Source organism: Electrona antarctica (assembly GCF_951216825.1).
Source record: "Electrona antarctica genome assembly, chromosome: 9".
Lineage (NCBI taxonomy): Eukaryota > Metazoa > Chordata > Actinopteri > Myctophiformes > Myctophidae > Electrona > Electrona antarctica.
The window spans coordinates 13,670,332-13,939,988 of record NC_136790.1 but is presented as its reverse complement, the minus strand read 5'-3'; the positions used below and the strand labels follow the sequence as shown (position 1 = coordinate 13,939,988).

At 43.7% G+C, this 269,657-nt stretch overlaps 3 protein-coding genes across 4 annotated transcripts in view; all 3 read right to left on the bottom strand.

Moving 5' to 3' along the window:
- skib (v-ski avian sarcoma viral oncogene homolog b) overlaps positions 1-19,969 on the bottom strand; it is a 55,365-nt gene extending 35,396 nt beyond the window's left edge. For both annotated transcript variants that reach the window (XM_079511290.1, XM_079511291.1), the window contains exon 1: positions 18,666-19,969. In XM_079511290.1, the coding sequence (XP_079367416.1) occupies positions 18,666-19,580 (915 nt within the window). In that variant the 5' untranslated portion in view covers positions 19,581-19,969. The remainder of the gene's footprint in view (positions 1-18,665) is intronic.
- A 2,007-nt stretch (positions 19,970-21,976) lies between these two features.
- tmem51b (transmembrane protein 51b) lies at positions 21,977-31,090 on the bottom strand. The gene is made up of 3 exons (XM_079509381.1): positions 30,754-31,090; positions 23,414-23,851; positions 21,977-22,908 (listed from the first exon to the last, which is right to left on the bottom strand). The coding sequence occupies exons 2-3, from the start codon at positions 23,833-23,835 to the stop codon at positions 22,446-22,448; spliced, it is 885 nt and encodes a 294-aa protein (XP_079365507.1). The 5' UTR covers positions 23,836-23,851; positions 30,754-31,090; the 3' UTR covers positions 21,977-22,445.
- Positions 31,091-49,751: 18,661 nt separating this feature from the next.
- kaznb (kazrin, periplakin interacting protein b) lies at positions 49,752-264,271 on the bottom strand (the record flags this gene model as incomplete). Its single annotated transcript, XM_079509380.1, has 10 exons — positions 49,752-50,530; positions 51,753-51,886; positions 52,152-52,335; positions 53,905-54,075; positions 55,257-55,393; positions 59,451-59,651; positions 90,806-90,916; positions 163,005-163,212; positions 214,834-214,988; positions 264,196-264,271. The coding sequence occupies 10 exons, from the start codon at positions 264,269-264,271 to the stop codon at positions 50,360-50,362; spliced, it is 1,548 nt and encodes a 515-aa protein (XP_079365506.1). The 3' UTR covers positions 49,752-50,359.
- Positions 264,272-269,657: the final 5,386 nt, after the last annotated feature.

Below are 269,657 nucleotides of genomic sequence, written 5' to 3'. Positions count from 1 at the left end.
GTGCTGCAGAGGGAATGAGGACAGAAGGCATGCAGTACATAGAGGAGTGTGCCCTCAATAACGAGCCTTGCTGCAGTCCATGAGTCCTCTCTCGGACAAGCTGCAGTCCATGAGTCCTCTCTCGGACACGCTGCAGTCCATGAGTCCTCTCTCGGACAAGCTGCAGTCCATGAGTCCTCTCTCGGACAAGCTGCAGTCCATGAGTCCTCTCTCGGACAAGCTGCAGTCCATGAGTCCTCTCTCGGACAAGCTGCAGTCCATGAGTCCTCTCGGACAAGCTGCAGTCCATGAGTCCTCTCTCGGACAAGCTGCAGTCCATGAGTCCTCTCGGACAAGCTGCAGTCCATGAGTCCTCTCTCGGACAAGCTGCAGTCCATGAGTCCTCTCTCGGACAAGCTGCAGTCCATGAGTCCTCTCTCGGACAAGCTGCAGTCCATGAGTCCTCTCTCGGACAAGCTGCAGTCCATGAGTCCTCTCGGACAAGCTGCAGTCCATGAGTCCTCTCTCGGACAAGCTGCAGTCCATGAGTCCTCTCTCGGACAAGCTGCAGTCCATGAGTCCTCTCTCGGACAAGCGGAAATACAAAAATCCATGCAGCCATTCCCAGCAGCCACTTCTTTGCTAGTCTACCCACAGACGGCAGTGGGAACCGGCTCACTGGCTGCAGCCAACCCCATTTTTTTTTATTTTTTTTACACTGCAGCTCTCTGTCTGTCACAAAATGGAAACCACAGCGTGGCTGGAATTTGCTTGGAAACAGGTTTAGGGACCGTAAAATAGGAAGCCATGTTAGTCAGAAGAGACAGAGAAAGCATGTGTCTGTACCCTTGACAAAATATAAACCATGCATACTCCACTGTAATAATCTGGTTAACATACTTAGTGTAGGAAAATAATCCTACTTACATTAACAGTTCTCACTCAGAAATAAACTTACTGCAAAGGTTAGCTCTATTAGCTACATTTATAACCTTTTAAATGGTCATTGGTCATTTATTCATAATGAAACACATTGTCGTAGGCTTTTCGTAAAAGCCGTAACGCGCTGTCAAACAGTCAAAGTTGCCACTAATCTTGCACACATTACATTACTTAGGTCTAGATTCACATGAATTATAAACATGCAGAAGGAGGCTAGTGGAGGTCACAGAACTCTTACTGAGGAAATCCACAATATTGCTGCTGGTGTGTGCCTGGCCTGCCAAGGCGTATATACCCAAATGTCCAACACAGCAGTTGGAATCAATAAAGTTACTAGGCCTCAAGGAGGAGAATGTCAAAGAGTATTGGAGGAAAGACAACAACTTTTATCCAAGAAATGCGAAGAAAGAGATGAGAAGTATCCCCATAAGTCAATCTCTAAGTCGGTATTTTTGTCACACATGGTAATAATATGCTTTTTGTTGCCTAAATAAAGCCAACCACATCCTTATTCTTCTGGGGCATACATTAGGCGAAAAGAAAAAGCGGATATCGGCCATCTGTAGCAAAGACATTTGGTGTAGAGGGGAAAAAACGGTCCTGTGGGACGGTAAATATGGTTTAAGTGGTTAATATGCTTTATTGCATCTAAGCCTATACATATGTTCATAATTATTAGATTTTTGTTAATTGTAAACATAACAGTCCAAATGCTAAAAACTAATCTGAACATTCTAAGGCAATATTTTTGCAACGTATCACGTTACAAAACGCATCATGTCTTTAATTTGACCATTTTGGAGGGGTTCCACAGAAAAGGCTGTTTTGGCAGCTCTTTGGCCTGCTGTAAAGCTGCGTTGGATACTGGTCCATGCCAGCCCCACCCCATTAAGGCCGAACCCTGCACACAATCATGTGTTTCCACTTTACCGATAGGGTGGAAATGACCTCAACGCTGTAAAAGATGACAGGGGTGCGAGCGCTGTTCACCAGATGTGAGAGAGAAAACCATTCGCCTGAAGAATTCACTGCAAACCCCCGAGGAGCCCTGTGATTGAGGGTTCAATTCCAGTTCCAGAGGATCCTGGAGTGTCTCAGCGGCACTCGTGGCTGTAAGGGGGGAAGATATACCCTACTGGCCTGGACAGATATAACACACACACACCTACATAAACACATTACACACACACACACACACACACACACACACACACACACACACACACACACACACACACACACACACACACACACACACACACACACACACACACACACAGTGTGTGTGTGTGTGTGTGTGTGTGTGTGTGTGTGTGTGTGTGTGTGTGTGTTGGGAGAGACGAGAGAGATTGATAAAGAGCAGGGGAGACGCGCTGCGCTCTGATCGAGACGGATATCTCAAAGGTTATTTTTTAAATTAATTGGAAACAAATGGTCCGGATGTTCGCTCGGGAATTCCTGCCGAAGTTCGAGTCCAAAAAAAAGGGCTAAGGTACAGCCTTAACACACACACACACACACACACACACACACACACACACACACACACACACACACACACACACACACACACACACACACACAACTGTAGTGTACATACATACATGCAGGCAGGCAATAGGCATGCATGCACACTTTTGACCTACACCCCAACCCCAAAAAACTGTCACTCCGCACTCCGCTGCTGCACCTGCCGGCCACACAAAAGCGACTTCCTCCCACTGTGTCCAGCCAAGGCCCTTTATCCCCTTTAGTGCAGCCTCCACCACAACAAAAGGCAGATAAATTAGGGAGCCGTGATGATGATAGGGCGACTAATCCCTTTGGAAGCTCATTCTATCAGCGGCCCTGTGTACAGTTGAGCGGCTGAAAGGAGGGTTGAATTAAATATGGACGTGGAGAGACGGGGCGTCTTTGTGAGAGACCGAGTTCACCAACAATGCCACCCCGTTATTATCACTGGAATAATTCATACATACCATATGGGATGGAAGGCCTTGACCTGCCGATGCACCGCTCCCCACTCTGCATCTGATTTAAAGTCTGATCGACTGGCGCGGGGGGCAAGTTCATATAGGTGAATTGATGACGGGGCCAAAAATATCAGCTCATGTTACGGTATGTTAAACTTCACATTTTCAAGCAGAAAACGGTACCTGTACATTTTTATTCTTAACCACCCTATTATATGCTTCCTTTGACATACGATGGTATCGTGCACGTGAACAATAACAGATCTACAGGCTCACAGCAGATCTTCTATTTTCACTATAATTTTGTGAATATGTCTTCCTGCACCGGGGAGGGGTCCTCGATCAGATGGTCACACGCCATATGATTAGACCTTCACTTCACATTGCCATACAGGTTAAGCCGTTGTCGTGGTCGCTAAAAGGAGAGGTGATTACCAAGTTATTGATGATAATCTGAAAAGCAGCTTTTTAAGATGATGATGTATGCCTGGGCTAAACTCTTCTCTTTGACACTGGCCATTCCCTGCCTTAAGACACACAAAAGCTTATAATAGTCTCTTCCTCGTTAAAGGATCAAGGGTGCAGCAGGGGGCCCGGCCCCACCGCGTTGCAGCCTCTATTTCAGGCCCCGTGGCCGCCTGTCTGGTGTGTCTGCGCTCGTCGTCGTCTGGCTTGCAAATAAAGCCAGGCGGCTGTCAACGCCACGAGCACAGGGAGGCTGCACTACCCCGCAGGGCGACCCAGCACACAGCACAGCACAGCACAGCACAGCACAGCACAGCACTGCACAGCACAGCACAGCACAGCACAGCACAGCACAGCACAGCACAGCACAGCACAGCACAGCACAGCACAGCACAGCACAGCTGCAGTGCAGTGCAGTGCAGTGCAGTGCAGTGCGGGGCTACTGCCCTGCTACTCTCACGACACCTGCACAAGAGCTACCATGCCTCGTCTGTACACCTGTCTCTCTCTGGATGTGGACTCTGGGGGGGGGGGGGGGTGCACTTATAAATATAGAGAGCGGTTGAGATGGAGCGTGTGTGTGCGTGCGTGCGTGCGTGCGTGCGTGCGTGCGTGCGTGCGTGCGTGCGTGCGTGCGTGCGTGCGTGCGTGCGTGTGAGTGTGCGCGTGCGCGTGTGTGTGTGTGAGAGAGGGAGAGAGGGAGAGATGGGGAAGGCGGGGTCACACGGAGACCTTTGCCAGTGACAAATAAGGGGTGACACGTTTGCAGCGACACGTGATGTTTCTGAAAGAGGGAACTTCCTGTGAATAGCAAGTAGAAAAAAAAGTAAAAGTGAGAAAGGGCCCAACTGGTCAGACACTGATGTGGAGAAGGGGGGGGGGGGGCTGACCATGACAGAGCCACTAGGGGAGGGAAGGGGGGGGGGGGGGGGTACTGTAACACTTCATAGATGAGCCATTCCCCCCCCCCCCCCCCCCCCCCCCCACCCCAATGCAGGACAGCTGTGTTGAATTCATTGGACACGGCGCAGTCGCTGACAATGCAGTGTGCGTGGCCCCGTCCTCTGTGGTTGTCGAGCTGGTCCGAGAGGCGCGCGCGGGGTGGGGGGTGGGGGGGTTCACCGCTTCTCACCCACACACAAATAGTTGCTGCTGCTGCTGCTGCTGACCCAAAGCTCTGACCCTGGCAAATAACAGCCTATAGGAGCAGACGACCGTGTCGGGCCAGGAGACGACGGCGGATTCAGCGCTGGCAGACGGTGAGACGGATGTCAAGAGGGAAGGAGACGACGCTATTAGATTATGTATCAGACACACTGTCCCAGAGGCAGAGCAGACACCAAATATGACAGCCGTCCCCTAATAAGGCACAGCAAAACAGGACGAGGAAAATGAGGAGGATGCCATTCATTTGTCCATCCCCCCATCCCCCCCCCCCCCCCCAGCAGCAGGCTCTTGAGTCTAGCCCGGAGACGGAGATGGAGGCTGATTATTAGGTCATCCCGACATCACTAGCAAGCTAGCAGTGCACATGCTTCTCCTCTTCCAGGGGTCGACAATATAAAACGGACTTACGAACGTACTTTTTAAACCATCACCGCCAACCAGAGCACACCAAGCACTTGCCCGTTGGGGCCCGTGAAAAGAATGCCTTGAAAATAAAAACATTAACATCACATCTAATAATTAATATAATATAATATAATATAATATAATATAATATAATATAATATAATATAATATAATATAATATAATATAATATAATATAATATAATATAATCACACCCGTGTGAACTGAGTGGTGCAACTACTTTGATTATATAGAGATTGATTCACTCTGACGTGATATCTGTGATGTCAGTGACGTCACATACCAACCATAGCAACCATGCTGTTTTTTTTGGTTGCTAACCATAGCAACCATGCTCGTTTTTTTGGTACGAACATACACGGCTACACAGGTACAAAGCCAGTTGTTGGAGTGGTTTGCACCACTCAATAATATAATATAATATAATATACATTATTTCACTGCAGTACTGAGTTTGGTGATGATTTCAGTTGAATTGACTCTGTCATATAACAGTGTTACGTGAGCCCGATATAATCATATTGGATAAAACTAGACAGAGTTAGAATCTCAAGAAGGGGAAGTGCGCCGAAATTGTCTGGTTGAGTCATGGTTCATAATTATTAGGAAATGATTAGTAGTCAATAGGCCATTGGTTGAGAAACAGTGGGATGTATACACACTTGGGATGCATAGCAAGTGTTACAAAAGCACAAATCCTAGCCCATATCCCCACATATTTTGCTTGTTTATTTTATGGTAAAAGTATAGGGATTTATATTTTAGGCTTTAGGGAAAGATTTGTTCATTTTCATTATTATGGGGATCCTAATAACGTGACGAATGTCCAGAGGGCCAGTGGGAAACTTCCCTCAATGTCTACCCCTGCCTTCCCTCCTATACAGGCACGCTTTGAGCAGAGCAATAGCCTGTACATGGATATGGATGGATGTTGTAGTTTTTTTTTTATATATAATTTTTATCCCGCGATTTTGTAACCCATTTTTCACCCCTGTGTCAATTATCTAATGTGATCCTGGGCTCTACACACCCTCCGCCAACCTAGTCCCCATATATGGGGGACATGGGGAGAGCAACGGACTTGAACTCATGCTTCCTTCATGCCTGAGTGTCCAAGTTGCTCCTTTACACCTGACAGGGGGGAGTTTCCCTGGTTGGACGTAGCGCGTGGAAGGAACACGTTATTCCAACCAGTTCCTTTCCCCTCCATCAGGCGCCCCGGCTGGCCAGGGGGAGGCAGTTTAGAGACCAGGATTACTGCATGTTTTTTGTGAGGGTACCTACCCTAGGGGACACGGGGAGAACATGCAAACTCCACACAGAAAGGCCCTTTCGCCAACCCCGCCTTCGGGTATGGGCACTGATGACGCGGAGGAGGAAACACGCCGCCAGCACCCACAGCGTCCCGAGCGGGAATCGAACCCCGGACCTTCTAGCTGTGAGGCGACAGCACTACCAACTGTGCCACCGTGCCCCGATGTTGTAGTTTTGAGAACATTTACTCAAGTATACTACCTACTTGACCCCTATGAGCCAGCCCGCAAGTTGAGATCCTCAGGAAAAGCCCTTCTCACCATAAAAACTGGCCGCAAAAAGACTATTGGCGATCGGGCCTTTGCAATCCGCACACCCTCATTATGGAACGCCCTGCCACTGGAGATCAGGCTTGCTGACTCGGTTCCTCGTTTTAAATCACTCCTGAAGACCCATTTCTACAAAGCTGCTTTTAATCCTTCGTTGTGATTTCTTTGTACTTTCTGATGTATTTTTCCACCTTTTTATGTTTTTCGATATGCCATTATTCTGTGTTTTTGCTGTTGCCTTTAGATGTATGATATGTTCTATATGCTCTTGTTGTTCAGCACTTTGTGACCTTGTTCTTGAAAGGTGCTATATAAATAAAGCTTTATTATTATTATTATTATTATTATTATTATTATTATTATTATTATATTAATTAAGGGTGCCAGGGGGTGGACACCAGTTTTGGTCCCGGGTGCCACTTTTCCCATTATAAATAAAAGAAAGAAAATGTAATTCTATTGTGCATGTAATGTGCATGTCATAACCTGCACACTATATTAAAAAAAAAAAAAAAAAGATTGCTCGTCTTAACGTCCCTGGCAATCAGTACATAGTGAAAACGGGCTCGTCTTAACGTCCCTGGCACTTAAACTGTTTAAGTACTGCACTTTTGTGTGCTACACTTCCTCTGCCAACCTGGGGGGTACTGTACAATTGTGAGGTACTTTACTTTGAGTATTTCCATTTGTCAAGGGACTAAAATACTCAAATTAAAATGTATCTACTTTTCTTTCTTGAACGTACATCTTGTGCTGGGGGAGTATTTAAAGGTGAACTGAACGTACATCTTGTGCTGGGGGAGTATTTAAAGGTGAACTGAACGTACATCTTGTGCTGGGGGAGTATTTAAAGGTGAACTGAACGTACATCTTGTGCTGGGGGAGTATTTAAAGGTGAACTGAACGTACATCTTGTGCTGGGGGAGTATTTAAAGGTGAACTGAACGTACATCTTGTGCTGGGGGGGTATTTAAAGGTGAACGTACATCTTGTGCTGGGGGAGTATTTAAAGGTGAACTGAACGTACATCTTGTGCTGGGGGAGTATTTAAAGGTGAACGTACATCTTGTGCTGGGGGGGTATTTAAAGGTGAACTGTGTCGTATTTTTCTCATTGTTACCATTAAAAAAAACATCTCGCAAGGATCTGTGTTTACGAGCAACATCATCCCCACTACCCGAAGGGACGGCTGCATGTTTCTAAGCAACATTGTTCCCATCCACCGGAGGAATGCATCAGTTGTTTAGATCCCATAACCCAGATGTGCAGACACATTGTAATTGGCTACTTGGCTATGAACAACAGCTAGGCCAGAAGTAATGACTGAGTAGTATAATTTTAGGAGTTGCAGATACTATACTTCAAGGGGGTTAAATCCTGCTCAGCATACAATTAAAATGCAATTTTATTTCATTTTTCAATTGTTGCATTTTAACCACTTCAAGTCTCAAGACTTCCAGAAGTTCCAGCCGATCTACAAGCTCACAGCAACGTGTTGCGCCGTAGAGCTGCTATTTTTGCTGCTAATGTTCCCCCCAGAATATGGATGAATGCTGGGGTTCAAGTGGTAAACAATTGCACACAAACAATTTTTGCAACATTGTACATTGCAACATTGCTCTTAAGTATTCAATATCAGTCAGCATTAAAAATATAATACTATAGTTAATAGATAATAATAGTTTGTCAAGAAAAAAAAAGGGCCATCGATGCACACCACATTTTTGTGTCAGTTTAACTAATATTATTAGCGTTCCCAGGAGCCCAGGAGGTGTCAGGGGGGGCTCAGGCTTTCTCTCTGCGCCCTGCATAACGATGTACACTACAGTGCACACAGTATGTAGGCCAGTCTGAATACAGACGCTTACAGTATGTGCTGGAGAGTACAGTGGAGGTGGAGATCCAAGCGAGCTGCAGGGTACGGGAGGAGCTCAACGGGAGAGCTGACAGCGGAGGAGGGAGGAGGAGGAGAGAGGTCTCTGCACGTGTGTGTGCGTGCGGTTGTGTGTGTGTGTGTGTGTGTGTGTGTGCACGTGCGCACGCGTGTCTGTGTGTTTGCGTGTCTCACAGCATTGAGGAGGCGTTAAGTGGAGAAGGTGAACGTCGGCAGGGGAAGGTATCGGTGGAGGGGGGTCTCGGTGATGAAGTGAGGACTATGCGAGGTGCAAGACGTGCGTGCTGCGGAGCGGAGCGGGAGGTCTGAGTTCTAGAGCGTCGCAGCGGGACGACGAAGAGGAGTAGGAGGAGGACGAAGAGGAGGGGGAGGAGGACGAAGAGGAGGGGGAGGAGGACGAAGAGGAGGGGGAGGAGGGACTGTCAGAGTTGTCTTATGGAGGTCAGAAAGAGGATGGACACTTAATGGAGGAGGGTGAGGCTTGAACTCTGTAAGGCAGTCTGCGTTGCGTTGCGGTGCGTGCGTGCGTGCGTGCGCGCGCACTCAGCTCTGGCACGCTTCTCTCAGCCCACCAGCCAGAGAGCACACCAAGTTCTTATTTAGCACAGGAAGAGCAGCTCTGCTTAGCAACCGCAGCCGCCCTCCAATCACAAGCGCATGGAGGAGAATCCAGCCTGCATGCGTGCCGAGAACAAGTCCTTCCCGAGCGCGAGTGCATGTGTGCGCGCGGTCTGGATGAGGCCTCTGAATATTGAGAGGCGCTCCACAAAACGTGTGCACACGAATATCCACCTTGCAGACATGTGGCAGACCCCAAATTGCGCTTTCGAGCGATTATGTTTGCGGCAGGTGAACGCGCATCGCATACACGGCGATGCATGTCTGTCTGTCTCTCTCTTTCCTATCTCTCTCTCTCTCTCTCTTCTGAACTAGGAGGAGAGTTCAAAGTTAAATCTAAACCGACCTAATCCTAAAATAAATTATGCATATCCCGGCGCGCCAGTAAGTGGCATAGATCTCTGAAACATTCATTTCTCCTTCTTCGTAGCCTGCAATGCATGCAGCAATTTGGCACCGCAACCACTGCAAACATGGAGCTGGAGAGCAGCCTGATTGTGAGCCATTAGCCATCGAAACTGGAGGCATGGGATGAGATTTTTTGGAAACAAATGCTGTCTGAAGTAACACACTGAGCAGGCTGTTTGGTTTAGCCGTGTGAGCTAATCCTCCTGATAGCTGTGGAGGTGGCTGGCTGGTGGGCGGGCCGTAGGCACCAAGCAGCATGCCGGGTTTGGAATATGGCGCCAGCGGGCCCCCGTTTCTTCTCTGGCTTGGAGATCCATTTAGCACCGTGGTTCTCAAACCTTTTCATGTCGGGGACCCCCAAATGTATATGCATTTGGCCACGGACCCTCATCTGAAAATGTTTTGTGCGCTGCGAGCTTGTATATCTGCTATTTTTTTGTAATAGCCAGTATAAAATATGGAAAAAGTGGTTAAATGATTGTGACGCTGTATTTTGCTGGGGGACCCCGGGACTCCCCCAATGACCCCTGGGGGGGGTCCCCGGACACGACTTTGAGAACCACTGCATTTACATCTCCAATGTGTTGTGACAGTAGGGTTGAGCGATGACTTTAAATCACATTTTTTTGTGATTTAACTTTAACTTTAACTTTTTGATTAATGAACGATTCTTTTCTTTTCTACATCTACAAGCATCTCCACGCAACGCATTGTGAGCTCGTAGATCGGCTATTTTTGTACACCACCATTGTAAAATGAAGTATAACACAGGGTACAGTAAGTGTTTAACACGGAGCCCGCCAGAAACGGCGAACACGGAGGGTTAAATTAGTACCCTAGCCCAGGGGTTCTCAACCCGTGGGTCGCGACCCCTCGGGGGGGGTCGCCAAATTATTTTAGGGGGTCCCCAAATTATTTTCAAAAAAAAAAAAAAAAAAAAAGATTTTTTTTTAATTTTATTTTCACGGTTTTTCAAAAATAGCAGACCTACAAGCTCGTAGCGCGCCACTCGGTGGCGCGCTATGAGCTTGTCAAAGCCATTGCCAAAGCATTTCCGGGGGTCCCCGGCCAAAAACGTTGAGAACCCCTGCCCTAGCCCAAACGCAAACACAACGACATCAAGTAGGACAGTGGCCGTGGCCATTTTGAAAATGCGCGCGCATCCACTTCCATTTAAAGCCCTGCATTCAAAGCCCTGTATCTCAGAAACGACATTGAGGGGCAGTTTCTGGCCCAGACAAGCGTTTAACGGCCTGTAGCAGGTGCTGTGATACTCGCGGTCGGGTTTTTCCACCACCGGCCGAGAGAACAACAACCGGTCAAGACACCACACACATCAGTTTGTCACTGTAACATGCGATTACGGATATTTGGCTCTTCAAAGTAAGTGTTACGCGTGATAAAACCTTGGCAATACGCTATTAATTAATGGTGGCGGGTAGACGGTTAATAACTAATCAATTTAGTCGATTATATGAAACCTATTTTTGGTGTGACACCATCGTACGACTTAGTATAAAATACTTTCATCTGTTGACTTTCTTTGCATAGACACCCTAACCCTTCGCAGTAGAAAACTGACTTTTAAATCCTTATTCTTAACCACTTATGCAGAATTTTATACTTTATCGTAGAATAGTATTGTGAGGCAAAAATAGCCGAATTTGAATCGTGCTCGTACAATCTGCGGCCGTCTGCTTGTGTTCAATCTGCGGCCGTCTGCTTGTGTTAGCGCCTCCATAAATACATACTCTCTCACGTCCAATTCATGTTCTAATTGCTGAATACCAGAGGGACAGGGCGATAAATCGCGAGGATGCTGCGAGTGGGCCGGGAGGTGGGAGGAAGGTTTGGAAGGGAGTGCACATTTCGCCTGGCTGACGATGTAAACGAACCGACTTGTTCGTTTAAGGCCTATCTGCCTTGCGCCTCCCTCCCTCCCTCCGCAGCTCCCAGAGATGTTGTCCAGGGGTCGACGATGGTTTGGAGATATATATACGGACTCGGGTTCTCTTGCATTCCAGGGAGTGATGCAGGATTATTTAAACCCTCCCTGGCTGCAGCAGCTTAGTAGCTCAGCAGATGCAGATTCCAGGATTTCCTGTCTCTTACAGCAGATGGGCTTAACTCTTAATCACAAGAGAGAGCTGGAAATCAGGAGGTGATCGAGGAGGAATTGATGATGATTGTAGAATAACACCGACGCCAACCTGACGCGGGGCATCTGTTCCTCCACTGGCTGACTGGCTGGATGTCTGTCTTCACTGCAGTCACAGCCAGAGCTGTTCTCCTCCAAGCGTCTCCTCATCACCCTCAATGATCTGCATTAATCATCATCATCCTCCGTCACTCTCTGCTGCTTATACAAGAGCTGTGTCACACAACTGGCACAGCAGCACCCATGTTTTCACCCCTTAAACCCTGTAGCAGTCGTTCTCATACTTTTTAATTTCAAAGACTAACTGTAAACTAACTGGCAGAAGCACTGGGCACCACCCCTCAACTCTCAGAGTTGAATTAACACTGCAGATTTTGGTGTGCTATGACAAACTTAAGTCAACTTCAAAACAGAATTCAAATCAAAACATTTAACTTAGTGGTTCTCAAAGTCGGGGACCCTTACAGGTCTGTAACTCTGAGTTATAGGGTACAGAAGTCCTGATGTCACGTTGAGTTTTTCTCTATGGAGAATAACGTGGGGTCATCTTAAAATCGTCTCATATAAGCATTGTGATCCAAAAATAAGCAAACTGTCTTTATTGTAGTTATGTATTGTTTTCATATTTGACACAATCTGTTTCTGGAAAGAAATTAACTAATTCGGCAGTGGCAACGTCAGTTGATTTTCATATCCATATAAGTCAAACCGCTGGGATCATTTGTTTATTTTAGGAACACAGTCCTTAGTCTATGGAAATTCTGAATGGAGAAAAAATAAAAATAAAAAATAGCGACCCAGGTTAAATGTGTAAATTACATCAGACATCGTTGCTCTATGGGGGTCCTTGAAATTAAAAAGTTTCAGAACCACTGATTTAAGTAAAACGCTGTATGTGCCAGACAGACAGACAGACAGACAGACAGACATTCAGACAGACATTCAGCACTACTGGCTCCAGTCTGACTCTGTGAGGATGACCAGTGACACAGCAAAAGCATAGATTTCCCACATGTGTGTGTGTGTGTGTGTGTGTGTGTGTGTGTGTGTGTGTGTGTGTGTGTGTGTGTGTGTGTGTGTGTGTGTGTGTGTGTGTGTGTGTGTGTGTGTGCGCGCGTGCGGGAGGGGGGGTTAGAGACCTGCCCACACATCACCGAGAGAAACAGGACATTGACAAAGAAAAATGGCCGCACTTCACAGCCTCTGAAAGGCGCGGCTCGCGGACAAAGGAGGCGGCAGGTCTTTAGCACACATCACCCATGACAGAGCCCCAGCTGACACCCTTTTAACATGGGGTCACCCCTGGGAGAATTGAGGGCACAACCCCTGGGAGCTCTCGACGCCCCTTCCCCCCCTGACACGCTGCCCCGGCCCAAGCTCTACCCTCCAACAGACATTTCACAGATGAGGTGACGCTCCTCTCCGCAAGCTGGTCAGTGGAGGTGTAATTTTTACTATTTTACCAAATACCTCCATATCAATATTGTGATAATATCTCACTGTGACGATAACCTTTTTCAAAAACCAGAAATGGCTCAAATAGCAGATCTACAATCCCACAACGCAATGCTATGCATTGGGAACTAGATCGGCAAATATATATCTTTTAAAGTATAACATGAGGCTTAAGCGAATAAGCGATTAAAACCAGGAAAAGATGAAACGCTTTAAGCCATATCACAATATTAGGATATACAAAAATCCCAGACGACGTCTATAGTCTCATATCGACATAAAATCAATCAGCCCTCATTTTTTTCCCCCTTTGCATCTGAAGAGTACAAATCACACCTCGACTGGATTCACAGTGATGATAATAATTATACTATCTGTGCCGCAGGGGGTGAAGGGGAGCGAGGCGCTCACTCAGTCTGAATCAGAGTGGTGACTCACGAGTGTGGAAGGTGTGGAGTCAGAAAGACTCCGAACGGAGGAGTGTTTCTCTGGGCCCCGGCGGGGTCAGCGATGGGCAGACAGGGCCGTCAAGGGCCACAGGGATGCACCACGGGAGCTCTCAGGGCTTCCCAGAGGTCAGCAGACAGATGGGAATGGAAATGAGCCGGCAGTGCGCTCATCTTAATCCCCCCGGCAGTAGCACAGCTGATCCAGGCATTATACATGCCTCCTCGACACGCAACATGCACTGCAAAACACCCATATATATATATATATACTCACCATACATATAGAACACACAAGCAAGACATGAGACACAACAAGCAAGACATGATGATATACACATGCATGCGATCTTGGGATAAATTCAGAAATGCGTTCATTTTGGCCTGGGCCGTGGCTCAATGGTCCAGGCACCTTGGCTGGTAATCCAGTCTGGCAGTGTGCCGCGGGTTCGACTCCCGATCCCGACGGCCTTTACTGCATGTCTTCCCCCCCCATCTCTCTCCCCATTTCCTATCAGCCTACTGTCTGTCCCTCCATAAAATAAAGGTGAAAGCCACACAAAAAAACATTAAGAAAAAAAAAGAAATGCGTTCATTTTGCTCGAACATGGAGCGCAAAAGAAAACATCCGAAAAGGTTTGCACCTTTTGTTTGACACTTGGTTGATTGGTTTGGCCCCAGGTTTGGCCCCAGGTTTGGGGCTAATTTGATAGAGTGAACAGAACAATGGGATGAGAAATGGCATAAATTGGCCGCACTTGAATGGCTTTAATATCCATTCCATTAAGGAGGGTCTACACGACTCTCCAGAGTACCCTCTCTCTATTCACTCGCTCAAATGATTGATTGCTCTCCCATCCTTAAGATTTATTTTATTCGCTAATGCTCACATGTATTTGACATTGGAAGGAAGGAATACGTCTTGACACATTTGGGAGATTTTCTTGCTTGGCAGAAAAGTTAACGTTTGCGTTATTATTAGGTTATAGTACTGTGACTATACTGTCGATATACAATTTGGCAAGTCGACCGAATCATACAAGTGACTAGCCAAATAAATGTATTGGACGTTGAATTCAAAATTCAAAGTGCATTTTTAAAAAAAAAAGGTTTTTGGGGGAGGGAGGCACTGCAGATAATCCTCCAATATCCCACAAGTCTAAACGCTCTGTTTAAATGCGGTTGTGGTCATTTTAATGCATCATGCTGCCAATTCTTTCTTTTTTTTAATCTAACCAATATCCCTCTGTTCTTTATCAGATAGCCATCTGGCCAGTGGACTGGACACAAGGACATCTGAACGGACATCTGATTGGATGGTGTGAAAAGAATGGGGGGTAGGGCCGGGTCAGTGTCTTTGGAGCGAGGTCAGGGGTCACGGCCCTTTGACAACACATGTCAAGGCCTGGCTCACACACCCTACATCTTCTGAATGAGAGCCGCCAGCCAGCCTCCCCTCATCCAATCTGCCCTCATCTGCACAAACTGACCCAATGCAGGACTTGATGCAAGACAACACAATGGTACCTTCTGATCCAGCTTCTGCTTTTGCAAGCAGGCTTTGGTATTAACCACATGAACCCTAGCATCCATATTCTGGAGGAACATTAGCCAAAGACCTACAAAGGCAATGCATTGTGAGCTTGTAGATCGGCTAGTTTTGGCAAAGATGTCTGGTGTAGATGGAAAAAGTACAGAGCTAACTCAGGTCCAGTTGAGGGTTTAAGTGGTTAAACACATGAACCCTAGCATAGCATCCCTATCCTGAGGGTGAAGAAAAAAGGGAGGGGATCTAGTAGACCCCTGGGAGACACTACTAGACAGTCCCCAACTAAGTATAGTATAGGCTTTAAGTGGTTTAAAAAATAAAATATAGCCGATTCTATTCCGTTTTCTGCATTTTGAGATGTGACGACTTAAAAATCACACCAAATCACCCATGCTTCTTTTCAGAAAAAAAAACTCACTCACAGTGTAAACACTCTTTTTTTCCCAAAGAAAAGTAGCATTAGTTCTCTCCGCCTCTGTCGCACCTGAACAGTGTGCTTCTGTGTGTGTGTGTGTGTGTGTGTGTGTGTGTGTGTGTGTGTGTGTGTGCAATTCAAACAGGAGTCTAGACAGATTATACAGGGGCCGGCCCAGGAGGAGGAACTGCAGTGGGTTTCTCTCTGATTAATAAAACACTGACATCAGAAGGAGAGGGCTGAGGCGGGCTGATAACATTGAGTTGTTGTTTCACGGCTAGCAGGCCGAGCCAAAGCGTGGTCTGCAAAGCAGCCCCTGTCCGGCCTTTCAGCGGCTTCCCCTGTCAGGGGCTGATGTATGAGGGGAGCGCTAGCTGTGCGGCTCCCTCAGGGACCCGCCGCGCCTGTCTACTAACTGGGACACGACTGACAGTGAACCACAGCAGACAGACACACAACCTCCCCCCACTCTCTCACACACACACACACACACACGCCCCATGATGCTCAGGCAGGTCTGTATGTGCACTGTAAAACGCTGAGCGCTCATTTAACTCAGAGAGCAGCATACAGATGTAACCGAATGGACCCCAAACTCTCAAAGTTACAAATGGATACTATTAACACTGAGGATTTCACTGCGCACACCCACACACACACACACACACACACCCCCACACACACACACACACACACACACACACACACACACACACACACACACACACACACACACACACACACACACACACACACACACACACACACACCGAGAGACTGTTTGGTACAACACATCACCATTTTGGAAAATATGAAACACGGCAATAATAATACATCATGTCCTGCTGACTGTAGTTAGACACACACACACACACACGCTGTAAGCCACAGGTGCAAGAGATTTTCCCAAAGACAGATATTTCTTTTTGTCTGGTTTCCATGTCAGTTTCTCAGCATAACACCCCATAAATCACATCCAGTGAGAACTGATGGGAAAAAGATGCTGCGTTACTGTAAAGAACTCTCACCCAGAAATGCCCAATAATTAATGTTTATCTGCCATCATCATCAAGATCCGAATGGTCTTATATGCACATTTCTCAACAAGGACAAAAGGGGGGGGAAAAAAGACAAAAATAAATTGTATTATCTGCTAGTAAATGTCTGCTGAAATACCCCTGTATACATCAGTGTTGTCCACCAATATTCAATATAGTATCTCATATGAAGTAGAACGTATACGATTCACTGAACCATAACAAATATCATTAACGACTGGCTTCACTGTGAGACACAGCCTGTTAACCACCCTATATAGTTCAGTTGACCGGGGTCCCCCAGGTGTCTATACTTGGTCCCCCTCCTTTTTCCCCCTCTACGGCAAATCTCCCAATAGCGTCCCAATTATGGGCATCTCATAATTAGGGATGCACCGAATATTCGGCCACCGAAACTATTCGGCCGAATAGCATAGTCGACATTCGGTTAGGTTGATTTTTTTGAGCCGAAACCGAATAGTCAAAGAACCAGGATTACATTTCGTAGTCGTAATCTACTGTTTTGTTGTGATGACATGAGCAAAATGTATTCATGTATTTGTTATTATCATGTAGCTAGACAGTAATGGTACAAAAACTGGAGAAAAATAAATAAAAAAACAATATAATATTATATAATATTTAGTATAATATTTTGGTGTTGATTTCCCTACACTGAACAACAACCAGTGGTCCGGGGACCACCAATGGTCGTTGAGGGGGTTCCACTTCCAGGTGGTCCCCAGCTAAATGATGGGGAGTTGTTAACCAAATTAACCCGTATAGATCTTCAACTCTTGAGAGTGTAAAGTGAAACCAAATGGACCCATTAAACTCTCAAGAGTTAAATTATTGTTAAACATCTGCATCTACCACGTCAATACAGCATGGAATCATATCCAACGATAACAAAATATTCCAAGTCTTGGGACTGAGATGCTAAATCAAATGGTGGGTCCGTCCGTGGCTCAAATGCTGGATAAATAATGGACCTCGATAATATGAAAAGGGTTGAAAACCACTGAGCTAAATGAACAGGATTTGACGGAGCGGCACCCTGGTGATCCATAGATGTCCCTCATTAGCAGAGTCCCACACAGCAGCTGCTGAGTGACGAGAGAACAGCCACTTGGTCTCCACGTCCTTTGTCCACCGGGGACGTCACTGTCCCACACATGGAGCCAGCATGGAGAGACGCATTCACGCACGCACGCACGCACACACACACACACACACACACACACACGCACACACCTTATCCCTCCCCGACCAGTAACGCCCCCTCCTCCTCCTCACCCACATCTTGATATTCCCCAATCCTCATTAAACTCTTATCCTTTAACCCACCTTGTGGCACCATAATAGATTCCCCCCCGGGCCCATCTGCTCTCCTCTCGCACACTAATAAAAATATATCATCAGGGCTCCATCATAATGCAGATGCCCTTGGGTAACCCTGGGAGGGGGGGGGGTCACTCTGGACCACTGGGCTTCATGACTAAGGAGGATGGGAGGGGACTGGGGGTGGGGGGGTGGGGGGTGCAGGTTAGTAGCTTTGTTGTTCCTTTCTGAAATTGAATGAGGTGAATGAGACTTTATGAGATGTTTCACATCGCTGAGAACCAGGGTCAGGATATATATATATATTCTGTAGCCAGGTTGCCTTTTGGGGGGGGGGGGGGGGGGGTGATGCATGCACTAGACTGTTACTGACTGTGTGTGTGTGTGTGTGTGTGTGTGTGTGTGTGTGTGTGTGTGTGTGTGTGTGTGTGTGTGTGTGTGTGTGTGTGTGTGTGTGTGTGACTGTGACTGTGTAATAAACCATTACAAATCTAAAATATTAATGATGATTATATTCTTGAAGGGCTGGTGCAGCAACCAGGTGCAGGGCTTTCTATAAAGTAGCCTACTATGAATAGTAGCCAATGAATGCTGGGAAAAATTATCCTGGATTCACTGGGCCTGCTGTGGGGCTCTTGGAATTTCCACTCGGTCAAACAGAAATGCAGTCTCTCAGTAGTACAGTACACATTTCATGTCTGTCAAAGCAAGCAAAGAAAAACAAAATGCTGCAAGCTGCAGGCCCCTGGTATCCACCCACGAAAATGACGAATAGTTACATAAATAAAAGCCCATGGCGAGCAGACTTACCCTGCAGGGTTTACTGGAGTGCTTGTGGGTCAGATCGAATTTCCCTTTTATTTCTTTCAGGGCCTGCTCCAAGTGACTCTTCTCTTCCTTCCCAGTGTAGTCCGGATCCAGAAGCACATAGGCCCGCCAGTTGGCAGAGTCGAACCCCCAGTGGACCGTTCGGTTCTCCAGTCTCTTGTGACTGTGGACCACAAACTTGTGAGGCGGGTACATCAGCCTACAGTCCATGCACTGGATGCACGGCGCACTGGGGCCGGCGTACAGTTCCGGCACAAACAAACCTTTGCACTTGCCGAAACACTCGTGGTACACTTTGAAGCTCTTCTCCGACCTCTCCAGCTCCAGGGAGCCGGACAGCTCCTTGTTGCAGTGGGGGGGATAGGTACCTCCGTAGATGAGAGCGTTGCACAGGCGCTCAGCATCCGTCTGCGTGATCAGCCCGCAGGACGGGGCCGAGAAGGGCAGGATGCCCACGACTTTGAGGATCTCCAGCTGGTCCGCGGTGCACCGGGAGCAGTAGATGTGGAGGTCGTCGCACACCGAGTTGATCTGCTGGAGGGAGAAGTCCCGCAGCACGCTGTTGAGGATCTGCGGCAGACAGAGGCGCTTCTCCCCGCCGACCACGAAGCAGGAGATGGGCTCCCGCTCCAGGACCGTCTCGCATCGCTCGGTGGAGCGGTCGGACGGAATGAAGAGCGGGCCGGACATGACCTGCGGCGGCGTGGTCTGCGGGGGCGCTCCTCCGGGCAGGTTGAGCATCAGCTCGCCCGTCTTGCCATCCTTGCTGAAGAGGATGTCCTGGTGCCACCGGGCGGAGAACGCCGCCGGTCCGCCGAGGGAGCGCATGGAACTCAGATGAAACTGCTTCAGAGTTTGCTGAAGTCCGGGATGGGGCTGGAAGCTCGTAGCCTCCATGTTTTTACCGATGTAGAAGTCGACTTCAAACTTATTCGAGATGAATTTAGCCTGAATCTCCCCCCCGCGGAAAAAACCCAAAACAAAGTTGCCTTCAGTATCCGGATCCGCTACAGAACTCGATGCGTCCAGCGAAGCGCATTTCCATGTCACTCGAGTAGATTCCCAAGGTGTCCATTCAGAAAAATGAACACCGCCGTAACGCTCGCGCGGACTCCTCTGGTAGACAGACGCGATTAAAGTCCACAGGACAGGTCCACAACTCACACACAAGTAATAATAAGCAACAACATCCGATCCACTGTGGCTCTAATGTCCTCCACTGCAGTCTAAATGTGAGCCCGAAATATTCTTCTCAGTCTGGCGTACTCTCCCTGTCTGTCTCCCTCCCTCGCTCAAAGCCCAATGTGTGAATCTCTCTCTCTCTCTCCCCGTCTCTCTCTCTCTCTCCCCGTCTCTCTCTCTCTCTCTCTCTCTCTCCCCGTCTCTCTCTCTCTCTCTCTCTCCCTCTCTGTTTGTTTGTGTCTGGCTCAGTCATTGAATCCCGGCCAGGAATGTGACTGACTCCCCGGGCTGGCTGTTCCCTCAACTAACCACCCCCCTCTGCTACATGGCAGCTGCAAAAGCAGCACAAAAAAAGAAAAGAGGGAAAAAAATTGAGATATATTTTTTTTATCCCTTCAAAAAGATGAACTAAGTATTGACTTGTTTTTTTTTCTTTAAGTGAAATTATACAGACTATAATAATAATAACCATAATAAATTGATAAACCTGTAAAAAATAATCAAACGTTTTCCCCATTTCGTATTTTATACTAGAACTCATTTTATCTTTAAAGACGGCAGAAGTCTCCCTCAGTCATTAGGGTGTGCGTCTATATGCTCTTTTTAACCTTCAGTCAAAGTTCTGTGCATGACCAATATAAAATAAATCTTTACTAGTCTTTACTATCATGTCGCATCATGGACATTTCACATTGGTCTGGCCATTATGCACCACTCGGGGGCGCCAAATGTCCACAATAAGTATACTAATACAGAGGCGGCTGAAGGGAAGTACTTACAGTGATGAATATGGTAATAAAGTTGATAAGGTACAAAATAATGAATTAGATAAATCATACCTTTAAACGCATACAGCGTTCCTCTGAGACCTTGAAAAGTAAACCTACAATTACATTATTTACTAGTCTTGGCTGTAGCTGCCATACACCTGCATTTCAATCAAGGGATCAATGATGGTTTATGTTGATCTTAAAAATAAATGAAAACAAATATATATAAATATGCTGGCATACACCTGCATTTCAATCAGGGGATCAATGGTTTATGTTGGCCTTAAAAAGAAATTAAAACAAACGTTTATAAATATGCTGGCATAATTTAAAAGTAATTATAAACAAAGTGAAAACGGAACAATAACTTTTATTTCATTAAAATCAAACATGTTAGCAAGCTAGGTGTGATAAAAACAGTAGCAGTATTTGTCCTTAGAACCTATGCCCATTATAAGTTAGTTAAAATAGCCACAGGAATAAATTATTTAACAGATTTTCCCCTGATTTTGCAACTAAAATCTAGCCTTAACATGATCCTAACAAATGCTGTAGAAAAACACATCTATTCAATAGATTATACAAATATGAATTATGGCATACACAAAAGGCTTTGGCAAAGTCTTTGCTAGGCACTTGTAAGGGAGAACTCTTGTTTAGAAACATGAATGTGATTTGAATGAATAAGTAATGATTTGCCATGGGCTAAAGGGCTATTAGACATGTAGAACAAAAGCACAGACAGTTGGAAACCCTGACATGGAACATATAGATGTGCTGATCAAGGTTGTGGGGCTTGCCCTTGATGGCTACAGTGTTGTATGCGGAGCAACATACAAAGATCCCACTGTACAGCATGTGGAAAAGATCATGACATCTTCAAGAGGCTCAGTGGTCTGGGATTTCACCGTTTATAAACAAACCGAATGCATAAGTATGCCCTCAGTATCTTTCTGTTCACTAAACAGATCTCCCTATACATTTATTACAATGCCTGTACCATTTAATAATTTCCCCAGGTAATAGGCATCCATTTCCCCCAGAAGTAAAACATATGTGACTAAATTTGACTGAGGGACTGCCATTGGATTTTTTTGAATTTTCATGTCATGTGAAAGCAGGGAATCATAGCTTCAAATTGACATATTGGTTGTTCAGTTTGACCCACCAGTTTTGGAGAAATGTCTTGCAGAAAACAGCAAGTTGAGAAAACAGGCATGAAAGGTTCACTTCTGTGGTCTCTAACATTACACCTAGCTACATGTTTAAGCATTTATTTCATATTTACATGTCGATTTCAGCTCTGACACTTATTTCAGACATGTTCTAGTATGTGAAGAGTCTGCCTGTGCTATAAACTCATTTTGGAAAAAAAAAAAAAAAAAAAGTTTTACTCCACTGGTGAAAAGCTGGAATTTGCGCGATGGCAGTCTCAGTCAAATCTGGTCACATATCATGACAGGTGTGACAAACTAATCACATTCACACCGACACAATGTATAATGCAGCAACTAAACTCAATAAATATGGATAGCAGCATGGCACTGTCTATGTTTCCACAAATAGCAAGAAAGACTGTAGCTTAGAAATGGGGGTCCTTGAAATTAAAAAGTTAAGAACCACTGTAATATACTATATTTGTGGTGTCAGTTGGTAATGAAGCCATTCCCAGCCTGACCTCACACACATTGCAGCAATTCTAGTCATTATTTTCGAAAACAGCTCTTCAGATATGTTGTCATTTGTCCCTCTGAACCAGATATAGTGCCGTTGATCAAAAGCAGTTCTCCACTCTAGGCTTCAAGAGGCGCTATGCTAACTCTGGCATCTTATCGTCGTACTGCGGTGGCGGAGTGATGGGTTCGATCGTCACTGGATTCTGGGTTGGACTGCGGATGTGGAGCCGGAAGTCTCTCAGATGCAGTTTGTCTGACTTGATCCTCCGTATCCGGAGGGGACGAAGTATCCTGCTGGCTCGGCTGCTACTGCGAGTGGGCTGGTTCGGGTTGGGGCTGGCGTTGGCGGCAGCAGCAGGAGAGGCACCGTTTAGGGCTTCATCAGCAGCCGGACTGGTTGGGCTGGTTGCCGATTCGCCAGCAGGGTCGTTCCTGGGTTCTTCTGCCCCTTCGTTTTCCACGGCGGCGATGATGTCCTCATAGGATGGCAGCTGGGAGATGCTGTTCCGAAGGTTGCTTTCGCGGACCGGGTACTGACCGCTGCCAACGGCCTCCTCGTAGCTGGGTACGCCGTATGCAGCAGTAGGATTCTCCTGACTGAAATGGGACACATGAGACAAGACCGAGAAAGTAAGGAGTCTGAAAAAACAGCCAGCTTCACAATCATCAGCATCAACTGTAAGTCATGTGTGTCAGAACGTGACAGCACAACAGTAGAGGCTCAGGAGCTTGTATAAATCATAGCTATATACACGTACAGTAGAAAACCGTATTGGCTGCTCACTGGAGCAAATGCGTCAACTTGGCTGCCCTATCGGTTGGGGCACGCCGAGTCTCCTACTGTATGTCTATTGAAGCAGGACATTTTTCCATAATTAAAATCCTCATTTTAGGGTTGGTTTATTACAAATGCCAGACAAGTAGCTGTGTGTTATTATGATACAATTAAATAGGCAATGTTTAGTTTCCAGGTACTTCCAGGACTCGAGCATATTTTTTTCAGTGTAGTTATGGAAAGTTGCCCCTACCAATATGGCATTGATGTACAATCCAGTGCCAATGTGAGGTCTACCTATATTATGTCTATGGTATCAGCACTCACATTTCTTCCTCCCCAGTCACATCCGTAAGGGGGGCTCTCGATGCAGCTGCTGCTGCCGTTTGCTGGCTCCTGTCCTGTTGTCTTCGCTTATTTCTCACTCCGAGGCAAATGGCCAGGAGCAGCATGGCGACCCCTGCTCCAATAAGCACAAGGGCCACAGATGAGGTGCTTTTGCCATCTAGTATGTTATCGTCATCCTCCCCATCATCATCCCCTGGCACTGTCGTAAAGTTGCCCGGCGAAGGTGTAGCCTCTGAAGCTGCAATAGCCAAGGGTACCACGGTCCACACGATCATGACAATGCCCAGGGCAATGAGACCAATCCCTAAGGCACACAGGGCATAATGGGACCCTGAACTGCCAGAGTCGGAGGATCTGGAGGCACGCTCACTGTCCCCACATAGACCCCGGCTGGAACACATCCTTGCAGGACAAAACCTTAGGAAAACAATGGAAAATTGAGACCAATTAGAAGTCAACTTGACATTAAGCACTTATGCCCTAAATACTTATACAACCTACCTGTCGTACTTGAACACGTCGCATCACGACACGTTGTTAATTTAGATTTAAATTTTACCATTTTTGTTTTTTAATTGGGAAATGTAGGGCATATTGTACTGTATATAGATATGCCCAAAATAGGGATGCCACTTGTACACAGCATCCATTTTTAATGACGAACGAACACACACTTTTCTAAGATGTCTAGCTCACCTACTCTGAAATTTCCGTCTGACGAGGGGCTGTGATGCTGTTATGCGTAATTTTTTGATTCATAATTTTTTTTCCAGACGAGTAAAAAAAACGGATGCACTCTGGGTGCATGGGCCTTCAAAGTGGTCAAAGTGTAGACGGATCAAAAATAGGAAAGGAAATGTCCAAAACTTCAATGTAGTACTTTAATTTGTGCACAAGGTGGCGAAGTGCTATAATAGTCTGAGTGCAACTAAAAATGCACTCGGAGAGATGTCACACCCATCTTCATTATAGTATTTATTATATTGTTAATAGTATTAAACAATCCACAGTCACATTTGATCGAATAATTTGATCCAAACCAAATTAAAACAGTCAAGAGTTATCCCTGTGAGAGACAGACGGATGGGCAGGTACAATACACTGTAATGAAAATCAGCTTGGAGCATCAGTTATGGTGCCATAAAGAATTCTAAAATCAAGGGAACTACTTTAAATCACGAATTTGATTCACAATAGTCTGAAAGTGTGCAAAGACACTCCTGTGCATCTCATTAAACTGAAAGACTGAAGATTTCAAAGCGATTCTGAACATTTTGTTCGGCATGGCTGAATAAATGTTATGAAACTTATAATTACTTCATGGCATTCCCAGAGAGCCGTTGCGACAAAGTATGGCCAACAAGTATGGTGGAAGACAAGTCCTAACATGAAAGATGAGAACTGGAGAGACAGAGAAAGAATGAAGTGACACAGAACTTAACTATGACAGTATTACTATTCGTCCACAAGAATTTAGACCACAATCCGCACACGATTCTCATTCTTTAAAGCCGTGAAATTAGCCTCAGGTCAAGGTACCAAATCTTGGAAAAGAGGATCGTTCCTTATCTTCAGTCCATAAGCTGAATCACATCTGTCTTACTCTTTACATCCTAAACTCCTACTGGGTAACATACTTGTACTCCCCTATATCTATGACAACTTTGATCATGTGTGGTCTCTTGCCATTGAAAACTTTGGTTTATGTGTTCGACAGTACAGATTCCTATGACAACAGCGAGAATACATTTTTGAAGGCAGACATCCGACGTTACACAAGCGATGAATGACTACCAGTACCAACTGACAAACAGAAACACAAGAAACGTGCTGTTCAAACAAAATAAGAACCTGTTCGTCGAGCAGGCTTTTGACCTTGTTCTCCAAAGTGAACCTACAACAGATTTGATTGGCTGAGCAATGTGTCTACCGTAACCCCATAGCAATGATTTAATTGGCTGAGCAATGTGTGTACTGTGTACTCCATAGCGATGATTTGATTGGCTGAGCAATGCGTATACCCCATAGCGATATTTTGATTGGCTGAGCACGGACTGTGATGTATGATGATGTATGATCGTATGATGTAGAGCGCCCCTCACTTCACACAAGTGTGATTATTAAAACAGGGCTGGGCTTAAAGGGGCATTCCACTCATTTTCAACATTTTACTATGTCATTAATATACCTTAGAGCTGTTGTGTGGAAATAATAAAAAGGTTCCCCCATTGGGCGGCGGTGGCTCAGGGGTGCCTGGATGGGAACCGCAAGGTTGCCAGTTCGAACCCAGGCTCCCCCAGAGTCACTGTCGAAGTGTCCTTGAGCAAGACACTGAACCCCTAATTGCTCCCGATGTGCTAGATGGTGCCTTGCATGGTTTCCGCTGCCATCGGTGTATGAATGTGTGTGTGAATGGAATGCACAATCTATGTAAAGCGCCTTGGATAAAGGCGCTATATAAATGCACCATTTACCATTCTGTGTTTCCTAGAACTAGAGGTCTGGAAAAAAAAATCTTCATAATTACAGTTCTAGGAAACACAAAATAGGGGGACTTTTTATTATTTCCACACAACAGCTCTAAGGTATATTAATGACAAAATGGGTGGTTTTCCCCTTTAAGTGGTAAATGAATTGGGAAGACACTGGCCGAAGTTCTCTTTTGGGCTTTAACCCATTTATCAGATTCTAAAAATGTCTTCTACATCCTGACAGTTTTCTGAAAAAGCTATGTTTCTATGTCAGTCGTTCTTCGATTTTTCAAAAATAGCAGACCTACAAGCTCGTAGTGCGCCACTCGGTGGCGCGCTATGAGCTTGTAGATCTGCTATTTTTCAATAGCTAAGGCAAATGGGTTAAAGAGATAGTTCAGAATTTTTAAGGGGCGCTAGCCCCTTCTATAAACAGCTTAGAAATTAAACATCAAAACATTAAACGCCATTGACATTGAAGGGAAAACTTACATCATATGTAAATGAGCAAATCGGCTAACCAATCACATGTTGGTGGGAGCACTTGGCCAATAAGGGACCACCTTATGTACCTTATGTCAAATGGCCGCTAACATAAATTGATGTACAATGGCAAGAGAGCACCTCATTTCACACGAGTGTGATGTTTTAACTTACTGTAAGCTGTATGAAATACTTGCAAGTTTGCAACTGTATTAATTGATTGCCTGAGTCCCGTGGTGGGAGTTCTGCTCTGATTTTGGTGAAATATTAAGTCGTTCCGGTCATTTTGTGGGGGGCACAGGGGGCCACGCATTAAAAGTAAATGAATCCACAAAACTAGCGTAATTTGACCTGTTTCTACCATATAGTGCAATTTCCGTTCATTTTTGACCCCTCTATCACACAGAACTATGTTTTTTGTGTCCATATTACTACACCCAAAATATAGTTCCATGTGATAGAGGAGTCAAAGTTGAACGAAAGTTTTTTTGTATTTTACAAATAGGTCAACAATACAAATGTTAGTTTTGTGAATTAATTTACTTTTAATGCGTGGCCCCAGTGCCCCCACAAAATGACCGGAACTACTTAATATTCACCAAAACCAGAGCAGAACTCCCACCACGGGACTCGGGCAATCAAGTAATACAGTTGCAACTAACCACTATATTAATGGCAACTATTTCATACAAAGTAAGTTCAAAAATTGTGAACTATCCCTTTAAGCTGAAAATGTTGAAGTGTCAGTACAGGAATTTCTGGAAGTTGCTGGTTGAGCTCAATAGATGGAGGCTGGCACGCTGCCACGTTGTGTTCTGCTGCACTTTTCTTGATTCTGCACGTCTCTGGGCTATCGGGTAGGGTGGCATGACAGATACCCTCATCCTAGCCATCTGAATTATGCCAAAAGATGCATTCAGTCACCCCATAACTATGTAGGGAAATGTGTTATGGTCTTTTGAGACAACGATAGAATATTTGTGGATTTTAGACCTTCAGTTTAAAAATGTGTTTGATGCAAAGCCAATACAGCCCATCATCCAAGCTACACCATTTAGTATGGTGTTAATGGTGGCGGTGGCATCATTCTGCTCTTCAGCTGGGCAAGATCCGTGTGAGGGTAGATCACAGAATCGGATGGGTCACCAAATATGGCGTAGACATGATCTAAAAACTACTGGCTAATGTAGTAGATTTCCTTGCATCAATTGGGATGCCATGAAAGAAAGGAGAAGAAAAAGAGGAAGTTGGTGTCGGGCTTTTGGCCCAAAGACCAACTTTTTTTGTTAAGCTCAGAATGCTGCTCCAGGCCAGGGGGCTAATGTTACAGCATTTAAAAATACAAATATGTGTTTTAGATTTAGGGACGACCCAGTCACTGGAACCTTTCAGGGGCCCAGCCATTTGTTGGCTGATATACTGTGATATGCTGTCTAATAGCACATTGGTTCCAAAACAGTGGGACCCATTTATGGGTCACAGACACATTTTATGGGTTGCGAGTGAAATTTCCTATTTTGTGGTTAATTATTACTTCAAAAGAATCCCCCAAAACAAAATCAAAAAGTTTTAATAAGAAATAAAATCCCAAATAATTCCATAGATAAAGCAAAATGAATCTAAGGTCCATAAATAAGAAATAACTTTTAATTAATAAAAAAGTAGTGAAAATAGCAGATCAACAACACGTTGTGAGCTTGCATGGAGATCCGTTATTTTCACTAGTCTCAGTTTTGGGTCTCGAGCTAAAGTTTGAGAACCACTGTAAAGTAACTCGGAATCATCGCTGAACACTAGATTTGGGTTTAGGCTACTTTGTGTCAACTTGATTTGCTTGGCATTAATGTGTGTAATGTGAGGGCTGTGTGCGCAATAAGCCTATCTCACAGAATTTCCCCGCCCCCCTAAATACGCCCCCTTTCGGGGTTAGTGGTGATAGCGTGACGTCACTCCATAGACACTACATGTTAACCGAAGAAGTCTACAACTTTTGTTTTCTCAAGGTAAGGTTTGTTCTATCTGTTCGACCTGATTTACCATCTTGTTTGCTTCATAATAATATTGGTCTGTCACATTTTTACATTAGAAAATGTACTTAAATTCTCCAGAGAAAAAAACGTGTAAATGCTCATGTTAAAGACACCACTATTTACCGGAAGTGGGCGTGGAAAGCGGGCTGTGAGATAGGCCTATTATGCATTGGAGATGCATTGTGATGAGCACAAGGGACGAAAACAACGTTTAGCTGAGGCCCGGCCTTCTTTTCCATATCAGAAGTGGGCTGGTCAAGACAATAAAAGCCAGGGCTTGTCCCAGTCCAGTCTGTATGTCACACAAAACATTGCTTTGTTATAATTATTGTAACATCATCCAAAGTACACATCCATGTTAATCAAGACCTGCCTCCAGAAAAGGAGAATCAATGTATTTAGAGTAGACCACCATACTGCTAAAGACATCATAAGTATCACAGTATCAGCAGATATTGACTTAACCCATTTTTACGATTTTTCAAAAACAGCAGACCTACAAGTTCATAGCGCACCACTCGGTGGCGCGCTATGAGCTTGTGAGGCAGCTCTTACATCAAGCTGCTCGTGAGGCAGCTTGATGTACAAGTACACCCCCTGGACATGACGCTAGTATGTCGCAGGGACTTACCCCCAATCCAACCCTTGATGCCGAGTGTCAAGCAGGGAGGCACTGGGTCCCATTTTTAGAGTCTTTGGTATGACCCGGCCGGGGATCGAACCCCGACCTCCCAGTCTCAGGGCGGACACTCTAACCACAAGGCCACTGAGCTGGTTGGTGTACCAAGCTAATAATTGTCTCCCATCCTGATGGAAATGCCTATGGTGTGTGACGTGCACATAGTATGCACGTTTGTGTGCACGAACGTGTAGTTCATACAAGGGTACCGGTTTGGGGGGTTTCAAACCATGGCCTCCAATACCAACAGTTTCCCTCTTTCCAATGTTATCTCTGTTCAACTGTTTTTGAACTTCAGAGCATTATAACCCTGTAAATAGAGCCCTATTAAATAATGACCTACCTGTTCAAACTGTATGCATGTAGCAGCTTCAATAGCCTACTCTTCATAGGGTTACTTTGTTGCAAGCTTGTAACTATATCTGACTACACATGTTCATTTCAGTTTATTGTTATTGCCTTCCTGCTTGGTCCCGCCTTATCGCTGCTTGCAGCGATTTGTTTTCTAGTTTTTTCTTTGGAGTTTTGTTTGTTGGAAGATGACATTAAAGATGGAACATGCATGACATTTACAGTACATAGGTATGTCTTTCTTTACATTTTAAAAACCTGCGATATCACAAGGATGTGTATTTCTTTATAACTTCTGTGCATACCAGTATACATACGTACACACAATACATTGTGTATAATTATTGAGAATAGATCTTTATGGAATTGAAAAAGACCATATTTGACAAATAGTAGATTTGCCTAGATACTAATCATGAGTGTTCCATTCGGGTCAAGCAATCAGTGTGCATGTTAAGTTGGCTCACTGGAAAAAGTCCTACATGACATTTGTTTGGGGTATTGTGTGGGGTATTGTGAATTTGTGATTGTATTCGTTTTGCCAAAAATAAATCATAGTTTCAGCCAGGCTACGTATGGATGCCTTTTGGTCAGTCCAGTCACATTCACAGGATATTGCTGTTTTTTAAGTTGTTCTGAAATCTCAATTTGCTTTTGCTTTAAAGTTTTTTTAAGTGCACATGTCATGGTCCATTCAGACAGTTGGAAAGCCCCCCATACTGTGTAGAGAGTCACCGTCTGGCTAAAAAGAGACGTGGCTGGCAAACTCCTTCAAGGTGTTTTAATCCTTCATGGCTTCATTCAACTTTTCTTCTAAAAGGTCGTATACTTGTAGGTCATGGAATAACGCCACTGATGTTTAACAAAGGCTAGCGCAAAATCACTCAACTTGTAGAAGCTTATTATTTGTCCTTAAATGTAAGACTAGCCTGTGTTTATAAGGGCCCCGTTTCCTCCCAGTACGATTCACACGCGCACACAAACGTAACATTCTACATGGATACACGTTCTTATGATAATATGCAGGCTGCGGCGAAAGTCTACCTACTACCATTAAAATAGTTTGAAAACTTTCGCGTTAAAATAATGTTTAAGAAGCAAAACCGTTCTTCTGGAAGTTAAGGAAGAAGGAACAGCCCTCATACCAACCATGGCACCACTTACAGCAAAACACACACAACACAAACGGTCTCTACTAAAAACCGTGTGCGCTTTGATGTGCGTTTTGTGCGCAATTACTGCAGGTGAATTTGCGATATCTACAGTACCAAAATGACAATTGGTAAATATCAAAAGCGACCTTACCTTTTTCCCCACAACGATCACCGCCCAAGGAAGGACTTCCCTGTATTCGATGGGTGGTTACCTGAAGCATGCAGGTGTTTTCAGGAAGATGACAGAGATCATGGAACTATACTGACTGACTGATAGCGCGTACAATCAATGACAACCAACAGTGTAAACAACAATGCGTCCACTATAAATGCCTTCACGTGCAGGGGTTAGGTAGAGAGAGTCTGTTCGTACAGTGCCAAGTTGTCCCCCACTAGTAGAATGTAAAGAAAATATTACACAGGAACTTTGTGCGCCTGGAGTGAAGACACCGCCCCCCGGTTGTAAAGTGTGTATGTGTGGGCAGGGATTCCCCGTGGTCCTAGTGCTGGTTCTTCAAGGGCAATTTAAAACAAAAGTACATAATTTTAGGTGATAGTCTAGGACCTGGCTAAGATATGTATGCACTTCATTTAGGAGAGAATATCTCAATTGTTCTTGGCTAATATGACCCCCATGTCGCGCGACAACTTGGGAACTGTGAAAAATACCCGAAAATGGCCACGGTCCACGCCCTTTTTAAAATGACCCCTAGTTCAAACATGGCTCTATTTTCTAAACTGTTGGAGCTACAGATTTTCTGAGGTGCTCAAAATGTTCAGAAAACTCATGTTTGTTGAATCCGTGCCCGAGCCAGCAACCTTCCAGGTCATCATAGTGGCCAAATCCAATATCGCCGCCAGTCTACTTCTCTTTCCTTTCAGAATAATGCAGCTTTCAAGTACCGGTACTTCAGCTGTTTTTGTAGCTATTTCTGAGTTTTGAGTGGCTGCTGTCCATTACTCCAAAGAAAGAATTGTCCTTCTAGCTAGTTTTGTCTTCCAATTTCTCCATCTCCATCCACTATGGTTTCATCTGTCCTTCAGTGTCCTGGGCTGAATGAAGGTCTAACTCTCCATTATTGATTATAATGAAGCACATCATAAGACCTTGTGCTCTTATAAGCCGGATGCTTAGGGGGAAGAAAGGAAAAAAAATACCATTCCTTAATACGAACATGTAAGCACTTCACCATGCTAGTCGGCCTCCAATATTTCAATTCATTTCAATTCAAAGGGCTTTATTGAAAGAGCTCTTTCACTACATCCATAAATCTTCTCTTTGGTCTTCCTGCCTGGCAGTTCCAACCTCAGTGTCCTTCTACCGATATACTTACTATCCCTCCTCTGTATGTGTCCAAACCATCTCAGTCTGGCCTCTCTGGCTTTATCTCCAAAACATCTGACATGTGCTGTCCCTCTGATGTACTCATTCATGATCCTATCCATCCTTGTTACTCCCAGAGAGAACCTCAACATTTTAGTCTCTGCTAACATTTTGAGCTCCAATGGTTTAGAAGATAGAGGGCAGTATTATGCGTGTCTTAAGTACCAGTAACAGTTGAGATATTCTCTCCTAAATGAAATGCATACATATCTTAGCCAGGTCCTCTACTATGATGAACTGTGATTGCGAAAACAATCTATTGATTCTATTCTGTTCTTTAATTATTGTGTCATGACTCATAATTGTGTGCAGAACAGCAGTAGCATATTCAATGAATGGATAGGCCTACACTACAGGACATTAATTACAGCATGAATGTGTTGACCGTAGTTTTTTCTCAACAATAGTAGGTTACATTACACTATTCATTAATAAACAAAACCTTTCTGAATCCTTTTTCCTACCTGATAGTATAAAGAAGGCAAATAGGCCAAACTCGTCAGTTGCGGTCAGATAAGGATAACCAACTTATATTTGTGTGTATGTCATGTATGTATGTATGTATGTATGTATGTATGTATGTATGTATGTATGTATGTATGTATGTATGTATGTGGTTAAAATGGGTAAGGTTTAAAAAAAGGCAAAAGCATGCTCTGTTGCACTGGCCTAAAAGTGGGTCCTCTAAAACTGCTTCAACTTCTGAGAATGTGTTTGGTTCATTAGCCACCAGATGGCATACCTTATAAGTATGTATGTATGTATGTATGTATGTATGTATGTATGTATGTAGGTCTGTATGTCTGTATGTATGTATGTATTTAAAAGGGGGGCTTTTTTGTAAAATCCCAGCCTACAATACCTTCATATATTTAAAATCCAAAGTAAGGTTACCAGTGAAGGGCAACCTGCCTATTCACTGGGGACTATGCAAGGCAGAGGCGTCCACCCCCCTGAGTCCAAGTTAGACTAGACCGCATATGTATGTATGTATGTATGTATGTATGTATGTATGTATGTATGTATGTATGTATGTATGTATGTATGTATGTATGTATGTATGTATGTATGTATGTATGTATGTATGTATGTACAGTATCTCACAAAAGTGAGTACACCCCTCGCATTTCTGCAAAAAAAAAAGTATCTCAATGAAGAAACGACACTTTGATACAATGTAAAGTAGTCAGTGTACAGCTTGGATATCAGTGTAGATTTTAATTTCCCCTCAAAATAACTAAAAACACACATTAATTCCAAACTGCTGGCAACAAAAGTGAGTACACCCTTAAGTGAACATGTCCAAATTGGGCCCAAGTGTCAATATTTTGTGTGGCCAGTGGCCACCATTACTTTCCAGCACTGCCTTCACCCTCCTGGGCATGAAGTTCACCAGAGCTTCACAGGTTCACACTGGAATCATCTCCCACTCCTCCATGATGACATCACGGAGCTGGTGGATGTTATAGAGACCTTATGCTCCTCCACCTTCCGTTTGAGGATGCCCCAGAGATGCTCAATAGGGTTTAGGTCTGGAGACATGCTTAGCCAGTCCATCGCCTTTATTCTCAGCTTCTTTAGCAAGGCAGTGGTCATCTTGGAGGTGTGTTTTGGGGTCATTATCATGTTGGAATACTGCCCTGCGGCCCTGCAGTTTCTGAAGAGAGGGGATCATGCTCTGCTTCAGTATGTCACAGTACATGTTGGCATTCATTGGTCTGGCGAGTGGGAGGCCTGGGTTCAATCCCTGCTTCCACGTAATGCTATATATACAGGTTTAATGTTTGTCTTTAGTTCAATGTTTGTTTTGTAAACGCCATTGACAATATGACAAATGTACCTCATTATGTCATATTGTCTCTTTATTGTTAATGGCGTTTAATGTTTGTGTTGGCACCATTACATCACCTAATCAACATGAGTTAGACTTTAATATATTAGCGCGATTTTTAGTTATTTTGAGGGGAAAATGAAATCTACACTGATATCCAAGCTGTACACTGACTACTTTACATTGTATCAAAGTGACGTTTCTTCATTGTTGTCACATGAAGAGATATCATTTTTTTTGCAGTAATGCGAGGGGTGTACTCACTTTTGTGAGATTATGTATGTATGTATGTATGTATGTATGTATGTATGTATGTATGTATGTATGTATGTATAGTAGTATGTATGTGCGTGTTAATTCCAGCAGAGCAGTGGTTGAATATATTAGAAGTCAAACGAGTTTAAACCCATCTAATCTTCCCGCTTGAACCTATACCTTCACCTTGCATGTAGACAAACCTGTTAGTTCTGTGTGGATTTACCTTCAAGTGTAACTGCAAACCGTTTGTCACTGCAGTTAAAATGTTGGGTTCCTAATTCCTATATGCATTAGGCTCACATTTTCTTGGATCGAACATAATCTACTTATGTTTTGACAATTGACTTCTTAAACATAAATAGTCGTGTTACCATTTTGGCCAATACAATGTTTATAATAAACTGATCAATGCAATGTAAAACGGCAGTGTATTTGCCTCAGTTTTACACATTGCTCAAGTGCTGTATGTCATCTTATTGATGATAATCTAGACTGGTTAGGTAGTAAAGATGTTAACATTTGCTCTTGAATAAACAGAACATGTGGAATGTTTAATTGCTGGAGTGTACAGTACATATCATACGCTATCTTAAGGTACAGTCCTGCGTGGTAGCATTTGCAGTCGTGATTTGCTGAGAAAATCCTGACAGGAATGATAATAAACCATCCTTGTACATGCTTTATATACTATTTTACCAAAGGCGAAGCTCTGCTATGGTATTTGCCATAGCAATGTAATGACAAGCCTTGCACCGCGCCTTATATCACATCTAATTCTAGATTAGAAACCTCCAGCCTACTGTACATCCCTCCGGTCACATGTATAGAGAGCTGGTGGTGACTTGAGGTGCAAAAAAACAGAGCTCTGTCTGGACTTGACTGGACAGAGTAGCAGACAATAACTATGGAGTCAGCAGCACACCATCAGGTGTCTTGCGAGGTGTCACCCTCGGCAGAGGTGTCACCCTCGGCAGAGGTTTCACCCTCGGCAGAGGGTGACACCTCGCAAGACACCTGCTGGTGTGCTGCTGACTGAATGTTGATTAGGTGATTCACACCCGTGTGAAGTGAGGGGCGCTAATATATTAAAGTCTAACTCGTGTTGATTAGGTGATGTAATGGTGCCAACACAAACATTAAACGCCATTAACAATAAAGAGACAATATGACATAATGAGGTACATTTGTCATATTGTCAATGGCGTTTACAAAACAAATGTAATGAATGTAATTTACCTTGTAAAGTGCTTTGGATAAAAAGTGCTATGATGACCATGGCATGTACAAAAGAAAAGTTAAATGTTTAAAGAACATTTTAATACTTAAATACTATACTGTGTATGTACATGCTGCACTGAAAAGAACTATACATTTAATAGCCCATACGACTGATTTCACATACAAAGGAGAAAAGTACAGAATTTCAGCAGTTATATATATTATTATTTAATTTAACCTATTAACTACATCAGTGTGGTTTCCAGGTTATAGAAAACTGGACAGTATAAAAGGCATTTGGATATACATGTTTAAACATTGTGTGGTCAGTACAGAAGCTGTTATTATTTTTAATAGCAAAAATAGCATGCTCACAAGTCACAACGCCTTGTGATGTGATGAAGTACAGGGAATGTGGTTAAGAACCCACCCCCTGTTTATTTTACAAATTGAACTGGGCATGTAGCACAGTTTGAATTCCCCTTGAATCAGTCATCAGTCTGGTGATTAGGTTCCATGCTTTATAGGCCTATAGGGGCAATCTGTCAGTAGTAAACAACAATGTCATTCAAACAGTGCTGGCGGTTCAGACGTTGGCGATTTCAACACTGCTGTAGGTGTACATGATGATGGGGCTTCTCTTGGTCCTTGGCACAACTTGCACTCTGGCCTCTCTAGGCAGAGATCCACAGCTACCATGGAAACCAAGGCCTCGCTCCGCTGATTGGCCTTGGTCCTTTGAGGACTGCAACCTCAAAGGACTCTGGAAGAAAGGCAAGTGTGAACAATCAGAGAAAAACACACATATATACACATATACACATTATACACAGTATACAAATGGACCCAATGAGATACATACACATACTGTACTGTAGGCATCATTTGAAACACCCACTGCAGTCTCCTTGCTATTAAATCAATAAATGCCAGGTTGGTTGTGAAAATAATAACACACCCTGCCAGATCTTCTCCTCAAACACTCCTCCCGCTCCATGATGTAATGGTTTGCAATGGCAGGGGAATGGCAGGAGGAACATGAGGTCTCACTGTTCTGCTCATCACAGCTGTGGAAGTAAACCATCGAAAGAAGTTCATCACTTACTGTAGTAGTTTACTGTTTTACTGTTTTACTGTTTTACTGTTACTTACTGTGGTAGTTTACTGTTTTTGAGTTATTCTGTCTTTTCTTGCCTTTATTGATGGTTACAAATGGTTCATTTGTTTTATGAAATGACACAAATTCATGGTGAAGTGTCCTTGTGTGTTTAAAAACATCACACCCGTGTGAACTGAGTGGTGTAAGGTATTATATAGCCTGATCAGCTCTGACGTAATTAAATCAGCTCTGACGTAATGAAATCACACCCGGGTGAACTGGGTGACCGTAGCAACCATGCTAATTTTTTGCGCACAGACTAACAAAGCCAGTTGTAGGAGTGGTTTACACCACTCAAAAAAGTACTCATTGTGCAGAATGTGCCATTTCACAAGTTCAAAATGTGTACAAAATCTATTGAAAATAGCAGATCTACAAGCTCACAATGAGTCGCGTTGCGACGCATTGTGAGCTTGTAGATCGGCTATTTTCAAATGGCTGAAATGTATAGGAAGGTCTGATTCTGATAATGTACCTTGAAGGTATGGAGAGGGATTTCATCTCTTCATAAAGGTGTCGATGCAGCATGTGTTTGTTACTAGCGATTCCCAGGGCCCTGGCCATAACGTCTGTGTCAAAGGAGGCATCCAGAGCCAGCATAGCTCCATGGACTCCTTTGCCTTGAAGACCATCTGCATACTCCTGAAGGTCAAGCACAGTGGACATGATGTTTTTCTTTCTCTAAAAGAGCAGGAGCTGATTATCGCGTGTCCATGTCGCTACCCAGCAATGACTCATATTTGGTGAGCGACATGGTCGTATGACAAAAATAGGCTTAACCCATTTTGGGCGGGAACCCCTTTTGGTGTTAGCATTATGTTATGCTTTAGCTATTGAAAAATAGCAGATCTACAACCTCATAGCGCGCCACCGAGTGGCGCGCTATGAACTTGTAGGTCTGCTATTTTTGAAAAATCGAAGAACGACTGACATAGAAACATAGCTTTTTCAGAAAACTGTCAGGATGTAGAAGACATTTTTAGAATCTGATCTCAGGTCAAAATAGGCTTAAGCCACGGTTGGAGATGATAGATTATAGTCTCTGAATCTATACTAGTGAGTCTAAAAGTAGAGTGGGTGCAGATACGGATAGCTATCGCCTGTGCTCAGCTATACAAATCCTCATTAATTCAATCGGTTTAAACCAAGGAGATGGTTGTGGGTTTGTGAAAGCTATGGCAGAGAATAACAGTACATTTTCCACAATGATCAACGGGACACTAGTGGAGAGGGTCAGCTGTTTTAAGTACATCGGTGTGCACATAACTCGGAAACAGCACCTGTACCACCTGCAGTCAGCTGAGAAAATTCAAAGAATATCCCCTACCCTGCTACAAAGCATTCCGACAGGGGGCTATCACCGCTAGGAATGGAAATAGCTCCTCTTGGGACCAGTGAGCCATGGAGAGGGTGGTGTGCTTGACCGACCACACCACTCCCCTCCCTACAGGACAGCTTGTGCATCACAAAGATCAGTTGGATGAAACTAGACTGTTGTTTTTCTTCTATATTATACACAAATAGTTTATTCATAACCAAGGTTTGCTCTGTGGAATTTATATGTGGTCATAAAAACGGAACATTTCCGTATATCTATTTTTGTGGTGATTTTTATTTCAGTAGCCAAGTACAATATATACAAAATTGTATACTAGAATTCATACTATACTTTTATATCATGTGTGTGTGTGTGTGTGTGTGTGTGTGTGTGTGTGTGTGTGTGTGTGTGTGTGTGTGTGTGTGTGTGTGTGTGTGTGCGTGCGTGCGTGCGTGCGTGCGTGCGTGCGTGCGTGCGTGCGTGCGTGCAGCCTTTCAATTGTGCACACATTATTTTGTTTTGATTGTATTGTTCCACTTTCGCTTTGGCAATGTTAACGTATATGTTTTCTCATGCCAATAAAGCCCTTTGAATTAAATTGAATTGAATTGCATGTTCCAGTCTGACCTGTAAAAGCCACTATAGTGAAGTGAGTGTGGTCATTGACCCCCTCCTCCCTCCCTCCCACCCACCCACCCACCCACCTTGAGGTCTATGTCTGTGACCCACTTCATCACCCGGTGACATGTCCAAACAATGAGGTCCTGGTCCTGCTGCTCACATTGAGCCTGGCGGGTCTGCAGGGCCTGTGGAAACACAACGCACAGATAACCACACCAGCATCAATATGGCAGAGGCCAAGGAAAACACTGAGCCATGGATGGGCGGAGGATGTGTGTGGTCACTCAGACTGGACGCTGCAGGCTTCTCTGTGTGCGCACAATGCACATCGTGTGTGTGCGTGCGTGTGTGTGTGTGTTGTAACGTTCAGTTGGCCTATGCAATACCGGTTGGTACCACAAGGTGGTGCTTCGTTTTTTGTTTGCTGTTCTTCTGTGTGTGTAGTACAATACACGTGATGTCACTTCCACTATATTCTCAGTCTCTGCTGGCACTCTACTATGTTCATGTTCATAACTAAATAATATATATAAGTGCCATGAGCCTGGCTTCATAAGTTCATATGGTCGATGTTTACATTATTGGCTGCTAAATAAACCAGCTGTGTTGTATGCTGCTAGTCTTCTATTACTGTATTACTGTTCCCAACAGTGTGTGTTGTATAGTGTGTGTGTTAGACTTATATAGCATTTGAAACAGACTTATAGCATGTCATGTAGACAGCACAATAAGTGCATTGTATGTAGTCATAGCACTTCATAGTATATATGTACAGCATAGTATAGTTTATATGTATAGTGTCATTATATAGATATGTTCTAGTTATAGTTTATATGTATAGTGTCATTATATAGATATGTTCTAGTCACGTTCTTAGCTTACGCATGTTTCGCGATAAATGCATTTTACATATGTGATGTATTCCCATGCTTTTTGTTCTTGCTTAATGTAAATCGCTCTGGATTAAGAGCGTCTGCTAAATGCCTAAATTGTAAATTGTAAATTGTATAATTGTCTCCACCAGGCCGAAGGCATGGGGAGAGAGTATGTTTTGCACTCCGTCCGTGTGTGTGTGTGTGTGTCCGTCCGTCCGTCCTTCCTTCCTTCCGTCCGTCCGTTACCAGCTAATCTCCGCCACCGTTGGCACGATCCATGCCAAACTTTGCACACACACTCCCTGGATGCCAACGACGAACCTCTGCCCCAAATATTCTTCAACGGCCTGTTATAGCGCCACCATGAGGCCGATTTAGGCAAAACACATTTCTGTATATTACTCGTACACATTTTATCCATACATCACACAATTCGGTATACACTATCTCCATAGTCATGTGATCAACACGGATCTGCACCATTTCCCATCTTCCATCCTGATTGGCTAATATTGGCTTCCAAAGCTCACATGATTGGTTCGTTTCGAACAAAATGCCACAAATCACAAACACAGTGTGCAATTTCCGTGAAATTATACACGCACATTTCCACTAGGCAGAGGACGACATGCCACTCATTTTTTTCCAAATCAGCCTCATGGTGGCGCTACAACAGGCCAATTCCTGTTTTTAGCTATAACTGCATCAATCTGTATACAACTTATATATGCGCACTCCCTAGAGGCCATGGAAAAACATTGTCCCTGCATCCCTCCACATCTGTCAGTTATAGCGCCACCATGAGGCCGATTTCTGCTAAACACATTGCTTATGTTAGTCGCACAGATTTCATCCAAATCTCACGCAAATCGGTACACATGATCTCTGTAGTCATGTGATCAAGACGAGTCTGTTGGATTTCTCAGATTCTACACTAACATTGCCTTCCAAAGTTTCCAGGAGTGGCCCGTTTCGTTCAAAATGCTGCACATGTCCTGCTCATCCAGAATTCTATCCTCAGAGATGCTCTGAGTGATCTGGCTCTGCATTTCCTCAACAAAATGAAGAAAATTGTTGCAAAAAACAAACAAACAAAAAAAACATTACTCCTAAACATTTTGCCAAACATCTCACACAGTCCTATCCTCCTGGTGGAGACCTGTGCCCAGAAGGGCACTTTTTCTAGTTGTGACTGTGAGGGCCACATACCCCCACAAGTATACAACTTCAGAAATAAACAATGTCCTGGTCCTCACTAGATAAATGGTTCATTTAAAGTTAAAAAACAAGTTTTGAGTTATACACGCTTGCGTAATAAGGAAAAGATAAAGGCGCTATATAAATGCACCATTTACCATTTACCATTTACCATTTGACATGTGTGCGTGCGTGCGTGTGCGTGTGTGTCATGCCAGCTATTCGGACCTCTTTGTCAAAGTTGAGCGTCTGCAGCAGCTGGATGGCGAGCAGGAGGCTGGTCTGGTGGGACTGGTCACTGATGTCCAACAGTCTCTCCAGGTCTCCGCGGCTCAGGGAGTTCAGCACCAGGCCGTCCACCAGGTGAGTGTGGAAGGTCTGGGAGTACTGTGGCAGGCCCACGTCACTCAGCCATGTGTTGGCCACCCAGTGGTGGTCCATCTCTGACGCTTTTGACAGCCTAATAGCCATAGTAGGGATTAATATTGATTGGAAATATGGACGTCTGTTCGACAGCAATGAATTTAGTCTGAGGAAATCAAGTAGCACTTTAAGTAACCCATTGTCAACCTTATCTTCATTATAACAGTTGTGAAACCGGCCTATACCAAATTACATCAACGGTAGGCAAGTTTGGTCATTTCAAACAAGATTTCAAAATGTATTTATGTTTTTTTTTATTGATGCTTGAACAATGGCTTCTACTTCAGCATGCTAGCTTTCCAGGGCGACAAAAGCTGTAGTTTCCATTCACTTGGTTTCCCCATCCATTATGTCATTGGTGGGCAGGTTTCTGAACTGTCCATTTCCCAACAACTTGCCTGCGTGCCTGTATTTGTAGTTTTGTTATGTTTGTATTTGAGACGAGGGGAACGGTCAGTCACAGACTCATCCATCCTCACTCCTCAGCACACCACAATTAGGCCTATAGGGTTAACAATTATTTCAGACCTCACCCATGTCCTCCACCCTGAGTTAAGGGTTCTTCCCTAAGGCAGACACTTCAGAGTTCCCCAGTACAGATCAACCTCTTTAAGAACCCATTTGTCCATCAAAGTCTGTCCTAAATGACAGACTATAGACAGACCCTAACCCCGTAAACTATGTTTTTGATCTGAACTGTACACATGTACATTTTAGGATTATTCTGTGTTGAGAATAATCTGTGTCATAACCTCAATTGAGGTTAAGAACAAGTACTGTTCTTAAAGGTAGGATAACCAAAAAAGTGATATTTTTTGGTTAAAACAAAACGTTTTGGTTAATAGGTTAAAGCATTATTTTCTGATAGTAATCATTGCTATTGAGTGTGGTCTCCCCATCTCTCCAAATCTTATGTTGGTTGCCAATTTCAGCCAATCAATTCAGGAGAGAGTACACATTTATCAGCTTCAATTTTAGTGTTCCAGTTTAAATTCCATCTACTCGCATGTTTTCTTTGAGTCATTACGTCCAATTTCACTTATTTATTCTGTATCCTGCAATTCTCTCTCCTGATTAGATAAAATTGGTATCCGGACCGGAAATGCATTTTCTGTTTATTAAAGAGCCGGAGAGACATGGAAACCTGTGTTACTGGACAAACACTAACAATGATTACTATCAGAATATATCTATTTAACACTTTTAACATTTTAATGATAAAATATCACTTATTCTACACTTAAGTACAATTCTGAGGTACTTTTACATTACCTGAGCATTTCCATTTTTTGATAATGTATACTTCTACTCACAAATAATGTTTTTATTGTTGTGAAATGAGCCTTTCTAATGAGTACTTGTATTTTACTGTAAGTATATTTTGATGCCAATACTTTTATACCTTTACTCTAGTACTTTTTTCACTGCTGTCCCCTTGGCCTAATTTAGTCCCCTCTGACCTCCCAGTTGACATGGTCTTCAAGGAGGAAGGTGCACACACGTGAGTAAAGGGTGATTTATACTTAGGTGCATGCTGGTGACAGATCTATAAGCTCAGAACTTGCAGATCTGCTAGTAGAACTACCGGTAGAGCACTCACTTTTGGGCCATCACGGGTTTGATCACCGGCAACTCATGAGCGTATGAGTAGTACAGCTTGGGTGTGGCAAGTTGTATGGCAGGTACTGGGAGCTGATAGTAGGTGTTGCACACTATCGCCCTACTCTAGTGCATTGCAATCTGGGAACCCATTCGGGGAAAAAATAAAAAAAATATAATATAATAATAATTTATATTTGTTTTTCCTTTGTTTTTGCCTTTGAGGGCAGGAACTCAGTTTTGCTCCTCCCCTTTCTTAGTCCACTTCCTCCTGGGTGCTTCTGTGTTTATTCCTACTAACAACACCACTACATGTTTCAGGCAGTGGTGCTGACAGAGCAGAAGTCTTGAGAGATTAAGCGCATTGTAACGGGGATAGACTCCCGCAATCTCCGACCAATTTATTTCCGGCACACAAGTGGAGTAAGCTGGCACTCACACTCGGTCCCCTCCAGCGCTCCTGTAATCCTCGATGGCCAGCCGGAGTTTCCTGTGGTGCAGGGGGTTGCTGATGCCCAGGCCCAGCTCCAGGTCCTCATCTTTAAGCCCCAGCAGCACCTGCACAGTATTATTCATCACATTCATCACATGTGACATGCTGTGACACATCATGTCACATCACTTGTTCTGCCTCACAGACCAGCACACCTCCAAACACATGCACTGGGGCCGCAACTAGAGAGAGGACGTAGAATACCACAGCTGGGTGCTGCTACAGTCTACAGCTGGTAGACTAAAAGACTTTTAGTTCACATGGATTACTTGATGAAGATCCACAGGATCGAAACATTGTCAGACAAATAAATACAAACGTATTTTTTGTACCTATGCCAGGTGTGTGCAACATTGCAACATTCTGTCTTGCAAAAATAGTGAAACCATCAGATGTGACCCTCTGTGAACTTGTAGATCTGCTATTTGAATCAATGCATAATCCTAACCCTGACCCCGACCTCTTTATCATGAGGCCTGGAGACACCTCACTAGACGTCAGTCTCTCCATTTTGTGATGTAAAAACTATGGTAATAAGTAACTGCACACATACACACGCTTTGTTCCCTGTCACGGTAATATTGCCATTGGCATGCATGCATTAGATGTGTACCTTGCCACTTTTGACGTTTTCTGAGCACGCGCGCAGGTACATGGGCATGGCCATGACCAGCTCCAGCCAGGCTTGCACCGCTCCCGCCCGCCACAGCACCATGGGCGTGTTTCTAGTAAGCTCCGCCTGCTGGAGGCGGTCCAGCTGGTCCTCGCCATCAGACGGGCTCTGCTGTGTGAAGCTTGAGAATCTGTCACGGTCTGGGTCGGTTCAGGGAGAGGTCACGGCACGTGGCATAAAGGAAGGGTTTAGGGTCAAAGGTCAAGGGTTTAGGGTCAAAGGGACATAGAGATCAAAATGACTCATCTGGAGCAGTGTTGTTTTTGGCAGCAAATTTTGATTTTAGTTTTAGTCATAGTCTCTTGAATAGTTTTCAGTTAGTTTTAGTCACATTTTAGTTACCTGGGATGTTTTAGTGTTAGTCTAGTTTTAGTAGACTAAATATCATACGATTTTAGTCGACTAAATCTACAGTTGATTTAGTCGACTAAAATGCATTTTGGCGGGCCTTGATGCCGTCGTAATGACTGTTTTTACACATGCTGAAAATAGCAGATCTACAAGCTCACTTGTAGATCTGCTATTTTCAGCATGCAACCAAGTGTAAAATGACTTATACTGGATCTCTTGTCCATTAGTCGCTTCCTAGCATTTTAGTCTAGTTTTTATCTGGTGACGAAATTGTCAGTATATTTAGTCTTAGTTTTAGTCATCATAGCTTAGTTTTCATTTAGTTTCCATTTAGTTTTCATCAGTGGAAAAAGGTAGTCGACGATCATTTTTCGTCTTAGTTTTAGTCGACGAAAACAACACTGATCTGGAGTCAGGTTATCATCCAACCGGTGCTCTGTCTCTAATATTGTCATTGTCGCGCAGAAACCTCATATCGCCATAATTAAACTTTCAATGTTTTTTCAAAGAATAATGCCCTTCATTCATCATACAAGAATGCCACACAAAAGTAGTGAAAATAGCAGATCTACAAGCTCACAAAGCATTGTGAGCTATTTTCACTAAAAACGTTTTTTAAAATAATCATAAAAAAAGAACGGATATACAAGGTTTCCACCCAATTGGAAAAACAATGTATTTAGCTTCAATAAAAACAAAAACTGAACTGAAACCGTTTTGTGTACTATTTACAAAACTACTAACTAGAATCATAGAGAAAATGTCCATAGTTAGTCCTTTTCAAAAATCTTTTCAAAAGCAGATTTGCAAGCTTGTGTGACATTTTGTAGATCTGCTATTTTTCCGATCTTGTTGAATATTGCTGAAAAATCCATATTACAATTAAAAAAAAAAAAAAAACCTAATAAAAACAAAACTAAACTAAACCTTAAAAAATTACTTACTTAAAAATACCAAAAAATAAACTAGGTAACCCTTAAAAATTAATCAAAACCAAACTGAAATAAAAAAGTAAAAAAAACCCAACCTATAACCTTGTTATCTCTGTAGATAACCTATTTTTGTTGTGTCACTCAAGATAGTGTGTGCAACTATACTCAGGCACAATGAATGGTACACTGTCACATACATGTGGTATGCCTACATCAGAAATTAAGTGAAGGAAGTCAGTTGATGGCTTAACCTGACTCCGCCAGATGGCTAGCCTGTAGTACCCAGGCTTATGATATAGCCAGTAGATGGAGCCAGAGTGTTTCTCTGGAGCCATTATGTGTTTAAAATCACCTTATACTGTACAATGAATAGCAAAGAGATTATGTGGCTGAATAAAGTGAATATTTGATGAGCATGTACAGCATTGTGTTAATAAGTGAAGTTATGAATGAACCCCCAGTTCAGAAACAGAGACTCTGTTACTCACTGGTAGGTGCAGGGATACCGTTACAAATGGCGGAAGGGGAAGGAGACACACGCTAGGCTAGGAACACAAGAACACATTACTCATGGAACACAATGCAGCGTCTATATTTAGTTGCTGGTTTTATTTTTAAAATATTTCATTTCAATCGTTATTCATTTTTGAAAATGATTAAACGTCCTGGCCCAACTGCTTGCAGCAGCTGCAGCAAGACCATCTCATAATGTGAAGTTTACCTCTTGTTCTATTTAAATAAAATACTTTAATAGATTTACTCTTTTTATGCAACATCTCCTAAATTACAAAACATTTAACAGAGAATTGTTTTAACCCCGAACGGGAGAAACAAGAGAGGGTTTTTTCTTTTACACAAAGCAAAACAACATCAACAACAAAAGGAAAAAAAGGCCTGTGCATTCATAATGCAAACAAAGTAAAATTGATAACGGTGGAGTTGGAAAGGGATGATTAACCACTTGAACCCCAGCATCCATATTCTGGGATGTCAAAAATAGTCGAACTACAAGCAATCGGCTATTTTAGGCGAAGAGATTTGGTGTAGATGGCAGAAAAGTGGTCAAAGTACAGTCATGACTCAAGTCCCGTTCTCTAAAGGCCAGTCCACACCGGTGCAAATAGTCGCAATGTGCAACCAGTTGCAAGAAATTGCAACGCTCTAGACTCACCATGTTGCAGACCGGTGCAATTTGGGGATAATGGTTGTTGCAGTTGCAACTAGGTGTGGACTGGGCCTATAAGACTAGAGGGTTTAAGTGGTTAACAGTGGATGGTTGAGATTGTTAATTTGACTGGTGAATGAATGGGCTTTTTCTAACCAAAGCAACACTGGTGACCATGCAGGGTTTTTTAAAGCTACAATCCATGATGTTTTGTACTGAATAAAACATTATTCTGACCAATCTTTGATGGAGTATGTTAATAGAATATATAGTGCATCTGGCAGGGGTTGGAGGTGGTCTCCCTAGAATGTAAATGGAGACAGCTATACCCTGGTGATGGGTAGTTGGTTGACAATGTCAATAAAGTTATTTGAAGCACTTGATTGGAAACTAGAGATATCGTCACTGTCAGGCAGAAACCTTGAATCTTCATATTTCTTTCTTTTTTTGTAAATGAATCCACATTTTTTATTTTAGCTACTTGAATAATTTCGGAAGTGAAAGTGTGTGTTTATAAATACTGAAGCAATGAAAAGTATTAACAAGGGCTTTTGTGACTAAATAATAACTACTCTGGATCCATTGGAATACAGGTTCTCTTGTCCATTTCCGTAAAAGTATCCATTTAGTATTAAATGCATTTTTTTATCCCACGATTTTGTAACCCATTTTTCACCCCTGTGTCAATTATCTAATGTGATCCTGGGCTCTACACACCCTCCGCCAGCCTAGTCCCCATATATGGGGGACATGGGGAGAGCAACGGACTTGAACTCATGCTTCCTTCATGCCTGAGTGTCCAAGTTGCTCCTTTACACCTGACAAGTTGCTCCTTGACACCTGACAGACCCATTTTGGACATACAAGGTTTCCACCCGACAGTGAGTCATTGTAGTTCAGACATCACTGCAGTTGCCTCTCTTCTTTAGGAAAGGACATAAAATACGGATTGTAGCTTTAGTGCAAATTCCTATGTCTCTTATTGGCACGTTAGATACAATTCAAAGACATAAGCAGTCTCACAAGGCTAGTGCTAATAGTGACTTAATGATAGACAGACAATTCTTTTTCAAAGATATACATCTCTTTTCTTTCTTTTTTTTTTTACTTTGGCACTTGCACATTGTTTTGACAGCATTGGGAAGCAAGCCATTTGAGGTGTGCTTGATTGATTATGTATGATTAATTTTGGTTTGTAAATGCTCTTGAACGTTCGGAAGACAGAAGGTAAAGCTTCCATCATGTCATATTCTGGCGTCAGACGTTCTGCGAAAATAGGCAATCTGTCGAGCTTGTAAATTGCCTATTTTCAGCGAAGACATTTGGTGTAGTGGGGAAACAAGGTGGGGGTCGAGTACAGACCCCTGGGGGAAGCCCAGTCAACAAAGTATGTAGGCTTTAAGTGGATAATTAAGAGTAACAGAAAGTATCACTGGCTTAAATGGAAAATCCAGCATGGTAGAATTGAACAGGAGGTCTCCATAGAAAAACACATGGAGCCCCCCCTCGCCTCTTGTCCCTTTTATCGCTTGTTTTAACGTGCAAATATTCTGATACATATCCTGAGCCTGATAATGATATGACTACAATGCATGTCTTCCACATAACATACAGTAAAGTACTGTACCGTTTTCCACCATGATTGGAGACGATGGGTGTGACGAGTAGAGTATTTTAGGGTAATAGTATTGATGCTAGAATATCAATTTCACCTCATTACAGAAAACACCATCACTATTCCAAAGTAGGGCTGGGCAATTAACCAAAAATGTATCAATATTTAAAATCAATGACGACTTAATCTTGCTCATGTAGGTTAATTGAAAAATCAAACGAATTGCCAAAACATTTCTAATAGTTTTTTGTTTTTTTTGAATGGACTAAATCGATTAGTCATATTACGACTTAACCCTGTATTATACTTAGTTGTACAATGATGGCATACAAAAATAGCGAAAATAGCTGACCTAAAGGGTCACAAGGCACTGCGATGTGATGCGATGTGAGCTTGTAAATCTGGTATTTTCACTATTTAGAAATATATTCATTTATTAATGGCAATCGAGGGAAACGTTTGCAATACTTAACGATTTAAAACCCATTTTGGGTGGGAACCCCTTTTGGTGTTTAAAACATTGTTATAATTTAGCTATTGAAAAATAGCAGACCTACAATCTCATAGTGCGCCACCGAGTGGCACGCTACGAGCTTGTAGGTCTGCTATTTTTGAAAAATTGTGAAAATGTTTATTTCAGAAAACTGGAGGATTTAGAAGATTTTTTTTTAATTTTGAGGTCAGGCCTAAATGGGTTAAAGTCAACGCCAGCCCTACGCTAATAGTAAGAGAAATCTATGAAAATCTGGGAACTAAATCGTTACCAAGACATTTCTTCACCAATGTGTTTCTAAAGGTGTCTAATAACATATACTAAAAGTTTGAAATTCAACTCCCGTGGGAAATTGAGTTATTAGCATAATATGTGACCATACCCTTAACATCCTATATAATGCAAAAAAGTCCAAATTTCATCATTCTTTAAGTAGCATGTGACATATGAAACTAGGGGGCTTTCATGATTCTGAATCCATTCCAAGCATTAGTTTTGCACAAAAAACACTCCTTGGGAGGAAAACGGCCTCACAAACGATGATGAGGTCAGCACATTTGGTCAAGTGGATATGGCCTAATTTAGCCCAAGGAGTGTTTTTTGTGCAAAACTAATGCTTGGAATGGATTCAGAATCATGAAAACCCCCTAGTTTCATATGTCACATGCTACTTAAAGAATGATGAAATTTGGACTTTTTTGCCTTATATGTTAAGGGAATGGTCACATATTATGCTAATAACTCAATTTCCCACAGGAGTTGAATTTCAAACTTTTAGTATATGTTATTAGACACCTTTAGAAACACATTGGTGAAGAAATTTCTTGGTAACGATTTAGTTCCCAGATTGGTCAAATACCTGATAAAATGCCCTTACTATAAAGTTACTTACTTTTGGCCAGCTACAATATCTATAATGGACATGGGGTTCCTGTGGTGTGACCGTATTGTGGGAATATTAGAGATGGGTGAAATAAGCAACAACCGATGCCTGATGTAGGCTATACCTCGTCGTATGAATGTCTCGCTGGCCTAAAACAGCCGGTCTACAAGGTTGTGAACAGCGTTGCAAAGTTGTTTTTTCTGTGAAGTCACTTGTAGATTGGTTGTGTAGTTGCTTATGTTGTTTAAATCAGTGGTTCTCACTCATATTCATGTCAATTTAAAGGGGAATTCCACTCATTTTCAACATTTTGATGATGTCATCAAGATGTACTTCACCATGTTAATGATTTTTTCCCCCAGACCTCCAGTTCTAGGAAACACAGAATAGGGGGGACTTTTTTTTAATTATTTCCACACAACAGCTCTAAGGTATATTAATGACATAGTAAAATGTTGAAAATGAGTGGTATTCCCCTTTAAGGTCCCCCAATGTAATATGAATTGTTAATGTATTTTACCTCGTACCTCCATCTGAAAGATATATTGTAGTTAAAATGTTTAAAAAAGATTCAAAATATTTCACATTTGTTTCAAGATTTCTTTTTAACACAGCTAATTTCAAATACTGTAGCTAATCAATTTGCAGTGTGTGTGTGTGTATGATCATGCGGCTGGGCCTATATATATAGGGCTTGTTTTTGTAGACCTGGCCGCTTGTTTCTCTTGCAAATCTGGCAACACTGGCTGTGACCTTGTACATCGGCTGTCGCACGATACCGCCGTACGACGAGGGGTAAATCAAGTATTAGGGAGGAAACGTGGGAAGGCATGATAAAAGCAACCGCAAAGTACAAACACTAGATGCACAATACCTCCTATTTACATATACACAGCAGTCCTTCAAGTCTCCAGTTATAAAAAAAAGAAAACATTTAAGACAGTCGGAAGATAATACAGCATAGACATGTCCACACATCATCATAAACCCCATGTATATATTTATATGCATGTAAACATATATACATATGCATACATGTACATCTATAAATATATATCTAATTTACATTACATACATACATTTTGGAGAATAATATACATCTTCTGGCGATAGCAGTCTGTGTCAGGCCTTTGCTTGGGGGACACATGCGCTCATCTCGTCTTTTTCTCTCTCTCTCTCTCCCACACGCACACATACACACACGCACTTTCCTCTGGATATCCACACACACACACGCACACACACACACAGACACACACGCGCACGGCATCACCAGTCAGCATCCTCCTCTATGTAATAATCAGGGGTGGATGTACCATCAAACAGACCAGGGTCCAGTGACTTGCGCTGTTTTCCCCGAGCAAACACCCGCGACAGGGATCCCAGGGTCATCTTCTCCTTCTTCTTCTTACGTTTCTGATCCTCCAAATCCTCCATGGACTGGATAATGCAGGCAACGTGACAAGGACGGGGAAGAGACATGTTTCATTTTAGTTGAAGAAAACTAGGGAGAAAACCAGTGGTGGAAAGTACATATAAGTACTCAAGTACAGTACTTATATATATCTTATTTATTTATTTGAAATTTCACTAGACTAGAGGATACTCTCTTGAGTTGCAGCAACTCTTCAAGGGGGTCCTCAAACCCTTCACTTGGCTATTTCCATTTTTCAATACTTTATACTTCTACTATACATCTCAGAGGCAAATATTGTACTTTTACTCCACTAGAACTATTTGAAAAAAGTTACACTGCAGATTTAGAATTGTTATTACAAAACATACATTAACCACTTAAGCCCTATTGTATCCACAAATCCACAGAGCGGCAACTACAGTGCTGTGGATTTGTCTATACTTTATTCAAAAATAGCCGATCTACAAGCTCACAACACACAAGCTCACAATGCATTGTGATTGGCTATTAATTTTCTAAAGAAGTTTGAACAGTGTCTTTTTGTACTCAAGCTAATTTTTTAATACAGGCCTTTTACTTTAAGGGGCATTCCACTCATTTTCAACATTTTACTATGTCATTAATATACCTTAGAGCTGTTGTGTGGAAATAATTAAAAAGTTCCCCCATTCTGTGTTTCCTAAAACTGGAGATCTGAAAAAAATCATTAACATGGTGAAACACATCTTGATGATGTCATCAAGATGTATTTCACCATGTTAATGATTTTTTTCATACTTACAGTTCTAGGAAACACAGAATGGGGGAACTTTTTAATTATTTCCACACAACAGCTTTAAGGTATATTAATGACATAGTAAAATGTTGAAAATTAGTGGAATGCCCCTTTAACAGTTCTCTTACGTAACGGAATATCTTTACATACGTGGTAGGCTACCTTTACTTACAAAATCTCAGTACTTTTCTTCCACCACTGGAGAAAACGGCTCCACTCAACCCACTGTACAACTTACAGAATTTAAATCGCGAAAAAGCAACAAATGACCACGCCAAACACCAGCATGCAGGCAGACTAACAACCCACAACGGGCCAGACAGAGGGACGGACGGGACGGACGGACAGACAGACACAACAAGAAGACACGCGGGACGGGAGAGAAGACAAGGAGGGGGGGGTGCGAGGGAGGACACACAGAGAATTGCGGAGGTGTGATTACTTGTTCGGGGGGGGCAGGCAGCTCTTACATTGCAGAGGGAGTGCGTCCGGTGGCGAGGGGAGTTGATGTCGCTGGGGGTGGATGAGCGGTCGCCGTCAGCCGCCGACGCGTCAGATATGATGGAGGGCTGGCGAGAGTGGCAGGGGCTGATCCTGACCACGGCTGGAGATGGCACATATATGGACACAGACATACGTACACACACACACACACACACCCGCACGCGTCCACACACACACACACAAACACACACGTACATCGAAAAGACACCCACGGTGAGCCAACAGAAACCTCTAGGGGAAACCCTCTGTTAGTGTGTTAATGTTGTGCGTCTGTAAAAGCAAGAAAGCAACGGCGAAGCGAGATGGAGACAGGGGTGTCTGCGAGGGGAGGGAGGGGGTGGAGGGGGGGGTTGCAGGTTGCCTACCCTGTCTGTCTGTAGTGTGGGAGTGGTACAGGGTCTGCTGACTCTGGCGGATGGCGGCGGTGAGCGGTAGGTGGTCGGCCTGCATCACCCACTCCTGGCTGCCGTTCATCACGGTTTCCGAGGGCATGGCCAGGGAGTGGCGCTTGGGCACGTCCTTGGTGAGGGTGTGCAGAGACTGCTTTGCCTGGGAAACATACAAAGCAAAGAAGACATTAGTACTGAATTGGTAAGGTCAGTCAGTGATTCCAGATTGCTGTGCCTATAGAGCGTCGCAGTCCCGCCCCTTTCATGACGGTGCCAGGCCCAGTCCCGCCCCTTTCATGACGACGCCAGGCCCAGTCCCGCCCCTTTCATGACGACGCCAGGCCCAGGAAATGAATCCCAATGCATTTTTTACCCATAGACATTTAAAAAAGTATTTATTTAAAGACCTTGTAAGCGTCGTACGAAGCCAACTCGAGTCGTGACAAATCATGACAACAAACACAATATTTTGGACCAAACAAATAATTACAAAGAAGAAAAACAATGAAAAAAGTGTTGTTTTTCTACTTTCTAATTCTTTGTTTGGCCCAAAACATTGTGTTTAGCGTCATGATTTGTCACGACAAGAGTTGCCTTTGTCCGCGGCGTAAACGTCTTTAAATAAATACTTTCTGAAAAGTCTATGAGGAAAATGAACGGGGATTTATTTTCCGGGTCTCGGTTGGGGGCACAAAAAGTGTGAAAACCCCTGCGTGAGGTAATAGGGTAATATACTTTGCTCTCAGTTCTTGCACAGGAGGTATTCCGAAGTCCGCTATTACGACATATCGCCATTCCGACTCGCCGCATTACTAACCCGGCCTGAAATGTGCCTGTTTCACTCAACAAAACCCTGTCTGGGGAGAACTGGTGTGTCATGCAAAGAGAAAGCTCAGATAAGGAAGATCGGATGTGACCTTTGAGGGCCTTTCACACCTGTATGCCATGACATTTCTCCTTTTTTAGTGGTCTTTTCAGACCTTATTATCTACCTGGACAAACCGAGGTTGTAAGCTCGACTCAGATTGGCATTATTGCCACGTTATTACTTTCACTGTAATGTAGGACCGGGTTGGATGGTTTGCCAGTAAACACATGCATAGCACAGTGCACTTACCCTATTTCCTATAAATCTCTAGCCAGTCTTGTTTCTGGGTTGACCTGATCAGGGTCCTGGCTGAGATTGTTGTCTCTGGGGTGTCTCTATTGTTCAAACCTAACCGCATGCGGAAGCCACGTAGTCATGGAATGGCGGTACGTCGGAATGCCACTGGGGGACCAGAAATATCCCTGAGCAGGAAACCTGAGCAGTGAAGAACTGCTCTGTGGATTGTGCTTTGCATTTAGTGCAGGTGTAAAATGAATTTTTAAAGGCGCTACTGTTGAGAAATTGTATTATTTAAAAATTATAAAATGGCGTGATCTACAAGCTCATAAGCTCATGGCACCGAGGGCCGCGCTACGAGCTTGGAGAACTGCTATTATTGAAAAATCTTGAAAATGTGGCGCAAAACTTTGGATATATATTCTTTCAGAGCTTCTGGGGGGGGGGGGGGGGGGGGGGTCACTGGAACAACATATTTTCAGACGGAGGTCGGCGGCCAATTACATATAATTTTTGGGGTCCTTGACATGAAATAGTTTGAGAACCACTGACATAGAAACATAACATAGGTCTTGCAGAAGCTATACGTGTGACTGTGGGTAACTGCATGATGTGATGACGTACCATGGTGAGCTCAGCCTCCAGCTCTTTGATGCGGTTCTCCTTCATGTCCATGTGAGAGCGGAGGATGTTGGCCTGCTCCGTGGCTTCTTTCGTCTGCCTCCTCAGGTCCCACTTCTCCCTCTCCAGCATATCCTTCTCCTTGGCCAGCGCTTTCACCGCGTCCTCGCTCTCCTGAAAGAGATGCCCGCACGCACGCACTCACATCATTATTAACGCTCATTGGTATTGACAAGGGGGTCAGTGCATGTGGTGCTTCGCGGAATTAAGATTCAACAAATTAGGCTCGGAGGAGCCACTCTGGATTACGAGCTGTCTTTCCTTTTATCGTGAGGAGCAACAGGCTCAGCGGTGCCAGATGGGAAATGTTAAATTATCGCCCTGGAGTCGTAACCACTTGAACCCCATAGCAGCCATATTCTGGGGAGCTTTAGCCCAAAACTGCCAATCTACAAGCTCACAACGTCGTGAACTTGTAGAGCTAGAAAAGAAATGTGTCTAGAGTGAAAGTCTAGAGGGAAAAAAGGAGTCCAAGCCCGGGCCGCTGGCGTAGCGGTCCGGGCACCTAGCCTGACAGCGTGTCGCGGGTTCAAATCCCGATCCCGACAACCGATTCTGCGTGTCACTCCCTGTCTCTTTCTCCCCATTTCCTGTCAATCTACTGTATCTGTATACTATTAATAAAGGTAGAAAAAGACAAAAAAAATCAGTCCAAGTACGGTTGTTTTTATTTTATTAGGCATTTTGTATTGTGAAAATTAACATTATCGTATTTTAAAGAAAACTATCATACACAGCCAAAAGAAGATAAATCAAGTGTAAGAAACAACCTTGATTGACACGCCTACTTGAGGAAAACGCACAACTTTACGCTGCATGGAAGCAAGCAAATAAAACCCTGGAACTGGACTGGAATGATGCAACCTGTGTTTTTAATGCTTCCAAGTACAGATATAACGGTAGGATCAGATTTAATTTTGGTGTATCGCCATTAACCCATTTAGGCCTGACGTCGAAATTAAAAAAAAGTCTTCTGAAAGAATATATATTCAAAGATTTGTGCCGCATTTTCACGATTTTCCGAAAATAGCAGACCTACAAGCTCGTAGCGCGCCACTCGGTGGCGCGCTATGAGCTTGTAGATCTGCTATTTTTCAATAGCTAAAGTATAACATAATGCTTAGTTAAAACACCAAGGTTTCAGTACCCAGCGAGTTATTGCGTGAGTCAAATACAGGCTTCCCTCTGCCAAATCAAAATAAGCTAATTGAATAGATTTGTGCTGAAGAGAAAGATTTCACAACAAACCGGTAAAGTTTGGTAAATAATCGTAACTGAAAGCAAATGATTGTTACCTTTCGGTGCTGGTCGTAGTTACGTATGAAGTCTCGCAGCTGCTCTTCTCTGCTCTCCAGTGTCGTGTACAGCTGCTGCATCTGACTCACTAAGTCCGACTTCTCCACTTTTAGCCGCTTGCGGTCTGCTTTCATAGCTGCAACACAAGAGTAAAGTCATTAAGTCTAAGTCTAAGTCTAGGTCTAAGCATTCAGAACAATAAAGAAAGATATTGGGCTTCAACGGGGCCTTTGACTAAAAATTACAGTAGTTACAACTGATGGCCACAGGGTGGCACTATGTGTTCTATCAACGCAGCTAGCAGTTGTGGATGATTGTTTTTCAGCCCAGATTGAATGATGTAACTCATCACCTCTGAAGGTTAATTGTCATTGAGTGGCATTAAGCTATGCACTGTGGTGGACAATGTACTCAACCCACTGTGGTGAAAGTGTAGATACCTCTTGTCAATTGTGACTCAAGTGGAAGTTGCTCTATACTTGCTTTTAAAAATAGTAGCCTACATGCTTTTTTAAATAAATTACTTAAGTATGCAAATTACAAATTACAAAGTATCAGCTGTATATTACTGTATAAAAATAGACCCCCCCCCCCCCCCCCCCCCCAAATGAAGAAGAAGAAGAAGAAGAAGAAGAAAATTGTTAAAATATCAGATCTACAAGCTCACAACACTCATCACAATGTGTTTGTAGATTGGCTATTTTCACATTTGAAAAAGGGCTTACGTAGTTCATTCATAATGTAATTTTTCCCTTGAATTTGTATTCTAGTCAGAAGTATCAAAAAACACTCAAGAAAAGTGCAGACTATAATTTACTTAAGTACAGTAGTATAGTACTATTACAGTAGGTCTTGGTGAGTTTTCCCCTAATCACACCCAGGTCTGTTTTGTGTCGATTGGCATGCAGAACACATTTTAGCCATTAGTCGCACACAAAAAGAGAGAGAGCGAGAGAAAGATACAGCAGAAATGATGCAATGAGATGTCACAAGTGAAAATAATAGTGTGTGTGTTGAATTCTCAAGGAACCTGTACTTTTCATGAGGACAAACATATGTGTCACTCATTATGCATTCTTCATGGAGACGTTATGCCACCAGCCACCTCCGTCAACATCCAAAACCTGTTTTTCAACAGGTTGTTGCACAACACCGAGCCTTGACAGTAGAAGCACAGTATCTAGCCCAGCCGTAGCTCTCTCACAGTGACGGGGACTGTGGGCGGCCATCTTGTGCGGCGCCTTACCCCCTTATGCCTGAACTTATTTGGCAATTTGCACTACTTTGAAAACATTTTTTTTAAATAGTGAAAATAGCCTGTATAGATCGGCTATTTTCATTATTTAAAATGTTTTCAAAATAGTAAAAGAATCAAGGCACCGTGTAAGATAGGGCCCTCTCTCTCTCTCTGTGTGTGTGCGTGTGCGTGTGCGTGTGCGTGCGTGCGTGCGTGCGTGCGTGCGTGCAAATTATGTATTTGTAAATTTTCTGAAACTTTATACTCCACAAAATACTTTGAGGGAAATATAATGTACCGGTATTACTATTCTTGGCAAAACAACCACTGTAACCGCCACACACTGCCAGACCACTTTAACAGCAGACAATAGACATACCACACATCGGCGAGGAAAATCCTCCAATGTCATCCTTTATGGGTCTCAGATGAAATGACAATAAACCTCCAGGTTACTTGGCAGCACATGGAGCATGACGCAACTCATTTGAGAGACTGAATGGCGACTGGCGGCTGATCCCCCTCTGTCACACACACAGTACATCTACACCAGAGGTGGGCAACTTTGACGATGGAGAGGGCCACTATATTTCCACACTCACTCCAGAGGGCCGCATTGCATATTACTGTCGTAGCAAAAATAGCCGATCTACAAGCTCAAAACGCGTCGCGCTGCGACGCGTTTTGAGCTTGTAGATCAGCTATTTTTGCTATATTTGAATAGAAATACTGAATTATTTTTTGCTTTTTTTTTTATTCAGAAACCTGAAAAGTAACCTTTTTATTGATTTTCAAATGGATTTAGTTTTAGTTATGATAACTTTATGAACTAAATACAAATTGTACACAAAAAGACAATACTACTAATACTAGTCGTTAAGTACTAGTCATTTAATACTAGTCATTAAGTATAATTAAAGCAGGTCATGTTTGCATGTTTGGAATTGCAACAGCTGAAATCAATACTACAGTATATCAGTATTCTGATATTAACCTGCGGGCCGCATTAAGTGAAGGTGGGGGCCGCATGTGGCCCACGGGCCGCCAGTTGCCCACCCCTGATCTACACGGACTGGCGGCTGATCCCCCTCTGTCACACACACACACACAGTACATCTACACAGACTGGCGGCTGATCCCTCTCTGTCACACACACACACACACACACACACACACACACACACACACACACACACACAGTACATCTACACAGACTGGCGGCTGATCCCTCTCTGTCACACACACACACACACACACACACACACACACACACACACACACACACACACACACACACACACACACACACACACACACACACACACACACACACACACACACACACACACACACACACACACACACACACACACACACACACACACACACACACACACACACACACACACACACACACACACACACACACACACACACACACACACACACACACACAGTACATCTACACAGACCAGACCGATATGTGTCCATTTTACGTCATTTCTGGGAAACAGTACATCTACACAGACCAGACCGATATGTGTCCATTTTACGTCATTTCTGGGAAACACCAGACAGATTAAGATTCTATCGGCTGGACAGAGATAAAGTCCAACATCTTTTACAGGTCCACACACGCTGCTACATCTTTCTGATTGAACTGGCTGTCTTGCTTCCCTCAGGAGGAAAACTCCACTCAGAGGCCAATATTTCACTTCTTGAGTCACCCTGATGACTGATTTATACTTGGTTGGGTGTCGTGTCCTACACCAAAAATAGCAGGTTCAATGGAATGCAATGCAATGCAATGCAATTCAATTCAATTCAATTCAATTCAATTCAATTCAATTCAATTCAATTCTTTATAATGCCAAATCACAACGAATTGTCTCAGGACACATTACACACAGTATAGAGCAGACGTTTGGTCCGGGGTCCCAAGCTAGCCTGGAAACTACCACAGGAAAAAAAATGCCCTGGGTTTGATTGGTGTAATTATAAGTCCTCAGTTATAATTACATTTCGCTCACCCCAGAGTTGTGGGTGACCAATCAGAGCCCACTATTCAAAGTGAGACTTATTTTTTTGCTGTGACGTTGGAATGTGTTTGTCTTAACACTAACAGGTTAACTGCGGACCATTTACGGACGTCTTTTAGGCTAGACTGCCTAAGTTTAAAGTTACCTTTGAACAGCCACTGCACCGACCGCTGAGTTGCTTGTTTTGCTCATTTTGGGCGGGAACCCCTTTTGGTGTTAGCATTATGTTATGCTTTAGCTATTGAAAAATAGCAGATCTACAAGCTCATAGCGCGCCACCGAGTGGCGCGCTATGAGCTTGTAGATCTGCTATTTTTGAAAAATCGAAGAACCACTGACATAGAAACATAGCTTTTTCAGAAAACTGGATTTAGAAGACATTTTTAGAATCTGATCTCAGGTTAAATAGGTTAAAACGGTGTAATCGCTTGTTGCAGTGTTGAAAGATATTCCAAAGTGCCGACCACAACAACAGAACGGAGCAGGAAGCGCTCAGCACCGTTCCCCCCCCTCCATTGTAATGAATAGGGACTCAATTTCCCTTTGCACGCCGGAGCGACAGACCTTTTTGCGGTGACATCATCAAAACACGTCTCATATCTCATTTTGTCCGGTGGATTGCCCGTGTAACTTAAAACTGATTAAAAGCGTGGATTAAACAATGAAAACATAACTCGGGGCAACTCGCAAATCGCAGGGAAAGTGTTCTACAATCAATTAACTTGAGCAACTCGGGTTTAGCAGTCAAAGTGTTTTAACCACCCATGGAAATAAATCTTCCACACCGAAGTTCCAGACTAATATCTATACACAGTGATATTAGTCTGGCCATGCCAGGCTAGTTCCAAGCTAATTATTGACAGTTAGAAACCAGCGCACACTCTCAGAGTCTATGGGGGGGGGTGGATGACCCTAACCTTGTAGGGCCTCCTTGGCTCTGTCCAGCTCCTGCTCCTTGTCGCTCAGGTGGACACGCAGCTCGGTGGCAGAGAGCAGGTTGGTGGAGCAGCCTCCTCCTCCTCCCTGGCTCTCCTCCAGGTCCTTACTCAACATGTCCTTCATCTGCCTGAGCAGGTGCACCTCCTCCTGGAGCTGGGCCACCTCCTCACGCAGCAGCACTGAGGAGCAGAGAGAGAGAGACATTTTGTTATGACATGTATTCTCGTTGTATGATATGCTCTTAATGCCATGGCAATATGCGCTTGTTGTGTCAATAAAACAAGCGCGGGTTCAGGTGGCCAAGTCATACACTGTGACGTATGTGGAAGTGCCGTTCATGCCTGTGCATTCTGGCCGTGATACGTGATATCACTGACTTCACCTCTGCGTTCTCTCTCTCTCTCTCTCTCTCTCTCTCTCTCTCTCTCTCTCTCTCTCTCTCTCTCTCTCTCTCTCTCTCTCTCTCTCTCTCTCTCTCTCTCTCTCTCTCTCTCTCTCTCTCTCTCTCTCTCTCTCTCTCTCTCTCTCTCTCTCTCTCTCTCTCTCTCTCTCTCTCTCTCTCTCTCTCTCTCTCTCTCTCTCTCTCTCTCTCTCTCTCTCTCTCTCTCTCACACAACTTGCACAGCACGGAAACAACATGGTCAGTGGCCAAAGACACATCGCTGTCTGCCTTCGTTCAAAATGTATGGTTCTGGCCTGGGCCAGCCGAGCGGTCCAGGCACCTAGGCTGGTAATCGAGTCCCGATCCCGCAGACCTTTGCTGCGTGCTGAATACAAGCTCTGAGCTTGTAGGTCTGCTATTTTCACTACTTTTGTGCGACACTCTTGTATGAAGAAGTAGGTCATTAATATACTGAGAAAAAACAAGTTGAAATATGAAGATAGGAGGTTTTTGCCCAACAGCAACAATATTTTGAGAGAGAAAACCCTTATTTAACCAGGAAGTCACATTGAGATTAAAAACATATTTTAAAAGTGAGACCTAGCCTGGGGGAGAGAGTGAGAGAGACAGAGGAATGGAGGAACTGCCAAAGAGGAATGGGGAAGTGAAGGAAGGGTGTAAGTAAGGAGGGGTTGAGGAAGCCTATGAAATCAGAGGAAAGGGAATGTTCGGATGGAAAGAAACCAACAGAAAGAGGAAGAAAGAGAGGCGAAAAAGAGGAAGGTCAAAAAGCAGCAGAGAGAAGATGCTGGAAGCTTGTCATGTTAATACAGCGAGACGGAACAGAGAGGAAGGGTGTGATTATGAAACATAATGACAACAATTAGACTAAACGTACACCCAATTTCTTCTGCAAGACACAAATGCACGCACAGACACACACACACACACACACACACACAACACACACACACACACACACACACACACACACACACACACACACACACACACACACACACACACACACACACACACACACACACACACACAATGCACACAGAGTGGCTGTAGCCGCGGGTGTTCGAGAGGCACGGACAAACGAAGAATGACAGACAAGACTGAAACTGACAGAGCTACAGGGCAAGCGAGAGAAAAGCAGCTTGATAAGACTCAAATACATATGGGCGACACAGTCTTGAGTCATGATCCTGAGCCGCTCGCTCTCCATCTCTAAAGTCTGAGTGAGAGCCTCCTAACCCTCGGGGGAACAGCCTGAAAAACAGCAGCAGGGAACTATAGGAACGGCACGCAGAAACTCTGAGAACGGTGACGTGGACAGACATAGTTGACTAACGCACGCCACGTATTCACATATATATATTCACAGATTGTATTTTAGGCCAGTAAAGGAGGTATTACAATGGCAACAGAGAAACAATCTGTCATCATGGTTTATAGTGTGGCTGTGTAGAAATGTATAGGTCTATCGTGGTCGGTTACAGAAGAATGCACAGTTTTTTGGGATGACCATGGACAAAAGACATGCAACCTATACTATACTATCTGCAGTCCCTGGTACCAAATTCACAGCTGGGTTATTTAGAACCTTGTGTTTTTAATTAGTGTTTATTTATGTCAGTTTTAGTTTCCTTTCCATTTTTTATTTGAGGTTTAATTAATTGATTGCGCATCATAGTTTTACAACCCTTTCATGTTTAGCTTAGAGGAGAAGAGAATTTAGCTCACTGGAGGTGTGCGTATGTAGCCTATGCGTTTGTGTCCGCATGCCTGTCTATGCTTGCAAGTGAAACTATGTATGCAAATAAAAATTAGAATGCATGCTTGCATGCAAAGTTATGCACAAATCTATGTGCATGAGTCTGCGTGCATTTGCATGTGTCTATGCACAGTGCGTGCGTGCGTGCGTGTTTGTGTGTGCGTGCGTGTGCGCGTGCATGTGCGTGAGAGAGTGGGCCTCCCAAGGACTGCAGCCTAGCCAGACAGCACAGGGCTGCAGCGGTACCGATAAGAGTGGAAGGGACAGTCCATCGCTCTCTGTCAACTCAGGACTGCGGAGACACGTTGGGCAGCTCTGCATCGCACGTCGCAAAAGGAGTTTGTCTCCCTGAGAGAGAGAGCAATCTTTCACTGCCGCCTTGCCACCCAAATCCTCTTATTCCTCCGTTTACCTATAGGCTTTCCTTATACTGTATGTGTCGCAGGCAGCCGTATAGCTGCTTGCCTTTGATCACGCTCTAGGGGCAGAGAGGAATGGAAGTATGCATTCTAACACTGCTTTGAGTGCTTTACCTTACGGTCATCTTCAGATCTGTAAATACTAAATAGGCTCTTTGGATTAACTTTGCTGTGATTTATTCTTCATCGTGAGCAGCTATTGCTGCACAGAAGGAGACAACTTGAGGCGCATTCCACTTTTAGTATGTCATTTTATTCTATTCAGTATTGTAGTAGCACATATTTTGCCGGGTGCATATTCCAAGTTTTCGGTTGCTGTTTTCAACTGTTATCTTTCATATTTGGTAGTCAAGTCACTACAGCAGCGACAAAAGAGTATGTCATCCTTCAGATGCAGCGAGAATGGAGAGTAATTTAGAGAAGCAATCAGTAATTCCCTCAAATACACCTTCCCTCCCTTCCCATCGATCCAATGTCCTATCATTACCATCCCACACACACGTAAACACTTTCAGCTGAAACAGAATAATGGCCCTCCACTTTTAGGCTCTCAGTCGGCCTCCGGGTCTGGTTGAATACAAGGCTCTCAGTCGGCCTCCGGGTCTGGTTGAATACAAGGCGAGGCAAAGTCTTTATTCTGTGGGCATTTCAGTGTGTGAAACAGCCTACAGGGATATTACAGCTCTTCGAAATTACCACGACACATTTCTTGAAACCTTCAGCCATTTTCTCAACACAAAACCAAATATCTTCAAGCTACAGTCTTCTGTCAAAATCAAGCAATCACCTCAAAACCATGTTATCTTTCAGATCATACACAGCCAGTTAATATAAAACAGTTACAGAATGGTCTTTCCCCCCCTTTTCTGCAAATGTTTGCAATTCAAAAAGTATAGTTATCACAATTAACAATGAATATATTGTAAGTAGTAATATACAGTAGTGAATGTTATATATATTCAGCTCTTGCATAAAAATAAAGAACACAGAAAACTTGAACCGAAAATCACATTAACAGTAGACAACTAGAAAAAGTGCCCTTCTGGGCACAGATCTCCACCAGGAGGATAGGACTGTGTGTGATGTTTGGCAAAATGTTTAGGAGTAATATAAACATGTTTTTTTGTTTGTTTGTTTTTTCTTCATTGTGTTGAGGAAATGCAGAGCCAGATAGCATCTCTGAGGATAGAATTCTGGGTGAGCAGGACATGTGCAGCATTTTGAACGAAACAGGCCACTCCTGAAAACCTTGGAAGGCAATGTTAGCCAATCAGTGTAGAATCTGAGAAATCCAACAGACTCGTCTTGATCACATGACTGTACAGAGATCATGTGTACCGATTTGCGTAAGATTATAACCGGCAGATGTGGAGGGATGCAGGGACAATGTTTTTCCATGGCCTCTAGGGAGTGCGCATACATAAGTTGTATACAGATCGATGCAGTCGATAGCTAAAAACAGGAATTGGCCTGTTATAGCGCCACCGTGAGGCTGATTTGGAAAATAATGAGTGGCATGTCGTCCTCGGCCTAGTGGAAATGTGCGTGTATTACTTTCACAGAAATTGCACACTGTGTTTGTGATTTGTGTTTGTGATTTGTGATTTTGTTCGAAACGGAAGCCAATCTTAGCCAATCAGGATGGAAGATGGGAAATGGTGCAGATCCGTGTTGATCACATGACTATGGAGATAGTGTATACCGAATTGTGTGATGTATGGATAAAATGTGTACGAGTAATCTACAGAAATGTGTTTTGCCTAAATCGGCCTCATGGTGGCGCTATAACAGGCCGTTGAAGAATATTTGGGGCAGAGGTTCGTCGTTGGCATCCAGGGAGTGTGTGTGCAAAGTTTGGCATGGATCGGGCCAACGGTGGCGGAGATTAGCTGGTAACGGACGGACGGAAGGAAGGACGGACGGACGGACGGACGGACGGACACACGCACGGACAGAGTGCAAAACATACTCTCACCATGCCTTCGGCCTGGTGGAGACAATGACTAATTCCCCCTCACTGTCATGTATTTTCTCTGTGCTGGTTCCAGCCACCCATGGGACTTTGTCCACATCACATGCAATATCTCATCTGTCCCTTGCCATGAATGAGGGGAAAACTCTGTGGTGTGCTGGATCCAGCCTTGACAAGTCTCCACACACCTCATGAAAATTCCCCCTCAGCTTCTCACATGTTTGCCATCCATTCAACCCCTCTGAACCTGTACTGTTCTGTAATACTGTAGCAAAGACAAAACAATAGAAAACAAGACTGCCGAACGTTTTCAACGTCCTGTGTCTGTGTGATGTATGTAGGTGCTCGGCCCTTAAGGACCGGGGTTCTCAAAAAAGTTCTTTTTTTTTCTTTTTCATGATTTTTCAAAAATAGCAGACCTACAAGCTCGTAGCGCGCCACTCGGTGGCGCGCTATGAGCTTGTAGATCTGCTATTTTTCAATAGCTAAATTATAACATAATGCTTAAAACACCAAAAGGGGTTCCCGCCCAAAATGGGTTAAGGTTATTGTAGCAGTCAATTTATATTGGGGGTCGGGCGGGGCGGGGGTCCCGAGACATTGCCAAAGCATTTCCGGGGGTCCCCGGCCAAAAAGGTTGAGAACCCCTGCTTTAGGAGACCAGAAGTAGGCTGTGAGTCGGTTAATTTCAATAAAATATGAACACAGATTCTGGTCACTGAAGTAAATACTGGAGCCACATAATTATGTTCAGAACATTTTTACATTAAAATCAGGACAAATCAGGAGGGAATTATCTTTGTCTGAGAACTGTCTGACAAATCAGGAGGGAATTATCTTTGTCTGAGAACTGTCTGTGTCAGCAACCTGAAACCATAATGAGCATTGGACGTTTGTGAGGTCTGATCGCACCTACTTAGGAGACCGGAAATGTGGACCATTTTGTACTAGTGGTGATGCGTCTGGTTGGCTATCTTGGTAATAATATATTATAAAGGATCTTTCACCGTAATCTGCCCATCTGGTTTGATCACATCATTAGAAACAATTGTGAACAATTTTGAGTTGTTGTGTGAACAATGAGAAGAGTTTTACAGAAATTAATGAGAATTGCAAAAGAGTGAGTTAATTTGACAAATGGGTTTAGACCGCTATACATTTGTTTTAGAGAATGGGGTTCAGTGTTTTAGCCATCCTGAAAAACTGTTAAGTGAGTGTACCGAGTAAGACATTTTGTTTAAAAGTGTTAAATAGCTTATTGCAAGGCTGTTAATTCAGTAACAGAGGTCTCCCTCTGGCCTCTACAGCTCTCTTGCTCCAGAAAATACAATTTCAGGTCAGGATACCAATTTGATCCAATCAGGAGAGAGAACTCACAGAGGACGATAGACCAAGCCTGCAGAATGGCTGGGCAATGTTGAAGCCATTCTTGCCTACTGGTCAAGTAGTGGTACTGCAGGCCCAGGTTACATTTATGAATGAATCGTGGCGTAGGACGTGACGTAGAGGTATACCACAAGAACAGCGCGAGGGGTACTATGATAGGAGCCAACCAATCATATCAACGCTTGAAGGGTGCTATACGGAAGACTTTGTCGTTTCGCCGTGGCTTCAAAACGGCGCCACTGAGCAAGGTGAATAGCGGGGGGCGGGGCTATCGCTCCTCAATCCGTTCTCTAGACATATTATAGCTCTATGGGATAGACATGTGAAAGTGGAAGTGGAAGTGGAATGGAGAGAAAAAAACGAATTGGAAACTGGAACACAATATATTTGAAGAACAAATCATACGCTACTATACAATATCTCAAGACAATATGCTGTTACACATGCCATCTGTAAAGCCATGCAATGCTACACAGCAGTGTCATTATCCAGCCTCCCTCTGCTGGCTTTGCACACGCAGAAAAATAAAAGTGCCAACTGGAACTGAAACTGGTTCTTCAGAGTGATGCTATAGAGAACCTTTCAGACCAGAAATCTCTTCTTTTAATGATTCGGCGGTGCGGCGGTGTCGCCCAGGGGTCTATACTTGGTCCACTCCTTTACTCCGTCCAAATCTCTTTGCCAAAAATAGCAGATCTTTGGTGTTTTCACCAAATGTTCGCTTATGAAAACAAGCCCAAAATTGGGATGCAAGGGTCTAAGGGCCCTATTATGCATGTCTTAAGTACCAGGTCTTATTACTTAACTTAAGACCTGGAGGCGTGATCAATGCCATTTGGCTATTCTGAGTGGCCAAACAGCATTGACCACGCCTCCAGGTCTTAAGTTAAGTCATAAGACCTGGTACTTAAGACACGCATAATAGGGCCCTAAGTGTTTAAAGATGCCTCATAGAACTATCAAAAAATGGTCTTAGACAAAAGAGGTTCTCTAGAACCTATATGAGAAACATGAAGAGCCATTCACTAAATAAAATGTTTTTTTAGTCGGTGACAGTTATAGTTTTAGGAACCATATCGCCTTTTAAAGAACTATTTGAGAAACATTATTTTCTCTGTGTGCACAGATCTTTGCGAGCCATTACTGTCATCACACAGGAACAGAGAACACAACACCACTCTCTTCTCCACACTCTGTAGCGGTCCATTCAATCATCTTCTCAACCCAACCTCACACTACTGCAGCGCTGCTAGCCAGGACCAGACCATCACCATCGCATCACTGTTACTGATTATTTCAAGGCTGCCACAAGCCAGGACACGCACGCACGCACGCACGCACGCACGCACGCACGCACGCACGCACGCACGCATAGGCTAGAGAACTAGCCTATATATTTCCAGATTGAGAGTTCTAATTTATCAGAGAGAAAGATCACATAATGATCAGCTTCAGATAAGTGTTTCCAGTTCCAATTTTGTCTGCTCATTGTTTTTGTTTGATCGCTTTCAAATGCACTTGTTTATCCTGTCATCACATGTATGAGTTCTCTTTCCTGACTGGATAAAATTGGTATCCCTGAAAATTGTATTTTCTGTTTACGAAAGAGCTGGAGAGACAGGGAGACAGACCCCTGTTGCTGAACCAACACACAGCGATTGATTGCTATATCAGATAGTTATTGGGTGAATGTAATGCACAATCTATGTAAAGCGCCTTGGATAAAGGCGCTATATAAATGCACCATTTACCATTTATTTAAAATAAAATAAAAATCACTTTAAGTAATTTCCTCATCTTTTGTCTCACTGTTCAGTTCAGTGCAGCGGTTCAGCTATACATTATATTTGCCTAAGGCAATGCACACACACAGACAGACACACCATCATCATCGGCGGTCACTCGTATCCGAGTATGACTGTCCTCCTTCTTGGTCCTTGTGGGTCGTCAGGACGTCTCTCACTCTCTCACTCTCTCTCTCTCTCACTCACTCACTCACTCACTCACTCACTCACACACACACACACTCACACACACACTCACACACTCACACACACACACACACACACACACACACACACACACACACACACACACACACACACACACACACACACACACACACACACACACACACACACACACACACACACACACACACACACACACACACACACACACACACACACCCTTTACTTACTGTAATGGTCCCCTTACAGATATAGCGGTATCTTAACAGTGTGAAGCTGTAGTGCAGGAGCACTACACCATATCATATGAATGCGTGTCTCATTGGACAGTGGTATACTGTAGATTCAAAATACATAACAATGAATAATTCACATCTGTCTTCAATATTAAAGCATTATAAATTCAACAAGTTGTGTCCCCACAGTTTGACTTGCAGCGGATTAGCCGCATTAGGAATAAGGCAATGGCAAATGATAAAGCGAACCGTGACCATTAAATAAATCTATCTTAAATATGTGCATGAATTTACTTTCCCCATCTCCTAACTAAGCCTCACCATTGCTTGGTGCCTGAGAAGTACACGTTTCAGCCATTATTGACCTCAAAGGACTATTTAACATAACAATTTACATACTCTGGTATTGTAGACGCTTAACAGAGAAAACGACGGTGTCAAAAACAGCTGATCTACAAGCTCACAATGTGTCAGACACACGGACACCGTTGTACGTCAAAGCTTCAGAGTAGGGCATGGCGACAAGACTTAATTCAAATCAATATCACGATTATTTGAATTCCTTTGCCTCGATTACAATAATTAATGAATGCCATTAAAAAAGAAAAGTGTGCCACCATTGCACAACAAAGTCTCAAGACAAAAAACATATTCGTTTGACTGTCCAGGTTTCAGCCTCCAGGAAGAAACCCTAAATACAAAGGGAAGACATCATTGCACATAACAACCACACAAAGGGGTCTAATGAAGTACCGTCACCTCATAAACACATGAAAAACTAGAAAAGAAAATCACGCCACTCCATCTTTAATCAGACTAATGACTTTAGTCGATTGTGCAAAATATATTAGAATTTTCCGTGTTGATTCGACAATAGGCTATATAGCCTATTGTAAGATATAAAAATATTGATCAAAATGAACCCAGCTGCTTCTCGATTATTCGATTAACCTAAATAAGCAAAATAAGTAATTGGTAAAAAAAAAATAATTGGTTCTAAATATCGGTTTCGATATACTTTCGGTAAATCTCCCTACATCAGAGTGAAAGGTTGATCTGGTCAGTCTACTTCAGCTGCTATATGAAACAAATATGCCGACAGCTATTGTCTAAGCTACGACTGTGACAACCTCAATCCTGCCGGTCGCTCTCAAGAGATGGGATGCTCTCCTATTATATTGCACAAAGCCCCAGCCATATACGTAAGTACATTGATCCTGCATTATGGGCTTTACTTTTCTTTTTACATTAGATGTGCCGTAAAGTAGATTGACAGAAGAGGGGGAGGGGGGTTCTTTCTTTCGCAAATGAAAGCATTACTATGGAATCTGAACGTGTCAAAATAAAATCCCACAATCCTTGGATTACTATTTGATTGTCAGTTCCCACAATAATCTGGAAATAGAGCAACGGATTGAGGTATTTTTGTTTCCTTTGCAACGCTCCTGACAACTCCTGCGGTATTTTCCCACACTGCTCCGCTCGGTTCTTCCCTCGTGGGGTCTGGCCTGCCGGTGCTGGCGCACAGCAGTAATGGGACGTCTGCTGAGGACAGGGGGATGCGGGGGGAGTAAGTGTGTGTGTGTGTAAGGGGGAGGGGGGGCTTGAGGGGGATAAAAAGTAATGACTCTACTGTGCAGAGACAGTTTTTCTGCAGAATCACTGCAAGGTAGATACTCCTAAACTAGCACAGCGTGACATCAAAGCACCTGCAGCATTCCCTGGAAGGCTTCTCACAAAGATGACTGTGTACTAGTGATTCTATCTACCTGGTGAGGGTATTGGAAGTGGTCACCCCCCCCCCCCCCCCCTTTATGTTAAAAAATAAATGTTATTTCCTTAAAACCTTGAAAAAATGTAAATCCGTTGATGCCAATAAATAGGAACTTAAAGTATACTATACGTTGGTTCCATTGATCCATGCTGAAACATTTTCAAATTATATAAACGTAAGCAACAGTTTGCATAGTATATTGCAGTTCGTTTTTTAAGATATTTTTGGAGACCGACAGGAAACCGAGGGGAGAGAGTGAGGAAACGGTGTAGTCTCGCGTTACCAGACAACTATTCCACAATCTCCGAATGCTATAGAGTCTGGGACTATAGCCCCCATGAGCTGAGTAACGGAAGCTGCCATTTCCGTTCACGAAAATATAAATCATTTTTATTTCCTTTTCTGCTAAGCGAATATGCTTAAATGTTTTCTATTTATATTAGGATAAATGTGCGCGACTGTAAAGACGAAACGGAAGTGGCGAGGAGGCTCCACTTCCGCTTTATCGCATACTCATGAGACCTCTTCCGTTGGCCCAGACTGTATGATGTAGCGCTTGGAAATCGCGGAGGCAACAGTTTGGCAACGCGAGACTAGAAACGGTGGGGAGAGAGACAGGAAACGGTGTGGAGAGAGAAAGGAAACTATTCCACAATCTCTGAATGCAATAGGCCTATCTCACAGCCCCCTTTCCACGCCCCCTTCCGGTAGCTAGTGGTGTCATTTAACATTAGGCATTTACACTTTTTTCTCTGGAGAATCTAAGTACATTTCCTAATGTTAAAATGTCAAAGACATTTGTAAACCTTACCTTTACAAAACGGTAGTTTGTGGCTTGTAACATGGAAGTCTATGGACCACAGAAAAAACTTAGCTCCAAAAGGGGGCGTGGAAAGGGGGCGGGGAAATGCTGTGAGATGCTTAGATGATTTCTATTTGTATTAGGATAAATCTGCGTGACAGTAAAGAGGAGTCTCCACTTCCACTTTATATTTTACTCATGACAGCTCTTCCGTTGCTCCAGACTGTATGATGAAAGCATTTGGAAATTGCGAGAGGCAACAGTCTGGTAACGAGACTGGAAATGGAGGGGAGAGAGACAGGAAACGGAGGAGAGAGAGACAGGGAGTGACATACAGCAAAGTTCGTCAGGAACAGGACTCGAACCCGCGATGCGCTGTCGTCAGGCTTTAGGAGCCTAGGTGCCCGGACCGCTAGGCCGACAGGGGCCATACTGCAGTTATTTTGGATGACTTGGGTAATCCATCATCAGAACATCGGACACTTGATGAAGCTACCTGGGTGAGCTACCTGGGTGACTGCAATGAACTAACTTCTACTGACTGCTGGTGATCATTATAAATAAATTAGCTTTGTACTCCAGAGTGACTCTCCATCATTACACAGGCTGTAGGTCTTTATACTGTACCACTACCTCCCCTGTCTGGGGGCAAAAAGCCAACTATGTGTGTGTGTGTGACTGTGTGTGACTGTGTGTGACTGTGTGTGTCTGTGTGTGTGACTGTGTGTGTCTGTGTGTGCATGCGTGGGTGCGTGCGTGCATTCGCGTGTGCACGAACGCATGTGCGCACGCCATGAATATGCCCACAGCTGTCGTAGTGTACACGGGTGCTAGCACGTACAGGAGAGCAACATATGCCTTCTGATCTCTGGCCTCCTCTGATTACAGGCTGCGGTACAAGAAGATGAGTCCAATTGCCATGGGAGATGACAGCAGTCTGCTTCAGATCTCCATCAAACTCATCATGCAGGTAATAGCTCCAACACGCTGCCATGCAAGAAAATACAAGCCAGGGTGAACCAGGGTGAACCCCGTGTCACCTGCATATTAACCCGTTTAGGCCTGACGTCGAAATTGTCTTTTTTTCCTGAAAAACCTCATGTTTCTATATCAGTGGTGCTCAATATATCATGTCAAGGACCCCAAAAAATATATGTAATTGGCCACCGACACCAATCTGAAAATACAGTATTTTGTTCCAGGGACACCCCCAGAAGCAAAGATTTGAGTTAAAAACGTTCGTTCTGAAAGAATATATATTCAAAGATTTGCACCACATTTTCACTACTTTTCAAAAATAGCAGACCTACAAGCTCGTAGCGCGCCACTCGGTGGCGCGCTATGAGCTTGTAGATCTGCTATTTTTCAATAGCTAACTTAATGCTTTAAAACACCAAAAAGGGTTCCCGCCCAAAATGGGTTAAGGGTTGTGCGATATTCATAATCAGATTTTTGCTTTACAGTGCATGCTATACCGCAGATAAGACCGTCTGCGTCTCTCTGGAGAATGATCTTGTGTTGTAGATATATATGACACAATATGGATTGCACAGGTCAACATGGTCCATCTGCCACAACATAGCGTATCCACTCAAGCTGTCTGCTAGGCCTTTTAACCTAATGCTCCGCCTGCAGCTCTCATGAGGTTGGTTGGACCTTGTGAGGCTGAGAGGTCTTGCTAAAAGCACTCATAAAAGAGAATGAAAAATGGATTTGTTCCGAGCTACATTTGTAAAGAAAATGATTTGTGACCTCAAAAGGAGCATGCCGTTTAGAAATCAAGACAAAAAGGATGCCACAAATTTTAGGGTTTACATGAAAGGACAACATTTCATATTGAGAGAGAGAGAGACTTCTGAAATAGCAAACACAGACTGACTCCCCCCCTTTTACCTCCTTTATGATGAATTCCTGTTCTGTCCTTTGTCTATATAGAAGTGTCTATTTGTACGTCTCTAAATGTTTTTGATGAATTGAACATGGTGGACCCTATTGGAAACAAGTGTAATGCTTAATTGGGTCGTCCACTCACAGTTAACAGCCTTTGTATTGAGTTTGTGCTTGAAATGTACTGTAATTCTGCAAACTGTTAATACATTTTTCAATCAATCAATCAAAACTCAGGTGGGTGGTAAAACTTGGGTGTTTGAGAAGAGGGACTCGTTTAAAACATGGCCATGGCTTTATACAGGGGTAGACAGAACTGCCCCCACAACATAGGGAACAATGAGCCAGATTGTTGAGCTAGTGTGTTTTCAGTATTTCTGTTGGTTGCCGAAGATTAAACTGAGAATAACTATTTTGGTCTGGACGCCTCAAACACACAGCCAGTCACCCTGTGTAAGCTTAGCTAAACACAGAAGAACACCTACATGTAAAGGTCAGATCCATTTCCCACTCAGGGTATTACAGTGGCATTCTACTGTATAATATATGGGTATAAATAATGTATGCGCTGGCTCAGTCTCAACCTGGCATCATGACCAGGGGATTCACCAACCTAATGCTAATTTACCAATGCGAAAACTAGAAACATTTACATTACTACAGGGTAAGTACCTTTTTGAGGTCATTTTTACTTTACTGGAGTATTTCCAACTTTCAAAACTTTAGAGTAGAAGTATCTGATCCACTACATCTCAGAGGCAAATATTGTACTTTTTACTTTACTACAATTATTTGACAGCTTTATTACTAATTACTAAATTAGAACATTATTACAAAAAATACACTAAACACTTAAGCACTATTTTATACTTCGGTATTAAAATACTGCAGATTTTTGATAATGCTTGACAGATTTTGAAAACATTTTGTTCTTTTACTTTGGTACTTTAACCCATTTTGACCTGAGATCAGATTCTAAAAATGTCTTCTACATCCTGACAGTTTTCTGAAAAAGCTGTTTCTATGTCAGTGGTTCTTCGATTTATCAAAAATAGCAGACCTACAATAGATCTGCTATTTTTAAATAGCTAAAGCATAATATAATGCTAACACCAAAAGGTATATTTTGATGCCAATACCTTTATACTTTTACTCAAGTGAAATGTTGAATACAGGCCTTATACTTGGAGCAGAGTACTTGTGGTATTGATACTTTCACTTAGGTAAAAATAATTCTGAGTACTTCTACCACCACTGGTATCAAATGTACATCCTTGCAGAAACTGAGAGATTTGTGCAAAACTACTTCCAGCTCACAAACAGTACGAACCTTAATACATTGTCAACATGCAAGAGTTTTAATCTTACATCGTGTGTGAGTAAAGAGTATATGGTTACGGTTCCTCAACATTATAGCAGCAGCAATAACAAATACATTATTAAGAAGAATAACAGCACTAGTAAACCGAAGCCGAAGGCAAAGATAGTAAATGGTAAATGGTAAATGGTGCATTTATATAGCGCCTTTATCCAAGGCGCTTTACATAGATTGTGCATTACATTCACCCATTCACACACACATTCACACACCGATTACAGCGGAAGCCATGCAAGGTACCAACCAGCACATCGGGAGCAATTTGGGGTTCAGTGTCTTGCCCAAGGACACTTCGACATGTAGACAGGAGGAGCCGGGATTCGAAATGCCGACCCATGGATCATTGGACGACCTGCTCTACCTCTTGAGCCACAGTCGCCCCAGTACAGTACATTGATCATAGCACACTTTGAGTTTCTTATGTGTGCTGTGTGCACTGCATGGGTCCATCTTCTAAATATGAAATCCATATGCCGTATGTATTATGTATATGATTATGCACAGTCACTGCCCTATATATTTTTTAAGATTATATTTACATATAGTATACGTGTGCCTATGTTTGTGTGTGAAGTCTTAATATGCAAAGTGTCAGGAGCCTGTGTGCTTTGTGTATGCACACAAACGCACACGCGCACACACGCGTACACACACACACACACACACTTTTGTGTATACGAATTTTACAGTATGTATGTGTGAGTGTGTGCTCATGTGCCTGTGTGCATATTAATGTATGCCTGTGAGGCCAGTGCATGGCCGGCGAGTGCAGATAGCTATAATTGATTCTTACGTTTATTATGGTCAGATTAGGCACACTGCCAGAGATGTGACAGTGGAAGAGAGCGGGGAACTCGGACCAGCCTGTTTGCAATTATAACGTCTAATTTTCATCACAGGCCACCGGCGTAGGACTATGTATAAATCAGCCTTAAGATGAGCGCACTCCCGCACCAGTGTTGCCAGATCTTGCGAGAGAAACAAGCAACCAGATCTATGAATGAAAACAAGCCCAAATAAGCGACTAGGCTACAAGCTCACAACGTTTGCTAAAATTCTGCAAAGAAAATACAAATATAGATTAAATATACATTGTAACAACACACATATTGTATTGGGGTCCCCAATAGTTGGCTTTCTGTTGTAAAGCTCACTCTTTGTCTCTTGTCCTGCAAGATTTGTTAAAATAACATGAGAAATATGAGGCTACAGTACCAAGTCGGCCATATGACCACAATTAGCATATGGTTGAATATGACATCAAGACATTTGATAGAAACTTAAGTAACAAGTTGCTAACCCCGTCCTGTCCCACTTGTCCCTCAAATGAACAGTTTGGATCTGGTCACCCTAGGCACAAAATATTTTCAGATAGGAGTCTGTAGTCAAATAATTTGGGGAATCTTTAAATGAAAATATTTGAGAACCACTGCTCTAAAACTGTTTTCATAGACCTGGTTGCTTGTTTCTGTCTCACAATCTGGCAACACTGCTTACAATGATTATAATTAGCTAGGGAGAAAATACTATTGTGCCACTCAAAATGTAACGTATACCCACAAGGTCACCAATTTGTATTTGATGAGGTGCTGGTCAAATAGTTAGAAAAGCCTTTCTTGCAACCAAACTGGATCTCTTCTCCACTAGTCCCTCCATAACATTTTAGTATTTTAATTGTCGATGAAATTGTAAATGTATTTAGTCTCAGTTTTAGTCATCATATAGGTTCGTTTTTATTTAGTTTTAGTTTAGTTTTAGTCAGTGAATAAACAACGAACATTTTTCGTCATAGTTTTAGTTGTCGAAATCAACACTGTTGTCAGCTTAATATGCTAACAAGTAGCCACTGCCACATTATATTATACTGTGACATGTTAATGTCAATGAGTGGTATCTGCTAGCCAGTATCTGTTGACCAGCTACTCCCAATGCCCTTGGTTAACTTGAACCACACCGATCTTCAAAGTCAGCCTTCTGTTGTAACAATTTACAATTACAACATGCACAGGCATTTAGCACACACAGAATTTATGCAGAGTGACTTACAAGTGCAAAATTAGAATAAGCAGATAACCCATTTAGGACGGGAACCCCTTTTGGGGTAGTTGTTGCTAATATGTACAGTATTAGCAACATAATTTTGAATACATATATGAAGCTTTTCAGAAAACTAGGTCAGGATATAGAAGGCATTTTAGAATCGGCCTGAGGTTTAAATGGGATAAGCATGAACCCTAGTCAATGAGTTTCGCCTTTTTGTGTTCATCCACGTTGGCGTTTTTATTGTTTGTCAGTCTAGTGCCTCAAATAAAATAGGATACCAGGTAAACTAATGAACATAGCATCTGTCTAAACTAGGGCATTCACTTCTAGTCATTTTTACTAGTTGACTATAACTATAATCTACCTGATCTTGAGGCCTACAAAATCGAGAAAAAACTAGTCAACTAGTACCAACAAGGTCGACTAGTGGATTTACTTAATGCCCTAGTCTAAACAACATGATATCTAATTACATTATTAACAATTCGTGGATTGGATTATGGCCAAGCTAAAACAAATGAGTAACAATAACGTGATGGGAGCAAATGACCAAGATATAACCAACAAACACACATGCAGTTTCATGACTGCATTGGTTGACGATTTGCATGTTTGTTCACACCATCCCGTCATCCCATGACATAATCTGTCCACAGACATAAACACACACACAACACACACACACGTCGTACACGTACAGTCGTACACGCAGTCGCGCATGCACGCACACACGCGTGTGCGCTCACGCACACACACACACACACACACACACACACACACACACACACACACACACACACACACACACACACACACACACACACACACACACACACACACACAGTGAAAACAACACTACTAGCTGTAGCTGCTGGTAAAAGACCTCGATATTGGGGATGACTATTCCATCAGTGCTTTCAGAGGATATTTGCACAGTACACAAGAACATTTTGAGAAATTATCATCAGTATTTGCTATCATATGATGAGCAAACAGCTAGAGGCATTCATTGCTCATTCCACTCAACTACAGCAGCTGAATTAGTTCAGCTAAAAGGTTATGACTTTACTCACATTTTACACCAGGAAAAAAACACATTTAATCTTGATCACAATATTATGAAAAAACAGTAGGATTTACCAGGAGACCTGGTTAATCCCACAGGGTAAATTCAGTTTTCCGCTTGCTTCACCCAGCAAATGGTTCTGGAGTGTGAGCGCTCAGAGGAAAGCCCAAGTGTCTTGCTCATGGACACCTTGACACATATCCAGGGGCCAGGAATCAAATCTGTCTGGGACCTAATACATTAATCCATTTTGGGCGGGAACCCCTTTTGGTGTTAGCATTATGTTATGCTTTAGCTATTGAAAAATAGCAGATCTACAAGCTCATAGCGCGCCACCGAGTGGCGCGCTACGAGCTTGTAGGTCTGCTATTTTTGAAAAATCGAAGAACGACTGACATAGAAACATAGCTTTTGCAGGAAACTGTCAGGATGTAGAAGACATTTATAGAATCTGATCTCAGGTCAATATGGGTTAAAGTGTCACCCCAGACAAACCTTGACCCTCCATGGACCGTGGTTACATTCCCCCAAAGAGCTGCGAAATCATGACTATTACTAGTACCGAAATGAACAACTGGAGGGTACAAAGCAATTGTCCAGTTGCCTAGCTAGCATACTGGTTCTCAACGAGAGGTTCTTGGTGGGGTTCAAGTGTGTCCCCCCCGGGTAAATGATTGATAGTTAGTAACCAAATGTAGCTTTACGGGTCCGGGGTTTAAAACTAGTATACAAATGGACTTCCAGTAATCTCTGAGTTACACAGGATGCCACTGAAATTGGATTTGTGTACAGTTCTGAGTGGAGCAGACGCAGCTTTTTCCATACAATTGCAGAGTTAACTTTTGAGGATAGAGTGTCAGATTGGGGATCCCAGAGAGGAATGAGTCCAGCTAGGGTGGACAACTCTAGCACTGAATGACTGATGTGGACGGTACACAACGCCCCTTTGTGCTCTTAAGCAAGGCATTTCAACTCCACAGGGTCCAGTCAGTGGAACCGATTCTGCAGCCAGGCTCCATTCTGCCACCCGGAATTTGGCAAAAATGGACACGGCGAGCGTAAAAGACCTGTTCTTTTGTCCGAGAGTTCATTGTTTAAATTCAGTGTTATGTTTGCGCAGATGAATGTACAATAGCCTGCCATGTTCAGGGGCGAGCACACACACACAATAGATGAATAGAAACAATAGTCATAGGGGGAAAAAAAAGGTGAACTAAGCTCTTCTCCCCATAGAGGTGTACCGTGTTCTATTTCCAGCGGTCTTGGTTGAGGATCGGGCACGTCAAGCACAACGCTACAGAACTGTGAGGGTGACGCCGGCGCTGATGGCGCCATCTGTCACCAGCAAACTCATTAACAACTGCAATTTGTAGAAGAACCCTCCGAGGGCGGAATGGACCGGCGTCCGGCGGCGAAGTGAACCTATACTTTGTCGTACGACAAAAATAGCAGAACTACAAGGCTCACCGTGAGCAGTGTTTTGGATGCTGCACGTTGTGTGACAGACAGACACACACACACACACACACACACACACACACACACACACACACACACACACACACACACACACACACACACACACACACACACACACACACACACACACACACACACACACACACACACACACACACACACACACACACACACACACACACACACACACGCAATGTGATGCGAGGGCATGAAAGTAGGCTACGACCATGTGTAATGTCTCTTGTTCTCTCCAATCTGTGCTAAATGGTAAATGGTGCATTTATATAGCGCCTTTATCCAAGGCGCTTTACATAGATTGTGCTGAGACCATTATGACATCTACAGTATAGGTGAACAGTAATTGCCACTAATATAACCAACCTGTCATAACTTAATGAACAACACTTACATTTCCTATACACGCACACAGAACCGTTTTGACATGATGGACTTTGGACTATAGTCTTCTATGAAGATTATGAGTCAGAGTCATTACAGTGACAGTCATGGTTGAAGTATTGTATTGTACTGTCATATGCATGTAATTTTATGCCAGAACATGTCTTCTATGTCATTGTATGCCTGAGGCATAGAAACTGTCTAAGGTATGTATGCACCATGTCAAATAAGAGTTAGGATCTGAACCCGATGTACAGTACACTCTGTCAGTTTCATTACAAAAATAGACGATCTCCAAGCTCACAATGTGTCACGTTTAAAAAAAAACACGTAACAAACAATGTAGAAATTCTTAAGGAAAACAAAGTACTTGGGCGAGGTACTTGGTCATCATTGAAACTAAAACACTGAAACTATTTAGAAGACAGATGCCAACAGAGATGGAATTTGAGGTGCCGGGCAGGCTGAGACAGCATAGGGTGGATACAAATCTAAAGGTGCTTTTCAATCTTTACCAGTAGCGTGTCTTAGTGTGGAATCGTGAATATAGTGCATTTTGTTTTGTTGTCTGGCTATGCTTCATTAACTGTGAGTGATAAAAAACAAACTACATCAAATGATATAACATTTTTCCAGACAGAGTGCTGGGGGGTACGACGCGAGGCAGCAGCGGTAGGACATCAACGTATACGAGATCCTAGTGGTTAAAAAGAAAAAAAAGCTATTACCAAATGACAAGCGCACCCGCCGTACCATCAATATCACCTCATGCCATCAGCATGATGCAACACCGCACCCGCATTATGAACCAATCTAGCTCAGAGATCATGTGTCAGCTGCTCAAGCATAGCACTTCTGAACAAACCCAACCAATGAAGAATCCAAAGAAAATAATCTATCCACCTATATTTTTTTGGGGAAAATGTACATGTACAAGGAAGTGACCTCGTTCCTGCTTTAATAGTATCTTGGGGGCCTAAGATTATCACTATGCATTATGAATGTGTACTAATAAACTCATAGTTTACTGTAAGACTATGCATTGTGGCTGTGTAGTGTACTAATAAACTCTTAGTTTACTGTCCTCATATGCATATGAATGTGTACTAATAAACTCTTAGTTTACTGTCCTCATATGCATATTATGAATGTGTACTAATAAACTCATAGATTACTGTACTCAGACTATGCATTATGAATGTGTACTAATAAACTCATAGATTACTGTACTCAGACTATGCATTATGATTGTGTACTAATAAACTCATAGATTACTGTACTCAGACTATGCATTATGAATGTGTACTAATAAACTCATAGATTACTGTACTCAGACTATGCATTATGATTGTGTACTAAGCCGCTAAACAATGCAATAGAGCACGCCATCCAGCCAGAAGTACTCACCAGCCATGCACAGCGTTTACGGTAGATTTACAAAGTATTACCATATACTGTATGATCCATACGCATGTCATATCTAGGTCAGCATTTAGCACTAATCTGAACCACAACCATACATTTGACTGGGATGCTGTAGTCGTAGTGCATGAACACAATGTAAACACAACAATACAACAGGATTCCTGGGCAAAAAACGTTGTGTCTATGAATACAACCTAATTATGGTGAAGCTCCTAATTATTCCCAAGTTAAAGTAGATATTATTTAACGGACGGAGAGTATTAGAAATAAAACAAGGGGTGTGATTCAGCATTCTTCAAATGGAAAACAACGAGGCAAGTAATTAACCACATGGACATTCTCACACACACACACACACACACACACACACACACACACACACACACACACACACACACACACACACACACACACACACACACACACACACACACACACACACACACACACACACACACACACACACACACACACACACACACTCACCGGTCTTTCCCTCCTCTCTCTCGGACCTCATGTCCTCCACGGTATGGGGTCCACTCGGCTCCACTGTCAACGCTGGTGTGTATTCTCATAGCAGGCCAGAAACATGCACCCCCAAACACACACGCACACGCACACACACACACACACACACACACACACACACACACACACACACACACACACACACACACACACACACACGTGCGCGCACACAAACACACGCACACACACACTCACTCACTCACACGCACACACAATACATACTGTACTTGCATATATCCACCATTCAAACTCACAGCCACAGATAGCCTTTAGCCAGCCTGTATCGCTCCCAGTTGCGGTCTCTCTGTGACTCCACCCAGACAGGTTTGTATTTAGCACCTCCCCCCTGCCAAGCTGCTCTGCCTCTCTCTCTCTCTCTCTCTCTCTCTCTCTCTCTCTGTATACCTGCTTCAGTGCTTTGTGATACACCCAGAGGCAGTCCTGGTAACATTCACCCCCCCTCCCTCCCCTAATATATTGTCTGTAACAACACCCCCTCCTCCCTCCTCCCACTCTTTCAGTATGTTTTCCCTCACCTGCCCCTCCCCCAAGGGGGGGGCTGCTTCAGGTAAACAGCCCAGGTGAGTCACTGCTGGGCAGCCAAAGTGCAATCACTCCCTCTGATGGCAGAGAACCGACAGAACACGTACATGTACGTACACACAAGCACACACAAACACACAAACACACACACGCACACACACGCGCGCACACACACACACACACACACACGCAGTCGCCCACACACACACCCACACACACACACACACACACACACACACACACAACGCAGAACATTGTTACATACAATAATGCTGCCATACTTGTCAAGCACAGCAGACAACAATCATGGGTAAAGGAAACAGCGCCTCCTCCAAACTGAGCGGCTTCCGACACTGGGCAGGGTTTAGCCTTCCTTTTGGAGAGGCCAAACCATTTGAAGGCAACCAACGTGTGCACTGTGCACGTGCCCTAGGGCTAGGCTAACAACAATGACATCATGGGGTGTTAGCTGAAATGTTAGAGAACACAGAGTCATCATCATTACAGAGCAGGCTAAACATGCTCGGCTTCACAGTAGAACGCTTATATAGAGCGTCGCAGTCCCGCCCCCTACCATGGACCAGGAAATGATTCTCTGTTCATTTTCCTCATAGACATTTCAGAAAGTATTTATTTAAAGACGTTTAAACCACGGACAAAGCCAACTCGAGTCGTGACAAATCATGACAACAAATAATTAGAAAGAAGGTTACAACACTTTTTTGTTGTTTTTCTTCTTTGTAATTATTTGTTTGGTCCAAAATATTGTTTGTGTTGTCATGAGTTGTCACGACTCGAGTTGGCTTTGTCCGCAGCGTAACCGTCTTTAAATAAATACTTTGTGAAATGTCTATGGGAAAAATGCATTGGGATTCATTTCCTGGTCCATGGTAGGGGGAGGGACTGCGACCATAGAGTATATATATAATAGAGACTGAACTAGCGCGAAGCTCCGCCCCCCCAGCTATTCATGTCAGTGGAAGTTGCTCAGTGGCGTTTTGAAGCACCCGGAAGACTGCCGGAAGTCCCTCCCAGGACCTCAACTTTGAGGTCCTGAGTGACGTAGGGCAACCGAGCGCTCAACGTTAAAGCCCAGCTGCACGGGGTTTCCCGGTCATGAATCCACGGGTCCGCCTGTAGTCCCTCCTCCTACCACTAGGACCCAGAGCTTCAACGTTGGAAAGTCTGCCTGCCCCCTTGACTGCGACGCTCTATAGCAGGGGTTCTCGACGTTTTTGGCCGGGGACCCCCGAAAATGCTTTGGCAACGTCTCGGGACCCCCGCCCCGCCCCCTCCCGACCCCCAATATAAATTGACTGCTACAATAACCTTAAACCATTTTGGGCGGGAACCCCTTTTGGTGTTTTAAGCATTGTTATAATTTAGCTATTTAAAAATAGCAGATCTACAAGCTCATAGCGCGCCACCGAGTGACGCGCTATGAGCTTGTAGGTCTGCTATTTTTGAAAAATCGTGAAAAAAAAATATTGTATTTTTTATTTATTTTTTTAAATAATTTGGGGACCCCCTAAAATAATTTGGCGACCCCCCGAGGGGTCGCGACCCACGGGTTGAGAACCCCTGCTCTATAGGACCTGAAAATGGAAGAGACATCTTTTGGTACCAAATCCACTATTCTGTCATGCCTACTCACGTAGCTCTATATACAGTACATGGCAGCCATTTAAGATGTGTGACATGATTTCAGCTATTGGTCATGATGACCATGATGTATACATACAGTGAGGAGAATGATTGCCTGGAAAACAGATGGAGAGATTAAGCTTAGATGGCACAACCCGGCAACCTCGCTTTCAGAGTAGAAAATGGTCTATGGCAACACTTTTTAACCCATTTTGACCTGAGATCAGATTCTAAAAAATGTCTTCTACATCCTGACAGTTTTCTGAAAAAGCTATGTTTCTATCATGTCAGTCGTTCTTCGATTTTTCAAAAATAGCAGACCTACAAGCTCGTAGCGCGCCACTCGGTGGCGCGCTATGAGCTTGTAGATCTGCTATTTTTCAATAGCTAAAGCATAACATAATGCTAACACCAAAAGGGGTTCCCACCCAAAATGGGTTTTAACACAGACACAGTGAGAGACGGAATGGTCCACCACATGATGCAGTCTCAGCTCAGTCTAATGTTGCCGCTGCCTATCCTGTTGTGGCCATAGGGGGCGACCTCGGGCATTAGTCTGTGGAAGTTGGTGCTCTGTTCCACACAGTCATAGTTGCTCTGACACAGATAGATACCGAGGTCAGATATAAAGTCCTCTGAGACAGCCATCGCCTCAGAGGTAGACCCTACGCACGCACGCGCGCACACGCACACGCTAGGGCATTAAGCAACTAGTCGACTAGTTTACTAGTCGACTAGTAAATCCACTAGTCGACCTTGCTGGTACTAGTGCTGGTACTAGTCGACTAGTTGATAAGAACAATAGCAGGTAGATTATAGTTATAGTCACCAATGTACACAGTTTTTAAATGTACAAATATTTATTTCCCCCCCCAAAAACAAAACAAAAAAATAAACATTTTTTTTTAACATAAAAGGTGGTTAAACAACTAGTCGACTAGTCGACTAGTAAACTAGGCAACTAGTCAACTAGTAAAAATGACTAGAAGTGAATGCCCTAGCACACGCACACGCACACGCACACGCACACACACACACACACACACACACAGACCTGAAAGTCCCCTGGACACCACTTTGAGGACCCCTGGTCTGTTGTGTGTATTGAGTTTACATTTCTTCGCTGTCAGGTGCAAACCTCATGACTTAACTTAAGACCTGGAGGCGTGGTCAATGCTGTTTGGCCACCCAGAATAGCCAAATGGCATTGATCACGCCTCCAGGTCTTAAGTTAAGTAATAAGACCTGGTACTTAAGACACGCATAATACTGCCCCATATATCCAAAACTATTGCTTTTCAGGATTCAAATTCAAAAGTAATAAAAAAATAGCAGATCTACAAGGTCAAAACGCATCGCGATGTGCCATTTTTGTTACTTTCGTGTGACACGGTACGTGACGGTAGTAAGTATGATGAAGTATAGCCATTATTTCCTTCCCCATATGAATCTACAGAGGAGAGGAATGCAAACAGTTGAATGGGCAAGGATGTGAGTTGTATTATTAGTCATAGCAAGTAAAAACAGATGACAGTGTTGTACTGATATGGGCCCGATGATATTATGCTGGTCATCCAAAACACCTTATATTACAATATTATGAGTGTACACTGTTTGTAGAGTACACTTTTAGGGCGTTTTCATATTAGGTGCAATTGCTTCATATTACCATTGTGCGACCTCCCCCACTCCCCCTCTCAGCTTTCACATTAGTAATGTCCTGTACCCGAGTTGGACCCAGAGGTAGTTAACACCTTAGAAGCCCGGAACTATTTAATCCATTTCATCCAGGGTGCCCATCATTTGTAGCGCACGGACCACTTTTACCGGCGCACCGGAAGCTGGTGTGCATGTCTGTGTAGCAGCTAACAATAGCCACACCACTCTAGAGTCGATCGACAACAACGGGAGGTAATAATAAATCTATCGCGACTAGCGACTGGACCGCTGAGCGCCGTCTAACACAGGATCTTTTTTCAGAATTAGACGGGATGATTTAGATCGGGAGTTATGATCGTTTTAAGATTTTCGTTTTCGTCAGCTAAACAGGCAGGGGAGATTTTCGATGACGTGTCACTTTTTGACACGTCATCGGATCGGGCAACAAGCGCTCCAAGGCTCTAGAGCGATGCGAACGGTTTTGTTTTCATTAATCTCCGTCCTGTTTATCAATCTCTGTGTTGGGCACTTGACCATGACCTTGAACTTGGACGGAGAACTCCGGCTTGGACATCCAAGGTGTTAAAGGACCATAACAGGGTCAATAGATATCATTGTCTATTCACAGCTTGGAACAATTTTCAGATGGGGGTCGGAGGCCAATTACATATCATTTTTGGGGTCCTTGGCATGAAATATTGAGCACCACTAATACAGAAAACATAGGTATTTCAGAGAACTGTCAGAATGTTGTCAGGCCTAAATGGGTTTAATGGCTGTATATTTGTAGAGACATACGACACAAGACGGCAGTTGGAATCAAACTCTAATGGGTCCTCGGCCTCGTGCCGACGGGGAGCATATCGCCACTGTTGGGTGGAAACGTCACTATGTTACTTTTCAGGAAATGGAACAATAATGTTCAGAAATTGTGAAAATAGCATACAAGCTGCGTTGTAGATCGTCTCTTTTCACAACTTTTGCTTGCATGGCAAGGTAGGGCAAATGACAAAATAACAAAGTATACAATGCAAGGTTTGTGCATGACAGCAACGATAAACCGTGCACCTCACTGGCTGAGTCAACAGGTACACGCTGTTAATGGCTAAAGAAAAAGAAAGAAAAAAACACACATTTGTTTACATTTTCGCAAGTCATTAAAAATTAATAATTGAGCCAATGTTGGTTAAACATAAACGCCTTAAATCAATCTATTCCCCCGGGGACCATTTCTCTGGCTAGGCTTTTCAAATCAATCCACTCGCTTTGACAAACAATAAACTCAATGATGATAATTTTGTGTGCAAGTTGATTTGCACACCATACTGAAATTAATAACACTTCCATTGGAAAATCAAACAAACAGTGGATGGGGCCAACCATGCCAGACCACCACAAGCCCTACTAATAGGCTTCTGCATAACAGTATGAACCCAAACGACGAGGCTAAACCAATACCCAAACAGTGGGTCGGGACTCAGGACCCACTGTTTGGTTGCGGATCAATTTTTATGGGTAAATATCCCGTTTTTATTCTCGTTTGCCACATTTTGTTTTCAATTATTCAAAAGATCCCCCCCTCCAGTGTACTTAATCACGTAAGTATACTGAAAGAGAACAATGTATAGTGCCTCAAATAAACTAGGATAACAGGTATAAATCAAACATAGAAGCTGTCTAAACATTCGATCTAAAAAGCAAAACTAAATCTAAATGACAAAAACCATGAACCATGCAGCACATGTTGACCATTATGACCACATATTGTCTTACAATGGCGTCTACAAGCTCACGGCGCGTTGTGATCCTGTACACGTGCTTCTTCTTTCGGCTAAGTCCCATCAGGGATCCCTGCAGCGGATCATCAGTTTCCACCTAGTTCTATTTTTCACGTCTTCCTCAACGACTCCTGCCACCTGCATGTTGTCTCTCACGGCATCCATAAACCTCCTGCCACCTGCATGTTGTCTCTCACGGCATCCATAAACCTCCTGCCACCTGCATGTTGTCTCTCACGGCATCCATAAACCTCCTGCCACCTGCATGTTGTCTCTCACGGCATCCATAAACCTCCTGCCACCTGCATGTTGTCTCTCACGGCATCCATAAACCTCCTGCCACCTGCATGTTGTCTCTCACGGCATCCATAAACCTCCTGCCACCTGCATGTTGTCTCTCACGGCATCCATAAACCTCCTGCCACCTGCATGTTGTCTCTCACGGCATCCATAAACCTCCTGCCACCTGCATGTTGTCTCTCACGGCATCCATAAACCTCCTGCCACCTGCATGTTGTCTCTCACGGCATCCATAAACCTCCTCTCACCTATCATCACCTTGCTATTTTTTTTCGTTTCCTCCTATAATGACATGCCAAAAATAGGGACATCAGGTTGAGCCGGGGCGAGTTGGTGTCCTGCTCTGACCAGCATGGTTATAGGGAAACCTATTAACATGTCATCCTGCCGTGTCCTTCACAGGACCTGTCAGGGGACTGTCTAGGTGTGTTAGAAGGTACCATGGATGAGCGCGAACACAATCTCACAGGTAATAGAGTTAGGGTCTGATCCAGGCTGCCTCGCTGTCAGAATGTGAGCCAGCCTTGGACCTCAAGCCTTAACAGCTCTTTGACAGAAGTAATGCCGCAGTCCACTAACAGACAAAAGGAAACCGCTGAACTGCCATGGTGTGTGGGGCTGACTCACTGGGATATAACCTTGTATTAAAGACTTTGGTTTGGGGCTGGAAAGTCTAAAACATTGACCCGTAAGGGTCGACTGATGCACTGGGATCTGTCAATCACTGACGTTCTTATTTTCTCTGAGCTATGCAGCAGGTGTCGGTAGAAAACACTGCAATGCTGTCACTCTCACAAACATTGCGCATTGTTGAGTGCTTCTTTATTGCTGCAGGCCTACTGGTATGCACTCAATGTGTTACATGTAGTGATGGGAGATTAATCGGCAAACACATCGCTATCGGCCGATTTTAGTTGTTTTTAGATTAATCGGCATCGGTTCGATTAATCAATCAGACCAATTAATTAATCGGTTTGATTAATCGGTCTGTCTTTACAGATAAACAAGCCCAAAGTAACAGCTTGAACAGATCTACAAGCTCACAATATAGAAATATAAAGGTATTTAAGTTAAATCTGACTTGCCTAAGCCTGCAGTGCAGATACCCTGTTACATGTATTTTTCAGGACAAAACTATTATAATTTTTCAATACGGAACGAGATCATATCGACATCGATAATATCGTTTATTGGCCATAACAGCAATTAATTATATCGGATATCAATATCGGCCAAAATGTCTCATCGGCACATCTCTAGATACATGTTATACAGATAATATCATGGCTCTGTTTTCTGAGTCATTACACACTTCATATATGTTATGTAAAGCAAAATGTAAACTTTTATAATCACAAGGTCAGACCATATTGACTCAAAGCAGCCTCAACTCTTATTCACCTCGCCGCGTTAATCCTGACAGACTCCTCGCTCTGACATTTCTTCACCCTCCCGCCTGTCTGTCTGTCCTAATTCGGCGACTTAACTCCCTGCACCTCCGTGTCATTCATTTGCTTCTACACTCAATAAGCCAGGAGAAATTCGAGGGAAAAAAGCCTTCAAAAATCATTTTTTGTCCTCCGTGCTCCCCTCTCTTCTCTGCCACGCTCCCCCCGAGCTCTTTCAGACGCCACTGCCGTAATCAGTGCTGGGCACTGTTGGATAGAGAGGCGTTAATATATTAGTCAACGGTGAGCGGATGGAAGCAGACAGGGGATGATGGACATTGGGAGTAGTAAGTAAGAAGAAGTAAGAGACAGGAGGAGAATAATGGACTCAGGTCACCGGCCGTCTCTGTTTGGGATGAATGGAAATGTCACCCAAAAGGAACATGGTGCATTCTTGCCAGAGGGTCGAGATGACATGGAGCTAGATTAGAAATCGTGCGTTGTTGTCGGGCAGAAACCTTGTATCTCCATATTTAAACGTACTTCAACGCCTTACTTCACTACACAAGAGTAGAGGATATAGCAGATCTCACGACACGTCGCAATGCGAGCTTGTAGATATTTCAGCTATTTCCACTATCTTTTCTCTCTAAAATAATAACAAAAAAAGAAACGGTTTCCCGACATACAAGGTGTCCACCCGACAGCGATGGGATGAAGCACAATGGCGGCGGCCGGCGGGACTTTGTAGCTAAAAGCACCGTAGGGAATAATGAGAGTGACTTGGAGAGCTAATTAGCATGGCCCATAAGACTTATAGATTAAGCAACAACATCCAGGTGATCAATACGGCTCCAGGACGACGCCATCGGTGCTGAACGTCAATACGAGCTTTGTGAACCTAATAATCACTGGAGGGAGACTCGGAGAGACAACTATTCTGAGTCACACAGCCCCCTTTTGCACAAAAGATTGTAAGGACGGTGATTGGAGAAAAAATAATGGGCCATTTCACAACACAATAATCATCCAGCGCTATAAAATTCAATGCAGCCACGGCTCCCAATAAAGCGACTATTCAGTCTGAGGCAATTTTAGAAAGCGAGCCACCCTGCAACAAGACATCACTCTCTTGATGTCATGTTTGTTGCATGAGTCACCACAATGGGCCTCCTCCAACGCCTGTACCAGCGGTGGAAAGTATCCAAGTACATTTACTCAAGTACAATCTTGAGGCACTTTTACTTTTACTCGAGAATTTTCACTTTTTTTATATACTTTTACTTCACTACACCCCGGAGGCAAATTCGTACCACACACAACAAAAGGCCTATTTGAAAATAGTCTAACTATACAATCTGACATGTGAGCTTGTAGATCTCCTATCTTGAAGCATGAAGCGGGACATTGCTACTTTTACTTAAGTGTACAGTAATGTACACAATCTTCTCCCACCACTGGCCTGTGGTGGTGGACAAAGTAAGTACTCAAAAGCATATATTATTCCCTCAGAAAGGTTTTGAAATGTTCAAAAATACAGCCAATCTACAAGCTACCGGTATTTCTGTTTCTATCTTATCTTTTCATTTTATTTAAAGTAGGGCTCAAGTGGTTCATTTATAATATGCTTGTAAGCTTTGGAACCCAAGATTCCCTTTTCTGAAAAATGCAGTGGCGTAAAAGTCATCAGCTTGCAAAAAAATCACCCTGTGTGAATTGAGCGGTGCAACTATACTTGTATTGTGGTAGTACTGTAGTCTGTACTGTACCATACGGTGTACTGTACTGTACTGTACTGTACTGTACTGTACTGTACTGTACTGTACTGTACATACAGACATACAGACATACAGTACATAGGGATTAGGGACACACGCGGCCAGTCATTGGAGCAGTGTCCATAAGTACAGTACTCAAGTTTACTCAGATGTACTCGGGTTACTGCTTTACAGTACTGTACGTACAAAAATCTAAGTACTTCCACCGCTGGCCTGAGCTGCATGCCGGTGTCAGCTGAGAGGGAGCGTGTTCTTTAGCCTTGGTACACACATCAAAGGCTGCAGTGCGCTGCCAGGCCTTTGTACCCTGGTTCCCAACTCCTATTATCAGATTGTTCTCACACTCTTACACAGCGCAGGCCTTTAACCTCCGCCACCAGCTGACAACCCCGTGTCTTTTAACTGCCGAGACCAATCAATCACCAACGCACACTTTCTGGCGTCGTCAAGGCAACGCCTGTTACGCTATCGCCGGTGTCGGATGGAAACCTTGTATCGTTCTCTACGTTTCCATTCGTTTTTCAAGTTTTTTTGGGGGGGGGAAATGAATGCCCTACTTTGTTGTACAAGTGGGTCACGCAAAAAGTATAGCAAAAACAGACAAACCATGAGCTCACCACACGTTGCGAGTCTTGCGACACGTGGTGAGCTTTTGCATTGGCCGCTATCGCTATTTTAGAAACATTTTGAGTGTGAAAGTTGTTATGTTTGATAAATATCGTGAAAAAGAGAGAGTGGAATAGTTCACAGGCTTACCGGGTGCACGGTTCTGGCATGAACAGTATCTTTGAAAAGATCACCAGCACTCACCGGAACTCTCATTTATTGAGAAGCCGCAGCAGCAGCAGCAGATAAAACACGACGGTGGCCTATAGCCTTCCTCAGCGTGTTTCCTTAAATAAATATCAAACTAATGAAACGTATTAACAAGAGCTTGTGACTATACATAACAACTCCATGGTAACGCAGGTTTGCTTTCCATTCCTTGCAAAGTATAAAAATGGAGATATGTTTTGTCAAAGGGACTTTCGTTGTAGCAGATTTTATCTGTCAAGCTTGGGAAAGAAGGCAGAATACTCTGTATACTTCTGAGGTGTAATATAATGAATTATGTAATGTAAACATGCTGTAAATGCATAAATTATGTAATGTAAAACATGCTGTAATTGCAACTGTGAAATGGTGTCTTATAAACCCATGAGGGTTGGGCACAAGCTGTGCATGACACGAAAATAAATAAACAATCAATCAAAATCAATCAACAATCAATATAAGTAACGGTTCTGGACATACTGGGTTTTCAAGGCAACGCCTTACCTTTGCCTAGCGAGGAGTCAGGGGTGCCGAAGTCCATCAGGCTGGATATCTCCGTGGGGTGGTAGCACATGTCTGTCACCATCGTCTTCTGTCTGTGATGCACAGATGGGTCTGCGAGGAAAAACAAACTTTAATTAGACTAGTTAGTACACAGAGCTGGAAGGCTATGGTGAACACTCATTATTCACACTCATAAAGCGAGGGCGGTGACAATGTAAGGTTTATACAGAGGAGTTAATAACTGGGTTTCAGGATGTGTGTGTGTGTGTGTGTGTGTGTGTGTGTGTGTGTGTGTGTGTGCGTGCGTGCGTGCGTGCGTGCGTGCGTGCGTGCGTGCGTGCGTGCGTGCGTGCGTGCGTGCGTGCGTGCGTGCGTGCGTGCGTGCGTGCGTGCGTGCGTGCGTGCGTGCGTGCGTGCGTGCGTGCGTGCGTGCGTGTCATTAGTCCTGCTTGTGGAGGCATTCTCTTTATGCTGTTATTGAAGTGGGAAGACAAAGACATTTCCGGACACAATAAAGGAGAAAATTGTGTGCGTGTGAGCACGGACGTGTGTGTGTGTGTGTGTGTGTGTGTGTGTGTGTGTGTGTGTGTGTGTGTGTGTGTGTGTGTGTGTGTGTGTGTGTGTGTGTGTGTGTGTGTGTGTTTGTGTGTGCGCGCATGTGTGTGTGCATGTGCAAAATGCAGATGTATGCGTGTTGAGCTGTAATGTGAGTCACAATAGCAGTTTTCTTTTCACTGCCGACACCGACTCCAAGGACACGTTCGACGCAATTTGAAAACATCATTTTTTTAACCAAATAGTTCAGTGCAGTTCACTAGTCGGTAATCACCCGTATCCTACCTCAGCTTTTATTTGATCACCAGTTTGGATCGCTTCCCTCTCTCATCTTTTCCCGCATCATTTTTCCCTTGCTATCGTTTGCACCATCTCTATGCTCCTGAAGTGGAGCCCGTCCATCTGTGTGATTCCACAGACGTGCACCCTGTGGAGCCACTCTGACAAACATCCCCTCAGATAATGGCACTGATGGAGCTCTGCCGGGTGTGACACCGCTTTGAAAGCCAAGTCTCATCTACTCCCTCTCTCCTTATTGGCCTGGTTAAAACCACTGTGCCCCCCCCCCCCCCCCCTGGGAGTGGCTCACAATGTTCGCACATCAGCACTTCCACCTCTCATCTCAAGTTGGCATACATGGTTGGGAAGATATTGTTCTTATGAGATTCAGAAAGTACAACTTGTTGACCAGTACGGGTCCTACAGTATATACCAACAGCAGCATCGAAATGTTTCAATGGAAGAGTAGGTACACCAACTCCAACCACTGCAGATGTGCTCGTTACTTAACATTACTCTATACCTGAGCATGAATTCAATGTTTTAAGTTTAACATTATTCTATACACACCCTACACACGTTGTTGACCGGAGTTACCCAGATAGGTCTGTGCTTGTCTGCTTGACAACCCACTTCATTATTTTTTCCCTCTCCTCTAAAACCAAACCAAACACTTCCTTGAATGAGCAACGTTCTCAGACTATACTCCCCAACTCACTCATGTCCAAAACTGTTAGCCTGGCTAATAAGCCAGACCGAATCAGCCGTTGGCAAAAATAAATTGCCTGCCGACAGTGTGATTTGATTCTGGCTTATTAGCCAGGCTACAAAACTGTTACTTTTCAGGATTCAAATTCAAAAATAGCAAAAGTAGCAAATCTGCAAGATCAACCCTTTCGAGCTTGCAGAACTGCTTACCTTTGATGCTTGTGTGTGATGTGGTGTGATCAAGTTTAGGGCATTCGTTTACGAAAACGCACGAAAACTTAGAATACGGAGGAAATAAGAGGTTTCCGGCCGACAACAGCAATTTCCTCTAGTTGGCTGACCTTAGCACCCGCTCCCCTCACGTCCTTCCTCCTCTCCTGTCAATAGCCGTGGTAGGTGTTGTGTTCAGCTGACCTTTCCTCCGCTCTGGCTTCAATATGGAAATTGGGCAGCAGGAAAACCCACAGCCATGAACATGGTGTGGTGTGGTGTGGGCACCTGCACCGCTACAACTGCCCAACTTACAGTAGCACACAATCACATCCAATGATGAAAGAGAGAGCGCGAGAGAATAAGAGTGTGCGTGCGTGCGTGCGTGCGTGCGTGCGTGCATGAGAGAGAGAGAGAGAGAGAAAATTGTGGAGATTAGCCACCTCACTGATTTACAGTAAATTAATCAATGTAATCATCTTAATCTCTCTAAAAGCCTAAAAACCCACACTCTTGACCCACGTTCTGTGTCCTGCACAAAGTTTGCCTGTCCTTCAAATAACATTAAGCAGCTGACACAAGTTATTATATGTCTCTTCCTGTGCTTAAAACAATACCTTTTCATTAAAGGGAATTCGCTACACTGCTAACAGCCTAAAACATTCTAATGAACAGTGAAAACTGGCGTCTCTCAGGGCATTTTGTCAGCTGGGTTTAGAACATATAAAAGCATTCACAGCAATATTGTTCAGCATGTAGAATACTAGATGAAATAAGGTGTTGGAACTAAGTGCCTTTAAAAGACCCATTTTACCCTGTTCTTTGAAGTAGTGTGCACTATGCAGAGTCCTTGACATTTCTGGTGACTGCCTGGGTCCTAGTGCACCTGGTGACTGCCTGGGTCCTAGTGCACCTGGTGACTGCCTGGGTCCTAGTGCACCTGGTGACTGCCTGGGTCCTGTGCACCTGGTGACTGCCTGGGTCCTAGTGCACCTGGTGACTGCCTGGGTCCTAGTGCACCTGGTGACTGCCTGGGTCCTAGTGCACCTGGTGACTGCCTGGGTCCTAGTGCACCTGGTGACTGCCTGGGTCCTAGTGCACCTGGTGACTGCCTGGGTCCTGTGCACCTGGTGACTGCCTGGGTCCTAGTGCACCTGGTGACTGCCTGGGTCCTAGTGCACCTGGTGACTGCCTGGGTCCTAGTGCACCTGGTGACTGCCTGGGTCCTAGTGCACCTGGTGACTGCCTGGGTCCTAGTGCACCTGGTGACTGCCTGGGTCCTAGTGCACCTGGTGACTGCCTGGGTCCTGTGCACCTGACTGCCTGGGTCCTGTGCACCTGGTGACTGCCTGGGTCCTAGTGCACCTGACTGACTGCCTGGGTCCTAGTGCACCTGGTGACTGCCTGGGTCCTGTGCACCTGGTGACTGCCTGGGTCCTAGTGCACCTGACTGACTGCCTGGGTCCTGTGCACCTGACTGCCTGGGTCCTGTGCACCTGGTGACTGCCTGGGTCCTGAGCACCTGGTGACTGCCTGGGTCCTGTGCACCTGGTGACTGCCTGGGTCCTGTGCACCTGCGGCGACTTACACTGAAGAACTACACCCAAGAACTACACAGTAGCGTACACCAGCGCGCGCGTGCGTGCGTGCGTGCGTCTGTGTGTGTCTGTGTGTGTGTCTGTGTGTGTGTGTGTGTGTCTGTGTGTGTATACACAGAAGCTTTCACTGTATTTCATACGTCTAACATTTCACCTCCATTCCCTAAACGGTCTTTACTCCATTCCCTCTCTCTTTCTATCGCCCTCTCTCTCTGTCACTCTCTCCCACTGTCTCTCCCCCATTTGTCTCCCTCTTTCTCCATCCCTCTTTCTCTCTCTATTACCCGCTTTCTCCCTCATTCTCTATCCCCCCCCCCCCCCCGTCGCGTGCGTCAAAAAACGCACCGGTTAAATTTTAATGCACGCGTTAATGTCACGCAACACGGGCAGTGGAGCCACCCTTCATTGATTAAAAAGGGAACATTCCCTGACGGTGACGCGACGCCTAAAGGTTTGCATTAGCCAGGTTCAGTTGTATTTCATTAGGGGGGGGGGGGACCAGCGGGGGGGGGGGGGGGACCAGCGGGGGGGGGGGGGGGGACCAGCGGTCTGTCAGACCAGTAGGATATATGGCTGGAGGACGGAATGGGATACATCCTCCAGAGGAATGGGACAGTTTATCAACCACCTCATTTGTGCCGTGTCAAATCTCTGCTGGGTAGAGGTCAAAGGTTATGAAAATAATGAGCCGGAGTCCTGACGGGGGCCACCGCGGACCGCCGCCTGGGGTTGAGCACGGCGCAAGAACACGGGCAAAACAGGCTATTGACTGCGCTGTCAGCCACAATGAAAACAATTTACGTTAGATGTGGCGAGTGAAATGGTTATCTCTTCATCTTCCCTCTCTCGCTCTCCCCTTTTTATCTGTGTCCTTCGCCTCGCTGTCGGCCCCCTGCACAGCCTACTGTAGCCTACATATGAAACAGTCCGTTGTGATCACATACTCCGTCATGTTGCGTGTCCAAAATATAGCCAATCGGCAAGCTCGACACTGGCATGTGCCGTAGTATAAATCTGCATTAACCCATTTTGGACTGAGGTCGATTAAAAAAAAAGGCTTCTAAATCCTAATAGTTTTCTAATAGGTTTCTATGTCAGTTGTGCTCAACCTTTTTCATGTCAAGGACCCCCAGAATTATCTCTATTGGGCCACGGACCCCCATCTGAAAATATGTAGTTCCAGGGACCCCCCAGAAGCCAATATGTTAGTTAAAAATGTTCGCTCTGAAATATATATTCAAAGATTTGCGCCACATTTTCTCGACTTTTCAAAAATAGCAGACCTACAAGCTCGTAGCGCGCCACTCGGTGGCGCGCTATGAGCTTGTAGATCTGCTATTTGTCAATAGCTAAAGTATAACATAATGCTTAGATAGAACACCAAAAGGGGTTCCCGCCCAGAATGGCTTAACGGCGGATATCCATCAGGCTCGTTCACTCGCATCACACCCGCCTTTCTCATTAAACCTTTACGATGGATCTTTTTTCAAACTAATAAGGGACTTCCTCACCAGCGAGGCAGAGGATAAACAACATCACAAGGGTAAACACCCATGAGATATGAATACGTTTCCGCACAACTGCTCGTGAATGCGGGAACACCCCCGAGGTACGGTATAAGGATCGGGAAGTCATGTGACTCTGTGAAGAGTCGGTTCTTTTAGGCCATCGACGTAAAAAGGCTGGTTTATTTATATGGCAATGTTACTTATCGAGCTTTGGGAATTGCCATAACACGACTAAATTGAGTGGAAAGGAAGGAAGAAAGGAAAGTTGAGAATTTGTTATTTTCATTGAGCAGTTCTGTCACCCAATGAAGAATATAAATCAGGCTGCTTGCAGCTTAGCCAATAAATCAAATATACCTCACTGACTCACACAGGGGCCTATACGAGGGGCCTATACGAGGTCTGCTTCACTGACTCACACAGGGGCCTATACGAGGTCTGCTTCTGACTCACACAGGGGCCTATACGAGGTCTGCTTCTTTATACCTCACTGACTCACACAGGGGCCTATACGAGGTCTGCTTCACTGACTCACACAGGGGCCTATACGAGGTCTGCTTCACTGACTCACACAGGGGCCTATACGAGGTCTGCTTCACTGACTCACACAGGGGCCTATACGAGGTCTGCTTCTTTACCTCACTGACTCACACAGGGGCCTATATGAGGTCTGCTTCACTGACTCACACAGGGGCCTATACGAGGTCTGCTTCTTTACCTCACTGACTCACACAGGGGCCTATACGAGGTCTGCTTCACTGACTCACACAGGGGCCTATACGAGGTCTGCTTCTTTACCTCACTGACTCACACAGGGGCCTATACGAGGTCTGCTTCTTTACCTCACTGACTCACACAGGGGCCTATACGAGGTCTGCTTCTTTATACCTCACTGACTCACACAGGGGCCTATACGAGGTCTGCTTCTTTACCTCACTGACTCACACAGGGGCCTATACGAGGTCTGCTTCTTTACCTCACTGACTCACACAGGGGCCTATACGAGGTCTGCTTCTTTATACCTCACTGACTCACACAGGGGCCTATACGAGGTCTGCTTCACTGACTCACACAGGGGCCTATACGAGGTCTGCTTCTTTACCTCACTGACTCACACAGGGGCCTATACGAGGTCTGCTTCACTGACTCACACAGGGGCCTATACGAGGTCTGCTTCACTGACTCACACAGGGGCCTATACGAGGTCTGCTTCTTTACCTCACTGACTCACACAGGGGCCTATATGAGGTCTGCTTCACTGACTCACACAGGGGCCTATACGAGGTCTGCTTCTTTACCTCACTGACTCACACAGGGGCCTATACGAGGTCTGCTTCACTGACTCACACAGGGGCCTATACGAGGTCTGCTTCTTTACCTCACTGACTCACACAGGGGCCTATACGAGGTCTGCTTCTTTACCTCACTGACTCACACAGGGGCCTATACGAGGTCTGCTTCTTTATACCTCACTGACTCACACAGGGGCCTATACGAGGTCTGCTTCTTTACCTCACTGACTCACACAGGGGCCTATACGAGGTCTGCTTCTTTACCTCACTGACTCACACAGGGGCCTATACGAGGTCTGCTTCTTTACCTCACTGACTCACACAGGGGCCTATACGAGGTCTGCTTCTTTATACCTCACTGACTCACACAGGGGCCTATACGAGGTCTGCTTCTTTATACCTCACTGACTCACACAGGGGCCTATACGAGGTCTGATTCTTTATACCTCACTGACTCACACAGGGGCCTATACGAGGTCTGCTTCTTTATACCTCACTGACTCACACAGGGGCCTATATGAGGTCTGCTTCTTTATACCTCACTGACTCACACAGGGGCCTATACGAGGTCTGCTTCTTTACCTCACTGACTCACACAGGGGCCTATACGAGGTCTGCTTCTTTACCTCACTGACTCACACAGGGGCCTATACGAGGTCTGCTTCTTTACCTCACTGACTCACACAGGGGCCTATACGAGGTCTGCTTCTTTACCTCACTGACTCACACAGGGGCCTATACGAGGTCTGCTTCACTGACTCACACAGGGGCCTATACGAGGTCTGCTTCACTGACTCACACAGGGGCCTATACGAGGTCTGCTTCTTTACCTCACTGACTCACACAGGGGCCTATACGAGGTCTGCTTCTTTACCTCACTGACTCACACAGGGGCCTATACGAGGTCTGCTTCACTGACTCACACAGGGGCCTATACGAGGTCTGCTTCACTGACTCACACAGGGGCCTATACGAGGTCTGCTTCACTGACTCACACAGGGGCCTATACGAGGTCTGCTTCACTGACTCACACAGGGGCCTATACGAGGTCTGCTTCTTTATACCTCACTGACTCACACAGGGGCCTAGACGAGGTCTGCTTCTTTACCTCACTGACTCACACAGGGGCCTATACGAGGTCTGCTTCTTTACCTCACTGACTCACACAGGGGCCTATACGAGGTCTGCTTCTTTACCTCACTGACTCACACAGGGGCCTATACGAGGTCTGCTTCTTTACCTCACTGACTCACACAGGGGCCTATACGAGGTCTGCTTCTTTACCTCACTGACTCACACAGGGGCCTATACGAGGTCTGCTTCTTTACCTCACTGACTCACACAGGGGCCTATACGAGGTCTGCTTCTTTATACCTCACTGACTCACACAGGGGCCTATACGAGGTCTGCTTCTTTATACCTCACTGACTCACACAGGGGCCTATACGAGGTCTGCTTCTTTATACCTCACTGACTCACACAGGGGCCTATACGAGGTCTGCTTCTTTATACCTCACTGACTCACACAGGGGCCTATACGAGGTCTGCTTCTTTACCTCACTGACTCACACAGGGGCCTATACGAGGTCTGCTTCTTTACCTCACTGACTCACACAGGGGCCTATCCGAGGTCTGCTTCTTTACCTCACTGACTCACACAGGGGCCTATACGAGGTTTGCTTCTTTACCTCACTGACTCACACAGGGGCCTATACGAGGTCTGCTTCACTGACTCACACAGGGGCCTATACGAGGTCTGCTTCACTGACTCACACAGGGGCCTATACGAGGTCTGCTTCTTTACCTCACTGACTCACACAGGGGCCTATACGAGGTCTGCTTCTTTACCTCACTGACTCACACAGGGGCCTATGCGAGGTCTGCTTCACTGACTCACACAGGGGCCTATACGAGGTCTGCTTCACTGACTCACACAGGGGCCTATACGAGGTCTGCTTCACTGACTCACACAGGGGCCTATACGAGGTCTGCTTCACTGACTCACACAGGGGCCTATACGAGGTCTGCTTCTTTATACCTCACTGACTCACACAGGGGCCTAGACGAGGTCTGCTTCTTTACCTCACTGACTCACACAGGGGCCTATACGAGGTCTGCTTCTTTACCTCACTGACTCACACAGGGGCCTATACGAGGTCTGCTTCTTTACCTCACTGACTCACACAGGGGCCTATACGAGGTCTGCTTCTTTACCTCACTGACTCACACAGGGGCCTATACGAGGTCTGCTTCTTTACCTCACTGACTCACACAGGGGCCTATACGAGGTCTGCTTCTTTACTGACTCACACAGGGGCCTATACGAGGTCTGCTTCTTTTTTCCCCCCGCTACAATACATCTCTTCACTGAAAAAGCTGATGTAATCCTGGTCTCTAAACTGCCTCCCCCTGGCCAGCCGGGGCGCCTGATGGAGGGGAAAGGAACTGGTTGGAATAACGTGTTCCTTCCACGCGCTACGTCCAACCAGGGAAACTCCCCCCCTGTCAGGTGTAAAGGAGCAACTTGGACACTCAGGCATGAAGGAAGCATGAGTTCAAGTCCGTTGCTCTCCCCATGTCCCCCATATATGGGGACTAGGCTGGCGGAGGGTGTGTAGAGCCCAGGATCACATTAGATAATTGACACAGGGGTGAAAATGGGTTACAAAATCGTGGGATAAAAATTATTTAAAAAAAAAAGCTGATGTATTAGCTCATTGTGACGTGTTGTGAGCTTGTAGATCTGCTGTTTTCACCGAATGTTCAACTCAGAATATGGGAAGCAAGGATTCATGTGGGTATGAACCGTGGGTATGAACCGTTCAGGGAGATTTTTGCACTTCATTAAACCGTTTTGGGCGGGAACCCCTTTTGGTGTTTTAAACATTATGTTATAATTTAGCTATTGAAAAATAGCAGATCTACAAGTGGCGCGCTACGAGCTTGTATAGGTCTGCTATTTTTGAAAAATTGTGAAAATATTTATTTCAGAAAACTGGAGGATTTAGAAGAACATTTTAAAATGTCGAGGTCAGGCCTAAATGGGTTAACTGGCTACAATAATGGTTCAATGAAAAGCCTCTTAAGATATTCAACTATTTCACTGATTGAAACCGTTTTTCTAATAATACACTTCCTGTCCTGAATGACTACATGTCTTCCCGCCATTCTACTAACTACAGTGAATGGCAGAGGAGCCCAACTTTAAAAGTACATCACAGAGAGAGGAGACACATTCTCAGCCAGCAAGGGAGGAATCAAAAGTGGACGCTATTCATGCAGAATGAGGAGGCAACTATCAGTGTTTCGCAGACAGCTCATCTCTGCCAACCTTTAATTACACTGGCATTCACTGGAGCTGACACGTCCACTGTTATCCACCATGACACGTACGGCAGAGAGAGAGAGAGAGAGAGAGAGAGAGAGAGAGAGAGAGAGAGAGAGAGAGAGAGAGAGAGAGAAGAGAATACAATCACACGTTGGCATGGGATTACTGTAATTTCCCTGGAATAGCCTCCGGTTTGAGGGCACTGACCTTACTGTAAGCATGGCAACTTTCTGTCTGACAGATACACCCATATACTAGTCTGTAACACTTAACAACTTCCTATGAAGTCACACAACGAATATAGAATAATAAGAATAGCCTAATACTGCAAGCTTGTACTGTAGATGTGCTATTTAATTTTTGCTTGTTCTTTTTTTTTTTTAAGTTTGACAGCTTTTGTCTATATTACATGCCTATATTAGGGATGCAGGGGTTTTAAAAGGTTAAGCATTGCATTGCTTACAAGATAAGATATTCATGTATAATGACTATATTGGAGTTGTTTTTTTTTGTTTCTTCTTTGGTTGTCTTGATTTGATTTGTGTTGTTTTGTTCTTGTGTGTTGTTTTCGTTTTTTGCATTTGTTACTCTGTTTGTATTTCTCAATTTATTCCTGCATTTGTAAAAAACTAAAAAATGAATAAACAGAACGTTAAAAAAAAGATAAGATAAGTTAATTTAAGATAAATCTGTAATAAATTAACGTTTCACAGGCAGCAACATCAGGAGCCAGGTTGAAACGCAGGAGTGGCACAGGTACGAGTGAAAAAGAAAAAGAAAAAAGAGAGACAAATTAGAATAGATTAGAATCTGGAACTAATTATCTAAACAAAATGTTGTACAGTCCATCAATACATCTGTGCAGTCTATCACCAATGCATATTTGAATGTATATACTATATATCTCTGCTGTGGGGGAGAAAGCACCTATATCCAAAATGTTCATTTTTCAGGAAATATAATATATATTGTGACTTTATATATTGTCAATTACTTGCATGAGAGGGGGAGAGGTGGTGAAATTAGCAGCTTTAGCAGACAGTTTGAGGGTCCAATGGAGTTAAGATGAACCAACACACAGATGTAAAGGGTGTTTATGAAAAACAATAATCCTTTTCCTCCCGACAGCGACGATATGTAAGATTGAGTGTATGGATTAATATATGCACGGTTTATCAACAGTCAATAATACACTGTAGGTACCAGGATGCTGAATCACGCTGTGAAATGGCACCAAAACGTGTGGATACATTCTCTCTCTCCTATTCACAGATACTCTACAGTGCAGGTAAACACTAAATAGTCTGACTGATTTTGTTTCATTAGATAATTAACAGCAGCACTGAAACCTTCTTTGGTTCATTTCAGCTGGTGTTGATGAGAAACAGTTTGAATTTGAATTGCATATTTAATTGTGATTTTATTTCTCCCTCAATGAAATCGGCAAAGTGTTGAAGCACTATTCCAAATCTGCAACTAACGTAGGGGCAAAATAGAGCTCAGATGCTTAATGGGGAGAAATGCCTCTGTAATAATACTCAAATATGAAACCCCTGAAGAATTGACCCATTTTGCAGTAACCGTTTCCCCTGTGGATGACATGCAGTAACCGTTTCCCCTGTGGATGACATGTAGTAACCGTTTCCCCTGTGGATGACATGCAGTAACCGTTTCCCCTGTGGATGACATGCAGTAACCGTTTCCCCTGTTGATGACATGCAGTAACCGTTTCCCCTGTGGATGACATGTAGTAACCGTTTCCCCTGTGGATGACATGTAGTAACCGTTTCCCCTGTGGATGACATGCAGTAACCGTTTCCCCTGTTGATGACATGCAGTAACCGTTTCCCCTGTGGATGACATGTAGTAACCGTTTCCCCTGTGGATGACATGTAGTAACCGTTTCCCCTGTGGATGACATGCAGTAACCGTTTCCCCTGTGGATGACATGCAGTAACCGTTTCCCCTGCGGATGACATGCAGTAACCGTTTCCCCTGTGGATGACATGCAGTAACCGTTTCCCCTGTGGATGACATGCAGTAACCGTTTCCCCTGTGGATGACATGCAGTAACCGTTTCCCCTGTGGATGACATGTAGTAACCGTTTCCCCTGTGGATGACATGCAGTAACCGTTTCCCCTGTGGATGACATGCAGTAACCGTTTCCCCTGTAGATGACATGCAGTAACCGTTTCCCCAGTGGACGACATGCAGTAACCGTTTCCCCTGTGGATGACATGTAGTAACCGTTTCCCCTGTGGATGACATGTAGTAACCGTTTCCCCTGTGGATGACATGCAGTAACCGTTTCCCCTGTGGATGACATGCAGTAACCGTTTCCCCTGTGGATGACATGCAGTAACCGTTTCCCCAGTGGACGACATGCAGTAACCGTTTCCCCTGTGGATGACATGCAGTAACCGTTTCCCCTGTGGATGACATGTAGTAACCGTTTCCCCTGAGGATGACATGTAGTAACCGTTTCCCCTGTGGATGACATGCAGTAACCGTTTCCCCTGTGGATGACATGTAGTAACCGTTTCCCCTGAGGATGACATGTAGTAACCGTTTCCCCTGTGGATGACATGCAGTAACCGTTTCCCCTGTGGATGACATGCATTGTGTTGACATGTATTATTTCCTCTCATCATCATGCATCTAAAGTGAGAGGCATAGTGTGAGAGCAACTTGAAACACTATGTGGAATTTTGCAGCAATTCCTTGCTTAAAGTAACACTGTGAATGGAGTCCGCGCCTTTGTGATTCTAACCTTTGCCATGATGAGAAAGAGTCGGCAAGCCAGCAAACACACAGAGTGTTAAGGTCTTCATACGTACAGTATACTGTGTTGCGCATGTTGTTGCACACCAAGAATAGCAGATCAACAAGTTCACAACATGTCAAGCTTCAACGCGCTGTGAGCTTGTAGATTGGTTATTTTCAGTATGCAACACCGGCATGCAAGTATATAAATCCCAGCTTTACCATATCCCATCTCTCTTGCCACTTGGTTATACACAGCGGTGTTGGATCGACTGCCAGGTGTTTCAACGTTTTAACCCATTTTGGGCGGGAACCCCTTTTGGTGTTTTAAACATTAGGTTATAATTTAGCTATTGAAAAATAGCAGATCTACAAGCTCATAGCGCGCCACCGAGTGGCGCGCTACGAGCTTGTAGGTCTGCTATTTTTGAAAAATCGTGAAAATATTTATTTCAGAGATTTTTTATTTAATTTCTAGGTCATAGGCCTAAATGTTTTAAGAGATCTCGTTCATCCCTTTCATTCATACAGTCCCTGCAGTCCTTTAGCCACTGGCTTGTGGAGCTAGCGGATATCTGATTCCCTGCCAACAGAATGCAGATGGATGTCTACAGTCTACCAGACAGTGGTTCGCCGATAGGTACAGCTTCAGGCAGATGGCACCGATACATACCTAGAATTGGCTGGTTCCCAGTGTGAGTTTTGTACATTATTTTGCTTTTGTACATGCTGTTGTGAGTGTCTAACACTGTGTGTAGTTTCCACCACCGAGCCACAGAACTGCCTTATCTGCATAATTTCAATAAATAAGACTTATTTCTAATCCTTGTGCCGAATGGTCATAAGCAGGATAATCCACTGGTTATTTATTGTGTCCGTTTTTAGAAAATTCAGGAATGACGCGGAGGTGAAGAACTCCATTCCACTTTGTTATTGCCGTCAGTCGGAGACTATAATAATGAAGGAATTGCATTTTTATAGCGCTTTTCCAAGTGCTCAAAGCGCTTTACAATGGTTCATTCATTCATACATTGGGAGGTGAAGCGGCGAACAGTCGACGCCAGCGTCCTCACTTCCCACATTCACACACCAATGGTGGCAAGCTCACACCGACCAACTCATTGGAGGCAATGTAGGGTTCAGTGTCTTGCCCAAGGACACTTCGACATGTGGACAGGAGGAGCCGGGATTCGAACCGCCGATCCAGGGATCATAGGACGACCTGCTCTACCTCCTGAGCCACAGCCGCCGTAATACTATACTATTGATGATATGCACACGGCTGCCATGTTGCCAGCAAGGTGCTACCTAGCTGCAACTTCCCATAGACAGCCCATTCATCCAAACAGAACAGTCCTATCTAATTGTATTAAATAACGTCAAACTCACAGTTGTACGCAAAGCTTGAATTATCCTCTTTCTATCTGCAATGTGTTTGTTTAATACAATCCACTGTAGACATGTTATGAGCTAACCTGACTCCGCCAGATGGGGCAGCAGAGAGTACACTGGGAGGGGGGAACCCAGTGTACTCTCTGCTGCCCCATCTGGCGGGGTCAGGTTAGTTATGAGCTACTCCCTGTCAAGAAATTCCTTGCAGATGGGATTTTTCTAAGTGCTGGAGATTGGAAGTGCCCGTTGACTATCACTCAGCCCATGTGTACCACCTGTTTAGAATTTGCAAGTAAATGGTGCATTTATATAGAGCCTTTATCCAAGGCGCTTTACATAGATTGTGCATTACATTCACCCATTCACACACACATTCATACACCGATGGCGGCGGAAGCCATGCAAGGTACCAACCAGCACATCGGGAGCAATTTGGGGTTCAGTGTCTTGCCCAAGGACACTTCGACATGTAGACAGGAGGAGCCGGGATTCGAACCGCCAACCCATGGATCATTGGACGACCTGCTCTACCTCCTGAGCCACAGCCGCCCCTGATAACTGATAACGAGTGCTTCCAAACTCTGACACTTCTGCAAGGAATTTCTTGACAGGAAGTGCTCTCATAACATGTCTATGGTGGATTTTTATGAAACAAACACTTTGCAGATAATTCAAGCTTTTCGTACAGCTGCAATGTTTGACGTTATTTAATACAATTAAATAGGACTTTTCTGTTTGGATGAATGGGATGTCTATGGGAAGTTGCTGGCAAGATGGCAGCCGTGTGCATAGCATCAATATGCCGCAAATGATTACAGACTTTGACAGATGAGTGGGGTGAGTGGGATACAGCAAAATAATAATAATAATAATAAAGTCTCATTTCTAACTACAGTGCAGTGCAGTGCAAACAGCAAGCGGTAACAAAAAAATACAAATAAAATCAGTTGAGTTCTGTGAAACAATAAACAACAACACATAGCAGCTGAGAGACCTCTACTTTGTATTCAGCGCACTCCGTCCTCACCACATAAGAAATGTGAAAGGCATGAGCTCTCCTCCGGGACAGATTGGAAGCCAAACCATAATATAGTTATAATATAGTACGCTATACATCTTTGGCCGGGCTGTCACTTCTCTATTATCATGCAACTCAAACAAGCAGCCCAGGCACTGCCACCAAACGCCATTCCTCTGATATTATGGCTCGCTGGGAGCTGAAAACTCGCCGTCTATTAATCTGTGTGTATAATCGCAGGTGACACAGTGAATCAATAGCTGCGGCACTTACAGAGTATTAGCCCTGAAAGACTCGAGGCTCCAAGCTCCAAGGCTGGCTATGTTTGATCCACAGCCTGCGGGTGTTGTCGGTATGCTGCTGCTAAGAGTGGCCAGAGGCCCACTTCAGCCTGACTTGAGGATTATGCACCGAAAAAAGGACATCTAAGGGGACATATCCATTAAGTCTAGGAGAGGAAACATCACGTGAAGATGACAAGAGTCCAGGGTCGACCATTATAGCGGTCGGTGCTGCTCGCTTCAGCAGGCTTCGGATTTTGAGAGAATGTGGAAATAGTGCATAATCTGTCTACTCCGTCGTGCAGAGAGTTGTGAGCTTTCAAGCTTACAGCTTGTAAATCTGTTATTTTTGGCTAGTACTATATATGCGATATATCATCATCATCATCATCATCATCATACCATCATCATCATCATCTCATCATCTCATACTACTGCCGTAGCTCCTCACTGCCTGCAACAATCACTCCCACTTTTCACACAGGCATTGACCATAATAATATGGAGGTCTTAACGAAGCCCTTTTTCCAATTTAACAAATTATAAATTAATAATGAATGTATTAGTGAATTAAAAATGCGAAAACGCACCCAGGGTGCAGTAACCCCCCAATGGGTAAGGGCTAGTTATGTTAAAATCGTAGCTCATCCAACAGGTTTTCAACAAATACGTTATTTTACTTAGTTAGGAATTAGGCTCGATACACCATCCAGAACTCACTCAATATCAATACAGAATGTAAACTTGTAATAAATTGCATATTAATGCAGCTATACCAAGATAAGGGAGGCTCTTAGATATGGCAAAATGTCTGGTGATGAAAGAGTAGACTACATATTCATACTGTATAATGTTTTGCCATTTAGTCAGGTTTGAGTAGACAGGGGCGGCTGGCTCTGTGCTCAGAGCAAGTGCCCTTTCCGTCAGTAACTCACAACTGCGCCCTGGACCAGTTGAACACCTGTTCACAACATTACTGATTTGGACGCACTCAGCCCTGTGATTAAACAAAGCGCACATTGTCACGATGCGGGGACCAAAACACAGCTGAAGTACGCTAGAGATGAGGAAATCACCTATGTCTATTATTAAGCACCAAGATCATCACGCTAACAACTCTGTAGTGATGTGGGGAAGGCTCGAGATGACAAAATATCAATGCTGCTTGAAACCCGTCCAGTAACAGGCTTTGTGCCATACTGGAATGATCAAATTATGTACGCTGGCTAATGAGCAACACTGTCAATGAGCTGCCAATCTAAGGGTGGTTGGAGTTTACCCAATAAGCAGCCCCGAGTAATGCAAGTCAGATAATCCTTGATGTCGGCTTCTGTAAGGAGCAATCCATTGATCATTCCAAAACCTTTATCGGTGTAGCTGGATCAGTGGGAAACAGAATCCATTATGGGCCAAGATAATGAGTGTTTCCTTATGCAGCCCTGTGACGGGTGGGATTATCTACAGAGCTGCTATCGTAGATTGTATACTGGTTAATCCAGCACGGTCCTTTTTGAACTACTAGTCAGTGACTGACCTGGTTATCTGGCTATGCACAGACTACAGGGACATCTGATTGGTTTCTCAAATACAAGCTTTATGACGCACTGTTATTTGCAAGTGTTCAGATCGGATTTGTGTATTCTGCATTGGTTTCCCGGGACCCCCGGAAATGCTTTGGCCAACGCACATTGTGAGCTTGTAGATTGCCAATTTTCGAAGTATAATTAGGCTTCGGTGTCCAGAGACACATCTTTAGAAATCAGATTTGAATTGAATTTCAAACTATCTACAGTAGGTATGTTTTAAATCTTTTTCTTCCTTTCCCCCCCCCCCTTTTTTTTTCAAAAATCCTTTTCCATATGTGTTTTTTTGCTGTTTACATTTTTATTATTGAAATGTTGTGTGGACCCCAGGATGACCAGCGACTACTAATGGGGATCCTAATAAGAAATAAAAACTAATCTGATTACAAAAAACAAAATAGAAAAAAGAGGTTCTTCTACTCTGAGCAGAGACAAAGCCGCGAGGTAGTGTAGCCTAATAATGAAATGACGAGGTAGTGTAGCCTAATAATGAAATGACGAGGTAGTGTAGCCTAATAATGAAATGACGAGGTAGTGTAGCCTAATAATGAAATGCGTGACCCGAACAAAAGGAGGCACAATACAGTGATTCAGTCCTGGTGCCTGGAGAGACAATAAGAGACAATATGAACACTACTGAGAGGGACAGAGCTGCACTTTCAATGGGTTACCAATGCATTGAATCCCCCTTTTGAAGGCCAGAACCCACACATAAAGGAAGAGAGGCACTTCTTACAACAGCATATTACATATCATACAGAAGGAACAGGGTAGATATGAAGAAATTAGCTTTAGCGCTAATAGCGCCCAAACCTCTAGTTTAGACAATGGAGTCTAAAAGGGACAAAAGGGACACAGCAGCAGCTGCATTCGTACATTCAGCACTCCATTATGTAAGTGCTTTTAGATTAGGCCAATGAGTCAGAGTCTAAAGGTTTGACTCGGCTAGAGACCGAGGACAATCTTCCAGCTATTGTTATTGTTGAAACTGGGTGAACATAATGGCGTAATAATCTGTTTCGACCGCCATTGTGAAATGAAAGTAAAAAAAAGAAAAAGTACATTTCCAATATAAAACATATGTGGGGAAAAATGGCGGGAGTTACTTCCTTGGCCTGCTAGCATGCACGCACGCACGCACGCACACACGCACGCACGCACGCACGCACGCACGCACGCACGCACGCACGCACGCACGCACGCACGCACGCACGCACGCACACACTTCTATCATGGTGACACAGTGTTGGTCACAGCTGGGCTGCTAGCTCATCTCAGTGACCCGAGGGGCAAGAAGCACATCTCAGTGACCCGAGGGGCAAGAAGCTCATCTCAGTGACCCGAGGGGCAAGAAGCTCATCTCAGTGACCCGAGGGGCAAGAAGCGCATCTCAGTGACCCGAGGGGCAAGAAGCACATCTCAGTGACCCGAGGGGCAAGAAGCTCATCTCAGTGACCCGAGGGGCAAGAAGCTCATCTCAGTGACCCGAGGGGCAAGAAGCTCATCTCAGTGACCCGAGGGGCAAGAAGCGAGATGATGATGTGGGATTTAAAGTGAAGATTAGAGCTCAATCTGTCTGGAAGAAAGAAGTGGGGCTGCAACTATATTTCATTGACATTATTCTATCGATTCGTTCTTTGATTAATTCTACTCCACTATTTCATAGGCAAGTATTATACTTTTACTCCTCTACAAGTATGTGAAAACTGTAGTTACTTTGAAGATTTTGAGTATTAGGCTATTACAAAACATACATTAACCACTTCAGCCCCATAAAGCTTTAGGCCAATTGAAAATAGCCGATCTACAAGTTCGCTATTTCAAAAGATTTCTTTAGACACTTTATCTATTATACATTTGAAAACGTGTGCCCAAGTGCCCAAGCCAGGAAAATAAAGTCAACAGCGACTACGTCACTGACACGCTGCAACACGCTGCAACACACACTGCAACAACACACTAACACGACACAGCCTTACCCTCCGCGTCGATCCACGGCTATCTCCTCATGTCGCGCCGCACGCCCACAATCAACAACACCCGCGTAAAAACTGTCATTGCACTGCCACTACAGCCGCCTCCCGTCCACACTCACAAACAACATCAATATCAATAATAAACACAAACACGCCACAAGCACCGACACCCCCGCCTAATTTGTTGCCAGGTCTATGAAAACAACCCCAGAAAAAATGCCATTCAACACGCTACTTACAACTCGCTTACAATTCGCGGACCTGGCAACACTGCATCCTGTTTTCCCATTGGCTACGGTTGCTACAACACGCATTTGCACTGCATCTTGGGAGCAACACAGCTTAATGTAGGGGTCACCGATTGCTGTGCTACATCCCCCTCATGTTCTCACCACCCCGTTCGCCTACACCACACACACTAACCTACACAATTCTCCACATGCAACACAGGGCCCTTATTGGCTAGCCCCCTCACATGGCGATCCCCACGCAGCCAAACACAGGCCAGCCTGCCACACACACACACCCACAACGGCCACGCTCGGAATTATCGCACTGAGCGCACTGTGCAAATGCAATGCAAACTAATAGGCGAGTGTGCTTCGCTGCGGTATTTCCCAACGCGCCCATCTCATCGACACAACGCGCGCAGTCGGATGCCACGGTCTTCCGCGCATTATTCCTTTCCCAGTCTCACCACACCACGGACTCATTGTAACCTCGCATCAGTGTCACTGCAGACACGTAATCACACTGTGGAGGATTTGTGACTGAGTGACTGTGTGTGTGTGGTTTTATTTCAGCATGTTTTACACTGCACAGTTCAACAGTTGCGCAGTGCACACCATGGGACAAATCGGCTTTTCACCCCCTGCCACTGTGCCCACAAACGCATGTAGCCTACAAGAGGAAAACAATCTAAACATTATATACTAACGTCAGCATCGGGCAGATTAACACACACAAGCGTTATTAGTTGAGTTTTCTTATTGAAGTGCCTCTGATTTGTAACTGTGCGTTTATGTCAGTCAGCGATGCGATCCGTTGTTATTCAGCCACGCACAGACTGGAGAGAGGCGACGTGTTTCTCTCCCTTCGGCTCATGTAGCCCTCATTGGAACTACAAATATTGTTCCCGAAGAAACAATGTGGGGTCACTGCAATCCAAAAGATTGTAGGCCTACTATAATGCAGTCAAGGTCCCCACAAAAATATACTACAGTATGTTCTGCTCCATTCTCAACATCTTTTGGTTTCCAAAAACACTAACTTATTGTAAGTAAACCAAAACAGTAACAAGCAGTTTCATGTGTGCTTATTTTAATTTAATTTAATTTGCTTTGATGTGAAAATAAAATACAACAAATAATAATAATACCCATCCGTTAATACATGTGAAGGGCACAATACTGGGTTTACAAACACAGCTGAAACATGAAGTGGAGTCTGTCAAATCTCGCAATTTCCTTCTTCCCATTGCGCTGCAACGGAACTAGGATGAGCCGCCCGAAGGGCGGCGAAATTCTAGTAGGCTACATTTGAAAACTTGTGAAACGGGACAATCTACATGAGTGCTTTCTGCTTTTGGTACTTTAAGTACATTTTGATAGCGATACCTTTGTACTTTTACTCAAGTAATTTTTTTTATTCCAGACTTTTACTTGTAACTGAGTATTTCTGCATTGCGGTATTGCTACTTTAAGTAAACATTTTGAGTACTTGTCCCACCGTGCCGCGTGATTTCTTTCTACGTACGCTTTAAGACATAGACCCGCCCTTGGTGACGCCCCGCGCGTCTGATTGGCCAGAGCTCGTTGTTGTCAATGTCAGAAACAGTCAGAGATGGCGGCGCCCTGTGACAGATAGTCTGTTAGGATGTGAGGTGAGAATATTAGTTAGGCAAATATTTAATTTGAATGTACACTTTAATTAAATGAAAGATAAAAGGTTAACATTTGCCTTTGTTTCTTCGTCTGCATCTCAAGAAAAGCAGTGCAATCAAAGCTTCTGCAGCAACACACACACTACAGAAAATCATATCATGAGCACACACTTTTGCCTACACATGCACACAGGACGTAAACGTAAGCCATAGTTCACCGTCATGAATCATGTCATGATTATGATTATGTCATGCGGCGACAGATAAATGTTGGCGTTTTATTATTATCGCTAAATCGCTTTTCGTTCTGTGCAAACTACAACAAAAAGAAGTGTTCACGAGACAATTACAGTTACAAGGCTTACCTTTTATCGGGGACGGCGACAGATAATATTATTATCGCTAAATCGCTAACGTTTTAATATTATTATCGCTAAGCTTCTCCCTACTTCTCTCCCTACTTCCTCTACTCTTCTTCTGACAGCAGCAGCATATAGCTAGCCAATAAGAGGGTTCGTGGCCAATCAGAGGCAGGCGGGCCGCGCGGGGCGTCACCAAGGGCTTAAAGCGTACGTAGAAAGAAATCACGCCACCGTGCCGGGTGACGGTGGCGGCAGCCTCTTTAAGGCGGGAACCCCTTTTGGTGTTTTAACTAAGCATTATGTTATACTTTAGCTATTGAAAAATAGCAGATCTACAAGCTCATAGCGCGCCACCGAGTGGCGCGCTACGAGCTTGTAGGTCTGCTATTTTTGAAAAATCGTAAAAATGCGCCGCAAATCTTTGAATATATATTCTTTCAGAGCGAATGTTTTTTTTAATTTCGACGTCAGGCCTAAATGGGTTGATATTACTGTCACAGTGCGCGGGGACATTTTGAAAATGTGAGAAGCCTGGCTGACCTCTGTCCCCTGTTGGCCCCACACACCCCTGATTATATAGTGCTCTGGTCACACATAGCAGTCATAGCAGAGTGTCACACACGCATCCCCAGCTGCCTCCCAACCAAACCCTATAGCGGTCCAATGCAGGTCCCTTCCACCCTGGACAGCTGGACTGGGACATGCAGAGAAGGAACCCAGGGCAGCAGGGCAGCGCGGGGGCCATATGGATATAAAATCAAACATCACTGTCCAAATAATAACAATAATGATATTGCATAGTGAGGATAATATCAAATTTGTTTTCATTTTCAAAATGATTCATGTACTGTACTGTACTGTACTGTACTGTACTGTACTGTACTGTACTGTACTGTACTGTACTCATCTTTGTTCCATGAATGGACAAATATTTTACTCCCCCCAAAAACCTCCCTAAAAGGAGCTTTACACAGTGCCTTTTACTTTGCTCTATCTTTGCCCTCATTTAGTATTCCATATCCTATGCATTATTCATACTGTATGGTATGTTTGATCCTCCAGAATGTGGAGAATCCAACGCGTATATCCACAGACACTTTGCACCAAAGGCACTGCGATGACAACAACAAGCCATATTCCCTTCCTCACCGACAGGACCCGCGTTGGCGTCGGGTTACAGGGGAAGCGCTTGTTATGTTTCTCTCTGCGTCCCTCCCCTGCATATACTCCTAATGGTGAGGCTCCGATTAGCGTTCCGTGAGAGCGGCATTGCACCCTGTCCGAGTTGCGTTGCCCTGGGGTCACTAAAAACTCTTGTCGAGACCAAAGGAGAGAGCCTTCAGGAATAGTGCACATTCATTCTGTCTTAAAACCCATTCAGGCCTGACGTCGAAATTTAAAAAAAAAAGGTTTTCTAAATCATGACAATTTTCTGAAAGATTTGAGGCACATTTTAACGATTTTTCAAAAATAGCTCATAGCTCTATGAGCTTGTAGGTCTGCTATTTTTCAATAGCTAAATTATAACATAATGTTTAAAACACCAAAAGGGGTTCCCGCCCAAAATGGGTTTAGTCTGGAGTCGGGTGGGTGATAAAGCTAAAAGGCTGTAGAGAAGAGGGACTCCTTTAAAACATGGTCGCGACTTTTATACACTGGTAGACAGAACTAAACTGATCCCACGACGGGGAACGATGAGCTGAATGCGCTGTGCTGTTTTTCTGCTGGTATAGATGAAGAACACGGAGAATACAACATTCTCATTCGGATACCTCAAACACTAAGCTAAACAGAATACAGAGAGAGAGAGAGAGAGAGTTAAAGGGTTGTAGCAGTTGCATGCCCTCTGACACTGACACCTATAGCCTACTGCACCTATAGCCCTCTGACACTGACACCTATAGCCTACTCAATTCAATTCAATTCAATTCAATTTTCAATTCAATTCAATTCAATTTCAATTCAATTCAATTCAAAGGGCTTTATTGGCATGAGAAAACATACGTTTACATTGCCAAAGCAGAAAGCACAATACAACAATACAGCAATACAATCAAAACAAAAAATATGTACATTTGAACGTCAGAATCTTCAATAGATCAATTTCTATATTGTACCAAGATCACTGGATGCAGGTATAGTGCAGGAATATACACAATGATTAGTCTTTAGGGTGGTTGTGTTCCGTTTGATATCCTTCTCCTATCACAGCAACTCACGAATCTTGCTGCTGTGTTTGCACATTGTTGTACTTCGCCCAGCAGATATGGGAGTTTTTTGTCATTGGTCATGTTTTCAAAATCTCCGTGTGTGGTTGTAATCTGTGGGAAGTATGTGTCTCTGATGTCTTGGTACAATGGACAGATGGTTAGGAAGTGTAGCTCGGTTTCCACTTCATTTTGTGTGCAGTGGGTGCATAGTCTGTCTTCTCTCGGGATACAGGTCTGCCTATGACGGCCTTTCTCGATCGCAAGACTGTGTTCGCTGAGTCTGTACCTAGTTAGGATTTTTCTTTGTTTTGGGTCGGTCACGGTGCTCAGGTATTCTGCCACTGCGTATTCTCTGTTTAGGGCCAGATAGCATTCTAGTTTACTCTGCTTTTGTGTTGCTTCTTTCCAATTGCCTACTCACCTACTGCACCTGCAGTTGTCATGACAGTATACAGCAGGGGTGGGCAACTTTGACGATGGTGAGGGCCACTATATTTCCACACTCCACACTCCCTTGGGCCATATTACTGTTGTCGCAAAAATAGCCGATCTACAAGCTCAAAACGCGTCGCGCTGCGACGCGTTTTGAGCTTGTAGATCGGCTATTTTTTCCTATATTCGAATTGAAATCTTGAATTATTTTTTGCTATTTTTGAATTGGAATCCTGAAAATTAACATTTTGATGTAATTTCAAATGCCTTTAATTATACTTGTGTTGAGCAATGAGCTACTAATTTAGACTGAAGTAATTAAAGCAGGTCATGTTTGCATGTTGTGGAATTGTAACAGCTGAAACCAATATTATATCAGACATTAACCTGAGGGCCACATTAAGTGAAGGTGGGGGCCGCATGTGGCCCCCGGGCCGCCAGTTGCCCACCCCTGGTATACAGCATGCAGGAGAAAGGCTCACACTCTGCCTTTTGTTCTCACTTCTCAGTGTTAATTGTCTCCGCCAGGTGGGGGGAGAGTATATGTTTTGCACTCCGTCCGTGTGTGCGTCCGTCCGTCCGTCCGTCCGTCTGTTACCAGCTAATCTCCGGCACCGTTAACCCGGTCGATGCCAAATTTTGCACACACACTCCCTTGATGCCAACGACGAACATCTGCCACAAATTTTCCAGAACGGCCTGTTATAGCGCCACCAGGAGGCCGACTTTTGTAAAACAAATTTTTTTATATTACTCTACTATACTATTACTTCTATCCAAAAGTCCCGCAAATCGTTACACACTATCTCTAAAGTCATGTGTTCAAGACGGATCTGTCCGATATTTCATATTCCATCCTAATTGTCTTTCAAAGTTTGCAGGATTGGCCCGTTTTGAACAAAAAACCTCAAATCATGAACGCAGTGTGCAATTTACGTGGAAATCTTTCACAGACTTTCCTACTAGGCTGAGGAATATATCCCACCCTTTTCACATTGGCCTGTTATAGCGCCACCAACAGGTGGATTTTTGCAAAACACATTTTTGGAACAAAATGCCTCAAAGCATCCAAATGCCATCCAAGGCGTAAGAATAAATGCAACCCTTTTCACATTGGCCTATTATAGCGCCACCAGGAGGCCACGACCTGACCTGCCCTGGTGGAGACGTGTGCCCTGAGGGGCACTTTATCTAGTTTAAGTCTGAGAGCGTTTAGAATTTACGGTACAGGACCATTTGGATCAATTTGGATCCTAAATATAAATCACTTAGCTGGGGACCCCCTTGGAACCCCCATCAAGGACCACTAGTGGCCCACGGACCTCACGTTGAGAACCACTGCTGCAGAGTCTCTTTCATTCCTCTCTACCTACCCTCAGCAAGTGAATTAAGGTTGCACAACCTGGGAAAGAGAGTGTTAGGTATTGAAACGCACAAAAACAACACTAAAATGAAAGAGTTAACGGCCCCCGGGGCAGCATATAGCCTCCACCTCTGGGGGGAAAACCCACCAACCAATGGTACTGTAAGCAGGCTGAATAATACAACACAGGCCGTGGAGCCACCAGTAGGAGCAACAGACCCACAAGGAGTCGAGGTTTTGTTTTGGGGTGAGATTAGAGTGATGCATACAGCGCTTTGAAGTGCTGACCCAAGTGAGCCGCTCCGCGCCGGTCTGAATAATAGAACTAAGACGTACCGGGATGACAGACAGGGCCTGTAAACTAAGGCAGATAGCTTTGCATGGTGGGCGGACGAAGGGAATCTCCCTCACAGAACACTGCCAGCTACACCAGCCGACAACGAAATCATCACCTGTGCTGTGCTGTGTAACAAGTGCAGTACAGCAACACTTACACCTGCCATCTGCCAGCTACTGTACATCACAAACCCCACAAATGTAACCACATGAACTCTATTCTGCATGGGCATATCATAATACAACATAATGGCTCAGGGGTAGAGTGACCGGATGGGAACCGCAAGGTTCCCAGTTCGAACCCGGGCTCCCCCAGAGTTAGCGTCGAAGTGTCCTTGAGTGAGACTCTGAACCCCTAATTGCATGGTTTTCCTCCGGCATCGGTGTGTGAACGGGTGAATGTAATGCACAATCTCTGTAAAGCGCCTTGGATAAAGGTGCCATATATAAATGCACCATTTACCGCATTGTGAGCTTGTAGATCAGGTATTTGTTGGCGAAGAATTTGGTGTAGAGGGGGGACACCGGTCAACAACGCATAGGGTTTAAGTGATTAGACCGCATGCCGATATGTTTTATTGATTAAATGGACAATTCAACGTTTTAAGGACCCCTAGTTTGATATGGACCTGTATCAACACAGTACTGTGCCAATCACTTGTTTACATCGTCACTGTACCGTTCCATGGAAGTATATTATCCTTCACAATTCAGTTTTTATGGCAAGGCAAAAGGAGTGCTCCTACTTCATCCTGCATTATATGCAAGGTTTTACTGAAGCCAGGTAGATTATGCGCACCGTTTGGTACCTTCCCTGCATTTGCATAGTGACTTCCTTGGGGAGCATTTTCTTGTAGTAATTATTCTTGTAGTGAAATTGTTATTAAAAAAGGTTTTAATCAGCATAATGTTTCTGACTTTCATGTTGCCATATTTGGTAACAGTTTTATAAAAGCAATAAGCCATGCGAGGCTGTGGTTTAACCATCATTTTAGAACAGCTAAACGGTTGAGGGCACTCCGCTCCGCTACCTCACAACCCCCTTTAGCTGTTCCGAAATTATCCACTCTAAACCAGGGCCTCTAGTGGCTTATTGCTTTAACATAACTCATTATTACAAGCAGAATTTTTTAACCAAAGGCCCCATTACTGTCACATTTACTTACACTTTTTAAGTGCGCGGGTAAAGCCGGGGCGGAAGACGGAAGCCATGGCCCCCCTGGCCCTGATGCCGTGCTGGGAAGTCCCGTCTCCTCCTAACTATACCGTCGGATATGAGGTGACAGGACCGCAGCCTCTTGCCCTGCACCTCTGGGAAGGCAGCAACACATGTCTGGAGCCGGCTGTCCTCAGTGAGCCGAGCGGTGCACTTTGCAAACAAGCGTGAGGGGCTCTCGTATCAATGTCTGTCAGGGTGAGGAGTGGTCAGCCTCACCCACACAGGCCATGTTTTGCCTCCAGGATGTCAGCTAACCTTTACAGCACTGGTGTGGGCTGGTGTTCAGTATCTGACACACAGACTGGTAAACTGTGCTGAACAAAGTGCTCCGCTCCCTGCACTGGCTCCCGGTCGCTGCCCGCACAGAATACAAAACTCTGATGCTGGCATTCAAAGCAACCAAAGGTATGGCTCCCCCATATCTTGCAAGCATGATTGAACCCTACAAACCCTCCCGCGCACTCAGATCAGCCAACGCAGGAAAGCTGGAAGAACCCTCACTAAAAACGCCTGGACAACGCTCCACACGTCCCAAACTCTTCTCCCTTCTGGCCCCAAAACTGTGGAATGCACTCCCCGTTGCAATCAGAACTGCAGCATCACTCCCAGTCTTCCGCCGTAGTCTGAAGACCCACCTTTTCAGACTCCACCATGGCCCATAGCACTTATCCTACCCCCTTAGATAGCACTTTTAGACTTAGATAGCAACAGACTTATAGCATGTCATGTAGACAGCACAATAATTGTATTGTATGTAGTCATAGCACATCATAGTACATATGTATAGCATAGTATAGTATATATGTATAGTGTCATTATATAGATATGTTCTAGTTACGTTCTTAGCTTACGCATGTTTTATGATAAATGCATTTTATGTGATGTATTCCCATGCTTTTGTTCTTGCCTAATGTAAGTCGCTCTGGATTAAGAGTGTCTGCTAAATGCCTAAATTGTAAATTGTACTCAACCCTCGGTACTTGAGTCAAAGTATGGATACTCCTGGTCAAAGTATGGATACTCCTGGTCAAAGTATGGATACTCCTGGTCAAAGTATGGATACTCCTGGTCAAATATGAAGTGCTGTCAAATTTACGTCCAGCTTATTGTGTTAACCCATTCAGGCCTGACGTCAAAATTTAAAAAAATGTCGTCTAAATCATAACAATTTTCTGAAAGATTTGAGGCACATTTTAACGATTTTTCAAAAATAGCAGACCTACAAGTTCATAGCGCGGCACTCGGTGCCGCGCTATGAGCTTGTAGATCTGCTATTTTTCAATAGCTAAATTATAACATAATGTATGTAACATCAAAAGGGGTTCCCGCTCAAAATGGTTTAACACAAACATTGAATGCATTGACAATGAATGGCCAGCTTTTAGTGTTTGTGTAAACACAAACATTGAAGACGGAAGCTGAGGACGCAAATTGTGATTGGCCCAAATGAGGTGCTGAATATGATGATGTATGATGATAAGAGTGCCCCTCACTTCACACGGGTGTGATTTTTAATATCAATGCATTGCTGTATTGAAATTGAAAAAAATATATATCAATACCGGCAAAACACTGTGAGCTTGTAGATCTGCTATATATATTTGAAATGTTAATTATGAAGTTCATTCATAATGTACTTTTTTTCCCTTCCTAGAAATGTAGTGAAGTCAAAAGTAGAATATTATTTTGTCTTTGAATGTAATGAAGTGAAAGTATCCAAAAATATCACCCCCTAGGGGCATATTTTACTAATACTTAGACTCAATATACATATATTTTGGCCATACTATAAAATTAAAAAAAAAAAAAAAAAAAAAAGTACTTTGTTACTGTCCACCGCTGGTGAGGGCTGGTTGGCCACGCTGGTCACGTTTGCCTCCAGGCTGTCTTCTAAACCTTAGTTTAAATGGGTGTCATGCTAATGTATACCTTATAGTTTAAATGGATAGTGGGCTGGTATATCTGACACACAGATAGGTAAATGAAGGGCAACATGTATGTATCCCACACCAAATGCCAGGGGCGCACCACCGTGGAGAGAATATGCAATACAGCACCTGCTATCAGGGGATCTTGTGGGAAAAGATATTTCTGCTGTCAATCAATGTTGTTTAAGTGCTGAGGTCCCTACTAATGAGTGAGGCCTGGACCAGATAATGCAAGGGGGGGTAGAAAGGAAAAAAAACGCTCAAATGAATGCAGAAGTTGCACACTGGTCATTACTCATTCTGCTGTGCTAGGGACCTTGTGATAAGATTTGATACGGAAGGGATATACGAGTGTGAAATACAATATTAAAGTCCTATCCATGGAGGCAAATATATCAAACAGAATTACATCCCCGATAGCTCTGGTAAGGTGATAAATCACCTATTGTAGTGGCGAGTTTCACTGTTACACTACCACCCCACCCCCCCAAAAAAGAAGTCCAGCAAATGACAAATGACCCAGTTAAGGCCGTCCTAATCATGACTTCTGCGAGCAGTTTGTGCTACAATATACTGGCACAGCACTCTCTCAAGTCATTGACCTCCTCCTTTACAGTACACTAGTACCACTCCATGAGAGCCTGAATCAGCTCTTAGGTCAGCATGCCGCCTCACAATGACTAATGTTTCAAGAGGAACACACAGCGGGTTCTCGAGAGGAGAGCTGTTGACCGCGTGCCTCCCACCATCAGGGAGCAGCAGCGATGGAAGGTGTTTCAGAGGAGTGTGGAGTGCTCATGACTCCCACACAGCACACGTGTGCTGTGCGCAGTGGTGGGAATAAGTACTCACTAATCCGGAATTAAAACATTACTTGCGTAAAAGTACTAAAGTATCGGTATCAAAATGTATACCAAAAGCAATGTGGAGACTATAGTTTGAGTCGAAACATGTTGGCGTTTTAAACTTTAATAAAAGTACCTTGATTTTTATGTCCGCCCTCTCCTCTTTTTTAAACCCTTTTTGAGTGCTCGGATCGCTCCTCTTTCTTGTGCTAAAAAGTTTTGCTTATTGGAAAATACTCAAGTAAAGTACAAATACCTCAAAATTGTACTTAAGTACAGTACTTAACCCATTTTGGGCGGGAACCCCTTTTGGTGTTAGCATTATGTTATGCTTTAGCTATTGAAAAATAGCAGATCTACAAGCTCATAGCGCGCCACTCGGTGGCGAGCTTGTAGGTCTGCTATTTTTGGAAAATCAAAGAACGACTGACATAGAAACATAGCTTTTTCAGAAAACTGTCAGGATGTAGAAGACATTTTTAGAATCTGATCTCAGGTCAAGTAGGGTTAAGTACAGTACTTAAGTACAGTACTTAAGTAGTGTAACTTAGTTACTATATTTTCCACCACTGCGTGTGTGTGTGGTTCACTCTGTCTACCTACCTCTTCCAACAGGCTGTAATCAGTGGGGCGACAGTAGCAGTGATAATTAGCATCTTGCCGTGACAGCTGTCACGGCCCACATGCTTGCCCTGCAGTGTTTCACGCACACACATACAGTAGAAACATGCATGTGTGTGTGTGGTCATACACGCGCGCACACGTACTGTACAGTATGCACAGATACATTATGCGCACACGTAGTTGAAAGTGAACTCTCTCGCTCTCTCTGTCGCACACGCACACGCACGCACGCACGCACGCACGCACGCACGCACGCACGCACGCACGCACGCACGCACGCACGCACGCACGCACGCACGCACGCACACACACAGCTATCTGCTATCTGTTCATTATGGTACAAGTTTCCCGCATGCCAATTACTGCAGTTTTCCATGCCTGCTATTAACATCATGTAATCCATAACAATGCCCTCATTATGGAAACTGTGCGGCTTTAGTCAAGGCTTGTCAGAGATGTTGAGGCTCATCATAGATGTAATTCACAGATGCAACATAACTCGTCTGTGACTGAGAGATAAGCAACGTGAAGAGATCATGATGTCACAATAACGTTTTATGAATGGACTACCGAACAGAAGTCATAACTTTGATCTGTTCTCTGATGTGTGTGTGTGGTGTAAAAACGGAAAAGTTCCTTTCTGAAATGCAGGGCACGAAATGCAGTCGTCCGTGTCTCAATGTCCACGCACATTCAACGCAGTCCGAGATGTCCTAACCTAATCACTTTCAACCTGGCGTCCCTATTTTGGGAATGTCATTAATATTATATATGCAAACATGTTCAAAAATAGCGAACATGGCAGATGCACAACCTCACAATGCATCACGTCGCGACGGACTGTGAGCTTGTATATCTGCTAATACTGTACACGATGAAGTATAACGTGACTTAAGACCGAGAGAAAGATGGAGGAAGGTACTGTACACTACACGTGTAGGAGAGCAGAAGGAAGGCAGTAGAGACAATTAGTTGTCTAATAATAGTAATAGCAATTAACATTGCTATTATTTAACCTGACTCCGCCAGATGGGGCAGCAGAGAGTACACTGGGTTCCTCCCTCCTGCTCCCATCTGGGAACTCTCAGGCAGACTTGATATGCGCGCGTGCGCGCACACGCACGCGCACGCACGCGCACACGCACACGCACGCGCACGCACGCGCACACGCACACGCACACACACACACACACACACACGGCCGAATGCATGCTCTACTCCGAATGCATGCTCTCCTCCGAATGCAAAAAAATCCTTTACCCGAGGATTTACGGTATAGTAGAGTTACTTGTTCTGACCTTGGATGATAATTTGTTTTGTAACAGCAGGTGCGGTCTTTTCTTTCTGGCATAAATCGCACCTTGAAATGACCCTTCCTGAAATGTAAATACAGTACATTGAAAATGAGGGCAGAGACCACGCAGATGAGAACACATTGTATATACTGTATACGCTCTTTCATCATCATCCTATGTGCTTCCCCGTGGTACAGTATGTCAGCATAATGTATACTGTAAGAGGATATTCATCTCCACCACCCAGCCTCTCCCCTCATGATTGCATGTATGCGTAGAATTCCCACTGTCCGACCATCGCTAATGGGCACAGTGTGTAAGTAGGCTACAGCTAGGACGACTAGCTTCTCCACCTGTCCAGGAGGTGTATGACCTTTCTGTAATTTGTCCGAAGCACAGACGAAAGCCCCACTGGCTTACTGGCCCTCTGCATGACGGATCTCATTCTGACAGGACACGTCCCGTGCCTGGCATGGGAACTAAGACACTACTTTGTAGATTGGTTATTTGTGAATAGCTGAAGTAAAAAAATAGGGTTGACGTTGTTAAACTGATAGTGATGCTGTATCGACTAATTTTGCTGCATGGGGGACCACCTGGCTGGAACCCCTTCAAGGGCCCCTGGGGGACCCCTAGAACCCAGTTTGAGAACCACTGGCCCAGAGCATCGGTGGATGTGAGCTTCCCTATGGTATACAATGGACGGTGTGCCAGTCAGTATAAAGCCTTATCATCAGGCACCCCGGGCCACCCCAACCATGGACTGTTTCAGTTGCTACCGTCTGGAAGGCGCTATACTGCAGCCTCAAGGGCCACAACAGCAGGCTCTGGGACAGCTTGTTCCACCAGGCAGCGATGGGCTTACAGAATATGAACAATGGACACTAACGGCCTGTTGCCTGTTTCACACATACACACACTACACTGTGCTTATCAAACAACTACATACACACACAAACACATTATTTAAGCACATCCCTCACATATAGGCAACTAACATAATATTTACAGTTGTACATATACGCAGTGTGTGCACAGGTCCTACGTTCTCAAAATATTAGAGGTGCGTACATGCGTGCGTACATACTTTAACCACTTTCAAACTGCATGGCGTCCATTATTTTGTGCATGTCATTATAGTCGATTATTGTTATAGTTTGTTTAATCTTCACGGATGAAAAAAATAGCAGCTGTACAATCAATCTTTACAACGCGTCGCATCGCACGTATAGCCATTTTTGCTACAAGTACAAAGTAAGGTTTGACAGCCCGCCGCCTTTTCCTCCTCCATCAACAGTTCTCTCCTCTCGATGTCTGCACACACCTCAGGCCATGTCCCTTCCATCCATCAACCTCTACTCTGGCTTTTTAACCCATTTTGGGGCGGGAACCCCTTTTGGTGTTAGCATTATGTTATGCTTTAGCTATTGAAAAATAGCAGACCTACAAGCTCATAGCGCGCCACCGAGTGGCGCGCTACGAGCTTGTAGGTCTGCTATTTTCGAAGAACGACTGACATAGAAACATAGCTTTTTCAGAAAACTGTCATTTTCAAACAGACATTTTTAGAATCTGATCTCAGGTCAGAATGGGTTAAAATCCCAGCCTCCCACAACTCATCTCGTTCCCTTCCTCACTGGGGTTCCTCCCCTGTCCGCATGGTACTGTGCTCAGTGTGCTGTACAGCGTCTGCACCGTCAACATCCTCTCTCCACGCTCTCCGTTTCCCTCACTTCAATTTCTGCCTCGCTCTCTTTCGTTAGAGCATCTCTCTCCCTCCCTCCCTGCATGTACCGCCTGTGTGCCCCTAGCTCTCCTCTATAGTTCTTACACAGATCTACAAGCTCAGACGGCTTGTAGATCTGCTATTTTCACTAGCAATAAAAAAGACCCAATTACTTACTAAAATAGCTGATCTACAGTGTGACACTATTTGTATTGATTTAGTTTTTGACAAATAGACGGAATTTGTACAAATGGGTTTAATATGAGTAAGTCAATTGTTAAATCATTATATTATCAACATCTCCCAAAAGGAAATGCATATACATACTGTATATAATTCAGTCTGACTGACCAGAAGTAGGGATAAAAACATATCCCCACCGGCCATAAAAATGAATGAATCTGTTTTCTCTCACTTTAATTTCTCCCTCAGTTTCACAAATCTCTCTCTTTCACAAACATCTCCCTCCCTGAAAGTCTGTCTCAGTTATACTTTCCACCACTGACCCCCCGGTTATACTTTACACCCCCCGGCTCCCCCCCCCTAATCAGCCTTCTCTCCCCGGTTGGTTCAGCATCACTCATCATCAACCCCTTCGATCCGCTGATATTTCCTCTCAGGAGAATAAGTCTAAGCAAGCAATGATAGCGAGAAGGCCTTGAAATGATCTCCCGGGATCCCTGCGGCGGCAGCCAGTAGCGGAGGAGCGTGAGGTACCACAGCACCGATCACTCAGATACAACCTTAACCCATTTTGACCTGAGATGAGATTCTAAAAAATGTCTTCTACATCCTGACAGTTTTCTGAAAAAGCTATGTTTCTATGTCAGTCGTTCTTTGATTTTTTTTCAAAAATAGCAGACCTACAAGCTCGTAGCGCGCCACTCGGTGGCGCGCTATGAGCTTGTAGATCTGCTTTTTTTCAATAGCTAAAGCATAACATAATGCTAACACCAAGATTCCCACGCGCACCTTGCACAGACGGATCTGGTGTCAGGACAAATGGGTTCGCTGTGTGCGATGTGCACAAAATCAAACATCCCCTATAGGGAGGGGCATATACTGCTCGGCTGCATGGGTGTGCTGGTTAAAAATCACACTTCTTATGCATTGTATAGTCTGATAGCAGTTGGCATAAAAGAGAGTCTGTATCGTTCCGTGTGCATCCTTGGGGGGAGTGTGAGCCTACGGCTGAAAGTGCTCACCCTATCCTGCAGCACACCATAGAAGGGGTGGGAGGGATTAGCCAGCATGGAGTCCAGTTTGACCCCGATCCTCCTCTCCGCGACTGACTGCAGGCTCTCCATTCGGAGGCCAACAACAGAGCTGGCCTTCTTTATGATTTTATTGAGCCTGTTGAGCTCACCGGCCTTGATGCCCCCCCCCCCCCCCAGCATACCACAGCATAAAACAGAACGCTGGCCACAACAGACTGATAGAACATCACAAGTAGCTTGCTACATACTCCAAAGGACTTGAGCCTCCTCAGGAGGTACAGTCTGCTCTGACCCTTTTTGTACACAGCCTCTGTATTGACTCTCCAGTCGAGGTCTTTGTTCAGGTGTACACCCAGGAACTTGTAGGAGTCCACAATCTCCACCTCCTCCCCCTGGATGGTGATGGGTGCTGGGGTCCTCCTCTTGCTCCACCTGGCGTCGAACACCAGCTCTTTGGTTTTCCTGATGTTCAGCAGTAGGTGGTTCCGTTCAGCCCAGCCAATGAAGTTCTCCACCACGCTTCTGTACTCCTCATCATTGTCCTCAGTGATGCAGCCCGCAATGGCGGAGTCATCGGAGAACTTCCCGAGTCTGGCAGTGTGCCGCGGGCTCGACTCCCGATCCCGACGGCCTTTACTGCATGTCACTCCCACATCTCTCTCCCCCATTTCCTGTCAGCCTACTGTCTGTCCCTCTATAAAAAATATAAAATAAAGGCGAAAAAAAAAGAAAAAGAAAAAAAGATGTGCACACTGCATAGGAGCGACTAGCGTGCATGTACAAATGGAACCAAATGACCTCGTAAGGGTCCATTTGGTACGAATTGTACTCTTTCAGAGCTACATAGCCCATAACCATAAGGGTCCATTTGGACCCCTGGTGGCCCCCTAGACCCAACGTTAAGCAACACTGCTTTAGAGTGTGTTATGATCAGAACATTTTGTTGGCATCGGAACAACGGCCCTCCCTGTCTGTGCGTTTGCCCGCGGCAGCAGGGCCACTCTCATGAGACAAGTGTGGTAGAATGGAGACCTTCACTATATACTGGCTGCCGCTCTACTCTCTGGTTCATTAGCCACTGTATAGGAGGCAGCTTGTACTTTTCGGAGGCATCATTATATTCTTTGTCAGGATTTATTTCTCCTCTAACCAGACTCCCTGCATGCACACCTCCCCATCCCGAGCCGCTCCGAGCATCTGGCCCAGACTCACACAAAGACACACTTTTTTTCCCCCTTCACTTTGAACAGCCTGAGAAAATTCAACACTTGAGATCAATTTACCCTTTAAGTTACAGTGAAAGCTATGTATGCTTACTTTCTGTGAGGAGAGGATTCTCTCCTTCAGAAAGCACCCACAGGGATTGGTGGAAGCTGTGCCTGAACGGCTTTAAGAAACAGCATAACTTGCAGTGTTGCATTGAATTTGGAAATATGATTTGTATCGTAAGTGCAGCATTCTCCTCATCATCAGTCAAAATATCATAATAATGTTACTGCAGTTACAACCCCATGGTGACTAGATGCCTGTAAATCCAGCATAAATAGCCTGTTATGCTAGCAGCATTCAGTCAGTTCCTATTTTGAGGTAGATGCTGGCACTAGGGCATTCACTAGGGCATTCACTTCTAGTCATTTTTACTAGTTGACTAGTTGCCTATTTTTTTAAAATAAATAAATATTTGTACATTTAAAAACTGTGTACATTGGTGACTATAACTATAATCTACCTGATCTTGAGGCCTACAAAATCGGGAATAGTTGACTAATTATCAATTAGTCAACTAGTACCAACAAGGTCGACTAGTGGATTTACTAGTCGACTAGTAAACTAGTCGACTAGTTGCTTAATGCCCTAGCTGGCACACCATGTTCATGATGTCACTGTGGTTCTGCAAGAGGATATCACATAGGCGTCTATGGCAGGGTCCGTTTTGTCCATGAGTCCGTCTGTCTGGACTGCAGCTAATCTCGCAAAACCAAACGTATGCACGCTGCCAGTAAGCCACAGAAGTGCTTCCACATTTTACCCCATGTAATTAAAAAATCACACCCGTGTGAAGTGAGGGGCGCTTTACCAACCCTTATCATCTTAACATCATCGCGATATCATAACATAACATCATATGCCGATTTGCTCAGTGACAGACAAAACCAACTCTGTTCATTGTTAATGGCATTTAATGTTTGTGTAAGTAACAAACATTAAACTCTGTCCATTGTCAAAGGCATTTTTAATTAGTTAGATAAACATTAAACCTGTGTATAGGAGGGGTCCTCAACAATCACACCCGTGTGAAGTGAGGGGCGCTGTTATCATCATTACATCATCATCATCTCATTCTGGCGAGTCACAATTTGCGTCCTCACTTTTGAGGTGATCAGCCAATCAAATCATCGCTATGGGGTGATCAGCCAATCAAATCATCGCTATGGGGTACATAGCTGCCCCTCAGAAATAAGATGATGATGATGAATTTATATCAGTCAATTGGGGCTATAAAATTTGGCCAAATGTGGAGTCATTAATGGGCAGTATAATGCGTGTCTTAAGTACCAGGTCTTATGACTTAACTTAAGAGCTGATTCATGCAAAATTGTTTCTAATGTGCAGAAATTTTAATGGGCTCATTTTAATGGCCAGAAAGTGAATGCCCCCATTTGACAAAAATACATTAATTGTGCGAATCTGAGAGTTTCTGAGCCAAAATCCAAGAGTTAATTTATAGACTTGGAGCTTGGTCATTAGTAAATCATTATTATCAATATTAAAAAAGTCCTACATAGGCTACTGTAACTTAAATGCCCAAACTTTCTTCTAGAACAATCTTAAAGACCCTCTTTTCCGGAGGAAAATAAGTCCCTCTCTTTCATGCAAAAACATGGTTAATGATCCCCTTTTCACACAGTCTTAACCACTTATCCTACATACTTTGTTGACAAGGGCGGAGTCCCCTACTTTTCCCCCCATGGCCCCATCTACAGTATATTGAGGTTTATACTTACTCAATTAGTCCTATTGGAATACTGTCATTATTGGAATGACTGCGAAAAATGCTCTGAAAATGCACACGGCCCGACATTTGACCACTTAGCGCGGCATGCAAACGCTTCAAGATGCCTTGATCAAGATGCCTTGATCCAGAAAAGGTTGGGATTCCCAACTGGGGAATTAAGCACTGATCTACAGTGTATTGAAGTCAGGTATTGGAATAGAGGGTATGCACGTGACATCATCATCAAACCCAGAAGTTATGCAGGAATGCCTACTGAGTGGCAAAAAAACACTTTCTGGCCTTGACAGCCCATACATCCACACAGAAAGTCCTATCTGATTGCATTAACAACATTAAACAATGTTAAACTCACTTTGCATGTTGCATTTGCCACTCGATTTGCCACTCGATGTGCCCATTTTGGGCGGGAACCCCTTTTGGTGTTAGCATTATGTTATGCTTTAGCTATTGAAAAATAGCAGATCTACTAGCTCATAGCGCGCTACGAGCTTGTAGGTTTGTTATTTTTGAAAAACGACTGACATAGAAACATAGCTTTTTCAGAAAACTGTCAGGATGTAGAAGACATTTTTAGAATCTGATCTCAGGTCAAAATGGGTTTTAAGCATGTGCATACCCTCTATACTGTCATTGATGGAATGACTGCAAACAAGCAGAAACTTCAAAAGGGAAAGAACAAGAAAAGGCGCCTTTGACACAATCCTGTTTCTGGTTTGACACAACTTTTGACCTGAAGGTAAAGATTCCGTTTATCCCTTGAGCAAGCAGGCAGGCTCTATTAGATTACATGTCAGCACTCACGAATGGTAAATGGTAAATGGTGCATTTATATAGCGCCTTTATCCAAGGCGCTTTACATAGATTGTGCATTACATTCACCCATTCACACACACATTCATACACCGATTGCAGCGGAAGCCATGGAAGGCACCAACCAGCACATCGGGAGCAATTTGGGGTTCAGTGTCTTGCCCAAGGACACTTCGACATGTAGACAGGAGGAGCCGGGATTCGAACCGCCGACCCATGGATCATTGGACGACCTGCTCTACCTCCTGAGCCACAGTCACCCACGAAGAAGGAGGAGAAGAGGAAAGTGCAGCTTTAAGCCCTATTTTATACTTTGGCTATTTTTGAAAACATTTGAGAAATTTGAGCGCTTTTACTTTGGTACAGTAAAAAGAGCGTGCGCGCACACATCGTGCGCGTGCACATGCACATGCGCACACGCACACACACACACACACACACACACACACACACACACACACACCACACAGAGTGAACTCCCGACTCCCATTAAACTGTACAGTCAATATCTGCTCCCGACCCGCACCTTCATCATTAAAACACAGGCTGTCACAACAAACCCCCACCACTGCTCTTTCAAAACCACACGGTGGCACTTTTAGCTTTAACAAAGATGATAATACACTGCAATTTAACTAGAATGGCAGATCAAAGACAGCCATGGAAAACAATCGCTAATGGAGCTCTTGGCACCAAGCGTGATCAGAACTCTCTCATCTCCCATTAAATCATGGCCACACGATTTGTCCTTTTGCTAAATGATCTGCCATTTATCCGGGTGGTGTTCTTTAACACCTGAACCGAGCCACAAAATATCAGATTAGCCTTTTGGATCAATGAAATATGAGGAAAATGGGTTTAATTTCTCGCTTAGGGATAAACCGCAGAAAAGGCAAGGACGCTGAATGAGGGTGAAAAACTCCAATTTAGCAAGCCTGATTCATTCTCTGCAGTGATTTTGATAGCAGTGACAGCTATTTAAATGATTCATACAGTCGATTCAGGTCCACTTCGTTCATGAATCGGGTATCCATTAAAGGAAAATCCTTCATCTTTATGAATAATGACTGTGGAGTGGACGGCGAGGAAGAGAATGAAAAGAATAACCCCGGCCTCGCAGATGTCTCATCCATTTAGTAGGAGAGCTGTTTCAGTCCACACCTAACGCAAGCATAGCCCTCGTGAGTCATCCATTTCCTGATCCTATATCGTGTGTCTGAGGCACTCTGAGACGCTAGGTTGAAGCACGACTTAACCTTCGTCGTACTATGGTGCTGTATGCCCGAAAACAGCTGATCTACAAGCTCACAACGTGTCGCGGATCTGACGCGTTGTGAGCTTGTAGGTCGGCTAGTTGTCAGTGCACGACATCATCATAAAATAGAGCATAAATTAGGCTTAATTAATCTGAAATGTGCAGCGCGCGTGCACACGCACACGCACGCACACGCACGCACACGCACACGCACACAAACGCACACACACACACACACACACACACACACACACACACACACACACACACACACACACACACACACACACACACACACACACACACACACACACACACACACACACACAGGGAAACAGGCCCTGCATATCGGGTGTCCATATATTGCTGATCATAAGGGTAAGTGATAGCATGGTATGACCGTATCCACATATCTCATTACAAAGATCCCCAAAAAGAATGCAAGCTCATAAATTCAGAGTCACTGCAGTGCAGATGAATGACTCTCGCAGAGGTCAGAGGTGGATCCAAGCCGGAGTAGCAGCCGGATGGTGCAACCTACTGATTGAGTCTCTCACAGCTAGCCTAACCTAGCACAGCCCATTCCCAGTTCCAACCCGGAGCTCCCCCAGAGTTAAGGTCTCCACACACAGAGCGCAAATTCGGATTTTTAAGCAGCGTTTCTCCATCGGTTTTCCGAAAAACGCGACCGGTGTGCAACCACCTTTAGTGTCCAAGTGTCCTTGAGCAAGACTCTGAACCCCCTTATTGCTCCCCTGATGTGCAGGTTGGTGCCTTGCATGGTTTCCTCCGCCATCTGTGTATGAATGTGATCTATGTGTAAAGCGCTTTGGATAAAAGCGCTATATAAAGGCACCATTAATTATACAATTTGCAACAGATAACTGCCAACTTCAGATATTTACATTGACTATAGAATATCTAATTAAAGGAAAATCCTTCATCTTTGAATAATGACTGTGGAGTGGACGGCGAGGAAGAGAATGAAAAGAATAACCCTGGCCTCGCAGATGTCTCATGCTTGCGTTTTCCTTTAATTCAATTCAATTCAATTCAAAGGGCTTTATTGGCATGAGAAAACATACGTTTACATTGCCAAAGCAGAAAGCACAATTAAATAATGGATAACCGATTCATGAACGAAGTGGACCTGAATCGACTGTATGAATCATTTAAATAGCTGTCATTGTATGGAAATTATTTCAAATGAGAACGGTTCTGAAACGGTGACTGTAATGGTAGCATCACAGACATCCCAGTATAACTACATCGAGGAAGTTGCACTTGTACGGTACAAAGTACAGTAAAAAAATACAGTAGCCTATATGTGCAACTGTACATAGTCATACTGCATTTACTGTACTGTGCTCAATATCGGCCAATACGTGTACAAGCAAGACAATACATGTAGAAGCATTTCTACTATTAAATATAAAATTGAATGTGTGCATTACTGATGATACTGTTAAGTGGTGAGGTCAGCACGTTTTACTTCTACTCCTGATATCACAGCCTTGAGTATGTTAAATGTTCCAGAGAAGATGTAGATGCTCAAACACGGTTTCCAAAAAGTATATATATAAGAAACATGCCCAGTTATAACATATGTTCCTTTTTTCCCCACATTCGTACAATTTGTAATGTTTTACAATTTTGGGTGGGAACCGCTTTTGGTGTTAGCATTATGTTATGCTTTAGCTATTGAAAAATAGCAGATCTACAAGCTCATAGCGCGCCACCGAGTGGCGCGCTATGAGCTTGTAGGTCTGCTATTTTTGAAAAATCGAAGAACGACTGACATAGAAACATAGCTTTTTCAGAAAACTGTCAGGATGTAGAAGACATTTTTAGAATCTGATCTCAGGTCAAAATGTCTTTAAAGGCGACGCACTCTTCCCCTGTTGTACCTGCGTTCATCTCCCTTCCGTCCAGCTCCCATGGAACACAGCTGGGGCGTAGCAGCATCTTCTCAGCCCTCCACACCAAAGGAAATTCCATCTCTCTCTTTCTCCCCTAGTAAAACTCCCCCTGCTCCGCTGCCGTTTCCACCGTCCACTGTGATGGATCCCAAATGAGTAATGGAACGGAGATTACCATGGCATCTGTCCACGGCCCCTCCCCCTTCCCTCATAACCTCATCAATCCAAGGCAAAGCCCACCCTGACTGTCTGTCCCACCCGCTGACTGTATCTATAAACAGGACAGGTCCCACCCACCGCTGGTCCCAGAAACACATGCTCCACAGTGTTGTTTTTGGCGGCAAATTTTGATTTTAGTTTTAAGGTGGCCTTACACTAGCCGATAATCGGGCATTTTTGGCGCTCGGGGGGTGCCCGACCGCTCAAAGCGCGATCGGGATCGGCCCGATCAACAAAAGAATGTTTGATATTTGCTCTGCCCCGCTCCGATTATCCTGTAGTGTGTGGTGCTATCAGATTTCAGATTGAATAAAATCGGCTAGTGTAAGGCCACCTTAAGTCATAGTCTCTTGAATAGTTTTCATTTAGTTTTAGTCGCATTTTAGTCACCCAGAATGTTTTGGTGTTAGTCTAGTTTTAGTTGACTAAATCTACAGTTGATTTAGTCGACTAAAATGTACTTTGGCAGTCCTTGATTCCGTCGTAATGACTATTTTTACACTTGCTGAAAATAGCCGATCTACAAGCCCACAACGCGTTGCAGCGCGACGCGTTGTGATCTTGTAGATCCGTTCAGCATGCAACCAAGTGTAAAATGACTTATACTGGATCTCTTGTCCACTAGTCCCTTCCTAACATTTTAGTCTAGTTTTTATCTGTTGACGAAATTGTCCGTATATTTAGTCTTAGTTTTAGTCAACATAGCTTAGTTATCATTTAGTTTCCAATAGTTTTTGTCAGTGGAAAAAGGTAGTCGACGAACATTTTTCGTCTCAGTTTTAGTCGACGAAAACAACACAGCTCCACCCCCCATCCTGGTAAAATGGCAGATTGGCATGATGGGGTTTCCTGTTACGCAGTGGCTCTCAAACATTTTCATGTCAAGGATGTATTAGGCCACGGACTGCCACTTGAAAACATTCCTTGTGCCAGTAACCCCTATAAGAGATTAGATTATTATTATTTTTTTTTAGGCTTTTCTGCCTTTATTGATAGTTGTGAAGATGGACAGGAAAGAGGGAGGGAGAGACACGCAGCAAAGGTCGTCATGAACGGGACTCGAACACGCGACGCGCTGTCAGGCCAGAGCCTATATATAGCACGTGCCTGGACCGCTAGGCCAGTGGGAGCCCCAGTGTTAGATTAGATTTAGTATAGAATTATACAACTGTCAATGCTGTAGGTGGATTACCCCTTGGACACCCCCCAATTTAAGAACCATTGCTGTATACGTAGGTCTAAGACTCAAAGGGCCCAATTTTCGTCAGTGCAAACATTTTTGAATAGTTCAAATAGCCGATCTACAAGCTCACAACCTGTTGATGTAGCTCGGCTAGTTGAACAATTTTATTACGTTTTTCAAAAGAGTAAAAAAAAAAGAAGTTTAGGGATAAAGGGGTTTAGCACTGATGAAAATAGGGCCCAAAGTCACAGGCTCAGTCAGTCGGTCCCAGGCCAGGCTGTGCAGAACAGCACCGTGCATCCATGCATGCAGGTGTGAAGAGGAGACAGACTACGCAGTATTAGACAGCTAAGACCGGCTAAGACCTGTCTGTGACGCAGAGACATCTTAAAGGCCCTAAACAATCTCGCTGTAATCCTTTGATATCTTGATCGGAGACAGTGGCATTAAAAAGGGATTGTATCCTCTCTGCTCTTGTGACACACTGTAGCGGTGGCTAGGTTTTCTTCTCTTGTGACACACTGTAGCGGTGGCTAGGTTTTCTTCTCTTGTGACACACTGTAGCGGTGGCTAGGTTTTCTTCTCTTGTGACACACTGTAGCGGTGGCTAGGTTTTCTTCTCTTGTGACACACTGTAGCGGTGGCTAGGTTTTCTTCTCTTGTGACACACTGTAGCGGTGGCTAGGTTTTCTTCTCTTGTGACACACTGTAGCGGTGGCTAGGTTTTCTTCTCTTGTGACACACTGTAGCGGTGGCTAGGTTTTCTTCTCTTGTGACACACTGTAGCGGTGGCTAGGTTTTCTTCTCTTGTGACACACTGTAGCGGTGGCTAGGTTTTCTTCTCTTGTGACACACTGTAGCGGTGGCTAGGTTTTCTTCTCTTGTGACACACTGTAGCGGTGGCTAGGTTTTCTTCTCTTGTGACACACTGTAGCGGTGGCTAGGTTTTCTTCTCTTGTGACACACTGTAGCGGTGGCTAGGTTTTCTTCTCTTGTGACACACTGTAGCGGTGGCTAGGTTTTCTTCTCTTGTGACACACTGTAGCGGTGGCTAGGTTTTCTTCTCTTGTGACACACTGTAGCGGTGGCTAGGTTTTCTTCTCTTGTGACACACTGTAGCGGTGGCTAGGTTTTCTTCTCTTGTGACACACTGTAGCGGTGGCTAGGTTTTCTTCTCTTGTGACACACTGTAGCGGTGGCTAGGTTTTCTTCTCTTGTGACACACTGTAGCGGTGGCTAGGTTTTCTTCTCTTGTGACACACTGTAGCGGTGGCTAGGTTTTCTTCTCTTGTGACACACTGTAGCGGTGGCTAGGTTTTCTTCTCTTGTGACACACTGTAGCGGTGGCTAGGTTTTCTTCTCTTGTGACACACTGTAGCGGTGGCTAGGTTTTCTTCTCTTGTGACACACTGTAGCGGTGGCTAGGTTTTCTTCTCTTGTGACACACTGTAGCGGTGGCTAGGTTTTCTTCTCTTGTGACACACTGTAGCGGTGGCTAGGTTTTCTTCTCTTGTGACACACTGTAGCGGTGGCTAGGTTTTCTTCTCTTGTGACACACTGTAGCGGTGGCTAGGTTTTCTTCTCTTGTGACACACTGTAGCGGTGGCTAGGTTTTCTTCTCTTGTGACACACTGTAGCGGTGGCTAGGTTTTCTTCTCTTGTGACACACTGTAGCGGTGGCTAGGTTTTCTTCTCTTGTGACACACTGTAGCGGTGGCTAGGTTTTCTTCTCTTGTGACACACTGTAGCGGTGGCTAGGTTTTCTTCTCTTGTGACACACTGTAGCGGTGGCTAGGTTTTCTTCTCTTGTGACACACTGTAGCGGTGGCTAGGTTTTCTTCTCTTGTGACACACTGTAGCGGTGGCTAGGTTTTCTTCTTGTGACACACTGTAGCGGTGGCTAGGTTTTCTTCTCTTGTGACACACTGTAGCGGTGGCTAGGTTTTCTTCTCTTGTGACACACTGTAGCGGTGGCTAGGTTTTCTTCTTGTGACACACTGTAGCGGTGGCTAGGTTTTCTTCTCTTGTGACACACTGTAGCGGTGGCTAGGTTTTCTTCTCTTGTGACACACTGTAGCGGTGGCTAGGTTTTCTTCTCCTGCTGTGGCAACAAGTATTAAGTAACTAAGTAGACTTACTTAAGGAGTACTGCGCTTAAGTAACATTTTGAGTTACTTCAGTGTTTCCAATTTCGAAATAAGTTTCCCTCTATACATCTCAGAGACAAATATTTACTCCACTACATTTATTTGAAAACTTTAGTTACTAGTTAGTTACTTTGTAGTTTTTGATTATTATTACAAAGCATTGATTGATTGATTTTGATTGATTGATTTGCACAAACTCAATACAAAGACTGTTAACTGTGAGTGGACGACCCAATAAAGCATTACACTTGTTTACAAGAGGGTCCACCATGTTAAATTCATCAAAACATTTAGAGACGTACAAATAGACACTTCTATATAGTCAAAGAACAGAACAACAGGAATTCATCATAAAGGAGGTAAAAAGGGAAAAGAAACATATACAGCATACATTAATCACTTCAGCCCTGTATACATTTCGGCAATTTGAAAATAGTCGATCTACAAACTCACAATAAGGAATGCTGCATAAGGAATACGTTTACTTTTGTTACTTAAAGTACATTTAGATACTTTTGTATTTTTACGGCAGTACATTTTAAATTCTGGACTTTTACTTGTAACAGAGTATTTCTACATTGCAGGATTCATACTTTTATTTAATTAAAACATGAGTACTTTTTCCACCACTGGGCACCGGAGACATGGAGAGTGCACTCCATGCGATAATAGCACTCTCATATAATCACAGTGTGCCATTCGTGCCAGCCTTCGGCTTTGTGCAAATGTTTGGTAAAATGAGAGCTAACGCTACTTGTAAATACGCTACAGGTGGCTTTTATTCCCTAACATCTAAGCAAATAAAAGTGATGGAGTGCAGATTTAAATTATTTCAAATCCTTTTTTTTAACTGTGCAGCAGGGGTTTCTAATCAGAGCCCTAAGGAAAGGCTGGAGCAGCAACTGGAGGAAAAAATTGTTCTCTCTCCATGCCCTGTCATCCACAGCCTTACCGGGGAGCCTCTTCACCCCACATCCATGACAACTAATTAAGGTCTGGACATGTATCGATACGCGAAGACTCACGACAGATCTGCGGCGCACTACTGCACTCCACATTTTAGAAATGCACTCTTCCTGTCCATCTTGTGTCTATCTGGACTTCTGAAAACGTTCTTTTCTGCTGGTTAAAAGCCCAGCTGGCATGGTCAGTCTAGTCTCTAATCTACACAGGGATTCCCCCCCCCCCCCCCCCTGTGGCAGATTCGTCTGGTTTCCAGGCTAGGTTGAGCCTGATTTATACTTCATCACATTTGTGTCGGACTCGCGCGACGAAGCGGAAAACTTGGGCCCCAACCCTCTTGTCAACTCCAGTAGTGCCGAACATGTACTGTGGGCACAAAGCTGAAAACATGAATCCTGTCAAGGAGGCAAAGACCATCTGTGCTTAGAAGACGATTATGAATCAGTTTCGGACGCATCTGTTCTGTCTTGAGTAAACAGTGAACCAAACGAGAGGCGCGAACAGAAAGAAACTGGGAATGCGTTTATGGGGAATGCAAATGCGGTTTGCGCATTTCAGCGTCCAATAAAAAAATCAACTCGGAGACACTAAAATGTCACTTCTACTGTGAAGGGCGGCGGCTGTGGTGTTGGTCTGATGTGTGCCATCAAAACGCATTGTGCACGCAACACACAACAACACGCAACACACAACAACAAAGGACTTATTCCCAAAGCTCCTCTTTGCCATTGACAAAGAACACTCACAGTTGGGCGTGAGGTGAGGACCAAAATGCACGTCACATATTCTAGTGGAATGTGTACATGGGCTCGCTTAAGCTGTCCAAACAATTTATCATTGTGAGACGGATGACACAGGACTGAGCCAAATTCCCACATTCTCTCCACCCAGAACCCTCTGTGTGTAATCGTAAACCTCTGTGAAATGAGCTGTAATTGTGGAGTGGATTTTGACTCAGCAGTCGGTACTCAACATTTGGAATTCCCCAAGTCTTTGAATGTACACTAACTGGAAGAAACTAACTTTAAACAGTAAAGACGGCTAGTAATTCCTTGATGCCGGATATACAGCAGCTGAAGGGAACAAGCTGAGGCAATGTTAAAACCACTTTCAACCTGCCATCCCGATTGGGGGCATGTGTAAAAAAACCCAAAAAGAAACGTCAAAGATATTCAAAAAAATGAAGAAGTTGAAAAGTAGATGTGCTATTTTGTTGTGTGACCCCATCCTATGACCAAATATAAAATGTGGATTAGAGCCAGAGTGTAGAGTAGGAGAGTAGCGACACGCTTTGATCTCGCAGCAAAGCGGGTGCCTATGGGCTATAGTTCCAAACATTGCTCCTATGGCTGGAACTATCCCATTGAGATAGAATGAGCACTTCCGCATTCCATTGTTACAATGAGGTCAACGCTAGTGTCGCCACTCTGGTACTATATCACTCTGATTAGAACTAGCCTGATTATCAATCTGAAGCTTAGAAGCAGTTCACTCAGACCCCATTTCCACCGGTTGGTTCCCAATGGGAACCGGTTCAGTTCTTTCCACCGGTTGGTTCCCAATGGGAACCGGTTCAGTTCTTTTTGGTTCTTAGTCCATGAGCCAGAGCTCCAAAATTGGTGGAAAAAACTAGAGCTATATTAAATTGTTTATAGGATCAATACAAGTAGTAAATTAATACATGATAACCCTTCCACAGTAGTAGCTTTTTCTTATTTTCGATTATTTTGCACATTTTCCTACATAATGCTGCATTTGCATATTTAAAAATGTAACATTTGTAGTACAATAAATAATTGTCTTCGTTTAAGTACTCAATTGGGGAAGTTTCATGGTGATAACAATCTAATATAGCTCTGGTTTTGCCCACTCTTTCTCTCTCTACGTCACTCAATTCATAATTAACATTCCAATTTTGGAGCTGGCTCATGGACTAAGAACCAAAGAGAACTGAACCGGTTCCCATTGGGAACCAACCTGCATGTGGAAAAGGGGCCTCTGTGGAGTGGGCGGGGTCTATGGTCTGGACTGGAGCCAGGCTGCAACCTGGACCTTTCAAGTCCTACCCGGGACTCAAACACGAGTCGCGAGTGCCAAAATCTCTACTGTTGATGAGCTACATTATAAAAGAAGGCTGATTTGAGTAGACACCAGTAGTGGTCTTACCAGACCACAGGATCTACATTTCTCAATAGAAGAGCAGGGAGATGAACCCCCACCACCGCAGGACAGTTGTGTTTGCGAACGCAGTGAGCACTAACTATGAGACCTACAGTAGCAGAACATGTCTGTGTGTGTGTGTGTGTGTCTGTCTGTCTGTGTGTCACGCTGTAACACCACCCACCCATCACCAGAGGGCGCAGCTGTATCACACACAAAAACACACACACACACACACACACAAAACGTAACTTAAAATGAAAACTTAAAAAAAAAAAAACACACACACACACACGCACACATACACACACACTAAAAAAAGAACTTAAAAAAAAACTTAACTTAAAAAAGAACTTATAAAATAATAATAAGAAAAGAGAACTTAAAAAAAAACCTTAAAAAAGTACATAATTTATTCTAATTGTTGTTATTGCAATTTACGAGCTGCGTTCGCTTCCCGCGTTCGCGCGTCTTACTTGTATATTGTATTACAAACATGTTACAAACATGTTCATACAGAGCATGAACATGTTTGTGGACTGAAGCTTTAAGTGTAACTAAACTAAATCTAACTAAACTCTTGTTTTACCACATAAGGTGTTATGATTACTTGAGCATCTGTACTGAAGGAGAAAGGTTCATAATATGCATTCGATTTCTCTGTAAGTGCAGAGACTCATAAACAGATTACTGTGCTGCATTCTGGCCTCAGGGTCTTGCGTACCTTTTCATTTATTCATAAAGCCTGAAGAGTGTGTGTGTGTGTGTGTGTGTGTGTGTGTGTGTGTGTGTGTGTGTGTGTGTGTGTGTGTGTGTGTGTGTGTGTGTGTGTGTGTGTACTGTAGGTACGGAAAGCACTTACATCATCATTGCCCTTGCACTGACTTCTTAAAAAGGTCACAGTTGCGACTAATAAAGAGAAGTTGATTTTATTAACTGGAATTAATGGACATTAAAGGTTGACCATGAATGCCAATTGGCTTCAATTAAATGAAGCCTATTAAACAAAGCAGAGAACTAAAGACACCTCCAGGTGGACCTTCATGTAAGAACATCTGTTTTCTTTAAGTATCCAAGCTGTTTGTTCCATGCGGTTTCATTCCTCTACCATAAGCCTGGTGATTTGAACTATATAGAAATGTAACCCGTCCCATTGAGGAAAAGCATCTCAATCTTTTCAGGTTGTAAAAACCAGTCTGTCATTCTCAATTCTTCACTGGAATACGGCTACGTTGTGCAGTTGTAAACCCTTTCACGACCGGATGATTTACGTTTCTACCACGAGGCGTGTTTCCAGCCCCTTTTATACGCCGTCTGTTCAGGATGGCGAACCGTTATTCCGCCTCACTGTTCTGTAATAATAGGTACAGACACAGAATGGGGAGACGTCGTCGGCCTCTGTTGCCTTTGAGACCACAGCGGAACGGAGTCGCAGAGCTGAATTGACGTTAGTCTTGTGTAACAGGCACAGCCGACAGGGCAGCGGAACGGAGTCGCACAGCTGAATTGACGTTGTTTTGTGTAACAGGCACAGCCGACAGGGCAGGGGTGTGATGTTTTGATATGATATCATGCCACTGGATGATTTGAAAATCTCTGAAGAAGACAAAGTAGTTAGCAGCTAACCTACAGCAACAAGTAGTAACAGTAATGTTGAGAATGTCTACAAATTGGGGGTAGAGTGAGGTCCGGGAGCTGCACGCCCTCTGAACAGAAGACAAGATCATGGATGGCTATTATTGTTTAGAGATCATGTCATTGCCCGACACAAATGTTATACATCACACTAAAATGGTGCATTTATATAGCGACTTTTATCCAAGGCGCTTTACATAGATTGTGCATTACATTCACCCATTCACACACACATTCATACACCGATGGCGGCAGAAACCATGCAAGGTACCAACCAGCACATCGGGAGCAATTAGGGGTTCAGTGTCTTGCTCAAGGACACTTCGACACTAACTCTGGGGGAGCCCGGGTTCGTGCTGGCGACCATGCGGTTACCATCCGGAAACTCTACCCCTGAGCCACCGCCGCCCGTGACTAGACACTAGACACCAACACTGAATGTTAGGCGCCACACCCCTGATTTCAGAACACCAGCCTTTTTCATTTTGTGTAAAAAGGCTAAGCCAACATAACGATAGATCTTCTATTGCAGGATCTCGGTACTACAAAGGGGCCTGTTACCCTTATTTACACGTTGTTTCTCAGCAAAGGAGTTTGTATTTATCAATATTTTCAGATTTCTTTTGGCTAGTCTCTTTCAAATTAAAATACATTAAAACGAAACGACAGCATAACCTTTACATGCACAAAACTTCAATAGGGTTTATACTGTAATGAAATGAATGCATTCCAGTGGCTTCCTCGGAAATCAAACAACTTAGGTTTTGCTTTATAAAATGGTCGGGCAGTAACGTCAAGTATACTGTGAGTCATAGACAGTGGGCTAAACATGCTCGGACCACCGGCATGGTCCTTTAAATGTGAGGAAAGAAAATCACACCCACACCGCCCGGTTCCGGCGGTGTGGTGGTGATTTAATTTTTTCTATGAACCTGTGACTTGACACCCATACTGTTATAAAACGGAAATAAAAAGATTTTGAAAAGAAAGAAGAGGGAGAATGTCAGGACTGCTTTATACAGCCTCTGCTACTAACCAATGCTGTGGCCACCACCTTAGAAGGAGCAGTTCACCCAAATAATTACTTATTTTCTATCAATTGCAAACATCATGAAGCTTTGAATTCATGGACATTGTTTCGTTTTTGTCACATTCTGAAGCCAATAGTTCAATGACCGGGTGGCTGCTCAGTAGGAATCTCTTTGAGTCTCTTAGTATCCCCCCTAATGGCATCAAATTATTGGCTTAGGAATGCGACAAAAACAAAATAAATCTCCATAAAGTCAAGGCTTCATGGGGTGTGCAACTGCAATTGATAGAAAATGAGTCATTTTTGGCGTGAACTACGGCTTTAAATATAATTTCTTTCTTTCTTTGCAGGTGTGTTTACCTCCCACGACCACACAAGTCCTGCCAATGTCCGCAGCCTGATAGCACCCTATCTGCATTAATAACACTCTAATGACACCACTTTTAGTACAGTGCAGAGGCAATGTGCTTTATGGACTGGCCTTAAAATCAATCGCCTACAGCAGCACTCAGGGTCTATTAACCACTTTAACCCTGGCATCGCTATTTTGGGCACCTTTTCAAAAGATCCACGTGTTGTAAATGGTAAATGGTGCATTTATATAGCGCCTTTATCCAAGGCGCTTTACATAGATTACATAGGATTACATTCACCCATTCATACACCGATTGCGGTGGAAGCCATGCAAGGTACCAACCAGCACATCGGGAGCAATTTGGGGTTCAGTGTCTTGCCCAAGGACACTTCGACATGTAGACAGGAGGAGCCGGGATTCGAACCGCCGACCCATGGATCATTGGACGACCTGCTCTACCTCCTGAGCCACAGTCGCGTTGTGAGCTCGCATACCGATTCTGTGCTATTCGGTGAATCGGGCTTAGGTGTACAGTATATTACATAAACAGCGTTCCAGTGGTGATTTCTTAACTGGTGGGGTGCAATTTTAATGACATGTCTATACTTAGCAGCTCACACTGGACTTGATTGGTCCCTCACTACTTCAGAAGGAGTGAAATCCAATCACAACTGCGGTGCCAGACAAAATCCGCAAAGGGAAGATTTGGTCTGGCATTGTTATTGCAATGGCAGATTCAGATTGCAACAACAATGTCTGTCTGGTTTCCAGGAAGCTTCTAACTAAGACCTACTATATCCGCTCCTCTGGACCAGGCCTTTAAGACCTCCTATATCCGCTCCTCTGGACCAGGCCTTTAAGACCTCCTATATCCGCTCCTCTGGACCAGGCCTTTGAGAATAGATACACTACCCTTTGGCCCTGTGGCAATCTTTATGAATGGAAAGTAATAGAGACAGTCTCACCTGACACCTCCCGCGCACACGCACACGCACACACACACACACACACACACACACACACACACACACACACACACACACACACACACACACACACACACACAGAGAGAGAGAAGGCTCCATTACATGCTCTGCACGTTTCTCCGGCTATCTACCACAGGTAAGCCCTACTTAGAACCACACACACAGAGGAGTTCCATTCCAATCCGAGTGTCTCTCTGGTGAGCATTTTGGAAATCTGGAGGGCTTTCAGCAGGGATGGAATGAAATAGAAGCATACTTATGGGTTTGGGAGCACATTCCTGGACAGAGAGAGTAGCAGTCTCTAGTCGTGGTTAATTAGGGGAGCTTGTGGGAAGACCTTCAGTTTGAATCCCCCTGAAAAGAAAAAGCCCACACAATCCCACATAGTGGCGGTCACGTTTGAATGGAATTCATTATTCAGCTGCCAGGGTGGAAGATTCCACCACTTGCGTACAGTCCTTTTGAAACCCGGCTTCCTAAATACGCAAGGGGCCAATATGTCTATACCAGGGAACTGGTTCCTGGGAGGAGTAGGAAAAGACGGAATAATTAGAGTGCATGAGGAGGTTTTGGAAGGGGAACAGTTTTAGTTAAGACACAACTGTGGGTATGGCTGAGCATGAATGGGGGCTTGTGAAAAGTGACAAGAGAGAAGAGCCAAGTGCAAGGTTTAATATACTGTATGTACTGTAGCTGGAAAATCTGATGTCACAAGTGCCACGGGGCAACCCGTGCCCTATAGCGTGTGAGAACGTGTACGTCACCAAGAGGGGGGCGGCGTCTGAAAAGCTTGGGACGGCCCTCTCGTGGGCATTAAATTCTAGCCCACATCACTCAGAATAGAGTGACGGTGGTATGTATTTGTAAATATTAAGCTCGTTCTTGGCGACAACATAGTGAACCAACACCAGGGTGGATAGAAAGAACGTCGGGCCCAAATACATTACAAGGACAAGGAAAATGTTGTGAACAAACACGGCTGTGCTTAGATACTTTGTTGAACATTATGTCTCTGCGCCCGTGCGCCAATCCAAGCCATTCTACGTCTTTTTGTAAACTCGTCAATCTGGGTTCCTTGATGCTGTCTCCATGCTGGAAAGCTGAACATCTAATTCCGTTTTCTGGCTCATTTCCTCGACGTGACCTGCTGTGGCACTTATTTACTGAGCAAGTCTGCACCATTGTGAGGTCAGTTTAAAAAAAGAACGTATACAAGCACACGGATAGTCGCTCAATGTAAACAAACCAGACAAGCCAGCAAGTATGGCGGCCGCTACCACGTGACACATATGTTGACGCCCCCTCCAGGAGATTTTGGTACACCCTATATACAAACACACATGAAACTGTTTCCTATAACATGCAAGGACTATTGTTTTAAACTTTATTGAAATGGTAATCACTGATTGGTTAGTTGTCTCTCCTGCACTGCTGGTGGCATTTCCCTTGATGAGGAAGGGGCCAAGTGCAATGCAGGAGAGGGGTGTTTTTTTCCTATGCTTTGAGTTATTGTCATTGAGTTTTCATTCTGATTTATACTTGTTTAATTGTAACACATTATTGAGAATGTTTAGGTTACTTGTTATTCAAAGTATTTATATTAGTGAAGTATTTGAGGAGAAATGTGCTAATTGAGTCTGTGCCCAGTGGTAGGATCCACTCCTATTTAAAGGAGGCGGCAGTGACAGGCTAGTTAGTGAGAAGTGGGCAATGACACAGGTAACATCCCTGAGGGAGAGCTACAGGGCCTTGTATAAGCAAGGTACAGCCTGAAGAGAGCTCTTAGCCAGTTGGGTTTTGTTCAGTAGTGTGTGCTCAAGTGTTTATTTCATTTTTCAGTATTATTATTATTGTTGTTTTCCTGTTTTCATACTGTGGAATCTGTACTGGACTTTGGTGGAGGAGTTTTGGGGGACAATAAAGACCCTTAAACTGCATTTCTGACTGTTCTTGGAGCCTTGGCCGTTCGGGCAACTTCACAACAAGTATAGCTGAAAATGTAATACCGTTTGAGATTCGAAGGCGGTGATAATGGAGAGCAAGGCCATGGATCAGAGCTAACAAAGAGCAGTACTTGGCCAGAAGAAGTTAACATTCTGCACAGTGACAGCAAAATGTCCAATAGAGTTGTTCACTGATCCAGTTCTAATTCCAGGACATCTGCAATTATTTTCAAATCACAATGATAGTAACCATGAATTGACTGCACCATAAAGTACATAACAATGTCATCTTTTCATTTATGAATATATTTTGGATATTGTTGTAAATATAAACAATATCTCTTTAAGGTTCAACGTTGTTACATCTTGTGTACAGGACACATAAGACTACAACTTATTTTGGTTTGGCTTCCTTCAGAAAATGCAGCAGCATAGATAATAACAGTAGAATCATGATTTAAAAGAAAAAGATTAAAGAGGCATGATAATGAATACACTTTCAGAGCTGGCATCCTAAAATAAGAATACATAAACATTTCTAAAGAAAAGATGGATATTATTTCTGAAAGTGAGCTGGTGTACTTCTTCTCCGGTCCATAAGCACTGTATGTGCAGACAGACACTACGTAACAAACAAACTAATTGAGAGAGGAGTACAATTTCTTCATTCTCAAAGAGAAACTCTTTGTGTCTGCGTGCCTATTATATGTGGTACGAATGTGCGTACGCACGCACGCACGCACGCACGCACGCACGCACGCACGCACGCATGCACGCACGCACGCACTTGAGCCGCCCTCCAGTGCATAGAGTGTTATTTAAGCGGGAAAGCAATTAGAAAGATAAGACATGGTGCAGTAATTGGTGACTCCTCACCTCCTCAGTATGATAACATAATAACATTTAGGTCTTTAGGTGAAATATTATTGACACATTTGACAAGATTTCAGGGGACCCCAGGAACTGACATTTAGTGATAATTAACTTTTATTTACAGGGTGGCTCCTCAGAGGCGAGTCGTCTAGAAGGTTTGTGTGTCCGCAGCTAATCTCGCAAATAGCTGGACCAGTCAGCACCAAATCTCTTGTGCACGCTGCCAGTATAGGCCACATGAGTACCCCCACTAATTTGTTTTCCACATATGATTTATACTTTCTAAAATATGTAACTTTAACTTTATAAAGTAAGTCAGTGGGGTTCTGATTAGGATGAAACTCTGTAGAAGTCTAGTAAGTCTGAATAGACAGACAGGAGTGAGACAAGCAGTACTAGTCAGACACTTGAAACGGCCCAGGTGTCAGGCCCATGTTCTCGCTCTTGTCAAATCCTCCTATAATGATGCAACCCAAACTTAAACTTGATTCATTTCAGAGTAATTGGAAACAGCCCGAGCAGCATAGCTCACTGGAATGATAGGTAAACAGACGAGGTGTGTCGAGTCTGTCGACTGTCTAAGCCGCTCTGAGCCATCTGCTGCCGTCTGGGACGAGATGCGATGTATCAACTATTATGACCGCCCATCAGGGGGGCCTTCAGCAGATTATGTCAAATGCGGAGGACTTTATGGAGCACCGAAGCACCCGCTTCGAATGTTATCAACCCATATCAACCAGTAGGTTCCTTATTAAGAGTAAGACCATGCAATGGAGCCAGTAGGCTCTAATGGAGCCTACGGCCTGCAATTGGGAAACGTGGAAAATTAATTACTGCCGCCGAAAACGTTGTGAAACTGTGCTATACAACAACTTTGCTTATATGTTTACATACAGTACGTGGCCTGTTAAAAATTTAAGACTGAGGTTAGGGTTATGGGTTAGATTTAGAGTTAGGGTTAGTAGTAGTCGGACAATGCGACCAACGCCACTGGCTGACAACAACAACAACGGTCCGCTCCAGTACAGCCTACTGCTCCATTGCATGGTTTTGATGTAACCTACTGGTTGATATGTATAAGGGATAATGTATGGCTGAGTGGTCATTGTTGATAGATAAATCACAAGACAGGGTGATTTATATATAAACAATGACTACTCAGTCATACATTATCCCGCTTATTACACGGCTACTTAATACTATACAGTTATAAATTGACCCAAAACACAACAAAACGAAGTATTTCCTTGCTTACTGTAATGAAAGTATTCCATAAGTGTCGTGCTGGCCGGCGTCGGACCAGCTGCAGCACACTCGGAAAACAAGGAAGTTGATCAAATAGAATCCATTTCCGGGTACTGTATCGTCTATTTCTCGCTCAAATGTCTTCAGAAATATTTTTGAGAGGAAACGGCAGTAAATCAAACGGGACACAGCAGGTGCTCCGAGGCTTTGATTAGGCATCGGTCTGTTATAGAGCGGAGCAGTCATTATCCATTAACACACCGCCGAATTCGGTGATTGAACAATCAGAATCAAGCATTCGGTACTCTAAGGTGGCAGGTGAGGCGGTGGTGCAAATCAGAAGGCACTTAACCCATTTTGGGCGGGAACGCCTTTTGGTGTTTTAAACATTGTTATAATTTAGCTATTGAAAAATAGCGGTGGCGCGCTAGTAGGTCTGCTATTTAGACTAACTTAGACGACAGCCCAACTTGATATATACATCAATTATGAGTAACTGTCTCCAATATAGTTTTACAGCTTTAACACAGGATTTGTTTAAAACTTAAAAGCTGTGGACCATTTGCATATTCCGAGGCATGCATTCAGCCTTCAACTTCAAATTGATTGCAGTCTGGACAGAGAGAGCGAGTCTGTCTGTCTGTCTGTCTGTCTGTCTGTCTGTCTGTCGTGCGTGCTGTGCGTGCGTGCGTGCGTGCGTGCGTGCGTGCGTGCGTGCGTGCGTGACGTGTGTGTCTGTGTGTGTGACGTCTGTGTCTGTGTTTGTGTGTGTGTGTGTGTGTGTGCGTGCGTGACGCGTGTGTCTGTGTGTGTGACATGTGTGTCTGTGTCTGTGTCTGTGTGTGTGTGTGTGTGTGTGTGTGTGTGTGTGGAAGTGGTCCACTGTATATCCTGATGTTAAGAATGCGGTCTACAGCATATCCATCTTAAGAGGGGCCGTGTGAGAGCCAGATGAATGAGAGCACTGGTAGAAGTGGCCTGCTTATCCTCTGCCCTGTTGGAATGTCACGCTTTGTGTTCTCCGGTGGCTCTGCACTTCTTCAAAACTCAATTTTATTCCATTGCCTACGGTCCGCACTCTTCTGAGAATGAATTCAGACTGCAGCTGAAGCTACATGTACAGGGGGGGGGGGGGGGGGGGAAGCCCTCGCCTCTCCGCTCAAATGTGAAAATGCGGCATTTTAATGGCACGAGAGCTGGGAGGCGTTGTGATAGCGACCGAGCTTCCACCCACCTCCTCTCAGTGTGCCTTAGCTGCTTTCACACATTATCTAGACATTTCCTCACAGAGAGAGAGAGAGAGAGAGAGAGAGAGAGAGAGAGCGAAAGAGAGAGAGAGAGAGAGAGAGAGAGAGATGTCTCCAGTCGTTTGAAGTTTGGACTCAGCGATTTGAATGATTTCAGCCGGTGAAGACACAAGGTAGCATGTGTTGGTAATTGAGGAAGGGAGTCGGAGACAAGGGAGTTTTGATGATTATCTCCATCTCCTGCGGTGTACGTAATGTATATCGGCTCCTACACTACTAGTCCCATCAATATCCCGCTAGGGGTACCGTACTGGTGGGTGTACTATAGTAACTAGACAATACTGTCAGCAATCTTTTCTTATCGCATGATATGCGTCGGATATACAGATGTTTCTTCACATTCGCGTGTCTAAACACGGGAGCCTGGTTTGTGTCGTTGAAGACACCTCCTTCCCGAAGCCGTCTTCAACGCTCCCCTGCTTCGTTCTCTATCAGGGGAACACACTCGATCTGTCACTTCACTTCTAATAATGTGACTTCAACAGACATCAACAGCTAGCCATAGCCTTGCCTATTTGGTCCAGACCTAAAAGCGAGTGGCGCGCTACGAGCTTGTAGGTCTGCTATTTTTGAAAAATCGAAGAACGACTGACATAGAAAAATAGATTTTTCAGAAAACTGTCAGGATGTAGAAGACATTTTTAGAATCTGATCTCAGGTCAAAATGGGATAAAGGCACACCATGTCCAGTCTGGCCCTCGGCCTCTTGGGTTTCTAACAACGTGGCCCCTGGACAATTTAGTTGAATAGCTCTGGTATATATAGGGTTCAAGTGGTTGATTATTATTGGCTGATTATTTTACCACTTGATTTTAACCAACGCTGCTCTGGATCCCCTGTGTGATCATGCAGCCTATAATTGCTTCTTTTGGGCTTGTTTTTGTTGACCTTGTCTGCTTGTTTCTCTCGCAAAAAATCTCGGGATCTGTCTTGGTAGAGACACGGTTATTATGACACCGACACTCCCATTAAACTTCCATTGTGAACGGAGAATGCAGAACTAAAGCTTGCCTTGGAGCGAGCGGTATAGTTCCAAAGACTGCTGTGTATAGTTCCAACGTTGAACCATTCATATTCAGTGTTTGTTTCCAAGGCACCCAGGCTCGCTACATGAACCATGTGAATGTTGTGATCGCACGGCGGTGAGATCAGAGTGTCTTACTTCAGGGGTTCTCAACCCGTGGGTCGCGACCCCTGGGGGAGTCGCCAAATTATTTTGGGGGGTCCCCAAAATATTTTCAAAAAAAAAATAAATAGCAGACCTACAAGTTCATAGTGCACCACTCGGTGGCGCGCTATGAGCTTGTAGATCTGCTATTTTTCAATAGCTAAATTATAACAATGCTTAAAACACCAAAAGGGGTTCCCGCCCAAAATGGTTTAAGGTTATTGTAGCAGTCAATTTATATTGGGGGTCGGGAGGGGGCGGGGCGGGGGTCCCGAGACATTGCCAAAGCATTTCCGGGGGTCCCCGGCCAAAAACGTTGAGAACCCCTGTCTTACTTATAACTCTCTGTTTCAATGGGTCTGAGCTGCCCCATCCGAGACCCCCTGGAGTGATCCTCTCCAGACTCACATGCAGCAGCACAAGATACATCTAATGGATCTGTGTGGAAAAAAACTAAAACAGGGAGCCCTGTTTCACCTCATCCATAAAAGTCTTTTAGACTCTGTATCCTGCCATACAGACCAGGGCTGATAAAGTCCAGGTCAGGGCTATAGGCAATTTACCAAAAAAGTATAATATACCATTATACCATTTATAACATTTTGAACCAATAACCAACTTCATCTTGCTCATGTAGCCTACAGTATAGGCTTAAATGAATGATAGAGAAACAGTTTTTTTTTTTTTCATAATCAAGTAGATCAATCAGTTTGATTATCCACTTAAGCCTTGAATTATACTTTGTTGTGCAATGGTGGAGTTACAAAAATAGCATATCTCTAAATTGCGTTGCACGTCGTGACCCGTTGTGAGTGTAGATATGCTTTCATATCTTTCACAATTTGTTTTTGTATAATCATTAATTGAAATCGAGTCCAGAAATCAAGTCCAGCCCTGCTCCAGGTCACGACTGAAGGCAAAATAATTCTATTCATTCCCAGTAACAAAGTCCATCTCCAATGACTCTATTCATGTGAATATGGTCCATTTGGCACAGAGAAAAGAAAACATACTGTGTGTCGTGTTCTGATGAGGGGCCTGTGTAAAAGAGACAGGGATTGGGGTATACTGTACTGTACTGTACTGTACTGTACTGTACTGTACTGTACTGTACTGTACTGTACTGTACTGTACTGTACTGTACTGTACTGTACTGTACGAGGGAGTGAGCACTGAGAACTGTACGAGGGAGTGAGCACTGAGAACAATCGTCCCAGCAGTCACTCTGCCCGCCGTCTTCCCGTTAGCCTCCCCAGGCTAATAGAGGTCACCTGCTGCTGACCTGCACAGGAAGTTCAAATTAAACAGCTCTTTCAGTTGAAAGATATTGTGGGAAATGAGCACACAGCATGCCAGCGGATATATACAAAACTATTCAAAGGGAACTTCTCTTTCAATCTAATTTGCATACACCTGTAAAATCGTATAAACCTTATAAAGCACCATTGGGCAACTCCCTTGCCCAATTTTAATTGGAAAACTTTTTGACACTTTTTACCGTCCCTTGTCCATCCACATAATTTGGGAAGAAGATGGCTTTTCATTTTTAAGCTCAATGGTCCTGGATTCAGCTTCAGAAATATACAGTATAAAACTACAGCACTTCATCTCTTTGAGTGATTTCAAAAGTTTCTTTCAGATGACGGCGTACAGCTGTTAGACTTGACACATCTAATAATTTGGCTTTTTCTTTGTATTTAATGCGGTAATTTCATCTTGTCCCTTGGCCAGGGCTCCCTTGTAAAATAGATACCATCTCACCGGGGTTTACGTGGTTTAATTAAATTACTGTAAATTTAATTCTAGGGCAAACATTCAGCCAAAATAGCAGATCTACAAGCTTATAAGGCAATGATGAGGTTGAGGTTCAACAACAGGAGGAACCCTAGTATAGAGTCCATGGGAATCTGATCAACTGTAGGGTTTAAGTGGTTAAGGAGAAATGACATTCTAAAACGGTTAGTCCCAATACTTGATTCTGATTGGCTGGTTACCGTCACGTGACCGCGATAACCCACACCTTCAATCACTTTATATCATTCGCAGCTGATTCCGTGCATCTCTGTAGCTGTACTGGGGAAGGGGAGCGCTTGATTGCCTTACGAACCCATGCCGTGCGGGTGTCTAAGCACCGCCCGGCTCATATGACTGTGAATGTGTGGCTCCAGGCAGCCCCGTAAAGACATCAAGCGCTATTCTCCCGTCACATAGTCTACTTGCCGAGCAAAACAAGGAAGTGATGTGGCACGCTCTGGTGGCGCAAAGCGTAGCTACTTTTGTGAATTTTAGATTAGGTTTATTATTAGGTTAATATTGCTATATGTTTGTAACCGTTTTAGAAAAGCAATAAGCCACTCGAGGCCCCAGCTTATCGGGTATTTTACAATGGCTGGGAGGTAGAAGACCCTCCGCTGCGCGTCGGGTCTGCCTACACCTCCCAGCCAGGTGAAAAATACCCGATAACCTGAGACCTCTCGTGGCTTATTGCTTAATTAAAGTACATAAAACTCTCGGACCAATGTGAACAGATAATGAAGGGGAGGTCGGTACAATGGGAAGGCGTTTAAATTACGCCTAAAACTGTTTGTTTCCACCATTTTCTAATGTTATTCCTCTACAGTCTACAGACTATAGTACAATAGATATTTTTCATATTGGACTGGTCAGACTGGGGTGCATACTTAGTTTAGACTAGTCATTGGTTAGACATGGGTTAAGGTTAGGTTTAGGTGTGCTGCCCCGTGGGAGGTTAGGTTTAGGGTGAGGGTTTGAGATAGGTTGTAGTTGTAGGACTGGTCTAACAAATGACTAGTCTAAACCAAAAACTGTCTAAACTAAGTACTACACCCGTCAGACTCATTAATTGCATGTCCACTCACCCGAGTCCCACCGCTGCTTAGAACGGGAGCGATAGGTGAATCGATTTATCGCCTATAAAATCGCCTATAAGCATCTCTGCGGATGAATTGAGCATTGTGGACCCTATTGGAAACAAGTGTAATGCTTAATTGGGTCGTCCACTCACAGTTAACAGCCTTTGTATTGAGTTTGTGCTTGAAATGTACTGTAATTCTGCAAACTGTTAATACATTTTTCAATCAATCAATCAATCAAGTGTCCTACTGATGCGAGGGCTTTGTCTCAAATCACGGGCAAAGTCTCACGAGACTTCTGGGTCCTACAGGAAAGCTGAGCGGGACCTGATGCATTTTTGAGCGGATTTAATAGGCGATACATCGATTCACCAGGGTGCATACAGTACGTTGGTTTATAGACATACCAAAAGTCCTACAGTCATTCGTCAGACAAACACGTGCTGCGGGTTAAAAATCACCCGTGCTGCAGGTGGCTCCCGGCATGTGTGGCGGGTTAAAACTAAGCTGCGTTTTTTTGCAATTTTACTAGTCTGTAGAGGACATAATAATATAAAAAAATGGTGTAAAAAGCAGTTCAGGGTGGAATTCCCTTTTAACTCGTTACTGAAGCCGTTTTAAACGTTGATAATGTGTATGTGAACCATGCTCTGTCAATGGTGAAAAACAAAACAAAAAAACAAGCTTGCATTTTGGTCTAAAAAGCGATTCCGAGATATTTACGTTCTAAGATGTGTTGTGAGTTTGCAGATGTTAGCTCACAATGTATGTACAGCATTGTGAATTTGTGACTGTGAGTTTGCAGATCGGCAAAAGTCATAAAGTGGTGGAATAAACTAATTATATCGCACATCCTCCTTTATTTGGTGCTGAGCCAAACTGGGAAAAAAACAGGAAATCTAGAATAAAAGAGGGCTTGCAACTCCAAGGTGTTTATTAGTGGCACAGCAGAAACAAAAGAAATAAAAAGAAAAAAAACAACGTCACAGCATGGCAAGTATCTTACCTGCTGCTGTGTTGCATTCAAACGTGAGTTGTGAGCCCTCGCTTTGTTCGGCATAAATACATCTAAAATAGGGCTTAAGTGGTTAACATGACATCACCAGTGTACAGTAATGTCCTCCTGTTTAACCCATTTTGGGCGGGAACCCCTTTTGGTGTTTTAAACATTGTTCCCCTGAGGACGACGCACGGTGGACGGTGGACATCATGATGTGCCCCCAGCCAGCCTGTCGCATCAGGGAGTGGAATCTGTCTCGCTGTGTCAGCTAGTTTATACGACTGTGAACTCCTCACTGCCACTGCATTCCATCACACAGAATCAACAAATAAACCACAGAGTCATACTCAATTTAAACTCATTACCAACCGAACAATGTCTCTTCCTGTCTGCCAGTGAGCCCCTTCTAAATCATATTCACAAATTAACTACACATACTGTGTTGTATAATGCAAATTGAAATTGCACAAATAATAAAAAATATCTTTGGCAATTCCACCCTCTTCATGTATGATGCAATTACATAGCTACTACAATCTGTCTTCAATAATGCATATTCATACACATAAATACAAAGTAGAGCTTTAAACCCTTTTCATAAATTGCCAATTTATGAATTTAATATGACTCACTGCAATGGAATGAATGCATACGGTAACTTAAGATTATACGTTTTATTATACAGTAATAAGGGAACATTGAGTGACCTGGCTCCAGTTATTGGAGCCATAAACTCATTCACCCCCCCCCCCCCCCCCCCCCCCCCCCCCCTCTCTTTTGTTGTTGCAGGGATAATTGTCGTACATTTGCACATAATTGTGAAACATGTCCTCTGCATTTACCCATCCAAATTATTAGGAGCTGTGAGTGGGGCGCTATTAATACAGCAGCTAATGGTTAACCCATTTTGGGCGGGAACCCCTTTTGGTGTTTTAAACATTGTTATAATTTAGCTATTGAAAAATAGCAGATGTACAAGCTCATAGCGTGCCACCGAGTGGCGCGCTATGAGCTTGTACATTTGCTATTTTTTATAAAATCACACCTGTGTGAACTGAGTGGTGCAACTCCCCTCTCCCCCTGCCTCTCTCTCTCTCTCTCTCTGTAATTAGCACTAGGCAACAGTGCAACACTATCTCTCTCTCTCTCTGTTTCTGGCACAACAGCGCCACTTTTGCCCCTACTGGTACTCATAATCACACACATAGTCACACACATAGTCACATAGGTTAACACAGACATTGCTGTTCCTTGGAGTGGTTGCACCTCTCAAAAATCGTGAAAATATTTATTTCAGAAAACCTGGAGGATTTAGAAGATTTTTTTTAAATTTTGAGGTCAGGCCTAAATGGATGAAGTGTTTTGCTCAGGGACACTTTGACACATACAGAACTGCAGACGGGGAGGTTCTCTTGATACTACTATTCGCCAATCTACCAGTGGTGGAGAAAGTACTCAATTGTTTTACTTAAGTAAAGGTATCAATACTGCAAATGTAGAAATACTCTGTTACAAGTGAAAGTCTGGGATTCAAAATGTATTTGAGTAAAAGTACAAGTATTGGCATCAAAATGTATACCAAAAGTAGAAAGTATACTTGTTATGCAGAATGTCCAATTTCATGTTTTCAAATGTATAGAATATTTTGAAAATAGCAGATCTACAAGCTCACAATGCGTCGCCGCTATAGAAGTGGTTAGTGTACGTTTACTAATGATAATCAAAAAGGTAACTAGTAGCTTTTTCCAATAATTGTAGTGAAGTAAAAGTACAATATTTGACTCTGAGATGTAGTGGAGTAGAAGTAAAAGTACAGAAAATTTGAAATACTCAAAACTACCAAAAAAATACTGCCCAAAATGGGTTAACCATTAGCTGCTGTATTAATAGCACCCCACTCACAGCTCCTAATAATTTGGATGGGTAAATGCACAATTATGTGCAAATGTACAAGGACAATTACCCCTGCAACAACAAAAGAGAGGGGGGGGGGGGGGGGTAGAGAATGAGTTTATCAGATCCAATAACTGGAGCCAGGTCACTCAATGTTCTCTTATTACTGAAGTACAGTACTTCAGTAAATGTACTTAGTTACTTTACTTTTGTTTTTTCCTGGTTTGGTTTAGCTCTGTAATGTAATATTTGAAGCTCATTGTCTTTGTATATTCATAAACTGTGTACTTTTATTCTATTTCATATATATACTTTTTTTTTGTGTGATAAGGTGGGCAATATATAAGCTTCGGCTTCAGCCCTAACCTTTATATAAGCTTTGGCTTCAGCCCTAACCTTTTGGGCCAAATAGTCACCTTGTTGACTAAGTTGTAGGCTATACTGTATGCCTATCAACTGTATTGTTTTTAACAAATGACCGAAATAAAAATAATCTATAACTAACTACTTTATACCACTGGGTTCGTGGCAGCGGTGGCCGAACGGTTTGCGGAGCGGTCTTGATACCGGAAGGTCGCCAGTTCGTATCCCCGGACCGGCACGTTAAAATTACCACCACTGAAGTGCCCTTGAGCAAGGCATTGAACCACTACCATGAAATGTTCTATGAGCAGGGCCTGGCTGTAAACAAGTATCTGATGCTTAGTCCAGTTACCCTGGGGAGATATAGTAACTTTGCTTTGCTTTGTTCTATAGCAGCAGTGTGTTCATCTCTGATGGAAACCCCAGGAGTCCCAGCTGTGATTAGCTCTTTTGCTTGAGGACGTCTAGTGAGGAAGAGAAAAATAGAGAAGCAGAAATAGAGAGGAGGGCTGAACGGGTAGATGGAAGGGGTAGGGGGGGGGGGGGGGGGGAGGGGTGGAGGGCCGCCTGTCTCTGGCTATTGTTTGGACACAGTTCGTCTCACGCTGCATTGACCACAGACAGGGCGTGGCCGGAGAGTGGGGGGGGGGGGGGGTATTCCGGGGGAGAGAATTTGGGGTTGGGGGCGTGGGCGGGGGGGGGGGGGGGTGGTAGATACAGGGGGAAGTTCAGGCACATTGCATACTTTCTCTGCATGTGGAGAGTGAACAGGAAGGCGGGTGGTCCCCAGAGAGAGAAAGAGAAAGAGAGAGAGAGAGAGAGTAAGGGTGGGGGTGACGGGGGGGGGTTCCTTCCCTGTAGTTTGGTGCACTGTTCCCAGACCTGCTCATGTGCACCGCGAAGTAATGAGAAACCCGGGGCCTCTATAACAAACTCAGGCCAGATGGGGAGAGAAGTCTTCCTTACAATTACACTGCAAGAGAGAGCAGCTACGGCGCAGCCCCCGTCAGCTTCTCTCCTCTGCAGGGAAACCATGATCAGCTATTCTTTTTTGGAAAGAATACTGTAGCTGTAATCAGGAGTTCTGTTTTTCCAGCACGTTGCTTATTGGCTTGAGATCGAGAGGGTGATTTTTTTGGAAAAGCTGCAGTTTTGTGCGTGTTAATCCAGAATGTTAATTTACCTCTGAATGTTAAATTAACATTCTGGATTGGGACTGCGAGTCTATCCCTGACTGCAGTACACAGAGCTACTATGTTTTATATTACGCTGTAATCCCTTTCTGCTCTGTGGCGGCAACGACGTACAGGGAGTCAGGGACCACACTACATGCACAAAATCTATTTACTCATTACCTCCCAGTGCTGGTTTTTCCTCTATATATTCAACACAAAAGTGTGAATTTGCAGCGTGAGTGAATAAAAAAAAGAAAGCTTTATATAGCAGTGTTTGGGGGGATGGTTGATAAGAGTAGTATTGTCAGATTCCCATGAGCCTGTGATGAGAGCTCTCTCTCAATGACTGACTGCAGGGCACTGATCAACCAGAGCTATAAATAATGTAACAGGCTTACCTCACATTGATTTTAGAGGACAACATGTTTTCATACAGCAATCGCCTTCTCTTTTCCTCCGATGAAAAAGAGTGCCAGGCGGATATTTCACGCCCCTTGCTTCCTTCCTTTCTGTCTTTTCTTTTCTTTTCTTTTTTTGGTGCCCTATAGTCGGATGGGCATAAGCGGCGACAGCGTATGTGTACCGTAGAGGATTGGTGCCGAAACATCAGCATCGTTTAGGAATGCAAAACAGAGCTCTGACATCAAAGAGATGGATTAAGTGAAGTGGCCAACGATAAAGGGGTGTCATCACCCTGGTGGATGAATACATTAGTGTCGACGGCTGGAATAGAAGGAGGCAGCTCATTTGTAACAGTCAGCCTTGACTGTAGTGCACTCCAGGAGAGGACGGCCAGCCGGCCACACAAAAGAAGAACCATCCGAAACCGCATCGAAAATGTCACCTAAATATAGATTGCACTCAAACTCGTACTGTAATGGTCCGCGGTGCAGTTTGCTGAGACAGAAAGTTTGGGGAGTCACGGCCTGCAAGTAGTGATTAAATCTGCCATCGTCTGCTGTCGGTGGGGGACAGAAGGTCAGATTCCAAGGACGGTTCGACCAGGCAGATTGACGCGTTGCTTTTATAGCCCTGTTGGACATCTGTCAGTGACGTTATTGAGTTTCCAAGGGAGGTGAAACAGTAAAAAACAATTTGGGCATTTCAGCACAGCATAATATATTTACAGAGGAGTCGAGTCATGCATGCTAACAAGCCGTTTGCCTGTGCAGCATCCTTGGTGCTGCCCGGGGCAGAGCTAACAAATAGACTAACAAACAGCCTGGCCTGGACAGGGACAACACACCTAAAAACGCTTAATCTCCCTACAGCGATAGCGTCCGCTGGCGTTGGTGCTCGTCACACAGTAGACTGCTAAAACTGGACAAGTCGTATTAAACTTCACGCCATGTCTTCACACACTTAATAGGCGATGGCTATGCCTCTAAGTTTAGACTCGTTCTTTTCGCTTAATCCATTCTGAACGGGAACCCCTTTTGGTGTTTTAAGCATTATGTTATGCTTTAGCTGTTGAAAAATAGCAGATCTACAAGCTCATGAACTTGTAGATCTGCTATTTTAAAAAGTCGTGAAAATGTGGCGCAAATCTTTGAATCTATATTTCAGAGCGAAAAATTTTAACTAAAATATTGGCTTTTGGGGGGGTCCCTGGAACTACATATTTTCAGATGGGGGTCCGTGGTCCAATAGAGATAATTCTGGGGGTCCTTGACATGAAAAAGGTTGAGCTCAACTGACATAGAAACATGGGTTTTTTCAGAAAACTATTAGGATTTAGAAGCCTTTTTTTGAATCGACCTCAGTCCAAAATGGCTTAATATCCGTGGACAAGGATAGGGTTTGTTTGTGTCGGTGTGTTTTGTGTTACATAGAAATGAGCTGGCGGTGGGGAGGCCTCTGCCTCGCTCTGTTCTCCCTGCTCAGCCTAACTATAGTCACCTGACTGTTGGCCCGGGCCTCAGGGATACAGGAAGTGTGACATCACCGCCCTGACATTCTGGAATGTGGGAATGTCAGGCTGCCTGTTTCGCACTGAGCGAACAAAAGGGGGTGAGGGAGAGACGGAGAGAGAGATATGCAGCACACTGTGGTTCATTTCTTATCCACGGAAAGTTGAAATGCTAATGTTCAAAGTAGTGGAGTAGTAGAGCCATGCCCGATTCGTCCTTGGTTGCACATCACAACGCGCACCGGGGAAAAAAATATAGCCAAAGCTCAACGCATCGCAGCGACATTGCCACGCAACTAAAGCATAAATCAGGCTTTATACTACACCACTGACACCACTGGCAACGAGAGGTAACCCAGTTGGAACATGGATTCAATGCCAGCCCTGAACCCCCAGGGGATGAAAGCCAGCATCGGTAGCCAAGAGAAATCACCTGCCGCTAAACTCCATCTGCCTAATGCTGCGTTCACAGTCACACAGACACAGACAGACGGTAGACAGCAGACGGACAAACACCTTCTGGATGGCAAGGCCAAAACAAACAGAACAGAACAGCAGTACAGAAAACTGAAACATGCATGACAATATGTCGCTGTGGTGATGTACGTACTGTTTACAAAGACTGGAATGAAACATATTGAATGAGTGTTTAGTCAATTATTGTATTTATTTATAATTTCGGGGGGCTTTTGTTTTGCATGTAGCTAGCTATATATGCTGCTAAAATGTATGTTAAAGTCCCTCCAAAATATAATTTCCCTCAAAATGTACGGTCATTTATTAATTTCCAACATGGATAGTAAAAGCAGAGCATTTCCATCCTCCCTCAACTGCTTATCCGAAAGTCTGGTCAGGGAGGTAGCAGTTTCAGCAGGGGAGCCCAGACCATATAATCCAGCTCTGACTGCATGGGGGGACCTCGAGGCGTTCTCAGGCTATAGCATGGAGATCCCCTCGCCTGGTCCTCGGTCTGCCCCATGGCCTCCTCCCAGCTGGATGAGCATGGGAAATCTCCCTGGGCAGACGATTCCATCAGAGATGAACACACTGCTGCTATAGAACCCAGTGTTTCCATCAGAGATGAACACACTGCTGCTATAGAACCCAGTGTTTCCATCAGAGATGAACACACTGCTGCTATAGAACCCAGTGTTTCCATCACCTGGCTCCTTTCTTTACAAAGAAGCGGTAGCTGTACTTTTTTAGTTTTGAACCGATCTAGTATCCTAGTACTGACTCAGCTGCCAGTGAGGAGCCCCCGCCGGGAGGACGTAGTAGAGCCTTCGTCCTACTCCTCCCGCCCAACACTCCCTGCTGACAGGTGCCGCCCCAGCCCGTATGTGGTGACCATTATCACTCTCCCTGCTTCCCTCCCGCAAACACGGGGGCCAATTGTGTTCGTGTAGACCAGAGGTTTTCAACTGGTGGTCCATGGACCACTGGTGGTCCGTACATTCATGTAGGAAATTGAATATTTGTTTTTATCGACCACTAGTTGGGAAACAGTGCACTAAATGAGCTGGTGATGTATGGTGACATACTGTATCAATATTGTCACTTACTGGGAAGTCGGATGCTAAGAACTTCCACAGAAAAGGTAGTTAGGGAGATAGCTCTGTCTGGGCACCTATAGGCTGCTGAGCCAGCCTGACGGTGTGCCGCGGGTTCAACTCCCGATCCCGACGGCCTTCGCCGTGTGTCTTCTCTCTCCCCATTTCCTGTCAGTCTACTTTCAACCCATAGATATTATAAAAAAATAGATGCCTCACTGGCCGTTGCAGTTCATTGGAGCGACGTGTATCCCAATGAAGGCGGAAGTGCAGTGCTGAAGGCTTTTCTTTTTTTTAACAAATCAGTCATGACAATACATTACAATACAAAACAAGACAAACAAACAAACACAAACAACAAGTTATTAATACAACAATACAACATCAGAGCCAGGGGGGATTAGATTACTAACAGAAAACATTAAAGAGTGAACACAAAGCAACAGTTCTCCGCAGCTTTCTTATTTAGAAGTGCTGAAGGCATTTGCTGAAGGCACGCTGCGTCGCTGCCCAAGTGACGTCACTCATGCGACTCCTCCATGTCTCTCGCTGTCACTCAAGTGACTACTGGCCAATCACAGCGCGTCTTTTCCGGGACTTATGTTATGCACGCGGAAGCTGCTCATTGAAGGCAAATGCTTTGCAAGGAATCTCCTTCAATGATGACACGCACCTCAGAGCCGGAAAGGGCGTCTACGTGTCTATGTTTCAACCTATCAATAAAGGCAGAAGAAGCCACAAAAAAAAAAACTTTAAAAAAAGAAAAGAAAGGGGAGTTAGAATTTCAAGGGAAAGTGTACCGGATTGACTGGTTGAGTCACATTATTAGAAAATGTGCCCATATAATCTTGCAATTGCATGTGTCTGCTACTCTGCTCACTCATATATTAAGTTGCAATGAATCAGACACGACTTTAATATGGAAGGTTAACTATGGGAGATCGTACACAAATGTTTTCCCACTGTGAGAGGGAACTACAATACAGTACTGTACATCGCATCTGGTTGTAAATACCGCTTTGGAAGTTGGAAAAAGGTTTACATATGTAAACTTTGGACGGCATTGCCACCTACCTCTATACTGTTTGTATTTTCTACCCAATGTTACCGTCCTGTATCTCATTCACTAAAATCATACTGGTCTACTGTCAACAGTCTGCCTGTGAAGGCATTGTAACACAGGGAGCCTTCGCTGAACACCCAGACCTAGCTGCTCAATAGGGCACACAACTCGATACCGGATAGCCTCCCTGTCTTCTTCAATCATCTAAGTCAAATAGAGACACAAACGCAAGCTGCCAGAGGCCATCGCCCTGCAACATGCAATTCCTTTCTTGCCAACGGTCTCTTCCTCACACTGCGGTCTGGTCCTCATGAGAGAAATGGATGTATTATGGTTAAAAACAGATTTTTAGAGTTGCAGCGTGTGTGTGTGTGTGTGTGTGCGTGCGTGTGTGCATGTGTGTGCGCAAAGTGAGGTGACACACACAACCATGCCATTGTTAGAATGTGACACATAATATCAACCTCCTCATTACGGACTGGGACTGTGAAATCAAAGTAGCGTCTGCAGCCACTTTGGCTCAAGAGTTCATTTCCCTCCTGCCATCATCCTCCTCCAGCATATACAAAATACAACAACACGCCTAAAGCCTCAGTTATGCTCTGTCGTACAACCCCGCGGCACGCACCAAAATAAAGCAGACCTACAAGCTCACAAAGTGTCGCATCCGTGTGGCTTTGTGAGCTTGTAGGTCGGCTGTTTTCGGCATGTGACTATAGTACACAGTAAATCAGGCTTTATAATAATGGCAACAATGTGGATGAGAACATTCCCTTTTGGTGTCATTAGATCCGCAGTAATACTCATAAACAAAGAACGCTATTAGTTACGGCACTGCAGAGTGTTTAGAAAGCACATGGCAGTCGAATGGGATATCTTAACAAATGAGCGGTGTCAATGAGCCACAGTGAGCTGTCATTTAAAACCCATTCCGTCCCCATCTTTCCTCTAGTTTTGGCTCCAGGGCAGTGATGGGAAAAGTATTCTGTACAAGACCGGAATAAAATAATTACTTGAGTAAAAGTACAAAAGTATGGGCATCAAAATGGGCTGACGTCGAAATAAAAAAAAAAAGTCTTCTGAAAGAATATATATTCAAAGATGTGTGCCTCATTTTCAAGATATTTCAAAAATAGCAGACCTACAAGCTCGTAGCGCGCCACTCGGTGGCGCGCTATGGGCTGAAGTGGTTAATGTAGGTTTTGTAATAATCATCAAAATCTATACCAGTAATTAGTAAGTAAGTTTTGACATAAATGTAGTGGAGTAAAAGTACAATATTTGGATCCGAGATGTAGTAGAGTACAAGAGAAATTGGAAATACTAAAAGTGAAGTACAAATACCTCAAAATTTTACTCAAGTACAGTGCTTCAGTAAATGTACTTTCCACCACTGCCCCGGGCTCCTACGACACAAACTGTAAATGGGCGTTTGTACAGTATTGTCTGCATATACAGTAGCCACAGCACCTTTATCCAACGTGCTTTACATTGTGCATTACATTCACCCATGCACTCAAACACACAGTCACACCAACAGCAAAGGACGACCATGCGAGGTATACCACCCTAATTGAGTAGCAGTTAAGGGTTGAGTGTCTTGCTCAAGGACACTTCTTTGACACGAAGCCCCGGGAAGAGTCAGGGAATCGATCCAGGAACCTCCCGTTTTTCCCAAACACGCATTTTGTTGTGAACGTCGCAGAGCTGTGGAAGGGAGCGAAGCACTGCAGAGACCTATAACCGCTGCCTGGGAAACCAGACTCAGATCCAGCTCTGAACCCGCGCTCTCTAACCCCCCGAACCCTCCTCCCTCTTCATAACAACACTCCCCTTCCTTCCAGTTTGGGGAAACACAAGTCAGTGGAGGAACGGCGGAATGAGATTAGTCACCCCACCAATGCATTCTCTGAATACTTCCCACACTCACTCTTCCAAACACACACACACACACATGTTTTCATGTTCTCACTCTTCACAGATGCGCTCACACACACACACTTTTATGATAACACACGCACGTGGACGCACTCACGGGTGCGGGACACACATCTATCTGGCTTTCTCTCGCTCTCTCTCTAGATACATTCAAATTTAAAATACAATTCGGTCTGCGGACACTGTACATATACTGTAGAGGCATGGGCACACATCCACATAGAAATATAGCTCGCACGCACGCACGCACGAACACACACACACACACACACACGTGCGGGGCGACTCACCTCGGTAGTGGAGGCTGTCATCGAGGTGGTTGTACTGGCGGTGGTTCTCCAGTGCCGGGGGGCTGCTGGCCCCCAGCTCTGCCAGTCTGCGGCTAGTGGCAGACAACTCGGAGCGCAGGTTGGTCACCTCCTGGCTGGCAGACTGGATGGCACCGTCAATCCTCTGCGCCAGCTGTTTGTTATCTTCCATCATTTTAAGGATTTTCCCCTGAGGACCAAATCCACACAGAGCAGCATGGTGTCAAGCATGGAGGGGTGGATGGGTGGGCGGTTGGGTGGCGGAGAGGGGGCGCGCGAAACTTCTTCTTCTCCCCTCCTCTTCTCCTGCTCCTCCTCTGCTAATCCACAGTTTAGAATGCACACAAAAGAACGAGGAAAGCAGCCGGTCCCTTCCGCTTAGATGGTGTCTACCTGTTACTGCATACAGAATAACTGTATGGATGACCCACGATACTGTCAGAGAGAGAGAGAGGGAGTGTACGGTGTGTGTGTGTGTGTGTGTGTGTGTGTGTGCGTGTGCGTGTGCGTGTGCGTGTGCCTGGCGAAGGAGAAAGAAAGTTGAGTGTGGGAGAAAAGGGGAGTGAGTGAAAGAGACAGAGTGAGTTAGGGAGAGAGGGAGAATTACAGCAGGAACAGAGAAAGAGATGCGGCCAGCCAGTGGTGTGTGTAGAATGCGCTGTGTGCAGCTGCTCCCAGAGAGGACCCAGCGCACACAGAACAGATGACATGCACCCTTTTAAATGGACTGTACCATGTGCTGGAGGACCAGGGGGGGGAGAGAGAGAAAGAGAGTTCAGAGTGGAACTACTCTAACTACAGAGCACGCCGTCTCCCACACCCTATACAGCACACAGAGTCTGTAATGAGTTAAGACTGATTTATACCTCGCCCTAGACGGTGTCTCTCCCCAAAAATCTGTTATTTTCTGGAAGAGACACTGCCGGGGTTTAGCAAGAGGGGTAAAAGTAGTCTCTTTCTACTACTTCTACCCACTCTCTCAGAACTTGGCAATAATGTTGGACACTTTGTGACAAGTACTTGTCAAGTGCTCTATCTTTTTCAGTCCAGCCTCCCACTCTCACTTTCTTCGCCCATTTCACTCCAACACCCGCTTTCCCTATATATATTTTTTTTTTGTATTATTTTCACTCACTCCCTCCCCCTCTTTTTTCTCTTCATAATATATTCATCCCTTTGTCCCGGCAAAGCTTACCCCCACAACGGTGGACCGGGAAAGGGGGCTGGCTCAAAGGCGAGGGGGGAAACATTTCAACTCTGAGAGCAAACTTAGCATAGAACAGAGACACAGCCTCTGTAATGAGTGGAAACAAAGAGCGGAGCTAGGCCAGCAGAATTACAATTGAGCCTCGGCGAGGACATTATGGGCCTTATTACTCTGATTCCTTATTCAGCGGCCCAAAGGATTGTTTCCCCCTCCCCTCCCTTATCTTTAAAGCCTGGCAAACAAACCATTTGACCTCAGTTGTTATCTATGATTCCACTGCGAAAGTGAAATCACCCTCATCTCAATTGTATGATGAGAGAAGGTACGTTAAGATAATACAAGATCATCAGATCAGGGAAGATAACATACAGTTACAGTTATAGGGCGACTGTGGCTCAGGAGGTAGAGCAGGTCGTCCAATGATCCATGGGTCGGCGGTTCGAATCCCGGCTCCTCCTGTCTACATGTCGAAGTGTCCTTGGGCAAGACACTGAACCCCAAAATTGCTCCCGATGTGCTGGTTGGTACCTTGCATGGCTTCCGCCGCAATCGGTGTATGAATGTGTGTGTGTGAATGAGTGCACATGTAATGTATGAATGTAATGCACAATCTATGTAAAGCGCATTGGATAAAGGCGCTATATAAATGCACCATTTACCATTTACCATTTTTACAGTAGATAAGACAATACTGCATATATATAGAGGGAAATGCAAGTGCTACAGTATAGCAGCAACAGCAGTGAGAAGGAAACATGAGAGGTGCAGGTAAGAGTCAAGAATCAAACGAAGATAAATAAGAATAAAATGAAGACAGAATAAAATAATGAGCTGCTGGCCACAGACGTCCTGGATCTCTGAACGGCTGAATGAGCGAACAATTTCACATGCTGCCGAGTCGTCGCAGCTCGCGACAAATTTGCATTTGACATTTCATTTCTCATGTTCTGTCTCTGTGCGACAATACCAACAAAAAGTGAGGCTGGCACAAGGAGTGACACATCAGTCAGACGCTGTCATCCTCGGTTCGGGTGATAACCGCTCGATGCTCATTGGTATTCACACGACGGCGATGGAGAGCAACAAACAAAGCCAGGGTGAGACCGACGGGGCCGCATGACACGCAGCAGCGGCAGCACCGGTGTGTGATCGCCGTCTCAAACAGTTCCCCCATGCAGGCAGTCGCTCAACCACGCCCTCACGTTGTGACGGGGGAGACCGTGAGAGTGATGTAGTGCCGCCAGTGGTGTTCCAGATCACATCTGTGTGTGTGTCTGTCGGATGGGGCTTGTTAGACGGGCCTCAGGGACACCATTACCACAAACAGCTGCGGCAGAACAAGGAACTGTACACGGTTAAAGGGGCAGGAAACCCTCCGCTGACTTTGTAGTTTTGTCTTCACATGACACAGCGTATAGTAAGCAACACGACTGCAGCTAGTCACATGAATAAAGGGATCTGGGTGTATTAGATTTAGTCGTGTCCAGAGGAGAGCCACAGACTGGGTGTATTAGATTTAGTTGTGTCCAGAGAAACAGACTGGGTGTATTAGATTTAGTTGTGTCCAGAGCAGAGAAACAGACTGGGTGTATTAGATTTAGTTGTGTCCAGAGAAACAGACTGGGTGTATTAGATTTAGTTGTGTCCAGAGCAGAGAAACAGACTGGGTGTATTAGATTTAGTTGTGTCCAGACAGAGCCACAGACTGGGTGTATTAGATTTAGTTGTGTCCAGAGAAACAGACTGGGTGTATTAGATTTAGTTGTGTCCAGAGAAACAGACTGGGTGTATTAGATTTAGTTGTGTCCAGAGAAACAGACTGGGTGTATTAGATTTAGTTGTGTCCAGAGCAGAGAAACAGACTGGGTGTATTAGATTTAGTTGTGTCCAGAGCAGAGAAACAGACTGGGTGTATTAGATTTAGTTGTGTCCAGAGCCACAGACTGGGTGTATTAGATTTAGTTGTGTCCAGAGAAACAGACTGGGTGTATTAGATTTAGTTGTGTCCAGAGAAACAGACTGGGTGTATTAGATTTAGTTGTGTCCAGAGCAGAGAAACAGACTGGGTGTATTAGATTTAGTTGTGTCCAGAGCCACAGACTGGGTGTATTAGATTTAGTTGTGTCCAGAGAAACAGACTGGGTGTATTAGATTTAGTTGTGTCCAGAGAAACAGACTGGGTGTATTAGATTTAGTTGTGTCCAGAGAAACAGACTGGGTGTATTAGATTTAGTTGTGTCCAGAGCAGAGAAACAGACTGGGTGTATTAGATTTAGTTGTGTCCAGAGAAACAGACTGGGTGTATTAGATTTAGTTGTGTCCAGAGCCACAGACTGGGTGTATTAGATTTAGTTGTGTCCAGAGAAACAGACTGGGTGTATTAGATTTAGTTGTGTCCAGAGAAACAGACTGGGTGTGTTAGATTTAGTTGTGTCCAGAGCCACAGACTGGGTGTATTAGATTTAGTTGTGTCCAGAGAAACAGACTGGGTGTATTAGATTTAGTTGTGTCCAGAGAAACAGACTGGGTGTATTAGATTTAGTTGTGTCCAGAGAAACAGACTGGGTGTATTAGATTTAGTTGTGTCCAGAGCAAAGAAACAGACTGGGTGTATTAGATTTAGTTGTGTCCAGAGAAACAGACTGGGTGTATTAGATTTAGTTGTGTCCAGAGAAACAGACTGGGTGTATTAGATTTAGTTGTGTCCAGAGCCACAGACTGGGTGTATTAGATTTAGTTGTGTCCAGAGAAACAGACTGGGTGTATTAGATTTAGTTGTGTCCAGACTAGAGCCACAGTAGTCAATGCACACAGACTTAACATGCCCGTTATAAAATCCATTAGGTGCAGTTGCATTGCATACATCACAGTGTACTTTTGGCTATTACCGTCTATTTTTTGACAAAGGTTCCCCCAGAATTGAGGTGCTAGGGTTAAAAAAAAAAGTTCATATCACACAAACATTTGGAGGCACCCCTGTAGTAACTAGAGCGGACGTAGAATACGCACATCAACAGGTTGGGTGCTGGGCTAAAGAAACTTCAGTAGGATATGGATGGAGCCCGCACACCATAGGTATAAGAAAAGACGTTCTTTATTGAAAAGTCTGACAACGTTTCGATCTATCCGATCTTCATCAGGTCATGTGAACATACACAAAAGTTTGTACTTTTATATTCAGGGAGTGCCCCCATCAACCAATCACAACACCACATTTTGGTGCCCCTCCCATCACTACAGGTGTGACTCGTCACCCCTGAGTGAGTGGGTGGGGACCCAGACAATGATGTGAAAATAAACTGTTGTGCAACAATTAAAAACAATTTAAAACCAATTTAAAAAAACATACATATATATATATATATATATATTTATACTCATTTCACCAGTACATCAAAATAAAAGTTCTCACAAATCCTACTAGGTCTGTGGGCTTTTACATTTACAATGTTTTTCCTTTTGTGTGAAACAAGAAAAAAATGAAGAACAATCATGAAAAACAACAAAGGAAAACTACTGCTACGAAAAGCATGCAACAACATATGTACCAGGTTGGATTTGTTCAACGCAGGAGGCCACCTTTTGAAGCTTAGAAAAATATATTTTAGAAAAATATATTTTAGAACCATATTTTTACTTTTTAAATTTTTTAAATAAAGTCAGTTGGAGAAGTAGAGCTTCACTCCAAGCAAACCCAAAAATAGTTTTCTACAGAAAATGTCTAATTTCATCTTCCTGGTTTAAGCCCCTCGGCATCATGGTTTGAAGAGTATGAATGTGGTAACTTTCTCTTCTTAGTAAGAGGTTATCAATGTTACCTCCCCTTCTTGGAGTTTTTACATGTTCTATGCCAATGTATCTCAGGGAGGAGACACTATGTTGAGCTTCAGCAAAATGTAAGGCCACTGGACTGCGTTGATCCCTGGTACGTATGTTGCTCCGGTGTTCAGCAATCCTCGTTTTGAGAGCTCTGGTGGTTTTTCCTACATAGGCGAGACCACAAGGACATGATATTAGATACACAACATTGTTTTGATTGCAGGTTATGAGCCCTCTAATTTTTATTTTCTTCCCTGTGTGAGGATGGTTATAGGTGGTGCACTTAGTGGTGAAATTACACTGTGTGCAGGCTCCACATCTATAATTCCCATCTGGGACATCTAGAAAAGTACCCTTTCTTAGGGGAGGTAGATCTGATTTCACCAATAAATTTCTCAAATTTGGAGGACGTTTGTATACCACCCTAGGGGAATCTTTGAACACCTTCCCTACTTGTGGGTCTGTGCTTACTATATGCCAATGTTTTTTAATTATGCTCTCAAGTTCCTTACCCACAGGAGAGTACTGCAGGAAACAACATGTACTAGTGTCAGTTGGTTTTGCCTGTCTTTTTGTGAGACACTCTTCCTGCGTGATATCCATATACTTGTCTCTGGCTGATTTTATCCACTGTTCTGGGTAGCCCTTTTGCCTAAATCTCAAATCTAGTTCGTCTGCTTGTTTTTTGAAAACAGCCTCATCGCTGCAGATTCTGCGGATCCGACTATACTGGCTGATTGGTAGACTTTTCTTTAGATGAGTAGGGTGGAAGGAATCGGCCTGTAGATAGGAACACTTGTCTGTTTTCTTTCTGTAGAGGTCAGTGGCAAACCCATTACCCTTTCTCTTTATGAGTATATCCAGAAAATTGATTTCCTGCAGGTCATGACAGATAGTAAATTTTAGGTGTTCATGACAACTGTTCAAATAGGTAAAGAACTCCATAAGAGTGTTCTCAGGACCTTGCCATATCAAGAATACATCATCTACATAGCGTTTCCATAGTTTAATGTGTTTTTGAAAAGGATTTTCTGTGTTCGACACAAACTTTTCCTCAAACAGTGCAACATAGAGGGAACTGAATTGGGGGCTCATTTTGCTTCCCATGGAGGTCCCCTTACGCTGAACATAGTGAGTATCTTGAAACATGAAGACATTTTTCTTCAAAACTATTTCAGCCAGCTCCCTAATACACTTGGTACTGGGTAGAACATCAGGGTCTCTTTGACTAAGGAAATGTGTGAGGGCTTCCAACCCCCCCTGGTGGTCAACATTGGTAAACAAACTTTCTATGTCCATTGTTACAAGGACATAGTTGTTTTGATCTAGATCATGGATGGATTTCAAGATATTAATCATATCCATAGAGTCACGTACATATGACGGTAAAGCAGTGGCATATGGTTTTAGAAAATAATCAACAAAGCTCGAAATCTTTTCAGTAAGAGAATCTATGGCTGAGACTATAGGTCTCCCCGGTGGGTTATCCAATCTTTTATGGATTTTGGGCAGAGTATAGAAAACAGGCATAACAGGATGATCTACTTTCATGTACTCATACTCTTTCTTCGTGGTCTCCCCACTTTCAAATAAAGTTTTTAATGTTTCGTCAATTTCTTTTTTGAAGACAGGGGTGGGGTCTCTATTCAATTTTTCATAAAAGATAGTATTGGCCAGTTGATTATGTATTTCCTTTTCATAATCAGTGCGATTTAGAATACATATCGCGCCCCCTTTGTCTGCTGGTTTAATCACTACTGTGGTATCACATTTAAGTTCTGATAAAGCTTCTCTCTGGGATTTTGGGAGGTTGTTGTACACCTTATATTCCCTGCTTTTACTCATAATGTTGGTGACATCTCTTTCTACAAGTCTGCAATACGTATCTAAAGACTGGTTTCTATATCTCGGAGGACAAAAAGTAGACTTAGGCCTAAAGGGCGTGAGATGTTCTCTTTCCTGTGTTGGGGCCCCTGCTGGTCTATCTGTCGTTATCTCTGGAGGTTTAAAATGCCCCCTGTCGTTGGAACTAAAAAATTCTCTGAGTCTTAGGCTGCGAAAGAACTTTTCAAAATCAATTTTGGTTTCAAAGGAGTTACATTGGGTGGTGGGTACAAAATTTAGCCCTTTTGATAAAGCCAACTCACATTCTGTACTGATGGTACGTTGAGATAGGTTGATCACGCTCACATCCGGTTGCGGGTGTAGTTGCGGGTCCAGTATTGTCTTGGCTCCTGATTTCTTCCCTCTCCGGCATTTCTTGCTCCTCTTCTCTGTGTGTTGTGTCTGTGAGGGGCGCCTCTGCCCCTTCCCCCTCTTTGTCCTAAAAAAGAGGAAGAGGATGCTGTCGCTGCTGAGGAAGACATGCTCCCCCCGGAATCCCGATCTGGGCCGTCACCTCCTTCGCTGTCCAACGATGACATACTGGAGGCTGTGGGAAGGTCGTTCTGTCTGGGATGTCCTCTGACGTCTTGGTACCGGTTCTGTGGGTTGGGAGGGTCTGTTTGCTGGTTCTCCTGCCTCCACGGGTAAACAATGGAGAGTTTATAGTCCTCCACGACTTTTTGAAACTTCTTGATTTTTATGGCTTTGGTTTCCTTCTCAAAGCTAGTTCTGAACTGCGTGAGCTTGTTCTCCAGGTCAACAAATACAGGGTTGTCTCGGCCCGGGTATTGCTTTTCCACTTCTGTCTGAATATTTGTAATTTCATCTCGAGTTGATTTCAATTGTTCAGATGCTTCTTGAATGACTAGGGCCATTAAGTCGAATGAACACTTGTTCAGAATCTGGCACCACTGGTCACAGAAGGCTGGGTTTTCTCTGCCAATTGTAGGCACTAGTTTTATTCTGAGGGATTTTGGAATATATTTCTTCCGTAAATGATCACTGAGGGACACTGTGTGAAGATGTGATCGAATCTCTTTGTTGTATACTTTTTTCAGTTTTCTAAAGAGTTCGTCACTCACATCAGTCCCATTATCAAATAAAGAGTCTTTTACCATAATACGGGAATAGTCTTCCTCCGTGAATTCGAACGTCTTGGTAAGGTGCTCCTGCTGAGCTTCTGGCCCCGGTGGATCCATAGTTTGTTCAGGGTTCAGCATTGTAGGCTGTAGTAGGCTGGTTTAGCAGTTACTAGCTGCTGGCCTTCTTTTTGGATCGTCACTCTTTTTGAGCTGCTGTGGCTTGTTTGGAAGACGCCGACGGATTCCCGTTAGTCGAGTGCTGTATAAATATAATAACTAGAGCGGACGTAGAATACGCACATCAACAGGTTGGGTGCTGGGCTAAAGAAACTTCAGTAGGATATGGATGGAGCCCGCACACCATAGGTATAAGAAAAGACGTTCTTTATTGAAAAGTCTGACAACGTTTCGATCTATCCGATCTTCATCAGGCCAGAAGCTCAGCAGGAGCACCTTACCAAGACGTTCGAATTCACGGAGGAAGACTATTCCCGTATTATGGTAAAAGACTCTTTATTTGATAATGGGACTGATGTGAGTGACGAACTCTTTAGAAAACTGAAAAAAGTATACAACAAAGAGATTCGATCACATCTTCACACAGTGTCCCTCAGTGATCATTTACGGAAGAAATATATTCCAAAATCCCTCAGAATAAAACTAGTGCCTACAATTGGCAGAGAAAACCCAGCCTTCTGTGACCAGTGGTGCCAGATTCTGAACAAGTGTTCATTCGACTTAATGGCCCTAGTCATTCAAGAAGCATCTGAACAATTGAAATCAACTCGAGATGAAATTACAAATATTCAGACAGAAGTGGAAAAGCAATACCCGGGCCGAGACAACCCTGTATTTGTTGACCTGGAGAACAAGCTCACGCAGTTCAGAACTAGCTTTGAGAAGGAAACCAAAGCCATAAAAATCAAGAAGTTTCAAAAAGTCGTGGAGGACTATAAACTCTCCATTGTTTACCCGTGGAGGCAGGAGAACCAGCAAACAGACCCTCCCAACCCACAGAACCGGTACCAAGACGTCAGAGGACATCCCAGACAGAACGACCTTCCCACAGCCTCCAGTATGTCATCGTTGGACAGCGAAGGAGGTGACGGCCCAGATCGGGATTCCGGGGGGAGCATGTCTTCCTCAGCAGCGACAGCATCCTCTTCCTCTTTTTTAGGACAAAGAGGGGGAAGGGGCAGAGGCGCCCCTCACAGACACAACACACAGAGAAGAGGAGCAAGAAATGCCGGAGAGGGAAGAAATCAGGAGCCAAGACAATACTGGACCCGCAACTACACCCGCAACCGGATGTGAGCGTGATCAACCTATCTCAACGTACCATCAGTACAGAATGTGAGTTGGCTTTATCAAAAGGGCTAAATTTTGTACCCACCACCCAATGTAACTCCTTTGAAACCAAAATTGATTTTGAAAAGTTCTTTCGCAGCCTAAGACTCAGAGAATTTTTTAGTTCCAACGACAGGGGGCATTTTAAACCTCCAGAGATAACGACAGATAGACCAGCAGGGGCCCCAACACAGGAAAGAGAACATCTCACGCCCTTTAGGCCTAAGTCTACTTTTTGTCCTCCGAGATATAGAAACCAGTCTTTAGATACGTATTGCAGACTTGTAGAAAGAGATGTCACCAACATTATGAGTAAAAGCAGGGAATATAAGGTGTACAACAACCTCCCAAAATCCCAGAGAGAAGCTTTATCAGAACTTAAATGTGATACCACAGTAGTGATTAAACCAGCAGACAAAGGGGGCGCGATATGTATTCTAAATCGCACTGATTATGAAAAGGAAATACATAATCAACTGGCCAATACTATCTTTTATGAAAAATTGAATAGAGACCCCACCCCTGTCTTCAAAAAAGAAATTGACGAAACATTAAAAACTTTATTTGAAAGTGGGGAGACCACGAAGAAAGAGTATGAGTACATGAAAGTAGATCATCCTGTTATGCCTGTTTTCTATACTCTGCCCAAAATCCATAAAAGATTGGATAACCCACCGGGGAGACCTATAGTCTCAGCCATAGATTCTCTTACTGAAAAGATTTCGAGCTTTGTTGATTATTTTCTAAAACCATATGCCACTGCTTTACCGTCATATGTACGTGACTCTATGGATATGATTAATATCTTGAAATCCATCCATGATCTAGATCAAAACAACTATGTCCTTGTAACAATGGACATAGAAAGTTTGTTTACCAATGTTGACCACCAGGGGGGGTTGGAAGCCCTCACACATTTCCTTAGTCAAAGAGACCCTGATGTTCTACCCAGTACCAAGTGTATTAGGGAGCTGGCTGAAATAGTTTTGAAGAAAAATGTCTTCATGTTTCAAGATACTCACTATGTTCAGCGTAAGGGGACCTCCATGGGAAGCAAAATGAGCCCCCAATTCAGTTCCCTCTATGTTGCACTGTTTGAGGAAAAGTTTGTGTCGAACACAGAAAATCCTTTTCAAAAACACATTAAACTATGGAAACGCTATGTAGATGATGTATTCTTGATATGGCAAGGTCCTGAGAACACTCTTATGGAGTTCTTTACCTATTTGAACAGTTGTCATGAACACCTAAAATTTACTATCTGTCATGACCTGCAGGAAATCAATTTTCTGGATATACTCATAAAGAGAAAGGGTAATGGGTTTGCCACTGACCTCTACAGAAAGAAAACAGACAAGTGTTCCTATCTACAGGCCGATTCCTTCCACCCTACTCATCTAAAGAAAAGTCTACCAATCAGCCAGTATAGTCGGATCCGCAGAATCTGCAGCGATGAGGCTGTTTTCAAAAAACAAGCAGACGAACTAGATTTGAGATTTAGGCAAAAGGGCTACCCAGAACAGTGGATAAAATCAGCCAGAGACAAGTATATGGATATCACGCAGGAAGAGTGTCTCACAAAAAGACAGGCAAAACCAACTGACACTAGTACATGTTGTTTCCTGCAGTACTCTCCTGTGGGTAAGGAACTTGAGAGCATAATTAAAAAACATTGGCATATAGTAAGCACAGACCCACAAGTAGGGAAGGTGTTCAAAGATTCCCCTAGGGTGGTATACAAACGTCCTCCAAATTTGAGAAATTTATTGGTGAAATCAGATCTACCTCCCCTAAGAAAGGGTACTTTTCTAGATGTCCCAGATGGGAATTATAGATGTGGAGCCTGCACACAGTGTAATTTCACCACTAAGTGCACCACCTATAACCATCCTCACACAGGGAAGAAAATAAAAATTAGAGGGCTCATAACCTGCAATCAAAACAATGTTGTGTATCTAATATCATGTCCTTGTGGTCTCGCCTATGTAGGAAAAACCACCAGAGCTCTCAAAACGAGGATTGCTGAACACCGGAGCAACATACGTACCAGGGATCAACGCAGTCCAGTGGCCTTACATTTTGCTGAAGCTCAACATAGTGTCTCCTCCCTGAGATACATTGGCATAGAACATGTAAAAACTCCAAGAAGGGGAGGTAACATTGATAACCTCTTACTAAGAAGAGAAAGTTACCACATTCATACTCTTCAAACCATGATGCCGAGGGGCTTAAACCAGGAAGATGAAATTAGACATTTTCTGTAGAAAACTATTTTTGGGTTTGCTTGGAGTGAAGCTCTACTTCTCCAACTGACTTTATTTAAAAAATTTAAAAAGTAAAAATATGGTTCTAAAATATATTTTTCTAAAATATATTTTTCTAAGCTTCAAAAGGTGGCCTCCTGCGTTGAACAAATCCAACCTGGTACATATGTTGTTGCATGCTTTTCGTAGCAGTAGTTTTCCTTTGTTGTTTTTCATGATTGTTCTTCATTTTTTTCTTGTTTCACACAAAAGGAAAAACATTGTAAATGTAAAAGCCCACAGACCTAGTAGGATTTGTGAGAACTTTTATTTTGATGTACTGGTGAAATGAGTATAAATATATATATATATATATATATGTATGTTTTTTTAAATTGGTTTTAAATTGTTTTTAATTGTTGCACAACAGTTTATTTTCACATCATTGTCTGGGTCCCCACCCACTCACTCAGGGGTGACGAGTCACACCTGTAGTGATGGGAGGGGCACCAAAATGTGGTGTTGTGATTGGTTGATGGGGGCACTCCCTGAATATAAAAGTACAAACTTTTGTGTATGTTCACATGACCTGATGAAGATCGGATAGATCGAAACGTTGTCAGACTTTTCAATAAAGAACGTCTTTTCTTATACCTATGGTGTGCGGGCTCCATCCATACCCCTGTAGTAACTACCATGACTCCAGAGTTTCAATCCCCCTTTGAATCCGCAAAGTTAATCTAAGTTTGAGAAATGACTTATGCCATAAGTCTCATGGGGTCCATTTGGTCCCATTTGTAATGTACACTCTCTGAGTTACAAGTGAACCCATACGGGTGTGTGATGTATTAAAATACATCAACAGGACAGTTCTTTTACCGTTCTCAGGAAAGATTTGCGCTGGCATCAGCGATTTGGTTCACCTCGCGCAGCAATCAGAATGCTTTCACAGCCTCTCTCGGTCACACCGCATGATGAGAGATACCGCATTTACTGTGTTGTGTAAACACACAGCTGAGGGTCCTGCTGAAGCCAGTATATGTTTTTGTTTCCTTCCATTATGGAATGATGATGGAGGGGGTTGTGCTCATTGCCACACAACTGCTCCTCCTCATAAACACAGTGACAGTTGAGGGCTATTGCGCACAAAGCCGCCACAACCACCTTCGTCTCTGTCTGAGCCTAGTGGGGCAATGCTCGCATGTGCTGGAATGTGAGGAAATGAATGCTTTTCGGGGTCACGGGTCACGCAGTGTCCCAGATACACACCAACAGACAGACGCATACTTTGCGGACACATCACTTGTGGCATGTCGGGACACCACAATGTCGTCCTCTGTCTCCGCAGACACACTGTAAGAGTATAGAACCATAGCGAACATCAGAGGGGAGCGTGAACTTGGCCCTCTCACTTAAAAGGGTTAGTAACTGTTTTTTTTTTTTATAAAATAAGTCTTAAAATAGCTCTATATTCCGATAGCAATCATATGTTTGTTCAGTAACAGAGGACTCCCTGTCACTCCAGCTCCAAACTTCTAGGACAGGAACTCATACAGCATACAAGAGGAAACAATTGAGTGAAACAGGAAGTAATGAAACAACAAAACTTAGCAGGCAAAATTGGAACTGGAAGACTGTCAAATTGAAGCTGATATTTCTTTTTGTGGAGTTCTCTTTTCTGACTGGATCAAATTGGCATCCCGACCTAACAAACAATGATTACTTACACAATTTTCAACAAAACCAATTTATTTTCTAATTACAAAAAAAAGATCACACCATATTTAAGCCGCTCTCGTGTGATTCAACTCTTTGAAATATTATTTTTCTGTTTTGTTATTATTCTATTCTATTATACTATTATTCTAAATGTCTAAATTGTTATAGCACAATCCGAAATAAACTTGCCATGCCTCAGATAAACCAGCACTCCCACCAGTATGGGTTTTGGTTCCAGCTCTTTCCAAACTTGGCTTGAGTGTTTTGTGTTGTGTTTGCTAACTTGCTTGATGCCATTAATGGGAAGTGTAATTAAGTGTGCCATGGGCGCCCCGTTAAAAAGAGCTATTGATAAACAGTCACCAGAACTGTCTGCCTTGGTTAATTGAATATCGACTAAATCCCCACCCCGGCACACTGGAACGTTCTCTATTTTTCCTTCCCCCAATAGCAATGTGATATAGTGCCCTGGTCAAGTATTTATACAAGTCTTATCAGGGGGGGCCTGGGAGAACTATCCAACCCCACTAAAACACACTTCCCTAATGTCCATCAAATGCTGTGAGAACCAGATAACAGTCTGTAGTGTTGATTGTTGATGGTCGTGGGGGCGGGTACCTGTCTGTAAAACATGCTGCTGTGTCGTGTCACCACGGGCTGAGTAAATGCGAGCGTTGTTCGGGGGGACTCTGTGAACAACAAGCATCCTTGAATCAGACAGAGATCAACAAACGATGTACGATAAGGTAACACCAATGTGGGTGTATTTATGTGCTCAATGGGAGACTTTCCCATGTCACGTTTGGCCTGTCAGTCATGTGTGTTGTGGGGTCAAGGACATCATGCTTGTTTGGCTCAGACGGGTGCATTCATGTGCACTGAGAGGGCCATCATCACACATGAATGGCTGCTTTTACATACAAAAGTCTATACTTTTGTGTGTAAAAGCAGCCACAGACACACGCACACATGACACGCACGCACGCACGCACACACGCACACACTGTGGCATCCCTCACCCACCGAGCTCAATATTTAAACCAGGCAGCAAGCATCCGGTTTTTAAAATGAGGCCAATAAGGAAGTGCCGTTTCCCCTACTACAGTTCTCATTAATGGCCCAGCAGATGTCGCTATTTCCCGTCCTGCTGGCCGCAGAAAAGACTACTAGTTCTATAGCGAGTGAAGAAGACCCACCCCTCGCTGAAGCCTCGCTGTAGTCCCAGCCTTACTCATCTGCGAAGAGAAAAGCCTGGTCACAATATAAGGCAGAGAGTGCATAGGTATTTTCCCCCAGATACAATATTGTTTTGACCAATCACAACACTTGTTTCATTCACGGAGAATGTAAACAGATTTGTAAAGCATCAACGTAATTTCCTTGAGCCATACTTCCGCCAAAATCCCGCAACTTCCGCCAAATTTCAGCTATGCACTCTACTCTACTAGCGCATACTGTGCCCAGGGTGCCTTCGCTGCCCTTCCAGCAAACAGCGAAAACTCGTTTCCGGTTGCTTTCCTGGAGTGGAAGTTGCAAGATAGCAGATTCATCCATATAACTAAAAAATACATGGCATGGATGCACCTGGGACGTATCCTCAGTGATGTATCCTGAGGTCAACAGGGTTTCACCTGGGACGTATCCTCAGTGATGTATCCTGAGGTCATGGATGCACCTGGGACGTATCCTCAGTGATGTATCCTGAGGTCAACGGGGTTTCACCTGGGACGTATCCTCAGTGATGTATCCTGAGGTCAACAGGGTATCGGGTCTACCAACCATCATACCCCTCACTCAGGCGACCCAGCCGGGGAGATCAAGTCCCGACTTACGTCCCAGTAGCTACCCTCATCAGTCCCACTAGGGCAGTGGTAACCAACCTTTTCAAGCCCAAGAGCCCATTTTATTCCCAATTGTAAGCCATGATCTACCACTAAAATATGTTTAAACAAAACACTTTTTTGCGATTTCTGACAGGCTCAATGCATGTGCACACATCCAGACAAAGACTATAGTTTAGTCTATGAGAGTGCATAGGTATTTTCCCCCAGATACAATATTGTTTTGACCAATCACAACACTTGTTTCATTCACGGAGAATGTAAACAGATTTGTAAAGCATCAACGTAATTTCCTTGAGCCATACTTCCGCCAAAATCCCGCAACTTCCGCCAAATTTCAGCTATGCACTCTACTCTACTAGCGCATACTGTGCCCAGGGTGCCTTCGCTGCCCTTCCAGCAAACAGCGAAAACTCGTTTCCGGTTGCTTTCCTGGAGTGGAAGTTGCAAGATAGCAGATTCATCCATATAACTAAAAAATACATGGCATGGATGCACCTGGGACGTATCCTCAGTGATGTATCCTGAGGTCAACAGGGTTTCACCTGGGACGTATCCTCAGTGATGTATCCTGAGGTCATGGATGCACCTGGGACGTATCCTCAGTGATGTATCCTGAGGTCAACGGGGTTTCACCTGGGACGTATCCTCAGTGATGTATCCTGAGGTCAACGGGGTTTCACCTGGGACCTATCCTCAGTGATGTATCCTGAGGTCAACGGGGTTTCACCTGGGACGTATCCTCAGTGATGTATCCTGAGGTCAACGGGGTTTCACCTGGGACGTATCCTCAGTGATGTATCCTGAGGTCAACGGGGTTTCACCTGGGACGTATCCTCAGTGATGTATCCTGAGGTCAACGGGGTTTCACCTGGGACGTATCCTCAGTGATGTATCCTGAGGTCAACGGGGTTTCACCTGGGACGTATCCTCAGTGATGTATCCTGAGGTCAACGGGGTTTCACCTGGGACGTATCCTCAGTGATGTATCCTGAGGTCAACGGGGTTTCACCTGGGACGTATCCTCAGTGATGTATCCTGAGGTCAACGGGGTTTCACCTGGGACGTATCCTGAGGTCAACGGGGTTTCACCTGGGACGTATCCTCAGTGATGTATCCTGAGGTCAACGGGGTTTCACCTGGGACGTATCCTCAGTGATGTATCCTGAGGTCAACAGGGTTTCACCTGGGACGTATCCTCAGTGATGTATCCTGAGGTCAACAGGGTATCGGGTCTACCAACCATCATACCCCTCACTCAGGCGACCCAGCCGGGGGGATCAAGTCCCGACTTACGTCCCAGTAGCTACCCTCATCAGTCCCACTAGGGCAGTGGTAACCAACCTTTTCAAGCCCAAGAGCCCATTTTATTCCCAATTGTAAGCCATGATCTACCACTAAAATATGTTTAAACAAAACACTTTTTTGCGATTTCTGACAGGCTCAATGCATGTGCACACATCCAGACAAAGACTATAGTTTAAGAATAAATTCTGATAGTTATATAATAATATATAATTAATGCCTAAATATTAAGACAAATGTATTAGAAATATATATAATTTATACAATAAACACATTTGTTATTTTGTTTTTAATAAAACAAAACAAAAAGGACATGAAATTAATTGCTTATACAGCACAATATTTAGTTTCTCAGTTCGATGAATATTCACATTTACAGATGTTCAAATGACAAATGCATATATTTGAACAGATATGGTGACAGATACAATACTCTCAGGGTCAGCCCACCTTTAATGAGACTGCTGTTGACTGCACATTATCTGCAAGTGTTTTGAAATCTGGTTCATAGTTAGTGATTGCCAGTCTGAGGGTGTCATTAAGATGTGAGTCAGATAGTCAGTCATACGAGTTCTAATAAAGTTATTATTTGTAAAAAGGCCATTTCACATAAGTAAGTGGAGCCAAAGTAGGCATGCAGCTTGAGTGCACACGACACAATCAGGGGATACTTGTCTCTGCTCACAATTGAAGTCGTCTCTAGCTCTGCCCTGCAATTGGCAGTCATTTACTAGTTCAGAAATCTCCATTTCATCCGAAGTTTTGTCCTTTTTTTCAATGGAATAATGGCAAGACTCGTCAAACTGAAGTGAAAAGTATTCACATTTTGACAAGTCTTTGAATACGTTTGTATCAATGCTTTAATTTCCTCCTTTTTTTAAGGTTAGAAAACAAGCAGTCTGCCGTGACATTCAGCAATTCTTTAACCATGTCCCATTGTCCCCGTTCGTAAATGGTTTCTTGCGCTGTCGGAGGGATGCATGCTCCCATTCCTGGTGGAAATCATTATTGATTATGATTTTTTTCCGCCGGACCCTCCATAGTCAGAGTAGAGTAGTCACTGCTTGCCTGTGTAGGTATAGTAGTGAGTGAGAGGCTGTTTAGCTCTGTGGGTTTTTATACTGTTCTGTTCTGATATGTATGACTATTATGCACAAGTTGTGCATCACAACACAGGGGTTACTGGAGATAGCGGTCAAACAATAGAACAAACTCAGTTGATGGCCCAATACACATGTCTGGGGCCATCACTGCAAGCTATTTAATTTGTTCTGTGTATTGGTAGAGATGGCTGGCTGCCTGTCAGTCTGACACCCGCTTACTCCGGGATCTACTTGAATGGCTCGTGCGAGCTACTGGTAGCTCGCGAACCCCTGGTTGGTTACCCCTGCACTAGGGCAAAACCAGGGCCACACAATCCGTTGGAACTACTCCAGAACTACTCTGCCAGGGCTGGGAGGTACACTTCTGGCACATGGAAGGACAAGGCTCTGTGGGTTGTCTCCTGTCCGGGCCCCTCCTACGTCTCACCAGGTCCACTCCTGTCCAGGACCTGTGCGTTGCACCAGAGTCCCAGCACCAGACACATTGCCCACCAGGAGTGGTGGGCAATGGTTCCATATTGTTTTTACCAGTCTATGATTTAAACACATACTGTACCACGCATACTGGAACATGACCCTTTGCATATGTTGAACGACATAACCCTGGCATCCCTATTTTGAGCATGTCATTGAAGGCATGTTTTAAAAAATAACCAACAAATGTAGCAGAAGCTTACATGTTGCAATATTTTCACTATTTGTGGTTCAATAAAGTATATAAGACTGACACAGTGTCACACACACACACACACACACACACACACACACACACACACACACACACACACACACACACACACACACACACACACACACACACACACACACACACACACACACACACACACACACACACACACACACACACACACACACACGTACTGTATTTATACACACATACTATGTATACATGTACAAGTATTGATAATATTTAGAAGGAACCATGCACACAGCATCTTTACACACCTCAAGCTGCACTATGACTAACATACATACATTTCAGATTTTGTTTACTTTGTACTTACTAACGTTGTTATTCTTATGTAATTTCATTGTTAACGTTGTTATTGCTGTTGAGGAACCAAAAGCCAAGAATTGTACTTTCGTCTTGTGTACTCATGAATTGTGAATCTTGACTGAGGGGACTGGCCTGCTCAGTGAGATGAGACGTTGTAAATGCCAATAAGGACCAAAAATAGAAGAGCTCCAAGCTCAAGCTTTTCAGACTCCATCATGGCCCATAGCACTTATCCTACCCCCTTAGATAGCACTTTTTAGACTTAGATAGCATTTGAAACAGACTTATAGCATGTCATGTAGATAGCACAATAATTGCATTGTATGTAGTCATAGCACATCATAGTACATATGTATAGCATAGTATAGTATATATGTATAGTTAATATGTATAGTGTCATTATATAGATATGTTCTAGTTACGTTCTTAGCTTACGCATGCTTCTTGATAAATGCATTTTATATATGTGATGTTACGTATTCCCATACTTTTGTTCTTGCCTAAATGTAAGTCGCTCTGGATTAAGAGCGTCTGCTAAATGCCTAAATTGTAAAATTGTAAATTGTAAGCTCAGAATATATTGCAGATGTGACGTGATGTGAGCTTCTGGATTGGCTATTTTTGGTCCACAACGCCGTAGTATACAATGAAATATAATTGGGGTATAAGACAACAGTGGCTCAGTAAACCATGACTGTGGTTTGAACACAAGTGAAGTGGTGCAACCACACTGGCGTTTAGTGTTGGCTTGAAGGGAAATGCATGCTGGGACAGCAACATTTAGATTTAAAACACTAGCTCAGTCTTCTGGAATGACTGACAGTCTTGTTAAATATGAATAATCCTGTTTGAAAACATGAATTGGTGCATGTAACAGAAAACAAGATTTTGGCAGCCCACTGCACCATCAAATCAGATTTCTTAGAATAGAAACAGATTTTATAACAATGATTTGTAAATGGGGCACGGCTTCCCTCCAGGAAATATGATTTGGCTAAAAGAATGTAATCTGCATTTCTATCAATGGCATACATTTCAATAGAGCCTTAATAAGCGCCTTACAATGTGCGTCACATTCACACGCTGATAGGGTCTAAGCAGACAGTCTCATCAAGTGGCGTCAAGTTCCATCCACTCCCATTATAAGGGGAAAAAAACAGAAAATAACCACTCCCCCTTGAAAACGTTTTCAAGGAGGAGTGGTTAACCAGGCTCTCTGGAAGAAAAAAAGAAAAAAAACTGTATTGTATACAGTTTGTAGTACCTTTACAAAATGTCATTACTTTCTTTTTAATTCAATTGGTATAACGACTAAATTGGGGAGAAAAGGGGGTAAAAAGCACAAAAAATTAAATATAAACAGTGTGGATGCCAGCATGTGGATCTCAGACAGTATCCATGAAGAATGACTCGATTTGGGAAGGTTTCGCACAGTGAGTGTGCACAAGAAATTTTGCGCTGATCTGGCGGTTTGTGAGAAGACCGACAGACAGACCGACAGACCGAGTCATAGATGGCTAGCCTCATGCAGAGCCATGCCCTAAAATAGTTTAAAACTTTAATTTCCCAAATCAACCAGATTAGTCATGGGGTGCTAATGGAAGTACATTTCAGTCCCTAATGTGTGTGCTATAGTAAATCCAAATATAAGCCCTCTACACTTGACAGAAAGAATGGTACAATTTCCCCCCAGGATTACAGGCTAATTAATCTACTACACTAATCTATATTGTGTCGCACGACCATTCCACTTCGACGGAAATGAATGATTTTCAACTAAAAATCAATTAGCTCTCTCCATCGGGAGAGTGAGACAACAGACATAACTTACAGACTGTACGTTTAAACTGCATGTTTGTGAGCTGTGTGTGTGTTGTTAAGAAACAAGGTTTTTCTCTGATGCCACTACCTGTTCTACTGAATATGTGATGACGGACGGACGGACGGACGGACGGACGGACGGACACAGACAGACAGACAGACAGACAGACAGACAGACAGACAGACAGACAGACAGACAGACAGAGGAGACGATCAACACTCGTCCCTGCGACTTGTGTTGAACCCAGACTGTGGTGTGTGAACCTGCTGAGCCAGAGGCAGTGGCGCATTCACCGTTCAGAATACAAATGTGCAGTCAGTCGTGCACACACATCTACAGTATGCAAATGTCACAGCTGGAGCAAAACGACTTATGTCAGCGTGTGACTGGCTATGGGGCGAGATGACCCCTCCCCCTTCCCTTCACACTCACCCTGCGTGATGAAACAGAAGGGCATTGATGGTGGAAAACAATAAGTGAGAACTTCCGTTCTCACTTACTCAACTCTTTCTTCTCATTCTTTGTGTGCATTACTGCAGTGGTTTCTCAACCTAGTGGGCCGGCCGGGCACACGTACTGGTGGGCCGTGAGGGCACAGCAAGTGGGCCCCCCAAATAAAAATGCCAGTTTTCATAATCATGCCAATGAATAAGAAGTTAAAGTATACTATATCAGCTCCATTGATCCAAGCTGGAAGGAACGCAATCGATTGTGTGTGAATCGTGGGGGGGAAATACATGTGGCCCACCCATCTGACACATACACACAGGCAAATGGCTGCCATGTTAAGTGGTCAGATGGGTGGGCCGCGAGCGCTTTCCAGGTTTTCAAGTGGCCCTTATCCAGAAAAGGTTGAGGACCACTAGTGTATTTGTGATTCTCTGCACCACTTCCTCCCCCTCTCTCTCTCTCTCTCTAAGCCTTCCACAATGCCACAGTCAGTGAAACTGAGTTTTGCAAAAATATCGAACAGCTATAAGTACTGTGCGAGCAATAAATCATTGCATTTTAAGCCCCAAACCACCTGCCTATGTTTGCAGCCGATCTTGTGTGGTGTCGTATGCAGATATAGGCCTACAATACTTTCCTTTACTCTTTTATCGAGCAAAAAAAGCATGTCCAATCCTCCTCCATGATTACAGTGCCGTCAACCCGGGGGGTTAACCTCTCGTCTCCATTATCTCACCATGGCTTTAGGGTTGGGATCCTTTAGGATTTTAGCGTTCCCGGTTCCTTAATGATTCACTCATAATGGTCCGATTACTTAACAGTTCCCTTTAATGATTACTTTAGGGGGTTACGAATGGACCCTTACAGGGTCTGTAACTGAGTTATGCTCGTCCTTGAAATTATTGAGAACCACCGGTATTGTAATTTACACATTTTATAGCAGATGTGAAGTCCACATACCAGCTCCGACAGCGTGAGAAACCAGTTCCGGCAATTGGTTCCAAATGTGATGGAACTGATTGTGGTTCCTCAATGTGGATCCGGTTCCTAGGCTCGACTGGCACAGAGACTATTTAGCATCGCTGAACACAGCTGGCCAATATAGGCTGGTTAGACCTGGGGGAGAAACTTACTACATTGATTTGAGTATCTGCATGGAAATGTGGTACACTATACAATTAAAAGACCAAATATTGTACTTTTGACTCCACAGGGTTTATAGGAAGGGGAAAAGTATACAGTACATGAGCTAACCACTTAAGCCGTATTTCAAACGTAGTGGAAAATAGCCAGACTAGAAGCTCACAATGACTCCTTGTGACCTTGTAGATGGGCTGTTTGGACTTGAATTATTGATATTCCTTTCAGAAAATCTTTGATGTTTTATAAAACTAAAAACAAGTACTCCAGTACTCTAACTCAGGGGTTCTCAACCCGTGGGTCGCGACCCCTTGGGGGGTCGCCAAATTATTTTAGGGGGTCCCCAAATTATTTTCAAAAAAAAAAAAAAGATTGTTTTTTTTTTTTTTTTAATCACGATTTGGCGCGCTACGAGCTTGTAGGTCTGCTATTTTTAAATAGCTAAATTATAACAATGCTTAAAACACCAAAAGGGGTTCCCGCCCAAAATGGTTTAAGGTTATTGTAGCAGTCAATTTATATTGGGGGTCGGGAGGGGGCGGGGCGGGGGTCCCGAGACGTTGCCAAAGCATTTTCGGGGGTCCCCGGCCAAAAACGTTGAGAACCCCTGCTCTAACTCAACACTTTCACATGTGCTTTTAGTAATATTTCAGCAGGAGTATCTACACTTTGACTCAAGTACTGTATTCAAGTACTGAATATTGAATCCAGTGCATTTTGTCTACCACTATCTCACCATGGCTCAGAGACCAGATTTCCCATCCCTGGGGGTAGGCCAATATAGGCTGATTAGACCCTGGGGGAGAAGGACCAATTATGTGACACACAAAAAAAGTGTGACCACCAAGTCCTTGTTGAGCTCCACTCGAACGCCCACGGCGCACATCTGTCCGTCCTCCATTCTAATACCTCACCACATTGACACAAGCCTCTCCAGTCACAGATAACAGCAGTCAGGGTAAAGGATGGACCGCTGCTTGCTAGAGGCCTTGATGGGAATGCCAGCCTCAAAATAGACGATCAACAAGCTCAATTTTCCGGTGTATGACAAGTTTGACAACGTTGCATGACTGGAGCATATATTAGGCATATAAAGGTTAATAGAGGAATGAGGGGGGGGGGTAAGTGTGTTGTCTGGTATCATGTGAAGAAACATGTTGGAGACAGGAGAAGGTATACTTGTTCACTCAGGCTTTTGGCAAATAGTTTGTTAATGTTACTCTTAGGGTCCTTGCAAGTTTCTTATTCGCTTTTGTCTCATCCCTTCCCGTTATCTCACCTTTGCTCCCTGCTGGCTGTTTTATGTCACTACGCCGCCCCACCACCGCCCCAAAGGTGTCTGACTCTGTGCATCTTGGAATGTACAGGGTTTCTCCAGTACCATGCAGATTCAGATTTGAACATAGCATCTCTGTTGTTTTGCAAAGTTTGGGGGAGAATTGCCTCGATTTAAATTCATTCCATATCCTTTACTTACTTACTTAATCCTCTTCGTCCCAGGTGGGACATAAGGCCTTAACGATGTTCCTCCATCGGGACCTGTCTTGTGCTGCATGTTGTGCCTCGCCCCATGTCATCTCCTTCAGCTCAGCTGCCACAGTTCGGCGCCAGGTTGTTTTAGGCCGACCTTTCTTCCTTTTCCCTACAGGGGTCCATCCTAGAGCGACCTTTGGTACACGCTCCTGGGCCATCCTGAACACATGCCCCAGCCATCGGAGTCTGCTGTGTTTGATCTCCGATACTCCGCTGTTGCACTTGGTCGTCCGGTGAAGCTCTTCGTTGGATATCCTCTCAGGCCAGAAGATTCGGCAGATTTTCCTGAGGCATCGATTGTGGAAGGCATCGATCTTCTTCATATCATGCATTGTGACTCGCCAGCATTCAGATCCACACAACAGCACTGACTTCACATTGCTGTTGTAAAGTCTGCCTTTGGTTCTTACAGTGTACTGCTTGGACTTCCAGATAGATTGGAGCCTAACAAAAACACTATGAGCCTTCCCTAGCGTTGCTCTGGTGTCCTTTTCTGCTACATTCTCTTTGCTGATCAGATTTCCCAGATATGTGAACTCTTCTACACTTTCGAGTGTGCCCATTTACAGTGATTGGTGCACCTGGGGTGGAATTAATGCACATCACTTGTGTTTTAGATGTGTTGATGTTCAACCCTGTCCATATCCTAGTCTTACTATATTCAACCATAACAGATACATGCCTAAAGCTTAACCATATAGAACTGCAGACTCATACATATTGGTATGAGTCCAAAATTTGTCCCCAGATGTGGCCCATATCAGGAACACACACGCACGCACACACACACACACACTCTCTCTTAAACAGGGTACACAGATCCAAGTGGAACTCTCTGGTACGGAAGCTGTGCGTGTGCAGCACCCATACAAGTGCACTAGACCCAAGTGCCACCATCTGATGCGCACGCACGCACACGCGCACACGCACACGCACACACACACACACACACACACACACACACACACACACACACACACACACACACAGAAGCAGGGGTTGACACAAAATGTGTCTCAGTGCACACTCGGCTGCCTCTGTAACGTTTAATTGCGTTCCCCTCCCCCGTGATTGGTCCCCAGCACTCTCTCCTGGAGGAGGCCCAATTACAGGGTTCTGTGGAGACAATGAGAGAGAGAGATACGCGGCCGCGCCTCCCGCTCACTCGCGGGGGAGACGAGAAAGACGGCAGTGACAGGATTATCATCATCAACATAATCAAAGTGTCATCCGAACGAATTCCAGGCCATGTAGAACCAGTGGAGTAGGCCTCAAGTATTGACAGCTTTATTACACCCCTAGATCCAAGAGAGAAAATTATAGATCAGGACTATTGACCTGCAGCTGAACGCAGTAGCCCAGTAGGAGAGCTACTATGGATCCATGGATACTGCTGGATAAAGCTCACCCCTTGTCTTGGGTACTTAATGTCATAGGTGAACATCTTTTTTCTTATTTTGAAATTAGCAGATCTGAGCTTGGACTCGGAGATCAACTATTTTTGAGTGGTGTAAACCACTCCTACAACTGGCTTTGTTAGTTTACGTGTCTGTCTGTCTGTCTGTCTGTTCGTACCAAAAAATGAGCATGGTTGCTACCACACGGGTGTGATTTGTTAGTTTACGTGTCTGTTCGTACCAAAAAATTAGCATAGTTGCTACCAGACGGGTGTGATTTCATTACGTCAGACATTACGTCAGACCACAGTTGATCAGTCTATATAAGACCTTACACCACTCAGTTCACACGGGTGTGATTTTTAAAATAAGATAGACTCGTGTGTGTGTGTGGCTTGTGTGTGCAACCCAGACAGTTTCTAAAGTTGCGTGAGTCAATATAGTGATATTCATTTTCCTAAGCCCATTCCACTTCATGGTCCATTGCAGACTCATTGAAAACATGCACAAATCCCTGGTTCTGGTGAACGATAGTGTTTTTAATTAATATGGAGACGTCCATTTTTCAATTAGTTATTTCATTATGTTCATATTATTTCCTATAATGTAATGTTGCATCAAGGAATGCTGTAAGTCCATGCATGAAATCCATGAAGTCTGTGCTGCAGGATGAAATAACTAATCTCCCCATTCATTAGAAAGACAATATCACTCGTTTGAAGTTGAATGGACGTATATAGGAGGGTCTGTCTGATCAAATGAATAGAGTGTATGCACATGCATAAAGTGAGAGGCAAAGTGAGTTTAATGTCGTTTACCGTAGTTTGATGCCATCAGATAGGACTTATTTGTTTGGGTGTATGGGCTGTCAAGGCCAGAAAGTAGTTTTTTGCCAATCAGTAGGCATTCCCAGATAACTTCTGGGTATGATAATGATGTCACGCGCATACACTCTATACCAAAAATCTAAATGTGGAATCAAGCAACTTAAACATACACACAAAAGCCAGTAAATGCAAAAATGACACCATAAGTGTTTCCCTTTACATTGTTAGGATACCTCTAGTCTAGAGTTAAATCATTCTCTACCATGCTCTCTCTCTCCGTCACAGTCACTCTCAGTTTCTCTCTCTCCTTCTCCTTCCTCCATCTCCCAGAGCTCCTTTTTTCAGGACAGAATGCAATAGAAATCACCCTGACAGCACTTTCGCTCTTGATTTATGATATACATTTAGCTATTTATTGGCTAATCATGGCGGGCTGCTGAGAGCGGGCTAGAGTATGGACCTGTGGATGGGGGACATCCTTTAGACGAGACAGAGAGATGAATGGGCAAGGCTGCCGTCAGCCATTCCCCATGAATATCAGCGAGATGGGCAGAGGATTGTTTTGTAACCTGCCTAATTAATCTACGAAGCGACGATCATGATTGTGGTTACTGGAGCGAGACACGCATGGCAGTAATATTGATGCCAGGTAAGCCATTTTCCACTGGAGGTGTGCAGTGAAAGCAGTGCCGTTTTAGCTGAAATCAAATAGGAATTTGCAGCTACCTCTGCACCAAAAGACCACCGGCCAACACCGCCGGAGAGCTGCAGTCAAATGACGGACAGCTATGGGCTTAGCTTTTAGACCACTGGTTCTCAAAGTGGGTTCTGACTGCTGGGGACCCCCAGGGATACATGTGGGGATTCCAGGGGGGTCTCCAGCAATACGTTTACAGTTTGGTTTGTAGATTTTTTTCATATTGTAATAATCTTTACAAACAAAATATATATATATTTTAATAGAATCATTTCTTATGGGGCTCCCTGGCACAAATTCACAAATACAAATAAGCAAGTTGTGAGGTCCTTGACAAATGTTTTAGAACTACTGTCTTAGACAAAACACTGCTAATCTCCTGTCAGATATATGCGGCTATAGGATGATCTTATAAAGATGGCTTTCCTACAATGTAGAGCCTACAGAATATTCTGTCACAGCTTTATACAATACATTCTACAATTCCATATTCTGTACACTTTTTCCATCAACTCTCCAAGCGACTTCCTCAATCCCCTCTTATCAGGGATGCATATTCATACTGTAACAAAAATAAGTGATTCTCTTACTCCACTTCAAATTTTGATCAAGGTCCAAGAATGATGGGAAATGCTAAAAATAAAACCCTGTGAGAATGGCATGGGGTCAAATGTTACTCTATTTTTGGACACAATGACACAGTAACTCTGATTCTGAGAGGATTTCAAACTCCAAGGCTGGGAAACTTAAAAGGAACATGGCATACTGTGCAAGAAAGACATCAGAATGATAATTGTACAAAATAGCCAACATGTTGGAACATGCAGAGATGTGAAAGAACAAGGAAGGCAGAGGGAAAGATACAAAAAAACAACTAGCAAAAACAAGCAAGCGCATATTAGAGAGATTGGCAGTTTTGAACATCAAAACTTGTGGAGTTGTGAAGTCGTTTATTATATTTCAACACTTATCTCTGCGAGGGAGCCAAGTTATCAGAAGGACTAAATTGAAAGACAGTCAAGCGTGCAGTGGGGAGTACATGAAAGAAACATTGCTGAGTGACCTGACTGGCAGAAAAGTAGTCAGTGTTCCGTCGCGCACAGACGCACGCACACACACGCACGCACGCACATGCACACACACACACACACGCACACGCACGCACGCACGCACGCACACACACACACACACACACACGCACGCACGCACACGCACACAAAGTGTCATCCCATTCACACAAAAATACACCCACTCACTGCTCGGCGCGCACACAGGATTATGAATATGCAAAAGCAATTAGATGCACAAACACAACACTACAGAATAGCTGTCAACCTGACAGCGATGTCTTTGATTCTTTATAATTAGTGCAATATGGCGGAGTCACCCCGTGGACCTAGTGGAAGGAATGGAGGTTCATCCTGCCCACTGCACAGATGTTACAGGATGGAGCCGTTCGCTCGAGGTGATGTATACTTTAGTAAAAGAGCAAAGCATTTATGCTAATGTGGTCGGAGAGGAAAACTGTGCTGATGAGCTGTATTTCTATCCAATCTCATATTTAATGGCTGCGACTTATTCTAATTGTAAATGTATGTGATTTAAATGTGTTAAATAAGCTCGTTTTTCCCATAGGAGCGGATAATTGAATTAAATCTGCATGACCAATCATTGTTTTTGTCCTTTTCTCCTGAATTGAGGTCTTTACAAAGCATTGCGACGCGTTGTGAGCTTTTAGATCTATTTCCGTGAAGATGTTAAGACTGTATATTAAAGTCGAGTCTGCAAATTTATAATTTGCTTATAATTATGCATAACAACTTATAACAAGTATTATAAGTTCAGCGGACCAGCGCATTCATTTATGTGTATTTACATTATATTTATCCATCCATCCATCCATCCATCCATCCATCCATCCATCCATCCATCACTTAGTTAAAGTTATATTGTGTAAGTTCTTATGCACAATTACAAACATTTATAACAAGTGATATGAAGCCCCAAGTGCATCAACCTTTAACTAAAGAAGTGTTAGCTGGTGTTAGCTGGTAAACCTTATTGTCGTTAGACTCGTTATGCATAATTATAAGCATTTGTAACGAGTGTTATGAAGCCTTTTAAGTGCAGTTAAAGGCATTAAAAATGTATTTCTAAAGCATTATAGACCGACACTTAATAGGCTTACCGTGAAAATATTTAGTATAGGGCGAAAAAAGGTTGAGGCCCAGTATAGACCCCTGAGGGACTCCAGTCAACTAAGTATTTAGTAGCTCTGACTTACTTAATTGTAAAGATATGTGATTTAAATGTTTTTAATAAGTTATTGCGCCTCCTATAGGAGGAGATAATAGATTTTATCTGCATGCTGAATGACCTTTTCTTTTTGCCTAAATTCTAAACCTGTCTGGCTCTGAGATTTTGAGGTCTTAAGGGGATTAAACTGTAGGAAAGCATTACTACTAAGAGGCATGAAAAGTACAACAGGATGCAATGTTATGCCATGCCCTTTGTTCTCTAGTCTAATGTCTACATCTGGGCAACATTTTAACATTCCTGTTGCTGTTGAGTGACTGTTAGAAATCAACACACACACACACACACACACACACACACACACACACACACACACACACACACACACACACACACACACACACACACACACACACACACACACATACACACACACACACACACACACACACACACACAAAACATATCTGTGCAGAAATGTACAGTATGTGATTAGAAGTGATTTGTCTGTATACTGAGACTTCATGTTTGTGCGTACTGTATCATTGAGTGCTTATGAATGGGCTTAGTTGTGTGGGTGACTGGGTTTCTGTTTCTACTTGTGGAAGAAAAATGAGACACAGGCAAAGGCAGGCAGGCAAATAGAGAGGGAGCAAGGAGGGAGCGCAAAAGTATTTTGTTGATGACCATCGCTGGAAGCCACAATCAAAGGTAGTTTGTTTACCGAGGATAACGATCACTTTGAAACTGAATAAACTTGCCATCCTTCAGGAATATAAAGACCACCTTTCATTACACAGGCTTTTGAAAGCTTAATGGCTGCCCTGCTGTTCCCCCAGGAGACATCGCCATGTCTAAATGTAAACCGCGGATGAGGGAGAGAGGCTTAACAATACAGCAGGGACCTTGTGTACCGGCGTACACAACCATGCAGACAGGAGGCACACCCTCCATTTAAGGTTTCATCTCTAAAGATAAGCAAACACCGGCTGGACAAAAGTCCCCTGCCACACCCTGCCCAAACATCACATTCCTCCTGCCAGCGGGCAGTTGTTTCATACTGTAAAGACAGGTGTTCACAGTGGCGTGCACAGATAGACACTAGGGGGTGCTAGAGCACCCCCTGCCCTTTTGGCAATGTGCCCTTTAGAAACCTTTTTTTTTTTTTTGTACAGTTACACTGTACAGTATGTGGACCATGGTAACATTGATCAATTCTTGATAAAAAGCTTCTAATTTATTATTTAGGCCCCACAATCTATAAATCTCACACTATTAAGGCAACCGGCCGGTTCCATGCGCTGCACAAAGTGCCCTTTTTTCCCACTTGAGCACCTGCCCCTCTAAATGTCTGTGCACGCCACTGGGTGTTCACTACAACTCTACCGACATTCAGGTCTACTCATACCATTGTTGTAGATTTTAACATGCGAAGAAGAAAGGGTTTTAATTTTTAAAAAAACCTCCATCGTTGCAGTTTCAAGAAAGGTGAAAAGAAATAGCGGTAAGAAAAACAGGTCAGATATCAATATGAGCAGTGTGTAATATACATAAGGTTGTAAAACCCTGCATAGTGTTTCCATGTATAATTAGCCAGCCTATTTGTTAACTGTCTTCTGGACAGCATACAGTGTTGTGACAGTATACTGTAGCAGTGATGTCTGCAAGGGATGCTCTGATGATTCATTCCTATTTGCATATATATTGCTATACAATATAACAAGAATGACTCGGTTATAATTGCCAGCTGCCGCAAGCTCTCGTTTATGAACTGACCTATAATCAGTTTGTGTGCCGCAGCCTCTGCCTCAGCTCACGGCTTCACATTGCGGCGTTCAGAGTACGTATGTAGCCAATACGGTTTCACGTTGCGGCATTCAGAGTATGGGTTTTATGCCGTTCAGACTATGGGTTTTATGGGTAAGTCTCCCATTGGCTTAGAGACAGCGTAGAGGCAGCCAATGAGGGAAAAGTGTGGACTACGGTCGCTAGTAGAGGTACAGTAAGGGAACATGTTGTCCAGCCGCTGTTCAAGCAGCTGGCAAAAAGCTTTAGTGTTCTAATTATTTGAGATCCGTGGTTTCTGTCATTTGATTGGTCTGGGGCAATGTCGTGGTTACAACCTGGTTTTAGATAGACAAGATCAGTTAAGTTTGGCTTTGATGAGCCCTAGGTTATCAAGTCACATGGTAAGGTTCTGGGGAGGGGCCTGGGCCATGGCTCAATGGTCCAGGCACCTTGGCTGGTAATCCAGTCTGGCAGTGTGCCGCGGGTTCGACTCCCGATCCCGACGGCCTTTACTGCATGTCTTCCCCCCCATCTCTCTCCCCATTTCCTGTCAGCCTACTGTCCGTCCCTCCGTTCAAAATATAAAATAAAGGCGAAAGCCACACAAAAAAAAAAAACATAAAAGAAAAAAAAAAGGTTCTGGGGAGGGCCTCAGAACACCCGGCAACACTTCCTTTCCCGGTGCCGCCTGGACTGAATATATCCACTGCCTACGACAGGGGTTCTCAACGTTTTTGGCCGGGGACCCCCGGAAATGCTTTGGCAATGTCTCGGGACCCCCGCCCTGCCCCCTCCCGACCACCAATATAAATTGACTGCTACAATAACCTTAACCCATTTTGGGCGGGAACCCCTTTTGGTGTTTTAAGCATTATGTTATAATTTAGCTATTGAAAAATAGCAGATCTACAAGCTCATAGCGCGCCACCGAGTGGCGCGCTACGAGCTTGTAGGTCTGCTATTTTTGAAAAATCGTGAAAATGAAATTTAAAAAACAATCTTTTTTTTTTTTTTTATATAATTTGGGGACCCCCTAAAATAATTTGGCGACCCCCCCGAGGGGTCGCGACCCACGGGTTGAGAACCCCTGGCCTACGATAATAAGTGAGCATAATAGCGGACACAGTAGACTCTTCTGGGATTCTAGTCTAAATGGTAAATGGTGCATTTATATAGCGCCTTTATCCAAGGCGCTTTACATAGATTGTGCATTACATTCACCCATTCACACACACATTCATACACCGATTGCAGCGGAAGCCATGCAAGGCACCAACCAGCACATCGGGAGCAATTTGGGGTTCAGTGTCTTGCCCAAGGACACTTCGACATGTAGACAGGAGGAGCCGGGATTCGAACCGCCGACCCATGGATCATTGGACGACCTGCTCTACCTCCTGAGCCACAGCCGCCCTAAAGAAATGCCACAAGCCCATTGTGAGTAAGTGAAATGACAGAAATGCAACAGGCATGCAGGCACAATGAGTGGCCATGCGGCTTCAGGGGATTTCTGCATGAAGCACACCATGCATATGGTTCCCATTAATATCACAGATTCATACGGACTCGGAGCCAGAAACATTCCTCGCAGAGCGCCTAGGCCCTGATTGTGTTATAGTGACATTCACATTCACTCTCAAAAGGTTACAAGTTTTTACACTTTTATTTTTTTATTTTTTTGCTGGCAGCCAAACAGCATCAGGTGGAAACCTCCTATGTCCAAAAATAACCTGAGTTCCAATAAATGTAGTTATTAGTAACAAGCTCTTGTTATTCATATTTTTCATTGGTTCAATATTCATTAAAACCACACGTAAGCACTTTCAAAATGTTTAACCCATTTTAGACCTGACCTTTAGACGATGTGTGGGTGACTGGGTTTCTGTTTCTACTTGTGGAAGAAAGATGAGACACAGGCAAAGGCAGGCAAATAGACAAAATGTCTTCTAAATCCTGACAGTTTTCTGAAAAACCTCATGTTTCTATGTCAGTGGTTTTCAAAATATTTCATGTCAAGGACCCCAAAGATTATATGTAATTGGCCACCGACCCCCATCTGGAAATATGTTGTTGCAGGGATCCCCAGAAGCAAAGATTTGAGTTAAAAACGTTCACTCTGAAATAATATATATTCAAAGATTTGCACCACATTTTCACCATTTAAAAAAAATAGCAGACCTACAAGCTCATAGCGCGCCACCGAGTGGCGCGCTACGAGCTTGTAGATCTGCTATTTTTCAATAGCTAAATGATAACATAATGTTTAAAACACCAAAAGGGGTTCCCGCCCAAAATGGGTACAATAGGCCCGGACGGTTAACTCAACCGTCTGGGCACCTAGGCTGCTGAGCCAGCCTGACGGCGCGCCGCAGGTTCGACTCCCGATCCCGACGACCTTTGCTGTGTGTCTTCCCCCCCATCTCTCTCCCCATTTCCTGTCAGATTACTTTCAACCTATCAAAAAATAAATCTTAAAAAAATAGCAAAAATACTGTAGCGATCTACAGGCCCACAACGCGTTGTGATGCAATGGGTTGTGAGCTTGTAAATGAGCCATTTCTGCTGCTTTTGCCAAAAACCTGAACAAAAAACACAAGTGGAATTATGGAGATACAAGGTTTTCTGCCCGACAGCAATGATATAAGCCTTATATGAGAATGGCAGGTCTATTATATGGTCACCAGGGTGTGTATCAACTTAGAAAGGAAATATCAAGTCTCCCTATGACTCATGGCTATTTTCAATTGCACCTAACTGACACTTTGTGTCAGGGGGATGCAAGCGGACAAGCATGTCATTAAAATACCTTGTGTGAAAGTTCATTAAAATACCATCTGCTCACCAAAGGAATTCACAAAGGTTCATGACAAAGTGGAATAGTGCTCCAGGGAATTGGGGGAAGAAATAGTAGATCTGGCAACTAGGGTGACCAGATCCAAACTGTTCATTTGAGGGACAGAATTATTGCTTGTGTGGGACAAGTGGGACGGGACATCCTGTTCGTCAGACCTGCGTGGCCGGTTAAGACTCACCCATGCTGCGGGCTAAAAACCACCCGTGGCTTCCTGTGAGGTTAGAGGTCGGAATAATGACATGGCACCCTATTAATCCATTTAGGCGTGACCTTGACATTTTTTTTAAAATCTTCTAAATCCTCCAGTTTTCTGAAATAAATATTTTCACGATTTTTCAAAAATAGCAGACCTACAAGCTCGTGGCGTGCTATGAGCTTGTAGATCTGCTATTTTTCAATAGCTAAAGTATAACATAATGCTAACACCAAAAGGGGTTCCCGCCCAATATGGGTTAAATGCCTTGATGTCATATTCGACCATAGGCCTAATATTGCCTATTATGTTTTTTTAAACCTCTCTGGCATCTCACATTTTGTTTCATCTGACCTCACGGACACCAGATTAATAGTTTAACTCCTGCTTCTTAACAGTGCCGTATAGAGGGTATGCGCATGCATAAAGTGAATGGCAAATCGAGTGGAAAAGTGAGTTTAACGTCATTTAACGTCGTGTAATGCAATCAGATAGGACGTTTATGTTTGGATGTATGACCTGTCATGGCCAGAATTTAGTTTTTTGCCACTCAGTAGACATTCCCGCATATCTTCCGCGTATGATGATGATGTCATGCGCATACCCTCTATTAAGAAGCTCTGTTGTTTCAGCGCGGCCTCGCCCTACTCGCCCTCAGGCGTCTTACTGGTTTTAACAGGCGAGAGCTTTACAACAGAAAGCCAACTATTAGGGGACTTAACTATTGAACAATGTGGGACAGGGTCTCAATTCCTGAAAAGTCTTGGAAATTAGAGACATCTGGTAACCCTACTGGTAACAGTTAAGAGGGTACATTGCTGATGGGTTTGCACTGAGACTCCAAATACACTCTGGACAATATATCGTTTCAGCATCGACATCACCATGTACACATGTGCAATAGTGGCACTACAATGGTAATGTACAGTAGCTAAGTTAAATTGGGTCAATTATTGTTTCACTTCTTGATAGAAAACAAAAAAAAAAGACTAATCTGGAAGAAAAACAGTGATTTAACAATGTCTTGGTAACTGGTCTTGCATGCACAAAGCTGCGTTCACAGTCAGTTTAACCCATTTTGGGCGGGAATCCCTTTTGGTGTTAGCATTATGTTATGCTTTAGCTATTGAAAAATAGCAGATCTACAAGCTTGTAGGTCTGCTATTTTTGAAAAATCGTGAAAATATTTATTTCAGAAAACTGGAGGATTTAGAAGAATTTCTTTAAATTTCGAGGTCAGGCCAAAGTGGATTAAGTCAACCAGAGTATTGAACTTCCGGGACATCTCACATTCCACAATCACCCTATCCATTGCTAGTGATACATTATTTTCCAAATGGAGCTATTGAAGTTTAGATAAAATGCTGATCTGCATGCGCTGAATTCTTGTAATACACTGCTAAACAAAACATAAAATATTGAAATAACGTTCAGACATTGCAGCAGTCAACACAGCAGCGACACACATCCGACAAAATATAGTACCAGCAGCAGACTAAAATCCCCAAATAACAGATCTATAAGCTCACAATGTGTTACTTTGCGATGCATTGTGAGCTTGTACGTACATAGCTTGTATAGGAGCTTCAGCAGCACATGCAGGCAGTAATGGGAGGGCTAGAAGGTTATAATCATGAATACTAAAGCTGAATGCAGAAAACATCCCATTGAGAACACGATTCATTATACTGTACACCAAGACACATCCTACAAGGCACAATCTCGCCAACCATTTCCATTTTAACAACTGGTTTATGGAAAAATGCTGGGATGGGAATTTTCATTAAGAGCGCCTGGCTGCGCGTGACATTTATCATGCGGTTTATCACAATTTAAACTGTGGCGTTTGCCTTCTCTGTTAATCTTTAGGGTCAATTGCACTTCTCTGCACCTCTCTGTGCACATACGGTACGGCAACCTGTCCTCGCCTCGGTCTGGTCTGGCCTGATGAGGAGTTGCATAAACATAATATATTATGGACAAAATATAATAAATGGAAATCACGTGGACTCTACAGCCTCAGGGCTCGGTGAAGCATGCCCCGGAGTACATCCAGAACGCCAAAAAGAAAAGAAGGAAATGAGGGTTGTCCTATGCATAGTGTGAGGCTCAGATGCTAACTCGTTGCACGTCAATCATACAGGTACTGGCCGAATTTCACGTGTATATTACTACCGGTATATATAATTTGCGCGCGCACACACACACACACACACACACTCACACTCACACTCACACACACACACACACACACACACACACACACACACACAAAACACCCCAAGGAGTGGGGACTATTATATTCTTCATATAGTAACCTATAGGAGGTGCTTTAGGCTCAGAATTCACACCACTGCTCATTACATTCCTTGCTCAGTTCTTCATATTCATATTCCTCAGTCATACCTAATATATCTGAACAAAACCACGGGGATATACTGTAAAAGACCCACGCCAGCCAGACGACCGGTTGGGGATTTCACAGTAATATAATGAAACGCAGAACGAGAACTAGTATGGATTGCTCAAAACCCCAGTGTAATGAAAACAGAAATTATATTCAACACAGTCTGCAAACTGTAGTCACTGTCTTTTTGGCTTCATGTGATAGAATGTGGAGTTGGCCTCGACAATGACCACCTGGTGGCATACTCTACCCAGGGGAGTAGGATCCTGAACCACTGTGAATGGAGCTATGATACTGTAGTGTTGGGATTTGAAAATGACAGGGTGTACAGCGCACAGTTCTGGGCCTTGTGGGCTCCCTTCTCATCTTGCAGATCTGAGAAAAACAATTAAGTCAATGATGACGAGAGGAGGTTGAGCTTACTGGAGCTAATTAACCTACAGATTGCAATCTGACATATTATTTTCGGATCCCAACCCAAAAAACAAAATGTGGTGGTGGATCAAAAAGCAAAATAACTCAAAATTCACTGTTGTAAACACAGTGAACACAGAAAAACAGTAACTACCTGTATGTATAACAGGACAATTTGACAAGAATACCGGTATGCATAACATCTAACACACCGAAGATATTTCGAGGAGGCAACATTGTCAAATTAATTACTGCAGCTACGGTATAGTGACAGAGGGCAACCTCTGTCATTTTTGGTTAGATAATAGTCTCTTCTCTGTTAGAGCCTAGCTGTTGACCCTAACTGAAATTCTAGTTTAATTAACCACTTAAACCCTTTTAAACTTCATTTAACTCTACGGCCAGAGTTGTCGCTGTTACTCTGCATGCGTGGCCACGTGCGCATGCATGCGTGGCCACGTGCACGTGCATGCACAGCCACGTACATGCGCATGCATTACACAGGTGGCTGATTAGGTCCACTGACAGAGCCTGACCAGAGCCTTTTATGGTGGTTCTGGACAACCATGTATCCGACCGACTCAAGGCCGGGCACTGTGTGTGAAAGTCAGTGTGGGCGAAGGGTTATTATTATTAAGTTACGTGGATGCTCTAAAGGTAATAAAACAATCTCGGCAGCATAGGATATTTGATTAAATAGCGGGTCAAGCGTTTTATGCCCTCAAACTGTTAAAAAGGGAAAAGGGTTATATTCGTGGACAATCAAAATAAGTTGGAATTCTTTATGTGGTGTCAATTAAAATGACTTGACATGGCACACTGACTACCTTCTAGAAAATAAAAACATGGCACTTCATTTCAAAACGGTTGCAGACCCCTGCAGGTTCACCCACTGATACAATGGAGCACAGTGCAACGGAGAAGGTTGTTACGGCTCCGTAATGGTGACAACCCCCAGTCACCTGTACACCCCCTGAGCTGGTGGGTGGATTACAGACAGAGACCCTCTCCATTTAATTATCTTACACAAGATTACAGCGCCAAGAGGATGTACCGGGGAAGCGCCCTAAGCTTTGATCCGGTCATATTGAAGTGGAGCAAAGCAGAAAAAAATGTCTTGACGAACTTTAGTCTGTGTGATCGAATACAAATTTTGTATTATTATTATTCCTATTTTCACCATTTATACATTTTTTATACCTTACTTTTGTATTTCATACTTTTGTTTATCATCTGCTGTGTAGGCATATATATTTTCTTATATCTTCAGCTATGTACTGTAAGATCAATAAACCAAATGACATTTCTCATGTGAACATGCCTGATTTGATCGTTTAAAACAGATATACATGCCCGCACACACACACACACACACACACACACACACACACACACACACACACACACACACACACACACACACACACACACACACACACACACACACGCGCACGCATGCACAACCACACACACACACACACGCGCGCACGCGCACACGTACATCCACAGTCGCACACACACACACAAAAAAAACATGTTTTATCTGTGCCGAAGGAACATTTGCTCTCAAGAAACTATTCCTTGACCGAGGTCATTAAAGACAAGGTTATCAGTCCATGGCCGCTCAGAGCAGCATCTTTTGGGCCTCTCAGACAGTGCTGCCATGAAGTGGACCCGACCGGCCCTGAGGGAAGACCCGCATAGACCGCCTGCCTCCTGCAGAAGGATTGCCTCTGGCAGAGGATCAGATAGAGAGGATAGACGTTTAGCTCCCTGCAACTCCGCTACAAGCTCTGCAGGCAGTTTCAATCTTACAAGTGAGTGAGCAGTGTTGCCATGTCTGCTAATTATATTATATGAGCAGTGTTGCCATGTCTGCTTATTATATTATATAAGCAACTTTGGGCTTGTTTCCTGCAAAGCCGCTTGTAAATATTGGATTTTTTGTTGTTTAAAAAAATGTTGTTGCTTATTTGGGCTAGCTTCAGTTTAATCACTGAATTTGTATTATGTACAATATGTACTACAGTATGTGTGTGTGTGCGTGTGTGCATGTGTATGGTAGATTATATACACACAACTTAAAATAGCCGATCTACAAGTTCACATAGCGTGTCGCATCACAACGCATTGTGAGTGTGTAGTGTAGATCTGCTATTTTCAAGAATTCTAAAAAATAAAATAAAAAACATTTCTGAAACAAAGAAAAAACAAACACAAATCTAGTATGGGGGTCACTGCTCACTGGCACAAAATATTGTCAGATCATGGGGGGTCCACAGAGAAATACATACATATTAATTTGGTGGTGGTGGTCTAAAACAACTGGTCTAAAACAACATAAGACAATAAAGTGTGACTGAGCTGCCCTAGTCGCTTATGTTGGCCTTGCTTTCATACGACTTGGTTGATTGTTTCTCTCCAACACTGACAGTGAGGTCAACAGAGAACGGCGATCCCGTTCCAGACATCCACTGCAGAAAGAGTGGATGTCGAATTATTGTGATTAACAGGGAAAGATGATGCCAAAGATGGAAAATGTGACCAATGGGAAATAGAAGGCATGCCGATATCTATCTCTTTCTCCTCCGTCTCTTGTTCCACATTACATGAAAGAATGTTCCGTTCTATGGCTGCTGTGTGCACACTGCAGAGCGGCCGATATCTTCTCTTCATGAATTATTCACGTTTCAGTCCAGAGGAAAGAAACCCCAGCAGCGGAGCCACAAAGGAAAACGGCCAGGGATGAATGCTAAACGAACTAAATGAACTAATGGAATTGTTTGGGCTCGTTTGTGATTCTTCCTCCTGAATGAAACAAAACAAAAACGAACTAAAAAGACTGTTGTTGACCACCACAATCTGTTTCATTTGCTGGAGTTCATGCTTTTGCCAGCTGTTTCTGAGGTGGAAACCTTGTATGTACAAAACTGTTTCAGGAAATGGAAAAAGGAACCTACAGTTGGAGGCCATCGATATTGTCCTTTTCTTTTTGCTGAGGTTTGCGTGATCTGCGCAAAAGGACAGTTAACCCATTTTGGGCGGGAACCCCTTTTGGTGTTTTAAACATTATAATTTAGCTATTGAAAAATAGCAGATCTACAAGCTCATAGCGCGCCACCGAGTGGCGCGCTACGAGCTTTGTAGGTCTGCTATTTTTGAAAAATCGTGAAAATATTTATTTCAGAAAACTGGAGGATTTAGAAGGATTTTGAGGTCAGGCCTAAATGGGTCAAATGATAAGGGACAATATCGGTGGCACCCAACTGTATAGTGCGTTCCAATGGACACAATGTAGTTATTACTTAGTCACAAGCTTGTGCTAATACTTTCCATTGGTTAAATATTTATGAAACCCTTTTCGATTCCCGCCGGTGACGCTGTGGGCGTGTTCTCTCATCCGTGTCATTCAGCACCCATACCCTACTGTAGGTGGGGTTGGCGAAAGGGCCTTTCTGTGTTGAGTTTGCATGTTCTCCATGTGTCCCCTAGGGTAGTAGGTACCCTCACAAAAACATGCAGTAATCCTGGTCTCTATACTGCCTCCCCCTGGTCAGCCATAGCGCCTGATGGAGGGGAAAGGAACTGGTTGGAATAACGTGTTCCTTCCACACGCTACGTCCTACCGGGGGGAACTCGTTGGATGGCAGAGGGAGAGTATAGCACCCAGGATTACAATTGGCACCGAGTGAAAAACTGAGTTGCAAAATCGCGGGGCAAAAATGTAAGAAAACTCAATATATATAAAACCCACAGACACCACTTGTCTGTGGGTTTTATATATTTTTAAGTGACTTAACCGTCTTCACCTGAATAAAGTGTTTAAAAAAAGTGTAGATACGCTAATAACAGATAAGATAAGCTCACAAATTGTTACAATGCCGTCGCATTGTAACAATTTGTGAGCTTATCTTATGTTATGAGCTTGTGTATCGCCTATCTTTGCTACGTTGTGCGACAGCAATGATATCTAGTGCTGTCCCAGGCAGCTGCATTTCCTAGCCATTTTCACACAGCAGCAGACTGTCAGACTAACGACGAGACAACAAACCCGGGCCTGGAAACCAGACGAATCTGTCAGTGCAAAGGAAAAAAAAGAAAATACAAGAAAATAGCAGCAGCTTCGTCTGGCCCTGCTCAGTTGTGATTGTAATTTGCAACCCCCAAAGTTGTGGGGCACCAATCCGAAACCAGTATGCAAATGTGGGGCGGGTTTATCAGCAGAGATATTAGTCTGGCCGTGCCAGGCTACGACAACCCCCCCCCCCCCCGAGGTCTGTCACCCCAGAGAGGACACGAAAGACAGGAAAAGCCCTATGATATCATCCAAGCTATCTCAGAAATTGAGGTGAACACCTTTGATCTGAAGACAGATGCTGTGCATCTTTGTGAAGGCACAGCATCTTTGTGAAGGCACTCCGGGTTGCCATGGAAACGTGCACACCACGCACATGCAGACTTAACCAACAGCCCTGAACCGCGTCAATGGATGACTTCGGGGTAAAGCTGACAGACGACGAAGTTCAATTATCTGACAGGTGACATTTTATCTAATGGAAGGAACTGGCGACTGTCGCCGTGTGAAGATATCTACAGTTCGATCCACCGCATAATATCCCCTGTACTGTATACACAGTATGTAGTAATAGTGGATGTTTGATTGAATGCGATATGAGAATCCAGGGGGCCAGGGAGGGAACAACGGGAAAATCATCGCGTCTGCATCGTGACATTTGAAAAAGTATGCAATATCATTTTGGAAAGCACATCGGGGAATATTAATCTACACGTCTTATCGTTGCAGGGCCCGGTGCATCAGATGTGACTGGAATTTCATTTTTGAAAGCTTCTCTCTGTAGTCAGAACCAATATAAATTATATTGTTTCAGTCGTTTATCTTTTTTCTCGAGGGTGACAATCTGAAGCTGCAGATGATGAAAATGAACAACCTCGGCTCTTTGAAGTGCAGCGGGTGCCGTCTCGCATTGTGCCACAAAGGAAGTTAATATCAAATAGTAGCTATTCAGGGGTGACCGTGCTTAGGTGATGTGACACACAAGTAGGAAACGATATGGAAAGAAAGATAGGGCACAAAAAGAATAAAGAGGAGAGCACTGGTGTCTTCAAATAAAATTGGAGAGGATTTCATGTTATGAACAAAAGCATTCAGTACCGGCCTGGGCCGTGGCTCAGCGGTCCAGGCACCTTGGCTGGTAATCCAGACTGGCAGCTGTGCCGCAGGTTCGACTCCCGATCCCGACGGCCTTTACTGCATCTCTCTCCCCATTTCCTGTCAGCCTATACTGTCTATCCCTCCATATAATAATAAAAATAAAGGCGAAAGCCAAAAAAAGGGAAAAAAAGCATTCAGTATCATACTGAAAGAGAAGAAAGACACCTCCATACAAACACCACCAAGTGACTCCAAGCAACAAATCTACAAAATTGCAACAAAAATTATAATAATAATGCAAATGCCTGAAGTAATGGATCAATTTCAGCAAAATGTTCATATTTGCCACAATGCCATGGGTCATGTTGCATTTTCGCCAATGCTCTCCTCACCCACTCACCCTCCAGTACAGTACATCTCAAACTCACATCTCTCTGTCTGCCTCTCGATCCATCTCTCTGTCTGCCTCTCGATCCATCTCTCTGTACAGCAGAGTATATTAGTTCATAATATCGTCGCTGTCGGGCAAAGACCCTGCATGTCCAAAATGGTTACTTTTCAGGGAATGGAAAAAGGAACCAATGGATCCAGTGTAGCTATCATTTCATTTGGTCACAACTCTTGTTAATACTTTTTTAAACCATTTAGGCCAGACGTCGAAATAAATAAAAAAGTCTATAAGAATATATGTTCAATTTTCTAAGATTTGTGCCGCATTTTCACGATTTTTCAAAAATAGCAGACCTACAAGCTCATAGCGCGCCACTCGGTGGCGCGCTACGAGCTTGTAGATCTGCTATTTTTCAATAGCTAAAGTATAACATAATGCTTAGTTAAAACACCAAAAGGGGTTCCCACCCAAAATGGGTTAAATATGAATAAAACTCATACATAGAGACTTAACCACTTTCAACCTGGTATCCCTATTTTGGGCATGTCGTTTTGTGGCAAAAGAGTTGTGACCAGCTACTATTTGCGAGCGTAGGTCGCATTTACTAAGAAAACCAGCATCTCCCGTCCGTTAGTCACCCTCCATATATGGTCACGCCTCATGACATCATGCCTCCATACGTATATGGTCACGCCTCGTGACATCACGCCACCATATATGGCCATCTCCATATATGAAGATCACGACACTGACCTCACCTAACCCTGGATAACCATACATGGATCATCACCTAGATCTGCACGGAGCCAGCCAGCAACTCTACATCTGACCCTCAAGCCTCAAACCCTTAGATCTCCATATATGGAGCTGACCTGTTCTGACATTCCATACTGTATATTGATCTGACCTCATCAAACCCTGTACAAATCATCTATCTATCTATCTATCTATCTATGAATACACTCTGTACGTAGTCTCTGTACGTACAGTACAGTACAGTACAGTACGTATGTAGCCTCGGTCCCAGGCTTACTTTTCTGCGAAAAGAAGAGCCTGGTCACAACCTAAGGCAGAGAAGCTATCGGCGGACGTATCCTCCGGAACATCCGTCAGATGTATTTCCCCCGGATACGATATTTTCCCGACCAATCACAACACTTGTTTCATTCGCGGATAATGTAAACTGATTCGTAAAGCATCAACGTAATTTCCGTGGGCGATACTTCCGCTAAAATACCGCAACTTCCGCTGATAGTCTTTTCAGCGTAGGTCTTGCCCAGGGTGGTACGTACGTGTGTACGTCTGTAATCCACGTAACTCAAGAACCGTTCGCCCCACCGACTTCAAATTGGACATGAGCGTCCCACACCCCCACAGGGAGTGCAGTGCCCGGTGTCGAGTCCGTCCGTCGGATAACCGGTTGTCCAGAACCAGCACAAAAGCCTCTGCCCGGGCTCTGGACCTGATCACCCCTATATCTCCATATATGGAGCTGGCCTGTTCTGACATCACAACACTTCATATTTGGGCATGCCTGACCATAGATATTAAAAGAAGGGGTGCTCTTGTCATTGTACATCATCCAAAAAAAAATGTATATACTTCTTCATAAATTAATTTGTCAACTCATGCTATTATCTTTTAACCATGATACAAATGGGTGATCATGTAAGATGACAACTGAATTTATGTGATTGGTTAGCCGATTTGCTCGTCTACATAATTATGACGTACATTTTCCTTTCATTGTATTTTACGTCATATTTCAGGCACATGAGGTAAATTCTCCTTTCATTGTCAATGGCCAATGTGAGATATGACGGGACAAAAAGCTGTATAGATGCCTCATTGGCCGCTGCAGTTCATTGGAGCGACGCGTCTCCATTGAAGGCAGGAAGTTAAGCGGAAGTGCTGATGGCATTTTCTCACGCTGCATCGCTGCCCAAGAGACACGGCCAAAGCATATTCGGGGGTCCCCAGCTAAAAACGTTGAGAACCCGTGGGTTAGAGGTCGGAGCGCCCTTGTTGCCGAAAGGTTGCCGGTTAGATTCCCCGGACGGGCAGGAAAAATCTGGGTCGGAAAGTCATCGGTCATCACTCACCCAACACCACTGAAGTGCCCTTGAGCAAGGCACTGAACCCCCAACTGGTGGTTATGCTTAGTGGCCAACAGTATAAGACTGTGGTTGTACTGGTCAGCTCCCAGGTTTTAATGTGTGTGTCTGTCTGTGTGTTTCTATGTGCAGGGCGTTGCTGAAAATGAGCACCTGTGCTCAGTTACTATGCTGGGTAAATAAAGGGGGGAAAAAATCTCAGGAATATTGTGCCTGAAATTTTGAAACTCGCCCCAGAGCCAGTGTCTATGTGCCTGACACAGAACTCCTACTGTATATAGGAATAAAGGGACACAGAGAGACATACAGAAATCCATAACAGGGACACAGACAGATGGGTGGAACGGGTACTCTGACACGGGTACAACGGGTATTGCATAGCCGAGCGGGGCATGGATTTCCAACTTCCATCGTTACCGACTCAGTACTCTCTGGGCACCAGTCTAGTTTATGTTAAAAAAGGAACCACTAAAAGATGACATATATATAAGGGAGATTTCTGCCCGACCTGTGACGATATACTGTACTATCTGTAATCATTCCTAAAGCAATTTTCCCCCTACTGCGCATTTGATCACATTTGCAGCTGCAGGAGGGCATGAGGGACAAGAACCCAAACTTCACCGGATCAATACCATAGCTTTGAATCTTATTATATACTGTATCCCTTTTTTATACTTGAAGGGTCAATAATTAATTAAGGAAGTGCCTGTGCCAATACTGTAATTGAAAATGCTTTAATCCATTGAGACCTGGAACGCATCCATGTCACGTTAGCGTTTAACCACATTAACCATTAACCAATTTTGGGCGGGAACCCCTTTTGGTGTTTTAAACATTATGTTATAATTTAGCTATTGAAAAATAGCAGATCTACAAGCTCATAGCGCGCCACCGAGTGGCGCGCTATGAACTTGTAGATCTGCTATTTTTGAAAAATCGTTAAAATGTGCCTCAAATCTTTCCGAAATTTGTCATGATTTAGGAAAAAAAAATGTTTAAATTTCGACGTCAGGCCTGAATGGGCTAATTGGCAGCTCAGCACTCGGCCACATTATACGGTGTTTTGTGGTGGTTATGAAATGTAGTAGTAAATCCCCCATTCTCCATGCATGCACGTCACTGCAGTGCATACACCAATAAAGACTATTTTTATGGTCTTGGCTCTGTTCAGAGATGGACTGTTCGTGGCAGAGATGGGTAGTAACAAGTTTGTTACTCATATCATGCAGATATATTTGCTAAAGTTACTTACTACTGTACTTGTAAGACTGGTTTTCATGGTTTTCATGCATGTTTACTCAAGTATATTTGTGAATAATGTTATTTAATCCTTTACATTTGGGCCAAAAGTAAATTAGTAAAAGCAAGATTTTTCAAACATACTTCTAGTTCTGATTATTGAATTCATATTATGTAATATCTTTCACTAGATACTTTACCCACCTCTGGTTTGTGTTGAGCAGTGGTTGAAGTTAACTATAATTTTGAATAATAGTAATTTTAGTTCACTTGAGTATTTCCATTTTTCAACACTTTATTCCAGGGGCAAATATTGTATTATTTACTCTACTACAATTATTAGACAGACAAAGCATACATTAACCACTTAAGCTCTATTATATACTTCTGCTATTCAAAAATAGCTGTTGCATTGTGAAGCATTATGAGCTTGTAGATCAGCTATTTCTGACAAATTTAGAAACATTGAGTACTTACTTTGGTACAGGCCGCAATTATGTTTTGATGCCAATACTTTTACTCAAGTCAAATTTTGAGTTTAGAAAATGTCCATATTGTGGTATTGCTACTTCTACTTAAAGGAGCATTCAGTGATTTGGGTGATTTGGAAAAAAACCCGGTCCACCCGGTAACAAGATGTGCACATGCACACGCTCTACAGTGGGGGAAGTACAACAGACCAACAGCATGCGCACCAATGCCAGCCACACTCGATCATGATTGGAGGAAGGCACCTCTCATCCTGATTGGATGAAAGCTTTGCCACCCAAAGCCCAAACCGAAACTAGGGTTTTTTGACCCCAGGGGCTCACTGGGGACAGGGAGGAACTCCTTATATGGTCAGCACACTTTATAGTAGGGAGGATTATCCAAAAAATAAGAAAAAATAAGTGATAGTTGAGATAAGTGAAATCAATGAATGTACCTTTAATACAAATAACAAAATAAATAGTACTTCTTAAAACTCTAGTGACAGAGAATGGTCAATTGTATAATGGATATGGCCGTGACAAAGGACCATGACGGAGGGTTTCCGTGGAAGAAAGGGAGGCAGGGAGAGTGAAAGACATGAGGGATATGTAAGCTCTGCAGAACAGCCCACCACGCATCTCCCCTGATCGATAGCGTAATCACTTCCTGATCTGTAAAGCATCATTCTGCAGACGCTGGTGGACTTGCTTTTGTCCTCTCACCCTCCCAGAAGCACACTGTGCAGTTTGCTGGCACTCAAGGAAAAGTGCCATTTCTGCTCCTAATCCAGGGGTTCTCAACGTTTTTGGCCGGGGACCCCCGGAAATGCTTTGGCAATGTCTCGGGACCCCCGCCCCGCCCCCTCCCGACCCCCAATATAAATTGACTGCTACAATAACCTTAAACCATTTTGGGCGGGAACCCCTTTTGGTGTTTTAAGCATTGTTATAATTTAGCTATTGAAAAATAGCAGATCTACAAGCTCATAGCGCGCCACTCGCTTGTAGGTCTGCTATTTTTGAAAAAAGTGAAAATAAAATTTAAAAATAAATCTTTTTTTTCTTTTTTTTTTTGGAAAATAATTTGGGGACCCCCTAAAATAATTTGGCGACCCCCCGAGGGGTCGCGACCCACGGGTTGAGAACCCCTGAGATACAGCGGCGCTGCTCTGTTGCAGGTGGCAGACCTGTGCCCATGTGTTATTTGTTCTCAATGGCAATGTTCCCGAGGGAGGACAGGTCTCCTGTGCATCTGTATTTTATTTTGTTTTGTTTTTCTAAGATATTGTTGGGGGCACACAGCAAAAGGTCGTCGGGATCGGGACTCGAACCCGCGACACACTGGCAGACTGGATTACCACCCTATGGTGCCCGGAATATTTTTACTCTAGGCAAGACGTAACATCAAAGAAACTTTGAATGTTGAAGCTTGTACAGTTAGATCGGCTATTTTTGCAATTCGTCGTATGACGAACCATAGGTCACAGTGGTGAGTAAAATATTCATTGTCGTATAGCATCTTCAGGCCCTCCTGAAACCCCATTGACTCCTGCACCAAAGTAGCTAATGTAATGGAGCGTTCCACAACATCAATTCACAGCCTCCACACCCACTGCAATGCATTTGATTAGTCACCCCAGCACAGCACAGCAACCGGGACATAAATAATTCATCTGTGCCAATGACAAATGAGGCAATCAATTCTGGGACAGCATTCAAAGAGGAACTATTCAAATCCCTTCTAAATTAATTTTCTGCCTTTTAGTAGTCTTATAGGCCTTGAAATATTAATGTGAACTTATCAGTTGATGTTTTCTCTCAGATTTCTGCACTCAAGCTATATCCCGTCTGGCAGGAGGAAAGCTGTTTAAAAGACTCGGCCTCGCGAAACATCACGGCACAGTTCAATTGCCTAAACCTTGCTACATGTAATTAACTGTATATGCGGTCTCCATTGCTTTGCAATGGGCTGGAGATGCTACCAGGCAGTGTTGTGTTTTCTTCTCCTACAATACACAAACAAATTACCGTAAATACGCAAATTTGTTTGTTTATGAAACATCTTTTAGTTGTTCTTTCCCCCTGGCCATAATTCTCTCAACCTCACACCCACCACACTATTGACAAGACTAATTACTGGAAGTAAGCTGGTGTAGAGACTGGGTAAGAATGAACAATCTTGTGGGAACCACAGAGCAGATGGCTTGAGTGGTAATTAGACGGAATGGACAGTTATAGACAGACAGACAGACATACTGCAGAGAGACTGAGAGACGGATGATGAATTACCGGGCATTTGTACAGTAGCTATAGTGACTGATACAATGACTTCTTCTATTGCATTTGACGACTCTCCTTTGTTACAATCTTTATCTCTGGCACACCAATCTACACTGTAAAATGCAAGTTCAACAGAGGGCGTACAAAATGGAACCAAAATGTGTACACACTCCGAATTATAGACCTGTAAGAGTCCATCTGGAACCCTAGTCAGCAGTCACAGTGGTTCCTGGGACCCCACGTTGAGAACCAGTGTTCTATTGTAAGCCTCAGATGAGGCAAATAAAGTAGGGACAAACAGACAGTTTGGGACAGCAAACACTACCTCTCTCTACCTCTGAGGTAGCTTTAGCAACTGCCATCTGTCAGTCAGGCAGGCAGTAGCCTCTAGTGCTCTGTCCAGAGTCCTGACAGTTCAGAGCCAGGCATACACCCGAGAACAACCGATGGCCTCCAAATGTCATGATGTCCTCGGAAAAACAACAACTGGAAAACAGGAACAAGTATAGTGCTTGGACTGTCAGCCAGATGCAGCAGCAAAGGGATGACATGGCAATCTGTCATACTGATTGGCCGCCTGAATGCTTCGCTTAACATTGAAGCAGTGGAAAACTTTTTTTTTTCTTTTGTACGACTTCTCAGCAAGATAATCGGCACTCCATTCATGGCTACAGTCCTCGCTCATCCATCAACTCTCCCGGTGCTGTATGCCCGAAACACCAGAAAAACTGACTGCAGGGCTAACAATCTTTCACTCTGACTTGCATACGATCGAGGCTAAGGTGAAAGCAATGGCCTTTTACTGAATTACTCTCCCTTTAATCAATGACACAGTGTCTCAGAAAATATATATATCTTCAGGAGAACGGCGAGGGGGCCCGGTATCTATCATGCGGGGGCTTGCGACACCGCTAATGGATGACCCAAATTCATCACGGTGTCATGCTTTAGCAAACATTTATCAAAGCATGGAGATAATATAAATGAGAAGAGATGGGCCAAATCTTTTGGGGAAGATGAATGGGCCCGTTCCGAGGAAAAGCGGGGAGGCCGAAAGCATTGATTTTCATATATTTTAAAAAATTATTATTCGGATAACTTCGGAAAACGTTCCAAAATGTTCAATATGTTAACAAAATGTTAAACATTTTCAGATCTAGCATCAGTGTTGTGCAATATAATGTTTTTGTGTTCATGTGTATTTTCAGACATAACAACTTAACTCAATAGAAAAGTTCCTAATCGGAGTTTAAAACCACAAAAATGAAAGGGGAATTAAAACAAAAGACTAAAGGAACAACTACCAGACAAGAAAAGAAGGAAAAACGATCCGAAAAGATTAAGAAACACGACGACGGCGGGGGATCAGAACTGGAGGCCATGGCGTGCTTGCAGGCCACCATGAATGCAGTACACGCAGACATAAAAGCCATGCGAGCCGACGTTAAAAGCGAACTGGACGACTTCAAAGATTCCCTTTCTAGACGGGTGAGCAAAGAAGTAGCAGATATCCGAGCGGATGTTAACAGCAAGCCAACTAGACTCGTCTCAGACCTGCAAGACACGGCGGACGCCATTGAGAAAACCGAGAAGCGAGCGGCACACAGGGAGGATTGGGGCACCGAAGCTAAGGACACCCTCTGCAAACTAGTCCTACACGAAATAATGCAGTCAAAGCTCTTACGTTTAGAGATAAACTCACGCAAACTGAACCTAAGTTTATACGGGGTCCCTAAAGAACGTGAAAGAAATAACATTACAGAGTTTATTAATGACTTCATTAAAACAGAGTTGGACATCGAGATCGATCACGGCCTGCAGCGTTGCTACAGATCGATGGGCCCCAAACCACCCCCGACTTGCTTTAAAGAACAGACCAAGGAACTCACCTTCCATACCCCCCCACCGACAAAACCACGAGTACTCTACGATGGAACTAGGAACCCCAGCTTCACCTATAACAGTGCAGAAGAAGCCATGGAGGACATGAGAAGGAGGCTGGCGCGCTCAGAGGACGGCGGGGACCTTCGTCAACCAGTACCTACAGCCGCAGATAACCTCGAGAGGCTGAAAAGAATACCCTGGAAAACGACAGGCAAAGAGATGCCTCGAACTCAAGGCACGCAACGAGGGAGAACGGCACGAAAACTCCGATAATTCCACCGCGTCGCACCAACACCACCCGATGTCCCCACATAAACAGTAATGCTATTTATCACTGAATCATACAATTCGTAAGAACAACCCATACCGTCAAAGAACAGACAATGAACAGGCTAATGAGTAAAATCAGGAAAGACGGATGAGTGTCTTGTGGATGCAAATAATGGATCTTAGCGAGAATTAGCATGTCAATAACTGTCGATACATACAGGTTTATCCACTCGACGCACTTTGATTATATATGTGTATGTATGTTGATTCGTGTTTGCATCTAGACTGGGTTATACTTGGAGGGAAGTGTGAACAGTGTGTATGTGTGTGTGTGAATTGAATTGTGAGTGATGTCTGCGGAACTGGACTGTAGGGGGTTGGAAATGTTTTTATTTTCTTTTTCATAGCTTTATTCTATGTGCTATTAAGTACATCTGTATTTATACCTGAATGAACATCTGTAACACTTTGAGAATCTTATTTAGATTCATGCCTGACTGAATAAGTGCTATTACGTTTATTAGGATCTATACAAGGAATCAAGGATTAATATTGGTAATATTTTGAGAACTCTATTTTGGATTATATCATAACCCTTTCAGAAGTTCTTTTTGTTTAAAAAAAATAGTACAAACCATTTGTCTGGCGGACCACAGGCCCCACCTGGTGTCATGTCACTGACACCAAGATTCTGTTTTTTAGCAGATACTTGGTGGTGGAAGGGCCTCCTGTAAAGCAGGAGATTTCCCTTCCATCTGAGGTATTGCTTTACAAAAGAAACCTCAATGTTGGAAGTCTTGTCTTTGTTTATATGTTTTCTGTGTTTACATGTCTACACTTTATTTTTTATTTTTTTTCAAAGCTTTATATTATTGGACATAAAAGGAGAAATTAAGGTCTACTTGGGTTCACAATGAAAATATTAGTATAATTACACTCAGGGTTAACGGGCTACAGAACCCAACTCAAAGTAAATTAATAACAAAAATGAAAGGAGAAATTGGTATTCAGTGGAGGACCTATATATAAGTGAGAAGATAGCTGTGTAAAGGAAAACAGGTGAAACTGAACTTTGTACGAATGACATGTGTGTATGCTGTAGTGTAGAGCCGGATGGGGGCACGGGCGGGGGTGTTCGGGGGTGTGCTTCTGTTCGTGTATTTGTTTGGCTTTCTGTAATTGCTCATGTTATTATTGCTGTTGATGTAACGTTTGTTGCTAATGATATTACTGTTAATACTTTTCTTTCCCGTTACACATGAAAGTCTGTTCATCTTGATGATAATACTGGAAGTGAATCTACGACATATCAATGTGTAAAAAACATGGACTTTACCGATCATCTGAGGACTTTGTGAAGGACTGAAGCCACCTTAGTATATAGGACGTGGATGACTTGTATAACAAATAATAACTGAAATGTAACATATATATATATATTGAACTGTGATACCCGAGATAACCTGCCTATTCTTAAAAAAAAAAAGAATAGAAAATACTATAAAAAAAAAAAAGAAGTTCCTAATCCTATCACATAAAAGATAACTCCCCAAGGGGTCCCGAACCCTCTGTTGAAGACCCCTGTTCTAGGGGACTGCATGGTGTGTGGGGAAATGGGAAATGGAGGAAGGATGCCGTTACCTGTGCGTCCATGAGCAGGTGCCTCATCAGGGCCATGGATTTCCTCAAGGTGTCCCTCTCTCCAGGCATGAAGGCCTGGTCGTCATCCAGGCTGCATGATCTGCTCACCATGAAATGAGCTATCTGGTCGTTCAGACTGTTCAGAGACTGGACCGCTGCGACAGAGGAGCACAGAGACAGAGAGAATGACTGTTTGTTTGTGTGCACTTGCATTACTGTACTTATTTACAGTATAGAATTTGAGAAATACCAGTAAGACGCCTGAGGGCAAGCAGCGACCTCACCCTAAAGGTCGAGGTCGCGTGCACACATCCGCCTGGGTGACGGGCCGGCAGACTGCTGGGCGAGCGCTGGCGCTTTGGCATGGGGGGTCAGATCAACATATGGAATGAATTCAGAACAGGTCAACTCCATATATGGAGATCTCAGGGTGCAGGCAGCGGGGGCACCCGGGGCAGTGTCTTGAGTGTACAGGGTTTGATGAGGTCAGATGAGGTCAGATCAACATATGGAATGAATTCTGTATTGGCCATGTATGGAGCGTGTCACAATGGACTGACTGACAGGTGTGACTGACTGACAGGTTTTGCAGGTTTTCATAGTAAACTATAAAACTTAGACAGTATTGGCATTTTGTGAGGACAATTGTCCTGGTCATCACAAGTCAAATGGCTGTTTTATGGTTCAAAACAAGTTGGGGAGATATGCTTAATAATTAGGGTACAATAGTCCAACTACAAGCTCACAGTGCGTCACAGTCTAGACTGGCTGTTTTCTGCCTTAGGGCTCAGGTTAAAATGGTCACAAACGAAACAAAAAAGAACAAACCAAAAAATTGCCGTCCTAAATCATTGATGTCCTCACAAGTACAGTAATATAAACGTGTGTGTGTGTGTGTGTGTTCATGCTGTCGACTGGTGGTGAAAAGAAACACATTTTCAACCCCATTCAGACAAACAATGCAGACATAAAAAGAGACAGCCCCCCACACACACACACACACACGCACACGCACACGCACACGCACACGCACACACACAGATAATAAACATACACTCTCACAAAAGGCCAATCTCCTCCATTGCCATGGAGACCCTGTTGCTCAAGAGTTTCCAGCCGGGCTGAGGCGAGGGCGAGGCGTCCTCGCTCCCTCCTCAGTGAGCCCACCGGGTCGGCCCTGGATCAGTCCAGTCATTAACCCATTTTGACCTAAAAATGTCTTCTACATCCTGACAGTTTTCTGAAAAAGCTATGTTTCTATGTCAGTCGTTCTTCGATTTTTCAAAAATAGCAGACCTACAAGCTTGTAGATCTGCTATTTTTCAATAGCTAAAGCATGACATAATGCTAACACCAAAAGGGGTTCACGCCCAAAATGGGTTAAAGCATTCCCAGAGCCAATCTGTAATCCTACACCATGCCACCCCCCATCGGCCACAGCGCCAGTCTGCACCGATTTAGCTTTCTATGAAATCCCGCCCATGGACAAGAAGGGCATCATTAGGCTAAATCCATTAGCAGCACACACAAACAAAAATACACATTCAGTACATCATATATGCTGTAATGCCTTTCTCCATAGAGGAAGCCTCAGTGTTATGGTAATGCCTCTGCCCTTTGCTTTAGTTTTTTTTAGTAAGCCGCTTAATCAACACAATGTAGAGCTTTATTTTTTAGAACAGCGGTTTTCAAGCTTTTCCGGATGAGGAAAAAAAAAAGATCATTAAAAAACATTTGCGATACACACACGCGGCCCACCAGTGGTCCCCGGCCCACAGTCTGAGAACCAGAATGAACTTCAGAATAAGCAGCTAAACAGTACATTTGGTCCGTAAAGGTCTCCCCAAAGGCCGCCCAGTCAGTGGTCTCCATTAGTTTGAGCTGGCAGTGCGGAGCGCTAATGTGGAAATGTATTATTGATATGGACAGTTCTCACTCTAAGATGGGACTTTCAGCCTTGGAGTTGGCAGGGTGAGAGAAGAGCTGGTCAGTTCTCTCCCACCAGGCACTGAATTATGTGATCTTCATTCATAAGTATATACTTGGTGAGAGTGTGGAGGCCACAGAGATTATTCTGAGGCAATTTTCTCTCCCATTCTCTTTCTCACACACACACACACACACACACACACACACACACACACACACACACACACACACACACACACACACACACACACACACACACACACACACACACACACACACACACACACACACACACACACACACACACACACACACACACACGCACACACACACAAAATCATAAACACACGCACACACACGTACACAAAATCATAAACACACACACACACACACACATTTGAATTATTTTATTTGGATCTGCACAAGAGGCGCAATACAATAGACCCAAACACTGATCACACACACACACACACACACACACACACACACACACACACACACACACACACACACACACACACACACACACACACACACACACACACACACACACACACACACACACACACACACACACACACACACACACAGTGGGCAGGTTGAGAGGTCAACCTGGGTGACAGAGAGACGCAGAGCCACGTGTGATTCACTTGGTGACAGCCAAGGTCAGCCTTTCAGCCGAACGGCCAGAGATTTATGCCCTCCCCTTCCAGCCGTCCATATAGAGCCGCGGGAGCATGGCGAAACGGGAGGCATGTTTACGAGCACACGCTCACGTCGCACCGACCTGGCAGTACACCACACATCACGTCGGGGGGGGGGGGGGATAAAATGTTTATGAAGGCGGTTGACGAATGGATTCTAATTTCACATTCAACACTTACAAGGTGTATACGTACGCCCGGCCTCAGAGATGGACGGTCATACACGCTGTGTAATGCCAAATTTATGTGCCGTCGCATGTCCGCGTCGCAAAGGCCGGAAACAACAGATCTATATGCTTTGCGAAGAGTTGTGAGCTTATAGGTCGGCTGTTTCGGGTCATCGGCACCGTCATACAACAAAGTATAAATGGGGCTTTAATGAAACTCTGCCGCTGCTGAAAATGACACGCTGTCACCTGGGAAAGAGGCACACCCTCTTCCCTCGCGGCTCTCCACTCTCGATTTCCATTCAGCGCGTTCTGTCACACACTGTGATGCTCAGCGGAGAAGCCAAGTGGCTTTCTGTGAAAGCAATTCAATAAGGTTTAATTTCATATATTATGCCGACACGCACACGGCATTGGATTCAAAACACTACACTACACTACACTACACTGGTCACGGTCATGATGCAGCAGAGTGGTCGCATATGGCAGAATATTACTTGAGATGCACACACGCACAAATAGTTTCTGTTTTTAATTGATATTATTGTTGTTCTTCTATATTTTGTTAATATTTAACTAATTCGCCATCACTCTAGAGCCATCACTCTAGAGTTTTCAAATAAGCCCACTGGGTTTTCTGACTCCCTGACTGTGCACCATTTGTTATTATGGTCATTTTCTTTTATTGTACAAAACTATTAAAGTACACACCCGTTGACTCGCATATAGTTGTAATGGCAAGGGATTAGTCCAACACGTCATGATTTAAATTGCTTTTACTATCATAATAAGATTGGAGGAGACTCAGAAAAGTCATCAGAGTTCCTCTGTCAGGGGTGAAAGAAACAAGGAGCCAGTGCCCAGCGATATCACCAGCTCCTGGATGTATGCCTCCTCCTTAAGTCCCTGCCACCACAGTGGCAGCGGTGGCCGAACGGATAGCGGAGCGGTCTTGATACCGGAAGGTCGCCAGTTCGAATCAGCGGTCCGACACGTTAAAATTACCACCGCTGAAGTGCCCTTGAACAAGGCATTGAACCACTACGATGAAATGTGTTCTATGAGCAGGGCCTGGCTGGAAACAAGTTCTTGAGCTTAGCCCAGATACCCTGGGTAAATATAGTAATCATTTCATCATCATTTCATTTCACACACACATTAATATTCCTCTGACTAGGCCGAAGTAGATGAGACATTAGTATGGAAATGAATACACGCCCCCTAATTCTGCCGAGGACACAACAGTGAATGAATGTCAAACCTTGTTTTTGAATCCATGATTCTGAATCCTTACAATAACTACTCTACAGCCAGAGCAGGCTGCTCTGAGCAGGTACAGCATTGTGAGCTGCACTTGTACACCAGTAGCATAAATTAGATGTACAACACTATTAGCAGCATAATAGATTGATTGATTAATAATAATAATGTATTAACAGTTAGATTGTACATAGGTACGGTTTACAAAGATTGTTGAAAGGATAGCGCAAAAAGCCCTGGTGGCTATTTTCCATTGTGGTCCTGTGTATATTACTATAATAATAGCATTGAAGCTCTTGGCAAATGATAGCCATTAGCCAACTATATCGGGACGACGGAATGGCCTTTCCGTAGTTGTAAATTAATGCACAGGCATAATTGGGTTGTGGTTCTAAATTGAATGAGCACAAATTAAAAGACATATAGTTACATCATCTAAACCATACTGTATACGACAGCTCTGTGCATAAATGTACGTAGTCCTAGGTTTCCATAAGGTGGTGGCATAGCCGTTGCCCGTTCAGTGGTTCGGCAGCAGGTTTGAACTGGAAATACATACCGTGACACATTCATATCAGACCAAATCGGGATCCGCCGCACGTAATTCCGACGGAGCAAGTCCGACATGCGGGAACCACCCTTCATTGATTAAAAAGGGAACATTCCCTGACGGTGACGGAGACGCGACGCTGACGCGCCCGGTGGCGCCCTGGTGTAATTCCGACGGAGCAAGTCCGACATGCGGGAGCAACCATAGAGTAATAAAAGGAACAACGAGGACCTCCGACTACCACTCGAACATGCGCTGCTCCCGTCGTGCTTGCGGTGTAACTTAACATAAGACACTTGTGGTTGGCCCGGCTTAGCGGTTCGGCTAACTTAACATAAGACACTTGTGGTTGGCCCGGCTTAGCGGTTCGGCACCCAAACTCCTAATGCAGCCTGCCTGAGTTCGAGACTCGTTCCCCGCGAACTTTGCTGCATAGGCCTATGTCACGGTAACAAGACAACTCACCCCTTTTGCCCCTTTTGGTGAGTCACCCTGAACGTCCGGACAACTCACCAGGGGTGAGATGTCTTCACTTTCGGGGGTGAGATGTCTTCACTTTCGGCCACTTTCGGGGTGAGTTGTCTTCACTTTCGGGGTGAGTTGTCTGACTGAATATGTAGTCTTTGAGCTCTTTTATATACTTTACTGAATATTGCACAATAATACTTTACTGAATATTTCACAAGAATATAACACAAGAGTCAAATGTACGGTCAAATGTAATGTAGTTTATTCAATATTGGGGGGTCAATATTGCTTTGCTATTCAGATGTAATTCAGTCAGTATAAGTATAGGCCTATTAGAACTGTGATTGATTGATCATGCGTGCGTTGGGAGTGCAGTCTAATTGGCAACTTTGTACAGCCGTGAGACTCTGCCTTTGAAGCGCAAACATTATCCACAAACGATCCCCCCCCCCCTCAATGCTGCAGAGAGTGAGAGAGAGAGACGCTCTACTCCTTACTTACAACAGTGTTTCACCGGATTTTACTGTTAAATAAATAAATAATTAGCTGTGACTGCGCACGTCTGTAGGAACAGATAGTTAGATCCGAAATGTAATTAGGCCTACTGTAATGGGTGCCACGGAAAGTACAGACAACTCACCCCGCAATGTCAGAAAGTGAAGACAACTCACCAGGGTGAGTTGTCCGGACTTTCGGGGTGAGCTGTCCGTCCTTTCTCGCCCAACTCGCCCCAGCGGAAAGTACAGACAACTCACCCCGCCATCTCACCAGGTTGAGATGTCCAGTATTCTATGTCACTGGGCGTCTCTCTCTCCCCTCGTTTCCTTTCTGTCACTCTGACCCCCTTTCCACCGGTTGGTTCCCAATGGGAACCGGTTCAGTTCTTTTTGGTTCTTAGTCCATGAGCTAGAACTCCAAAATTGGTGGGAAAAACTAGACCTATATTAAATTGTTTATAGGATCAATACAAGTAAATTAATACATGATAACCCTTCCACAGTAGTAGCTTTTTCATATTATTTTCGATTATTTTGCATATTTTCCTACATAATGACTCATTTGCATATTTAAAAATGTAAAATGTTTAATACAATAAATCATTGTGTTCGTGTAAGTACTCAACTTTGGAAGTTTCATGGTGATAACAAGGTATGGTTTTGCACACTCAATTAACAATTAATGTTTTGAAACTCTGGCTCATGGACTAAAAAACAAAAAGAACTGAACCGGTTCCCATTGGGAACCATCCGGTGGAAAAGGGGCCTCTGTCTCCACTATCAATAAAGGCAAAAAGCCAAAAATATATCTTAAAAAAAGACACTTGTGGTCATGGTCATTGATGCACATCAACTGAAGCTCTGAACATAACATTAAACTTACTAGATGGGAATCAATAAAACAATTCGAGCAAATCATAGCGATCCATCTCTCTCAAGGACACCTATAGTGATTGGGCACTGCTTAATAGTCCCTTGCTTTATCCGCCTTTGCACAAGTACCATGAGAGAAGACTAAATTCATAGTCTCCATGATGCTTCCAGTCCAGTCCACCCAGTGGCGTGCACAGATAGACACTAGGGGGTGCTAGAGCACCTCCTGCCCTTTTGGCAATGTGCCCTTTTGAAAAAAAAAAAGAAAAAACGTTTTCTTTTTTTTTTTTTTCAAAAATAGCAGACCTACAAGCTCGTAGCGCGCCACTCGGTGGCGCGCTATGAGCTTGTAGATCTGCTATTTTTCAATAGCTAAAGCATAACATAATGCTAACACCAAAAGGGGTTCCCGCCCAAAATGGATTAAGGCAACCGGCCGGTTCCACGCGCTGCACAAGGTGCCCTTTTTTAACTTGAGCACCTGCCCCTCTAAATGTCTGTGCACGCCACTGGTCCCTGGTCATTTTATTATCCTCACGTGGCTCTGAGTTGGAGTGAGTATCACATATTAGAACGTGTATGCACCACAGATTTGTAAACGAGGTGGTACCCAAATATCTAGTCAATTTCTTTTCTAAGGTTAATGATGTCCACCAGACTGTCCAGAGCTATCTCCACAGAGCTATGACCTGACGAACTTACACATCGAAACGTTTATTTGCACCCTGTTATAATAAACCAAGGGCCTAAATCGTCTGAGCTGCTCCAGTGCCTTCTTGTTCGCATGTTATCTGTCCTGCTTCTGAGATGCACCTGCTATAGGCTAGAGGCGTTGGAACTCCCTTCTACTATCTCCACAGACTTTGTACCTGAATCTAAAGTTGGAAAAGGACAGATTTTTCCTTTTTATTATTATTAATAGTATAGTATTATCGTTTGCCATATTAGTCGTCTAAATGCTAATATGCTATGATTGTATGTCACTTATTATGGATTATATTTTTCTGCATAGTCTCTGCCAAGCCAAGCCTTACCCTAACCTGAGGGAACAGGCATAACCCGTTTCATCAAGGGACAAGTCTTTTATTTTAAGCTTAATCGCCCAACAATGGCATAAACGAATAGTTTATGCCAGTGGAGAAGAGATCCAGTAGAACTAAAATAGAAGTCATTGTATGCTTGGTTGCATGCTGAAAATAGCCGATTATTATATGTTATAAGCCATTATGCCATCATGACGACATCAAGGCCCACCAAAATACATTTTAGTCAACTGTAGATATTTAGTCGACTAAAACTAGACTAACACTAAAACTTTCCAGGTGACAAAAATTTGACTAAAACTAAATGAAAATTATTCAAAAGACTGACTAAAACTAAATCAATCACTCAGCATCATGAATTCCTCAGGATTCTTCACCCAGAGCCTCATGTACGTCACACCAGTGAACATTTGGTCATTAGAATCACCAGATCATTGTTAAGTACGCAAATCAAACTCCCACATGCAGGTGGCCAAGAAAATCGTATCGCTGCCAGGTGGCTTTGAGACATGGACTCCTCATTAAGTGCTTTGTGTCCTTCCTTTCAGAAGAAAAACAACATCAACAATGAACTCTAATTAGGCCTGCCAGCAGAAGAGATATGTCATGTTCCAAAAGTGGAAACCTAATGCGAGCAGAAGAAAAGACAAAGAAACAACAGCAATAACAACAACAAAAAAGAAACAAAAAAGAGCCACGTCAAAGAAATCTTTCAGCAGGGAATCGTATTAACTCCAGTTCCAGTAATAACATGCCAATTAGCTAGAATTGCATGAAGTATATCCAAGAGGACCTTTTATTTTGTTTGGCAGTGGTGTATAATATATCACTTAAATCATTCAAAAACCCTAAAGATTTCAATGAGTAAACCCCCACCCCAAAGGGGGAAAAAAATAAAAAGAAGATTCCTACCTATCTTAGAGCATTTTATACTGCTGCAATTTGATGTGATTTTATATTGTAAATGTATATTAATTTATTTGACCCTAATTGTCACTTCAATCATGCACATGAAACAGTATACTTTTTATAGGCTGGATGTGTTTATTTTCCACCCACACAAGAAGCATTTATGGCTTCTGTATAGTTCCATCAATCCATGCTAATTCTTAACCATGCACCTTGTGTATATTTGACTTTGAATATTAAATTTGACTGTGCCTTCCTGTTATTTGACTTGTTCAGTGTTGTGTTCCTTTCTTCTCTTGACTATTTTGTATTTTGTAACTGCAATGTTGAGAGCTTTGCACAACAAAGAATTTCACCCACTCGCCGAAAGCTATAACTGTGTGACACGACAATAAATTCTTCCGATTCCGATTGGAGACCAGTGTTTACAGTCAATAAGCTGCAGCAGACACCTTCTGCCAAGGCAATTTGAAGTTCCAAGAACTTCTCAGATCAAGTCCACAGGCTACAAGTTTCCATGAAAGGATGTGAGAAGGGGGATTCTTTCTTATTAAGAGTACAAACAGAACACACTAGGCAACGTCACAATTACACTTATGCCAGACAAACACACAGCGCAATCATAATCACAATCATAATCACATGTTGGAGGACAAAGCGCCCTTTTCATCTAAACCAAGAGAAAAACATGATCTCCTCCTTTCAGAATCAAACCCCGAGAGAGAGCTAATTTCGAGGCTTTGGGAGGCATGCATCTGTAAAGCTTATTGTGAGTCTGCTCAAACACTACAGCCATTTGGACAGATCTATTATAGTTTACAGGGGTTTGCTTTGCATAGAAATAACCAAATCCCATTGAGTATCTGACAGCATCAACAGAAGCTTGCAATTCTGCTATACTTGCTTCATTGTTCTGCATCAGTATCCACGGAGAGTGCTGCATTTTTTATGCAGACCGTCTATACTGCAATTCTCTTATGAAAATTGGACACTTTTCTACCAGTGGCATACAAATATAAGAAACACTGCACATCAACAAACAAACATCAAACTAGTGAAGAGCATCTTTGGAAAAAGTGTAAGGAATCAAACAGCTGTGTGGACTTGTCAAAATAAGTGTTTATTTTTGATGATGGGAAATAAAGTAAAGTTTAGTGTGTAATTTTCTCTGACAACTCACAGAATCAAACACAACCAACGGTGCCAGATAAATCTGGCTGGCACTGAGGCAGTCAGGCAGGCATGCTCTCCCACTCCGTCTTCTCCAGCCATGGTAATACCTTGAGCCTCCGTCAGAGTTGACTGGTTGTCTCCCAGTGGGTTCATCTTGGCCTGTGCAAAGTCAAACCTTTGCTCTGATCAGTAGTGCATTTAAACCCAAATGCTCAATAGAATTCAGAGGGAAACATTAACACGTCTTCCAAGTTCACTGCTTAAAAGAAGCGATCTCACATTACTAAATCATGGCATCACTCTCTGGGGCTAATTATAAGTTGATGATCAAAGACGATGGGAATGCAAGACTCCCAAACATTTCCGGTATCTGTGTCAAGTGGGTTTAGGAGACTATGGGCAGTATTATGCATGTCTTAAGTACCAGGTCTTATTACTTAACTTAAGACCTGGAGGCGTGATCAATGCCATTTGGCTATTCTGAGTGGCCAAACAGCATTGACCACGCCTCCAGGTCTTAAGTTAAGTCATAAGACCTGGTACTTAAGACACGCATAATACTGCCCCAGGGGTGTGTTCAGACTTCAGACATACACTCTGAGAACCTAGGATGCTCCGGCCGTTCTGAATTTTGTACCAAAGAGCACCTGGGGTTGCGCTCCAGCACTCTCCGAGCGCATTTCCGAACGCACCCACCGGACCTGAGTTTCTTCATTCCAATGGAGAAGTGGAGTGACTACGTACATCCACTTAGGACACCCTGTGTGTGTGTGTGTGTGTGTGTGTGTGTGTGTGTGTGTGTGTGTGTGTGTGTGTGTGTGTGTGTGTGTGTGTGTGTGTGTGTGTGTGTGTGTGTGTGTGTGTGTGTGTGTGTGTGTGTGTGTGTGTGTGCTATTCTTCGTACTAGTGGTCTTGCTATATAAAGGAGCTTTGGTTTGATGTAGGCTCTGCAGCAGATTTGAACCGGAAACATATGAAGTTAAGGATTGCGTTAGTGATTTCCTGTGAAAAGTACTGGACTAGAGATGCAAAAGACTATGCCTTCTGGTCTGGGAATAGAGGGGAATAATGCATGACTACAACTGCTCAGACCAGATACAGGCAATGACTGGAGCAGAGAAAGAAGTCTGAAAACTCTGCAGTGACTAACCTACTTCCACTACAATCCTAAGAGATTGTTTTTCTCATGCCAGCTCAGGCCTTATGGAGGGCAAAAGATGTAGAAATGAAAGGCTCAATTATCAAATACACAAGCAAGTTAATTAAAAAATAAGTAATTATGCACAGAAAGAAAAATAAATAAATGCGTTTATTTATTTGTCAAATTAAAAAGTGGTTCAATCCACACCAGGTATATAGGGCGGCGGTGGCTCAGAGGTAGAGTGTCTGGATGGTAACCGTAAGGTTGCCAGTTCGAACCCGGGCTCCCCCAGAGTTACTGTCGAAGTGTCCTTGAGCAAGACACTGAACCCCTAATTGCTCCCGATGTGCTAGTTGGTGCCTTGCATGGTTTCTGCTGCCATCGGTGTATGAATGGGTGAATGTAATGCACAATCTCTGTAAAGCGCCTTGGATAAAGGCGCTATATAAATGCACCATTTACCATTTATATAATTCAGTTTTAAAGCTACATTCCAGAACCAACCACATTAATGGCAGTGGGGAAGTAAATCAAGTAAATACTGAAGTATTCAAAAGTATATAAAGTATATAAAAAAGTCTAAGTACATTTTCAGACATTTTCAGTGGCTTAAGAAGTGGTATAGTTTCCAGGGTGTAGGATAATAAAATAAATCACACCCGGCCATGTGAAGTGAGGGGGCACAAATTTACGCCATATTTGGCGGACATTTGACCTAATTTCTCCTTTCATTGTCAATGGCAAAAAAATGAAACGTGTGCAGGGTCAAAAGCTGTATATAGGAGGGCCTAGCGTCCCTCAAAAATAAAGACCACACTGCAGCCTATGCTGTTTATTGCTAGTTCAATGTTTCAATCTAATTTGCAATGAACAGGTGGGAGCATACCAAGGGGCCAGTGAGGCTATTCAACGTTGAAGCTCTGGGCCCTAGTGGTAGGAGGAGGGACTACAGGCGGACCCGTGGATTCATGACCGGGAAACCCCGTGCAGCTGGGCTTTAACATTGAGCGCTCGGTTGCACTTCCGCATTTGACCACCAAAATTTGGTGGTCAAATGCGGAAGTAGACGTTCTGAGACGGTACTTCCGGCAGTCTTCCAGGTGCTTCAAAACGCCACTGAGCAACTTCCACTGACATGAATAGCTGGGGGGGCGGAGCTTCGCGCCAGTTCAGTCTCTATCCTTTTATATACTTTTATTTACAACATTGCAGTTACAAAATACAAAATAGTTAAAAGAAAGGAACACAACACTGAACAAGTCAAATAACAGGAAGGCACAGTCAAATGTAATATTCAAAGTCAAATATACGCAAGGTGCATGATTAAGAATTTGCATGGGTTGATGGCACTATACAGAAGCCATAAATGCTTCTTGTGTGGGTGGAATACAGTAATATTATGTTAGCACCTGCAGTGTGCAGACTTCTCTTCATGTTGCCCTTGTACAGGTCTTTGATTTTACAGTCACTTATTCAACTCATTTGATAAAGGCAACCAAAGCGAAAGACAATGCCGGCATTCAGGAAATCTGTTGAAAGGACTTGAGGTCATAGATTCTCCAAGCAATAAAAGCACCAATTTCAGAGGCCAAATTTCAAAATACAAAGTGCATAGGGCACCACAAAGGGCACCACAATAGCTCTGTGAGAGTTTCTCGACCATTATATAGTAGTTATTTCTTCCAGCATGGCTGCCTGTAACCATTAACCACCACATTAACCATAGCATCCCTATGCTGGGCGTGTCATAGTAGGCAAAAGGTCTGCCACCACAATCCTATGTTAAAATTGGCTAATGTGAGGACCGGTCGGAAGATGGACGGACCAAGTTGTCACACTCATGTCACTATGACCCAGCCATAGCCATATAAGGAGTTCCCAATGCAACTACACTCAAATATGGACTGCGTTGCCTCAATGTCATCATGACATCAGGCGCTAACAAATCTGTTTGTATGGAGGTCACATATGCAGCCCAAACTCTACTAGCAGAATATTTCTTTGTGATCTTGTAAATCTGGCTTCCTCGACTCAACTACACCAGAGTAAGGCCAAGTGTGGACAAGGATGGACGCATGCACACCACACAGACGCACGTCTGGTGAAATGTAGGAGGACCCTAGGCAAGTAGACAGGAGGCAAACCATAGTCCTAGAGACCTCTCAGTGCCTGCAGTCCCCCAAGAGCACACAAACCATAGTCCTAGAGACCTCTCAGTGCCTGCAGTCCCCCAAGAGCACACAAACCATAGTCCTAGAGACCTCTCAGTGCCTGCAGTCCCCCAAGAACACACAAACCATAGTCCTAGAGACCTCTCAGTGCCTGCAGTCCCCCAAGAGCACACAAACCATAGTCCTAGAGACCTCTCAGTGCTTGCAGTCCCCCAAGAACACACAAACCACAGTCCTAGAGACCTCTCAGTGCCTGCAGTCCCCCAAGAGCACACAAACCATAGTCCTAGAGACCTCTCAGTGCCTGCAGTCCCCTAAGAGCACACAAACCATAGTCCTAGAGACCTCTCAGTGCCTGCAGTCCCCCAAGAACACACAAACCATAGTCCTAGAGACCTCTCAGTGCCTGCAGTCCCCCAAGAACACACAAACCATAGTCCTATAGACCTCTCAGTGCCTGCAGTCCCCCAAGAGCACACAAACCATAGTCCTAGAGACCTCTCAGTGCCTGCAGTCCCCCAAGAGCACACAAGGCAGAGAGAGCCTTCTGTTGGTTCTGGCATGAGAGAAAGGACAGTGGACGGATCCGCAGGGGAAGTGCCCTGGGCGGGGGTGCCCTGGGCGGGGGTGCCCTGGGCACGGCGGTCGCTGGGGTGTGGTCAGCACTGGTTTGCTGCACCTGGCCCGCAGGACACTGCCTTCACTGCTGACCCGCAAACTGGAGAGTGTAGTGGTTGAGGGTTGAAACACTCTAAGAAGGTTGGATACCACCTGATGACCTCTCTTCCAGGCCAAGGCTTCATCCATTGGAAATGGATCTTTGATGTATTTACAAACTGGTCTTCTGGGGACTGTCATTTTCTAAATGACCCTGGGCTATTATCCAGTCTTGTCAGGTACAGTTAAACCCTCTAGTTTTGAGGGTACTAACACATGCGCCAAGAGTATTGTATTACATACTGTAGCAGAGGCAAAGGAATTGGCTTATAGTCAAATTAAATGAAATGATTACTATATTTACCCAGGGTATCTGGGCTAAGCTCAAGAACTTGTTTCCAGCCAGGCCCTGCTCATAGAACACATTTCATCGTAGTGGTTCAATGCCTTGTTCAAGGGCACTTCAGCGGTGGTATTTTTTAACGTGTCGGACCGCTGATTCGAACTAGCGACCTTCCGGTATCAAGACTGCTCAGCAATCCGTTCGGCCACCGCTGCCACAACATAACAATGTTCCTACAACATATGAATTAGTGTCAACTTATTCGTTTGAACATTCTTTCAGCTGTAAGTCAGGCCAACCATAATAATAAATCAGGGTTCTTGCCATGTGAATCTCAAATGCTTAAAAAAAATGGACATGATGGTACAAAATACTTTAGTTTATGTTCTGCATTTCCGTGCACGGACAAAACAAATCACATTCTTAATTCGGGGCATTGATCCATATCCTCAAGCTTTATCATTAAAAAGCAGACAAATGTGCCTTTAATCCATTTTGACCTGAGATCAGATTCTAAAAATGTCTTCTACATCCTGACAGTTTTCTGAAAAAGCTATGTTTCTATGTCAGTCGTTCTTCGATTTTTCAAAAATGGCACACCTACAAGCACGTAGCGCGCCACTCGGTGAGCTTGTAGATCTGCTATTTTTCAATAGCTAAAGCATAACATAATGCTAACACCAAAAGGGGTTCCCGGCGCCCAAAATGGGTTAATCCTTGTGCCAGCTGTGTGTGATCTATAACACACACTAATTAGAGTTTATTGACCCGATCCAAGTGGAAGCTAATGTGGAATTGAGGAATCCTATAAATAGTTTAATCCGGTGGAGGAGCAACCAGACAGTGTACTGTACTGTACCTCAGCATGATAAAACAGAGCTCTGCCTTCTAGTGTGAAGCAGCACTAGCATACAGTAGCAGTATAACTACATTTTGCCCAAAGCAACATTGCCACCAACTGGTGGCTCTGCTACATACTGTGAGACAGCATTGCATGGATGAGATATGAGACAGTTTGAGTATTGCATGGATTAAAACTAAAACTAAAATCTCACAACTGAAAAAATGTTGTGAGACAAAGTCATATGTGCTTTGTGAAACAGCGCACAAGCAAGCAATTAGCCCAATATGCAAAATTATCAAAACCAGTTGAAAAGGGAGGCTTTGACCTTTTCTTTTATGCAGTGGCGGGCCGTGCCGAAATGAACTAGGCCTTCAGCAGGGCAAACTCGAAATCTGATTGGCTAAGGAACCTGTCAATCTCTATATTGCTCCCATTCATTTCAACAGCAAGGGGATTCACTGGAGTTTCTGCAGGCCTCCCGGTAGAGAATTTTACCCGGAGACAACACAATGAAATAATCTCATTGGTTAAAAAAAAAACAAGGACTGTTGTACCTGCACAGAATGGAAGCAGAGCATCCAGCCTGTCTGAGTGAGAAACAGTGCAGTGGCAGCGAAATAAATATAATATTATATATATATTATAGATATATTTGTTAAAAAGAAAAACTTATTATAAAATATAAATTTGAATTTCTGCATCAGGCAAGTGGGCCAGCAGAGAAGGCCTTGCTGGCCCTGACGGCCCACCACTGCTTTTATGAGATATCTGAGGTTGTCTGGGTTTTCTGGTAGATTGAATATGTATTCTATCACTGGTTTGACCACTTCAAATCTTTAATCTTCAAAAACTAATAACCGAAAATGGGATATCTACAAGCTTTACGTGTCGCACTGCGACATGTTGTGAGCTTGTAGATTGCCTATTTTCAATGCATGCTTCCATAGAAGACATGCTGGCTTCTATAGAATCCAAATGATTGAAATCAGACTGAGAACTTTAGCCCATGAGAACGGCTCAATATCTTACACTGCATTTCAGCTGCTTGCATGCGTTTCATAAATGCATGAAGAAATCTCGGAAAAGGCATAGAAAATGTTATAGAATATATTTATAGAAATATAAGGTTAGTGTAAGATATTCATTTTTATGCGCCGATTATGTTAAATCGGACATAATATATGATAGTCATGAAATAAGCTGTTCCATTATACACTTGACTTAACACAGTGAGAGGTATAACATTTGTTTTATATGAGAGTATACTGTATGATTAAATCCACCATCCTTAACGGCCTTCAGGGAGGCCTTTCAGTCTTTGCACATGCGCTGTTGCAGTTCATCCATAATGCCCAGAATTTTGCATTGTATGCCCACGGCCACGGCACCGTGGGGAACATTTGCTTATTTCAGGAATAACAGGTTAACAGTTGGCATAGAGTTACAGCCATTCTCAATTATAATAGATAAACAGGCCCATCACAAATAGGTTTACACAAATAGAAGATGGACCTACTTCTGGTGCTGATCGAGAACAAAATGTACTTATTTCTACAGGCCACTTCTGAACGACTGAATCCAAATAAAGTACTGGAGCACTGCTTTACTTCAATGTTTGATAATATGGTGCAAACAAAAATGCTAAGTTTGTTTTGTCATTATTAAAACTGTGAAGTATGTTCAGAAATGGCCCGTAGAGTGGCTTTCACATTTAGGGCAGTATTATGCGTGTCTTAAGTACCAGGTCTTATGACTTAACTTAAGACCTGGAGGCGTGGTCAATGCTGTTTGGACACTCAGAATAGCCAAATGGCATTGATCACGCCTCCAGGTCTTAAGTTAAGTAATAAGACCTGGTACTTAAGACACGCATAATACTGCCCTTAGTGTGCTTCGTGACTTATTCTTAAATCTGCCGGCCAGATGTGCAATATATCATTATTAGTTATAGCATCTTTAAGCTGGCTTGACGCTGATGTACTCGCCACAGGTCAAGCATATCTTTGATCAGTGTTCCACCAAGTGAGACATACATTATTAGCAACAGTACTGAGACTTCCACATTCTTGCTTTATTCCTTTAGGAAAAAAATATATAATCTCATCGGGAGATGAAGATGAAAGGCCTCATTGATAATAAGACATCTTCATCACTCAGCCTAACTGTACTGTGTATTAGTACGCACATTAGCACTTCACTTCCCAGGCGAGACCAACACAACGAATAATTGTAACTAATTACTAGCTGCAGTAAATAACAGGCAGGACATATTGATAATGCTATTGCTAATGGAGTGTGTAATGACATGGGGGGGCGGTGAGCATCCATTTGCTTGTACAACAGATCAGGTGTCACTGTGTCAGGACTCAGAGGGTCTGGTTGAATGATCTAGATCGATCCTAAGGTTTAAAAGTAATTTAACACTGACATCCCCAATAATACAGAACTGCAGTGAATATATAACATGGCAATACTGCAGAAAGCACATGAATCATTTAACAGCAGGTGGTTAGAAGTAGGCCTACTCATATTTTTTACAAAATGAAATACAACAATATAAAATACTCTAATTAAAGGTAAAGGCCTGTGTTGAAGTTCAAACGTATTGGCATCAAAATGTACTTATACCAAAGCAAAAGTACTCACATGTTTCTAAATTTGTAAAACTATTTTGAAAATAGCGGCTCTACGAGCTTGATTGGCTATTTAGCCAAAGTATGAAATCACATAAAGTATCAACAAATGCAAATACTCTTTCCAGCGCTGCGTAAGGTTGCACACACAGGGGATGCCGTGGAGAAAGAAGACGGAATGCAGGACGACACCTGACAGCGGAATATACAGTAGTCTCCACATCAGCAGAAATGAGGAGGCAATGAAGATACCCTCTCCTTGCTCTCGTTTTCCGGTATAAACACTGCTTGTTAGAGTGGGCTCCACAGCCAGCAGCAACACAAGGCATATCAAATCCAGTGACTACATCCTGGAGAGCTACTTTGGAGAAGCCACTGCTACAGGGGGAACCAGTGGGAAAGCTGCAGCCAATTAGGCCTGTTGGTGTAGCCTGTCAGTAGCTCTACCAGTCCTTCACTGGGATGTGTGTATGTGTGTGTATATATGTGTACCATTGTCTAATCAATTTGAAAAACTTAAAATAGAACAAATAACTTATGAAAGATATATATTTTTTAAATTATACAGTATATGATTAGTGTACAATGAACAAACACACAAATAAATGTAAAATACTCAAACTGAACATTATTTTATTCACAGTAACCACTCGCACCCTACTCGAACAATTACCAGAAATAACTAATCTGTAAAGCTCATGTTCACACCAAGACATCCCTACGCCCCCCTAGGCCATGGGATGTAAGACATCCCTACGCCCCCCTAGGCCATGGGATGTATTAAGAGTTTTTCTTAATTACAGTTTATAGTTTTCTGCTTATGACATGTCCAAAATAGGGATGCCAGGTTGAATTTAAAGTGGTTTAAGGTCTGCATAATATTGACCCCTCCCCGAAAAGGCCTATCTGCCCTGACCCCTTATCCATAATTTATGGATAATTAGTATGGACTTATATGGTTATTCGTTTGAACTGCTCAATTGCTGGTACCGATGCTGACGTAAAAAAAAGGTCAATAACCAACATATGGGCCAAACCGATATTATCGGTCAGGTTCTAGGCACCTATTCTAGGTACACAACTGTATATCACTTGCAGCCCTTCAAAAACTTCAAATGAAGCCACACTTCAAAAATGACTAATATTAGCCAGAATATCTGTACCTTTAGCTTTATCACTCACTTTGATCTCACAATCCAATTTCATAGAAGCTCCATAATAATAGCAGATTAGCTATTTGGAGTTCAGTATGGAGGTACACATCTCAGTGCATGTAAACATCCTCGTAAGTTCAAGGGAACATCTTAACATAAACACTTGACAATCCTGTAGGAAGCAGGTGCTTAATGCACGACATATTTAATGGCCTTTTCTCAATCCTCACACATCAAGCGTTCTGAACACACATCTCCATATTGGCATGGCTGCTACCTGTAGTTGTTGCCACTTAACCACATGGATCCAAAGTCCCTATTCTGTATGTCATGACACCATAGAGAATCTACAAGCTCAGACCGTGTCACGATGCAAGTTTGCAACGCATTGGGAGCCACTTTCTGCGAAAATATTTGGTGTAGAAGCCAGAGGGGAAAAGGAGGTGGCCGAGTACATACCCATGGGGGAACCTGGGAAAAGAAATGTGAGTTTAAGTGTTTAGCTTATGTTAACTTTGAGATGAACCAATCCTGGGTGATTTCACTTCTACCATGAACAACTGAGGTCAAATGGGTTGTGACTTTATAGATACTGTTTATACAGTATATATATATATTTTTTTAAATCTATCCTTTAGGCCAGGGGTTTTCAACTGATTGTGAACCAGGGACCACCAACCTGGGGACCACTGTTGTGTTGGGATGGGATATATGGGCAAAGGTTAGTGCTTTCGTAACACTTGCTATGCAATGCATCCCATGTCTATATACTACTGTTTCTCAATCGGTCCACAGACTACTAGTGGTCCTTGGCATAATAGGGTGGTCCATGATAAATGTATTAGAATATGTTTACATAATACATTCTTTCAAAAGTCCATCAAATGTAAGAAAATGTAAGAAAACTTTGAATTAATAGCACGTGCACGGAACAGTGCACAAAGGTTTTGTGCACTGTTCCGTGGAAGAAAATACAACATTCACTTTGCTTATACATTACTAAATGCATGGTCAGGGACCACATGCAATACCTTCACAGACCACCAGTGGTCCACAGCCCACCTGTTGAAAACCCCCGCTTTAGGTGGTTGTGAGCTATTTTTATTGAAGAGGTCTGCTGTCGAGGGGAAAAAGAAGTGTCCAAGTACAGACCAGTCGGAGACGCTGGTCAACTTCATACTAGCTTTTGCACATGCCTGCAAGGTTGTCGAGGCTAGGGCAATTTGCTACGGCAAGCAGCAGAAAATTGTGACTGGGGGTGCTATGGGGGTACTAGCTGGCTAGTTAGAGGGGGGGCTAATGCATCTTGGTTTATAGAAGTCAGTCAATCGGGCTTGTTTGGAGGGAGTCTAATATCAGCCGTCCCTGATGGCAAGAGCTGCTATGGTGGAGTCTGAAGAGGTGAGTTTTCAGACTACGGTGGAAGATTGGGAGTGAGTCTGCAGTTTTGATTGCAATGGAATGGGGAGTTCATTCCATAGTTTGGAGCCAGAGGGGAGAATAGTCTGGGACGAGTGGAGCGTTGTCCCGGATGTTTTAGTGAAGGTTCTGCCAACCTCCCTGGTATATATGCGGGTGCAATACCTTTTGTTGCTTTGTAGGCCAACACCAGTATTTTGTACTCTATGCGGGCAGTAACCCGGAGCCAATGGAGGGAGTGGAGAAGAGGGCAGTAACCGGGAGCCAATGGAGGGAGTGGAGAAGATGGGAGACATGAGAATTTTGGCTGCATGATAAAAAAAAACAATTTCATCCACTTCTTTATACCTGTAAACATGTGATGTGACAAATACAAGTGATTCTGGCAGGGCTTAAGTGGTTAATGGCCTTTCCTCAACCCTCATACATAAACATTCGGAGCGCTGTGCATCTCCGTCATCACATGGCTGCTACTCGTGAGTGCAGAGAGAGTTGTGCCACTTAATGATGCTCTGCATGTCTTCCAAGTTTGAGTCTATGGAGGAGCAGCTTCAAACGAGAGAACATGATTTCTGATAATAAAAAGAAACAACGCGGCCTGGACGGTTAGCTCAACCGTCTGGGCTCAACCGTCTTCCCCCCCATCTCTCTCCCCATTTCCTGTCAGTCTACTTTCAACCTATCAATAAAGGCAGAAAAAGCAAAAAGCAAACGCGAGAAAAGATGCTCCTAGTTTGGATACAGTGGTGGCTTGGTTGCCTCCAGGACCAGGGTGAGGCCTCAGATCTAAAGCTAGAAGTTGTACATCTTGACTAAAGAGCAAGAGGCTTCTCCAGTTATACTGTCTTTTATGCAGTTGTTGCCATGGCAGACAAAAAGAAAATTGAGAAATGTTTTGGGGAGAAAAGAATTTGTCAAAAGATGTTTTTGAGCGGCTATGCACAGTTCTGTGTGTATGCGAGTCTGTGTCCGTTTGAGCAGGGAATCGATGACTTTGCTAGGCTGATGTATTATGATGTTCTCATCATCATCACGATTGTGATGAAATCACATGAGTGTGATTTTTAAATAACAGATCACAATGTGCTGCAATGTGATGTGAGCTTACAAGAATTGCCATTTCCACCATGTGACACCGAAATGTGATATAAAAGTGATATAAAAGGTTTCTTTAAAATATTTTCCCAAAAAAGGGAAATTATTGAATAGTTATATCATCAAACATATCAGACAGTATGTATTTAAATAAAGTCTGACCAGCTAATATTGATAAAACGTATAAAATGTAATAACCAGAGGGGATATCAAAAGCAGTGACAGCACTTCATCCCCACCATCAAATTGAACCCTGCTCATAAGAGCAGCTAGCTAATTGAACCCTGCTCATAAGAGCAGCTAGCTAAAACTGGCACCGATACGTTTCTTTTCAGGGATTCAGGTGAGCCTGCTTTCAGCAGTGGCCGTTTTTCTTTAGTAATTCACTGCATAAGAAAAGTGGAAGCTAATGAAATGTCATCTAACAAACTATTATCTTCCTAATGAGGCAAATCTAGGCCCTCATTAGGACACATTTACTGCCAGAGTATGTGTGCAAACATAAAGGCATATTAATGCAGAAACATGACAGCCATTTGTCACAGCATCCAGCGCTTACAGTATTTGTACACGTCGCCTTATTTGTACATTTTGTACTAGTGTGCATAGACTTTGTACATTATGCAAATTATACACAACCAACATGCACACCCATGCCTGCCCCCATATACACAATTATAGCGCTCATGTGGCCCATTTTTCCAACAAAGTAATAAGGTTCACTTATCACAGTGAGGTTGTTCTTATTGTGTACAAGCTCACATTCACCCTAATTGGTCATTATAGGCACATTTTACATTTTGTATTCCAAATTGCTAAAACTATTTAACAGATTTCAAACTGCCTAAGTATAAAATAGGGTTTAAGTGGTTAATCTTAATAAATTCCTGTTCAATCCATTATAGATACAGTATACTGCATTTATTAGACTTTGAAACACATGTACAAGGAAGTAACTTAATCCCATAAGTGTCCAACCCAGATGTCCAAACATGGACATCTGGATGCTGTAGAATAGAGGTCGACACTTGCCCACCACCACAGAGGTCCATGTTCACTTATTGGCAGCAGCTTTTTGTGCCTCCGGAATCCGGATTGGCCGCCTGGCCAGGCATTTCAACCAGCACAAAAGCGGCCCATTTGATGGATACATTGCGGATGTGTTTCATTTAGGTGTTACAGCGTACCAGCATGGGCAGCTCCTGTACAGTTAAATGCATGCTGGCACACACAAAAAGCTAAATGAAACAAACCCACTATTAACGTTATTGCCTTCAGCTGTGTCCATTGGCAGTGTTAATCGCACTGGCTATGCTGAGTCAGAGGTACTTTTTTTCAGAAGGTTATCTCGTAGAAAGTGGCTGGGCCAGATGGAATACCAGGCCGTGTGTTACGGTCTATGGTTCAGAGCATGCACGACACAGCAATGAGGATTTTTTTAAATTATTATTATTTTACATAATTATATTTACAACCAGTTTAAAATTTGCTACAGTAATCCCAGTATTACTTATTTCTAAACGTAATGTACATAACGTTAATAATATGCTATGTGAAAATATGTAGATAGCTTGTTGTCTCTTTTGTGTGTCTTTTTGATTATACTTCTTTTTTTCCTTCCCTTGCCCCCCTGTCCCCCAACCAGCTCTACTTTCTTTTTGTTCACAAAAACCCACTGTTTCACACCTGTAAATCTGTAATTGTGACAATAAAGATTCTAATGCTCACTATAAATGGTATAAACTTAGTTTGAACCACTTTCAACCTGGTGTCCTCATTTGAAATACTGTATACCGTATAATAAAATAAAGCTAAAAAAGTGGTTAAAACCCACAGGCATACAGGGCCTTCTTTTAAAAACAGAACAAATAGTTTCTGCCACACTAAAATAAACACATCCCTATTTTTAATTTCCTCTGGCAGTGTGCAGTGATGCAGTCCTCCTATTGTAAGCAACATGTGCTCGCTGTGCACTCTGCCGCTACCCATCTGGGCAGAGTGTGTGCCCTGCATGTTAAAATGAGTCACTGGGGAGGCTGAGGCTATATTTCACTACCACGGGAGCCCAGGCATTAAACTACAGATGCAAATTTATACAGATTCTCTTAAGGATTGTTCTCCACCCTGTCTCGAACCAGTGGAGATTCTAATGGAAATGGATAATGGAGTCGGCTCGACAGCGTGGGCTCTGCTGTGCAACAAGGTTGGGAATGAGAGTGAGAAATATGCGACTGTGTGTATACGCTTCCTACTTATTTCATACCACAATGCATGAATGTTTTAACCACTTAAGGCCTATCCAAACGTGAATGAACCTATTTAAAGTTCTTGAAACATTTCTAAAAACGTTTTGTAATTAACATTTTTGCCTGTAATAATGTGACAAAAATAGGGTGGTTTAATGGGTTAAGTATACAATATAACTAGCACATATGCAGTGTTTGGAAGTGGTGGGCAGACTCTTCAGTTGATAAATGTATATGTAGACCTTGGTGTCAGGTAGGACACCTAATTGGTTGACAATGTCACAGATATTTGAAGCTGACCACAGTTGGACACTAGATGCTCCACCATTTTTACTGTAGTTCAGGCATCGTTGCAATGACTTTTCTCCCTCGACAGAGGGAGACAACGAGCATATGAATGATAGCTGTAATGAGTGTATATGTATTTGTAGTGTATACTGCAGGGTAGAGAGTGCACGATAATGACTTATAACGGTGTAAAAAGAAGAACAAGGAAACCCCTTTATTACTCCACCCAGCTGCTGGCTGCTCAGATCATCATGAGGAGCACACTCAAGGGGAGCCGTAAATAATAGTTAAGGGTCTTGCTCGGGGATACCTCGACTAAGCTACGGCCATCCTAGTAAGGTATTGAATATTTTGACTTTTCAGTCAAAATCAGACCGTCTGTGAACCTCCTCTCCTCTGCATTCATGTAGGCTCATGTATACTTCATCGTTATGGCTGTCGTTTGCCAAAGATAACCGATTCTCAACTGACAATGGACGTTTTTTTTCCAGCTCAAGAGTGTCACGGTCCTATGCCCAGATAGAGAAAATAGGTTTTATTTCGCGTTCTGCTCCACGGTGGGCTGTTATATTATGTTATATATACCAAAAATAGCAAAAAGAATGCACTGTGAGCTCGTAGATCAGCTATTTTTTTGTGTGTGACAGTGACCAGCGCACCAGTATACCTCAGGCCTCAGATGAGCAGTGGCGTTGAGAGAGGTACCTGGAGGTACCTGGAGGTACCTGGAGGTACCTGGACGTTTGCAGAGCAGAACTGAACAGTGTAACAAAGGGCTTTAAAGTAGTACGCAGAGAGGAAAGGAGGCCAGCGGTACTGGGAGAGGCTACAGTACGACAGATGTGTCGAGTCAGCACACTCAGGCTGAGGTTACTGTAAGGCAGGGACGCGCACACACACACACACACACACACACGCACGCACGCACGCACGCACGCACGCACGCACACACGCACACACGCACGCACGCACGCACACACACACACACACACACACACACACAGGGGATATGCACAAGTACTGACTCACAAGAACACACTCACAGGAGTACAGTATCATAGAAGTAGTAGTGCACACATCAACAAGGCATGAGTGGGTATTCGCAACAATTACACAGGCTGCGGACACACACACACACACACAGACACACGTGCTGCAACACTTGCTGGTCCACGTGAACCTACTGTAACTGTGATCGACTCGAGCTATATGGATTTAGCTGCTTCAGCCTGGGGGGGGTGTGTTATACAGCCAGTCTATTTGATTGTTTTTGGTACACCACCAGAGATACACCGATCCCCCATTACTATTCATGGTGAACCGATCAACCAGGTATGTTCGTACAAATACCTAGGAGTAGTAATAGACCATCTATTGTCATGGAACGATCAGATTGATTCAGTGTGTAAGAAAACAAAGCAAAGAATCTACTTTCTTCGCCGTCTAAGATCCTTCAGTGCTAGTAGACGGATTCTTCTTTTGTTTTTCACTTCTGTTATTATGAGTGTTACTGTAGTACCACCTGGTATGGATGTTTGTCTGCAGCCCTAAAGTCACAAATGCTGCAACAACTGAACATTTGTTCAAAGATTGTTGGACAACAACTTCAGAAACTTTATACGTCCACGTATGATAACAGCATCCTAAGGTTAGCAAGGAATATCACCTCTAATACTAAGCATGTGTTGTATGGAGAATATAGGTTGCTACCTTCAGGAAGGAGATATGGTGTACCAACATACAATAAGGTCAGACTAAAGAGGTCCTTTGTCCACCAGTCGACCTTGAGGCTTAATCAGGAGTCGTAGTAGCCACAGGATAATCTAAGCGGTGGATATTGCTCTTGTCTTCATGTCTTTATGTATGTAAATTGTCTTGTTATTTGTGTTATGTCATATGTGTGTACGTGTTCTGCATACTTGGCTGCTGTGTCGCAAGACAAATTTCAGTGTGAACTGACAATAAAGTACTATATCATATCATATCATATCTATAAGTGATGGCGATGATGACTAATTTATGTGCACCTTCTATAGGATTTGATACAAGCTTGACATTGATGTTCTGAGAAAATAGCGTTTTTTACACAACTGTACCATACTGTGAACACAAACAGCTTGTCTGTCTGTGTGTGTTTTTGTGTGTGTGTGTGTGTGTGTGTGTGTGTGTGTGTGTGTGTGTGTGTGTGTGTGTGTGTGTGTGTGTGTGTGTGTGTGTGTGTGTGTGTGTGTGTGTGCGAGAGAGAGAGAGAGAGAGAGAGAGAGAGACAGACAAGTTAAAGGTAGAGCTAGAAGAAAGTAAAAGTGTGCGAAGTGTGAAATTAATTTGCCGCTAATAATTTCCTAAATGTATCTGTGATGCAGGTGGTCTGGAATATGGGCTTCATCAGCAGACCACGGTATGTCAGACTGCCTGTTGTGTCGGATGTCTGAGACCTCGTAGGGAAGAGGTCAGATGACTGGCACTCTGGTGTGAGGAGAACAACCTCACCCTCAACGTCAACAAGACCAAGGAGCTGATCATGGACTTCAGGAAGTGGAGGACCATGACCATCTCTCACAGTTATTACATAGTCTACTCGCAATTATTTCAGATAATCACAATAATAATTGTGATCATTTCCATGTGAAACCATTTCTACTCTTTTGAAAATGTTTGAAAAGTGTCAATACACTTTTCAAACATTTTCGGCATAGATCGGCAGATCTATGGGCTCACCACGTGTCCGCGTTGTGAGCTCGTGGATCAGCCATTTCCACACTTTTTGAAAGAATACAAATATGTCAGGCATTTCTCTGTATATTTAGGTTATTTAGGTCATATCTGCCCTGTGCAACTTCAAAGTATAGAAGCCAAACAGAAATGTAATTTTTATTCATAACTTACAACAAAAACACAATTAAATCCTTAATCGCAATTATTTGTGTGACAATTAAACGCCATTTAAACTTTAACTTTCATAATGGTGACAGCTCTACCGAGGACGTAGCCCGCTGCATCAATGGTGTTGCAGTAGAAAGGCTCACCGCCTTCAAGTTCCTCGGCATACACGGCTCGGCAGTGACTGTACTGGTTTCATCGCCTGAAGGAATTGGAGCTGTTGTACAACAGCCTGAGGATGCAGGGGCCCACTCGGCCACTGCATACTCAGGCTGTTGTACAACAGCTCCATTGAAAGCTTTCTGTCAGGCTGTCAGGCCTGTAGTATGGGAAGCTCATGAACAGAAAGCCCTACAGAGGGTGGAGCGGATGGAGTGCCTGAGAACTGTACAGGTTAAGTCAAAGCTCACTGTATCATCAAGGACATTCACCACCCCAGCCACAATCTGTTCATGCATCTACTACGACCAATCTTTTTTATTTAACCTTTATTTAACGAGGCAAGGCAAGCCAAGATCAAATTATTTCCAATTTAGGCCTGGCACAGCCTGCCTGGCACAGCCAGCTCTACCGCAGTATCAAGAGCCAGACCATCAGATTTATTAACCGTTTCCATTGAACAGGGCCTGCCACACTGTACCACTTTCCTTTGACGGACTGTTTTACCGTATGTGGACTACCTTCCTGAATACTTTTTACAAATGGTTTGACAGTCACGACTACTCTGCTGCCTGTGAGGAACTGTTGGGACGGCTCTCCTCTCAGGAGCCGTCACATCCCCCCTTCACCGAGGAGGAGGATGTCCGAAAGCTGCTGGCCAGGTGTAAGCCTGGCAAGGCGCCAGGGCCGGATGGCATCTGAGCAAAGGTGCTCAAGCTCTGTGCCATGGAGCTCTCCCCCATCCTTCACTCCATCTTCTGGGAGTCCTACAGGACAGCATCCATACCCACCCTCTGGAAAACACCCAAGAAACCCCGCCCCTCCTAACCATTATAGACTTCAATAATGACAAAATGCCTCAAAAGACTGATTCTGAACATCATCCTGCCAGCTGTCAGGTCACAGCTGGACCCTTTCCAGTTTGCTTATAGGGCCAAGAGGGGGACAGAGGATGCTGTGGCATGCCTCCTTCATTCCCTTCTCCAACATCTAGATTCATCCTCTGACAATTTTGCCATTACCGGTATTCTTTTTTTATTGATTTTAGTTCTGCTTTCAACAGTATTCAACGCCATCATATGATCAAGAAACTGCAATTCCTCCACTCCTCATCCACTGGACTCACAACTATTTGAGTAATAGACCACAAACAGAGGGGCCCCTCAAGGTTGTGTCCTCAGTCATTTCCTCTACACACTATACACAAATGACTGAATTAGCCCCTCACCCACTAACATCACATACTTTAAATACTCTGATGACACTGCCATTCTCGGATTGCTCCATGACAATAACTATTACGGACTATTAGAAGTGGAACACCATTTCTCATTTTACACGGTGGTGCACTGACAACTATCTATAGAGTTGAATGTGGACAAAACAAAAATAACTGGTCATTGAAAGAACCCACACTGGACTTAACCCACTCCTCATTAATGGTAAAACAGTAGAACAGGTTGACAGTTTCACATATCTTGGACTCACTCTGGACAATACTTAGGTTTGATCAACACATCTATCCTATGAATCTATCCAGTCACGTTTTCAGCAGACTCCATGTAATCTGTAAATTAAGATTATCTGTTGCCCCTCATCTTGTTATTATTGTACAAAAGCATTATTGTCTCCACCAGGCCGAAGGCATGGGGAGAGAGTATGTTTTGCACTCCGTCCGTGTGTCCGTCCGTCCGTCCGTCCGTCCTTCCGTCCGTCCGTTACCAGCTAATCTCCGGCACCGTTAACCCGGTCGATGCCAAACTTTGCACACACACTCCCTGGATGCCAACGATGAACCTCTGCCCCACATTTTCCAGAACGGCCTGTTATAGCGCCACCATGAGGCAGCTTTTCATATTTTTTACCTAAAACTGCACCGATCTGCGTGAAACGTTGCATGCACACTCCCTAGAGGCCAAGGACAAACCTTTGACCTGCATTTTCTGCATCTGCCTTTTATAGCGCCACCAGGAGGCCGACTTTTGTAAAACACATTTTTTGATATTACTCCTCCAGATTCTGTCCATAAATCTCACAAATCCTTACACAGTATCTCTATGGTCATGTGCTCAAGTTGGATCTGTCCAATATTTCATATTCCATCCTAATTGGCTATAATTGGCTTTCACAGTTTGCAAGATTGCCCAGTTTTGAACAAAAGCCTCAAATCATGAACGCAGCATGCAATTTACGTGAAACTTTCACACATTTTCTTACTAGGCTGAGGAATATATCCCACCCTTTTCACGTTGGCCTGTTATAGCGCCACCAACAGGTTGATTTTTGCAAAACACATTTTTGGAACAAAATGCCTCAAATCATCCAATTGCCATCAAAGGCGTATGAAGAAATGGCAATCTGTACACATGATCTCTGTAGTCATGTGATCAAGACGAGTCTGTTGGATTTCTCAGATTGTACACTGATTGGCTAAAATTGCCAATTCAGGAGTGGCCCGTTTTGTACAAAATGCTGCACATGTCCTGCTCATCCAGAATTCTATCCTCAGAGATGCTATGAGTGATCTGGCCCTGCATTTCCTCAACAAAATGAAGAAAATTGTTGCAAAAACAAAACAAAAAAAACATCCTCCTAAACATTTTGCCAAACATCACACACACTCCTATCCTCCTGGTGGAGACATGTGCCCGGAAGGGCACTTTTTCTAGTTCAACCTGTTTTCTGCATGTTTCTACACCATACTGAGCATGCCCAACAGAAACAAACTTTTCAGTATTACTCGTATAGCTTTCAAGATTATCATCAGACTTCATCATCAGACTTCTTTCTGAAATGAACAACAATCACACAGGCCATCACACGGTTAGCACTTTCAATATCAAATGACACTGATCATCCCTGTATCGCTGGACAGAGATACAGACACTGATCATCCCTGTATCGCTGGACAGAGATACAGAACCTGATCATCCCTGTATCGCTGGACAGAGATACAGAACCTTGCCACTGATCATCCCTGTATCGCTGGACAGAGATACAGAACCTTGATCCTCCCTGTATCGCTGGACAGAGATACAGAACCTTGATCATCCCTGTATCGCTGGACAGAGATACAGAACCTTGATCCTCCCTGTATCGCTGGACAGAGATACAGAACCTTGCCACTGATCATCCCTGTATCGCTGGGCAGAGATACAGAACCTTGCCACTGATCATCCCTGTATCGCTGGACAGAGATACAGAACCTTGCCATGGAAAAAGGTCTGTTTTAGTAGGAGTTTTGTTCCCGCAGCCATCGCGACATTCGCGACATTAAACAAACTGCCCCGCCGATGCTTCTGTATACAGTGGGGACCTCATGTTTTTGTATTGTCTTGGTGTTTGTGCTATGTGTTGTTTTTGATGTGGGTGTTTGAACAGGACTGTGTGTGAAGACGAATATCCTTCGGGACAATAATTATTATTGCGACTGCAGGTCGCATTTACTATGAAATCGTAAATTTTTGTCCGTCAGTCTGTGTCACTCAAAATCTCCATACATGGGAAAGCCCTCATATGGTGCCCAGGTCTCGTGACATCACGTGACATCGGAGATCCCTGATGTCATAGTAAATGCGACCTGCTGTCGCAATTAAGCCCATATATGGAGATCCCTGATGTTATCAATATTGACCAGCAACTCTACATCTGACCTCAAACACAGACTGGAATGGCTTAGGGTCGACGACAGAGTACAGCATCTTGCAATGGGTCTGGTCCACAAGATTCGATACTCCACCAAGATACCCATGTACATGTAGATACTTCCTTAATGTTAACGAAGTCCACACCCACAACACCAGAGGGAGTGAAACGAAGCATGTACAACCCAGATTCGGCACAAACAAGGGACTAAATTATTTTCGCTCCTATGCCACCAAAATGTGGAACGCCCTACCAACAGTCATTAAGACATGTGAATCCCTTGACTCCTTCAAAACCGCTCTCAAAGGGCACCTATGGACGGCTGCAATTCGAAACTGGCCCCCGTAAAAATCTGAATCCCCCCCGCCCCCCGCCCTTTTTCCCCCTCACTGTATATGTCTCTTTTCCCTTTTTACCTCTATGATGAATTCCTGTTCTGTTCTTTGACTATATAGAAGTGTCTATTTGTACGTCTCTAAATGTTTTGATGAATTGAACATGGTGGACCCTCTTGTAAACAAGTGTAATGCTTAATTGGGTCGTCCACTCACAGTTAACAGTCTTTGTATTGAGTTTGTGCTTGAAATGTACTGTAATTCTGCAAGCTGTTAATAAATATTTCAATCAATCAATCAAAACATCAAACCCTTAGATCTCCATATGGATATATGTCAGAACCTGTTCTGACATTCCATATGTTGATCCTTCCTCATCCATCCTTCCTCTTCGATGTCTCCCTTTTGACTGATATCTGTCCATTTAAACTCTAGACGGGCCTGCCCCCAAGTTATTAATGCAGCTGCGCCCGGCAGCCGGCGAAAACTGAGTTCTCAACAGGCCCGAAAATTAAGGCCCGGCCCTACCTGGGCCCTCATCAAACCCTGTACACTCAAGACACACTTCATATATGGCCAGTACAGAATCCATAATCCTCCCTACTATAGAGTGTGCTGACCATATAAGGACTTCCTCCCTGTCCCCCGTGAGCCCCTGGGGTAAAAAAAACCCTAGTTTCGGTTTGGGCTTTGGGTGGCAAAGCCTTCATCCAATCAGGGTGAGAGGAGCCTTCCTCCAATCATGATCGAGTGGGGGCGGGCCTTGGTGCACGTGCTGTTGGCCTGTTGCACTCCCTCCCACTGTAGAGTGTGTACATGTGCACAGCTTGTTACCGGGGCGGACCGGGGGGTTTTCCAAATCACTGAATGCTCCTTTAAGCATGCGCATACCCTCTATAAGCAGCACAAAGTCTGTTACTAAGTTTTGACTAGTACTCTTGCATGGACTCTGGAGCACTCACACATAGACACATAGGATGCACACTGCAGAACATTGACAGATGCCTGTTAAGTAGAACTGTTGAGAGACTGTTTTTGTATTCACTCACATGCTGTCAAGCGACTCTACACTGTATATTATTCATCCAGAAACTCTGTTGCGAAGGTCTGTTGACAGAGCAAGATCCAGTGCAGATATCTCTGTATTTTAGTTTCTCTTTGGTTTGGAGGACGACTATAATGATGATCATGTGAGCACCACACTGATGTAACATTCTCTAAACAGGGTCCCAAAATGGATATTGAACTGTTACTGCTGCATTGAGCTGAGAATGAAAAACAAAACCAGAAGTCTGCAAAGACGGTCATATTTCACAGACGAATGCTCTTTGAACATTTTTCTATCAAGTTTACAATACATTACATCATCATACTATAATTCAGTCAATGTCTGTCTGTCTAAATGTGTCTGTCTGTCTGTCAGAAACACCGCCGTATCTCCTCACCGCCTGGTGAGGTCTTAACGAAGCCCTTTTTCCAATTTAACAAATTATAAATTAATAATTCATTTATTCAAAATGCGAAAACGCACCCAGGGGGGGGGGGGGGGGGGGGGGGATATCTCACAACGGGTAAGGGCTAGTTGAAATAAACAGCATCTCTCTCGTCACCTCCTTTGTCCTGAAAGACTCACAGCAGTGGCTACCTTTTTCTTCTTGTTGCATTTTTAATGATTTCCTTATTCATAATTATAAATATGAGTAAACCATTTATAAGCAGTGTATCTGCTGTTTCTAACCATGAAGCGGTTAACGCGGGGGGGGGGGGGGGGTGTCATTCCTGCTTTATTTCTGATAACGACGGGAAAGAGAACGAGAAAGGAAGGATGAGGAGGACATATACATTATTATATTACCAGGTGAGCCAAATATGTTTCTTATTATTTTTGTCTGTGCGTCCCAGCACTGCAAATTACCACAGGACTTGAATAATGCAACCTAGGGATAAACGTCAATGATAGAGTGCCTCAGCAATGTCATCTGCAATGTTGAACGTGAGCGGTGTGATGAATGTGACGCCCTGTCCATCAAACCACTCTGAAAGTGATCCCAATTATTAAAGTTCAACATTGTCATTGGGTTGTCAACTCTGCCATACATTTCAGTTAAGATTATTACAGTGAAAGGAGCAGGGCTATCACACTAGCTCTGTTTCCTAAACACAATATAGCCTACAGTAAATTATAAATTATAAATAAATTTTTAGAAATATTGTTTCTCGTGTTCTAAATACTGCCAACCAGGTGCCGAACTCACAGATTGAAGCTTTAATGCTTTGCTTTATAATATGAAATATCCCAGACTATAAAACATTTAGGGAAGATGCTTCTGAACATATTGCTAGTTTGACAACTTTGACACCAAATGCTCTAATCATGAAATAATAACTGAAACTAGCGACAATAGCTTGTAAATCGGCTATTTCCGCTGCGCATCACGCTTCCATAGTAAACATGCTGATTGCTATGGAATCCAAAGGACGAAAATCAGTCGTGGCGACTGAGAACTTTAAATCCATGAATGTGTTTGGATTGGATCTCGATTCTCGGGCACAGAAAGTTCTGTGTTGTGTTCTGTTCAGCCCACCTTCTAGAGTTGAGTTCTGTTCAGCCCACCTTCTAGAGTTGTGTTCTGTTCAGACCACCTTCTAGAGTTGAGTTCTGTTCAGACCACCTGCTAGAGTTGAGTTCTGTTCAGCCCACCTTCTAGAGTTGAGTTCTGTTCAGCCCACCTTCTAGAGTTGAGTTCTGTTCAGCCCACCTTCTAGAGTTGAGTTCTGTTCAGCCCACCTTCTAGAGTTGAGTTCTGTTCAGCCCACCTTCTAGAGTTGAGTTCTGTTCAGCCCACCTTCTAGAGTTGTGTTCTGTTCAGCCCACCTTCTAGAGTTGAGTTCTGTTCAGCCCACCTTCTAGAGTTGTGTTCTGTTCAGCCCACCTTCTAGAGTTGAGTTCTGTTCAGACCACCTTCTAGAGTTGTGTTCTGTTCAGCCCACCTTCTAGAGTTGTGTTCTGTTCAGCCCACCTTCTAGAGTTGAGTTCTGTTCAGCCCACCTTCTAGAGTTGTGTTCTGTTCAGCCCACCTTCTAGAGTTGAGTTCTGTTCAGACCACCTTCTAGAGTTGAGTTCTGTTCAGCCCACATTCTAGAGTTGAGTTCTGTTCAGACCACCTTCTAGAGTTGTGTTCTGTTCAGCCCACCTTCTAGAGTTGAGTTCTGTTCAGCCCACCTTCTAGAGTTGAGTTCTGTTCAGCCCACCTTCTAGAGTCGAGTTCTGTTCAGCCCACCTTCTAGAGTCGAGTTCTGTTCAGCCCACCTTCTAGAGTCGAGTTCTGTTCAGCCCACCTTCTAGAGTTGAGTTCTGTTCAGCCCACCTTCTAGAGTCGAGTTCTGTTCAGCCCACCTTCTAGAGTCGAGTTCTGTTCAGCCCACCTTCTAGAGTTGAGTTCTGTTCAGCCCACCTTCTAGAGTTGAGTTCTGTTCAGCCCACCTTCTAGAGTTGTGTTCTGTTCAGCCCACCTTCTAGAGTTGTGTTCTGTTCAGCCCACCTTCTAGAGTTGGGTTCTGTTCAGCCCACCTTCTAGAGTTGTGTTCTGTTCAGCCCACCTTCTAGAGTTGAGTTCTGTTCAGACCACCTTCTAGAGTTGAGTTCTGTTCAGCCCACATTCTAGAGTTGAGTTCTGTTCAGACCACCTTCTAGAGTTGTTTTCTGTTCAGCCCACCTTCTAGAGTTGAGTTCTGTTCAGCCCACCTTCTAGAGTTGAGTTCTGTTCAGCCCACCTTCTAGAGTTGTGTTCTGTTCAGCCCACCTTCTAGAGTTGAGTTCTGTTCAGACCACCTGCTAGAGTTGAGTTCTGTTCAGCCCACCTTCTAGAGTTGAGTTCTGTTCAGACCACCTTCTAGAGTTGTGTTCTGTTCAGCCCACCTTCTAGAGTTGTGTTCTGTTCAGCCCACCTTCTAGAGTTGTGTTCTGTTCAGCCCACCTTCTAGAGTTGAGTTCTGTTCAGCCCACCTTCTAGAGTTGAGTTCTGTTCAGCCCACCTTCTAGAGTTGAGTTCCGGTTTCCAAAGAGTATAAACATTCAAGTAAGTCCTCCTCCGTCTCTGCCCAGGAACCACAGACTAACACCGACTGTATTACACTGTAATAGAGTTGTCCCGATACCATTTCTTTTTCAGAGCGAGTACTTAATTTTGAGTACTCGCCGATACCGAGTACCAATACGAGTACTTTATTTTTGTTGAGTAACCACTTATTTTACCCCCTTTTTCTCATAGATGTCAGTTGTCATTGTCATTTATGCTTGTAGATCGGCTGTTTTTGGCGATTTGCTGCAGTGTTCAGCCTAGGGCTTTAAGCAACTAGTCGACTATTCAACTAGTCAACTAGTAAAAATCACTAGAAGTGAAAGCCCTAGTTCAGCCTATAGTGTAAATTGGATGTTTTGGTACTCGGGTCAGAGTATCGGGGGCCGGTTCAGAGTACTGAGTACGAGTACTTGAGGGTGGTATCGACCCGTGTACCCGATACCAGTATCAACTCTAGTAAAACTGTATGCGTGAGTTATATAGCCTAACTGTATGTTGTTATTGTGCCATCCTGATGAGTGTTCTGTAATACAGTAAAACATCCTGACTGGATATATCCAGCCATATTGTGGCATATTTACACACTCGTCTCCACCATCAGAAATATACGTTGTCATCATAGAAAAGTAAAGTAAACCACAGCACTATCATATTTTTGTATTTTATGTAGATCAGTCAACTGTAACATGTAAAAAGTCTTAATTCATACTGTTAACGAATGCTGTTAACATACTGTACTCTCCTATGTGTCTCTGTCACTGCTGTTGCTGCTATGACCCCTGAATTTCCCTCTGGGGATCAATCATTCTTTATCTTATGAACCCTTGAGAGTATGTAATGATGTCCATCATGCAACGCACATCACGCTAGTCTGACACAACGGTTATTTGCCTCTCATAATACCTAGCTTAATTGGCCCTGCGTTAGACTGAAGCCCCATTTGTCCTGACTCACCCATACAGTCCCTCCACTTAGCATGGGCAGCGAGTGCCAATCAAGACAGTGGAGATGTTGATTTCCTGTCTCACCAGGAGACTTGCTTGTTTCTGAGAGTACACACAGAACCTCTGCAGTCACTGAACCCCTATAGGTTTATTGATCACTCTCCAGACTAATGAAGATACCGCCGAGCTCTTATCACAATGATCTAGAAACAAATGCAATGCATGCGATATCGTGCAACATTGCACAATACTTCATACAAGGCCCGGCCGTGCACAATGCAATGCAATGAAGACCACACAGCCCTCGATGCCCCAAGCCTTGCACTACTTAATGTAAAGACCTTGAAGATGGACCTTGAATATGTGAGCTTCATCCCTATGCAAGCCACTTGAATAGGGATGGAAAGGTACATTAATTTCAGACCCCTGCAGGCAGGATTTACCGACTGATGGAAGCCTGTCTGGCGCTAGCTACTCTTTAACAGTGTTCTTAAACAGAGTTCTTAAATCCAATATGGGGATTAGTACAAGGAGAGAGAGATCTAAATTAGGCCTGTATTGACTCCGATGGACCGATTACCAGCCCCACTGGGGGTAGCCACTAGCCAGGGATTGAGATCGATGAAGACCTCACTGGAACAACAACGGCTGTGTTTTTCCTCTAGAAACGAATCATCCTTGACCGGTGATGTTAACTCGCATAGCAAATGCACCCGTTTTGCCCAACGATAATTCATTTAGAGCAGGGATGTCAAACTCAAATACACAGTGGGCCAAAATAAAGAAATCGGTCGAGGGCCGGACTGTGTTTCAACACACGGGCACCGCGGTCATGACTCATGAGGACGTCCCAGGCAAACAGCAAAAAAGTAAATGCATTTAAAACTGAAAATGCATTATTATTAAGCTCAGTTTCCTGTTCTATGATCCTGACATCCCGTTGTTGTTCCTTAATAATAGGAGCAATATACAGACCCCCAGACCAAAACCAATTTTACGACCATATTGAAGAGGACTTAACAGAAATTGGAAATTTAGAGACAATCATTTTAGGTGATTATAATACCCACATTTACCGTAAAGACACCATCATTTTCAAATCATTTTCCAGATTTTGTAATTTACATAGCCTCACTCAACTGATAAAGCACGTTACTAGGCCAGCTTCTCACTCCACAATCGACCTAATATTGACATCCGACCCGGCCAAAATATCTCAAAGTGGGGTAATCAAAAGCAGTTTGAGTGACCATAACATTATCTTTTGCACACGTAAAATTCACAAATCAGCAGTTCACTGTCATACTACCGTTAAAAAAAGATCCATGAAACAATACTCCAATGATGCTCTCACAGCAGCTCTAGAAGAAATAGATGGTCTAACATATTACATCACACCTCAGTGGAAGACGCTTGGACCTCCTTCAAAATAAAGTTTTTGGCTATCCTGGATAACATTGCTCCCACAAAAGTGGTGAGAATCAGGGCCCGTACAGAGCCATGGATGAGGGGAGAAATATTGCATGCCATCAAACTGAGAAACAAATACTACTCTGAATATAACAAAAATAAAAATGTCCAAATCCATGACAAATTCAAAAAACAACGAAATATAGTAAAGAGATTAATCACAAATGCCAAAAAAGACTTCATTAATGATAATATTGAATCAAACAAACAACATCCAGAAAAATTATGGGAGGCTCTAAACAAACTTGGTTGCAGCAACAAACTTCAAACGAAATCGTCAAATTTTTGTATCATTTCAAGCGGTTCACTTATCACTGACAAATTACTGGTAGCAAACTGTTTCAATCATTTCTTCACCAATATTGCCACACAGTTAGTAAATAAACTCCCCCCGCATTCTGGCCTGTACGGTTCTGATCACATTAAATCACATTACGCAAAACTAGGAGCTATAAACGACTCATTCTCATTCAAACCAGTAACAAATGAAGAGGTGCTAAAAAAACTAGTCGCCCTTCAGCCAAACAAGGCCACCGGTCATGACAATTTACCAACCAGATTCCTCAGAGACGCTGCTGTCTCTATAGCTCCTATAATAACCCACATTTCAAACCTATCCATCAGTCAAAGCCACGTTCCTCAGGAACTTAAAATGGCGCGAGTAATCCCCCTGTTCAAAAAGGGAAGTAAATTAGACACGGGAAACTACCGCCCTGTCTCTATCTTGTGTTCAATGTCTAAAGTCATAGAGAGAATAATTTATGAACAAATTAGCAGCTACTTAAGCGAACGCAATTTGCTGTTCGAATTCCAATCTGGTTTCAGAACATCACACTCCACTGACACATGCCTATTATATTTGAACGACTACATCAAACATGAGGTAGACGCGGGTAAATACTGTGGGATGGTCATGCTGGACCTTCAAAAGGCATTCGATACGGTCAATCATTCAATCCTACTGGACAAGCTGAAGGCGACTGGCTTTGATAGTGCTTCTTTATGTTGGATGAGGTCCTACCTTGAAGGTAGAGAACAGATGGTTGACATCAACGGAACCATGTCCTCCCCCCTCCCAGTGAACTGTGGGGTTCCCCAAGGAAGCATATTAGGGCCATTACTCTTCCTACTATACATAAACGACATGAGCGCCGCATGTAACTGTAAGCTGTTCTTGTTTGCCGACGACTCAGCACTCCTGATATCGGGAGAAAACAAAGCGCAGGTTGAGGAAGCCCTAAGTATAGAACTCACCAAAATCCGAACCTGGCTCACCGACAACAAACTCTCATTGCACCTCGGTAAAACGGAATCCATCCTTTTTGGGTCCAACCATTCCCTGAGTAGGACAAATGTAAATGATTTTAAGGTCCGAGTCGATGACATAATAATCTCCAGCAAAGAAGAGGTAACATACCTAGGATGTATCCTTGACAATAAACTGACAGGGGATAGCATGGCAACAAGGGCAATAAAAAGAGTAAACCAGAGGACAAGATTCTTGGGCAGAATCTCCTCCTTTATTAACAAAAGGGCCCTCAGGACCTTAGCTGGAGCCCTCATACTACCCATTTTTGACTATGCTTGTACGTCCTGGTTCTCTAACATATCAATGGCACAGAAAACCAAGCTTCAAACTTCCCAAAACAAACTAATCCGACTTCTTATTCACCTAGGGCCCATGACCCACCTATATGCGGAGCATTTTGACAGCATAGGCTGGCTCAGGGTGGAAGACAGAGTCAAGCAGTTGAAGATGAGCCTGACATTCAAAATTGTAAATGCAACTTTACCCTCCATGCCCTCAGTACCCACTTACTTGACTAAATACTTTAAAAAAGTGAGCAATACCCACAGCCATAATACTAGAGGGAGCGTGAACAACGATCTGGTGCCACCCATTTATAAAACAAATATGGGCAAATTCACCTTTCAAAGCACTGCTACCCAGGTGTGGAATGCCCTCCCCCCATCTCTCAAAACAAACAAATCTCTGGCTTCCTTCAAGACAGGCCTAAAAATTCACCTATCAGCAGGTCAAAGGGAGAGGAGGTGATCGCCCCAGCCTCTTTATACTAATAAACCCCTTCCGATTAACTTCAGCCCCAACCTATGCATACAGTATATTTCATGTTTAGAGGAAATTGATATGCTGTTATATCAACTGTTGTTACTGTGTTAAATTATTTTTCATGTCATGTGTGAGTGGATGGGACCCGAATGGAAACAAGGCCGCAAGGTCTTTCTTCGGTGTAAATCCTTTTTCGGACAAAAAAAAATGCCTGACTGTACATTGTGCTGTTTGCATTTATATGTTGCCTAATAAAATATTCAATCAATCAATCACCAAGCACTGATTCATAGTATGTGTTATGTGCCAATGCACTCGCAGTGAATTGTGGGACTTGTAGTATTATGGTGGTCCGTGCAATATACCAGAGGGCCAGCTCTAATACTAATTAAATATCATCCCGTGGGCCAAAGATAATTCATCCACAGGCCTGATTTGGCCCCCGGGCCTTGAGTTTGACATATATAATTTAGAGGATTGGAAGGGGAAGGATAGTCAGTGGCAGCACCAAAAGTATAACACCTATTGGGATTATAGTTCTATCCCCCTGCTGAAAGGGACTCCATCACAGGAGCACTTAAATGAAGTCATCCATCTCATAATTGTATTAAGATGTGATGGCGGGCAGCCTGAGAACTTAATAGGGATGAGGACATTGGCCGTGCGCCCAGCTCCTTGACCTCTTTGCAGCAGTCACAGGAGGCTCTCTCTCTCTACCACCAGGAGAATGAATACATACAGTATACACACATATGGAAAGGACCTGCATTACTATGCTGATAACCTTACTTTGCCCCATTCCCGTCATCACATTCCTCCAGCCAGCGTAGCAGAGAGGTGACCTCATCCACAGTGCCGCGTTACTGCACGCTCACGCTGGCAAGAGCAGACGGCGCGTAACCTTGCGAAGATTTGCAATGACTGTACATTATATTAAGCACACTGTATGCAGCAGTGCGACTTCATGAATGTCAGCTAATGGTTATATTTATATGATATATCCTCCTACTGCACTGTCACGACATATTTTGTTCTCACTGCATTCTCCTGACAATGTTTATTTCACTTACTGTACTTTACCTGGCTGGCACTTTACTTTTAGGTCTTCTAATCTAAATGACTAAAATGTAAATTGGGGACAAAAAGTAGGACAAAACATTGCTAGTTAAAAGTCGCCAAACAAATCAATTGGAAAATGAGGGTCCAGACTAGACTCCAGCATGAATAAAGTCAAAATAAGGTGAATTATTTAGTACCTCTTTGTAGTTCCCAGAACCAATGCATTGCATACACAAGTGGCGTGAGATGATTTTTATTATAGCTAATAATCTACCCAGATATAAGGGATACTGTTAGGACTATCTTGGTATAAACCATTTTTTAGATGTTATCCAAAGCGCTAACTCATTCATTCTGTTGAACTAATGCATTTCGTATTTCTTTGATCTCGTGAAATATACAAATAGCACAGATTAGTGAACATACGCTCAAACTGATCACCTCGCGTTCATTTTCCCTCATACATTATATTCCTCAGCTTCTGAAAACTAAAAAAAGTTCAAGTCACTTTGCATAAAGTCTAATTTCAGCTCAATGCATGATTGAAAACCCAACAGCAGTTTAACTGGAACTACGATTTGCATATCTGTTATAGCTCGCGTCTCCTGTGCTGGTCTCCACTCCCGACACCTAACCAGTCACAGTGGCTCCATCAAAGCACAATTTGCATAAACGAGACAGTGTATCTGTAGTCAAACACGGTGCACTTTGTGCAACAATGAAATTTGGCTTTTCATGATAAGAAAACCTGCAGGCTCACGTTTAATTTATACTCTGCCGTATGACGGGTCGGCTATTTTTAGGCGTGTGACTCCATCCTACTAGAATACATCAGGCTTCAGTGTCGGGGCTGCACATTCACCTCTTTCATGCTTATCCAAATGAATCACAGACATCACATAATGAGACATTTAGCAACTTAAACCACTGGCCTATATATACTTGATTGACCGGAGTCACCCCAGGGACAAGTTCACAACACGTTGTATATCTCTACTGTTGGGAAGAAATCACCTAATTTTCAGGAAATTAAATTTAAAAAAAATGAGGAAATGATTAAAACCTTATATTTTTAAAACAAAGCAATACTGCCTCATCAAAGTTGGTATTGTGACTTTATATATTGTCAGTTACTTACATAACTTTAATACTTTTCATTGGTTCAATATTTTTGAGCGGTGCCTCTGCTCCATTACGCAGCTACAGTATGTGTGTCCCTATGTATGTATGTCTGTCTCTGTGTCTGTCCGAGCATGGACAGCTGCAACACCTAAAGTGGCCAATAGAGTACAGCACAGAGTAGCTCTGGTCCATAGCCAATGCTTCTATGATTCTGCCCTGCATTGGCTATGCTACTTTCGCTTTTAACTCTCACATGGAACTCAGACCAGCCTCTCCTCTTTAGCGCAAATAAAAAGAACGTTTTTGCTACTCACCAAAACAAAGGCGGGTGAGGCTGGTCTGAGTTCCATGTCAGATTTAAAAGCGAAAGTAGCATAGCCAATGCAGGGCAGAATCATAGAAGCATTGGCTATGGACCAGAGCTAAGCACAGAGTAAAGTGGCACAGAGTACACAGTACGAGCCCTTTTTACCGTTCCTGGGGGTCTGGATGTTGAGTACAGTACAGTACAGTACAGTACAGTACAGTACAGTACAGTACAGTACAGTACAGTACAGTACAGTACAGTACAGTACAGTACAGTACAGTACAGTACAGTACCTATAAATGTATATTTGCACCACTCAGTTCACACAGGTGTGATTTTTCTTTAACCAACACACAGGGTGTGTTGGTTAAAGAAATTAAAAAACTGAGTTAGGTGGTTTCTCCCCGACAGCAATTGCTTGAATCAACTGTTTTCACCAGAATAGGGTTTGTGTTGTTAGTTAGGCCCAAGGGACCAGAAGAATGCTGAGAGTCATGCACTTGTCTGTGTTTGCATAGACAGTCAGTCTCATCAGCATCACTTTAAAAAGAGGTTTTCAGCATGCTTCTACACTACAGTCACAGGGGGAATATTAATCAGGGTCCTGGTCGCCCTCCGTCAGTAATATATGGAACACACTTAATTAAGACGCGGATCAATTTAAACAAAGGGCATTATTTATAAAAGGGTACCTGTGAAGCAAGGGGACAAGAAGCAAGGGCAGTAATGATGACAAACACCACCACATTATTAATTATTATTAATCTACACATATTAACTGCATATTCTATTACAGTGGACAGGTGTGTAGGAGGGTATATCCATTTCAAAGACCACAGAGAACTCCCACTCACTGCACTTAAACGTGAAATTAACCTTATTAGTTAATACATTGGGAGTACTATGTTGTAACTTGTATGCTTGGTCCAGCCATGGCATAGGAGAGGGTTCACCAATTAATTTTCCTCAAGGGCCATATTTTGACTAGGGAACCAGGCTGGGGGCCGAGTCCGCACGCGCGAAAAATTGGGTTTTTTCTTTTTTCATTAATTAATTAAAAATTGTTCTCAACCAGTGCTCCGGGGACCACCAGTGGTCCTTGAGGGGGTGCCCAGTTTGACATGCATAGGCTACTGACCCCCATTTAATGCCATTTATATCTGGGACACCCTCCAAAACAAGGGGCCACAAGGGGGCGCTCCTCGGGCCGCAAATGGCCCGCGGGCCGCCTATTGGGGGACCCTGGCATAGGATATACTCGTTGAGCAAACCTTGATTTCATTTCAAAAGCTTTTTCCTTAAACACTTTAAAGTAATAAATCATTCTTGATCTGTTCTGATCAGGGTTCTGATCTGGTTTTAGGGAGACTCCTCTTCAGTGGTATGGCCAATAGAAGTGTTTTTATCCATCTCCTCCCTATACAAGGTGGTAGGTAACACACTGGGACTTCTCTTAAACCACATGTCTAAAAAGTGTACCTTTTCATTATAGTCCACAGTGAAATCTAAGTTACAATCAAAATTTTCAATAGTGTGAGAAAATCCTTCAATTCCTTATTACCCTGGTAAATACAAAACACACCATCAATATAACGGTACTAGAAGTGGCCATTTTTCTATATATGGATTGGTAAATGGTAAATGGTAAATGGTGCATTTATATAGCGCCTTTATCCAAGGCGCTTTACATAGATTGTGCATTACATTCACCCATTCACACACACATTCATACACCGATTGCAGCGGAAGCCATGCAAGGTACCAACCAGCACATCGGGAGCAATTAGGGGTTCAGTGTCTTGCCCAAGGACACTTCGACATGTAGACAGGAGGAGCCGGGATTCGAACCGCCGACCCATGGATCATTGGACAACCTGCTCTACCTCTTGAGCCACAGTCGCCCACAGTCGCGATTGGAAACAAAAGCCTTCTCAAAGTAACTCATGTATAGATTTGAATAATTTGGGGCACAACTCGACCCCCCATGCTTGTGCCAGATGTCTGAAGAGAAGTAATTATAATGATGTCAAAACCTGCCAAATCGAGGAAGAAATCATAACTGTGTTGTCCCGATTCTGTAAAAAGATTCGGCAAAGAGTCTGAGCTACTATAGCACAATCTGGGGATTCATTAATGACTTATTGACTTGTGTATTCTAGGAAGGAAGAGGGTAAAATACAACTTGAGTGGGATGTTTGCTTTGCTGTACAAAACATTTAATTCAGATTTGGAGATCAAAGCATTACGTTTAGCCTCTAATTATATGTTATAGTAACAGTCGGGTCAGACTTAAATTTCATATTAAACTTGAGGCTTATGAGGTTTATCTGCATCCTGGACACAGATGGCACCACCCTTGTGAGCAAGTTTGATTACCACATCTTTAGCTCTAGACTGTCACTGCTGTTCTTTCTTTAATAGATCATTTCTGGGACACGAGGACATTTAGTAGTGATTTGCATTATGTCCTCTTCTACTATAAACCACATGGACCCTAATGTCCCTATTCTGGGGTTAACATTCTGCAATTTTAGCAGATCTACAAACTCACTTGTAGATTGGCTAATAGTGGCCATTTTAGGCAAATATATATACGTATTTGGGGCAGAGGGGAAAAGGTATGGGCCTAGTCGGGGTTCAATCCCTGGCCGGGTCATACCAAAGACTCTAAAAATGGGACCCAGTGCCTCCCTGCTTGACACTCAGCAAGGGTTGGATTGGGGGCAAGTTTCTGCGACATACTAGCGTCATGTCCAGGGGAGAACCCGGTCAATTAAGTAGTGTTTTAATGGAACCATTAGACACATTGTGGCAAAACAGCCTCTAAGGCCAAAGGGGGTGAGGAGGAGTTCTAACAGCCTCTAAGGCCAAAGGGGGTGAGGAGGAGTTCTAACAGCCTCTAAGGCCAAAGGGGGTGAGGAGGAGTTCTAATTGTAGCCTCATTGTTATGGGTAAAGAAGTGTTTCAGCGTAATTTGTCCAAAATAAATGAATAAATCTACTTTCAAAACAAAAGCTTTTCAGGACAAAATGACAGGCCCTTAAAGGAGAATTCCATGCTAGAAGGCTTTCTTACTTTCTTTGTAGTCGTTACGTCCCCACCAAAGAGGCCCAGGTGTTTTTTTGTGCAAAAACTCCTTATTGGCTATTTATTTCCCCTACCATAAGCCCTCAATGAATTGCATTGAATTGGAATTGAATGGGGCGCTAATTTGCTTATTTCCATCGAAATAAGTAGTAAAGTGTGCCGCTTGGGATATTATTTACATTATGAAGAGAGGATATATACAAAAAAAGAATAATTTTGAGCGATGGAAATAAGCAAATTAGCACAACACCCCATAGCTCCATTAAATTCCCATGCAATTCAATGCAATTCATTTAGGGCTTGTGGTAGGGGAAATAGCCAATAAGGAGCTTTTGCACAAAATAACACCTGGACCTCTTTGGTGGGGACGTAACGACTACAAATAAAGGTAAGAAAGCCTTCTAGCATGGAATTCTCCTTTAAGACAAAAGATTAATTTATCTCTGATCTGATGTCCTAGACAGGCGTCACGTCCAAGGACACATAGTCCTGTTCTTGGTGTGTGATCGCCTCCCACACCTGCATTTCTTTTTCAGTCATGGCATTCGCTGCGTTCTCCTAGAGAAGGTTATTTCACTGGAAGGCTGTTGGAAATCACTGTCGAGAGTCAAGTCGCTGTCAGATGGAGGAGTCTTCTCTGTCGGAACAACCCCGGTGGTGGTAGTGAGGAGCTGCTGCAGGCTGACGTGCACTTGCTGCTTTGTGCGCAATAGTCTTCTGGAGATGGTAGAGTGTATAGGAGGCCTAATCTTTTATAGTCCTCTTGGTGTTAGCATTATGTTGTGCTTTAGCTATTGAAAAATAGCAGATCTACAAGCTCATAGCGCGGCACCGAGTGGCGCGCTACGAGCTTGTAGGTCTGCTATTTTTGAAAAATCGAAGAACCACTGACATAGAAACATAGCTTTTTCAGAAAACTGTCAGGATGTAGAAGACATTTTTAGAATCTGATCTCAGGTCAAAATGGGTTGGTCGGACAGGCTTATTGTCGGTAACGGGGGAGTCTATCCCCGATACTTATAAGTCGCCAGCCACTTATTTTTTACCCAACAGTCCTCCCAATCTTATAGGGCACTAAGGTTTGACACTCTAATCAAGGCCACTGAGCTGGTATATGCATTGAGAAACTGTAAGAAAAAATTCCACATTTGCTCCAGTTATATATACAAAAAGGCAGCAAAGCGTTTTCATTTCATCAGCTACAGTAAAAAGAATAGGAGAGAAGACGTTTGTCTCTGTGCCTACGGGCATGGAGTAGACATCAGTTAAAGACGTTTGTCTCTGTGCCTACGGGCATGGAGTAGATCAGTTAAATCACAATCACTCTGACAAAACATTCAATACAAACTGAGTCTTAGAAAAACAACGCATAGCGCAGATACAGTAGAAAAAATGGAGACTCGTTCTCTCAATTGTCCACCGTTACCATGAAGACTCACCTCTTCAGACTCCACCTCAGCCCTTAGCACTCTTCAGACTCCACCTCGGCCCTTAGCACTTGGCCTAGATAGGAGTCGGACGGCCATGGAGACATACCTTGGTCTCACGTTTTTGTTTAGGCTTGTTTTATCTCGACCACAATGTTAAAAATGAAATTTTTGATGGCTTGTTATTTAGAGAGATGCTATAGGTACATTGTTTACCTGATATCCTATAGTTTCAATGTACAGATTATTAATTTAATAGTATATTGTTTAGACTGATGCTGATGCTGTGATCCACGTTTACTGAAGCACAGGGGCTGGACATGGTGAGAGCAGGAGTGGACCTGGTGAGACGTAGGAGGGGCCCGGACAGGAGTCAACCCACAGAGCCTAGTCCTTCCACCTGGTGAGACGTAGGAGGGGCCTGGACAGGAGTCAACCCACAGAGCCTAGTCCTTCCACGCGCCAGAATAGTACATCCCAGTCCCGGCAGAGTAGTTCGGGAGGAACGGATTGTGTGGCTCTGGTTTTTCCCTAATGGGACTGATCGAGGGTAGCTACTGGGACGTAAGTCGGGACTTGATCACCCTGGCTTGGTCACCTGAGTGAGGGGTATGATGTTGGGAGACCTCACTGAGGATACGTCCCAGGTGCATCCATTTTTTTTGTTTTTCATATGCTACTGTATACTTTTGAAATATACCCGTAAGACGCCTGAGGGCGAGAAGCGACCTCGCCCCATAAAGGGGGAGGTCGCGTGCACTGGCCATATATGGAGAGTGTCTTGAGTGTACAGGGTGCAATGAGGTCAGATCAACATAATGTAATGTCAGAACAGGCCAGCTCCATATATAGAGATCTAAGAGTGGCAGCGGGGGCAGTGTCTTAAATGTACAGGGTTTGATGAGGGCCCAGGTAGGGCTGGGCCTTCATTTTCGGGCCTGTTGAGAACTCTAGTTTTTGCCGGCTGCCAGGCACGGCTGCACAAATAACTTTGGGGCAGGCCCATCTAGAGTTTAAATGGACAGGTATCAGTCAAAAGGGAGACATCGAAGAGGAAGGATGGATGGGGAAGGATCAACATATGGAATGTCAGAACAGGTATGGGCATAACAGGGATTGTATTAGGCTAGGTAGGGTATCAGCTGGCCTGGGAATGCCCATATATGGAGATCCCTGATGTCATAGTGATATCACGAGACCTGGGCATAATATTGTGAGTGACGATTGTCAGTGATAGATTGAGTGACGTGACATGACGTGAGTGACGTGACAAAAACGCAAGGTTTCATAGGTAAGAAACTAGGATAATAGGTACTGTATACCCAAAGACAAATTGGGGTAAAAAAAATCCCTCCTGCAAATTCTGGAAGCCAATCAGAAGGGATTCTTGATCACATGACTCCAGAGTTCATAACGGTTTGTGTGGGTTTTGAATCATGAGTTGCGTCATGATCCAAGGAATCATAATTATATTAACATAACATTACGTGAGCGGTTACAGTAGGCTATATGGGTAGCCTATAGTATAACTAGCATCTATCAAGAAGTGATTCAAGGAATACGGTGTGCTGGGGGTGAGGTGGAGTCTGAAGAGCTTGTTTTCAGAATGTGGCAGAAGATAGATATTGCAGGATAGTTTATTGCAAGTTCAAGGATATATAGAAGGGAGTTCTTTGTCTATATACACTACAGGATAGAAGCCTGCAATGCAATTCATTACAAAAAGCAAATGAGCATGTGTTGCGCGTGCGCGCGCACACACACACACACACACACACACACACACACACACACACACACACACACACACACACACACACACACACACACACACACACACACACTAAAGTATTAACTCACTCAAAGCTGAGTTGGTGATAATGCGTGTCTTGAGTCTCGCACATTTCAGAAGAGACAGTAATGATAGGAAATGCGGGAGCTCAAAACGGATACGGGGGAGCCGATGACATGTACAGTACAACGAGACTGAAACTGCCGTTTTATTTTGATATTTGCCCAGGGTTCTCCTCATTACCCAACACACTGCTGTGTGAACAGTCCATTTGCATTCACGGGAGAGGGAGGCATCAAAAGCCTGTGAACAGGTTCTTGTTGCGGCATGACTGTGTGAAGGGAGATACCCAGAACCAGGCTGAAATGTTCATCCTTGACGCAGGTCAATGTCTCTCTTGCATAATAAGACTATCATTACTATGTTTCAGTATAGCAGAGGATTCAGGCCCTGCTTCGTGTGTCACTCTGGGCCCCTGACATTTTTAATAGATCCACGTTTCAATAATTTAGCCATCAGTCTGAGAGCGTCCTCGACAGCCTGCCTCTCAGTCTGAACGACTCCTCTTCTCCTCCAGCTGTAATGCTATGCAACTACATAATGAATGTCTCCATCATCAGCAAGAATTACCGTTATGGTCCCTAAATTGCGAAATAGAGGTCAGAGAGGCATATCAATTTTCGATAATGACGTTCATTGACATTGTTTACCGTTTAAAAGCTTGGTGCCAAAGCACACCACAACAGTAAACATCATTTGGCATTACAGTGCCCCCTCCCGTATACCGACATTGAGCCCCTTTCGCCAAACTGAGCACACACACACACACACACACACACACACACACACACACACACACACACACACACACACACACACACACACACACACACACACACACACACACACACACACACCTCCAAGTTCCTCATGCAGACTGCATTTGCCAAATATGCTTTTATAGCTCTGTTTTGAAAGCACTGTATTACGGAAATGCGCCACTCAGTAACTTATCACTGTGACAGAAACATCGGCCACAATCAGCCTTTCTCCGAACATAAAACCACACGTTGTACCGTATAACATAACCTTGAGATGGTTTATGGTCAATGCCCCTGATGTAAATATAGGCACACCATCTGGATTTGTTTTATACAGAACCAAAAAAATAACCTGTTCCACTCAAACGGCACGCAGCTCAGCCTGCGGTGAGGCTTAACACATGACATTTTGCAGTAGCGGACAAGGATGCCTCGCGGCAGTGGCTAAATTAAAAACGCAAATGAGGTTGAGGAGGGCATCGGAGAGACCGAGGGTGAAGATCACTCGCGTGGCGGGCGATGCGGGGCAGGGCCTGGCGACTGACAATTCGTTTAAGAGACCGGGGTGCCGGAGGAGGTGTGTTTGCAGGTACTCACTGGCTTGCATGAGCTGTCCCTGACGTCCAAACACCTGGGAAAAGGTGGCATGGCTGCAGGTGAGCATGTTCTCCATGGCCGATCCACTGGCGCACGCTGAGGAGAGGTGTAGTTGAGGGAAGGTCAGAAACACTGCGGCACGTCAGGATAGAAAAGAGAGTAGAGGGAGAGGAAGAGAGAAACGGCGAGAAAGAGGGGATGGCAGAGAAAAGCAGAGGAAAATAAGAGAAAGAGGGAGAGGGGGCTTGCCTTCAGTCGTAAACGCTGCTGTGTGTGATTTCTCCTGAAGCGTAGAGCACGGTGACGACCGCTCTCTCCTGGACCGGTCGGTCCTGCTGCTGCTGCTGCTGCCGCCGAGGAGGAAAAACAGACCCTCACTGCTCACACCAGGACGAGCAGCGCCGCTCACTGCACAGATAATGAGAGGGGGTGTGACTGCCTGCCTGCTCGACCGGCTGTGTGTATCTATGTGCGCGCGCATGTGGTAAAGTTATCCGGATCGCGTGTATGTGAATGTGTTTTTTAGTGTGTGTGTGTGTGTGCGTGTGAGAGTGGCAGGAGAGGAATAGAAGAGCCGTAAGCACGGCTTCTCTGCGAGTGCTCTGATCTTGTGCTACGTCTGTACTGGGGCTGACAGTCTTCTGCAGCTGCAGGCAGAGAGGAGAGAGAGAGAGAGAGAGAGAGAGAGAGAGAGAGGGAGAGAGAGATTAAATCCTGGTATGGGAGCAGGTAAAAGTTACATCCTCCCTCCTTCCCTGGCTCCCCTGTGTGAGTCAGGCAGCACCATCTATCCTCTGGGGCAACAGAATGAGAAGGGAAGTGAACAGAGCATGCCCCGTGCGTCTCTCCTCTCCCCCCCTGCCTCCTCCCCTCTCTCCACAGCCTCACAGTTTGTCGTGCCTCAGCAGGAACATCTCTCTATCTCCCTTGCTCTCCCTCCCTCCTCTTTCACATCTTAACCCCCCCCCCCCATCCATGCAAATCCATCTGAAAGCCCAAGCTGCTGCCGGGAAACAGATTCCCGCAACTCCAGGCTCTTCATCTTTCCCCCACAGAGCTGAGAAATTGCAGATGAGAAAGTGAGGAGCTGATGGGTGTGTGTGTGTGTGTGTGTGTGTGTGTGTGTGTGTGTGTGTGTGTGTGTGTGTGTGTGTGTGTGTGTGTGTGTGTGTGTGTGTGTGTGTGTGTGTGTGTGTGTGTGTGTGTGTGCGCGCGTGCGTGTGCGCGTTGGGGGGGGATTAAAAACTAGGACTACTGTGGCAATTGGTTGCCAGACACTTCATCTTGAAACTAAATTGTGGGAAACTGCTGAACATAAACTGAAAATAAGTCTTAGTCGACTGAAAAAGAACTCGTTGAGCTCATAATAGTTAGCTCTGAAGCGTGCGCGCCCATTTTCCCCACGTGAGAAGATGGGTGTACCGTCCGGGGCATGTTTGAATCTTTGTGATATAGGTAACGTGTATATCAAGGGTTGAAAAGAGTATATTGTGACGGCTGTAAATATAAACCCCCTCAGGGTTCGAGGCACAGGAGGCTGTATTGTACCCATTGTGCCAGTGTTGGCATGGAGACATGCATTCTGGACAATGCTATGACACAGTTATTACAACAACCCTCAGATCTCACTCTGTCATGATCACATTCAGGCCATCTATAGGCACTCTTAAAAAACCTAACCTCTCTGAACCGAGCACTTTAAAACACACAGACTCCTCCATCTATAACAGACTTCCCTTTAGGCCAAAACTTTCCCAGGAAACCCATTGTCATGGAGCCGTTTCTTTACACTGCCATGATGCCGGTAGGATTGCACACCGGGGACCTGACCACAGCATTCACATCCTCCTGTTTTGAAAGGAAATGGCAGGACACTCTAAGGGCCACTGTGGCAGTGTTATGCGGTTGGGGATATTCTGGCTGAGGTAGACGGTGCATACCACAGGTGAAAGGAGAGTGACAAGTATAAGGTCAGCCTACGATGGTATGTCTGAAATCAGAACACCATAGTATGTTGTGTGTCTTAACCCATTTTGACCTGAGATCAGATTCTAAAAATGTCTTCTACATCCTGACAGTTTTCTGAAAAAGCTATGTTTCTATGTCAGTCGTTTTAGGTCTGCTATTTTTCAAAAATAGCAGACCTACAAGCTCGTAGCGCGCCACTCGGTGGCGCGCTAAGAGCTTGTAGATCTGCTATTTTTCAATAGCTAAAGCATAACATAATGCTAACACCAAAAGGTGTTAGCACCTTTTGGGAACACCCAAAACGGTTTAAGACAACGATTGCGTCCCCTCTCCAACTTCAGGTTTACTGCCATTCTCTTTGAACAGGACGTGGGGGCACCAAAGCATGTATGCTGTCATTATGTGAACAGCCCATCATCCTCTCCCACAGAGCTTACTGCAAAGTATTGAATACAGTATACCGTGAAATCTGACTCAGCCTCCTTATACTGTCATTCATAACGTTCCCATGGCTCATATACACTGCAGTCCTACTGCAGACACTCACACGATGTTCTATAGGTTCACAAATTACTAAGACAATGACCACTATTTTGGGCATGTCTTTATAGGCAAGTATTTTCAACAAATACCAAATAAATAAATAGCAAAAATAGTCACGTAATTAGACACCTTGTGACCTTGTAGAACGTGTTTCCGATATGTTCGCTGTCGTACGATGTGCAAGTGCGATTTTTAAGCATAAAGTAGGGCTTAATGGTTCATCTACAAAGAGGCTGCATAAGCTTTGTGGTCTTCAACAACTCATATCTGCCTTTCTCGTGTCCATGGAGTTTATTTCATGGGTCCAGGCATGGGGCTGCATAGAATTGTTTTTTTATGAATGCGGCTGAGGCACCGTACACAGCAATCAGACGAGAGTGCAGTGATATTTCATTGTGACAGCTCAAGTATGGCGCAGCAGGCCTCTTCCCACACATGCGCATGTGTACACACACACACACACACACACACACACACACACACACACACACACACACACACACACACACACACACACACACACACACACACACACACACACACACACACACACACACACACACACACACACAGCAGAACACCCATAAACAACAGGCAACCCACGGGGTACCATAAACTATACCATCATGGCGCCAGGGGCAGATACACATTTCACCCTGAATAAAGAAAGATCAATCCTTGTGCATCAACTCCGGCCCACAGATTTCATCTAATTCCTCATCGCTATCCCGATCTGTCAACTTAACAGCCCATGCACCTTCCCACCGCACTAATACCTAATGAGAAGTTCTAGTCCACAAGGCATACCAATTCTTCTGAGAGTTTGTTTTAGTGCTGGGAGCGCCGTTACTTCTGCACACAGCCTGCAGAGTGGGTTTGATGGCCAATTAATGGCTCTGCGTGACAGATGGGGGTGCTGGCCAAAACTCATCCCAGCAAATGCAGAGAGGCCAGGTGAGGACTTTGACATTCATAGTAACGAATGCACCACCTTATTGTATGGCCTTGAACAATCAGTGCTCCAATTTACTTTAAATTCTGTCTGTGTGTAATAACAGAGCGACTTACATTAGGCGAGAACAAAAAAGCATGGCAATACATCACATACAGTACATAAAAAGTAGTATTCAAAATATGGAAGGAAGTCCAGAAAGAATTTAAACTGCCTCAACTATCATCAGGCCTGTCTTCAATTGGGTGCATGGGAGGTTTTGTGCCTTCAAGGCTAGATGCTGGGTTCCAGGGGTGGAGTTTGCTACGCCTGAGGTTTGTCCACCAGTTATTTTCCTCCAATCAGTTAAAGTCATTTGAACAACTCAGAAACGAGTTTAATCTGCCCAGAACTGATTTTTATAGATACCTTCAACTAAGACACTATTTACAAAGACATGATGACTGGGACAAAATTCGAACCCCTTCGAGTTTGGAATCTCTTTTTATGGACATAAAAAAGCATGGTTCATTCACCAAAGTAAAACTCTGCTAGAAATAGTTACCCAATAATTCTCTTTATATAAAAGCCAAGTGGGAGGCAGAAATACAACAAGAGATTTCACAAGAAGAATGGCTAGACGCCTGCACTGAAGTGCATAAAGTAACAAACTCTAACTCTTGGAGAGAATATCAATGGAAAATTGTAAGCAGATTTTTTAAGACTCCATTATTGACTGGTAGAGCAGGCACTACTCCTACAACTGAGTGCTGGTGGGAATGTGGTGAACAGATCGGTAATCATACGCATATCTTTTGGACGTGTCCTAAGTTACAACAATTCTGGAATAATGTTTTCAATGACATTAACAGAGTGTTTGACACTCAGATACCACAAGATTTCAAGACAGCTATTTTAGGAGTGGAGCCGACTGGGTTTGAAGGTAGGAAAAAGGTGTACCTCCTCCATATATTGTTAACAGCGGCCAAAAATACTATCACAATAAATTGGCTAGGAAAACACCCTCCAACCCACGAACAATGGCTGAATAAAGTAAAAGAAATTAGAGACATGGAAGAAATTACTTATTTGGTGAGGCTACAAAATGAGCAATTTGTTAGGAAATGGACGCCCTTCGCACGCATCGAGATTTAACATTACAAAGATGTATTTCTACAAAGAGATCATGAATGTTTAATGTGATATGATTGTACAATATGTGGGTAGATTGTGACAGTATTTATAGAAATATGTATGGTACGTTCTGTAACTCGCATATACTATTTACAAGTAAGACGCGCGAACGCGGGAAGCGAACGCAGCTCGTAAATTGCAATAACAACAATTAGAATAAATGACGTACTTTTTTAAGGTTTTTTTTAAGTTCTATTTTTTTTGTTTAAGATTTTTTTTAAGATTTTTTTTAAGTTCAGTTTTTTTTAAAGTTTTCTTTTTAACTTTTTTTTTGTTTTTTTAAAGTTTTTTCTTTTTAACTTTTTTTTTTTAAGTTAAGTTTTTTTTTAAGTTAAGTTTTTTTAAGTTACGTTTTTTTTTAACACACACATGCGTGCATGTGTGTGTGTGTTTTTGTGTGTGATACAGCTGCGCCCTCTGGTGGTGGGCGGGTGGTGTTACAGCGTGACACACACACACACACAGACACACAGACATGATCTGCTGGGTCTCATAGTAAATGCTCACTGCGTTCGCAATCATAATCTTTGATTGATGGACCCCCCCCCCCCCCCCCCCCCTTTCCTTTTCTTTATTTTTATTTTTTCTCTTTCATGTATGTTTACATTTCTTCACTTTATTATTATTGTTAGTATTATTTATGATTTTTTTCCAATGTGTTACTTTCAATGTTGCTGCTGTCTCCTTGGGGAGACCATTTTGTAATGTGAACTGAATGATGCTTGTGTATAAAATGTATTGTCTACCCCGGCAATGACAATAAAAACAATAAGTTGAAGGGAAAAAAAGTAGTATTCATGAAACATGCGTATAAGCTAAGAACGTA

Excerpts from the sequence above, each read along its gene's own strand:
- tmem51b (XM_079509381.1), bottom strand. The coding sequence starts at position 23,835 with ATGTGTTCCAGCCGGGGTCTATGTGGGGACAGTGAGCGTGCCTCCAGA. Across the intron at positions 22,909-23,413 it reads GTGACTGGGGAGGAAGAAAT|TCAGGAGAATCCTACTGCTG; the intron begins GTGAGTGCTGAT and ends GTCCCATTTCAG.